The 273,734-nt window shown below is 39.4% G+C and overlaps 3 protein-coding genes across 3 annotated transcripts; 2 read left to right on the forward strand and 1 right to left on the reverse strand.

Moving 5' to 3' along the window:
- Positions 1 to 5,821: 5,821 nt before the first annotated feature.
- Positions 5,822 to 20,779, reverse strand: C19H3orf85 (chromosome 19 C3orf85 homolog). Its single transcript, XM_070242843.1, has 4 exons — positions 19,345 to 20,779; positions 19,193 to 19,245; positions 7,637 to 7,770; positions 5,822 to 6,229 (listed from the first exon to the last, which is right to left on the reverse strand). The coding sequence occupies exons 2-4, from the start codon at positions 19,239 to 19,241 to the stop codon at positions 6,140 to 6,142; spliced, it is 273 nt and encodes a 90-aa protein (XP_070098944.1). The 5' UTR covers positions 19,242 to 19,245; positions 19,345 to 20,779; the 3' UTR covers positions 5,822 to 6,139.
- A 17,924-nt stretch (positions 20,780 to 38,703) lies between these two features.
- Positions 38,704 to 206,749, forward strand: MORC1 (MORC family CW-type zinc finger 1). Its single transcript, XM_023623810.2, has 27 exons — positions 38,704 to 38,842; positions 42,038 to 42,091; positions 45,639 to 45,673; positions 51,762 to 51,830; positions 54,909 to 54,999; positions 55,656 to 55,764; positions 67,386 to 67,545; positions 69,296 to 69,401; positions 90,787 to 90,912; positions 100,846 to 100,925; positions 101,608 to 101,681; positions 103,852 to 103,922; positions 106,099 to 106,242; positions 108,491 to 108,645; positions 126,335 to 126,463; positions 129,410 to 129,515; positions 134,359 to 134,497; positions 162,952 to 163,017; positions 164,111 to 164,356; positions 169,143 to 169,247; positions 181,087 to 181,156; positions 183,251 to 183,317; positions 186,464 to 186,604; positions 193,735 to 193,822; positions 195,407 to 195,460; positions 202,768 to 202,962; positions 205,910 to 206,749. The coding sequence occupies exons 1-27, from the start codon at positions 38,778 to 38,780 to the stop codon at positions 206,045 to 206,047; spliced, it is 2,883 nt and encodes a 960-aa protein (XP_023479578.1). The 5' UTR covers positions 38,704 to 38,777; the 3' UTR covers positions 206,048 to 206,749.
- A 3,448-nt stretch (positions 206,750 to 210,197) lies between these two features.
- GUCA1C (guanylate cyclase activator 1C) lies at positions 210,198 to 239,224 on the forward strand. The gene is made up of 4 exons (XM_001501669.3): positions 210,198 to 210,450; positions 227,206 to 227,355; positions 231,794 to 231,881; positions 238,960 to 239,224. Exons 1-4 carry the CDS (start codon positions 210,247 to 210,249, stop codon positions 239,142 to 239,144), a joined length of 627 nt encoding a protein of 208 aa, XP_001501719.2. The 5' UTR covers positions 210,198 to 210,246; the 3' UTR covers positions 239,145 to 239,224.
- Positions 239,225 to 273,734: the final 34,510 nt, after the last annotated feature.

Raw genomic sequence — 273,734 nt, forward strand, 5'->3', positions numbered from 1 at the left:
AAGATAGTAGCCCTCGTGTGTTTATAAGACGAAGAATTCTTCTAGCACCCAAATCTATTTCTGAAATCAAAGTGGAGATATGTGTGTTCTATTACTGCAGGCAGGTATTTGTAAAGGGCCTTTTATGAGCCAGATGCTCCTCTCCTGCAAACCTCACTCCACTCCATTCCACAGATAGGAAACTCAGACCCAGCGGGGCCAAGGGACATGCTCAAGGGACAATGCTAGCCAGTGGACTATGACCCCAGGCCTCCGAGGCTACACTTAAAGACCAGGCAACAGCGCTCCCTTCCCCCAAGGAAGGGGCAGAACCAGGAACTAACCATTAAGCCACTCAGGGAAAATGCTGGCGAGTCTATGTATGGTATTTAAAAGTATTTAAACTTTATACTACAAGTCAAGTTATTTTTTTCCTTTCTATAGTTACTGCCTGGATTCAAGATCATCAAAGAACTCCTTTTAATATATACTTTTGATGGAACAGAAGGAGGTAGGTCTAGGAAGGCCTACCTTCCCTGAAATTGTCCGTTAAAAAATAATTAGCTAGTTTTCTAACATCATGATCAGAAGGAGAAAATGCAGCTGCTTTTGTCACCCTGATGGATAGAATAAAATATTTTGAATTTAGATAAATTATTTCCTTTTTACGTTTGAACTGCCTTCCAATACAGTTCCAATTTGTGATGCAATCTCCACACAATTATTTTTTTGTCTTTAATTTGAAGGAGTCTGGCAATACCTCTTCTCAGATGGGTAGTTTGTTTATTTAACCAGTCAATGTTAAATTACTTTCAATACAATTCATTCATGCTGTCACTGTCATTGAAGATAATGTGAGAGATACATATTCTCTGCCTGGTTCAGTTGCATTAGATGTTTTAGATCAATCTGGGGAAAATAAATGGAATAAGTAAAATCAACACATGAAAATAAATACCCTCATTTTTAATTTGTTCTATATGTACAATATTTCCACCTGTTAGTTATTCTATTTAAACTTTAATAACTTGGCACAGGTGGATGGATGTCTTTTGAGATTGGGTCTGCTGTGCGGATGAAAATAAAGACCACAAATGAAAAAACACTATCAAGTTCTTATTCAATTCTCTTATTGATTCATTGGACAGCATGTGGATAAATTATATCACATCTTATTTGTTTGCTCTGCCACTGATATAAGAAGTTGTCTTAGTCTCTTTGGGCTGTTACAACAGAACATCGTAGATTGGGTGGCTTATAAGCAACAGAAATTTATTTCTTATAGTTCTAGAGGCTGGGAAGTCCAAAAGCAAGATGCTAATAGAGTTGGTGTCCGGTGAGGGCCCACTTCCTGGTTCGTAGATGGTCATCTTCTCGCTACGTTGTCCCATGGCTGAAGGGGCGAGGGAGCCCTCTGGAGTCTTTTTTATAAGGGCACTAATCCCCTTCATGAGGGCTCCACTCTCATAACCTAAGCACCTCCAAATACCATTACATTGGAGATTAGCTTACAAAAAAAGGATTTGGGGGGAACACAGACATTCAGTCTACAGCAAAGGGTAAGAGGAAAATCTTGTGAATACTGCTTACCTCCCTGACAGGCACCCTCCTCAACGGTACCCAAATATTCATCAAATTCTTGCTGCAAAGCCGGCACTGTCCTGGGGATTGTTGGAGTTCCATATACAAATCTCATGTAAATCTGACTTTAAAAAGTTTTTATTATAATAGTGTAAACATATACTATAATAATAATAGTGTAAATATATACTATAAATATAAAATATGCTATAGCAGAAAAGCTGTAATTATAGTGATAGCATAAATTACTCAAATACGTGCTTTGAAACCTAAATCTAAAGCCACCTTGTGAAGCCCTCCCTGACTCCCCCAGGGTGAGTAAGTTGTCTAGTTGCTGTGCACTCGTGATTTGTAATTTAAATCTCTGTAGTTCACCTATATAAATACAGTGGATGCTTCTCTCTTTTACTGAATTTAAAGCCCTGTGGAGAAGGGATTGTGTCTTGGTCCTCTTGCACCCACACCTTGCCTATGCCAGAGAAAGCTGGCAGCAGTGTTTTTTGAATAAGCCAATACATGAATCAATAAATGATGCAAGATGGCAAGAACATTTGAGGGAAGTAGATGAAATAACGAGAAAGGGGCCAGATCATGGGGAGCTTTGAGTTCTGGACGACAGAACTCTGGAGCTACCTTGTGATAAAGTGAAAAGAGCATGGACTTTCATGTGATCTTAGGCAAGCCAATAATAATAGTTGACTTTTCCTGAGTGTTTCATCACATGAAAGGCCCTGTTCTAAGGGCTTTATGTGTGTCATTTTATGTCTTCATCCCATTAAGGAGGTCCAATTATCCCCATGTTACAGAAGAGGAAACTGAAGCACACAGACGTAAGTGACTTTCACAAGACTTCACAGCTAGCAAATGTGAAGCCAGGATTTAAGTCAAGACATTCTAACTGCTATTTTTGAACTACCTGTAGTTACCTGTATCTAGGTAATCTATCTAAGCCTTAATTTTTATCTTTAAAATGGGATCAGTAGAACCTGTCTTATCAGAATGTTATGATAATTCCATAAGATAAAGTATATAAACTGTCTCGAGATTTATATACTTTCTTATTTTATGTTTATATTTATGCATTTACTATTATTACATTTATATATTATTATACATTTACTATAGTCCACAGAAAAGTCTGTCTCAATAAATGTTATTTCCTCCTCTCTTCATCAGTCAAAAGTTTAAAAAAAACCATGCTTTTGAGCAGGATATATAACAAGATTAGAACAGTGCTTCTCGTTAATCTCATCAAAGAAGAACTTAGAATTGCTTCCTTGGGTCGTCCCCTGGGAAATCATGAGAATCAGCATTAGAGGAATTCTAGAGGGTAGGGTTTCCAAGAGACCATAAAAAGGGTCAGCCTGATGTTTGGCATATTTGTTGACTGGTTCTATGAAAAACTCAGAAAAACTTAACAGAATACTGCTTATGTAATAAGAGTGAGGCTGGTGAGCCTCAGATTTGCACCGAAGTTTTAGGTGAGTCTGAATTTAGTGGGAATATCATTACCAATCACTTCCACTTAGATTGTGGGCCTATTTACTCAATCAGACAAAGAGGGCAAATCAATATGGTTCCCTCTAGATCTTAGAATGGAGACTTTCTACTTCTGCAGAATTCACGGTCACCACAGTATTTGTATTGTTAAGCCTGCGGTAGAACATTCGGACACCCCAGTCACAGAGGTCATGCAGAGTCTTGGGAAGTAAGTGAGGAAAAGGGCAGTCTCTGATCCTCTCCGTTTTTCCTAATATTGTCCATATTGCTGGAGTTCATTCAGGGTTCTTAAAAGTGTTGAATGGGTCTTCAAACAGGCAGATGTTTACATAGGATTTATATACCAGATAAAGACTTAAAGCAAATTGGAGGACATTCCCTCGCCCAAAAAAAAAAAAAAATCACTTACGTCAACTCACATGCCATTTGAAAATAATCAGTTAATTTGAGTCAGTCAGATAATTGGTACCTCAATATAATAAATTTCTTTAAACATGAAATTCAGAATTGTCCTGGTTTAAGCTAATTTGATATGTAGGCGCTAAATATACAGTATCTGGGTTTTCTTAAATCCTAACTAAACAGCTGAATACTCACCACTTCCGGCTCACCTACCTGGAAGTCGACCACTGGATTTCTAGAGAAATTATTTTATGGAAACCTCAGTTGTTTTTGTTTTGTTTGTTTTCCAATATCATACAAATTTCTAATAACGTCTCAGGAAATTATTTCTGGATAAGAAACCTGCTTTCCATGCTTGTTTGATCAGATAGCAATCTAATTGCACAACTGCTGCTTAGTGTTACCCAAATCAAAATCAACTTGCAACTCATTTACAGTTTCACATTATTAGTGGCCCACAATCCACCAAACTTCTTCCTTGTATTATGCTAAACAAAGCGAAGGAATTAAAGTCCTTTTCTTTTTCTCCACCATACTTTGCTCCAGTCGCAGCTGTGTGAGTGTGTGCATGAGTGTGTGTATGTGTGAGTGTGTGTAGACAATATAAATAACTTAAAATAGCTTGTAATGGTTAATTTTATGTGTCAGCTTGGCTGGCCCACTGTGCCTGCCTAGATATGTGGTCAAACATTATTCTGGATGTTTTCATGCGGGTGTTTTTGGATGAGATTAACATCTAAATTGGTGGGCTTTGAGTAAAGCAGATTGCCCCCCATAATGTGGACGGGCCTCATCCAACCAGTTGAAGGCCTGAATAGAACAAAAGACTGACCTCCCTCAAGCAAGAGGGAATTCAGCCAGCAGAAGGCCTTAGGACTCAAACTACAGGATGGGCTCTTCCCTGGATTTCTAGCCCAATGGCCTTCAGACTTGAACTGCAACATCAGTTTTTTCCTGGGGCTTTAGCCTGCTGGCCTTTGGACTGAACTGCAATATTGGTTCTTCTCTGGCCTCCAGCCTGCTGGCCTACCCTGCAGTTTGGGATTTGTCAGCCTCCATAATCACATGAATCAATTCCTTAAAATAAATCTCTTTCTATATACATACACACACACACATCCTATTGATTCTGATTCTCTGGAGAACACTGATCAATACACAGACGTTCTTCAATTTTTTATTAAACAATCAAAGTGTGGAACTCTGTAGTAGCAAAATGTATATTATTGTTGAAACTCTGAAAATGTGTTTATGTACAATTTCAAATTTATTTCTTAGTGCAAACCCAAATGATTTATTTTCTTTTTTTTGTCCATTCAGTTGTGTTTTGATTTAAAAATCTGTTTATGTTTATTGGAAATCAATGACAGTTAACATAATAAATTATGCATTAGCCTCAAATTTTTTGCTGAAAGTACTTCTAAGGGGTGGGATGGGAAATGGGGAGTACTGGCAGCTGCCAGTGTCCTCTTGGAGAAGAAAGTGCTGGGCCAGAGGTTTTACAGTGTAGCTTCTTGATGTCTGATTTTTCTGAAATACCTGTTGCTGAAGAAGTGCTTAAGATTGTTTTAAGACAACATAAGATCAGCTATGGTCTTGGGGGGGATGCTACTATTTACTAAAGGAAACCCCCCAGAGAACAATTGACCTGGGTATATAGAGAGAAATAGACTTTCGAAGACAAAAATTACACTTATCTATGACTTTGGAGGACAGTCTTGGTGATTGGTTATATCACCTCCTCAGTACTTCTCAAACTAGGGTACTGAAGTGGTATTCCATGGATATATGGAAAACTGTAGGATAAATGGAGTCCACTTTTCTTTAGAGTCAATTTTTCAGTTTCATTGGAAAAGATTAATAAATATACCTGACCAGTAAGTTAAAAGTGTTCTTTCTTTCTTTTTTTTTTTTTAAACTGCAGAAAGTTTATTAGGGGTTACTAGGGGTTGGGGTATAGAGGAGTGCAGAGTGACCGATAACGGGTGTGAGATTTCTTTAAAGCTGTTATTTCATACTGAAACAAACATCAATATGTTATGGACCAGAATGAAAAATTTGCGCAAATTTTACAAAACTTCTCAGAAAGTTTGAACTTAGAGATAAATGGCTTCCAGTGGCTTCTGAGTCACCTCTATTCCTCAATATGAGTTAAGATATTCTCTCTGCTGCCTTCATCAGTACCCTTTGATATCAGCACCATTTGAAAATTTTCAAAAGCATGGTCTTAGAATAGACTGGCTTTAGAAAGTGACAAGTGTTGAAGAAAAGAGGAGAGAAACAGCTTCACTGGAGAGATCCTCTTCCTCGAATTAAAAAGTGAACAAATTTTCTCAAAGAAGAGACAATAGAAAGCAAGAGCTATTAACAGAGTTTTAATGACACTGCTTTTTTGTTTTTGACTTCCTGTTCCCATCAAAGCCCCATTTTGGTAAATGCTCTTACTGCGGTCTTTATTTTAGTTCTCATTTTAAGAGCTACCGTTTATTAAGAACTTCTAATTCCTGGACTTTACATGGATATTCATATTTGCTCCTCTCAAGAGCTCTGAGAGAGATATAATAAATAATCTAGTAAATGGTATGGTTTGCCCGAGGTCTCCAAAACCCACGGTTTTGGTACACTGCCATGCTGAGTCCCACGATTTTGGTTTCCTGGTTTAACCAGCAAAGCACATTTACTGGGCAGTGGATGTGTCAAAGGTGAAGGTATTCACATTCAGATAATACTGTGCAGTTGTTTTCAGAGCTGTCCACGTCTCCCGAGCCTGCAACAAAAGGAAACTCAAGTCACGGTCTCTGGATATGTACAATACGTGTGACATCAGTTATGCTGACGATCATACAGATATTCCTAAAAGACTGAGAGAAATACAATGGAAGGATAATACCAATAAGTTTTGTTTTTCACACTTTTAGTGATCTATTTACTTCCATGCTCAAATGTTTTGCAGTGTTTGTGGGGCCACAGTATGAACCAATGTGGTGGCATCTTGTTACATCCCAGTATCTGTCAGTTGATCCCAGTACTGGTCCACAATTGCAGGCAAGACTGCACTTGAAAATTTCAATATTGCATAAAGAAGACACAGTCTACCAGTGTCTGTATTATTTAATTTGCCAAATAAACAATTGTCTTGTTTTAGTACCTCTAAATGGTGCCTGTTAGAGAAAAACAGGCATAAAACTGGATGCATTATTCAAACTGGTAGTTTTCATTAGCAAACGCTAGGCAGAAATAAGCCGGTCCTGGCAGACCAGTTAAAATTCAGCCATGTGGAGTAAGGACAGGCCCTAGAAAAACAAGGACATTCAAATTTTTTATGATTTATATAACTCTTGAGCCTGGTGATAGTGAGAGCCTGATACATGTGGAAAGAAAGAACAAACAACTGAAGGAATTAATTAATTTGTTTTACATCTCTGCTTTCTAAATTGCTAAACTGTAAGAGGGAAATCATGAATAATTGAAATCCTCAGATAATTCAGCAATTTCATTTGGCCGGGAGTTTCAATGTCTTCTTCTATCAAAAGAGTAAACATGGAATAAAACTGGCTAATACGAGTTTCTTCTTTATTCTTCTTGGAGCGAGACTATGAATGAATAGGAAAATGTGGAAAAGGTGAGCAAACTAGGGGACAACATTAAAGCCTCGGATAACTCTCGCAGAGGGAAATGAGCTGCTGAACAACAGAGAAGGAACTAAAATGTGACTGCCATCCATCCATCCACCTACCCAAACATGTAATAAGTTATTGAGACTTGACACCACAACAGTCATTTTGCTAGGTCCTGAGGATAATGACTTTGACAGGTAAGATGTGCACTTTGTCTAGATAGGGAGATTGGGTGCACAAAACAGATCATTTCAGTGTGACATCTCGTGAGCTACTCACGTGTGAACAGCATGCAAAGGAGCAAGAAGAAAGGAGGACAAATGCCTCCCAGGAAAGAAAGGAAAGGCTTCAGAAAGGAGGAGAGATTGAATCTTAGTCCTGAAGGAGGAGGTGGAGTTTACTGAACCAAAGCCACTTTATGAAGAAGAAAGGGCAGGTATAGCTCAGGACAGCTAGAGAGGAAAAATCAGCTAGGCTGGTGGTGTGTTAATGCCAGCAGATGAGATGTTATTTAAAAAGGTAGATGGTGAAGGGCCATTTGTTTTTAATGCAAATACCTGATCAACCAGTGAGTTTCCCCATGTATTCGGATTGTGATCTGGGTCCCAGTAATCCTGCAAATATATGTGCCTCTTGAGACGTAGGAACTGGTTCGCTGGGTCCTCCAACAAAAATGGCGCTCCCAATGCTCCTGTAATTCAGAGTTCAAGAGCACAGCATCTTTTAGGGCAATACTTTACATCTCAACGTTTCCTCTTAAAGAGACCAAGCTGTGGTCTTTGGGAGGATGGGAGCCTGAAAAGGAAACCCTGGAAGAGCTATGCCCTGAGGGAGATGGCTTCTCCTCAGACCTTTGCCGCCATTGTACTGTCACCTTACATGACTTACATTTGTACAGCACAAAAGCCAGTGCTGTGTGGTGGATGGAGATTTTCAGAGATGCACATGCATGGGAGCCCACAGACCTGGATTCAAACTCCAGCTCTATCACTTTTTTGAGCAAGTTGTCTAATTTCTCTGAGCTCTAGTTTTCTCGTATGTGAAGAAGTATAATAACAACAAAATAACAAAGGATTACTGTAAGAATTGGATAAATTAATGGCTATAAACCACTTGGCTCAAACCAGGCCGTCAACAATCTTACTCTTGCTTTCCTAGTCTTCCAAAATAGACCATAGCTTTCAGTCTGAAGTAGACAGCTCTCCAAACTGGCACTTTGGTTAAAATTGCTAGCATTGATAGATGAACCATTAAGTTGAACAGGCTTGCACTTTCTTTCTCCTTCCCACTCCAGGATTAAAAAAATATGTATATATCATTTTTAAAATCCAGACTTTTGGAGCTGGCCCCGTGGCCACATGGTTAAGTTCTCAGGCTCCGCTTCAGAGGCCCAGGATTTCGCCAGTTTGGATCCTGGGCGCGGATATGGCACTGCTCATCAAGCTATGCTGAGGTGGCGTCCCACATGCCACAACTAGAAGGACTCACAACTAAAAATATACAACTATGTACCAGGGGGCTTTGGGAGAAAAAGGAAAAATAAAATCTTTAAAATCCAGACTTTTTTAGGATCTTGAAATTTTAACAGTTTATATTATATTTTCATTCCTAAATAAAACACAATCATGGCATCAATATAAAGAAAGAACACACTCCTGACCTATTTGTAGTGACAATACGATCTGTTCATTGCTTGTGATAAAGTAGCATTTATTACAAAATCCTAAGTAACCTTATGTTACGCATACTACAGTTTCATCATTAACAGGCCTCTATTGACCAACACTCTGCATGGACCAGGGGTACAGTGAGCTATCCTCTGTAAGGAGGAGGATGAAAGGTCCAAGATACAAAACAACACAAGGCAATGTAGGATTTGATTGTGCTAAGGGAATGTAGGAGAAGGTGTTATTGTTAAGCACTGGGGCACTGCGATGCAAGCAGACATTTTTGTGGTCAAAGAATTTACTTAGCCTAGTCCTTGTTGAAAAGCTTAAATTTAGCAGGATGGGAGACGGAACAACACTTTTAATTTTAAGCTGGAGGAATGATGTGTGCAAAAGTGTAGCACTGGGAACCTACGAGACCAGTGTCTGAAAACAATGGTTAGAGGGGTCTGGATAAGAGTTTTATTTATAAGCAGTAATAATAATGCTAGTTAACATTTATTGAGCATTGTGCTAAATACTTTAACTGAATTACCTTATTTAATACTCACAGCAAATCTCAGAGGTAGCAATATTAATCATTTCATTTTGCAGACAAGGAAAATGAGCCACAGAAAAGTTAAATACTATGTTCAAGGCCTCACAGCTATTGGGAGGGAGGATGTGGAGCTCTCCCTTCAGAGTGGCTGCTCTATATCGTGACTAAGAGGCAGAAATGCTTGGGGTGAGATAACAGTAAGAACGCTAACAGAACTCCTCCACTTGTAGAAAAAAGGAAGCTGAGTTTCGTACACATTCCCTACGATCTCATGTTTTTCCAAGCATGGCCTTGGATCCTAAGCAGGGTTCTAGTTGTTAGCTCTATTATTTCTAGTTTAATTTGTCAACCCAGTGAGCTCTAGTTCTAAACAGGCACCTGCTGAAAATGACAGCCTCTCTTGACACTACACACCAGTCAGGCTGCCTCTGGGTGCAAAACACTGTACTACTAATGGAGGTTTGAAAATGGCTCAGATGTAGTCCCCATTTATACAAAGTTAGCATTTGTATTTATTCAATGATTTAAAAATAATAGACAAAAGTCAACTTCAGAAAATACTAGTAAGAGATGCCAGAAGTAATACTGACCTGCTGCTAGATAATCTAATTCAATATAATCAATCCAGCACGTTTGTGGAAGCCATCCTCTAAGATGGTCCCCAAAGATCGCTGCCTTCTGATACTCATATCGTGTGGTCCCCTCCTTCACTTAGTAGGGCTGATCTGTGTAACCACAGGACACTGCGGGAATGACAGTGTGTGATTTCTGTGGACATAAAAGACATTACAGCTTCTGCTTTGCCCCTCTCCTGGATCACTCACTCTAAGGGAAGTCAGCTGCCATGTTGTGAGGACGCTCCAGAGGCCTTGAGGGAGAGGCTCACATATCGAGGGACTGAAGCCTCCTCCCAACAGCCACATAAATGAGCGACTTGGGAACCTGGTGTTTTCACTCCAGTCAAGCCTTCAGATGACCACAGCTCCACTAACATCTTTACTGCAACCTCATGAGAGATCTCGACTCAGAATCACCAAGCTAAGCCACTCCTAAATTCCTGATCTTCAGAAATTGTGAAATAATAAATGTTTATTGTTTTAAATGGCTAAGGTTTGGGGAAATTAGTTATACCATAGTAGATAACTAATACAATGCATTATAAGCAACTACTAAGGTCAAGTAGTTGAAACTAGGAAGACAAGTGGGGACATTAGGGCACCAAATCTGAGAAGGAACTCACTCTCAGGGTTATGCAAATTTTGTGCCACGAGACCTCCACTTGCCTCACCTTAGATCCTCCTCTAATAATCACGATTGCATGGAAAGACAAACAAAAAAAACCCTTCCCACTCAGGAACTCACATTATCTTCAGAGTTCATTAATAATTATAAGACATTTTGTAACTAGACCATGTGATGGGGGAGTGATTAATTCTGATAATTTCACAGAGAAATTGGTTTTGTGTTGAGCTTCAAAAGACGTGTAAGCTTTCCACAGCCAGCAGGAAAGGAGTAGAAGCAAAGAGCACGGATTCCAGGCTGAAGGAGCCTGGAGAGTCAAGGAACAGAGGAGAAAGGAAGCCTGAGGTTCAGCGACCCTTGCTTGGCCGATGTGACTGCAAGGCAGCGCTGTGGGGTGGATGTGGTGAGGCACAATGCTGGAAAGAGGAGCTGGAGCTTGGTTCTCAAGGATTATTACTGTCATACCAAGGAGTTTGGACTTCATTCTTTAAATAATTAATTATCATTTCTGAACAAGAAAATGATACAGTCAGATTTGCTTCAAAGATTTTTGTTTTATTGTGATAAAATATACATGACATAAAACTTACCATTTTAACCATTTTTAAGTGTACAATTCAGTGGCATCAAGGACATTCACAGTGCTGAGCAACCATCACTACTATCTCCAGAACTTTTTCATCATCCCCAATAGAAATCCTGTACCCTTTAAACAATAATTCCCATTTCCCTCTCCCCGAGCTCCTAGGAACCACCATTTACTTTCTATGAATTTGCTTATTTTAGGTACCTCATATAAGAGAAACCATGCAATATTTATCCTTTCATATGTGACATTTCACTTAGTATAATGCCTTCAAGGTTTATCCATATTGTAGTATATGTTAGCATTTCATTCTGTTTTAAGGCTGAATAGTATTTTGTGTGTATATGTCAACATTTTCTTTATCCGTTCACAGATTTACTTTTGAAAACTCCTTTGTCAGTAGTGTGGAGGACAGATGGTATGAGGGAGAGAGCAGAGTGAGAGACACGAGGTCGGAGGCTCTTTGAACAGCCCAAATGAGAGATTGGTAGGGCCTGAATCAGAGTAAGTGACAGTGGCAATGGGAAGACAGGGTTGGTTTGGAGAGAGAGGGAACTGGCCTTCATTGGGCTGACTCGTGTGGACTGACCAGCAGTAAAGTTTTGGTTTGGGGTGAGATGTGTTAATAGGTGACTTTTCAGACTTCTCTTCATTCTTTTTGAGGAAAAGGTGTTTAGTTACAGTGTTGCATGTTTAATGTATACTCATTCTATTAAAAGAAAAAAGTGTTTTTCAAAAAAAAGGGAGTGGCTAGGCAAAGTAGATTCAATACAATATCTAAAAATATTTCTAAATGAATTATGCTTAGAATATAACTTCCAGCTAGATAAAGAAAGAACAGTAACTGCTTAAGATAGTGTTCCTTCGAATCATCCAAAAGTAGAACCGATATTCTGCACCATAATTATCTGGGTGCATTGTACAATCACTAAGAAAAAAATGCTATTACATAAATCTTGGCAGAGAAGCATGCTTTAAAATACAAGCCATAACTATTTAAGCTCTAATAATTCTTCCGTAAATCTTCTCTTTACTCACAGAAAATGTCTCAGTGATGCTGGCTCCTTCCCCCGCCCCCCAGAACAAAGCGCCTACCTCAGCATTATGCACCCAACAGGCATTCAATAAATAGTAATTGATGGTGATAATAACATCACCCATGAGAGAGACAGAGAAAGCAGTATTTATTGTCCTACTTTACAAATGAGAAAATTGACACACGGAGATGAAATGACTCACTCAAGTTCACATAGTAAGTCAGTGGCGGGGCTGGAAATAAAATGCAAACACCATAGAAGGGCACGCTATTATCCTCTCTGCTTGAGAGACTTCTCCTCCCTTTTTCATTTTGCCTGATCAACCTTGAAAGTTAGTGAGAGCAAGGTCAGAGTTCTGTGTTTGTAAGCCTATATAATACCGCTGGAGTCTGAAAACTGAAACTGAACCCTGAGTTTCATTACTTGGTTGGTTTTTCAATGTTTTTTTTTTTTTAATGTAGGCAATATCAGACAGGTTAATGCCTTATTTAAACTTTATAATCATAAGCTATAAGAAATATCCCTCTCTTTCTTTCCAACTCCCTACACAACCTTCTTCCTTTCATCCCATATCATAGTTAGTTTTTTGTTCTTGTTGTCTCTTTTTGGTGAGGAAGATTGGCCCTGAGCTAACACCTGTTGCCAATCTTCCTCTTTTTGCTTGAGGAAGAGTGGCCCTGAGCTAACATCTGTGCCAATCCTCCTCTATTTTGTGTGTGGGATGCTACCATAGCATGGCTTCATGAGTGGTGTGTAGATCTATGCCCAGGATCCAAACCTGTGAACCCCAGGCCACCGAAGAAGAGCACACGAACTTAACCACTATGCCACCAGGTCAACCTCTCATAGTCAGTTTTAATAGGACCTGTGAAGCTTAGTTCTACATCTAAAAGTTTCTCAAATATCCTCTGCAGAAAATTTTGTACAGTAGAAACAAAGCAGACATGGCCGAGTATGAAGATATTCAAGATCACACTCTCCCCATCCAAATCAAGAAGGATCAGAGGTCTGGAGTCTTAACCTGGCCCTGTCAGTGACTGGTTAGGTCACCAAGCCACTTTTTATTCTTGCACTTTTATTTTCTGCTCTGTAAAATGAGGCTGGATCATATGATCTCTAAGATCTCTTCCAGCTCTATTTTTAACTGGAATGTATTCATAACAAATAGGTCATTAACTGAAAATTACTTTCTCTGGGTGGTATTATGTCATCGGAAGCATATAGAATATGCTAAGTGGGCACAACTCCTACTGCCTTCAAGAACCTTGCATGCCAAGAAATTCAGCACTGAGACAGGCAGAAATAAGTGAAAAAGAAGTCAAAATAAACATAGCCAATAATTAAAGCAAACGAAACAAATGTGTTCACATGATGCACAAAGAGATGAGTGTCCATCACGGGCTGATGAGCATATGGGAGTAGCGGAAGTTGTATAATTAGAGGCAGAAAGACTCCCCATACTGCCATCACTCAGGGAAGGCTGAAAAAGAGTCTTTAAATTTGATGGTGGAGAAATGACTGAATAGTCTGTATACTATGCACACGACCACAGAAATGTTACTTATGGTAGGAACCTCTACGCTAAAAAGATGAGAAAGTCTAATGAGAAACTTAAGGAACAGAATGAAAGGGCAGGTCTGATGGCAAATTCCATGCAGAGGCAACTCGTTTAGGGTAGTCCCAGGCCTAGGAAGGGGCAGTGCCTCATTTCACTGGTAAATCCAAGAGGCATAACTTGGCATGTCCAGATGGCTCTTCCTTCTTCATCTAGAGAGTGATCTGCCCTCAGAGGGCACCCTTTCTGTTCTGGTTCTGCAAACTGCAATTGGATACGAAATTTGCCAAATTCTAGGGTCCAGTCCTCAGGCCCTTCATGTCCTCATACTATGCTACATCTTCCGAGTGAGTCTTTCTCAGCAATCAAAGAAATGGCCTTCCATAATCATCTTTGGTTTATTTCTCAGCTTGATCAAAACCAGGATAAATAAGGGGGTGCTATTTGTCAGAAGGTGGCTCAGAGAACCCTTTAGATCTGTTGTCTCAGAGCCTCACTAAGAAACAGGAAAAAAAAAAAAAGAGTACAGACCAGGGCACTCCAATCAGCAGGATCTTGTCATCCTTGGGCAGCCACAGCTGTGAACTTCTTGCTGGTGTAATCGTCAACGTCTATGAAATAAACGTGGTGGGATTCAAGGGGGGGGCAGAAGATGCGAAAGGTCTGGCAGATCACAGGACAGGCCCCTAACTAGCTATTTCCCTCAGGGCTAGGTGATACTAATATTTACAGTATTACCAAATGTCTGGAACTGCAGATGGAGAATAAGCACTACAGTCCCGCCCCAAGTTCAACAGTACTTAGGTATGGGATACGGGAAGTGAAGCACTTAGCGCTCAGTATAAGCAAGGAAAGAACAACCTATATTATCCACTAATTTTATTGGACTGAGTTTCAGTTCCTGCACCTAAAATGTTTATGTCTTAAAAAAATAAAGATGAATTAAGTGCCCAGGGAATTATGCATGGACATAAATTAAGTACTAAAATAAAGTATAAATGGCCACTAGGAATTAAGTTCAAAACAGGGTCAGAAGAAAAGGATATGCAGATGCCTCAGCAATATGGTAAAATTTTCAAAGATCTCTCTAAACGTAGGAGAAGTTTTATAATTTTGTGAGAGATTAAAATACTTTTAGACTTGAATATTTTATTCCCTGTGTTAGGTATGGAATTTTTTACAAATAATGAAATACTTTTTTTTTTTTCCTTCTTGCTCTAAATTGTGATTACTGACCCAAAAGTTTATGGTGGAAGATAGAAGAGTTCTATTTAGTACAGAGGATTTTCCCACTTTGCTGTAATTCAGATAAAAATTAGTGAGAGAGAGAATGAAAGAGAAGAAGTTCGAGTTGTGAGAGAAAAAAATGTGAAGAAAAAAGAAGGGAGAAGGAGAAGAGAGAAATCAAGAAATCAAAGGAAGGAGAGACTAAAGAAAGGCGGTTACAAAAGACAAAAGGTGAAAAGTCATGGCAAAAAGGAACAGGGCAAAGAAGGAAGTAAGAAGATGGTAAGAGGGTCGTGGAAGTGAACAGGGAGGAATGAAAGGGGCTGACCCGCGGACGAACTCTCAAATCCCCGGCATCGTACTAAACTGTCTGTTAATAAAATGCTTTCGTCACTGAACTTTTAACTCGGGAACTTCGGCTTTATTGACGTTACAACTGCTGACGTGTTGAGTACTTTGAAAAGTAAACAGAAACTGGTATCACTTGAGTTCAACTTCCATCTGTCATAGCGTGCTCTCAACACACGTACGCCGACATCCACGCTCACACACATGGCCGCGGAATTCCCTGGGATGTGTTTTTGGAGCTGGCAGATCTTTTATCAGTTTTTAATCTTGTGGACAGAGAAATTCATAGCTCACGAAAGGCAGCATTTTATTTGTTTCAAGAGTGACCCCTTCTGGGTCACTGCGTATCTGTGTTGATGAATTCTCAACTCGAGTGCCATGACAAATGATGCCAATTGGATAGGAAAAGAGCAAGTTTTTCTACAACATCCAGCGTTCTCAATGAATCTAGTCATGGGTAATCACATTTTTTCTCCAAACAAGTCATTTCCAAGTTTATTCTCACTACCCACTTTCTTGAGAGCAATCAATCTTAAGCCAAAGTGAGCAGGGAAAATTAAGAACAAAATCTTATGAAATAAGCTAAAACTATATCTGGTAATACAGACTCCCTAAGGAACTGGAGGGCTGCAGGGATGACTGAGAAGGGCCATTCCTTCTATGGCAGAAAAGAAATGGGAGGGACGGGAGTTGTGACAGGGTCGTCGGGAAGAAGATGTGAGTTTAAAAGCTCTTGTCAAAAAAACAAACCAAAACAACAACAAAAAACTTTTAGAGAAATTGGCCTTGGTTAGTAACCATGGAGTGAAAAGCAAGAGCTGGAACTATGCTATAGAAACAGGCCACAGGCAGTCTGTTTTTCTCCCTGTCTAAAACTGGAAGACGTACCTGCACTTAGAGGGAGATCTCATCAATTCAACCCCCAAATTGTTTCAAATATGGGTCAACTCTAAGTTTGGTTTACTTAGTGAAACACTTTCCAAATATGTATATTTTCCATATTTCCTCTTTATGTGAAATGGGACTGCTTGATGTTAGTAAGTGCCTTAGTGAGAGGGAACGTGGAGTTTCAGACTTCTCTTTACCCTCAGTGCAACCGGAAACTGTCCTTGGTTATGTCCTGGTTTGGCTCTATTTCTTCTAAAGTCACCCCTTTCCCTAAGTCCTGATCTATTCTTGTGGAACCAGTGGCAATAATACTGGCTCTATTGCATTTTCAGGAGGAGCTCTTGCTGCCTGCTCTGCTGCCTATCCCATATCTGCATATCCCTTATCTGCATATCCCATATCCACATATCCCTTATCTGCATATCCCATATCCACATATCCCTTATCCACATACCCCATATCTGCATATCCCTTATCTGCATATCCCATATCCACATATCCCTTATCCGAATATCCCATATCCGCATATCCCTTATCCACATATCCCATATCTGCATATCCCTTATCTCCATATCCCTTATCTGCATATCCCTTATCTCCATATCCCTTATCTGCATATCCCTTATCTGCATATCCCATATCCGCATATCGCTTATCCACATATCCCTTATCCGCATATCCCATATCCACATATCCCTTATCTGCATATCCCATATTCACATATCCCATATCCACATATCCCTTATCCACATATCCCATATCTAACACTGCAGTGCCAGAGGGGACAGTTTGTGTAGAAAAAAGAAGAGCTTTGTTCTCAGAAGCCCTGGATGTAGAATTTGGATACAAATCCAGCATCCATCATTGATTAACTGCATGGCTTGGCCATTTAATTTCTCTAAGCCTCAGTTTCCTATTAGTAAAATAGGAATCACAACACCTATTTTCAGTGATTATGAGGGTTGAACTAATGTAACATGGAAAGCTTTCGATGCATAATGAAGATATCATAGTAGTGCTAATATTTGCTGTTTTATTAGAGGAGAAGGCAATTCTTGGCCTAAATACTACAGAGAGGGTTGTTTTGTTTTTTAATCAAATCATGACACTCGGACTTCTAATTCTCCAACCAAGGAATCAGCTTTAATGTGTATAAGTTACTATTTTGGGAAAAATCAATAAAATAATTTGGGGACTGTGCTCATAAATTTAATTACTTGAGTAAGGTTCTTCATCATTTTTGGCTTCAGCATTCCCATTAGGAAAACAGATAATGAGATCTTTTCCCTACTTACTTCAAATTAAGTTCTAGGCAAAAGTAATTTGTTAGACAACTAATCGGTAAGAGAGAAAACCTTTTTTTAATAAGAAAACCAAACTTTTTAAAGTGTTTTTTTCTTAGGATAAGCAGAAGGGCTCCAGTGCAGATGAACAGCCTACATTCTTCAATGAAAAGGGCTGGGGAGAAGCAAAAAATGTTGATTCAAACTATTATTTTCTACGCTAGAGCTATATGATTCAGAAAATGTCAGTTAAACGAGTTATTAATGTAACGAATGAATCTGTTTCTAAAGACCTCAGTATCCTCAAGCTGCAGGCAGTTAAGGCTTCTGTCCTGAGATCCGAAGGGCTAACCGAGCAGGGTCAACGTTCCTCTGTCCTTCGCTTCTCGTCCTCAACTTGTTATTTCATGACCTTCAACTGCACAGTTTTATTTATTTATTTTTAAAGTGAAGTCAATCAAACCAGTTGCCTCTATAGGTAGACATATTTGCTGGAGTTAAAGTTAATTCCGACTTGTTTCTTTAAGAAAGTCTACAAAAGTCATTTTGCAGAACCATTTTCCTTTTGCCAGATATTTTTGACCCTGCGGTGTTCTCAGGTGAATGTGGATGAGCCACAACACCTTCAGCCTTTCAGTGACCCACCATCACCCATTCCAAAGTCAACGGCATGGATCAGCCAAGGCAGAGCGTTATGCTGATGGAGCACTGCCAGTCCATGACTTCAGTTTACAGCATGCTTCTCAGATGCACACTTAAACTGAGTGAGCCTCACTTTGTTCCTCTGGAGATGTGGGCTGTAACTGGGTATAACTGTATATGCCTTGGTGATAATTGCTCAGTAATTACTGGCTGAAATTTTCTAAATCCTTTATTTAAAAAGCTCCTAAATGCAAAGTGCAATATAGATGATTAAAACTCTTTATTAAAATTATTAATATGCTTAGAAATAAAAAGCTAATTATATACACACATACCTAGATTTATATTCTCTAGATAGGTATACACCTACATCTATTTATTTGTCGCTGTGTGTGTGTGTGTGTGTGTGTACCTCAAACAAAATATGTAACTTTTTTACATGGGTCTCAAGCTTTCATAAAAGTAGGAATTTATTCTGAGTTAAGCATCTTCATCAGAAGTATTTATAAATTGTAGAGACTTAACTGCGAAAATAATTTATACCTTCGTAAGTATTTTCAGTTAGGGTTACGAGAAAAACAAATGATCCCGCAGTTCAATTCAGATATAAGCCTCTGAGCTACTGGGTCAATTTGGCAGCAAATCATCTGGCCTGAGTGTCTTCCTTGATATGTCTTGAAAACACTACTTCTCCGAGCCACAGCTTACCCTGAAGGTTAATGAATTCACACTCTCAAAGTATCCTGGGGGTCTCCACATAATGATACATGTAAGTATTGCAGTTTCTAAATGGCATTTACAATTTTCCTTTGTTGAAGGACACTAGAACACTTCTTCAGAAGTAGCAGTTAAATAGATTTCTTAGCAACAGCAACATGTTAATACGTTAATACATAATCAGGAATAATATGATCACATACGCAATTAACACTAACATGTTCAAAACCACAGCGTAACACAATAGTTTCATTTCCCCAGTGCTTTAGAATTGGTGTATGGATAAAACACTTTTGTTCATATCTTTAAAAAGTCAAAAGGGGTTATCTGTCAACCTGATAGCTATAAAAGACGTGATAAATAAAAAAGAAATAGGTTCTTACCTATGAGCAATGTTGAACACAGGGCCACTTGAAGCGTTTTATAGTCCATGATTCTGTTTTGGAAAGAAAAGATTTATTAATTTTAATTTAACCAAGCAAAGCTTTAGGGCTTATGGGGTACTTTCCAGGAATATGAAGCATTTACAGCATACCTGGGAGCCCTGCGAGCTGAGACAAGTCAGAGAGAGGCCTTTGCTTGAGATGGCTTTTTTATATAACTCCTGCCTTTTTGCCCTTTGGACTTTTTCGACTGACTTTTTACAGGCGGTTCTTATATGGGTCACGTATTTATTTACTAATTTTATCATCCACACGCTAATGCAATGTAAAAACAAAACCAAGGTGGAAAAATTGGATTACTCATATGTTGCTAGTGGGAGTATAAAATGGTACAGTCACTTTGGAAAACAGTTAGGCAGTTTTTTATAAATCTGAGCATGCAATTACTGCACAACCCAGCAATTGCACTACTGAGCATTTATCTCAGAGAAATGAAAACTTATGTTCATATGAAAACCTGTATAAGAATGTTCATAGCAGCTTTATTAGTAACAGGTAAAACCAGGAAACCACCCAGACATCCTTCAAAGGCTGACTGTTAAACAAATTGAGATAGACCTATACCATGGATTAATACTCAGCAATAATAATATAATAAAAATTGTTGATAGACCCAACAACTCAGATGAATCTCAAGGGAATTATGATGAGTGAAAAAAAAACAGTCCCAAGTGGTTACTACCGGTATGATTCCACTTATATAACCTTCTTGAAATGACAAAATTAGAGACATGAAAAACAGATTAGTAGTTGCTAAGGATTAGGGATGGAGGAGGGAGGTGGATGTGGTTATAAAAGGGCTAATACAAGGGACTCTTGTGGTGATGGAACTGTTTTGTGTCTTGACTGTGGTGGTGGATATGTGAATACAAACATGTGATAAAATTGCATAGAACTAAACACATCTCCTACACAGACACACACACACACACACACACACGCACGCACGCAAGTAAAACTGGGGACGTCTGAGTAGGACCAGTCAATTACATCAATGTCAATATCTTGACAAGGTTGATGTCAAGATGGTGGCATAGGCGGACTCTGAACTCAACTCCTTCCACATTCACAACCAAGTTACAACTATTCTTGGAGCAATTACCACTGGGAGAGAACCGAAAACTGGATACAAAGAACCCCCACAACAAGGGACAGTCCTGGCTGAGGTGGAAGATGAAGAAATTCCCTTCTGGAGAGAAAAAAGACACCTTTGCAAGCCACAGAGTTTCATGGCTGGCCAGGAGCAATCTAAGGTACACAGACTTCCCTGGAGGAACGGAGGACAGAGTCGGGGAGCATTACCGCTATCAGTATCCTTCAGACTCAGTACAACTGAGATGAGTGTCATAATATTGGGCTGTGCTGACTGTTAACTACAACAGGGAATACCCTCAGAAAAACTATCGGGCAGGAGTGGAAAAAAGCCAGCTCTTAAACGGCCCACACACAAATTCACCCACTTCACAAAGCAACATAAAATCACCAGAAAAAAAAGGTGCACAGTCCTTTGGTGAAAAGAGACTCACCTGATAGGCTCTGGGTGCATCTCAGTGAGAGGTGAGACCTCTCTAGGGACTGAGACTTTGGCAGCAGCTGTTATTGTGACCTAGTACAGGCAAGCTGACACAGACACTGGCAGATGCCATTGGAGTTCATCCCCTGGCCTGTTAGCCCAGGGTCTTCCCCGCCCACTAGAGCATGGATTTAATCCAGGTCAGCCAGGCCAGGCAGCATCCCCTTGGGACTGGCCCTACCCAACAGTATGCTCTCGGGCAACTTGTCAGCCTGCATAGACTGAGTGCCTGGATCCTCTGCAGGCAGGCAAGTGGGTCCACCTCTGTGGGATAGGGTGTACATGAGGGGTGAGTGAAGTGTGTAGGGCATTGGTGGAGTGTGTGGGAACTGGGTCCACTCCAGGGAGTTTGGACGTGTGCGCAAGACAACACTGTGTTGACAATAATGGGTGTGGACCTGTGGGCTGTGGGGCTTACCAGTGGCAAAAGACCTGTGATTCTCAAACAGCTACATAGAGGATCAGCCCCACTTTCCAAAGCCTGAAACAATTGGGTACTCCCATGCTTGGGGCCAACCCCACTCAGCTGCAATCCTGAGAGAGCTGACAATAGCTGTGCAGGCCAGAGGCCTACAGCAATTGTGAGCCCCTGAGCCTAGCAACCAGCCATGCTGGGGACATATTCACTGAACAGAAAAACTGTAAGAGGAATGTGCTATTAGACCTTACAGCCAACTGTGCTGGGGCTCCCCAAACCCAATAAAGTGACTGAAGTTTCCATAGCAGCCACAGGTAGCGGCAGCTAAGCATTCCAACCAGCTGGTCAGTGAGACAGCTAGACTCCCTGGGTACCTGCAGCAAGAGCAACCCTACCACAACAGAAGGACACACATAGCCCACACAGGGGTCACTCCTAGAACATTTGAAACTGGTGACAAGAGGGAAGCACACTGCTGGACCTCAAAAGGCATCTCTTCTCCAAGATCAGGAGACAGAACTGACCCAACTAATACATAGACATAAGCACAGAGATAGAGGCAAAATGAGGAGGCAAAGAATATGTTCCAAACAAGGGAACAGGACAAAACCCCAGAAAAAGAACTAAGTGAAAAAAACATAAACAATCTACCTGACAAAGAGCTCAAACAAAAAGTCATGAGGATGCTCACTGACTGTGGGAGAAGAATGGATGAACTCACTGGGAACATCAACAAAGAATTGGAAAATATAAAAAAGAACCAATCAGAAATGAAGAATACAATAGTGGAAAGGAAAAATTCACTAGAGGGACTCAGTAGCAGAGTAGATGATACAGAAGAATGGATCAACAAGCTGGATGAAAGACTAGAGGAAATCACCCAAGGTGAACAGATAAAAGAAAAAAGAATTAAAAAGAATGAGAGTAGTCTACAGGAATTCTGGGTCAACATCAAGCACACTAACATTCATATTATAGGTGTCCCAGAAGAAGAGAGGGACAAAGGGGCAGAGCATCTATTTGAAGAAATGATAGCTAAAAACTTTCCTAACCTAAGGAAGAAAACAGACATCTAAGTATAGGAAGTACAGAAAGCACCAAACAAAATAAACCCAAAGAGGCCCACACCAAGACACAATATAACTAAAATGTCAAGAACTAAAGACGAAGAGAGAATCCTAAAAGCTGCAAGAGAAAAGCAACAAGTAACATACAAAGGAAACCCCATAAAGCTATCAGCTGACTTCTCAGCAGAAACCTTACAGGCTAGAAGGAAGTGGCATGATAAATTTAAAGTGCTGAAAGGAAAAACTTACAGCAAGGAATACTCTACCCAGCAAATGGGCAGAGGATATGAACAGACATTTTTGCAAGGAAGATATACAGATGGCCAACAGACACATGAAAAGATGCTCAACGTCACTAATCATTAGGGAAATGCAAATCAAAACTACAATGAGATATCACCTTATACCAGTCAGAATGGCTATAGTTACCAAGACAAAAAGCAACAAATGTTGGAGAGGTTGTGGAGAAAAGGGAAGGCTCATACACTGCTGGAGGGAAGGCAGACTGGTGCAGCCACTATGGAAAACAGTGTGGAGATTCCTCATAAAACTAAAAATAGAACTACCATACGACCCAGCTATTCTACTACTGGCTATCTACCCAAACAACTTGAAATAAACAATCTAAAGTCGCATGTGTACCCCTATATTCACTGCAGCACTATTCACAATAGCCAAGACATGGAAACAATCCAAGTGCCCATTGATCAATGATTGGATAAAGGAGATGTTGTGTATATATGCAATGGAATACTATTCAGCCATAAAAAAGACAAAATCATCCCATTTGCAACAGCATGGATGGACCTGGAAGGTATTATGCTAAACGAAATAAGCCAGACTGAGAAAGACAAACACCATATGATTTCACTCATATGTGGAATATAAACAAACACATGGACAAAGAAAATAGTTTAGTGGTTACCAGGGGAAGGCGGTGGGGGGTGGGCACAGGGGGTAAAAGGGAGCACTTACGTGGTGACAGACAAGAAACAATGTAAACTGAAATTTCACAATGTTGTAAACTACTATGAATCTCAATTTCAAAAAAAGACATCAGTGTATAAAAAGGCAAAAAAAAAAAAAAAGAATGGAAGGAGAGATAAAGAATTTCCATGACAAGCAAAAACTAAAGGAGTTTATCTCCAAGAAACCCGCCTTACAAGATATGCTAAAGGGATTTACTTAAGTGGCAAAGAGAAGACCACAAATAGGAACAAGAAAATTATCAAAAAGAGGCAATAAAATCACTGGTAAAAGCAAAAATATAATAAAGGTAACAGATCAACCACCTATGAAGATAATGTGAAGGTCAAAAGACTAAAGTACTAAAATTACCTATTTCAATGATAAGAGGGTAATGGATACACACACACAAAATAAGAGGTTAGATATGATATCAAAAACATAAAATGTGGGAAGAGTAGAGCTTTTAGAAAGAGATCAGACTAAAGAGACCATGAACTCAATATAGATTGCTATATATGTAGATTATTATATATGAACCTCTTGGTAATCACAAACCAGAAATCTATAATAAGTACACAAATAATTAAGAGAAAGGAACCCAAATATAATACTAAAGAAACTCATCAAACCACAAGGGAAGAGAGCAAGAGAAGAAGAAAGGAATAGAGCAGAACTACAAAAACACCCAGAAAAAAAGTAACAAAATAGCAATAAGTACATATTTATCAATAGCTACTTTAAATGTCAATGGACTAAATGCTTCAATCAAAAGGCATGGGGTGGTTGATTGGAGAAAAAAACAAGACCTATCTATATGCTGCATACAAGAGACACACTTCGGACCTAAAGACGCTCACAAAGTGAAAGTGAAGGGATGGAAAAAGATACTCTACGCAAATTGCAATGAAAAGAAAGCTGGGGTAGTCATACTTATATCAGACAAAATAGACTTTAAAACAAAAACGGTAACAAGAGACAAAGAAGGGCACTACATAATGATAAAGGGAACAATCCAACAAGAGGATATAACATTTGTAAATATCTGTGCACCTAACATAGGAGCATCTAAATATATAAAGCAATTATTATATGGTAAAGTTGCAGGATACAAAATCAACATACAAAAATCAGTTGCATTTCTATACACTAAAAATGAAGTAGCAGAAAGAGAAATTAAGAATACAATCCGATTTACAATTGCAACAAAAAGAATAAAATACCTAAGAATAAACTTAACGAAAGAGGAGAAATATCTGTACACTGAAAACTATAAAACATTGTTGAAAGAAATTGAAGAAGACACAAAGAAATGGAAAGATATTCCATGCTCTTGGATTGGAAGAATTAACATAGTTAAAATGTCCATACTTCTAAACAATCTACAGATTCAATGCAAGCCGTATCAAAGTTCCAAGAACATTTTTCAGAGAAATAGAACAAAGAATCCTTAAACTTACGTGGAACAACAAAAGACCCTGAATAGCCAAAGGAATCCTGAGAGAAAAGAACAAACCTGGAGACATCATACTCCCTGATTTCAAAATATGCTACAAATTACAGTAACCAAAACGGCATGGTACTGGCACGAAAACAGACATGCAGATCAATGGAACAGAATCGAGAGTCCAGAAATAAACCCACACTTCTGTGGACAGCTAATTTTTGACAAGGGAGCCAAGAACATACAACGGAGCAAAGAAAGTCTCTTCCGCAAATGAAATATATAATGATGTACATCTGAAAAAAAATTTAAAAATATCTTGGTTGCGCTATTGCACTATACTATAGTTTTACAAGATGTCACCACTGGGGGAAACTGGGTGAAGGGCACATGGGATCTCTCTGTATTATTTCTTACAAGTGCATGTGATTTTACATATCTCAAAATAAAAAGTTTAACGGGGCCGGCCTAGTGGCATAGTGGTTAAGTTCTCTGCTTTGATGGCCTAAGGTTCACTGGCCAGGATCCCAGGTGAGGACCTACACACCACTTACCAAGCCACACTGTGGCAGGCGTCCCATACATAAAGTAGAGGAAGATGGGCATATATGTCAGCTCAGGGCCAATCTTCTTCAGCAAAACGAGGAGGATCGGTGGCAGATGTTAGCTCAGGGTTAATCTTCCTCAAAAAAAAAAAAAAAACCAAATAAATAAAATAAATAAAAAGTTTAATGAAAAACAAAGGAATGTTAAACTGAATTGTAAAATTTGATTGTTTTTAACAAAAGTACATAATGAATAAAACCAGGACACTTTTCATTTGGATTTTTCAAACAATTACCCTTTTCAGTGTCATGAATAAGCGTTAAATGAAAAATTCATCATCATACAGTTTATTGTCAATGGCAAACTATGCATCTCTTGGCCAGCCTCATCAAGATGTTGCAGTCTGTAACAAGTAGGTATAGGGACATAAAAGTGTTGGAAGACAACTTTCTTGTTGTCTATCTTTGAATCGTAGAGGGTGTCTGGAAACCTGGATCTACCTAGCTGGGAGTTCTGCCTCCCATTACCCATGGAAGGCTTGGGAAGACAGATGTCTGGAAATAAGCAAGGCACAATCTCGGCAGCCTATCCCATGTGTCCATCTCTAAGAGATTTTCTTGGTGCAAGTCATTGCCACGTTTCCGTAAGTCTCCCTTGTTTTTAACTTGGCACAGAAGGATAAATATGCAGTTGTGTGACAGACTAGAAGAATCTCAAGACAATCAAAGGAAAATACATTTTGGTTACTTGAAGTTCACAGAACCAAAGGAGAAATTCGTCTTCCTCTCTTCTCTTTCCTCCATCATTTTTTAACTTTTGGACTTAAAATGAGGCTTGTCTGAGGGGCGGGGGAGCGGGAGAGCAGGATTGCATCCTCTCTCTTTTGCTTTGCTTCTCTCACAAAATGGGTCATTTGTCAGTTATTTTCGATGGGATGTATAATGCAAATGTAAAATAATAATAGTTCTGTGAATTTTATATATACTGTCTCATTTAATCCTCATGTCAATTCAATGGCAAAGGTATTTTTATTTTACAGATGAGTATACTTAGGTTCAGAGAGGTTTCATAATGTGTCCAAGGAGCGTACAGATATTACAGGGTGAAGCTTTGCAGCAGAAGTAGAGCGGCTGCTTTTGCTTCGAGGCACAAGCCAGCGATATGGAACACATTAGGTGAATGTGACCCCAACTTGGCCCAGAGGTAAATGCAGGCTGGGCAACTCAGTTTCACAGAGGAGGTATGAGTAAAATATGGGAACTTTCACGGGCCAGAAAATGTTGTCCTTCCCAGTGAATGAAGCCTTCTCTGATCCCCCAAATCAAATTGGGCTGTTCCTTCTTACATCTGCCCACCTTTAGTACGTAGGCCATATCTCCCTGTATTATGATTACGTATGTACATTGTGATGTTCCTGAGTAGATTACAAGCTCCCTAAAGACTGGTACTGCACCTTACTCTTTTTTGTATGCCTTCAGTGCCCAGTACAGTGCCTATCACATAATAGCCTCATATAATAGCCCTCAATAAACATGACTGAACTTAATGGAATAGACCGATTCAAATTAAATTGAACTGCATTAAATTGAGTCAGTATTTTCCTGTGCTGGTCTATCTGTATGCAGCCTTATCCTACTGACTGAAAAAAAACCAAGTATAATGTAGTAATTTTGTGTTTATGTTGAGGTTTGGGTTTTAAATAATGCTCCCCAGAGCTTGTCTCTTCTTATGATTTATAGAAGAAAAAAGTTGGATGCATGAAAATTGGCAATCTTAATTATAAAGATATATGCTCTTTGAAATGAAATTGGAATATCTGTCTTTGAAAAATAGAAAGATCAAGTGGCATGAATTAATGAAGCTCATCAATGGAGGCTGTTTACAACTTTGATGCTGTGTACTTAGAAATTATTACTTTAATATGATACGAGAGACCTTGGTAAGCTCCCATGGTTTCTTCCATATCAATGAAATATGTTAGAAGAAAAATGTGTAAATCAGGTCTAATTTTACAAAAAAAAACTTTTTTAAGAAGAAAAAAGAAAAGAAAGAAAACTTACCAAGGAGCAAGCTGAACTTAGTTTCTGCTCTAGTCATGTCACCAATGCAATCAGACCCAATAAATGCAAAACATTGGAGAAAGCAATGCTCATTTATAAAATTCTGGTAAGAAGTGATGGAGGGTAAGGTGCACCCTGGCGTGATTCCATTACATGATTGACATCAATAAAAGGTAGAGAGTCAGGCAACGTGTTGGAGGAGGAGAAGATACCAACCCTTATAAACATTGTCCTGAATTTTCAACAGCATTCAATCTATCGAAAATAAGCTGGTGGTAGTACTTATTTTTGTGAAGTTATTTCATATTCTCAAAAAGATGCTATGTGATATAAAATGTTACCATAGCACCTGGTAAAGGAGTCAATTTTAAGCTGATATGACTGTAGATGGATTTGTTATACTTTACATCCTAAGACAGAATACAATGTGCCATTATGGTCAGGTCAAACCTCTTAGGGATGCTGTTTCTCTCCTAGGACTGAGGGACCATCTCATTCCATCCCCAGTTATTGGCTTACGTTTAGACAGAGAATGACACAGCAAGAACATCTCAAGAATGAATAAGAGTTTCTGTAAAGTCTTGTGCTACAGGAAGAAAGTAGCTCTTTAGTGAGCACCGGATGTCAGAATCAGACTCGGTATAATGCAGAAACTACTTTTGAATTACTAAGTAGAATATTGTTTTGCCTTGGAAGCTGGGGCTTTCTTTTTATTTTTCCTCAATTTGTGAATAAAATGAAGCCTTGCTGAGGACAAAAAGGAGGTATAGTCTCCTTTTAACCTTCCCGTCCACTGAAGTACACTGTACTCCCTCTTACCATCATGACTATTGAGCCTTCAATACTGCTGTCACTAGGACACGGGGACCTACACCCACCATATATTAAGAGTAGGAGATTGATTCATTTGGAGAATTTAGCTAAAATATTGGAGAGATGTGTTCTGCTTTTGTATTCATTTTTAGAGTGACTGCTGTGGATTTAAAAGCTTGCTATTGCCTGAGATACCTTAGGCTTAATGAGGTTTGGAAATGTAGCTTAAGGACTAGCATAATAGACTTCTTTTTTACTAGATGTAGGTAGCTCAGGGTCTTTCAAAGATTGAACTGATCCTTCCTAGTTTGGAGAGGAGGGGGGCTCCCTGTTATATGGGGGCTCATTGTCCTCTTGAGATCTGGGCCACCCTACTGTCCAGGATTTCCTTCTTTCCCACTTATTTGTTAATTTGTACATCTACTACACAGCGGTGAAAAAGACAGACAGTAGGAACATTTACAGACTTATCCCTCAGTTATTATTCATTCATTCAACAACTGTTTACTGGGCACTTCTTATATTCTATGCACTTTCAGAACCCATCTATTTTGAACACATTTGATACACATTGTTCCAGTACTAGAGTTACAAAGATATAGCAAACATTGTTTCTTGTGTGAGAGAAGATAATTTCAGGGAAAGTTTCCCAGCCAGGCGAGCTGAAGTTTTCATGAGGACAAATTCAGTTGGGGGAGGAAGAAAATTCCAGGAAAAGAAAGAGCATAGGTATAGATCAAGGGGCTTGAACAGACACGGTACACTAGTCAGCCACCGTTTGAGGCAATCACAGTCACATTTGTGATGACTGTTCTAGCTTACTTTAAAAATTCTCTACATAATTGATGTTCAATAATTTCAGTGATTTCTATTGGTTGTCACTATAAACAAATTGGAGTAATTTAAAGATGTGGCATTAATACAAATGTATACAGTCTAGCAGTTTAAGTAAAAATGCCAATCTGTTTTATGATATGGTGTTGGAATCACACAACTTCTTGATTAAGCTTTGAGCTAATGCATGCCAAGGCATTTTCCTCATTATACACTGAATAATTGATAGTTGACAATATGTGACACTTATTGGGCATCAGCAATGTGCCAGCTTATTTACAGAGCACAGAACTATCAAGGGACCCTGCCCAATTGGCTCACTATCACAACACAGTCTGTCATTTGCTAAATCTTCCTTGCTTCACTAAACTAAAAACAAAGAAAACATTTCTGGAGATTCACTGCAGAAGTGAATGGGGCCAGATTTTCTCCACAGGTAGCTCTGTGGGCATTAGCATTAGTTCCATAGGGAAGCAATTTTCTCCCGGGGTTCTGGTAATCTCAGAAGATAAACTTGACAATCTAGTATAGATTTGAAGTAAAGCCTGACCTATCATTTTATGATGCTTTTTTCCTGCTGCAACCTGTAATTGAGCCCTCAACCAGTGTGACTTTCTCAGGATAAAAATGTAAGTATTTGTGTTTCAGTCTAGTGCATACGAAAACAACAGCTGGATTCTCCAGGGAAAAGCTTAGCCTTAAAGGATTTAAAGTATTGCTTGAAATTCCTTGTTCCTTGAGGAAAAGATGGGAGAGTGAAGATACAGGAGAAGGTTATGGAGGAAAGCATATGAAAATGAAAAGCCGTGGGTGGGTAGGGGAATTTGGGAGGGTAAACAGAGAATTCTGAGTGCTGAGTTGGAAGAGGTAAGTGGTGAAAAAGTTAGAACATACAGATAACACAGTGTCTGGATAAGAGTGGCAGAAATTGCTTTCCAGTGATTTGTTGTTGGATGGCTGTGTTAGTTTGCTAGAGTTGCCATAACAAATATCACAGACTGTGTGGTGTAAACAATAGAAATTTATTTCTCACTGTTCTGGAGGCTGAAATCCAAGATTGAAGTGTCAACAGATTTGGTTTCCTCTAAGACTTCTCTTTTTGGCTCTTTTTTGGCCAACCTCTCGCTGCCTCTTCACATGGTTGTCCCTCTGTGCACACTTGCTTCCCTGGTGTCTCTGTATGTTCTAAGCTCCTCTTCTTATAATGACACCAATCAGATTGGATTAGAGCCCACCCCAACAACCTCATTTTAACTTAATCACTTCTCTAAAGGCCTTATCTCCAAATACAGTCACATTCAGAGACACTGGGGGTTAGGGAAACAGCATGTGAACTTTGAGGGGACACAGTTCGGTCCATAACAAGTAGCAAAGAGAAAGCCCTTCAACTGTGGGTAATTTTGCTTCTCCCAACTCTCCTTTCTCCATGAAGAATAAGAGTGTATGGTTGACGGGGAATAGGAAAGGGAGGAAGAGCCCCGTGAGGATCTGTCAGCTGATGATGCTTTTCCTCGGTGAGATTGCTCTTCTCTCTCGGATAGAAGAGAGGTTTGAGAAAGACAAGAAGCACTCTCCCGCAGTCCTCCCACTGCATCTCCCCTCACTCAGTTTCCATCCTAGGAATTCAAAAATCGTTAAGTGATGTGTATTTCTTGGTCAACATCAGGCTAATGTAACATTTTAGTTCCCTTTCCCACTGAGGCTGACAAACCTGTTGGTGGGTTCATTTCTTTTCCATGGAAGGAAGATGGATCAGGGCAGGTGCAAAGGGGCAAGAGCGAGTTAGGGGACTTGGCCTGAGACCTTCTATACTACGGCAGCATTGGTTTCATTTTCAGGAGGCTGTTCAGATAGAATTCACAAATTTCTCATGTGCCCTAAAACCAGATTACTTGGTTTATCCCTGGTTATATAATAGGCATTAAATGCATTATTATAGTTCTTTTTCTTTATTATCCATTGTAATATATTTCTGAAGCAAACCTGAGAATATTATCCTTTGGAACTAGAAAATCAAATTTAGTACATGTTTCAAGGCTCTTGAAACTGGGATTATGCCCATATGGAGGGTTCCTATGAGAAATAGAGATTCAACTTTTGATGGAGATATAATGGTTATAGAATCTCAGCCTATTTCAAAACTCTAGTCCCCTTTATGTCAGTGAGAAGCCATGTTCTCCACTGTCACCATCACACTTTCTGCTCAGGATTAATAATCCTTTGGTTACTTTAGATGAGAATTATGATGCTATAAAAAAGAGAACTTTAGACGGGGACAAGAACGGAAGGGTAGTCCTGAAAAGGAGGAGGAGGAAAAGGAAGAGACTATAAACCCAGAAAAAAATAGCATTAGGAATCAGTCTAAGATAATTAAACAAAGACACTTCATATTCTGATTGAGATATAGGTACAAAGACCAGACCATGACAAAGACTGGGGGTACATCTGTGTCTAGGGCAAAGTGAAAGACAGACAAGGGGGTAGGTACATGACCAACTGTATACTATTCAATCGTGCACCTAGCTGTCTTGAAGAAAGTTTTAAACCTCTAAGTTATAAAATAATGAGAGGCAAAATTGAATAAATCCAGCCAAGTCTAATGAGGCTAGTCCCTTGAACTCCTTGGGGGGAAATCCTGCCAGTGGAAAGTTGATAACAATAATTAGTCACCACCACTAGTGTTTATGGGGATTTTTATCTGTAGGAGTTAGATACAAGAGACAAGGAAATGTCACTTTTGGAATCGTGATATCAGCTCCAAATATCACTCTTCGTTGGTGAGAGGCTACCTAGTGATGGAAGTCCCTTAAATGATGGAGTGATTAGTTTCGGCAGGAAGTAATATTCTGAATAGAGACAACAACTGAACTTCCCAATTAGGTGGGTAATGATCAGGGGGCAGAGAGCACTTTTTCTAGAAATGGGGAGGGACAGCTGGGAGAATGAAAGAGAAAGAGATAGCCCGCAAAGAAAAAGGGACTGAGAGAAGCGTATTACAGAGACTGATGCAGAGTCAGGAAGCTTCTGTGGAAAGGCTTCGGGCCCTAAACAAATATCTCACTCCTTATCCCCAACCTCCCTGTGTCACCCCCAAACTGAGTGATTTGGGGTGAAAAGAGGGGGAATTTGTAAACCTGATAGATGCTGTGGACTTTCAATCCCCATATGCACACTTCACATCAAAACCTGTTGGCGTTCTTTGTTGATAAGATGTTTTCCAGCAGCATTATATGTTATCAGTAAGCAGATCCAGGAAGATGCTCTATCATTAACTCACCACTTGGATAAGATCTAGGAGCAAGTCCCTACTTCTGGACAGGGCTCCAGTCTCCATCCAAGGTGGGTATAGCCAACAAACACCTCTGAGTCAAAAACCAAGGTAGCATCAGTGTTTCAACTTGGAACCTCGAAACTCGCTACATCTACATTCAGCCCACATTCAGTAATTCTCCTCCACCACACTGTATTACTTCTCCCAGTGGTATCCGTGAAAGGAAAGCTTTTGTGCCCTACTGGAGAAATTTCAGGCTGCAAATAAAAAGATGGTGGCTTGTTGGGCTGATAATAGAGGATCTCTGACACTACCTCACAGGCTCATTTCTTCTACATGTTGGATTTTTTCCACTCCTTTATTGTCATGTTATATTTATGGTGGAACAAAGATCATCCAAATTTAACAATAAAACAAATAAAACCAAAAACTATTCTACAACTGTTATGCAGCTTTGCTTGTAGACAAAAAGCTGTGCTTGCTCTAAATTTTTCATTACAACATTCTCTGAGCTTACCTTAAATAACAGAAGTGTGGCAATTTGATGTGGGAGGAATGCGATAATAGTCAAAAAAATATCAGATAGTCAACAAATTTTGCATTAGAAACAGAAGTTTAGTTGAGAGTCTTAAAATATGCCAGGCATTTTCTGGATGTTGTTGTGCTATGAGGGGAAGAGAACACAATTATGGGCAAGAAAGTTCCCCAGACTGAAAATTATCCAGTGGAGAGCTACAGAATAATTTGTTTCATTTCAAAGGTCTGCAGTTTGAGTTAGATATGAAATTTTAAGAGGTGGTTCTTTTTGCCACAGCAGGAAAAATGTGCATACCTCTCTCTTTGAATTACCGTGATTCATTTCATGTCCGTAAGTGCTGTGCAAAGGTCAGGGTACAAGTTTTCCTTACATGTGTGAGGTTTTTCTCACCTTTGAACTTTTAAAGAGACTTTTATTACAGAGTGCCCCAAATATCGATGTGTCTTGTTTCATCACTTTGCATTCTAATAATGCACTAAATCTGGCAATTTGCAATGGTTTTTAAAAAGGGTTTTATTGAAAGAAGATGGAACAAGTTTGAGAGGGACTTGGCCACATTATTTTCCCTTCATTTTCTACAGACACATCCCAGGAAATACAATTATAGAAAATGCTGTCTTGTCTTTTCAGGTCAAGGCTAGTGTATAATTCCTGGCAACCTACTGAGTTGACATATAGCCTCAATTCATAAATTGGACATTAGTATCTAAATGCAAGTTCTGTACAGAAAATTTTCTTTATAGATTCTTTTTTGGTCAATCTTGACAAATACTGCCTTAAATCCACAAAATTTACATTTCCCCATCTGCTCTCCTGTGTGTGTCTCTTTCTTTCCTGGTAACTTTAACCAGCTTCTCCCATTCCTAGGAGCTTCTCCACCTCTTATTTCAGTGGCACAGAGGCTCAATAGCTTCACTAATATTTTCCATAACACAAAATGCTGTTTTATTGAAAAATGACAGCTTGTTGTTAGTTAACTCCATTGAAGACAGGAAAACCATATATTTATTTAAAGTGCATTGACAGTTCTCTACTTGGATATGCTGTTTAATGCTAAACCTTCACATGACAATAAACTTGTTCTCTTCTACCCTTCAAACTGGTGATTTTTTTGTGGCCTGCCCCATACCGTCTCCCCAGGACTTCAAGCATAAAAGCATGGGACGACTTTTGCCTCATCTTTCTTGTTTGCTTCCCTCAGTCCCTTGAAGAACTAAGGTAAGCCACCCAAGCTTGTATTTCCCCACTACATTTGCTATTATCTGTTGATCCCACTGAGAAATGCCAACTCCCAGGTTTTCCTAATGAAGACCTTTCGTATCCATCTCTTCCTCTCCATCGGCACCACTCAAGGCCTCTTCTCTGTTATCTCCTCTTCACTTTATTGCACGTCTTCTAGAGGTGACCTTTCCAGCTAAGTAAGCTATCAGGGAATCCAGTTCATCTTTTCCCCTTAACATCAAGATTCTCCCCAGCTCAAGAGTCTATTCCTGACTTTCTATTGCAACAGTCTTCTCTCTGGCCTTCCTGTTTCTAGTCTTGAACTCCTCCAGTCCAGTATTCACAGGCATCCAGAGTGATCCTTACGAAGCATAAACTCATTCATGGCTCTCCACTGCTCAAGGCTTGACTCTGGTTTCCACTTTCCTGCTGGATACATTCCAAATTCTTCAGCACAGCATTCAGGGCCCACAGTAATCTGGCTCCCACTTCCTTTCCAGTCCTCTCTAAACTTGTGTCCTCTTCTTTCCTGCCCCACTTTGCACCCCACACTCCAGACATAATGAGCTACTTGCTGAATATCCATGCATTCACTTTTCGTTTTTCCAACTGAGGACTCTGCCTAGAATGACAATCCCAGTTCTGTTCACCTAGCAAACGTAAGCTCATCTTTCAAGGCACTGTCCAAGTGTCATCATTCCTTGAAATCTTTTCTAATCCACCTCCCTCCTTGGAGTCTGGGCTCCTCTCAGAGGACCTGTAACACCTTAATGAACTAATTGGTGCCTTAAAAGTCCATCAACGTGATAGAAACTGTACATCGCCTCCTTTCTTCTCCACGTACTTTCTCTCCAATCTCTCCAGTTGGAGAGGTTGGAAAATATACTTAGACACTTTAGCAGCCAAGGCTATGGATGTGAAAAAATTATGTTTTGTTTTACTGCTACCATGCAGGACATGGGACGTGAGTGTGTAGAGGCAATGGCCAGCCTCAGCATTCCCAGATGTGGAAACCGTCCTCATGGCTAGCTGGAGGCAGTTGAAGCAGTGGCATCAGCCAACTGCCACCCTCTGTTCTGCAGCTTCATGGTGTGAGGTTGAATTTAATTGATGGTCCCCTGGTTTTGGCCCTTTTATCCCTTCTAAGGGTTCTGTAAATATCCATTTCCCTGCAACATATGCCTTTGTGTCAACATACCTGGAATGGTTTCTCTTTCCTACATTGAAACTTGATAGAGTCTGCCTCTATTAAATTGTAACACTTTGGAGACAGAAACAAGCTATTCTCATTTTTGTATTTCTGGAACCTACCATAGATCTGGCTTTCACCAAATAAACGACTGCTTCACTTTATGAACCAATAATGGCTTCAAATTACGTGTCACACTAAACATAAACTTCACCCTGACACACCAACTCCTCTCTAACACTCTCCTTCCTTATCTAGACAACTTTGTCTCTTCCTGCGCCTCAGTCTAGTGATTCCAGTTATTATATTCTGTACACATACCCTTCTGTACACATGCCCTTTCCTCTATCTCTTTGTTCCGATGGCTATTCTTGTCTGCAGTATCTTTTTTCCTCTCAACACACATTTGCCACATCTGGCAAGAAAAGACTTATAAATCATAGTCCAAAATAACTAATCTTTGGCTGATGCCCAATGATGGAAAGAAAGGTATGCTTCTGATGCTTTCGGTAATTATGCTTTGTCTCTCTCTATTGGTTAGAAATTGGCTACAAGTAAAAGAAAATCTAATTATAATTACTTTAATAAAGATTAATTTTAAGTTTTGTTTCATAACAAAAAATCTGGAGATGAGTGACTGCTGGCTTTGGTTTAGTAATTCAAGAATGTTTGGGACAGCTTCATGCTATTCTCTTGACCTTCCCCTCATGGATGCAAAATCCAGATATTGTGCATGTATTCAAGGTGGAGACAAGAAAGAGAAAGATAGAGCTGGCCCTGCCTGGGTCTCTTATCAGGAGAGCAAAGCCTTCCTAGAAACTACTCAGCACACTTCTGCTTCTATCATTTAGGAGGACTGAGTCAGATGGCCACTCCTTGTTACAAGGAAGACTAGGAAAGCAAGTTTTCAGCTTTGAGAGTAAAAAGAAGAAAGCTGGGACAATGGCTAGTGGGGTAGCCAACTCAAAGGGACTACCACATTTTCTAACTAATTTAATACCATAACTATGCTTTGGGCAAGCGCTAGGCCTCATATTTTCCACAGTCTCCAGAGGAGCTTACCACAGTGCTGTGTATCTGGAATATAAAGACTTCCAGTTACATGGATAACTGGCAACTGATGTAATGAAAACCCCACCATTGTCTAACATGGAGTAGTCTGGAAGTGACGAAAACACACTAACCTGGTTCAGTCTTGCACAAAAGCAAGAAAATGAACAAGGGTGTGAGTTGATCTCAGAGATATTTCACCATTATCAAATAAGGGTCACTGGCCTCTTTCAACATTATCACCTTAGTAGCATTTGCTTTCTGTGTTTATTATAATATGCCAGTGTCACTTCTTAATTATAGTTCTTAGGAAACGGTATACTATTGTGAATGGTTGGTCAGTATAAGCACCCATGTCTTATGTTTATAAACTTTTTCTTAAGTTTAAACACACTTGTGAAGAGAAATGACATGCTGGTTCATACAAAGTTATTTAAATGAAAGCGGGAGAATGTAGTTTGAAAGATGTGAGCCGTCGTTTGTGACCAGGACATGAGCGTGGCAAGGCTGAAATGTTTAGTTAGGAAGAACTCAAGTCTCTTGTCCCAGATTGACTCTCCTTAAAATCAGGATCAACCATAAGATGAGCAGATGGTGTTCTCATTTAAAATTTCCCCTTCCTGCTATTTCCCCAGTATTTTTATCATGAAATAATGTTAAAATGAATTTTAAGGCAGGGTTGGGGGAGGTGGCTAAAACAAAGAAGCCCAAAAGTATACCATGAAGAGGAACAAGATTTGCCTTTACAATGGGAAGGTGGCTAAGCAGAGCTGAAATGGGGAAGGGGAAAAGGGTTTTGGTGGACTGTGTGCAGTAACTCTTAGGCCCCTTTTTTAGCACCATCTAACACATCCCCCTGTGTGTCTGTCATGTAGGTCAACTAGTATTATCTCATGCTTTGGAACTGGCTCCTTACTGTTGGAAAGCCCTGCTCAGATTATTAGAAGGGATCCTTCTGTGATAATCACACCTTTCCCTCTGGTAGAAATTAGATATTATAGCCTTTACTAATTACAGGCTAGTGGCTCCGGTGCCCTCCCAATAGTAACTTGCTTGGAGATAGCAGCTGGAAATTGGGGTAGTAAAGCAAATCCAGAAGAGGCTTATCAAGCCTTTCTTGGCCATAAAATGGAAATAAAATATCATATTCGTGAAGTTCTATGGAAGGAAAAATTGGAAAGATAGCGTAAATTGCTTACTAAAGAGAATTTTGCCATCAAAACACCATCACATCAGCCTCTGTGAAAGCAAAAATGCAATCAGGAAAATTACTTGAAATGTTTATGTTTACTTCTGGTTTTCAAATTAAAGTAGAACAGCATGTTCCTCTGGGTTGTCATTCAAATTCTCTCTTCCTCTCCTGATTCCTATAAATATAGTAGCTGATAAACTCCTTTCTTTAGAAGTAGAAAGACCATCCCAAAATTGACAATTTTCTTTTCTTTTTTGAGAGCCTCATCACTTATATGACACCTGGAAATCACAAACATATCTAGTTCAAGTTCTTGATTCAAGAGACGCTCATTTCTGATTTTAAAACTAACATGTAAAATCTCTGCTGAGAACTATTGGACTGCCTTAGTTTGCAAGTCATGCAGCCCTAGATTGTATGAGTTTGGACACTTCTTAGAGGTCAACTAGGTCACGAACCAAGTTCTCATCCCAGCCAAGACCTTTCCATACGGCATCCTCAACAAATCTTGTTTCAGCTTGGGTTTTGATGACTCGGTACTCAGTGCTTTGAGAGTAAGACCATTTGGACAGCTGGCGTACACAGTCCCTCCTTACATTTATCCCCACTCCTGCCCCTCTTCCACTTGCTTAGTTCTGTCCTTTGGAACAATACACAATGCCTTTCCTTGAGCCGGGCCAGCACATCAAATAGTCGAATGTCAGCTGACAGGGGGAAAAGGCTCTCAGGAACACAAGCCTCCCCATTACAGCAAAGTCCAAATTCTGTTCTCATTGCCTTTAGTTCTTCCTTCCTTTCTCTGTCTGGCTGATCTCTTATCTCCTTTCTTTCCTTCAACTGGAGAAAACATGATCAACCCAAGACACAGAGGATGGTAGGTGCTGGGGTTAGAACACCAAGCAGCTTAACCTCTGTCACTGTGTAACAAAAGGCACAAGTAAAGGGAGCTAGCCATTTTCTTTCCCTATATTCCAGACGTGGAGACTCAGATTGTCTACATTCTTTACGTGTGGGTGTAATAATTTCCGATCAAATTCTAACTTCAGCCTTGGGCTCCATTTCCCAGCTGGGAACTAATAGGAACAGCAGTCTAGGAAGGTTACATGAATCTTAACTCGGGGGGAGGAGGCTAGCTCAGAGGCCTCATTCTCAAAGGCTGGAAACAAGACCTGCAACGCCCCAATCTTGCCAGACACCCTGGCTCACAGCACAGGGTGAGCTTGGCGCTCCGGCCACCAGGGGGAGCTCGTGTTGGCCCAGCCCGGCGTGGGCGTGGGCCTGGGCGTGGGCGGCCGGGGCGGAGGGTTCTCGTCTCTTCGGCCGCGCGGGTCGCGTGCGAGGACATGAGCGACAAGTATGCTGGTCTGCCGCGGGCCCGCCTGCATCGGGATTTCATCCACGCCAACTCGTGAGTGTCCGGCAGAGCCAGAACGGGGGAGGGTCTCCACGTGGTGGAGAAGAGTTGGTCCATCTCCTAGGCAAATACCCAGTTTCAAAACAAAGGAACTTGGTATCGTTGATTTATGGAAATATTATTTGTGTTTATTTAAAGTTGTTTATGCTTTTTAAAAAAAAAAAATGGAAAAGTGATAAAGATACATATATGCTGGGCCAGCCTAACTCCTTCTGGTGTTCTTCAGTTCACACCAAGTGGTAGGAAGGCCCCACATTTAACGTTTAACAAAACTATTTAATTGTGGTCAGCAGAACCCTAATTCTACCAGCCTCGCCCATCTCTAGTGATTTCTCTGCCCAAAACACTGACATTTTAAAGATTAAAGTTCCCCTCCAGAGAATAATTTGTATTTATTGATTCCAGCCTCTGTGGCCTCCTAGTCTTTCCAAAAATGTAACCTATCTCAGGATAGAATTCTCACATTTTAGTTATTCAGGGCACTCTTGCTTCTTTGTCAGGCCCAGATGCCTCTTGGCTGCTCATTAGGTGTTATTTCAAATACTAAGGTTGCAGAGGCGGGTGACACAGGTTTTCTGTTCCATCTGTCGTTTCCAACACAGCAAAGCATGGTGGCGGGTGGCGGGTGATTCACAGTGGTATGTCGGGAATCTTTTAGTAATTTGGACTTGCTGAAAGTCCTAGTTGACCTAAGGGTTGCACCAGATTTGAAACCACAGAAATGAAAGTGTAAAGAAAGCCAGGGAAAGGCCAGCCTTCCTGTGTGGGACAAACTGTAATTTTTACAGAAAGCAGAGTAAAACAGGCAATATTCAGTAGCCATTTAGTTTTTCTCTCTCTATCATGAATGATTGATTTCAAGCTGGAAAGGATGGGACAGATGGTTAAAAGTTAACTGAGGTGGAAGACAAATGAAGAAATAGCAATTTTCAGTGAGTTTAAGAAAAATTATAAGCCAAGTGCTGGAAGGGCTGTGAATTTTATCTCAGGAGGCTTCCTCAGCCTCGGTTTTTTATAGTTTCTGCAACTATTGCTCCCCAGCTTCTTCCTCCCGGAAACCACCTCGTGGTCCCCCCTGCTCACACCCCGTTATCAGTTGGTGGTCTGGTAACTTAGCAACAAAAGTGGCAAAAACGTGAACAAAACAAAATCAGATACAGATTGGCATCTTCTCAGCAGCCCTAGGTAGGTTTTTGTTTGAGACTTCCCTCAGCAAAAACAGGAGTGATCTTTAATTTCCCCCTTGCTTCACCCCCACATCCGGTCCATCCAGTCTTCTTCTTGCTGTCTCTAACTGTGTCTCAGATTCATCCATTTCTCTCCATCTCCACTGCCACGGACTGTAGTCCAAACCGCTGCCATCTGCCTTCTGGAATTCTCCACACGCCCTCTAAACTGGGTTCTCTGCTTCCTGTTCTTGCTCCCCTATGTCCATTTTCCTGAAAGCTGCCACAGTGAGCTTTTAAAACAGTAAACCAAATATGTCCCTCTTCCTGAAACACAACAGTGGTTTCCAGTTGCGCGTAGACCAACCAAGTATGAGCTCCTAACCTTGGAGTTGGAGCCCTGCGGGACCCGGCCATCCCTGCATCCCAACCTGATGTCCCCGTTTGGCCATGGCCAGGACAGCCTGGCCTCCTTGACTGTTTCCTGCTTCAGGGTCTCTGCACCTCCTGCTCTTGCTGGAGAGTTTTCATGCTGGCTCTGCAAGGGGCTGAGTTCTCCTCGTCCTGCAGAGCTCGGTTTAAACGTCTTGCACGAGGAGAAGCCCTCCCTGACCTCCAGGCCGCTCCTCACCAGTGCCTCTTCCCCATCACCCGTCCTCATTGCAGCTAATCCCAACCTGTCATTTCCTCTTTTTTTGGTTTACTTGTGCATTTTCTGCATTCCCCACTGCCTTGAGCCCCAAGAGGGTAAAGACCATGTCTGTCCACATTGGCACATGACAGGCAGTCAGTAAAAATGAAACAGTACAGAAACGTATATGGCCTTTTTTTTTTTTTGTCAGAATGATTGCAGTTGCTTTCCTGAAGGATTGTTTATATACTGAATTTCTGTGCATTGAATCACGTGTTTTAAATTCACTATAAAGGCCCGTGGTTTAAAGTGCTAATTTTGTAAAGCATGTCACCTACACTTCTCTTTTGCCCTATTTTAGATTTTTATACACCAGCTTTCTTTGCGGGAAGGGACTTTTTCTGTAACAATAGTATTTAATAGATTTTTGTAAGTGACAAACTTGCAACCTGACTCGCATCAAGATACCCCACATCAGCATGTGTTTAAAGTTAGAAATTCCCAAAATAATGGATATACGTATGTACATTTTAAAATTTTAAATTTTAAGCTTACATACTGTCCTGTGGCCTGAGGTGTCTGGAGTCTCTGAGATACCACAGGTGATCTTTCCTCTTGTACGAACGAGCGGATGTTTTTTGATAAATGGGTCTCTCTTGCTTCTGCTACTTGGTTCCTAAATATAAAAAGACAATTGCATGCTGCATCTGCCCTTAATGCTGTGATAAAGTTGCTGCTTGCAATATCCGCATCGGGAAATGAAAAGCAAGCGTGGGACCCCGCAGGCAGCCTGCTTTCACCCACAGATGAACGCATGAATAGTGATGGCTTCTGATGTGATCTGTTACCTGGAACCTGGCACTAGGGGGTACAGGAGAGAGTGACCTCAGGTATTCCATGAGGTTATCTGTGAGGTGAAAGGATCCACAGAAAAGCAAGATTAGTGGGGCAAACAGGGGTCCCCTGCTCTCCTGGGCCTGCAGACGGCACCTGATGGCCTTTTAGTGGGCCAGGATTTTGATCAATATTTTTCAGAAATAATTTGACCTTAAATAATGCAATTTTAGTGAAAAATTCTCTGAAAAAAGTTGAGTGAATGCTTATAAAGCAATTTTAAACCATCAAAATATGCTCTGACTACAGTAAGGTCGCTCAAGTGTTTATTTTATTAGGAGTGGACAGGATATTTTGGCAATTGTGTTCTAGCCCTGGCTTTCTAAAGGAGCACATCTACGTCAGAATCTTGACTGTGCCAAGAAAGTTGTTTCTAGAATAATTCTTCATTGATTATCTGTCTAGATCTGGAGAACATTTGTCTGCAAGCTTTTTGAACCTTTTATGCTGAGTGCAGAATTGATTTAGCTTTTGGTTTTCCCTCGATTTCTTCATTAGCACCACTCACAGCTTCCTTTTCGGAGCTCTGGCTGAACTGCTAGACAACGCAAGGTAAGGCTCGTCTGGGGACGGTTATTGTGGGCACTTCATGGCGTAAATCAAGTCTGGTTATATTTAAAGATGAAAAGATAATGTCATTTTTTCCCACCTGGAATGTTTTGTGAGTTGATTTCCTATAAAATCAAGATACAATCGGAAAAAGAACAGGTGAGAGGAGGAATTCTTCATCTTTATTGAGTTTGTATTTATGATCAAACTTGAAGTGCAGGTAAACTGGATGTCAGTTTTTGTGTTAATAACCATGTAATAACAGTTATTCATTGGAATGTTTTTTGAGTTATATATCAATGTATACTGTGTCTTGAGAATTTAGATTTGGGTTTGGGTGTTTCTTGAAGTCTGCGTTGAAGCCAACTGCATAGGTAGGGAGAATATAGCTAACTGTTGTTGATTTCTTACTACGTTATCAGACCCTGTTCAAAGCACTTTATATACGGGTATTAACTCGTTCATCTTGACGACAACACTTTGAGGTGGGAATTATGATCCCTTTTCTATAAATGTGGAAACTGATGCCCCGAGAGGTGAGATGACTTATTCAAGGTCTTACACTTAATATTTGGCAGAGCTAGAATGCAAATTCGGGCTGTCTGGCTACAGAACTCCCCATGCCATTTTACTGTCTCTGACAGTTACTGACTTTTAAGGGACCTCTTTAACAATCTAAGGCCCACTCAATAGTATGTTTGTGGCGGCTTGCGAGGGAGTCAGTTTTTCAGCTAACTGAATATGGCATTTGATTTGTTTTACATTTATCTTTCTCTATAACAGAAGAGTTTACTGACCTTTCAAAGTCTACCCACGAAGTAGTAAGTGCTTGCTAGATTCAGGATCTCAGCAGCGAGACCTAAATGCCCTGCCACTGATTGATGACTGTATTTCAGCGTTTCTCATTTTCCCCCATTTTTGGCCAGCACTAAGTAAAAAGTCACTAGCTCCTCCTTACATGAAACTCTCTCTCTCTAGAACTAATGGAATCATAGTTATCACAGAAAAGGAGGGAAGAGGAGACAAAGAATAAAGTTGGTTGGTCAGGAGAGCCGTGAATAGAATTTAGAAGGACCTAACAGGGATGGGGCCGTGACACGTGGATGTCCGCGGTTAGTCTCTCTACAGGAGGTCAAGGTTGCCGCTGTTGGCTTCTGCTCAGAGCTCTGAAGCAGGGCTCCTCCTGTATCCATCAGTCCTTCCTCCTACTGAATGTCCATTCTCAGCAACTTGACATCTGGAACTCTGTGAGAACACGTTTGTTTATTTTGCCAATGTCTTTTCTCCTCTGAAGTTACTTCACTCATTCATACAGCCAAGGAGGGCAGGTAAAGTCAGAATGTAAAAGAAATAGAATGATGGAAACAGTTCATGTAGTGGAGGCTGATCGGGTGATTGGCAAAGGTTGACTTCAGAAGTGAGACAAATATGATCAGGAAAGCAATTCTTAAGGGCCGCCTTTGTGACCTGGCAGCCCCCTGACCAAGTCCAGCCTGTCTCATTTTGCTTGGATCACGTTGAAAGTTTGCACAGTGTTTATAAAGAAAAGGAAGAAAAGAAGGAATTGCTTGTAAGGTTTATGAAACAGGAGGTGCCACATAAAAATCTGAATCTGTTGCTTTCTTTTTTAAAGATTAGAAGTAGCAAGCTCAAGGCCACATTCCTCCGTGGGATCAGATGTGTAGCAAGTGTTCTCTGGGACTAGCCTGTGCCTTCAGCTTTGCCGTTCTCAGTGTCCCCTTGGCCAGCCCAAGCTCCTCAATTCTGTGTTCAGTGGACACTTGAGTTTGCCACTGCTGCTTAGATGTAGTATCTGGCATCAAATAAAGCTGTTTAACAGACTTAGGATGCTGAGTTGGTCTCATGAAGCAGGTCTTCATAAAGTCCTTGCGTTGTTCTAAGAAGTTACTGTATATCGTATTCAAGATTTTGATGATTTCCTATAGTTGTCAAAATGAGAACTAGAAGATATTACAAGAATGTTGTAAAGAAAGGGGGAAACAATGTTACAGTATAGGAGGGGATGGTTGGGGGCCTCTTCCTAATGCAACAGCTATTCAGAGAGAAACTACCTGGGCCAAAGTACAAAACTTCTTCTGAAATGTCTTAATTACGCTGTAAAAGTGAGTGATTGTTCTGTGCCTTATCACGTGGAAATTTCTATATGAAGAAACCGTTTCTTTGAAAACTTCCATTTCAGTACAGTGACCTTTTTTGAGCACCTATTATGTATATAATTCTTTATCTAATATATATTTAATTGTATAATGGAGATGATATCTACATGTCATGCGATTGTTGTAAGGATTAGAAGAGAAGGTTCAAAAATGCCTCATTCAATGCTTACTTGACACACAGAAAATGCTCGAGACGTGGCAGTGGTAACTCCAGAATTTCTGCAGAAGAGGAGCTTAGAAGTGGCAATTGACTAGAGGAAGGAGCTAAGGGACTAAATTTGAAACTGGGCTTGTAGGACAAGTACAGTGTACCTACTCAGATTGTTTGGGGTGGTTTTGGGTTGAGACTGGTGGAAGTTTTGGGAGAGACCCCGATTTCTCCATCAGAATCCCACGGGTTGTTTTTATTATTCTGAGCTTCCTTTTAGACTCTTGCCCTCAACAAACCCTCTTCCACATCAGCTAAGACTTCATTCCTCATTGTCTTCCTCCTTTCCCTCACACCCCTGATATTGAAACCAGGATCTTCTGGCTCTTTCACCCTTCCTTTTTAAATTTTTACTTTAAAAATAATTTTTAAAAATATACAAATAGTATCTGTGAGTTGTAGACAACTGAGAAAAGAAGAAAAAAGGAAAAGTAACCAGTGATCTCATCACATAGAGTGGGGGTCAGCCACGTCTCTGTAAAAGACCAGGTAGTAAATATTTTCATATTTGCGAGCCACGTGTTCTCTGTTGAAACTACTCAACTCTGCCATTGATGTGTGAAGGCAGCCATAGACAATATGTAAATGAATGGGCATGATCGTCTTCCAATAAAACTTTATTTATAAAAACAGTTGGTGGGCCAGATTTGACCCATGGGCCTTAGTTTGCCAACCTAGAGAAAACCACTGTTAACGTTTCGATTTTCTTTACTTACAGATATGCACATGTATACCATATGTGTTCTTAAAAATGTGATCATGCAGCACATATTACTTAGTTATTTGCTTGTTCTTTTCATCTTTTTTTAAACTAAAATATATCATGAAAATCTTTCTATAACCTCTGGATTATTCTCCAACCAATTTTTTTTTTAATATTCATATCCATTTTGTTGTGCTTTTTGTGTAACTACCTTTAAATTCCATTTCTCCTTTTAAATTTCTAAGTTTCAGGCTTTGTAACATTCTCAAGTTACGAGTGATCATAGGCTTATGTATAAATGCAGAGTGAAACATTTTAGTAATTGTTTTTGAAGCAATTTAAATGGATTTCTCTATTGTTTGCTGTCTGACAGTAGGTTATACCTCATAAGCAATTCAGATGAATGTAATTTTTTAAAGCATAATTTAATATTGAAACGATGATGTTTTTATATTTTTCCAGAGATGCGGGGGCTGCAAGACTTGATGTGTTTTCAGGTGAGCAGATTTGCTTTCTTCTTTTTTTTTCTTCTAATGGAGAAGCCTGTAGTTATTTTGCTTTTATTTTATTTCATGAAATCAAACCACATTCTATGGATTTTTAATGTAACCTAAGTGCTTTGTGAGTACAGTGACCCAGCGGGGAGCCAGTTTGAGAAAAGTACACTCCGAGAGTGACATTGTTCCCTTGTTAGGGGACCCATTTACAAAATTAGACCTTCCAGGGTTTTGTGAAAGCATCGAACTGATTTGGAGCAGTTGGTCTACCACGAGAAAACCATATTCTTTTAAAAAAGCATATTAACTTATGGGTATTTATAATTAAGTATATGTCATTCCCAACTTACCACAGTTTTAAAATGTGTAAGTGAACGTACAGGATGAATGTTTGAGGGCTATAAAAGTGAAACCAAATATGTTTTCTTCATTGACTTCATTTTTAGTCACCAAGTATTTATTGCATTTATTAGTTCATTTCATTAGAATATGATGCAAATGAAGTTAGGCTCTGGGATCCAGTCCTATAGTTAACACTACCTAGGGAAACTCTTACAGTGTTAAAATTGACCCCCAACCCCGATTCTGTCAGCTGTCCTGTAAATATTGGCGGTTGGTTACTGGCGAGAGGATATGGTCCTGATGTAAATCCATATCTGTATTTAAGAAGAAATTCACTTCAATTCAATTTTCTAAGTGCTGAATATCCTTGCTAGGTGGTGCTCCTGGTTCCTGAGGGAGAGAGACATGGACATCTTGAGATATCTAAGGAAACATAGTAAATGATACACTTCTTCCCTTTCTACTCTCCCGTTTCTGAAGAGTTTGAGACGTAAAACAAGAGAGTCTTTAGTACTGATCATTGCTAGTTTGGAGAATGGAGCTCAGGGAGAGAGTGTCGGGCACTTGCCCACCTGTGGAGGTAGGCTTCCCCTCCAAACTGGGCTGCCCTGGGCCAAGGGAGGAACTCACGCTCTCTGCAGGCAGCTTGCTCCCAAGAAGGCACGGGAGAGATCTGAACTGAGCAGTCCAGTTTATTCTTCCCCAAATCACCAGTCAGATGGGTGAGCTCCCTGCAGCAGGAAAAAGTGAGTCAGGGGTCAGAGAAAGGCCTCTTTATTGATGCTAACTGAGCTCCATTCCACATGGAAGGAAACACTGGGAGTGGAGAAAAAGTGGTCTCCTTACGTATCCAGTTCTACAGGGTAAAGTAGAATAAGTCTCTTGGCTGGGAGAGATTCAAAGTATGGAGGAAACATAGAAAATGCCTCCCTCATATTAAAGAGCTAGGGCGTGAAATATGGGTGTGATTTCGTCGAGTAGTATAGGAAGAAAAACTATGAGAAAAAGAATGGTGGAGTGGTTCTGAGAGTCATTCATGAGTGTCTGTTATGGATGAGCAGAGCAATTATTCTAGGTGCTAGAGAGAAAGCATTGAGCAAAATTCAGACCAATTATGTTTGACTGAGTCTGTGCTCTCCTAGAACACGCATTCTAACGGGGAGAGATAGACAAGAAAGAAATGAACAAATAAGTAATATACCAGAAATGATAAGTGCTAAAAGGGAAAGAAAATTAAGTGAGATAAGAGAACAAAGTGATAGGAAGAAAGTACTATTTTTCATGGGTGATCAGGGAGTTTCTCTGTGTAGGCAGTATACTAGCAAAGACCTACCTGAGTGATGCCAGAGAGCCAGCTGCGTAGATAGATAGAGAAAAACCCCTTCAGGGAACAATGACGACACGGCTGACTAGAGCTAAGTGTTAGAGCCAAGTGGAAGAGCACCTTCAATACCCCACTGAGGTTCTTTCTGCAGACAGAGGACCATTGAAGACTTTTGAGCCATGTCTCCTGGAAAATTATAAATATTCCCTTTTCAATTTTAAAGAAAGATACTGTAGCAATAGCATACAGGATGGTCTGTAGATGGTCTGTAGAAGTGTGAAAGAAGGAATAGCAGGGAAGTGGGCCTGTGGAAATGACTTAAGCAGGAGTTCATGAGAATTTGAACTGGGGCAGTGGTCCTAGAAATGGAGAAGGCAGAAAAGATTTAAGCTGCCTTTCATTCAGAGCATATTATTGATGAAGAGTTGAAGGATTGAGAAGAATTATCTGGAATCATAAAGTACAACAAATGTAATCAGAATTTACATGTTATATTCTTTTGGATTTGTGGCCGGACACCAGCATGGCATGACAGTATTCGTTTCATTCCACTGTCTCTAGCACTTGGCATTGTGACAAAAAACAAAAAGGAATCTTGGCAATTTGAGTTGAAAGTGGCACTTTAGGTTATATGTGTTTTGTGAAAAACTGAACTTAACGGTTTTTGGTTTTAAATTATTTATTTATCTTATAATTTTTTTTTTATTGCAGCAAACCCACAGTATGGCTATCAACCTAGCAAATTGATTTTTCTTAAAAAAATAAATAAACTAGGGCCAGGGCATATGCTCCAATAGATAGAATTGTATGGGAATGCATAATTAATCTAAGCATTAGGCTAGTTTTCAGATTATTTACTAAGGCCCCTGAATTACTTTCTAATCTTAAGCTTTCTTCAAGTAACTTGAGGGCTATAAAATTCAGACTGAGTATTTTAACCATGGATGTTTCATATGTTTGTGTGTATTAGTTCTAGTAAACATAGGCATGCATTGACTACATTGTTTTGGTGCTCACCAATGGCAGGTACTGGACTAGGTGCTGGGTCCACACACTGCTTGCTTTCAGGGAATCAGCATCCTTGTGTAGGGGTCTGTGGAAAATAAGGTGTGTATCTACACTTTTATGGATAGAGGGCCCAGAGCTTCTATCATGTCTCTGAGGAAATGTGTTCCCAAAAGTGTAAGAGCCACTAGTCTGAATACATGAACAGGTATTTGAATATACTATGAAAGGTAGGAAACACACATTGCAAAGAAGACATTCATTATGGGCACCTGATGAGGTGGAAGGATTAGGGAGGCTTTCTAGAAGAAATCTTATATGAACGAAAGATCTAAAGGGAAAATAGGCCTTAGCCTGGTGAGTCAAGGATGGGAAGAGTGAAGGGGCAGTATGTGCAGTGGCTGGAATCTGGAGAGAATGTAGAACACTGATGGAGTTGCAAAGACGTTTGAGATGTTCAAGATTAGTTCAAGGGGAGTATGGGAGGGGGAGGGCGTGACAAGAGATGAGCCTTGAGAGTGTATTAATCAGAGTTCTTCAGAGAAACAGAACCAGTAGGAGGAGAGAGATAGGATCTCTCTCTCTCTCAATCTATATATCTATCTATATTTATATATAGTATATCTATGTCTATATATAGAGAAATATATATTGAGAGAGAAATATATAGAGAGAGAGAGAGAGAGAGAAAGAGGGAGGGAGAGGGAAAGAGAGATTGATTTTAAGGAATTGCCGTCACATGATTATAGGGGCTGGCAAGTCTGAAATCTGTAGGGTAGCTGGCAGGTTGGAAATCTGGGTAAGAGTTGATGTTGCAGTCTTGAGTTCTAAATCTTTAGGGCAGACCAGCAGCCTGGAAACTCAAGCAGGGTTTCCGTGTTGCAGTTTTAGGCAGAAAATTACTTGTTTTTTGGGAAACCTCAGTCTTTGCCTTTAAGGCTTTCAACTGATTGGATGAGGCCCACCCACATTATGGAGGTTATCTGCTTCACTTAAAATCAACTGATTGCAAATATTAATTACATCCACAAACACGATCATAGGAACATCTAGACTAGTGTTTGACCAAACAACTGGGCACTATATACTACCCACGTTGACACACGAAATTAACCATCACAGAGTAGAAGAGATAGGTCATGAAAGGCAAGCAATTTGTTGACTGGCTTGGGTTTCATCCTGTGGGGAGTGGGAAGCTTTGCAAGGGTTATTAGCAGGAGAGTAGTGAAATGCCCAACTGGTTGCAGACAGTCTGCACTCTCTGATTTTAGTGGGAGCAAGGACTTAGGGAGCTGTTGCTGTAATCCAGAAGAGAGATGATAGTTTCCTGAACGAAGGCAGTGTCATAGGATGGAGAAAGTGTCAAATTTGAAAGACATTAAGGAGGTGGAATGGACTGTCTGTCTATGGGGTGAGGAGATGGGGAACTTGATCTGGGCTTTTCACTTGGGCAGCTGAAGCCTAATGGTAGAGTGATGCCATTTGTTGAACAGGAAATGCCAGAAGGAGGAGTAAGTCCGGTGAGGGAGAAGGTGTTGTGGTTTGTTTGCGAAATGCATACTTAACAGATACTAGAAATCTATCTGAAATCCATAGTTTTAAGGAATTGACCTAAACAAGGCCGGTCTTCAGGGTGGGTGGTAGGGGAATATTAAATTTTGAGGCTCTGGTGGTCTGTAATCCTTCACTGAGATTTATAGAAAAAAGTAAGCAGTGTATGTCTCTTGGGAATTTTGAGTCTTTCCCACCTATTCGCTGAAGAAAAGCCCTTCTTTCTGCAAGCTCCTTACATGAGAACTATATACCGCGAGCTGTAAAATCAACTGCTGCAGCTATGCAGCTGCCTGAGGGGCGGAGCAGGTGGTTTCCAATCTTGATAAACATTAAGATAAGTGGGAGGAGCTTTTATTCCTGAACCCCATCCAAGATCAGTTAATTCAGAATAGCTCCTGAAGATTCAATCGTGCAGCCAAGGTTGAGAACGTTGTGCAAAGAAGTCACCAAGAGTTGAATTCCCCTTGTTGAATAGTAGAGCAGTGTCAGCCTCAGTCAGAGGGAGTGCTGAACAGAGCAAATGCCTAAAGGTGGAGGAATATTCTGACACACAAGTTGAGGAGACCAGAGGACCATGTAGAGAGAAGAACTGGGAAAGTGAGATGGTGTATGCAGATATAAATCCAGAGGGTTTATAGACAGGAAGTGAATTAGGGAGAGGAGGGGGTTTATAGACAGGAAGTGAATTAGGGAGAGGAGGGACATTAGAAGTGGGCAGATGGCCAAAAAATTGTGAACCCAGAAGACTTGGATATGCTTTTTAGATATTTATTTATAGGTTATCTAGAACATTATTTACAATTTTTAAAATGTGGATTAGAGGTGTCCATTGAACCCAGAGTTGACTTAATAAATTGCTAGAAATGAATCTGTAGGAACGGAATTAGCAAATCAGTGGTTGCCTGAGGATGCGGTGGGAGTGATGGAGCATGGAAAGAAGGGACTACGAAGGGACATGAGGAGACATCTCGGGTGATGGCTTTGTTCACTGCCTTGATTATGGTGATGGTTGCACAGGTATTTACAAATGTCAAAATCGAACAAATTGTACACTTTAAACATGCAGGGTTTTTCTTTTGATATGTAAGCTTTCTCAATAAAGCTATTACCAAAAAAAAAAAAGAGAGGAAGAGAGAGAGAGAGAGATGAGCTAGAACTCATATACCCAAATGTTGAAATTCCTTTCAGAGCTAGATTACAAACTGTGCATTAAAATTAGGCTCATTAGTTTTCGTTACACCTTTAAATTTTTTTTAACAAGAGATTATATTATGTAACTTAATGATCTCTCTTAATCATCAAAATTGATTCCAAATAACTTAGCCATTTTCAAAAATCAAATGCACTTTCAAGAGGCAAATATTTGCTGCCGCTAAGAAGCACACACACACGGCTCTTATGGGAATTAACTGCTTACAAGAGAGCCTGATGAATTTCATCAGCATGGCCTGGATGGACTCTGGAATTAGTGCTTTGGTGGAAGGATATAAAGGTTGATCAGTTTGATAGAGGGGTTGTGGGGTCCGATCACCATCCACCTTCATTCCCTCCCCCTGGGAGAAAATGCCTGAAATTTAAAGGACCAGTCAGATTCCAGAACAGGGTATGTCATACTGTATACATAATTTATTAATGTGCAGATGTTTTATGTTAATTTAAAGCCTTTTGGTTGCATGATGACTTTCTCCCTGCAGTTTCTTGTGAAACTATGGCCAAGACGCCTTTCTGAGCTCCATCATTGTGCCATAACTCTGTCACTCAGTGGCTGCATTTGAGGAGGACGAATAATTATGTGAGCAGCATGACTCTCTGACAAACAAATTAAGCCCAATGTGTATTAGTAATAACTGCTTTCTCTTACAGTGGATAATGAAAACCTGCAGGGTGGGTTCATGTTGTGCTTCCTGGATGATGGATGTGGTATGAGTCCGGGTAAGTTAATTATCTAGGTACCTAACTGGCTGTTAGAGGAAACACTCTGAAAACCCATAAAATAAATAAAAATAAATTGAGCTATCTATGCAAAAACAGGTATGGGGCTGTTAGGGAAATAAACCCCACGCTTCACACATTGTTGAACTTTTGAGATTTAAATATTCCCGTTGACAGAGTAAATTCATTGTATTCATGTAAACCAAGACAAAAAGTGAGTGTAAATAAATATTGCTGAAAGAATGAAAGGCAGAAGGTACCAATTCCTTGTAAGAGAAAGCATCTGGGAACAAGGGAAACAAACAGTCACTGGATGGACTCAGATAATTTTCAGCCCTCCCTTCTGGTACTGCTTGCAGGAGCCCTGAAGCAGTTTCCTCTGCCCTTAGGCTATTTGTAATTTTCTGCTTAACCTTGAGGTAGAGGTCACCTCTCTTTGCTTTTAGCGGTTTGTGTTTTTTCTCTGCGTGTTCAAAGGTTTAATTGCTTCAGTTGAACGTTCCCATTGTCTCCAACACATTGCATGGCTTATCTTTGTATCATCAAGGCTGGCAAAAAGGCAGCACATAATAGGTGCACAAAACCTCTTTGCTGTGGAGTTGAAATGTTATTCTCTCTGATAAGGGCTTTGAGTTATTTAGGATAGCTTATCTCTGAATTCTTATAATGCTTGTCTGTGTCCCACAAGCCAAGGGTTGTGACCACTAGGTTTAAAAAATGGTGAGGGAGTTCAAGTCATATGGAACTGTTCTGGTCATTTCTACACCAGAGGGAAGAGAGTCTCGCTGGTACTGATTGAAGCTAAGAATACAAAGTCAAGCAATTACCTTCTTCTGAGTCTCTGAAGTTCCCCCGTGGTCTGAAGGGTCAAAGAACTTACCAGCAAGTGTAGAAAATGGACACATATCTTACTCAGTTCTTGTTCTGCCTTTGTTTGGATCATTTTGATTTTTCCACGTCATTTTGATTAAAAAGTATTGTTGGTTCCTTAGTGCTTAACTAAAGAAGAGGAAGACTAGAGTTTGTGAGAAAACCACGCTGAAAAAGGTTTCATTTTTTACTTCTAGGCTGAATGTTAAGTTCATTTTCTTGAATTTTAAAAATAAATACCAGAATATGTGATATATTCAAGGCACTTCTTTAGAAAAAGAAGCAACTTCTTTTAAGTGGGTCCAGAAACAAAATGATCAAAACACAGACAAATGACAAATATTTAGATCTTCAGAAGGAACTCACGCTTCAACTGACATATAGAGTAGTATTTTTAAAAAGCCCACTAGTGTTGAGAGTGCAAGTCTTTATTGATATTGATTGGAAATTAAGTAATAAATTAGAAGGAAGAATTTGTCCGCCAACTGAAAATAGAATTTATCTGTTGTCCAAACTGAGCTAGATGAATCTTGACACATGGAAGGTGACTACAGAAATTTCCAAACTCTTTTCACCTCCAGTCTTATCCCATTACAGTCCATTCCCCATACAGAAATCCTGAGTGGATTTTTTTCCTTTAATATAAATCAAATAGCATTCTCCTGCTTAAAACTCTTAGCAGTTTTCCATTACTTTAGAATAAAATTCATACCCCCAGTAATGTTTCCAATTTCTTCAATTATTGGACCTCTGTCCACCCCTGACCTTTTCTCCTTCTGCTCACTTCCTTGCTCCTAGCGCTCCAGCCACAACTGCTGGCCCCTCCTAGTTTGAATCTCATCTCAGGTGTCACCTTCTGAAAGAGGCCTTCCCTGATCATTCTGTGTGCAGGCCACACTCCTGTTAATTCTCTATCACGTTACCCTGGTTTTGTTTCTTTCACTTAACACTCTCAGAAATGATCTTGTTTGTCTACTTCTTTCAGTCTGTTTCTCCTACCATGACATCAAGTTGTTGAGGGCAGGGGTCATGTCTGTCCTATTCAGTGTTGTGTCCCTGTACCCAGAACTCTGGCCACCATAGGTGGGAGTCTGTGTGGTTTGTGATGAAAACCATGGGATTTGGTCTTTGATAATTCTAGGTTGTAATCCTGGTGGTAGCTTTTATCAGCTGTGTGACATTGGGCAGGTTACCTAAACTCTTTAAACTTAAATTTCCTCATCTGTAAGATGTGGATCATAATAATATCTTCCTTTGTAGGTTTGTTCTAAATATTTAATAGACAGTGTATGTAAAATATATAATATAGTACCTAGCACATACTAAACAGTCCATAAATGGTAACTAATGTTGTCATTATGGATACCCTCACCTAATACTCAAACCCTTGTAAGAACATGTGATAGAACGTCCAGTTAGCTTCTGACATGAACAGTGTCTGGTAGCGTTTACACACCCCATACCAGGTGCCACTGAATGGCAGGCCCGCAGAGTGACACAGCGTACTCTGGACAATCCTAGACCATGAATTCAGGTAGGCCAATTGGGAGACCTATTTCTATCTTTTCCTGTTTCCCTGGGAGCATTCCTGTTTCTGGCGGTATGTATTTTCTGAAGTGCTGAGGAGTCTTTTCTAGAATTCCAGAATGCCCTGGAGAGATCAGGAGAATAACGCTGAAAGTCTGAAACAAGTAGCCCTTCCTTCCCCAGGTTGTATCAAGCCAGAAGCCGTTCTTGTCTTCTCAGTCTCACATGGGGCTGGATAAGGGCCAAAACATGGAAAATTACTAGTAGTACAAATATGTATATATTTAACACTAATTTATTAGCATTTATCAAGTGCCATGTGTCATGTTCAGGGTTTCATAAATGCATCATCTCATTTCATTTATTTCATTTATCTTCATCAACAACTCTGTGATGTAAGTATCAGTTGTTCCTTTTAGAGACAAGGAAATTAAGACTCAGTTTTAAACTCTTGTTTACCCAAAGTCACATGGCTTGGTCTGTCTGACCTTCAGTATAAGGCCATTAAGATCCTGGTCAGAGGTTATGCAGCCTGACAAGAATCCTTGTTGCTGAGCTGACCCAAGAGGTATGGATTTGTCTTAATGTCTTCAGACATTGCGACGTCCTGACAGCTGGACCACTGGCCACAGTCCATGACTCGTAATTTCTAACCAGTTTAAACATCTCTGTCAATTACAGAGGAAGCTTCAAATATTATTTACTTTGGAACATCCAAGAAACTGTTATCGACCTTGAAATTCATTGGGCAGTATGGCAATGGTCTTAAAAGGTGAGAAATCTTTTTTCCATGAAGGCATATATTATCGCTGTTGGAAACAATATTTAGTTAAAGGCAATCTTATACCAAATGATTCAAGTTTGTAAAACTTAAAAAAGAATATAAACTTGAGAGTGCCACCTTGTTTTGGAATCTCCATACCCATAACTGACTTGGATCTTTACAATCTTTTTAAATTTAATTCTCAAATAGATCATAGAGACTCCACTTTCGGGATTGCTGTGCTTACGAGCTTCATCGCATGTCTGTGTTCTATTGTTTCTCAAAGCATCTTTGAGCGTAGGTGTTACATGTGTCCACAGCTTATTTTATTAGTGTGCCTCGCTGAAAGACAGGACTCAAGACTGCCTTCACCTGTGTGGCAACTGCCAGGGGCAGATGATTGTTCTTCCTTGAGCCCCAGACAGCACCTTATCTCCAGTAGTCATGTCTCAGGCAAGAGTAGGGGGCTGGATTAGTTCAAATCCATCTGCTCTACTTTGAGGGAAAAAATTAATACTTGTACCTTTTTGGTGACAGGTCAGCAAAGCAGTGGAGTTGTTTCTATGAAAAGAGCAACCCATTGCCGGACACAGTATCTTGCCCTCCTGTTCCTTCTTTTCTAGTATTTGAGATGTAAACTGTCGTGTCCTTGGTTTTTAATGCAGTGGATCCATGAGGATTGGAAAAGACTTTATTCTTTTTACAAAGAAGGAAGAAACGATGACCTGCGTGTTTTTTTCTCAGACATTCTGTGAAAGAGAAGGTCTGAGTGAGGTAAGAGTTGAGATTTTCCTTTGGTTTCCATGGTAATGGTGCTGTTTTCATTTACTGTCTCAGGAGGTAAAGTCTATAATGGGTCCTTTCTGATTCTGATTTAGAAATTTAGGAATATGTTTGGGAAATGGAGAGAGGCTGGCTGGATATTCTGGGGTCATCGGAGGCCTGTTCTGTTGACTCTTTCTTGAGTGGGTTTTTAACTCCTGGGCAGTTTTCAGAACTTTATTTTTGTTATCCATGTTCCCAAATCTCCCAGATAAAGAAGCTCCCTTTGGTTCAAGAAGCTTTTTGGAAGAAGCTTGGAGATCATTTCCACCATTTGTACCATAAATGGATTACCATTTTATTTTATTTATTTTTTACTTTATTGGGGTCATAAAGATTTATAGCATGTAATTTCAGGTGTACATTATTATTTATCAGTTTCTGTATAGACTGCATTGTGCTCACCACTAATAGTCTAATTTTTATCTGTCACCATACATATGTGCCCCTTTACGCATTTCTCCCACCTCCTCCTACCCCCTTGACCTGTGGTAACCACTGATCTGTTCTCCTTATCCATGTGTTTATCTTCCACATGTGAGTAAAGTCATGTGGTGTTTGTCTTGCTTTGTCTGTCTTATTTCGCTTAACATAATACTCTCAAGGTCCATCCATTTTGTTACAAATGGGATGATTTTGTCTTTTTTATGACTGAGTAGTATTCCATTGTATACATGTACCACATCTTCTTTATCTGTTAATCTGTAGAAGGGCACTTGGGTTGCTTCCACATCTTGTCTATTGTGAATAATGCTGCAGTCAACATATGGGTGCATAAATATCTTTGAATTGTTGATTTCATGTTCTTTGGATAAACACCCAGTAGTGGGATAGCTGGGTCATATAGTATCTCTATTTTTAATTTTTTGAGAAATCTCCATACTGTTTTCCATAGTGGCTGCACTAGTTTGCGTTCCCACTAGCAGTGTATGAGGGATCCCTTTTCTCCACATCCTCTCCAACATTTGTTATTTTTTTCTCTCTTTTTTTTTGGGGGGGGGGGAGATGAGCCCTGAGCTAACATCTGCTGCCAGTTCTCCTCTTTTTGCTGAGGAAGACTGGCCCTGAGCTAACATCCATGCACATCTTCCTCCGCTTTATGTGTGGGATGCCTCCAACAGCATGGCTTGCCAAGTGGTGCCATGTCTGCACCCAGGATCCAAACTGGCAAACCCTGGGCTGCTGAAGCAGAACATGCAAACTTAACTGCTGTGCCTCGGGGCTGGCCCCCAACAATTGTTATTTTTTGTCTTGCTAATTACAGCCATTCTGACAGGTGTAAGGTGATATCTCATTGTAGTTTTAATGTGCATTTCCCTAATAATTAGTGATGTTGAACATCTTTTCATGTGCCTGTTGGCCATCTATGTGTCGTCTTTGGAAAAATGTCTGTTCATATTCTCTGCCCATTTTTTGATTGGATTGTTTGTTGTTTTGTTGTTGAGTTGTGTGAGTTCTTTATATATTCTGAAAATTAACCCCTTGTTGGATATATGCTTTGCAAATATTTTCTCCCCCATTTGGTGGGTTGTCTTTTCATTTTTTTTCTTTTTTTTTTTTTTTTAATTAATGTTATGATAGATTACAACCTTGTGAGATTTCAGTTGTACATTTTTGTTAGTCATGTTGTGGGTACACCACTTCCCCCTCTGTGCCCTCCCCCCACCCCCCCTTTTCCCTGGTAACCACCGATCAGATCTCCTTATCAATATACTAATTTCCACTTATGAGTGGAGTCATATAGAGTTCGTCTTTCTCTGACTGGCTTATTTCGCTTAACATAATACCCTCGAGGTCCATCCATGTTGTTGTGAATGGGCCAATTTTGTCTTTTTTTATGGCTGAGTAGTATTCCATTGTGTATATATACCACATCTTCTTTATCCAATCATCAGTTTCTGGGCATGTAGGCTGGTTCCACGTCTTGGCTATTGTAAATAATGCTGCAATGAACATAGGGGTGCAACGGACTCTTGAGATTTCTGATATCAGGTTCTTAGGATAGATACCCAGTAATGGGATGGCTGGGTCATAGGGTATTTCTATTTTTAACTTTTTGAGAAGTCTCCATACTGTTTTCCATAGTGGCTGTACCAGTTTGCATTCCCACCAACAGTGTATGAGGGTTCCTTTTTCTCCACAACCTCTCCAACATTTGTCACTCTTGGTTTTGGATGTTTTTGCCAATCTAACGGGTGTAAGGTGATATCTTAGTGTAGTTTTGATTTGCATTTCCCTGATGATTAGCGATGATGAGCATCTTTTCATGTGTCTGTTGGCCATATTCATATCTTCTTTTGAGAAATGTCTGTTCATGTCCTCTGCCCATTTTTTGATCGGGTTGTTTGTTTTTTTGTTGTTAAGCAGTGTGAGTTCTTTGTATATTATGGAGATTAACCCTTTGTCGGATAAGTGGCTTGTAAATATTTTTTCCCAATTAGTGAGCTGTTTTTTTGTTTCAATCCTGTTTTCCCTTGCCTTGAAGAAGCTCTTTAGTCTGATGAAGTCCCATTTGTTTGTTCTTTCTATTGTTTCCCTCAACTGAGGAGTTACAGTGTCCGAAAAGATTCTTTTGAAACTGATGTCAAAGAGTGTACTGCCTATATTTTCTTCCAAAGGACTTATTGTCTCAGGCCTAATCTTTAGGTCTTTGATCCATTTTGAGTTTATTTTGGTGTGTGGTGAAAAAGACTGGTCAATTTTCAATCTTTTGCATGTGGCTGTCCAGATTTCCCAGCACCATTTGTTGAAGAGACTTTCTTTTCTCCATTGTAGGCCCTCTGCTCCTTTATCGAAGATTAGCTGTCCATAGATGTGTGGTTTTATCTCTGGGCTTTCAATTCTGTTCCATTGATCTGTGGACCTGTTTTTGTACCAGTACCATGCTGTTTTGATCACTGTAGCTTTGTAGTATGTTTTGAAATCGGGGATTGTGATTCCGCCGGCTTTGTTTTTCTTGCTCAGGATTGCTTTAGCAATTCGCGGTCTTTTGTTGCCCCATATGAATTTTAGGATTGTTTGTTCAATTTCTGTGAAGAATGTTCTTGGGATTCTGATTGGGATAGCATGTTTTTTCATTTTGTACCTGGTTTCCTTTGCCTCTCAGTGGCTTTTTAGTCTGATGTAGTCCCATTTGTTTATTTTTTCTTTTGTTTCCCTTGCCTGAGTAGATATGATATTTGGAAAGATGCTGCTAAGACAGCTGTCAAGAGTGTACTGCCTATATTTTCTTCTAGGAGTTTTATGGTTTCAGATTTTACATTTGAGTTTTTAACCCATTTTGAGTTCAGTTGTGTATGGTGTAAGATAATGGTCTACTTTCATTCTTTTGCACATGGCTGTGCAGTTTTCCCAACACCGTTTATTGAAGAGACTTTCCTTTCTCCATTGTATCTTCTTGGCTCCTTTGTCGAAGATTAGCTGTCCATAGAATGTGCTTTTATTTCTGGGCTCTCAATTTTGTTCCATTGATCTGTGTGTCTGTTTTTCATGCCCGTACCATGCTGTTTTGATCACTGTAGTTTTGTAGTATATTTTGAAGTTAGGGATTGTGATGCTTCCAGCTTTGTTCTTTTTTCTCAGATTTGCTTTGGCTTTTTTGGGCCATTTGTTGTTCTATATAAATTTTAGGATTCTTTGTTCCATTTCCATGAAGAACGTCATTGGGATTCTGATTGGGATTACACTGAATCTGTAGATTGCTTTGGGCAGTATGGCCGTTTTAACTATGCTTATTCTTCCGACCCATGAACATGGTATCTTTCCAAGTCGTAATGTCTTCTTTGATTTCTTTCAACAATGTCTTACAGTTTTCAGTGTATAGGTCTTTCACCTCCTTGGTTAAGTTTATTCCTAGATGTTTTATTCTTTTTGTTGTGATTGTAAATGCAATTGTATTCTTGAACTCTCTTTCTGCTAGTTCATTACTAGTGTATAGAAATGCAACTGATTTTTGGAAGTTAATTTTGTGCCCTGCAACTTTGCTGTAGTTGATTATTTCTAATAGTTTTCCAGTAGATTATTTCAAGTTTTCTATATATAGAATCATGTCTTCCATAAACAGCAAGAGTGTCACTTCTTCCTTTCCAATTTGCATACCTTTTATTTCTTTTTCTTGCCTAGTTGCTCTGGCCAAAACCTCCAGTACTATGTTGAATAGGAGTGGCAAGAGTGGGCACCCTTATCTTGTTCCTGTTCTCAGAGGGTTGTTCACCATTCAGTATGATATTGGCTGTGGATTTGTCATATGTTTTATTTTGAAGTACTTTCCTTTATTATGTTGAGGTACTTTCCTTCTCTACCTATTTTATTAAGAGTTTTTTTTTATCATAAATGGATGTTGGATCTTGTCAAATGCTGTCTGTCTATTGAGATGATCATGTGATTTTTATTCCTTATTTTGTTAATGTAGTGTATCACATCGATTGATTTGCAGATATTGAGCCATCCCTGTGTCCCTGGTACAAATCCCACTTGATCATGGTGTATGATCCTTTTAATGTATTGCTGTGTTCGGTTTGCCAATATTTTGTTGAGGATTTTTGCACCTATGTTCATCAGCAATATTGGCCTGTAATTTTCCTTCTTTGTGTTGTCCTTGTCTGGTTTGGGGATCAGGGTAGTGTTGGCCTCATAGAATGAGTTAGGAAGCATCACATAATCTTCATTTTTTTGGAATAGTTTGAGGAGGATAGGTATTAAATCTTATTTGAATGTTTTGTGGAATTCTCCAGAGAAGCCACCTGGTCCTGGACTTTTGTTTTTTGGGGGGTTTTTGATTACTGTTTGAATCTCTTAACTTGTGCTTGGTCTATTCAGATTCTCTATTTTTTTCTTGATTTCAATTTTGGGTGGTTGTGTGAATCGAGGAATTTATCCATTTCTTCTCGGTTATCCAATTTGTTGGCATATAGTTTTTCATAGTATTCTCTTGTAATCCTTTATATTTCTGTGGTATTTGTTGTAATTTCTCCCCTTTCATTTTTTATTTTATTTATTTGAGCCTTCTCTTTTTCTTAGTGAGTCTAAGTAAGGGTTTGTCAATTCTGTTTATCTTCTCAAAAAACCAGTTCTTAGTTTCATTGATCCTTTCTGTTATTTTTAAGTCTCTATTTCATTTATTTCTGCTCTAATTTTTATTATTTCCCTCTTTCTGCTGACTCTGGCCTTCTTTTGTTCCACTTTTTCTAGTTCTGTTAGGTATAGTTTAGATTACTTATTTGAGATTTTTCATGTTTGTTGAGGTGGGCCTATATTGCTATAAATTTCCCTCTCAGTACTGCTTTTGCTGCATCCCATAAGAGTTGTTTATGTTGTGTTTGCATTTCATTTTTCTGCAGGTATTTTTGATTTCTTCATTGATCCAATGGTTGTTCAGAAGCATGTTGTTTAGTCTCTACATATTTGTGACTTTCCCAGCTTTTTTCTTGTAGTTAATTTCTAGTTTCATATCATTGTGGTTGGAAGAGATGCTTGATATGATTTCACTCTTCTTACATTTATTGAGGCTTGCCTTGTTTTCTAGCATATGTTCTGTCTTTGAGAATGTTCCATGTGTGCTTGAGAAGAATGTGTATTCTGCTCTTTTTGGGTGGACTGTTCTATATATGTCCATCTGGTATAGTGTTTCATTTCATCCACTATTTCCTTGTTGACTTTCTGCTTGGATGATCTATCCCTTGATGTAAGTGGGGTGTTGAGGTCCCTTACTATTATTGTGTTGCTGTCAATTTCTCCCTTTAGCTCTGTTAATAGTTGCTTTATATCCTTTGGTACTCCTGTGTTAAGTGCATATATATTCATAAGCATTATGTCCTCTTGGTGGAGTGTCCCTTTTATCATTATATATTGCCCCTCTTTGTCTCTCATCATCTTTTTTATCTTGAAGTCTGTTTTGTCTGATATAAGTAAGGCAACAGTTGCTTTCTTTTGCTTGCCATTTGCTTGGAATGTCATCTTCCATCTCTTCACTCTGAGGCTGTGTTTGTCTTTAGAGCTGAGATGTGTTTCCTGGAGGGAGCTTATTGTTGGGTCTTGTTTTTTAATCTGTCCAGGCACTCTGTGTCTTTTGATTGGAGAATTCTATCCTTTTATATTTAGAGTGATTATTGATATATGAGGGCTTCATACTGCCATTTTATCTCTTGTTATCCAGTTGTTGTGTATTTCCCTTGTATTTCTGACTGCCATTTCAGTTTGTTGATTTTCTATGATGGTTTTCTCAATTTTTTCTTTATTTATGATTTGTGGCTCTACTCTGATTTTTTGGTTAATGGTTACAATGAAGTTTGTATAAAAGGTCTCACAGATGAGATAGTCCATTTTCTGATAGCCTCTTATCTCCATTAGCCTAAGCAGGTTCCATCCCTTTCCTCTTCTTGTGAGTTATTGTTGTCACAAATTATTCTTTTTTTCTGTTGTGAGTTTGTGACTAAATTGAAGTGTCTGTAGTTATTTTTGATGCTTTCCTTCCCTTTTTCTTTTAGTCAGGATGTCTATTACCATCCTCTGCTCTACCAGCTGAGCTATCAAAGGGACAGACCCCTCTATGTTTTGTTGTAATTACTTGTTCACTAACCCATTCTGATATAGAGCTGCAGTTTTCTGATTCTATCTGTTTGTTTTTCTCCTTGCTCAAGGTTTTGTAAACCTTTGCTTTTTCATTTCAGATGGGAAGGCTCCTTTCAATGTTTCTTGTAAGGCAGGCCTAGGGGCAGTTACGTCCTCAGCTTTTGTTTATCCTGGAAAGCTTTTATTTCTCCATCGTATCTGAAGGATACTTTTGCTGGATAGCATATTCTTGGCTGAAAGTTTTTGTCTTTCAGTATTTTGAACATATCATTCCATTCTCTCCCAGCCTCTAAGGTTTCTACTGAGGAATCTGTTGAAAGCCTGATAGGGTTTCCTTTGTAGGTTATTTTCTTCTGTCTTGCGGCCCTTAATATTTTTTCTTTGTCATTGACTTTTGCCAGGTTTTCTATTATATGCCTTGGAGAAGGTCTTTTTGCATTGATGTATTTAGGAGTTCTATTGGCTTCATGTACTTGTAAATCTAGTTTCTTACCCCGATTTGGGAAGTCCTCAGGTATTATGTCTTTGAACAAGCTCTCTGCTCCTCTCTGCCTGTCTTCTCCCTCTGGAATACCTGTAATCCTTATGTTGTGTTTCTTAATGGAGTCAGATATTTCTTGAAGAATTTCTTCATTTTTTAAAGATCTTAGTTCTCTCTTCTCCTTCACCTGAAGTATTTCTAGATTTTTATCTTCTGGTCACTTATTCTCTCCTCCATAAGGTCAGCTCTGTTTCTTATGATTTTCAGATTATTTTTTCACTCATTAATTGTGTTCTTCATATCCAGAATTTCTGTATAGTTTTTTTTAAGGGCTTCAGTCTCTTTGGTGAGTATTCCTTCTGCTCATTAATTTTATTCCTGAGCTCATTAAACTGTCTTTCTGAGTTTTCTTGTAACTCATTGACTCTCTTTATAACTATTTTGAATTCTCTGTCATTTAGGTTGTAAATTTCTGTGACTTCAGGATTGTCATTTTCTTTCTGCTCTGGAGTGTTACTGTAGTTCTTCATGGTGTTTGGTGAATTGATCCTTTGCTGGCACACTTGTGGTAGTATCAGGTTGCAGATTCCACCTGCCACTGCTGAGGTGGGAGGCAGGAGCTGTGTTCTCTGGTCCCACTCCTTTGCTGGAAGTTGTGCTGGTAGGACTGCTCTACCTTTGTGTGGCCTGGCCACAGTTGCTTGGTGGCATGCAGTTGCATGATGGGTCGTGCACACATGTGCAGGTGGGGCCTTTGTGCTCCACTGGCCGGTCACTCTCATGCAGGTGAGACTGCTGCTCTTGGCAGGGTACCAACTGAGCTGCTGCACTAGGCAGGAGGGGAGGGGCACTTTTTTTCACACATAGGCCGACTCTGCACTTGTGGGCAGCTTGGCTGAGCTGCTGCGTTTGGTGGGCGAGGCTCCCTCACTGGGGGTGATCTGCCACCACTCCGTGGGGAGCATTTCCACCAGCGGGGCTGCTGAGGCATGGTGGGCAGTCCTGCGGGCCAGGCCACCACTCCGAAAGCATTCGTTTGCAGGCCGGGCTGCCCCTACCTTCTCTTATAGTCGCACTGGCTGTCTGTGAGGACCCGAGACCTGGATTGCCGTCACCAGGGAGGAGGAGGGCTGCACTCACCCAGTTCCACTGCTTCCCAGGGATTCAGTCCAGCCACCTTCAGGTGTATGACTGTATGGATCTCTCAGGCATCCTATTGTGCTATGAAGGGAATCCTGTGTTGGTTAATGAATCTCTGTCTAGTTGTAACTTAGAGGAGAGAAACAAAGGGAACAACTCACTCTGCCATGATGCTAATGTCACTCTGGATTATCATTTTAAAAATAAATAGAATATTGTATTCAAAGACTTGGGACACAAAATATAAAGAAATTGTAGGTGAAATAGACTTAAACTTAAAACTATAACTCTAGTGACTATAATTCCAATTCATTTGATGACCCAAAACATTTTATTAATTTGCAGTATCTAAGTTATAGTATTATGAACATCGGTTATAATTCAATACAGCAATTACAGATGAGGAACTGCTCTCTGCCTGGCGTGGACAGACCCTGTGGAAGGCAGAAAACACGGAGAAGACCATCTGACCATCAAACTGTTTTCAGCCTTGTCACAAAATAAGACAGACGTATATGAATTGGATAAATAACAAAATGAAGTTGTTTAAAAAGAGTGCTGTTCAATGGCTATGTGTTCCTGCTCTTATAAATTGTCAAGAGCAATGATGTGGATGGAGAGATTAGAGAGCCTTAAGTGGTCAATGAGGGTTTTATGGAGAGAGTACAACTTGCAGCTGGAAAGGTTGGTATGTGGAGAGCAGTGGCATGCAGCGAGTCTCCAACCTGGAGATGAGTGTGGGGTTTGGAGGGACAGTGTGGAGATGTGAGACTGTCCACCAGGAGCTCAGCAATCCCATTGCCAGCAGTGGAGTGGGCCTGGATAACAGAAACAATTTATAGGCAACAGGGACTAGCTGAGTGGGATTCTGACATGAGGAAAAGTGATGCTTTAAGTATTTATGTTGCACTTTATGTATGTAAAGGGCATGGGTAATTGGGCTAAAGCTGAGGTTATAGTTTTCTTAAAATGGGCCATTTCCTATTTTCTTCTTATAACTAAAAGTGGCAACCCTTGCCCCTTTCCACTTCCACAGAGATAATCTCTTTCAACAATATTAGCTTATTTTCTTGATGTTTTCCTGATATCACTATGGGGTGCTATATTGTTGCTTCTTGATTTGATTTGGGCATTATCTATTAACCTCCCACTGTGAAAGAGGAGGATTCATCTATTTTTTTCTCTGCTCCTATCATACATACACACCCTTCTAATTCTCTACCCTCAACATAGCTTGATTGTAATTTTGGTTATGCCAATATTTAGTATTTGCATTATAAGACTGTATAAACATTATTCACAATAATGCCATGTCATAAACTATGATTTTTTCCTTTTCCTGCACAGCTGTTTATTTTCCCTGGAATTAATAATCATCTGCTTAGTGTTCTATTTACTTATCACTGTCACTGAGTATTTGCTTGGTCTTCTATGTCTTTGTCATTATGTTATTCCCAGTCTCAAACTGCTCTCTTATCATTTCCGCCTTCCTGAAGAATTCTGCTCCAGAGTCTTCTCATGTGCTGCAGCTCACCCTCCTGCTTTTCACGGGTGGCGTTCAGCTGCCATCTGGGATCTGCCCCTGCCATGATCCTGGCGAATCTCTTCACTTCTCTTCTGTGTCAAATCTCAGATCCTAAATCTCGTATATTCCTTTGTAGCTTGCTCCTTCTTCTTGGTGTTACATAATCTCCAGTAGCTTTCTTAGCAAAGTTGCGTAAGAGGTAAAATATTTTGAAATCTCACATGAATGAAGATCTTTTTAGCTTGCTCACACACTTAACGATAGTTTGGCTTGGTGTTATTTCTTGTTTGGAATTCATCTTCCTTCAGAATTTTGAAGGCATTGCTCCGTTATCTTCTAATGTCTGGTATTACTGAGAAGTCCAAACCCATTTTAATTCCTGAACCTTGTATGTGACCCATTCTTTTACTTTTCCCCCTCTTTTTGAAAATCAGTAGAATCTCCTTTGTCCCCAGTGTTCTGATTTCAATGTTTTGCCTTTGAATGGGTCTGTTTACATCCATTGTGCTGGGCTCTTGTTGGATGTTTTCAGTCTGGAAACTCATGTCCTTCAATTCTGGAATATTTTCCTGTAACATTTGATGGTTTTCTTCCATCCGTATTCTTTGTTCTTCTTTTGCAACTCCTTTCTTAGCTCTTGGACTTCTGGAATTCTTTCTTTGATATTCCTATCTTTTCTCTCCTATTTTCTGACCTTCGTATTTCTGTTTTGTTTTCTGGGTGATTTTCTAACATTTAGCTTCCACCTCTTTTATAGAGACTTTATTTTTACTAATCATATTCTTAATTTCCAACAAGTCTTTTTTGTTCTCTTTTTTTCATGGATGCCATATTTCCTCTTACAACTCTGAAGATATTAACAGTGATTGATTTTTCCCCCCTCAAATTTTCATCTTCCTCTTATGGTTTTTGTTTCCAGTGAGTTGCTGTGTTTATGCCTGTTTATCTGGTCTCTACTATCACATTAGATGCTTTTCTTAGATGGCAATTGATCCTAAATAATTTAAACATTAGTCCAATAAAATGGTGATTGAAAGCCCTGAGAGAGTGGGTGGAGCTTAGCAGCTGTGAGTGTTACCAATAATGAGGTCTAGCTGGGCTGTTTTACTGCCAAGCCCTCAACGTAATTCTCTTTATGTCTTTCCTTCTGGGCTGGTCAGATTTCTCAGGCTTCTGCCTGCAGGCCTAGCTGCCAGCTTTCTGGGAGCCAAATGGAGAAGAGATCTGGGTTCTCAGCCTCCACTGTGCCTACTTTCACTTAATCCCTCTCATCTCAGTAAGATCCCCCGACAACTGTGCCTGTCCTCTAACCCAGAAATACTTTATTCCACTCTTTCCGGAGAATAAGCTTCCGGTCCCTGTGGAGGTGGGGGAGGAGCTATTGCCAGATGGAGATCTAGATGCTACCTCTAGCTCTCTTCTTCCTTTTACCCCACTTCCAGAATTAATTCATGCCATCAATTTACGAACCTTCTAGGGGATTCTGAATTGTAGATCAGGCTGGTTCTTCTCTTGTCTGGTTTGGGCTTTGGATTGGTTTTCATAGATCAGCTGTCATCTACTTTTCAACTTCTAAAATGCTGATACTGTGTTTCCTCTGCGTTCTACCCATATTTCAATAGGGAGCTGAGATAGGGTCCATCTGTCCCCACAATCCACAGTGGAGCATTTTGGAATAAAAGTCTGAGGGTATGTATTTGTTATGTGTCTCTTCCTTATAAAACCAGAATACAGGGGGAAATAAACTTTTGACTTTGTATTATATAGTTTGGCTGGATGAAGAATGGACTGAATTAGGGTCAGACAAAAGGTTGATTTGTGTATTTCATAGTAGAATGATGTGTGTTTTTTTTATAGGTTGTGGTTCCAATACCTTCATGGTTAACAAGAACCAGAGAATCTGTCACAGATGATCCTCAAAAATTCTCAACAGAATTGTCTATAATTTATAAGTACTCCCCGTTTAAAACTGAAGCTGAATTGATGAAGCAGTTTGATGTGATCTATGGGAAATGTGGTAAGATCATCAAAACTCAGAAATTTTGATGAAAGTATTCGTTTGCCATGTCTCATGAAAAACACTATAAATATGTTTTCATATTTTTTCTATTTATAATGTCATGTGGAATCTCACATGGAGTAGTTGTTCATTTTATCCATTTAAGTCTTGTCTTAAGAGAATCCAAACATGAATGACTCTTAAGTCCCTGACACTGGGAGAAAGGTTTGTACTTGCATGAGCTTGGTGAAATTGGATGAGAGAGGATGGTACAGGCTGTGACCACAGGGCCTCCATGCTCCCTGCATCAGAGAGCAAAGTTTGGAGGTGCTTATCGCAGCCTCTCAGATGAGATGATCCCAGATTTCTAAGAGAGTTAACAACTTATAAAGTAAGGAATCCAGGCTTCTGGGCCAGTCTTTCTCTAGACTTCCACCACTTTTCATATCTAAAAGCAAAAACAACCCTACTCTGGAGAACGCCATGTGCATTTTGCTTTTTGCAACTCCTTAATTTATATAATGTTTATAGTGAAATTCTTCAAATTTTCTTCTCTAACCTGTGGCATTTTGTTTAAAGTGGTGTTTTACATCATCCTTTTCCCTTTCTCATAGTGGAAAAGTAGTGACAAATAAATATTCATTTTATTAACATATACATGATATACTTTAAGGACAGTTAATGTAATCTCTTAGTTGACTTCTAGTTGTGAAATATTTGTATAAATACTAATGAAGGGTGTGCTATTTCCTGCATACTCCTCTAAATGCTTCATAAAAATTAACTCACTTACTCCTCAAGACAATGCTTTGTTTTATAAAAGTATCTCATGAAGTCCATTGTACAGATTAGAAAAAGTAGGTTCAGAGAGGTTAGGAGATGTATCTGAGGTCATTGCACTAGTAAATGGTTGATCCTGGATTTAGACACAGGCATTTAGGCTCCCAGGCCAATTCTTAGCTACTGTGCTCTTCTTCCTGTGTTTAAGTTCTGCCAAAAAAAAGTGTAATTGATTGTTTTTTCATTTCTCTGATGGTCCTGTTTGTCTTCATATCACGATAAACTTTGTAAAGAATCTGGACTTGTTTGTTCACTGTGCTGTAGAGCAAGGGTCAGCAAATGATGGCCCACAGGTCAAATCCAGCCCCACACCTGTTTTTGTAAATAAAGTTTTATTGGAATACAGCCACTCTCATTCATTGATGTATTCTCTATGGCAGCTGTCCTGCTACAACGGTAGAGTTGAGTTGTGAGTAGTTGCGGCAGAGACCATATGGCCTGCAAAACCTCAAATATTTATTACCTTACCCTGTACAGAAGAAGTTTGCCAACAACTGTTATAGGGTCTAAAAGCAATCTTTCATATTTGTACAAATTTTTAAAACTCCTCTTTGTTCTTATGTGCATTGATTTCGGTTCCCCCAGTGAGAGCTTTACCTATAATACAAATTTGGCTCAGGCACCTAACAATTTTCATTATGCAAATTATGAAAAGGGTGCCAAAATTTAAGAATCCACATTGAAAGACTTATAGTGAATTAAGTAATAATAAGCAGCACCATACTGTAGAAACTCAACACTCTTTGGCAGAGAGTAGAATTTTTTGTAAAACGTATGTCTTGGAACTTATCCAAGTATATTATTTACTGAAGTACAAAAGGAAGTTTGGTCCACAGCAGGCTTAATTCCACAGATGAGATAATAGCACCATGACTAATATCTAGTGTAGTTAAAATACTGACAAGTCGAACGTCTATTTTTCTACTAGGTACTTTGCTGGTTATTTATAACTTGAAGCTTCTGCTTAGTGGAGAGCCAGAGTTGGATGTTAAAACTGACAAGGAAGATATCCTGATAGCTGGAGCTCTTGAGGAGTGAGTAACGTGTGTGTTCGACACAACATCTCTCAACAATGGCAGTGAGCTGGAGTTAGGAACCCTGCATCCTGCTTCCAGGTCTGAGGCCACTGGGCCTTAGCACTAGGACAATTCATTGTACCCCAGTTACAGATGAAGTAAGTTAGGCTGGGCCACTTATTCCTGAACCTGTGAGCCTCTGAGTGACCTAGGCAGCTTCTTAGGAAGCGTAGGATCGTTTCATGTCAGACCTAGTATTTTTCATATGTTCTCCAGGTGATTCAGAGGGACCAGCATGTTTGGGGGCCACTGGACTTTGAGATCTCTATGATTCTCTAATTCCAAAACTCCTGTGTTATGAACCTGACAACTGAAAAAAAAAGGGCCAGAGTTCATTATTCATTACAGAGCATTAAAAATAGACATCAGTATGGTATGAAGCAAAAAGGAATATGAACAAATAATAATTCAGAATGGCACCGTGAACTGCGTATTTGCAGTATATAAATAAATAAACACATTCATTTTTCTTGGCTATTAGGGATCCATAGGACAAGAATGAGAAAGCACTGAGGGGCCTGGGAGAAATAATGAAATAGTGAATGAATCTAGTTTTCTGTAAAATAACTTTGTATTTAAAATTTATTCGCTTGAGCCTGCAGTTTCTTAGTGTCAGAACCCCAGAGCTAGAAGGGATTTTTTAAAGGAATTTAACCCCATATGATTCATGTTATGTACCAGTATTGTCCAATAGAAATATAAGGAGAGCCACAAATATGAACCACCTATGTGATCTTAAATTTTCTAGTAGCCACATTGAGAAAAGTATGGGAAAAAAAACAGGTGAAATTAATTTTAATAATATTATTATTTAGTCTGGAATATATAAAATATTCTAATTTCAATTTTAATACAAGAAATATTAATGAGATATTTTACATTCTTTTATTCCTACTAAGTCTTTGAAATCCAGTGTGTGTTTTACACATATGGCACATATCAATTTGAACTATTGCACAGTAGCCGCATGTGGCCAGTAGCTACCATGTTGGACAGTGCAGTTTTAGACCAAGATATTAAGACCCAAGGCCACATACCAACTTAACAGAGAACTCCTTTTTTTTTGCCTTTGAGATGAAATTTAGAAAGTCCCTTCCACAGTTAGAAAATTTAATGTTTGATAACACACTTTTAGATGATCTTTTCTACTTTCTTCTGATTTATATTTTTTCTCATTTCATTCCAACATGGGGAATTTTTAATTTACACAGAAATGGAATTTGTTTTCTTTTTGGAAAAAAAAATCTAGCATAATTACTATTGTGCAAATTCTGGGAAGCCTTTTGCCAACATGAATGTACCAGTACCAGAAAGGAGGCGCAGAGTTGTTCCTGGCACCTCCATTACTATCTCCCGCTGGCCCTGCCCTTTTGCTTAACAGCTGGTTCCAAAGCCAATATCTCATGCTATTTAAAAGCTTTGAGTACAGATTTTCAAACAGTTATCTGTTGGAGTGGCTTGGCATTTCAGTGCTAGCATCAGGAAACAATACATTATTAGAGGAATAATTTGACAGCTGATTCTTTGGGAAAAAGTTCTCACTGTTTCCAGATTGTTTCATGAAGCCAGAAGCTTCTTAAGCCATTTAGGCAGTTAATTACAAAATAAAGAAAATGGATCAGACCAAAGATGTGTACAATTCCCCTTTGGAACATTGACTACATTGGATTTTTTGGTTTGATTTTTCAGCAAAATTTTTCATAGTTTAATCGCAAGAAAAGTCTTTTAAATACAGGGATGGGATTTTATGAAGGATTATTGTGAAGAGGAGACATAATCTCTGTACCAAGGATGCTACATGTTTCATGACATCTGATATGAGTACCATGGTGGTACCAAGAAGGGGCAGCAGTACCACCTCCTGGGGGGTAGTAATGCCACTTTAGTTTTCTCCTCTAAAAAGTCAGTGGGTTCTGACGTTAACACCCCATTCCTCTTCACTAAAGGACTGGAAAAGCATTAACTCTTGGGGCTAAAAGAATACTCCTCGTCCAACATGGATCTTTTTCTGATACCTCTTCCATTTATGACTTCTGACATTTGAAATTCTAATCAAGTAAAGTTTACATAATCTTGATTTCAAGAACAAGTAGTTTGTAACATAAATCCTTTACCGTTTCTTTTCCTTGTGGTTACTTTTTGCCCTTAAAGCCACTGGGTTTGGTTCTACATCTGCCCCCAACAAGTTTCAAACCTTGAAACTATGTAATTTTCACCTTTGGTCTTAGATGTTGTAGTCCTGCTGGTTCTGAAAATAATTTAATTTTCTACATAGAAATAGGAAAATTAAAGCTTTCAGTCTTTTATTTGGCCTTAGAGAAGGAGTTTTCTGGTATTATTTATTTTCTTCCAATGTTGTTTTTCATAAAATCAAAAGTGAAACAATATTTTTAAAAATTTTTAAGAAAAGAATTTACGTATCATAATTGATTATTAATTTTTATTATTCCATCCTTGTGTTTCTTAAGTGCAATTTCTCATTTTTCATTTATGATTTGCTCCTAAACTTTATCCAAGTTACTATATAGACTTGATAAGTCTCATTTCATAACGATTTCTTAATAAGTGGTTTTATAATAGTCCATTGAATTGATTCATCATAATTTACATAACTATTCTTGTATTTTTGGCTACTAGCATTAGTCCCAATGTTTCATATTATTTATGAATAATGTTGAAATAAACATATTCATGCAGATGGATTGTTTTATTATTTTGAATTATTTTCTTAAGACAGATTCCCAGGAAAGGAACTACTGAGTCAGAGTCTGAACTTTCATATGGTTCTTGTGACTATTTGGTCTCAGTTTTAAACTTGGCAACCAAAACCCTTTATCATTCTGCTTTGGGCAGAGGCTCTAACAGTAGTGATCAGACCATTGGCAGGGCCTTGTTTCAGGATGACAATAACGTCATGAACATTTCATTAGGAGTGATGTTCAAGCACACAGGCGGTGATGGCATGTGCTTTGGCAACGTCATTCTAAAGACAACCTGTTTTCACTTATATTTTTAAAAATCATGTAGATAGATAACAGTCATCTCAGAAGTTCGGAGTGCAGATGAGGCAGAAGTTTGCATTTAACGTGTGCTGTGTTAAATTGGGGTTGGAGTCTGTGAATGTGGCATGTGGAGAGTGCCAGGGACTCATGCATAGGTCCCAGGGGAGTGTGCAGAAAGTGAGTTGTATCTGCAGTGCAGGGGGAGAATCATGGTGAATTATCTGTTGTGTTAAAGTTAGGCAAATTTCCCTGAAAGGGAAGACGATGACATGAAAAATAACTTTGTAAGAAATCAAAGGAAAATCAAGATTTTGGAACAAAGATGGAGGAGAAAGGGCTGAGAATGCTGAATATCAAAGAAAATAAAAATGAACCAATGACAGAAAACATGATGTTTCTTCAAGGCCGGCGTAGACAATGTCTGTTTAGTAATTTATGTTGTGGTCATTTTTCAAACTCTAGACCAAGTCCTGCATCTCAAACCTTTTATAGTTTTTGTCCCCGCCAAGTTGTATTTTTTTCCTCTGAAATAGTCCATTTCTGCCAAACAAAATCTTTAGTTAATTGGTTTTCTCCTTCCCTCTGGTGGCTGTTAGTAACCTTCAATCACAGTTATACAGATGATTAAAATTGAGAGTCGTTTTTCAAAGGTCCCATATTGATTGAGTGTGGTAGGACTGAGCAAATGGAAGATGGTAGGCTGATGGAGGCTTTTAAAGTGAGTCAGTGCCCATCTTTACCCCATACGTGGTTAGTATAAATTGACATCTGCAAAATCTGTGGGGTTGTAATTCTACACCGGCATTCCTTACTCAGAGAGTTTGCGTAGATACCAGGTTTGGAATTACAATTCCGTAACTCAGATGTTTTAAATTTCATTCATAGGACATAGACTTCTTTATGTGGATACTAGTATGGAATTATAATTTCATAATTTAGATTTTGAAATTTCATATAAAATATGTCACTGACTCCAGGATCCAAGTGTTAGTTTTCTTTGTTCTCTCCTATACCTCACTCTTCCTTACTGTTTACCTGGTGGCCCAGGACTAGTTCCAGCACCATTAATCTTTGGGGTAGAGGCTGGGGTGGGTGTGAAGGGAAGGACTTCAAGGAGGACACAAATACTAATTCATTTAAAACTATTCAAACCTGCGTAAATACATAAATCAACATGGTAGTGCTTCCTTATTTTTTACCCCAGTGCCCTCAATCTCTCTTCTCCTACTGTAGAAGTTATTCTGCAACTTGAGTTTTCTCAATGCCCCCATTCTCACCAAGATTTGATATAATCAATATTTTAAAATTTTGCCAGGTTGATTAAATATTTTTATGCACTTTGTTTTCCTCCTGATTATTGACAGCACTGAGTATATTTTCGTGTTTTTTTGACACTTACTTTGCTTTCATAATTTTCTTGTGTCTTTTGCTTGTATTTGTATATTTCCATTATGTAGTTTTTCTTATTGATTTTTAGGAACTTTTTATTTAGTCTAGCTGTTATTACCTTGGATATTACATGCGAGGAAAGTATTTTCTCCAATCTGACACTTGACCTTTTTATTAACTAAATTTTTTTGAGATAATTGTAGACTCATGTGGGGTTACAAGAAATAACACAGAGTGAGCCCTTGTACCTTTTACCTGGCTTCCCCATTGGTGGCATTTTATAAAACTGTAGTACAATATCACAAATGGGATATTGACATTGATACAATGCACCAAGTTTGATGCAAATCCACCAGCGCATCAGTACAAGGATCCTTCCTCTTGCCTTTTATAACCACACGCACATCCTTTCCTCTCTCCCCACTTGACTTTTAAAATTGTTAACACTGTCCTTTGTGTTACAGAAAGTTTTGATTTTGGGGGGGTCACATCTGTCAATATTTTCCTTTATGTACTTCTTACTTTTGCATTGGTAAACTCAGATAGGCCTTTCTTAAATATATTTTCTTGTCATTCCTTTTAATATTCGTAGTCTATTTCTGTGAGCCTTTTAATCTGTCTGGAATTTGTTTTTGAAAATGGTGTGAAGTGTGTGCGTGGGGGGACAGATTAATATTTTCCTAATGGATGTAGTGTTTTTTAAATTGTTCAACATTTTCTACTTATTTGAAATGCATCCTAATATAAGTTAAATTCCCATCATATGTGAGTCTGTTTCTTGATGACCTATTCATTTTCATACCTTTTTTTCTATTCTTTCCCCATTAGAACTTTTTAATGGCTATAGCCTTCATAATGTGTTTTGATATTTGGTAGGACAAGAACTCCTTAAATATTCTTTTAAAAATATTATTGGTTATTCTTGCAGATGTTCTTTTCTATATGAATTTTTAAATCAACTTTTCAAGTTTTGTTATAAAAGATGCTCCTGCGATTTTGATTGGCAGTCAGTTGAATTTATAGATTAATTGGGGGAGAACTGACATTTATGTTTTGGTGGTTTTTTTCTTTTTATTGAGGTCATAATTGTTTATAACATTGTATAATTTCAGGTGTACATTATTATATATCAGTGTCTGTATAGACTGCATTGTGCTCACCACCAGTAGTCTAATTTTTATCCATCACCATATATATATGCCCCTTTACCCCTTCTGCTCACCCCCGAAATCCCTTCCCTTCTGGAAACCACTAATCTGTTCTCTTTGTCCATGTGTTTGTTTACCTTCCACATGTGAGTGAAATCATGTGGTGTTTGTCTTTCTCTGTCTGGCTTATCTCGCTTAACATAATAACTTCTAGGTCCATCCATATTGTTGTGAATGGGACTATCTTGTGTTTTTTATGGCTGAGTAGTATTCCATTGTTTATATATGCCACATCATCTTTATCCATTCATCAGTTGATGGGCACTTGGATTGCTTCCACATGTTGGCTGTTGTGAATAATGCTGCCATGAATATAGGGGTGCATAAATCTCTTTAAATTGTTGATTTCAAGTTCTTTGGATAAATACTCAATAGTGGGATAGCTGGGTTGTATGGTATTTCTACTTTTAATTTTTTGAGAAATCTCCATACTGTTTCCCATAGTGGCTGCATTAGTTTACATTCCCACCAGCAGTGTATGAGGATTCCCTTTGCTGCACATCGTCTCCAACATTTGTAATTTTTTGTCTTGCTAATTACAGCCATTCTGACAGGTGTAAGGTGATATCTCATTGTAGTTTTGATTTGCATTTCCCTAATAATTAGTGATATTGAACATCTTTTCATATGCCTCTTGGCTTTCTCTTTATTTTCTTTGGAGAAATGTCTGTTGATATCTTCTGCTCAATTTTTAATCAGGTTGCCTGTTTTTTTGTTGTTGAGTTCTATTAGTTCTTCATATATTCTGGAGATTAACCCCTTGCAGACATAATATGTGGTTTGCAAACATTTTCTCCCACTTGGTGGATTGTCTTTTCATTTTGTTCCTGGTTTCCTTTGCCTTTCAGAAACCCTTTAGTCTGATAGAGTCCCATTTGTTATTTTTTTTTTTATTTTGTTTCCCTCGCTGGAATAGACACTGCATTCGAAAAGATGCTGCTAACACTGATGTCAAAGAGTATACTGCCTATATTTTCTTCTAGAAGTTTTGTGGTTGCAGGTCTTACATTCAAGTCTTTAACCCATTTTGAGTTCATTTTTGTGTACGGTGTAAGGTAATGGTCTACTTTCATTCTTTTGTATATGGCTGTCCATTTTTCCCCAACACCATTTATTGAAGAGACTTTTCTTTCTCCATTGTATGTTCAGAGACTTTCCTTTCTCCATTGTATGTTCTTGGCTCCTTTGTTGAAGGATAGCTGTCTGTAGGTGTGTGGTTTTGTTTCTGCACTCTTGATTCTGTTCCATTGATCTGCATGTCTGTTTTGTGCCACTACCATGCTGTTTTGGTTACTATAGCTTTGTAGTATGTTTTGAAGTCAGATATTGTGATGCCTCCAGCTTTGTTCTTTTTTCTCAGGATTGCCTTTACTATTCAGGGTTTTTGTTGTTGCCTATAAATTTTAGGATTCTTTGTTCTATTTCCGTGAAGAATGTCACTGGGGTTCTGATTGGAATTGCATTGAATCTGTAGATTGCTTTAGGTAATGTGGACATTTTAACTGTTTATTCTTCCAACCCATGTGCATGGAATATCTTTCCATTTCTTTATGTCATCTTTGATTTCTTTCAGTAATGTCTTGTAGTTTTCATTGTATGGGTCTTTCACCTCCTTGGTTAAATTTGTTCCCAGCTATTTTGTTCTTTTTCTTGGGATTGTAAATGGGATTGTATTCTTGAGCTTTCTTTCTGCTAGTTCGTTATTAGAGTGTAGAAGTGCAACTGATTTTTGGAAGTTGATTTTGTACTTGCAACTTTGCTGTAGTTGTTGATTATTTCTAATAGTTTTCCGATGTATTCTTTAGGGTTTTCTGTATATAGAATCATGTCATCTGCAAATAAAAAGAGTTTCACTTCTCTTCTAATTTTCATAGCTTTTAATTCTTTTTCTTCCCTAATTGCTCTGGCCAAAACCTCTAGTACTATGCTGAGTAAGAGTGGTGAGAGTGGGCTCCCTTGTATTGTTCCTGTTCCCAGGGGAATGGCTTTCAGTTTTTCACCATTGAGTTGATTTTGGCTGTGGGTTTGTCACATATGGCCTGTATTATGTTGAGGTCCTTTGCTTCTGTAATCATTTTATTGAGAGTTTTTTTTTTTTATCATAAATGGATGTTGCATCTTGTCAGATGCTTTCTCTGCATCTGTTGAGATGATCATGCGATTTTTATTCCTCATTTTGTTAATGTGATGTCTCACATTAATTGATTTGCAGATGTTGAACCATCCCTGCATCCCTGGTATAAATCCCACTTGATCATGGTGCATGATCCTTTTAATGTATTGCTGTATTTGTTTGCCAGTATTTTGTTGAGGACTTTTGCGTCAGTGTTCGGCAGCAATGTTGGCCTGTAGTTTTCCTTCTTTGTGTTGTCCTTGTCTGGTTTTGCTATCAGGGTAATGTTGGCCTCATAGAATGAGTTAGGAAGCATTCCATCTTCTTCAGTATTTGAAATAGTTTATAAGGATAGGTATTAAATCTTCTTTGAATGTTTGGTAGAATTCTCCAGAGGAGCCAGCTGATCCTGGACTTTTGTCTTTTGGGAGGTTTTAATTACTGTTTCAATCTCTTTACTTTTGATTGGTCTATTTGGAGTCTCTATTTCTTCTGGCTTCAGTTTTGGGTGGTTGTATGAGATTAAGAATTATCCATTTTTTCTAGGTTATCCAGTTTGTTGGTATATAGTTTTTCATAGTATTCTCTTATAATGCTTTGTATTTCTCTGGTATACATTGCTATTTCTCCTCTTTCATTTCTAATTTTATTTATTTGAACATTCTCTCTTTTTTTCTTAGTGAGTCTGGTTAAGGGTTCGTCATTTTTATCTTCTCAAAGAACCAGCTCTTAGTTTCATTGATCCCTTCTACTGTTTTTTTGTTGTTGTTGTTGGTTCTATTTCATTTATTTCTGCTCTAATTTTTATTATTTCCTTCCTTCTGCTGAATTTGGCTTTGTTTGTTCTCCTTTTTCTAGTTCTGTCAATTATAGTTTAAGATTACTTATTTGAGATTTTTCTTGTTTGTTGAGGTGGGCCTAAATTGCTATTAATTTCCCTCTTAGAACTACTTTTTCTGCATCCCTTAAGAGTTGGTATGGTGTATTTTGATTTTCATTTTTATCCAGGTATTTTTTGATTTCTCCTTTGATTTCCTCCTTGGTCCAGTGGTTTTTCAATAGAATGTTGTTTAGTCTCCACATATTTCTGACTCTCCCAGCTTTTTTCTTGTAGTTGATTTCTGGTTTCATAGCATTAAGGTCACAAAAGATGCTTGATATGATGTCAGTCTTCTTAAATTTATTGAGGCCTTGTTTCCCAACATATGATCTACTTTTGAGAATGTTCCATGTGCACTTGAGAAGAAGGTGTATTCTGCCATTTTTGGATGGAATGTTCTATATATATCTATTAAGTCCACCTTGTCTAGTTTTTCATTTAATTCCATTATTACATTGTTGACTTTCTTTCTTGATGATCTATCCATTGATGTAAGTGGGGTGTTGAGGTCCCTACTATTATTGTGTTGCTGTTAATCTCTCCTTTTAGATCTGTTAATGTTGCTTTATGTAGTTTGGTGCTCCTGTGTTAGGTGAACATATCTTGATAAGTGTTAGATCTTCTTGGTGGAATGGCCCCTTTATCATTATATACTGCCCCTCTTTGTCTCTCCTTGTCTTTTTTATCTTGAAGTCTGCTTTGATATAAGTATGGCAACACATACTTTCTTTTGTTTGCCATTTGCTTGGAGTATCATCTTCCATCTCTCACTCTGAGCCTGTGTTTGTCTTCAGAGCTGTGATGTGTTCCCTGGAGGCAGCATATTGTTGGGTACTGTTTTTAATCTGCCAAACCACTGTGTGTCTTTTGATTAGAGAATCATTCCAGTTACATTTAGGGTGATTATTGATATGTGAGGGCTTAATACTGCCATTTTATCTCTTGTTTTCTGGTTGTTCTGTATTTCCCTTGTTTCTCTTCCTATGTGTTTCTGACTTCCATTTCACTTTGTTGATTTTCTATGATGGTTGTCTCTTTATTTATCATTTGTGTCTCTGTTCTGATTTTTTGTTTAGTGATTACCATGAGGTTTGTATAAAAGATCTCATAGATGAGATATTCAATTTTCTGATAACCTCTTATCTCCATTAGCCTAATCAGCTTCCCTCTCTTTCCTCTTCCCTTTCTAAGTTATCATTGTCACAAATTATTACATTTGGTGTTGTGAGTTTGTGATTAAAATAAAGTATTTATAGTTATTTTTCATGCTTTCCTTCCTTTTATCTTTAATGTTACAATTAAGTGTTTGTTAACCTGTTCTGATAGAGAGCTGCAATTTTCTGATTTTGTCTATTTATATCCTTGCTCAAGGCTTTGTAAATATTTTCCTTTTAGTTTCAGATATGAGGGCATTCTTAATCATCTTTTGTACAAGGGGTCTTGTGGCAATGAACTCCCACAGCTTTTGTTTACTAGGAAAGTTTTTACTTCTCCATCATATCAGAAGGATAGTTTCACTGGATAGAGTGTTCTTGGCTGAAACTTTTCTTTCAGAATTTTGAATATACCATTCCACTCTCTCCTGGCCTGTAAGGTTTCTACTGAGAAGTCCACTGAAAGCCCGATATGAATTCCTTTGTAGATTATTCTCTTCTGCCTTGCTATCCTTAATATTTTTGCTTTGTTGTTGACTTTTGCCTGTTTTACTAATATATGCCTTGGAGAGGTCTTTTTGCTTTGATGTAATCAAGAGTTCTGTTAGCTTTATGTACTTGTAATTCCAGTTTATTCCCCAGGTTTGGGAAGTTCTTAGCTATTATTTCTTTGAATAAGCTCTCTGCTCCTTTCTCCCTCTGGAATATCTATAGTCCTTATGCTGCATTGCCTAATTGAGCTGGATATTTCTTGGAGAGTTTCTTCATTTTTTTTGGTCTTAGTTCTCTCTTCTCCTCCACCTGAAGGTTGTCCATATTTTTGTTCTCTATATTGCTAATTCTGTCCTCCTTAATGTCAGCTCTGTTTTTTAAGGATTCTACATTGCTTTTTATCTCATTCATTGTGTTTTTCATATCCAGTGTTTCTGGTTTTTTTTTTTAGAGTTTCAGTCTTCTTTGTGAAGAACTCCTTATGCTCATTAATTTTATTCCTGAGTTCATTGAATTGTCTTTCTGAGTTTTCTTGTAATTCATTGAGTTTCTTTATAACTATTTTGAATTCTTTGTCATTTAAATCGTAAATTTCTGTGTCTTCAGGATTGGTTTTGTCTTGTCATTTTTCTTCTGGTCTGCAGCGTTAGTATATTTCTTCATGGTGTTTGATGAAGTAGAGTTTTGCCTGCGTGTAGTGGTGGTGTGGTCGCAGATTCCACCTGTCACCACTGAGGGAGGCAGAAGATGTCTTTTCTGAACCTGCTGCATCTGCTGGAACTTGTGCCCATTTGCTGGAGGTTGTGCCGGTAGAGCTCATCTACGTTTGCTGGCTGCCACTGCTTGGCAGGTCCCTCATGCAGGCCCAGGTGCTCTGGTGCAGGTCTGCTGCTATGACCGACTAGCTGAGCTGGTGTGCCACTTGGGGGAGTGGAGGGGTGCTTTCTTGTGTGCATGCACCTGCTCTGCACTCTCTGGTAGCCCATGTGGGCTGCTGGTCTTGGTGGGCGCACCCACACAGTGGCCTAGCTGCTCCAGTGTGGAGCATTCGTGTGGGCAGGGGTATAGCTCTGAAAGTGAAAGCATTCCTGCAGAGGCCTGCCTACTCCTCTGTCTCCTCCCAGGGTCATGTGCTGGCTGCTGCATGAGGTCCCATTCTGCAGATTGCTGCTGCTGGTGAGGAGAAGGAGATCTTCTTACCTCCTTCCACTACTTTCTGAGGAGCCAGCACCCCCACCTTCAGATATCTGGCTGCATGGGTCTCTCAGACATCCTGTTGTGTCGTGTGGGTGTCCTCTGTTGTCTAGTGAATGTCCTTTTGGTCATATCTTAGTGAGGAGAAGCTACAGGAATAGCTCATTCTGCCATGATGCTGATGTCACTGTTTGGATTCTTATTCCCATCTTCTTTTACATAGTTGAGTGGAGTTTTGCAATATCATAGTATATCATATTAAGTAAGAACAAGGCTTTGGTAGTTAGACTGTCTGAGTTCAATTTATAGTTCCACAAGATGTCTTATTATGAGGAAGTTAGTTAACCTCACAGAGCCTTGATTTAGTCATCTGAAAATAGTAATAATAATAATAGTAGTATATCACAGAGTCATTGTGAAGATTGTGATCTATGATGTGAAAAGTGCTTAGAATACTACCTGCCACATAGTTTGTATGCAATAATTGTTAGCTGTTACTATTTCTTCATATAGGTCTTATACATTTCTTGTTAGGTTTATTCATAGGTGTTTTATGACTCTTCTTGGCATTCAAATGAGATTATTTTCTCCATTGCTGTTTATAATTATTTTTTCATTAGTATACAGATAGGAAAGCCATTGGCTTTTCCTGTTAATTTTATATCTCACCATTTACTGAATACTTCTGACAGTTTTCAGTTAGATTTTCTATATAGTTTTTACTTGCAGTTAGTGATGGTTTTGTGTCTTCATTTCTATTACTCATACTTTTTATTTCTAATTTCTTGTTTTAACTAGTTAAATAGAAGTGATAATAATAGCATACATTTTTGTTTTGTTTTTGTCTTAATGGAATTCTTTTATGTTTGACCATTAGGTGTAGTATTTGCCCTAGTTATTATTTCTTTTAATCAATTCCTTTTGTTAAACTGAGGAAGTCATTTTATTTCTAGTTTACTGAGTGCCTTTTATTTATTTTTCACATCAGGAAATTGGTGTTAAATTTTAGTGAATGCTTTTTGACATTTGTTGAGGTGATTTAGTTTTGTTTTTCTCCTTTACTCTATTAAAATAGTGTATGATTATAATAGTTTATTGTGTTGAACCATCCTTGTATTTCTCAAATAACTCCAAGTAATTCATGATGTATTATTCCTTGTGTTAATTTTGCTAGTATTTTATTTAATATTTTTCACCTTTGTGTTTACACATGAGACTGGCTATATTTAGCTTTTATTATCCTTGCCTTTTTTAGTATTGGTATGTAGATTATGGTAGAATGAGTTAGGAAGTTTTCACCTCTTTTTTTTTTTTATTTGAAAGAGTTTATAGAAAATGAGTCTTTTTTTTGCCTAAAGCTTTGGTAGAACTTCCCTGAAAAATCTGTGGTCTTATTACTTCCTTTCCACTTTCATTACTTTTTATTTGTGCTGTAACTATTAATCTGTTTAGATTTTTTAATTCTTGGGCAAAATTTGTCATTTATAAATTTATAATTTATAATTATACAAACATTCATTTTATTTAGATTTGCGAATTTGTTGCTATAGAGTTTTACATAAAATATTCTTATAAAATTCCTATTTTCCTCCAGTTGTATAGTTGTGTCCATTTTTGATTGTTTTACCATGTGTTTATGCTGTCTCTTCTTTTCTCGGCCAAAGAAGTTTGATTGTTACAACTGTCTTTAAAAATAAAACAATTTTGGATTCTTTTTATTAAGTCCACTGGGTTTGTATTAATTATATATTCTTTTATTTTCTTACTTCTAACTTCTTTTGATTTGTTTTATTTCACTTTTTCTACTTCTTTGAGGTATATATTTTATTTTACTTTGTCTCATTTTCTAATCTAAACTATTGAGGCTCTTATTTACCCCCTGCATTATGGTTATATTCTACAGGTTTCAAAATGTAGAATTATCATTGTTGTTTATTTATAAATAGTTTATAAATTCCATTTTTATTTCCTCTTTAGCTCAAGAATTAATTTTAAAAAGTATTTTAAAAATCTACAAGTACATAGGTTTTTTTGGGGGGGAGGTGTCAAATATCCTTTTATTATTATTCTAATTTTATTTTATAGTGATCAGAGAATGTAGCTTTTATTATATCTTCTCTTTGAAATCTGTTGAGCTTTTCTTGTGGTCTAATCTTTTAAACATTGCAAAAAATGTGAATCTCTGATAAGGACAAATTCTATTACATCAAGCTTTTAAGTTATTCAAATATTCCATATCTTTTTTCACCCTTGATCCCTCAATTTCTGAGAGCAGTATGTTAGAATCTCTTACACTGCCTGTGGATATGTCCATGTTTCTACTAGTTTTTCTTTCTTTTTTTTTTTTTGAGGAAGATTAGCCCTGAGCTAACTACTGCCAATCCTCCTCTTTTTGCTGAGGAAGACTGGCCCTGAGCTAACATCTGTGCCCATCTTCCTCTACGTTATATGTGGGACACCTACCACAGCATGGCATGCCAAGCGGTGCCATGTCCGCACCCAGGATCCAAACTGGCAAACCCCGGGCTGCCGAGAAGTGGAATGTATGAACTTAACCACTGCGCCACCAGGCCGGCCCCCTCTACTAGTCTTTGCTGTATATGTTTCTGAGTTGTTAGACTTCTGGCACATGTATCATTTTGTTTAAGTGAACCTTTTGTTAATGTAAAATATCCTTCTATGTTCCAGTTAGTCCTTTCCAATAACTTTCTTTCTTTCTTTCTTTTTTGGTGAGGAAGATTGGTCCTGAGCCAACATCTGTGCCAGTTTTCCTCCACTTTGTATGTAGGACACTGCCACAGCATTGCTTGATGAGCAGTGTGTAGGTCTGCACCCGGGATCTGAACCCATGAACCCTGGGCTGCCGAAGCAGAGTGCATGAACTTTACCACCATGCCACCCAGCCAGCCCCAACTTTGTTTCTATTTTTGTCTAACATTAACCTATATTTTCTTTCTTTTAGTTAACTTTTTTTACTATATATTTTGCCACTGCTTTATTTTCAACAGTTCTGTTTTGGTTTTGGTTTGCCTCATAAATGACGTGTAAGTAGATTTTTGACTCAAAGTGCTTTTATCTTTTAATAGGAAATTTATCTGGTTCATATTATTATGACATCTACTGTGGTTGGACTTACTCTTCCTTCTTATTTTATGTTTTATATTTACTTTGCTTCTTTGGTTATTTGCTTGCACTTATTTGGTTTTTGTTTTATTTTGTTCTGCTTTATTTTTCCTTTCTCCCCATTTGTGAGATTGTTTCAGTTGTGATTGTTTTTTCCAAGGAGGAAGGTTCATTATTTTTATTCCAATAGTTGAAAATTGTTTCACTTTATTCTTTCAGTGGATTACCTTTACATTTTAAATAAACATATCTAAACTTATAGCTTTCTTGTCAAAGTGTAGACTTAATTAGCATGTATATCATGCCACAAATAAGTCAGGGCCTTAGTATGCTTTTATTTCTCTTCCTTACCAGTTCCACTTTTTTTTGATTATTTTATCTAGTATTTTTTTACAAATTTTTACAATATTTTATCATACCCTGCATAAATAATTATTTAGACTAAGTTGTAAGAGTTATTATTTTCTTTGCTTACCACTCTATTTTCCATCCCATATCTTCTTCATTTATTTTTTAGTTCATTTGCTGGACTATATTCCCTAATAATTATTTCACAGTCAGTTGGAGGTAAACTTTCGGAAGCTTTGTATCCTTAAAAGTGTCTTTATTTTTCTCTTCCACCTCAGTATTTGTTTACATGGATAAGGAAATATTGGTTTGAAAATGACTTCCCTGAGAACTTATTGCTCATTTGACTTCTTGAATCCATGTTTTTAATGAGAAGTCTGATGCAGATATGATTATTGAATTTTTGTAAATTACTCACCTTTTCCATTGGATAGCTTTGGATTTTTTTTAATGTTTATTAATTCCCACCACATGTCTATTTGTGGGTCTCGTCTTTTTGTAATTCTTCACACTCAGCAATTGGAGGAGTCTTCCAACTTAGTTGTTCATATTGGCTCTGCCTTCAAATAGATTCAGACCCACCACCTATCATCTCCTCTACTGCTATGATCCTGGTCCAAGCCACCACTGTGTCTCACCGGGGTTACTGCAGAGGTCTTCTTACTGGTCCCTGATCTCCTTGCTTCCACCCTTGTCCCTCTAAAAACTGTTCCACTCCTGGCCCAGAGCAGTAGCAGCCAGAGCAGTATTTTAAAAACTGTCCATACAAAATTCTCCAGTGACTTCTCATTTCACTTGGAGAAAAAGCCAGAGTCTTTATAATACTCTGTGGCATCCTGCATTATATAATCGCCTATTGTCTCTCTGACCTCCTTTCCCCTTTTCTCATTCCTCTCTAGGCACACAGACCTCCCTACTCTTCTTCCTGGGGTTTCAGCAGGAGACTGAGATGTGTTCTTAGTCTACCAACCTGATTCTATTGTATCTATGCCTTTGATTTTTTAAAAAATATTCCTTTACATAATGGCATGGTCTGTCAGCAGAGACTTTCAGGTTAATTGAATGGCTTGGGGCCATTTGCACTCTAATGCCATATAATTTATTCTGTGTATAGTGAAGGTACATACAGAACTAGGAAACGTGGACACCAGATCCTTGAATCCAGTTCTGTGGGTTAAGTTGAAGGAATCAGAACCTCAGGCTTATAGGCAGGTGGGGTGTGTGGAGGCTGGGGCTGCCTGAGTCCATCTTCTAACACTCACCACTCCAAGTCCCATTGCAGCACTGGGCTTCAAACCAATGGACCTTGGAGGCAGGGTGGCACATTATAAAAAGAGTGGACTTTGTAGTTTCTTAGAGCTGGTCTCAAGTCCTTGTTCTTCCACTGAGTATCTGTCTGACTGTAGATAGATTCCTTTTACATTCACTCATTCAGTGGATAGTTATTAAGTCTCAGGCCCTGTTGTGAGAGCTGGGATATATCAGGGAAGAAAACAGACAAGTACCTCTGCTCTCAAGCAGCTTGAATTGTCGGGAGAGCTTTCATTCTAGTAATAAGTTATTCAGAGTCTTTGAACTTCAGTATTCTCATCTGTAAAGTGAGGCTATGATATCGTCTACTTGCTATGAATGCTGTGGAGACAGAATAGTCGCAGTACCTGACACCTAAAGTTCTCAGTGCGTTTCAGCTCCCTCCATTCTACTTTTCCCTACAACACTTTCTAGCATTTACTATAATGCTCTGGAAATGAACTCAGTGTCTGGTACATAGCAAGCAAAACATGAATTGTATTCAAGTAAACTGAATTAAATGCCAATGTCTAGGGAATTTTCTAGGGATGTTGCAAAAAGTTTCATCGGAAGGTGCTGGCACTCTCAGTGGTGGGTTCTTCCGTCCTCCACCCCTGAAGATCATCAGGGGTCTTTATTAGGGTAAGACAGGGAGTTGTAGGAAATTTTGTGAAGTGCTTCTTTTAGCTTTGAAATCTCTTTTGAGTTCCAAACTGTGAAGGCTTGATCATTCCTATAGCGTTTTTCCTCATTCACTTTTTGAAGGTCAGGACCATGTGACCATGTCACCTGGTCTGTTATGTGTGTGAGTTCCTTGTGTCCATGTTGCTTTTAGTGACTTATTATCTTCTGAATGTTAGAAATATTTTACATGTTGAACTTTATGAGAAAATGGAAGAAAGCACAACCTCTAGTAAAAAACCATGTCATGGAATTGGCTGTCATCAAAGGGGCCTGGCACGCCCCTGTGATCCATCATGCCTCAGGATCTCAGGCAGCTAGAGGAACCCATCCACAAAACAAGCTCTGAGAGCTATGATATAATACAGAGTAATGGAGTTGAAATTTTGTGCTAAGTAATGTTTTGAAATTGGATGCCACATTGCCAGTGTGTTTCTAAATTGACAGTCATTGGGCAGCATTCCATAATGTCTCTAGTTTATGTCTTAACTGAGCTGGCTGGGAACACATCAAAATTTACAGCTTCAAATTGTTATCATGTGCTGCTCACCATGCCGTGGTTTTGACAGAAGCACTTTCATTGCTTTGCGTAGCTTATAACTTTCTTTTAAATTACCTCTTTGAGTTGACATTTCTCTTAGGTATAATCTACCCAAGATTAAATTTGGTTAGACCCTTCACAGTTCATAATTTAAACTAGTTAAAAATTTTTATGCACTTCTTTATATTCAAGGTAATATAGGCCTTATTAATTTCAACTTCAAGAAATCTTCCAAGAGTTTGTAGGGACTTTAGCAATAAATTTAGAAAGTAATTTTGGTTATAATATACAGTATTTTCTGTATGGCCCTTCTGAGATATTCCAAAAGGGGTCTAGCGTAGTCTAGGGCCTAGAGAGTAGAGTCATTTTCCCCACCACGGACTTTCTAAGGGTAGCTCAGTGGTTGGGCTGGGTGGGAGTCTGTCGTCTGTGTCCCCGGTGGGGATAAATGTAGAGGATGTCCTAGGTCCAAGCACGTGTGAGAGATTGTTCTCCTCTCGTTCAGGCAGCCTGCCTTGCGTACCACCCTGGCCGCTAGGTCTACCAGGCAGTGGTTCTCCAAACTGGCAGAATTAAAGGAATCACCTGGGTAGCCTTAAAAAGTTTGCATTTTCAGACTCCAGCCACAGGGAATCTGAACTGGTAGATAAAGGAGCTGTGACACTGGCCATGAGACCCCTCTCTCTGGTCCCTTTCCTATCCTTAACACAGTTTGGTGACCGCAACACGCCACTCCACCTGTGGTTGGCCGCATATGGAGCAACGCTTAAAACAGCAGCAGAGCAACGTGGATAGACTGAGAGAAGAAAGAGGCCACAGCCACAGCTGGTCGTGGCATTAGAGACTTTTTGTGAATACCCATTGCTGAGCAGAGGACAAACAAATGGACTACTACATCTCTTCCTATTATATTCCACAGCCTATCAAACCAGTTTCTGCCTTAAAATACTCTCTTCTTTCCTTGTGTCTGTCATGTGACTCTGTATGTGTCTGGGATGCGTGTGTGTGTGTTGGAGGGTTTGCTCTCTCTTCCTTTCTTTAGTTTAATATAGTCGGTTAAATAGAAAGTGAGAAAGAGAGATATAGACCCTTCTGGCAAAGTTTAAGACAAAAGAAAGATGTTTAGGAACAAACAAGAGAAGAACACCTCTTGAAAAAGATACGTGAAGCAGTTCCTGATGGATGGAGAGTAGCAGTATTTTTTTCTTAGATCTTTTGAAGATACTCTGATTACTTATACATTTGCATTTCAGTTTCCCAAGTGAATGCCTTTATTTATAAAGACTGGTAGCATCATCATTGAAGATTAACAATCATTAAAAAGTCTGTCTTATATAGGGAACCCCCTGTTGTTCATTCTAAATTAGGCCAAGGAAGTCCTGAGTAATTATCATTTATTTAACAAATATTTATTGATGAGGATGCTAGCCTCATGGAGTATACAGCATGATGGGGATAGCAGATAAATAAGCAAGCAGTGTCACCGGTACGTGGCAACTGCTGCGACGGGAAGACACAGAAGGAGGAGTGGAACACAGAGGAGAGTGATTCACCCAATCCTGGGGAAGTGAGGGAAGGCTTCAAGGGGAGGTAAGATCTCAAGTTGCTCCCTGAGGGGTCAGGAGGAGCTAACTGAAAATGGCCAAGGAATTGAATGTGCCAAGGCATGCGGAGAAGAAAGCATGACCCCATATCTGGAGAACTGAGAGTGGCTAGCTGAAGCTGGCTAGACTGAAGCTGGGAAAAGACAAGGCTGGAGAGTTAAGTGGGGGCCAGGTCATGAAGGACCTTCTGCGTCATGTAAGGAAGTTCAAAAGTTACATTGGGTGGCCCATTTTATATGTAGATTTTTATATTTAGCCGCCTTTATTTTCTTCCTATGACAGACATCACAATAGCATAAGAGGTATTACCATGCTTTTTGTCATAAATAGGAACTTTTAAAAGGGGCATGTGTGTAGAAAAGGGTTAACATAGAAGGCTTCCGCCCACAGAAAGTCTTACTTGCAAGGTTGGTCCTTGGCTGGCTTCTGAAACCTTGGTGGGTAAACAGTTCCCTACACTGACTTAAAACTTTCCATGACAAATAAGGGTGGGTCGCTATGTCTACACTATGCAAGCAATATGGTTTATGCTGAAAACCTACTTTCTTTCTGGGACTCTGGAATTTTGATACATGCCAGGCAGGGCATGTGTGACCAGCCCCCGGTAAAAACCTTCGGTGCTGAGTCTCTAGTGGGCTTCCTTGGGCAGAAACATCACACACGTTACTGCATTTTGATAGCTGGAGGAGGAGTGTGCCTCTGTGTGACCCTTCATGAGAGGAAGAGAACATGAGAAAGCTGCACATGGATCCCTCTAGACCCCATGTAACTTTTCCCCTTATGAACCACTGTATATCCTTACTACATCGCTGTGATAAATCTTAGCCTTAAGTGCAATTTTATTCTAAGTCCCATGACCTTCCAGAAAGTCTCCTAACACAGAGGTCTTGAGGATCCCCAGCACACATGCTATGACTATTTACCTATAATATTTATTGAATGAGTAAAAAAAAATGAGCTATCAAAAGGTAGCTGTGTTAGTCTCCTTATTTTGTATTTGTATAATATATATTTTTTAACCAAACTTGTCTAACCCAATTTGATCTCTCGTCATATTTCTCAAATTCTTAAACTTGGCCCTGAATTTCTTTTGACTTTTACCTTCAAATGACAGAGCTGTGTTAGCTTTGAGGAGAGTCAAAAGAAAGAGCTACTCGCTATAAGGGCAATTTTAAATCAGGAGATCCAGAAAGGATTTGAATAATGGCAAAAGTCATTGGACTGTTTATAGTATCCCAAGGTGACTTTTTCTTCTTTTAAAGGTGAGAACTTCCCTGACTGTGCAGCCTCTGGTTTTACTAACAGTCAACCACCTTAGTGTAGCGCCACACCCTAATGCAGACAGCGTCTCTTGTCACACTGAAAATGCGTTAGTATTTATAGAATAATAGCCATGGACTAGATACTTTCACATAATTTGTATTGGGAAGTTCTACTCAAGGCTTACTTTAAAAGCATTTCTTTTAAAAAAGTGAAAAGAAATCCCTGAGCTTTTAATGAGCTTCAGATCCTGCCAGAAAGGAACTTATAACCAACCAGGAAATCCTTGGATTTCTTGTGGGCTTCATCTTCATTTTTGTCAATTCCTTGGCGTTCTGTCTTTCTCAGGAGTAACCGGCAATGGTGTCACCCCATTGAGCAGTCCCCCTTAGACAAGCTCCGTATTTCCGTTCCATCCTCTTTGTCTCCCTCTGGGCTGAGGTAGGGTTGTAAAAATGCTGGGCTCACTGCTCTCTGCTTTCTGGATGACCTTACAGCCCTTCGTAGTAGCCTTTTCTGGGACCCTGTAGATAAAGAGCACTACTTCTTATGCATGGCTGGTGCACTTACAGAGTGAAGTTTTATGTTTCTTGTTCATAATTTTCAAAGCAAATGAAACATTTTTATTGTATTTCTCTGTTTACAATAACTTTATGGAAATGTTTTTTATCCACATGGGCCTAGATTGTTTTTGTTATGTTTGAGCCAGGGAATGATTTTGTTTATTTGACTGGATTTTGTCCTTTTGGGCCAACAGCTTTAATGGAAGGTATATTTTCTGTTGCCGATGCAAGTCTACTCAAAATTGGTTAGTTGCCAACCAAAATTCAGTTCTAATCAAAGTGTGAGTTATTCATGTGGGCCCTTGTATTTAAAGGTCTGCTCAGTAAAGTATTGTGAGTGTTGCAAGATTCGCTGGTGTTTGTTGTGTCATTAGGTTTAGAAGAAAAGTTCCTGAAGCTGCTAGTAGTAACCATCATAAGCGCGTAGTCTAATTTTTTCTTCTCAAAGACATTTCATTGTTGCATCTTTTTCAGTGTGGCCTTTGCTGTTTTCTTTTCTAGTTTTCCGGAGAGATGGTCATTCAGAGCCTACACATCTGTTCTGTATTTTGACCCTCGGATGAGAATATTCATTCAGGCCCAAAGAGTTAAAACAAAACACCTATGTTATTCCCTCTACAGACCCAGGTAACTCACCTTCCTTCAATTCTCTTCATAGAGTTTTTATTTATAAAATCCGTATGCTCCTCCCCGCCCCCAGTTGTCAAAGTGATTTGATAGTAAGTGATTTGGTAGTAAGATTTTTACAATTTGATGGTAAGATTTTTACAATTTGATAGTAAGATTTTTACAATTGTAAATACAATTCAAACTGCATTCTGGAAGGTTTGCAAAAGAGTAATCATGTGAAACAAATATTTGCCCATAGTAGCTACACTGCAGTGAATTCTCTAAGTTAGATGACCGCCCAGAGCAGGAATTTGTTTTTTACTTCAGTGACTCTTAGGCGCTTTGGTTGTGATAGATTCCGTTTAAAAATCACAGTTCACTTATATTTTCTGTTTGCACAATACATTTGAACTGTTAAATCATATGCATATGTGTGTATGTATATTTTATAGAATGAACATATTTATAAATATACATCTGGCTCATTTATTTATACTTTAGCATAAACTTTTTTTAAGCTGACATTTGCATATTATAAACCTTACTTTGCCCAACTATGCATGCAAACAGAACTGTCGTTTTTTTTGGTGTGTGGTTTCTGGGTGGTCATGCATTTATTCACGAACATTTATCAAAATCCTTTAGTCTGAGATTGTGCTAGGTACAAAGCATAAAAAAGATAAGATTAGTTCTAGTTCTGAGGAGCTTCCTATCTACTGGGAGAAACATTTAATGCTCGTCCAGGCTATGTACAGTCATGCACCACTTAGTGACAGGGGTACATTCTGAGACGTGAGTCGGTAGGCAATTTCATCATTGTACGAACATCATAGAGTCATAGAGCACTTACACAAACCTAGATGGTATAGCCTACTACACACCTAGGCTACAGGGTACTAATCTTATGGGACCACCATTGTATATGCATCCTGTCATCGACCAAAACATCATTATAGAGCACATGACTGTAAATGCCTTTTTATATGCATTATTTTGTTTGATTTTTATAATGACCCTGTGGGTTGTATTTTATTATCACCATTTTAGAGATAAGGAAATGTCACAACTGGAGAAGAGCTCCATTCTCCTGGCTCCAAATTCTTTACCAATTCAAATTCCATGCTCCCTTCCCTATACCACACTAACTCTTTATAATAGGCCTACATTTGTTATGTTATCTTATTTTCATGAAAAAGTAGTTGCTGTCCTGGGGACTTGCAATCACTTATATCGATATTAATATTAAAAATAGATCTCTGAATTGTATGCCCACACTAACACCAATGGGGTCCTCAAAAGCTATACTTTTGATTTCTGATTACACTGAAGATTCTATTTTGAAAAATGAAGTATACCAAGCCTGAGACTTACTCTATAAATCTGTCCGTTCATTCCCTAATTCATATCAAAGTGCTGCTTCCTTTTCATCAGTCTCATTCTCCTGGGAAGTACCAAGGGTTTCCTGGACCAATCAATAAGGCTGATCTTTTCAAATTAAATTATTCTTCTCTTAATTAGTTCGGGTAAAAAATGATTTAAGCCAATGAAAAATGTGGATATGTCTATTTTCTTAGGGAATTATAGTAAATTGAGTTTCATCTACCTAAATTACTTATGTCAAGTGATGACTGTTTCCCATTCTAGCATATTTTTTATTCCCCTTTCAAAGTGATATTCTTAGATATATGTTACCAGAAAGTAGATATAATGTAAATATTTATTTTGTTCCTTGAAAGGTATTAAGGAGGCTTGAACTTTTGCCAAGTTTTATGTGGCATTCCCATAAACTGTTAACTCTGATATTTGGTATCTACAGTATGAACTCTGATATTTGGTATCTATAGTATGAACTCTGATATTTGGTATGGACAGATTTAATCTTTCATGGCTTTATCCCTTAGACTTACCTCTCTCCCCATTGGCCAGAGTTACTTGCATATAATTTCTCTCACAAGTTCTCTGGTGGCAAAAGTTTTGTGTAAGAACTGTGTGGAGTTCCCTCCATGTTATCTAACCTCTAGTAGGATTCCCCTTACTTTATTTCTTTCCTGAAAGGCACTATAGCTCTAATGGCTGTATCAGAACAAATTAAGAGCTGGGAATGACCCTATTTGACCAAAGTAGAGGTGTTTAAAAGGTATTAAAAGTGATTAAATACTCCATCCACTTGGCCACGCAGGTTCCAATAAACTTCTAGAAATGAACCAGTAAGTATTATTTATGAGAATATATGACTGTACTTCATGGTCAGTTATTTTTCTGTATTTTCGTATCAAACAAGAAAAAGAAGACTGGATTTTAACTGTTTGAGTGGACTTACAGCTCCCTTAGCTACTTTACGCCAATGTCTCTAACAAGTTCAGAAGAGGACTGGAGGAGAACTTGGGTGTCATAGCATTGGTTTCCTTTCTTGATCATATTCTGTTCACTTTTTTTATGAGTAACCTGGATAAAAAACAAGCATGTTTGAATTCCTAGTTGACTATGGGTTAGGAGGAATATCTTCTATCAAGCGTAACAGAAACAGGATGTGAAAGAGTTGAAGTCCAAAAGATAAACGTAACATAGATAATGTAAAGACTTGTATTTAAATTTATAAAATCTATTGTGTTAGTATAGACTGGGCAGACTTACATAAAACAGCATAGATGTTTTAATTGACTACAAGCTTAGTATAAGCAGATAGTGTGACAGGATTGCTCAAAATGTTTATGCAACTTAGTACGCAGAACAAGATGGTGATAGTAACAATACACCATGTCCTACATACACCATGTCTGGAGGGCAGTGTTCAGGTGGGGATGCTTTAGGAGAAAGACGGATTTGCTAGCTTACAGGAAAGTAACTGTCTGTTGGAGGTATTGATGGAATTGAGCATTATTCCATGGAGGAGAGAAGACTTAGGGCCTGAGTGAAAATGTAAAAGACTGTCATATGATAGTTGGAATGCCAGAGGGCAGAACTTGGATGGCTGGATAGAGGTAGAAGACAGAGCTAGCTCAGCATGAGAGTGTTAGGCTGTTTTGGCAGGGCAGAGACACACAGGTAGCCATTTTTCCATTGGTGTTTAGTATAAGTGTATTCAGAGAAGTCAAGCAGCAGGACATTGCACAGCCCCCTACTGTCATCTTTGACTCAGTGTTTCCATGACTGGGATATTCTAGAGAATGGAAACAAACAGCCCAGTTTGTTCCATGGGATACACCTGGGCTCTACTGAGCTTTCCTTGCTGGGTGTACTTCGTACTTGCTCCTCGAAGAGTGGGTTTTCCACCACCAAATTCAGAGCTTCCTTACTGGACATAGTTTGAGGACAACACATATCAGGGGTGTTTGATCACTCACATAGCTTCCTTTGGTTGCATGGCGGTCTCTGGTCCAGTCAGCAGGTTTAATGTCCAGAATAGTAAATCCAGTGTGTCCAGCACAGCAAATTTAGGTTCTCCAGACACACATGGTACAAGGTATAGAAACCCAGAGAGGGCCATGAGTGTGGATGAGATTAATGAAGTTCACGCTCTTCAGCAGTGGAAAGCTCTCCCATCAAAGATGAGGAAAGTTTTGTCCCTGGAAGAATCTGGATTGTAGAAGAAGTTATTACTCTGGGAAGAATTTCAGCTGGGTGATTTCTAAGATCCCTTTCAATTTAAAGATTTTGTAAGTCTATAATTCTTGGGATCTTAAATATTGTTTACCTATATAAAATAGGCAAGTTAATATATAGCTATATTACTTGGTTGTAGGCAACAGACATTACTGATTTTCTTTAGCTTTGAATTCTTTAGCTTTAGTAGAGAATACCTCTCAGATTTATACAGGCATTAAATCTCTGCACATTAGGACTAAAGAAGGACATAAAATGGCCAAGTCTGAAAGCTCTTTAAGGGAGACAGAGCCAATGTGTCTGTCTGAAGATCTCCAGTCTTCATTAACACTGCTTTACCGTTAACCCATAACACTGACAGGAGCCCAAGTGACGTGGAATTGGAGTCAGCCTGCTTTCATAGGAACAGCATGATCCTTTGTCAGTTATTCAGGGTGCTAAGTTATGGTCTGCTGTTGAATACTCTGCAGCACTAAGCTCCTGAGGCAGTCTTTTCACTTTTTAGGAATGTTCCCCACCCCGTCACATCTCACCCACCTGGACAGACTAATAATGTTTTAAAAGCATCTCTTGGGGCTGGCTCCACGGCCGAGTGGTTAAGTTCGCACGCTCTGCTGCGGCGGCCCAGGGTTCAGATCCAGGGCGCGGACATGGCACTGCTCATCAGGCCACGTTGAGGAAGTGTCCCACATCCCACAACTAGAAGGACCTGCAACTAAGATATACAACTATGTTGGGGGAGGTTTGGGAAGATAAAACAGAAAAAAAAAAAGAAGATTGGCAACAGTTGTTAGCTCAGGTGCCAATCTTTAAAAAAAAAAACAAAAGCATCTCTTGTGCAAACTGTGCATCTTATGTATCCTTTCACAAGTTTGGATGATCTTAAATTATTTAATCCTTCAATATAGGAAAGTAGTTGAAAGCAAAATTTGGATCAGCCAAACTGGCTCTGAGTTTTGATTTTGTCGTTTACTAGCTGTGGACCTACCACAAAGCCTGACTCCTCCACTGTGCACTGCGAATGCCTCTGCACCTTAGAGTTGTTGTGGGGATTAAAATAAAAATGTTTTATTTTAAATATAAAAATGCTCAGCACAGTTCCCAACACGTTTGTGAACAAACAGTAGTTGTCGTTATACAAATGAATAATAAGCAACAGGTAGAATGACCACCCTGTGTGAGGCAATCTTGTAGGCATTCAGGAGTCAGTGCAAGCAATGAGAAAAAATTCCTGCCCTATGGAGCTTGCATTCTAGCTGGGAGAAAGAAAATTAGTAAATAAATAAATAAATAAAAATAATGGTTAAATCTAAGTACTATGAAGAGAAACAAACTAGGGCAAGAAATAGAGATTTATGGGGAGATTGGCTGACTATTAGATAGGAAACCAAGGAACAAAGTTAGTTTTAAATGAATAACTTGAGCAGAGAGCTGAATAAACTGAGTGAGTGAATGTGTCGTCTATCCCTGCGTAACAGATCACCCCCAAATTTAGTGGCCTAATAAAGTAACCATTTATTATCCCTCAGTTTCTGTGGATCAGTAGTTTGCGAGTGGCTCTGTAGGGTGGTTTGTTTTGGGATTTCTCGTGAAGTCGCTGTGAGGTTTTGGCTGGGGCTGCTGATGGCTTGATGGGAGCTAGAGGACATGCCTCCAAGGTGGCTGATCCTCATGGCTGACAGGTCGGTTCTTCGTTACAAGGGCCACTGTACAGGGCTACCTGAGTATTTTCATGGCACAGGGACTGGCTTCTCCCAAAGTTTGCAATTCAAGAGAACAAAGTAGAAACTGCAATCCTTTAGGACCTAGCCTCAAAAGTCACATACCACCACTTCTGGATTCGTTTGGTCACACAGGCCAGCCTGGATTCAGTGTAGGAGGGCAGTACACAAAGGCATGAATATCAGGAGGCAGGAACCATTAGAGGACATCCTGGAGGGTGGGTCCCACAGTGAGTCACGCAAGAATTTTGTGGGCAGATGTTTCCAGGAAGAGAAGATCAGGTACAGGCAGGGGGAAAGGCTAGTATAGCTGAGCACAGTGCCTGGGAAGAGGTGAGAGAGGTAGGCGCAGATCCTATAGGGCCTTGAGCAGCCTGGCAAGAAGTGCTTGTATTGAGAATGTAAAGACTTTTGAGAGGAGTGGCATTACTTGATTTATGTTTTTAAACGATGACTTTGGCTGCTGAGTGGAGAGTTGATTTTATGGGGGAAAGAGGGAGGAAGGGAGATTAGGGAGGATACCATTACTGTGTTCTGGGTGAGAAGTTTTAGTGGCTGGAGCTGGGGTGGGAGTGGTGGAAGAAATGAGAAGTGTTCAGATTACAGATGGATTGTAAAGAGAGAGCCAACAAGACTTGCTGATGCATTGGATGTGAGGTGGAGAGAAAATTGGGAGCCATGAATGCCTTTTGAGTTTTCTCCCTGAGCAAAAACTTGGGAATGATAGGAGAGGTCCAGATGTGGGGGTTAGGAGTAACGGTGAAGGAGTTCTCTCCGCTCGTGCTCGACCTACCAAGTTTGAGAGTCCATTTGACGTCCAGGTCTAGCTGTCAACATTATACTAGCCAGAAAATTCTTGATCGTGCCTCATTACGTGTTTTGATGAATAATTAAAGACTTTAACTATGTTCAGTATGACTAAGCCAGGTAAACTCTCGTAATTAAAAAAAAAAATGGCTATGATTGTGAATACTACAATGTAGTTTTGATCCATAACCATGGGCTAGTTTTTTCTGTGTAAATAAAAATTCAGTTCCATAGTTTTATTTACTTGTAGTCTGCTTTTTCAATTTAAAATATTGTATTTTATGTAAGCCAAAATATTTTAGACAAATTTTCTAAGTGTAGATATTAAATGCTAATAAAAATTTAAATTTTTGCACGTGGTTCTGATCAAAATACTCACTTGAAATGCTGCATTGTGCTATACTCTCCACTTCTGCAACATAAAACCTTAAAAATTACTCAATATTTTCTCATATTTTTATTTCTCTTGAGAGGGAGGAGTTCTAGTTTGCTCCTAAAGTAGTAAAATTAATAAAAATTCAAACAATACAGAGTTAGATATTGAAAAAAATCAAATAACTAAAAGCCCCCTTTACCACTTGTCATTCCCTCTGTGCTCTCGCAATCCGTAATCTCCCCAAAGGAGAACCTCCACTAGAAGTTTAATAAATGCCCTTCCAGATTGTCTTCTGCACATTGAGACGCACGCACACGTGCACACACACACACACACACACACAGTTCGTTTTTAAAACATAAAATTGTGTACAGCTTGCTCTTTTCACTTACAGATTATCTCTTGGAGGTCTTTGTCTGTCGTTGTTAAATCTATTGTATAATACTCTGGCTTATTTACCTATTTCTTTGTTAATGTATATTTAGAATTTTGGGGGTTATTGTTACAATGCTAAACTTGATATGCTTGGGCGTCATTGGACATATGTATATTTATTCTCTTATGCAATTATTTCTGTAGAACAGATTATAGAAGTAAATTTCTGGGTTAAAAGATAAGTACAGTATTAATTTTGATGGATGTTTGTTAATTTACCCTCCAAGAAGTAGACACCACTTTATTTGTACGTTGACAGTGTGTAAGCCTGGGCCTTTGTCTTGTTCCAAATCCACACTTGTTATTAATGGTATTTTCTTATTTCATTTTTGCCATTCTAAGGAGCAAACTGGTATATTGTTTCAGTTCTCATTTCTCTCAATACTTTTCATTGACTTTATGTGTTTTAAGCTCTTTTAGAAAGCAAATATTCAATAAGTTGTTTTATGTAGAAAGTGGACAGAAGCAAAATATTTGAGTACAATTTCACTGATGGAAAAGAGTAGGAGGTAGAAGATAAACTATGTGGGGAAGAGTGGAGGCCTAACATGTGGCAGGTGAGGCGGAGTTTACAGAGAAGGCAGAAACAGTGTGGAGGTCGAGGCTGCAGCACAGGATTTGGGCAGAGGTAAGGGAAATGCAAAGTGTGGGAGATGAGTTTGGAAAAAATTTTAACCGCTGAGGAACTGGAGGCCCAGTCCTCGAGGGGACGCTGTTCCCTTGCCCTCAGCTGCAAGGACTGAGGAATAGACAGCGCTGGATGAATTCTCTTCCTTGTCCTCCAGTGGCTGCATTACTCTGGCTCTTAAAGATATTTTTACCTTCGAGAGTCCACTAATAGGAAAAGATAGCTGTGTCAGGCTGGGAGAGGCTCCCGGTTATGGATGGAGATTTGACTGAAAATTCTTTCCTTTGTGAGAAGGGGCACCTTCATTACACTGGATTTGTAAAGGTACATATGTTTCTTAGTTAGCTTTCTTTAATCGTGAGCAATTGTAAAATTTAAATTGTCACCTGGTAGGCAGATCATCTGGGACCAGGTTATCTCAATGACACAAACTATGGAGAGAGCACATTTTTTTGGTCTTTGTTGTCTCAAATTAAGCACTAATGCAAAGCTGACACCTCTTGTGCCCTTTACTTTCTATAGCTGTGAACACATAGGCTGTAAAAATGCTCGGATAGTTTAACTCTTACCCTCTTTGAAGGGTTACCTCATTGTTCCAACAGTTTCTCCTTGATTTCATTTGGATTTTTTAAAAAATATGTTTAACATATCTAATGTGTTTAAGATATCTAATTTGTTGTTATTATTAGATAATAACACATATCGAGTACTTACTGTGAACCAGCATTATTCTATGTTCTTTAGCTCTATTGACACCTTTAATGCTCCTAACAGCCCTATGAGATACATGCCATTGTTATCATCCCCATTTACACATAAGGAAATGGAATCGCAGAAAATGAAGTAACTTTCCCAGTCCTCTTCTTCTAGTAAGGGGAAAACCAAGGCCTTTGATCCCGGCAGATGGACTCCAGGCAGACCGACTTAACACTTAATCATGAAGGTGTTCTGTCTAGTCTATCTGTATTGCCTCTGTTGAGATAATGGAAGAGAGTCTTAAACAAACTATGAACAGCCTCCAGCTAACAAACAGTTAAATTACATACGACCTGTTTGTATAGTGAAGAATTTGCATGCCTGCTCATATTGCTTAAAAGTCAGAACATATAAAGGCAATTCTAGATCATGCTGTCATTCAAAAGCCATAGCGAGTAGCACAGAATCCAGTGGTCAGCAAACCTTTTCTGTAAAGGGCCTAATAGTAAATATCTGGGCACATCCAGTCTCTTTCACATATTCTTAGTTTTCCTTTATTATTATTATTTTAATGTATAATCTTATATTTACTATTTGTGTTATTATTATTATTATTATTACTATCTTTTAGAAATGAAAAACCAAAAACAAGCCGCTGGCCCAGTTTGGCCCGTGGGATCCTTGGCGTAGACTCCGTGGGGCATGTAGATTTAGACTCTCCCCTCTACCTGAGCAAATGCCGCTTTTTGAGTCTTAAGGCATTTTGGCTTCAGGAGATGTTCTACAGGTCTCCACCTACCTCTCACTGAAAATTCGATGCCTTCCCAAACATTGAGGATATCAGAGGCGGTGAGCTCCTGAGTCTATGGGTGTATGAGGCAAACGCTGTAGAATGAGGTGTCTGGAGCTTTGAGCATTTTCAAACGAAATAATGTTCTCGAATTTTTCTCTCCATGATGATTTAAACCAACAAGTAAAATCCTGGGTTCCAGGAGTCCTCTCTAACAGATACACACTGTTTCAGCTGCATTTAGAGAACTTCTGTTCTACAGAGCTTTTCTCATCCATATTTTGCTTTATAAACTTTGAAATTTACTGAGTTACACACACACACATATATCTTTTTTCTATTTCCTTGATTATTCTAGAGCGTCTTTGCTCTCACTAAAACAGAGGACCTTGAAAACAGGCTTCTTCATCAGTAAAGTAGAAAATGTGCTTTGGGAGTTTAAAATGCTGTGTTAACGTGTAGTTTCTGAGCGTTTCAGTGAGGGATAATTGGGGACTGGAAGAAGCGGTTTATCTGTTGTCAGTGATGATCTGGGTGAGAGGGCTGTGTGTATTAACCAGAAACTTTGGTAATGGAGCAGTTGCATAGAAAATTTTCTTTTTCAGAAATTAGCTATTTTATATGTGTAAGTGAACATTTGTGTGGGCAGAGATTTTCTTCTCTCTCTCCTGAAGTTTCCTGACAAAAGCAAAATTGCTAAGTATTAAAAGGCAAGGAATTTCTTCTTAGGTGTAAAGTTTGCTGATTTACCAGGTGGATACAACTTACTTGATGAATCTTTCTTAATAATTACATGTCTCTGGAGTATATAGTCTTTCTAAAGAATATTCTCATATTATGTACTTTAAAATGGTAATCTGACTTGATTATGTTCTTTTATTTCTTTTCTTCCCAGAAAGTATCTGTATGTCACATCTTCTTTCAAAGGAGTATTTAAAAATGAAGTTAAAAAGGCAGAAGAAGCAGTAAAGATTGGTGTGTAATGACCTGTGGCCTACATCGTTATTGTTCATTCATTCAGTAGACATTAATTAAGCACTTGTTCTGAGATATACACTGCTCTAGGCGTTGTAGGAATGACCACAATTAATCAAATGCAATTCCTGCCTCTAAGGAATTTCACAACACATATTTTCCATCTCTGGTTTTGTTTAATTAAGGTGTTATTTATTATTATAAGTATGACCCAAGTTCCAAGTACACACTTGGAATTAGATTGATATATATTAGAAACTCTGGTTGTCATGATGCCGTTAGATCACTTTAGAGACTAGCATGGCATTCACTTTAAGAAGGAATGTTCTCCATGTTCACTCCTCCCACAGCAGGAACAAAGCCGTCCTTTCCCAGTGATTCAGGAGTGAGGAGTAGCTCTACATCCATAGTTCATGGATTCTAGAGAGTTTTCAGTCAGCCGAACATTCCATTATGACTTGTGAACTTGTCTGTGTATATTTATAAGTTGCCATGCCTAAGAGGAAGCCCAGTGTGGCTACACAGACTTGGAATGCAAGAACTTTGGAAGAAATATAGCATTTTCTGAGAGTATTGTCTGTAAGCCGTTCTCACTGGTCCTGGCTGTAGAGATATAGAATGCTCTCTTAAAATTGCTTGAAAGAATCTCACTGTGTTATAATTATCTTGCTCCTGCTTCTAGCTGAGCTCATACTGAAAGAAGCACAAATTGAAGCAAAGCAGCCTGACAGAACAACTTTGTCTTCTCCTGCCAAGGTATGGCGCACAGAGTAGTCTTCTTAAATGGTAAACAGTGTCATTTCCTCTCCCCTGTACACAGTTGTCTCATATCATTTACTTCCTAAACTTTTAGACACAGACAAGCTCAGAAGATTAAGTTGATTTTGGCACAGGTAAACACAATAGATGAGTGCAGAGGAAGGAGAAGGAAATTCAGCAAGTAGGGGAAGGCTGAGGCGGAGAGCAGAGATGAATAGAACGTGGAGTGAATTTGGAACAGTGGGGAAGAGCGTCACAACTCATTTCTTTAAAACGGAAAGAAAAATAATATGAGAAAAGGAGGAAATAATGAAAATCTAGCAGGAAAAACTAGCCCATCAAGTCTCCTTGAAAATATCCTTTCAAATGATAGCTCCCCATGGACTCAAATAAATGGGGAGAGCAAGGAGAAGACTAATAAGCAATCCTTCTTTCTAGTGCTAAGAATTATGTACTATAATTATGAATATTAATAACAATGCTTCCAGCTTACAAAGCTCTTTTTTTATGAGTTGCTCCACACAGTTCGTAAACATTCTCTGTAATCCTTGCAGTATGCCCATGAGTAAGATAGGTTATAAAGAACTATTATTATTAATTATAATGCATGGCAACCATGGGAAAAAAATGTTGCTGTGGGACATGTATGGTAAGTTTGCTAACTTTTACCACAAGTATGGTACAAAGCTTTCTTCCACAGTGAATCGTTAAGCAACACGTTTATTTGTTTGCATACAAAGGGATAAGTAAGTATATGGAGAAATAAATGCTTCACTTCACTTTTCCTGTATCCTCTTCTACAGACTCAGTAAATGAATCTTTTTGGTGATTAGCCCTTAAACTTTCGAGGACCAGGGCCATGTCTGATAAAGAGCTCTCATATCTGACGTCATGAATAGGGGATGAAATCCAAGAGTAGTGCGTGGTAATGTCCCAAAGCTATCTCTAGCTTTCCCCAAAGTCTCTTACTTTTCTCTTTCTGCTTATTTTTTAAGTTAAATGTAGACCTATCTTATGTTATCGATTTTTAAAGAAAAGTTTAAGCTTTTTAAATTTTGCCTCTAAGAAATCAACTTCCTTGGTTTTCTGTATTTGATAGGAAGAGAAGCAGACTCTTTCTAATGGGTCAGGACCTTGCTTTCTTCTTTCTTTGGCCAGTTTTACCTCTCTCCGCCTCTTTGCTCTGTGCTCTGAGCACCTTGACAAGGAGGGCGGGGAAGTCTTTGACTGGCGTGCTTTGTTGCTCTGATGCACACTGGTTTCTTTAACTCAGAGAAAAGAGCAAAGCAGAATGACCTCAGCTTTTGACCTCTTAAATTCCTCTAGGCAATCGAGTGGTTGAATGTGAAGTGAAATACTTACCAACCATTTACCATTTTCTTTTACTTTAAAATCAGTGAAAATAATGTTTAGTCCCAGTGGTATACCCATCAAATGAGATGCCCAGCCTTCACATCAGGTGGATGGAGCACATTAAAAGTCTCTTCTTATTTGTGAAATAATAATAATGCATTATTATTTTTCTGCCTGGTTAGAGGGAATATACTACAGATAGAATAGTGAATGAGTACATCAAATTGAAAAAGATAAGGAAGACAGGTGGGCAGTGGCATTGAGGCCCTCTGAAAGGGAGAAAGCCTAGGGACAAGATATCTATAAAGGGAAAGTTTGGGGAGTATTAGTTAGGAGTATCTGGAACTTGATATAAACAAGACATTTTTTTTTAGCTACTGACAAAATTTTTTAATTACAGATTTTTTTCCTGAAAGAAGTCTTAGTGATTGATCACATGATTCAGCATTTTCTGTTGTCACAGACAAAAGCCAGCATCTAGGTACACTGAACGACTTTCCCAAACTTTCACATAGTTTGTGCGAAAGCTATCGTGACGTTACAGGGAGCAGTGGCTCCTTCTCTAAAAGGCAGAGGACGTTGGAATATGTGCAAAAACAGAACCAGGGGCTGGGATTTGATTTGTCTGCTTAGCTACTGGAACTTAATCGTTTATCAGGTATTGATTGAGTATCTATCTGGTGGAATTGCCTCAGGCAATGTGAACCCTCACTGCTACCCTTGTGAAACATTTGGACAATGGATGATAAATACCAGCTCAGCTTTTGTTAATTTAACGGCATTATGTTCTCTCCTATCAAATGTACTTCTCCAGGGAACAGATGTGTTACAGAAAGCTTTGGAAGATGTAGAGGCAAAGCATAAGGTTCTTAAAGAGAAACAGAGGTAAGATTTTCTGTGTGCCAGAATGCTCTGCACTATGTTAAACAAGTTTTGATTTCTGAGTAGGCAGATTTGGTGGTTATTGTGACAGTTTCTCTTTCTCAGCCTGTGACATCTTATGATATTAAGCATAATATGGTCAAAATCCCCCAATGGACATAATCAATGTAAAGTATTTATAGATATATATTTGCATGTACACATACGTTCAACTAATGTTAAAACTTCTGAACACAGAGTAACAAATTACTTCAGTGTCTGATTGGATGAAGAAGTGAACTGCCCAGGGATTCAGCTGACAATTTCACTTTCCTTGTTTCCTTTGCCATTTAAACTCTGGAGTGTTGGTCCCAGTTTCTTCCCTCTTCTAGTACTGCTTAAAATTTGAGATAGAAAATGTTTCAAGTAAATGTATCAATTATACATGGTTAGAATAAAAATAGCAAGCCTATATTGCAAAACCGTTATTTACGTTTGTCAGGGTAACTTGCTCTACAGCTCAGATGTTAAACAAGTTAAACTGAAAATAACTGCTGTTGTCCAAGTGAGGTCAGACTTTGAGAACTGTGACAACTTTGAGAAACAAGTTTCCTGGGAAGTATTACTAGTCTTCAGCGTTATTTTTTGTGAACCATGAAGTGCTATATAACCATAACTTTCCTCAAAACTTAAATTTGAAATGTTAATTATTCACTTATAAAAATGTTAAGTAAATGTCATAGAAATCTTCACTGAAAAGCAAAGGCTTCTTCAGAAAGAAAAAGCTGGTAGTCACAATGATATGCATGAAAGGTGACCAACCTGTATGTTATTAATAATAATACCAGTTGGTGTGAACTTGTTTTTCTAGCAAAATGCTTTTTTTTTTTTTTTTTTTTTTGTAATCTGAAGACAGTCAGTATGCCACTTAATATCGCAGGGTGATTATGTTGTATCCTGTTAACACCTTCTTTTGGAGTCCCTTTAATAGTCAGTCTTCTTTTTTGTTGGAAAGTGGGGATCTAATTATTGAGTAGATGTTTTTAATGTTTGATTCATATATATTTAACCCTACATGTACATTCGTTTAAAAATATGTATTAACCAACGTCAATACCTTCCTTAGAAAGTCTGATGTACTCTGTGTATCCCATCCACGTTGGAGGACTGAGAGAACTTTCTCATTGTCCTTTAATGATGGGTATATTTAATCAGTGCAGTAAGAACATTATGTCAGTTGTAATAGCACATGGTCATGAATTTGAAAAGAGAAAGCTGTTTCTGTGGAATGGGGGAACTACAAGATGGTGGAGTGGAAGAATTACGTTTGATACCATTCTTGGTTGGGAAATGAAAATAGCATTTGCTAAGCACCTAATCTGGTCCCAGTTTACATTTAACATTATCTCTGTTAGTCCTCATAGCATCCCAAGTGGCTAGGGGGGTATAATTCCAGATGAGAGAGAAAGTTGAATTGACTCATCCATAGTCACATGGTTATTTCAAAGATGGGCTCATAGTTGAAGCCAGGTCCATCTTTCTGGTTCTTACATCCAGGTGCTTTTCATAGCTCCAAGCAGCCTCCTGTTACTGTGTTTTTTTCTGTCATATTCTGCTATTTTTACACATAAAACATAGTGTAATAGCACAGAGTCAGAAAAACAGGAGCTCGTTATCTGTTTTCCTTGTAAACTTGCTGTATTGACTTTGATTTATGTATGATTTTGGAAAAAGAGAGCTAAAAGGGAAAAAGGGAGCTAAAGAATATTTTTTGGTACATTCTGATCTATGTAAGACATTAGGAGGCTTGAGAACATGCTGAAAGATAGAAATCACATCCAGTGTCAGAAATACCTAAATTTTAAAATAGTCAAATCATCATTTTTCAAAAACCCTGCAGTATACATATTGGACCAGTTAACATTTTGTAACTCTTTTGGTCTTTTCTAGTTCTTTTACACTTGTTTTATATCAAGCAATGCTTGTATTTGACTGGTAGAGTTATTGGCCATTGGGTTCATGCAAAAATACTTTGCTATATGGAAATACTAGACGTACCCACTAGGTTTTGCAAAATACCTGGATATTTTATGTATAGTTCTTTTGATGTTTACCTTCTGAGTTTAACTATTATCAGTTTGTAAACTGTATATTTTTATTTCATAAAAACTTTCTTTAACTTTTCTAAATATAATGCTAGAGAATTAAAAAAAGCGAGGACACTCTCCCTGTTCTTTGGAGTGAACATAGAAAACCGAAGCCAAGCTGGGGTTTTCATCTACAGTAATAACCGCCTGATCAAAATGCATGAGAAAGTGGGCCCACAGCTGAAACTGAAGTCCTTGTAAGTATGCTCCTGTTTTCAGAGGCACAGGCAGGACGCAGGGGTCGCAGTAAGATTCTGTCTCTGGAGCTCGATGAGTGATTAATCCTGATGGAAGCAGGTGTCATATCCTCCGTTCACCCTTCCCATCAATGTGCAGGCGTTCATCTGCCTAATTGATCATATCGGTGGAGCTGCATGCCTGTGCTAAGGAAAAGGCACACTTCGGGAAATTTGCTCAATGCATTTCCTGAGCAACTTGATGTTTCACCATTCTTTGTGCCATCTGCTTGGGTTGTTTTTATATTTTACCAATTTAAAAATAATACAAGCATAATAAAGAAATTTTAGAAAAGAAAAATCTGTAGTCTTGTCAAGCAACCCTGTTAACATTTTGTGCAGCCCCTGCACGTGTGAGTTCTTGCCAGTTACCTGCGTAAGTGTCTGTTATTAACACTCTCCAGCCTATTTGGATTCCAGACTAGTACATTCTGGTGCTTTCGCAATGGTCTGAAACTCCACAAGCTGCCTTCATGAATTGTGTTGAGTCCTGATGAGAGACCCCAGAAAAGCAGAGTCGGAAGGGATAACCATGCCCAGTAGGGTGGTTCAGGGGAACGTTGTTCATCTTGCTTCCTCACTCCCAAGGAATTAGCAATTCATTCGCTTGTTCCTTCAAGAAGCACTTACGTTGCAGTATCGTGCACCGGGCACTGTGCTAAGCTCTGCAGACAAGATAGTGAAGACCTACTGCCCTTTGCTGAGGAATGTGTAGTCCAGTCAAAGGGACGAGTATATAAATACACATACTTTATAATGTGTGGAAACAGCAAAAATGATCTTTTAAACATAAATCAGTTTACTCTCTTCCTTAAAACCCCAGTGCATGTAGAATAGCACCTGATCCCTGGTTACCATGGTCTTCCAGTGATCTGGCCTCTGCCAGGCTCTGTGAGTGCCCAGCCTATACCCACCCTCGCACTGGGTTCCCCTCACTACAGCGGGCTTCCTGTTTCTGCCTCAGGGTCTGGGCACTTGCCATTCCCTCTGCCTTGAAGCTTCTGTCCTCAGATCTTCTTACTGCTGGTCCAGCATGTCACTCAGGCACCAGTACTAAAGTCCCCTCCACAGGAAGGTCTTCCTGGACTAATTAAAATTAGCCCCTGCCATCACCCCCCTCTACTTTAGCTCTTTACATATTATAGCACCTGCTTCATTTTCCTCATACCACTTATCACCAGCTGAAATGATCTTGTTACGCTTAATGCCTGTCACCCTTCAATAGAAGAGGAACCTCATAAACAAGGACCTTGTCTTTCCTGTTCATTACTGTATTCCTAGTTCTTGGAATAGGGCCAGATCCTGAGCATGAAGGAATGAATGAATGAATATACATTAGAGGCAAGCATCATGCACAAAAAGAGCATTTAGGAGGGGCAGTAAACCAAACTGGGGGAAGTTAAGTCAGGCTTCCTGGAAGAAATGATGTCCAAACTTAGACTTACCGAATGAATGGTGAGGGGAGGGCAGGGTAAAAGGGGAAAGTGGCGAGAAACATGAGGGGCAGCAGCTCCACCCTGGGAAGGCTTGATTCGTGTGCCATGCTGGGGGCAGTGGGGAGCATCGGAAGAGCTAGACTCCAGATGCTCTTTCCTGTTTCCAGAAACAGGGCGTGTCACTAAGCAGAATGTCCCAGTTACATACGTCATGAGCTGCTAAAAATGTGAAAAGAAAATCGAGTTTATCCATCAGGCTAACAGGCAGATAATCAAGATTATCCCACTTTCTGGGATAGTCCATCCCTTACGTTCCCTTAGTAGAAGTCACTGAGCACCCCGTGGACCTCTGCAACGAGGAGGAGAGATCCAACCAGAGAGGTGAGATGAGGACGAAGAAAGGGACTCTCTGGCCAGTATCCAGAGGAACATGTCAGTTTATTGCAGCAAGGCGCCGTTGGTGATGTTTAAGGCTAAAAGGCCTTCTCTTCCCACCCAGCCTGACTCCCCGTGTATAAGTTTGGAAAAGGAGTCAAATTAATTCAGTAGTGATGTATTAAGAGATTTTGTATTATGGGACCAAATGCACCTGGGATTACCATAGATTTATGTAACAGAACAATTAAAAGTTAACTTGTTAACGTTTACACCGTCCAGCCCAAGTGAATGAATTTATTTTTTTAAAAATTGATTTCAGAAGATCAGGGTATATTTGCTTTTTCTTTTTTCTTAGCTAAATTTCACAAAATTTATGTGTGTATTTATACCCCCAGACTTGGTGCAGGTGTGGTTGGAATTGTTAATATACCCTTGGAAATCATGGAACCATCTCATAATAAGCAGGAATTTCTCAACGTCCTGGAGTATAATCATCTGCTAAAAGTCATGGGACAGTACTTGGTCCAGTACTGTAAGGACACTGGGATCAGTGAGTATTCAATAGTCATAGTAAGAGATACTTAACGGGGGATCAATTTGTGTGATTTGCTGGAATGATTGCATTGATTCAGGTAACCAGTAACCCAGAGCCCTTAAACAGCTCCTGCGTTAAGAAAGAAAGGAAAATGAGAAGGGGGCCAGTCACAGAATCTTTCCCAGAATAGTATGTGAAAAATAAAGCAGCAGATTACAAATTGCAAGGGGAGGGCAATCAGAGAGCACCATGAAGCGGCAGCTGATCCTGGAAGAAGGAGGCAGAAGTTTGCTTGAAATAAGCCAGGAAACCTCCAAGGACACTCGAAGATGCTACTGTGTGGAAGCGCATAGTCCCCCCTAGACCTGAGTAGCTCCCACGGCATTGTTATATCATGCCGTAGAATAATCATTGTTGATGTGTAAACCTTGTTTTGTATATTTAACAAGTCTTGAATATGTTAGTTCCAGAAATATTTTGATTGAAAATAACTGAAAATAATATGTTTGGAAACTTAAAGAGATAAACTTAGGTTATCTGTAAAATTTTACTTATTCAGATTACCTTACTCTCCAGAGATCCCTGAATGATGAGGTGTTATGCTGTGCATTCATTACCTAGACTTCCTTTGACTTAAGCAGGCGTAGGCCCTCATTTATGGAAGGAAATAGGCTGCTGTGTGTTTGTTCAATGATTTGCATGAAGTATGTATAATTCTTGCATATCAAAAATTATGTCTCTACCCTTGAGACAACTTAAAATCTTATTATTGCTCCACTTGAAGTTATAATTTTAGAATATTTTCTTTTATTTTGTATCTACTCTGCTCGGTCCTAAAATTGTCTCCTACCAGTCAAAGTGGAAAGAGTACAGAGACTCAGGAAAAACAAAAATAAAAGTGGGAATGAAGTGAGGGCACAGATTTCCCACCAAAGCTGGATTTTCAGGTCGTGGTCTAAAACCTACTCAGAGGGTGGTCTGTGGACCAGCAGCATCAGCACCACCTGAGAGCTTGTTAGAAATGCACAGGCCTCATTTAATACTGGATTAAAATCTGCACGTCAGCAAGATCTCCAGGTGATGTGTGTGCATGTTAAAGTTTGAGAAGTACCACTCTGAAGAGTGTATCCTTGTAATTTTTGCTTAGCATACACATAGTTTTTTCATGCATATTTTTTTCTCAGAGACATGTTTGAAGGTATCTTAAACATAGGAATGACTACATTGTTTGGCAGGGTTTGCCTGAAGGTGTAGAAACGTAAGAATACACAGAGTGAGAGAGAAATCAACATCTACTCCCTGGTCTTTAAACGTTAGCATGACATGGTACAAAAGGAAAACGTTCAGCATGTGAAAGTTGCGTAACTTCCCCCATTCTCCTCAGATTTTCTCTGAAATCTCTACTTTGTGTTGTTCATCTTTAGAATAAGTGCTTAAGTCCTCAGAAAGAGGCATTGGATTTACAGGTGTTAGGAATTATCTCATCCAGCCCACACTTACTCAGGAGAATCATACTCAGTCCAGTTTGTGGGGGGAGCTCTCCTGCCCCTTTGCCTGGCGTGTGGGTGCCCTTCCCACCATTGTACTTTCAACTCCAGGGTGTCACCTGCCAGCCTTCCCCCCATCTATGTAACTCCCTGTCTTATCTACCTAATTTTTTCAAAACTTTCTCAATGGATGTAATAAAATTCCAAACAAATAAGTTATATTTGTATTTTAATTATTACTGGTTAATAACATATTGTTTTCCTAATTCCATAATTGTCTATGAATTGATTTAGGGCTAGAAGATACTCTCACAAGGGGTGTTCCTCTAGAAGGAAGGCAGAGAGTGAAGGAAGGAGAGTGAGCATGTGTATTGCTTCACACATCTCACAACTTCATCCCCAAGACTTCATTATCGAACTGAATCAGGTGATCGAGGTCAGAATTGGGAGTCTCAGGAACTGTGCTGAGGAGATTGACTGGCAAGGTCTTTGCTTCTTCACTTGCACAGGAATAACCAAAGTTATGTAACGCTTGGCTAATACTCTGAAAGCCAGTATCACGGGGCACACAAATTTTAATGAAAAGTACTTGGGCAGATATTTTTGCCTTATAAATAAAAGATGCAATCTTTGTATTTGCTGTAAATCTGATCTGCTTCTATGGAAAATTGGGCCCTTATAAAAAATGAATCAGCAGAAAGGGAAATGGAGAGATAATGACTTTGTGTCATTTGTCAAATCTGCATTTACTTTTGGCACAGTTGGTGCTAAGAATCTCAGAAACATTTTTCTTGTCTCTGAGTCTGACCTCACCTCACTGTCTGCTACTGTGTTTTCTGAAGCTTTGTGCATCCTTACAGTAAAGCGGAAATATTAATCGTCAGCTTTTTGGAGTAGGGCGAGAAGGAGAAGGGAAAGAGAGAGAGAAACATCAACTGAGATTTGGGTTTGAACAGAAGTGATGATTGTAGAAATTTATTACTAAACTTCCAGAATGGATCAGAATATGGCTGGTGTGCTGAAACGAAATCTATAATGTAATGAGCATAACCTTTCCCAGCAGAACTCAAATCACAGAGCCTCAGGCTAGCAAGGGTGCTGAAAATAATTTAATCCAGTCACCCCTCTGGTGCTTTAATCCCCTCTACCGCATCCACCCCCGCCCCAGGCAAGTGGACTGCCATGTTAACCCCAAGTGAGGGCCTCCCAGGGAGGAAAAATTGCTACTTCTTGAGGCAGCCTGTGAATCTCTGTACAACTCTATTAGAAAATATATTTTCATATTAATCAAATCTATTTCTCACATGTTCTTTCACTCATTCACCTGTGCTAGGCAGGCAGTGTTTTAGGACTAACAAATCAGATGTGATCCATCCTCTGTGGGAATTTACAGTCTAGCAGGGCTAACAAGTTTAACAATTAGAAGTAGGATTGGTGCCCAACGGAGAAGAATGAGGCTGCAGCAGCCAGTGATCAGGAGCTCAGAGTCTGGCTGCCGGAGACACGGCCTCTCTGAAGAAGTGATATTTCCTGAAGGATGAGGAGGTGTTAGCCAGGCCAGTGTAATGCTTCCCCCTTGGGCTATGAAGGATTGGCCTAAGGCCTTTCCAAATGACAGCCCTGCTGATATTTGAAGACACGCTTTCTCTCTCCCTCCAGTCTCATTTTTCCCTAACATCCAAGTTCTTTTGCGCTTCTTCATTTGACATGTCATTAAATATATTCACCATTTTAACCTTATACTGTATAAAGTGTATCACCTAGAAACAAAAATGCCAGATCAAACTCAAATAGCCTTGAATCAAATGAGATAATCATCTCTTTAAGTTATTATAATTCTGAGACAGCCTAATATATTGACTCTCAGTAAGCACATGATTGACCCTCAGGGTTTTTATTATCAATTAAAATTCTTAACAAAATTTTTAATCTGTATTCTTATTAAGGCTTACCTCTCATATTTTTCCAGTAAATGTTTTTGGACCCTAGTATAGAATCATACTTACATTCCTATTAAATTTTATCACCTTATTAGGCCCATTCTTTCAGGTCGTCAGAACCTTTTGGGGAACCTAATGCTGACTTCCAATTAATGCACTGTTGTTCCAGAGATGTTATGTTTGGCCAATATTTTCTCTAAGATTTTGTGTAAATCCTGTTGACCAGGCCAGGGAAATCAAGCACATGGCCCTCCACTGATGACCTCCAGTGAGGTAGGTCGACACTGGGTGAGGACAGTTAATCACAAATCTTCCTAATTACGCCATCACTTAACTCCTGTCTACTTCTCAGTTTGTATATAATTTTGAAAGTGAGGGATAATATTTGTTAGATTAGTAATTCCTTTAAAAATATAGACAGTGCTTTATGTCTTAGGCAGCTTGGGCTGCTGTCACAAAATACCATGAACTTGGCAGTTTGTGAACGACGTAAATGTATTTCTTACAGTTCTGGAGGCTGGAAGTCCAAGGTTAGGGTGCCAGTATGGTCCGGTTCTGGTGAGCCCCCTCTTCTGGTTTGCAGACCTACAGATGGTGACATCCTCTTGTTTCTTCATATGGTGTGAAGAGAGTGAGCTAGCTCTCTGTCTCTTCTTACCAGGGTACTAATCCCATTCATGAGGGCTCCACTTTCATGGCCTAATTACCTCCCGAAGGCACCACCTCCTAACAACATCACACCGGGAATTAGGTTTCAACATAAGAATTTGGGGGGGGACACAGATGTTCAGTTCATAACACTCTAGTAGCTGGATATAGCTAGCTGCTCACAACAAAATACTGTTTTCCTTTTGATGCACTTTAGTGTCTAAGATCTCAGGAAGGCACTACAAGAAAAATTAAATACTCCATTTCTCTTAGGGATGCACACTGAGTGAGGAGGCCTATGTAAATATTAAAAGGTAAGACTCTGAGACAAGTTTATATGAAGATGTAGGCCAAGAAGCAATTCATGTCTTTTTTTATTTAGTTTTTGACGTTACGGATTTTATGTATTTTATTTTGAAAATATTGTATTTTCAACATTATATCTCATGTTTTATTTTTAAATTTTTTATTATGGTGTTATGGGCTAAATTATATCTCCCCAGAAGTCATGTGTTCTAGTCCTAACCCCCAGGACCTCAGAATGTGATGGTATTTGGAGACAGGACCTTTAAAGAATTGAGGCCATTAGGGTGAGCTTAATCCAGTCTTACTCATGTGCTTATAAGATGAAATTTGGGCACACAAAGAGACACCAGGGGTGGGTGTGCACAGAGAAAAGAACATGTGAGGACACGGCAAGAAGGTGACCATCTGCAAGGCAAGGAGAGAGGCCTCACAAGAAACCGAACCTGCCAACACCTTGATCTTGGACTTCCAGACTTCCAGACTTCAGAACCGTGAGAAAATACATATCTGTCATTTAAGCCCCTCAGAGTGTGGTATTTTGTTATGCAGCCCTGGCAAACATATATAGATGGGAAATTGTAAATCAGGCACAATTAAAGAGAACATTGTAATGAAACCTATGAAGCCATCACCCAACCTCAACAATTATCAAGTCCTGGACAGACTGGTTTCATTTATACTCCTGCCTACTCCCCCGCAACTGCATTATGAAGGAAAGTCCAGACACCATATAATTATATTCATACATGTTTTAGCATGTATTTCTAAGAGAAAGAACTCTGTTTAAAAACATGATCACAGTACAAATAACACACCAAAGATAATCAATACTTCTTTAATACCATAAAAGATCTAGTCTATTGTTTAAATTTCTGATTATTTCCGTCTCACAGTATAACCCTAGCCCCTCCCCCCATCTGCATATTTCTCTTTTTCCTTGCAGTTTATTTGTACGAAAAACTGGGTCGCTTGCCTTGTAGTTTTCACACAATCTAAATTTTGCTCACTGCGGTACTGGGTGTAGTTTAACAGCTTCTTCCATTCTGTTAGTTTTTCTGTACAGTATTGGAATCTAGCAGTTTGACCGATTTCAGATATGGTTTTTTTCGTCAGGATGCTTCACAGGTGGTGGTGTGTTCTTCCATCAGGAGGCATAGACTATTCTATCGTCTCTCTTCTAATGATATTAACAGTTAATGGTCAATGCTGAGATCCCTTAGGAGTTCCAAAATCTTATACTCTAATTCTCTTATATTTTCATCATTTATCAGCTCTAATACTTCTATAAGGAAAAACTTCGTTTCGTCTCCCATTTGTTTCCCCATGGTGGTTGGTAATTTTACTGTTTGTGTGAAGCAGGAGTAGAACTCTGTACTGCTTAGCAAATTGCACTGGATAAAAACTTGATGTGAGAAGAACTAGAGATAAAATTAAAACATTAAAAACTGGTATAGACATTTTGCCTAACTGATTTATATGGCATAAATCAGTACTCTGTTTGAAATTGTTACTTCGTGCCAGCTCCCACCAAATAGCGGGATGGCTCAGGAGTTCCTTGGATTAACTTCTCTTTTTCAAAAATAATCACATACTTAGATTTTATCCATTTATACTGCTTTCACCTGATAATTGAAATTATCACCAGTGACGGCACTTACGCTTCCTTTCCTTTTCTGCCTGTACTTGTATTATATTCATGATAATGACATTTTTTTACATCTACAGTGAAGTTTCTTGCTAAAATGTCTCAGAGGATCTCACCTACCTTGCAGATAAAATACTCAGAAGCCTAGCACCCTTCTTTTGTCTGGGATTAAATATACTTTGATTCTTACAGTTTCAGTTTTCCCTGCCTGACCCAGAAGCAAGACCTCAAAGCACTCTTCGTTTTTACTCTGCTTATGTGTCCCTTAGTAAGAAGAGTAAGTTGTATTCAATGACTCTGAATTTAAAATGATGCAATCAAAATTAAACATAAGTTGTATTCACAAAAAAAAAAAATTAGAATCTTTAGACTTTTGAGAACATGGAGTCGGTCAGTGGGCTTGTGTATGTCCGAGTCAAGTAAGGAGCGTCCTGGTAGAAAGGTAAGCTGTGCTAACCCAGGGACTGAGAAGACTGAGACGGCTGAGTGGGCTGTTGCCCATGATCATACAGAACTCTTTATGAAAATGCTGCAGCTTGGATTATTATGTTTAATTTTGATTTCCACATTTTAGAGAGAATTGGAAAAACTGGTGTATACCAAAGAATAGCAATGACAACGACTAAATGAAAACATATTGTAAAAAAGAGAAAAAAGCTATCTCTTCCTGGGGAAAGGACCAGAAGAAGAGTAAAAGTTATTTCTTCCCGAGGAAATAACCAGAGGAGCCCTAACATTCCTTGGTTTTGTTTTTGAAGGTTTCTCATCGTGAGGTCTCCGACCCTTCTCCTTCTAGTCTCTGGTGCAAGGAATGACATGGTACGAGCTGGGAGCCTGGAAGCCCAGGGGAACATCGGAGTATGGCTAGGTGTCCTTGAATTCATGTCTACCAATAATGGTCCAAAATGGCATTATGCCTCATGCGTACATATGCTACAGCATTTCAAATATGTATAGATGTAGTTTTGGGCAGTAAAATGTAAAATCACACAAATGCGTCATTAAATTCATAGTTTATTTTTTTGGTCGTCATGTATTTTCTCAGGTTCAAAGGTGGTGGTTCTGAAATTTTTTTTTCAGCTTAAGGAAGCTCTCTTGGGAAACTACTGATATAGAATGAGAGAAAATCATGCTCCATTGGCAGGTGAGGTAATGAAGTTGACCTTTAGGGCGAGTTGGACCAAATCTGCAGATTCCCAGAGTTTGGTCTGGAGCCTACTATGCTCACGCTAGAGTTGAGAAGTGAAGACATTCTGACTGCAGCGCCACCTACTTCTGCCATTGACTGTACCCATAATGTGAGACTGGTCCATCCCCACTCTGCCACACCCAGGAGCCAAGAAGAATGGGGCTGCAAGCACCTCCACTGAAGACATCTTACCTTGCTTTCCTTCAATTCAGATAGAGCCCTTTGGGAAGTGATTATATAGGACCTCGCTTATCTCACATGCACTACAGACTCTAAGTCATCATGGCGGCTCTTCCTAAGTGGCGATTGGCCTCATGGTCCTTCTCAAGAGCACACAGGAATCACTACCAACTGATTTGAGTCGGCATGTCACTTGAAACCAGTTTACTGTCCCTAATGCAGAGATTCCATCAGTAATGTAGATGGTAAATGATCGCACCATGGATCAGCTTAGGAAGGAGTGGCCTGATGTCTGGCTTAGCTAAGAACGAGAGGGGTGGTGACAAACGGCAACATTCAACAGAGGAGGCGGCGTGATTTACAGCCCCCGAGAATGGATATGTAATTTCTATCTCAGGAGATCTTTAAAAATAGAATATAATCATCTACGTAGGCACAGAACTACTTGAAGGCAGGGGCCTGATTTAAATACCTTCTCCGTCTTAGTATTTTCCTGGTGCTTTGATTTCATAAACTGTTTTAGACTTCCTTATTGTAATTGAAACCTTCAGTTTGGTATTTTATTACTGAATTTTATTACTTCTCCCTTGGCTAATTGATTCCCTGGATGTCCTTGTACCTTCTATAAACAGATATGAAAAGGACATCTGGGAGGGTGTTACTTTGCTCCTATTTTTAAGAGGCAAAATCTAACCATTTGAACTGTTCTTTTAGTTACTGATTTTGGGCAATTTTTAGTAAGTTATACAGTAGTTACCATTGTTTTATCTTAGTTTTTAAGAGGCTCCTGAAAAATTAATCAGATTAATTTAAACATTAAGAATCTTCTGAATAAAGTACTCCATACGTAGCTGGCAGTAAATTACATTTTCACAGTTTTACTCAGATACTTGTTCTAGAAATTAGGACTTTAATTCTCTGCATTAATCGCTGATTTTTCTGCTAATTTAACAGACTTGCTGATTATTCAAACAAAAGTCTCAAGATATGTATTCCTTTATAGTTTTGAATATTACCTGTTTGCTTGCAGCCATTTCCTACTTACAAAAGTACACTGAATTTTTAAAGCAGAGTACATTGAGAATGTTAATAATTTTGGAATTAATAAATTTTGCATTATCTACATAGCTTTCTTCATAGGTGAGTGGAAATATTTAAGATGTAAAAAATCAAGTACTTTTTCATGTTTTGAAATTTCACTTCTTTGCTCTTAATTGACTTCTGGATGAAAGGGCAATTTAAAAACCTTCATTAAGACACATTAACAACAGCATCAGTTATTAAAACCATATGTTAAAAATATCCATAATTATATACCACTCCATAGTGATGGCCAACCTAATATAATGAATTATTATTATTATTGATTTTACTATTTCTTGCCAGACTAGGATAGATAAGAATCTTTTCAGCTTTATTGGGGTGTGGTTGACAAAAATATGTATACATACTTAAAGTATATAACATGATTTGATATATATACACATCGTGAAATATTTACCACAATTAGTTAATTAGCATATCAATCACCTCACCTAGTTACCTTTTCACTTGTGTGTGGGTGAGAATGCTTAAGATTTGCTTTCTTAGCAACTTTCAAGTATACAATAAAGTATTCTTAACTATAGTCACCATGCTGTACGTTAGATCTTCAGAACTTAAGCACCTTATAAATGAGACTTTGCACCCTTTTACCAACTTCTCCCCATTTCCCTTCCCTCAGCCACTGACAACCACCATTCAGTTTCTGTTTCTATGAGTTAAACATTATTTTTTTTTTTTAGATTTCACCATGTAGATGTGATATCATACACTATTTGTCTTTGGCTTATTTCACTTAGCATAACTATGGCTGAAAAAAATACATATATCACATTTTCTTTATCCATTCAGCTACAACAGACGCCTAGGTTGTTTCCATATCTTGGCTATTGTAAATAATGCTGCAATGAACATGGGAGTGTAGCTATCTCTTTAAGATACTGATTTCCTTTTCTTCAGATATGTACCGAGAAGTAGGATCTCTGGATCGTATAGTAGTTCTATTTTTAATTTTTTGAGGAACCTCCTTACTGTTTTCCGTAATGGTTGTGCCAGTTTACCTTCCCGCCAGCAGTGCACAAGGGTTCCCTTTTCTCCACATCCTAACGCTCATCTCTTCTCTTTTTGATAATAGCCAGCCTAACAAGCGTGAGGTGATATCTCATTGTGATTTTGACTTGCATTTCCTTGATAATTAGTGATGTTTAGCACCTTTTCATGTACCTGTTGGCCATTTATATGCCTTTTTTTGGAAAATTGTTTATTCAGATCCTTTGCCCATTTTTTAATCAGAGTATTTTGGTTTTTTGCTATTGAATTGTATGAGTTCCTTGTATATTTTAGATATTAACCCTTTATCACCCCTTATCAGATATATGGTTTGCAAATATTTTCTCCCATTCTGTATGTTCCCTTTTCATTTTGTTGATGGTTTCCTTTGCTGTGCAGACGCTTTTCAGTTTGATTTGGTTCCACTTGGTTCTTTTTCTTCGTCCTTTTTTCTTTTTTGCTTTTGTTGTTATATCCAAAAAATCGTTTCCCAGACCAATGTCAGGAAACTTTTTCCCTGTTTTTTTCTAGGAGTTTTATGGTTTCAGGTCCTACATTTAAGCCTTTATGCATTTCAAGTTGATTTTTATGAGTGGTGTAAGATAGGGTCCAGTTTCCTTCTTCTGCATGTGGATATTCAAATTTCCCAGCACCATTTATTGCAGAGACCATCCTTTCCCCCATGTGTGTTCTTAGTGCTCTTGTTCGAGATTAGTTGGCCATATATGTGTGAGTTTATTTCTGAGATTTCTATTCTGTTCCATTTGTCTGTGTGTCTGTTTTTATGCCAGTGCTATACTGTTTATTTTTTTTGGTGAGGAAGATTCACACTGAACTAATATCCATTGCCAATCTTCCTCTTTTTGCTTGAGGAAGAATGTCACTGAGCTAACATCTGTCAGTCTTCCTCTATTTTGTATGTAGGACACTGCCACAGCATGGCTTGCTGAGCAGTGTGTAGGACTGCGTCTGGGATCTGAACATGTGGAACCCCAGGCCTCCGAAGCAAAGCACATGAACTTAACCACTATGCCACCCAGTCAGCCGCTATACTGTTTTGATTACTGTAGCTTTGTAATATACTTTGAAATCAGGAAGTGTGATGCCTCTAGCTTTGTTACTCTTTCTCAAGATTGCTTTAGCTATTCAGGGTCTTTTGTGGTTCCATATGAATTTTGGGATTGTTTTTTATACTTCTGTGAAAAATGTCATATGAATTTTTCCTAATTTTCGTAGGAATTGCATTGACTCTGTAGATTGGTTTGAGTGGTATGGACATTTAAAAAATAGTAATTTTTATAATCCAAGAACGCAGAGTATCTTTCCATTTATTTGTGTCATCTTCAGTTTCTTTCATCAGCGTCTTGCAGTTTTCAGTGTATAGATCTTTCACCTCCTTGGTTAAATTTAGTCCTAAGTATTTTATTGTTTTTGATGCCATTGTGAATAATATTGCTTTCTTAATTTTTCTTTCAGATAGGTTGTAGTTAGTGTACAGAAATGCAACAGATTGTTGTATGTTGATTTTGCATCCTGCAACTTTACTGAATTTGTTGATTAGTTCTAACAGTTTTTTGGTGGAGTCTTTATGTTTACCATATATAAAATATCATGTCATCTGAAAGCAGAGAAAATTTTACTCCTTCCTTGCTGATTTGGATGGCCTTTATTTCTTTTCCATACCTAATTGCTCTGGCTAGGACTTCTAATGGTATGCTGAATAGAAGTGGCAAGAGTGGACATCCTTGTCTTGTTCCTGATCTCGAAGAAAAGCTTTTAACTTTTCACCATTGAGTGTGATGTTAGCTGTGAGCTTATCATATATGGCCTTTATTATGTTGGGGTACCTTCCTTCTATACGTAATTTGTTGAGAGTTTTATCATGAAAGGTTGTTGAATTTTATCAAATGCTCTTTCTGCATCTATTGAGATGATCATATGATTTTTATCCTTCATTCCACTAATGTGTTGTATCACATTTGTTGATTTGTATGTGTCGAACCATGCTTCCATCCAGGGATAAATCCCACTGATCATAGTATATCATCTTTTTATTATGCTGTTAATTTGGTCTGCTTCTATTTTGTTGAGGCTTTTTGCATGTATGTTCATCAGTGATATTAGTCTGTACTTTTCCTTTCTTGTAGTGTCCTTATCTGGTTTTGGAATCAGGGTAATGCTGGCCTTGTAAAATGAGTTTGGAAGTATGCCCTCCTCTCAAGTTTTTTGGAAGAGTTTGAGAAAGATAGACATTAATTCTTCCTTAAATGTTTGATAGAATTCACCAGTGAAGTGTCTGGTCCTGGGCTTTTATTTGTTGGGAGACTTTTGATTACTGATTCAATCTCCTTACTAGTTATAGTTTTTTCAGATTTTCTATTCATAAGTCAGTCTTGGAAGTTTGTGTGTTTCTAGGAATTTACCCATTTCCTCTAGGTTATACAATTTGTTAGCATATAATTGTTCCTAGTAGTCTCGTATGATCCTTTGTATTTCTGCAGTGTCAGTTGTGATGTCTCCTTTCGTTTCTGATTTTATTTTTTTGAATCTTCACTATTTCTTTCTTAGTCTGGTTAAGAATTTGTCAATCTTGTTTATCTTCTCAAAAAGCAGCTCTTAGTTTCATTAACCTCTTCTATTGTTTTTCTATTCTATGTTTCATTTGTTTCTGCTCTGAACTTTGCTATTTCATTCCTTCTGCTAACTTTGGGTTTAGTTTATTCTTCTTTTTCTAGTTTCTTGAGGTGTAAAAAGTAGGTTGTTTATTTGAGATCTTTCTTGTTTCTTTTCGTTCGTCGTCTTCTTTTTTTTTTTTTTTTTTGATGAGGAAGATTGGCCCTGAGCTAACATCTGTTGCCAGTCTTCCTCTATTTTATATGTGGGATGCCACCGCAGCATGACTTGATGAGTGCTGTGTAGGTCTGCACCTGGGATCTGAACCTGTGAGCCCCAGGCTGCCGAAGTGGAGTGTGCAAACTTCACTACGCCGCTGGGCTGGCCCCAAGATCTTTCTTGTTTCTTAATGTAATTGTTTATCACTGTGAACTTTGCTCTTAGAACTACTTTTGTTGCATCCGGTAGGTTTTGGGTGCTGTGTTTCCATTTTCATTTATCTTAATGTATTTTTAAATTTCCCTTTTGATTTCTTCTTTGACCCGTCGGTTGTTCAGAAGCGTGTTGTTTACTTTCCATGTATTTGTGAATTTCCATCTTTTCTCCTGTTACTAATTTTTAATTTTATACCATTATGGTTAGAAAAGATACTTGATATGGTTTCAGTCTTTGTAAATTTGTTAAGGCTTGTTTTGTCACCTAACGTATGATCTGTCCTGGAGAATGCTTCCTGTGCATTTGAGAAGAGTGTATATTCTGCTGCTGGTGGATGAAATATTGAGTGAATGTCTTTCAGGTCCATTTGATCTAAAGTATGGCAAGTCCATTATTTCCTTATGATTTTCTCTCTGGATGATCTATTCATTATTGAAAGTGGAGTAATGAAGTCCCCTACTATCATTGCATTACTGGCTATTTCTGCCTTGAGATCTGTTAATATTTGCTTAATGTATTTTGCTAAAATGTTATTTTATTTTATTTTTTTTCTTTTTCTCCCCAAATCCCCTTAGTACATAGTTGCATAGTTTAGTTGTGGGTCCTTCTAGTTGTGGCATGTGGGATGCCACCTCAGCAAGGCCTGATGAGCTGTGCCATGTCCATGCCCAGGATCCAAACTGTCGAAACCCTGGGCTGCCGAAGCAGAACGCATGCACTTCACCACTCGGCCACAGGGCCAGCCTCTAAAATGTTATTTTAGATAAAAATATTAAATATATTTATCTGATGTTAGGTATATATATATATATATTTATAATTGTTATATCTTCCTGATGAATTGACACCTTTATCATTATATAATGACCTTCTTTGTCTCTTGTTACGTTTTTGACTTCAGTGTATTTTGTCTAAGTATAGCTACTCCTGCTCTCTTTTGGTTTCCATTTGCATGGAAATTCTTTTTCTCTCCCTTCACTTTTGAACTTATGTGTGTCCGTAAAACTGGAGTGAGTCCCTTGTAGGCAGCATATAGTTAGTCTTATGTTTTATTCATTCAGCTACTTTGTCCTTTTTATTTTATTATTTTTGGTGAGGAAGATTCACCCTGAGCTGATATACATTGTCAATCTTCCTCTTTTTTTTTGTTGCTTGAAGATTAGCCCTGAGCTAACATCTGTGCCAGTCTTCCTCCACTTTGTATGTGGGATGCCACCACGGCATGGTTGATGAGCGGAGAAGGTCAGCCCCCAGGATCCAAACCCGTGAACCCGGGCCGCTGAAGCAGAGTACACAGAACTTTAACCACTCGGCCACAGGGCTGGCCTCACTCTGTCTTTTGATTGGAGAACTTAGTCCATTTACATTTAAAGTAATTATTGATAGACAAGGACTTATTGCCATCCTGTTAATTGTTTTCTGGCTGCTTTGCAGTTCCTTTGTTTCTTTCTTCCTCTCTTGCTGTCTTTCTTTGTGATACGATGATTTTCCATGGTGATGTGCTTTGAATCCTCTCTATTTATCTTTTGTGTATCTCCTGTAGGTTTTTGCTTTGTGGTTACCATGAGGCTTACATAATACGCCTTCCGGTTATTACAGTTTATTTTAAGCTTATAACAACTTCAGTTGCATACAAAAACTCTACCTTTTTACTCCCTCCGCCCACACACATCTTATGTATTTATTTAACAATTTATGTGTTTTTGTATTGTATATTCATCAAGAAATTATTGTAGCTATAGTTCTGCTCACTACTTTTGCCTTCTAATGTTTATACTAGGGTTGAGTGATCTGTATGCCACCATTACAGTGTTCGAGTATTCTGAATTTGACTATATACTTACCTGTACTAGTGAGTGTTATATTTTCATATTTTTAAGTTATTCATTAGTGTCCTTTCATTTCAACTTGAAGAGCTCCCTTTAGTATTTCTTGTAAGGCAGATCTAATGGTAGTAAACTCCCTCAGTGTGTGTTTGTTTGGGAAATTCTTTATCCTTCATTCCTGAGGGACAGCTTGGCAGGTTTTTTTTTCTTTCAGCACTTTGATTATATCTTCCTACAGTCTCCTGTCTTGCAAGGTTTCTGCTGAAAAATTCATGGACAGACTTATGGGGGTTCCCTTTATGCTAGGAATTTTTTTGTAGGGTTGCTGTATCAATCTCTACAGACTGAGTAACATATAAGCGAAAATAGAAACTGACATGATATGTTTCCTCGCAATGCCATCCCTCTGGCCAACTTACTTATCCAGTTGCTGAAGCATCTACCTAGTCTTCAGGATCCACTCCGTGGAAATTTGTTTTAATAACACATTCAAGTTGTGTACGTTGGAGTAGCTTTTCTCTGAAGAAAAAATGGTGAAATTCTGTTGGCAGTTAGGAAAGGCATTTCTGACCACCTGAATAAAAAACTCTGGTTGTTTTCTTTATCCTGCTATCTGCCTTGAATAGTATAATATCTTGTATCAGTCCTGGTCATTAGATGTTTTGGCTACTGAGTGTTCTCACTTCTGCCTTCGATAGCCAGTAATTCTTTAGTAGTATTTAGTCCTGTAAGTAAACATTAAGCTCTGTGTGTCAGCTATTGAAAACGAGATCCTAAGCGTAGCCACTATCTTCAAGGATTTCACTATCCAAGGGGAAAAATAGGCATAAAGTGAACTAAAGAGTAATATGTAGGTGTTACAAGAGTGGCGTAACCACACAGCAGGTATCACCCTGCCCTCGAGGGGTGTGTGCTTATGTTTCTAATATCCTATTAGTTTTACCACTCTTAAAATGTTTGTGTTGGGGTTCATGGTTGATATCCGTTTTATAAATTAGCTGTGTTGTGTTAACTGTGTTTACTTAATGTTTTCAGGGAGAGACATTATTTCACTTTCATTTTATCCCAAACAACACATTAACGAGGTATTTTATCAAGAGTAGCACAGTATCTTTTGAGGGCTTGCTCGGTACAAGATGCTGAGCTGTGTGTTGCGGGCCTACAGGGTCATAAAGCACAGCTCCTTCTTTGAAAAGGTACAGTCTTCTCAAGGAAGTAACATTTAGAGGACAAGTACGATACAGTTACAACTTAAATTTCTGCAGGACGCTATGGTGTTTAATATGCCTTCACGTTTATTCTTTATGATAACCCGCTAAGGCAGGTTACTGTAAACATTTGCTTTATGGATAAGAAAAGTTAGTGGCTTCCCACAATTACACAACTGGTGTGGCACAGACAGACCTCAAAGCCACCCAACTTTAACCTACAGCACCTCCTGCCTTGACATTGTAAGAACTGAGTAGTTCATTTGGAAATCAGAGAACAAGCCCTCACAAGCCCCGTCCAGACACCAAAGAGGATATCAGGATCTGGTGTGCCGCGAAGAAGTGGGCTGCGCTGGGCCAAGACCAGATGCTGAGAAAGGGCAAAAGACTGAACGTCTGAGTTGAGAAAAGCCCAAGAAACAGAATCCAAAGGGAAATTTGAGGGGAGAGCTGTTAGGGATTTTGTGAGGAGACCCGGGAGTTTGTGAGGGCAGCTTTCAGCCCACCCGGGGGCGAAGCCCCATTTGAAGGCCGAGTCCCTCCCCTGTGGTCTTCAAGGCACCCAGCGTTCTGACCCAAAGCTTTAACAGGAGGAGGAAGGTGGGAGGATATTTACTTGTATTTCACGTGGATTACAGTCATACGTGGATGTAGGCCCGGCTGTATTTCATATGTTTTATTTCTGAGATTTATATTTTAGAACCTCACTTCTTGAACTTTATACGTTGATGAAATGTTCTATATCTGCTACATTTCCACATGCGGCTAGTGGTTACCCCCTTGGACAGAATGGTAAACATAGATTGTTTTTTAAAAAAAAATATTTTTTTTTAAAGATTTTTTTATTTTTATTTTTTTCCTTTTTCTCCCCAAAGCCCCCCAGTACGTAGTTGTACATTCTTCGTTATGGGTCCTTTTAGTTGTGGCATGTGGGATGCTGCCTCAGCGTGGTTTGATGAGCAGTGCCATGTCCGCGCCCAGGATTCGAACCAACGAAACACTGGGCCGCCTGCAGCGGAGCACGCGAACTTAACCACTCGGCCACGGGGCCAGCCCCTAAAAAAATATTTTTAATGTAATGCATGCACATGTAAAAAATATTCAAGTAAAAAATGAAAAGTGAAAGTGTCTTCTCCTGCCTTCCTCTCAGCCTCGCTCCCTTTCTCCAGTGGCATCCACTATTAAAACTTTCTTTGGTATCCTTTTGGGAAAGAAGTGTGTACATCAAAATTTCATATGTATATGCTTTTTATAAGTTACAAAAATTGCTTGTGCTAGTTATGCTGTTTTACATCTTTTTGTTGTTAGAACTCTATCTTGGATGTCTTGATGCAACAATACATTTAGCTCTAACTCCCTGTTTTAAAGGATGTCTAGTGTTCCCTTGTTTGGAAATGGAATTTATCAATTCCCTATTCTAAACTTTTAAGTTGTTTCTATTTTTTTTTTTTTTTTTTTTTTGCTATTCAAACAGTGCTGTGAGATATCTAGCCATTGTTTTGTATGTTTGCAGGGAAGATTCCTAGCATTTCAATTTGCTGGATTAAAGGATAGGAACACAGCCTCCTCAAGAGGACTCCTTAATGGTCCTCCATGACAAGGGGTGTTTCTAAGCAAGGAGGGAGCAGAGAATCTGATGTGAGGGTAGGACAGAAACAATAAAGACTGGAACTAAAGGGAACCAGAGACGAAATAAAGGTGAAGAAACGCTGGCTGTGAGACAAGATGATAAATATTTGTATCAGTAGTCCTAAAGGTGGCCTTTAAGTTTAATCAGTACTGTCCTTCCTAGGAGTATTTAAGAAAAAATTTTAAATGTCAGTGTATTTTATCATAATGATAAAAGTATGTATATATTTTTATAACTGCTGTTGTGTTTAGTTTTATTATAAAGATATTGCATATTTATTATATGTAGTTTAGAAAATGCAAGAAAGTATAAAGCAGAAAAATTTCACCCATACTCAGAGAAACCAATATGAATATTTTAATCTATTTCTGTATATGCATTAGTTTTTGCATAGTTGAGATCATAGTGTATATACATGAGTTTATATCCAGACTTTCCTTTGCTTACCGTCTTGATCTCAGTGATTTTATTCACTTTCGTTATTCTTTGCCTGCTTTCTTTTACAGGTAATAGAAATCTAACATTGTTTTGGAATGAATTTGGATGCCAGAATAACAAGGACATGGAGAAATCTTTGGATTCTATTCAGTGTCAAAGAAGGCAAGCCATGGCCATCCCATTCATCATTCAGTGTGGTGAGTGTCGAATTGCATTCTAAGCAGCAAACATTTAATGAGTTCCTAACATGCATGTCATTGTTTTAAAAAATGGGGCAGGAGGGAGACAAAGCTGGGTAAGACAGAGTTCTTGCTTTCAAAGAGGTTAGAGTCTAGGAGAGATGGTGAGATAAGTTTGTAAATAATTGTAATAGAGATGAACATAAATTAAATGATGTAGAGGCCGGCCCGGTGGTGCAGCGGCTAAGTTCACATGCACTGCTTCAGTGGCCCAGGGTTCGCTGGTTTGGATCCCGGGTGCAGACCTAGCACTGCTTATCAAGCCGTGCTGAGGCGGCATCCCACATATAAAGTAGAGGAAGATGGGCACAGATGTTGGCTCAGGGCCACTCTTCCTCAGCAAAAAGAGGAGGATTGGCGGCAGATGTTAACTCAGGGCTAATCTTCCTCAAAAAAAAATAAAAAAGATGTAACACAGGCATAAAGTTCTTTGAGGATTAGCAAAGAAAGGGAGGAGGAGGAAGTTGAGGCAAGGCTTCATGACAGAGGTGGCCTTCGTCATGGTCTTTAAAATAGGATTTTGATAGGCAGAGATGTAGTGGGAGATGTGTGTTAATATCAAGTGTACACTTCAGCTAAAATTTTTGTTGTAGAATAATAGAAACTGTCATCTTTCTATTTTAATACCTTGCACTGTGTTCAATATGTAGGTAGATACTTAGTAATTGACTATTAAATGAATGATGAATAAATAATAAAAGACAGAAATATTATGTTGAGTAAACATGTTAAAGGGCCTTGAAAGCCAGGATAAGGAGTTTTTGTTGTGATAAGCAATGGAGAGGCAGTGGGAGTTTTCCAGTAGGAGAATGACTTCTTTGAAGCATTGAGCACTTACTGTGTGCCTCTGTTACGTCTTCTGCCCACTCTGCCAAGGGTTAGAGAATTGCAGACACTCTGCTCTCTGCAAGGAATCTGCCGTCCAGCGATGAAGGCAGACAAGCAAGCACATGGTGGTATGTGAAATGCTGGAGTTATTCATACAGTGCTGGGGACACCTCCCCAAGCTTGGGCCCAGGCTGGTCAAAGAGGTCCTGACCAGTTGGGTGTAGCTTGTAGTAAGGTGCCTTGGTAGCTCAGGGAAGGCTGGTTTGGAGGAGGGCTAGAGCCGAGGTTGGGGCCAGACCTCTGAGGAGAGTACTGGCGTATTCCAGGATCAGATGAGAAAATGTAAATGTCTGAGTAAAGGCGTGGCAGTGGGATTTAAGAGGAGTGTCCATGACAGATATTTAGAAGATAAAGTTGAGGAAATCAATGACTGTATGCCCCAACTTATTGGGTGAAAGTAGTAATGGCTAAAAATTACTGTGTGTTTTTGATGTGTGCAAGGTACTGCCAGAATCCAATCTCCAGTACCTGAGAGCAGGATGAAATCGGGCAAATTCCTTGGTTTCTCGAAGCCTCAGTGTCCTTATTTATAAAATGAGGTTAGCATTTGTAGCTCCTTCATCCAGTTTTGTGAAAATAAAATGAATTAACATATGTAAAGTTTACTGAGTGCTTAGGATAGTGTATTACAGTTCTCCAGAGAAACAGAACCTGTGGGATAGATAGATAGATGTTTATTTATTTTTTTATAAGAAATTGGCTCACATGATTGTGGAGACTGACAAGTCCCAAGATCTCAGTCAGCAAGCTGGGGACCAGGAGAGCCAGTGGTCAATTCCACTTTGAGTCTGAAGGCCTGAGAACCAGAAGACCCATGGTACAGTTTCAGTCTGAATGTTGGCAGGCTCCACATGCAGGAAGACCTGATGTTTTAGTTTGAGTCTGAAGGCAGGGAAATACTGATGTTCCAGCTCAAGGCAGTCAGGAAGGAGAAGGTCCTTTTTACGTGCAAAAGGATCAGCCTTTTTGTTCTATTCAGGCCTTCAACTGATGGGATAAGGCCCACCCACACTGGGGAGGGCAGTCTGCTTCACTAAGTCCGCTGATTCAAATGTTAATCTCATCCAGAACACCTTCACAGACACACTCTGAGTACTGTTTCACCAAATATCTGGGCACCCCATGGCCCAGTCAAATTGATGCATAAAATTACCATCACAGATAATGTCTAGTGATGTTGGCATTTATCATGATTATTATGTCATTTAATCCTCAGTAACTCTTTTAGGTAAGTACTAATCTTAATCTCTTTCTGAAGATGATGATACTGAAACATAGAGAAGTAATTTGTCCAAGATCATAGAGACAGTAAGTGGTGGAGCTATTGAGGTTCTTGACCACTGTGCAAACTCTCTCTGTCTTAGATGAACAGAGAGAAGTGTTTACCTAGGAGCCATTAGCATTGTGTCTGGAGGGAATCCAGAATTAAAGTTAAGAACAGCCTGGAGAGAGTAGAGTGCCTCGGTCCTAAAGGCAAGGAGGGACTGAAAGGGAGAAATGGGCAAAGAAGTCAGAAACTGTAGGCTGGAGAGTGGAGTAAGAGCAGGGAAAAAGTGCAGAACGAGGAACTGTGTTCAGAGCTTGATCTTCCTTGTTATGTTAGTCATGTGGTTGGAGACGGAAAGCGATATTGTCAGCGGATAGATAATAGGTCAGAGGAAATGGGAAACAAGTCACTGGAAGTCTTCCTGTGGTTTAAGAAGAGGTGCAGAGGGACCTATTACTTAAGATTCTTTTGACTGAAAGTAACAGAAACCAACTGGAAAGAACTTAAGCAGTAATAATAATGATAACAACAATAACAAAAATACTAATAATCTATTGGTGGTGTCCTGGGAAGCTCATAGAATTCTCGACTGTTTGTGCTATCAAATATAATGTTATATGATCAAGAATTCGCTTGTCTCTGGATCAAAAGCTACCTCCTACTTTTGGAATATGCAACCTGACTTCTTACTGTGATAGATTCACTTCTGATTGTGGCCTCTCTTGTGTGTGATTTTGTTTTGATTTCAGATCTTTGCCTTAAATGGAGAATCTTGCCTCCCACTACTAATTATCAGGAAAAAGAATTTTTTGATATCTGGATTTGTGCAAACAATCCTAACCTCTTGGAAAACAGGTAGTTTTTGATAGTTTTCTAAAATTCTTTATCCATTTTTAATTCCTAAAATAAGAAATTGGAAAATGTCAGCTATAGATAAATTTTAGCTTAGTAGCTGTCATCTCTTTGAAATTTTTCTAGCCCCTTGCCACCTGTAGAAAGATTATTTTGTTAGTGTGCTTTTCCATCAAATAAAAGAGACCTGGATGTAACTGTTTGTAAACATTGGGGTGTGTAGAAGACCACGACACAGTGTTTAAGAGTTCTGACTTCCAGTTCATTTTCACACAATATGTGACCTTATCATACAGGAGTCTTATCCACAGGGTCCTCAGGGACACTCAACTGTTAGATCATGTGCCTTTTCTATTTAAGTCATATATTTATTTCATTGCTTTGTACTCTTGGAGGAAGAAGTTTAGACTAAAACAGAAAAAAACTGATTAAATATTGATGAATGTCAATGTTATTACAAGCCCTTTTAGACTTACATTCTTTTCCTTGGCGGGGAAGAGAGTTCGTACTCCCCTCTAGCAAAGGCACCCCTAAGTCAAGCATTGCTTTTCCATGGAGTCTGGTCTAAGTCCTTTGGCCTGGATAAGTGGATCAATATTGTTAATACAGACATTAGGGTAATAACTCCTGTTTGATTATTTTTATCCAGCCCTGAAAAAAGAAAAGAGCAAATAAAAACAATTAAAAAGGAGAAAACATTCAGAAACTGCTGCTAAAACCCTTTCCACCTAGAGTCCCCAGGTTAATCCTATTTGGAGACTCAGGAAGCATGTCAGAAGTGACAAGCGCTCTTAGATTTCACATGGCCCACTGGTTTTTGGTCTCCCTTTCTAGGTTTGCTGCAGAACCTGTTTGGTTTCTTTTTCCAAATAAAATTTGTCTCAGACCCCAAAGATATAAGATAGATAAATACAGAATTGTCCTGATTGAATTGGAGGCTGGGAATCTCGGGGCCAAAGGTCTGTACTTCTCATTTCTGTTCCCGACTCTGCAGAAAACCTGCAGCTCCAAGGAGCATGATTATAAAACATGAATCTAGTCTCACTTCTTCATTTTAGAGAAGTGAAAACTGAAGCCTAAATGGGGCTGAGAAATCTGTTCACTGGCCAGGGTCGTCTGACGCCTAACCTGGTTCCAGCCCGAACTTGCAACTTGGGTCTCTCTCAAATGGGAACAAAATGTTGGCTCAGTTTCAATATGAAGAATAGTCTGATGTGTAATGTTGTCATTCTCATTGTCATTATCATTATTTTCACCTAAGTGCTATTTAATAGAAACTTGTTGTTGTTTTCTTAATTTCTATGTGGAAATGTAAATAAAATTGGTCCAAGTCCCCATCCCTCAAAAAAAACCAGTTAATAATATTGATCACTTACTATGAACTAAGAACTTTTCATACAGCATAGGTAGTGTTTAGAGTTCAGATTCTGGACCCAGACCGCCTGGGTTTGACTCCTGCCTTCATTAGCCGTGAAACTGTGGACAAATAATATAACCTCCCTTTACTCGGCTTTTCATCACCTAGAATGAGGTGAATAATAGGACTTTTATCATCTTTTCTGGGTCCAGCTGAGCCCCTTTTAAGGACAATCAGCTATGTCCCTGGTCTCTGGGGCCCCTTGATAACACGCCACAAGAATTTAGGCCCCTCCCCACAGATTCAACCGTATGCCTGTGACTTCTTAGACTAGTCTTAGGCATCATTGACCCACAGAACTGGGAATCTGTCCTCTACAGCTTCCCTTTTCTCTAACTCACCACTGTCCTTGAACTGGCATTGCAAAGTTAGTTTCAAAGCTGCGTTAATTCTGTCTCTTTTACACATCAAAACAGTGCCACTTGTGACGTTAGACAAGATAAATTTAGCCATGTTGACAGAAAACTGATGGACCTTAAAAGCCTAAAATGCAGAAAGTCTTCTTATATTTATAATTTCTTAAGTCCTTGATTCTTTAAATATACTGAAATCATTCTGGCCATCTGTATTTCATTTCCACTAAAAAGATTAGAACAAAAAATATGCTTAAAGTGACAGCAGAAATTTAGGGGAGATGTAAAGAAAAACTCCTGATTACCAGGGCAGTTACTTAAGAGTTGACACTTCCTTTGTGGGAGATCATGAACAGTGATGGAGATTTGAAGAGTCCCAGGGGCAGAGAAATTAAAATGATGACCTTGCTCCGTCCTCTGATTCAATGTGGGAGGATGGGCTGTGCATACTTTGAGAATGTGCCATGAAATCTCCAAACCCTGTTATAGATGTGCCATTGGATTTGGAAGAATCACTTAAAATAAGTGCATTCAGGTGGTGAGAAGTGAAGTATAGTTCTTTATTAGGCAACGTTTGAAGAATGGAAGAACAGAGTAATGGAGTCAAAAGTGGCATTGTCTGTATTTACAGAAAATATAGTTTATCGTCAGCGTTAATTGCCAGTCGTCTTCAGGGTTAATGCCAATGAACAGCGTTTGAATGAACGTTGTCCACATGACCAGAACTTGGGCAGGAAACTAGTAATAGCTTTCTCCTACATAGCAACTGCATAGGTTATCTCAGTTCATCTTTACAATAGCCATATAAACTTTCTCCATTTCTCAGAGGAGAAAACAATGAAGCTAAGAGAGTTCCCACGACTTGTCCAGAATTCCTCCCAGAGCTGAAACTTGAAGCCAAGCATTTTGATGCAAAACCTATACTCTTTTTGCCTTACCACACCCGCTCTCTGAAGGCATCCTTCTATGTTTCAGGAAGCCTAATTCCAGTTAAATACTTTATGGTGACAAAATACACCATTTTACAATTGGTAGTATTCAGAGTTGACGACCCAGGCAGGGTAAAATGGAGCCATTCTTTTCCGGACCACTGAAGCTTCTTTTTGTTTTCCACTTTAAGCACCGAGGGAGGCTAGACATTTTTGTCACGGTACCCAAGACATAGATAGAGGAACCCTTCCATTACATTCATGCTATGCATTTATCTGCATTGAAAATAGGGACCAACAGCAGGGTAGAAATGATGCCTATCATTTGAACCAAAAAGTCTGAATTTTGAAAAGGATGTTAAAAAATATCTATGGGCTGTATTGCATGTTAAAATTTAATTTGTTTCCTGAAACCTTTGGAGACAATTGAATGGATTGCATTTTAGTAAACTACTTCAGCTTTCTCTCTTCTGAATAAAAAATACTGCCACAAGGTTCTTTCCTCACATGAAATAGAAACCTGTATGAGTACCGCCCCACAGAGGTCTTCAAATGAACGCTGCAGGTGGCTCTATATCTAGTAGGTGGCCCCTGATTTATCTGCCACCTTTCTTTGAAAATAACAGTAACAACAAATACCATATGTGGGTGGAATTAAGTGGTTTTTTTCACAGTAGTACTTGAATTTGATGGCACTTCCTCACTCTTCTCTGTCGGTAGAGGCAGGAAAAATATATGCTGCAGCACTGAAAAACAGAGACCTCGTGGGTTTGATCGGCTTCGCTTTTCCTGCACTGTTTCAGTTGGGAGAAGCCTTCTCTCTATTCTTGGCCTCTTCCTCCCTCTCCTAGTCTAACACACATTTGTTTTATACAGACTTTGTCCCTTCCCCTTCTTTTTGCTACCTATCAATTATAGGAAAACCCTGTGTAAAGCAGACTCTAAGAACTGACCTTAACGTTTTGCCCCACTCCTGCACATCCCCAGCTGTGCTTCAAAGCTGTGCCCAGTGGCGGTTAACTTCGTATGCATCCCCAGGTGAACAGTGTAATATCTCACTTTTTCAACAGTTTGGTTAATTCAGCTCCCCTTGGCACAGCCACAAATCCAAGTCAGGAAAACAAAAAAAAAAGGCCTCAAACATTCCAAACCATATGTCTCAAAAGTCATTAAGGAGGCTGGCCCAGTGGTGCAGTGGATCCCAGGTGTGGACCTACGCACCACTTGTCAAGCCATGCTGTGGCTGGTGTCCCACATATAAAGTAGAGGAAGATGGGCACAGATGTTAGCTCAGGGCCAGTCTTCCTCAGCAAAAAGAGGAGGATTGGCAGCAGATGTTAGCTCAGGGCTTATCTTCCTCAAAAAAAAAGTCATTAAGTATTTTTTGTAACCGTAATGAGGGAAGCCCTCATCCACAGTCTATTGTCATTCATGCCCCATTCTACTTGAATATAAAATACGTGTATTAACCCACTAGTGATTAGAAACAGCGCATCACTAGGGTGGGTCAGCAGAGTACCACCAGAAGCAGATACTCTGAGAGCATCAGGGAGGGAAGCTTGTTGCAGGGGGCTCGTGGGGCTGTTTGATGAATGGCTCCGCTGCTGGACTCAGTAACCCCGGAGGCTTCCAATGAGAACATCACATCACAGTAATCGCCAATCTTCACAGTGATCCTAAGTCATCAAATAAAGGATCCCCATGTTTCAGAAGCAGAATTATGTGGTGTACTTTAGAAAGACATATGGATTTCTATCCCAAATTTTTTGAGAAAAAAATGTTTGGCAGTAATGAGATAAGTTTCAATGATCTAAAAAACATTTATGCAAAAGGCATCATTTTATGATAATGCAGGATAAATGCAACCTTAGTAAATAATGAATATTCTCCCATTCTCGTAAGTATATACTACCCTCCACATTTTCCATTAAGCTCTTCTCCTTCCCATTAAGCTCTTTTCCATGCAAATTGGAGATTTCAGGTCATGTATTACCTAAAGTCATCAATGTAGTGCTCTTCCTTTGGATTTAAATTTTCAATACAACATGTAAAGAGTAACTCCTTATAGAAGTAAGTCATCTTTTATAGACAGTAAATAGTTTTCTTTTTTCTCCTCTTGTTACCTCTTGTACTTGCTGATTGTGAAGTTGTCATCAGACAGAACATCTGCCTTCCATCCCCCTGGGCACCATGAGCACAGTATCACCATCAAAAACAGAGAAAGAGAAGCGACTTCGAGAGTCAATCCAAAGGTATCAGAATCAGCTAGCAAAACAGCAGCCACGGGTGAGCTGTTACTAATTCTTTCCAAATCTCCACAGACTCTGGAGGTGTTGGTTTCATGTGTGCAAATGGACTAATGTATTTACCCAAGTACAATGTGTAGCCTCTTTTCTCCATCCTTTTTGTCACCTCCTTTTAATTTTGGATCCAAGGATTGATCTAGAGGTGAACACAAGTACTTCAGGGCTCCAGAGAAGGGAGGAGAGATGTTCAAGAAATAGTAGACGTGTGATATCTAAGTCCCTCCACGTAACAGTGCAGGTGAGGAAGGGGGAGCTCATTTCCGCTCTACTGACGCTCACAGAGCCTCGGAGAGGTCGGCCAGAATGGACCGTCATGTGGTTCTGTATGACCCCAAAGGTTAGGCCTTTTTTATTTCATTAGGCTTCTTCGTTGAGGGTGGATTTTTGAGATAAAGAGTTCTTTTAAAACATATTAGCTTTTTTTTTCTTAAAAGAAATATATGTGTGTTAGAAATAGTCTTTCCATCTTGATTATGGTGATAGTTACATAAATCTGTTTGTCAAAAATCATTGAACTGTATACTTAAAAAATGGATTTTATAATGTATTTATATTTGACCTCAATAAACATGACTTTTTTTGGTAAGGTTGGCATCTGAGCTAACAACTGTTGCCAATCTTCTTTTTTTATTTTCTTTTTCTTTCTGCTGTTTCTCCCCAAATCCGCCCCCACTACATAGTTGTATATTTCAGTTGTGGGTTCTTCTAGTTGTGGCATGTGGGACACCACCTCAGCATGGCTTGACAAGTGGTGCCATGCCCATGCCCAGGATCTGAACTAGCGAAACCCTGGGCAGCTGCAGTGGAGCGCACAAACTTAACCACTCAGCCATGGGGCTGGCCCCAACATGACTTTTTTTAAAAATGCCAAAAAGATTAGCCTATTAATACAGAAACTCTAAGTCATATTTAATTGTTAAGAAAATTCAATAAATAAAACATTACTGTCTGTAAATGTAGGTAACCATGACAATTTCAAGTGAAAGAAAAAATGGCATGCAGAAATATTGTTTTACTCTCTTAACTAATAAAGTAATTAGATCTCCGTTTATAGATTTAGCACCCAAATTCAGAATTTTTTAATTGTATAGCCTGTCAGCTTCCTCAAATAGAACGCAAGGAGGTCAGCAGCATATGTCCAAATGTGTTGACTTTTCTGTAGATGTCTGGAAATAAAATGCTCATTCGAATAGAAAATTCTCTTATGGAGCGGGAGTTAAGACATCCAGGCATAACACCTTATTATGCATATATTCCTGGGTTCTTAGAAGGTAAACTTTCTCTTCTACCCCAGCTTCACCTTCCTTCCTCTCCTGCTTTGCTGGGGATCTGCCGTGCAAGTCAGCCACCACCTGGGATCACAGCCAGAGACACCTGCCCCTCCTCTGTTAGCCTGGAGTCTCAGGGTTTCTCTGGGAAGGTTCTGAGAGTCACTTTGGGAACACATTCTCCTCAGCATTCCCCGTCCCCTAAAAAGCGGCTCAACTTCTTACAAGTCTTAGAGCCCCTGGGTGTGGGTTTGATAGCAGGTCGGAAGTAAAGGTATTGCCGGCTATGGCTATTTTAATAAACAATTAGGTTAAGTCAGATATTTCCAATGTGGAATATTTTAATTTGTTTTGTTTCCTCTTTTGTTTACCACTCCTTGTAGCTTTGTGAGGACATTCAGCACATCCTGAATTGATTTTGTCTTTATGGCAATCTCTGGATTTTTTTTTTCCTACAAAGGTCAGAGCTGACCCTTGGCTAGTGGTAGTGCCAATGACAAAGTCTTCATTACCTTTGTGTTTGCTCAGGATTGGATGTTTTATTCATCACTGAGGTAGAGACTTCGATGGCAGCTGATGGAGTAACAGATTCAGGCCATCGTTCTGTGTATTCTTTCTTTCTTGGTAGTTGATTTTTTTTTCATAAAAATTTGGGCCAGATTTATAGATCATCTGTCTTCTTCAAGCAAAGAAGTTTAGTGGTACTTAAATAGAAATTTGTTGGCAGCGGTCCCAAGGACATAAGACTCCTCACCATCCTCCCCTGCCCCCTTTTGTGAAAATAATCCCAGAATCTTTAACACACTTCTGGCACTCATTGCCCTTAACTGACCCTCTTTTTGTGGTAGTTGAGGAAGAGTTTGGTCAGAGTTCACCCAACCCTGGGCAACCAGTTAATCTTGAGGTGGTCACTGAGCGCAGACTTGCCCTTGTGTCTGTCCCATGCTAGGGATTGTGGGGAATACACGGTAAGTCTAATACCAGAATGTAAGCTCCACGAGTGCAGGATAGTCTTGCCTCTGTTACTGTGAGTCTGTGTAACCTGAGACTGTGCCTGCCGTGTAGCAGGTACTCAATAGGTGGTTGTGGAATCAATCAATAAAACATGCCCTCAGATGATACAGTCCCTTTGTGGACCAAGTCTAACAGCTATTTAAAAATTAGCAACCACTATAAAGTAATAGAAGTTTATTACCAGGAGTTAATGAAGGCAACTTCAGTCAAAAAATGTTTCGTAGAGGAAGTGGCTCTTGTATCGTGAAGTCTATTTAGGGTAAATAAAGGGAAAAAACAGAGCATTCCAGGTGAGAAGCACGTTGTAAATGAAGACATGGGGATGCGCACAGGCTTGTTCCTTCATAGAACCTATCTTTTATATTACATGTTAAACTTATGTATTTTTAAAAATAAACTCAGCATTTGTATGACATATCTGTCTTTTCAAAACTGAGTAACTCAATGTGTGATATGGTAATTAATGAATAGAAACCTCTGAAGGGTGATCTCAACTCCCCTTTCACAAAAATAATCCGTGAAAGTATTCAAAAACTGTTTTGGTGATGGCTGCCTGATGCCAGAAACAAGACTCAAAACCACCTGATGTTCCGTGTGAATTTACTCTCTTCCTGACTGCCTTTTAGAAGAAGTGCTGTTAGAATATGACACAGGCCAGGGTGGGAAAGCCAGGAAAACAGAGCATTGGTGCCATTCAGGTTCACTGCAGACATGGTTCAAGTGTAGAGTAGACACCACGGGAAAAGCAAGAACTGACTTGCGTGTCGCTATGATTCTCCATGTCTATTGGTGGTGCCCATTCTCTCAACATCAGGAAATAATAAAGGGCATGCCAAGTCATTGTGGTTTGTCCACCTCCTGTTCTCTCTTCCTGCCTCCCAGTACCAGTGCCCACTCACCCATTGACCAGACCAAGGGAGCAGACATAACAGTGACCTAAATCTGCACACCCCATTTCTTACTCTCTTGCATTTCAACTTTAATGGAAGAAGCCATTCTGATCTAGAAAATGAAGAGTTGACTAAATAAAGTCCTTTCTGGATCTTTGATCCTGTGGTTCTGGGTTTTGTGTCACTGATAACCAGGAGGGATAGAATAATGGTAGGAAAGTAGTATCACGATACTAGTATCAGAAATAAGCAGCTACAGCCTCTTCTCCATCCCTCATACACCTTACAGATATGTAGAGTGACAAAGTCTAACTTCTGGGAGCACCGCCCACAGGTTGCCCTCGTCAGAGAATACTCAGGTTGAGTCAGAAAACTGTTCTGGTAAAAGAGGCGTTGCAATGCGTAGATTTTGTCCTCTAGGAGAAAGTGAAGTAGCTAGGTCCAAGCTGGCATTTCCACAGATGGTGTCTTCTTTAATCCCTCAACATTCCAGCAGTTCTATCAATTATAACAACAGAGGGAAGTGAAGTTCAATGACCTTAAATAACTTGAATCGAGTCACACATCTTTAAATGATGACGTTGGAATTTGTTTCCTTTTTGCCTAATTCCAGCACCCATCCGCTCATAGTCTCATCAGATAAATACAGACAAAAAGGATGTAAGAACATTTACAAAGGCACAAACCGATATATTACAGATCCTATTTGTTAAGGGAAATGCATAAGTTCAGTAAACCTAATAGGAGAGCTCAAATTCGACATGAAACTGATAAGCTGTGGCAGCAAGCCAAGACCGTCTTTATAAATTGTGCTTCCGAAACGGCGCATTCCCCTCTTTCGCCTTTCTGAATAGATGAATGAGTAATCTGTTCCTAACTCCGTGGTTCCAGCTCATTCCTCATTACTTGCTGTTTTCTATTCCGAGTGACAAGTGCCACCTGCTGGCCACACGATGAAGCACTGTCATTTTCATTGTGTCCCGTGATTGCTCAGCTTCTAATTCTATGTCATCTGGATAATTGTTATTCTTTTTTTCCAGTAAACCTAGACAATAGTTTCAAAACCATAAAGTAGAGTTACAAAATCAATTCCTCTGCATCTGAGAACTTTCCAGTCCTCAATTTTGCCCGTTCTCGTTTTAACTCACATCTTAGATTCTCTTTTTCCTTCTATTGTATGATGAGCATGATGGTGTCATCATCGTGTACATGGAATATAGCTTTACGTGTGTTTCATTCAGGGCTTTTTGGTACCACTTTAAGTCCACTTGATGCCATCAGTCATTATAAGGTAGATGATCACTTGATTCCCTGAATGAAGCCTGCTCTAAGTGCTTACCCATTTACACATAAGTAATGTTAATGGGTAGTACATTTATGTAATCAATATGTTTGTCCACATGTCCTGTATTGCTTATGTGTTCTCTAGGTCTTTCTGAGTTAATCTTTTCGGGTTAATATTAATTTCGTATCCTGCCATCCGGGCTCTCTCTAATCTGACACTAGTTCCTTTTGTGCATTAGTTTCTTCTTTTCTGCAGATTCTCGCACTGAGCTGCCCCACGTTCCTTGTGCGTCTCATCACCTCGCGCTGCTCTGTGTGTCCTCGTTCCTGCCATTTCTCTGAAGTGGCCTCTGTCCCTTCCCTAGTCCTTCGAGATCCAACACCAATGTCATCCCTGTATGAAGTCTTCTCTCATTTCCCCAGCTGTAAAAATATCTCCTTCCTTCCGGTTCCGGCTGACCTGCGTGCCTGTCTTTCTTAGGGCGAGTTTCACTTTCTACCTGGTATTACAGTTACTTGTGTATCTCATCTGTCTCCTGTATCAGACTGTAAGCTTTTTGAAAGAAGGGACCGTTTTTATTCAGTGTTGCATTCCCACCAACACCTAAGCCTGGACCTTTCACATAATGATTTCCCAAACAATGGGTGAAGGATTGAAGGAGTAATTTGATTTATGCAGAATTCTTCACAAAAAGATACAAAAATGAATATTTTTCATCTGATTGGATTGATTGACTCTACACAGGTTAGAGTTAGAATCTTGTATGTATATTGGTGGAGACCAAAATGTTTTCATACTTGGTCAAAATGAAGTGTTGCATTTGAATGGGAGTACAGAGACTGTGCTTGGATTTCATTTGTCATGTTCATAGTCTCTGCATCAAATAAACAGCCTTTGTAAAATTCCCTGCCCTGTTGAAAAGGAACTCCAGCAGTAGCATTCTATTCTTTTGCAGTGCTCATGTGGACACAAAAACATGAAATAGTTTAATCTGACAATTCCCACACTGGTTGTTTTAGCAGTAAATGTAGAGCCAAGAAGGCTTGCTGAACTTTTAGCTGTGGTTTTCAAATTGAAATGGCATATCTGAGTACAACTTTGTAATGAAGAATATGAACACACTTTCCCATTTAGAATTTAATCTTTTTAATGTGTCATTATTGTGAAGGATGCTGAGATTTCAAATCTGTGTAACTACAGAGACAGATGCCTTAGAAAATATATTTATTCATCAGGAGTGCTTTTCAGCCTCCTTACATAAACCGCCATGATCTAAAATTTATGATACCTAAAGACCCTTGTCTAATAAGAGGCTATTATACTCACTGTAGTTGAAGTATTTTACTTTATTACTCTTGCTACAAAGATCTCATTTCTCTGTAGTGATTCACTGCTTTTCCAAAAGGGATAATGTGTAATATCTTCACACTTGTGGGCCCTGAGTTCACAGCACAGCAAATGAGACGTTGAAAGAAGTGTTTATGACGAACTACTTTAGAAGTTCTTGAGGGCAGGTATCACGTGTTCTTTTGCTTGTGTCCCTCTCACCACCACACCTGGCTCAGTGTTGGGCACAGTAGTTCTAACAGAAGCTGTTCAACTTCTCAACTTGATTACTTGTCCAGATTATTTTCTTACTCTTGCTTTCTTGAGGAGCTGATGTCACACTGCATGACAGAGCAGCGTTGTAGTTTACTAAACAAACAGGGACCTCACCAGCAGTTAGAGGGACATGAGAACAGCCTGGCTTCAGGGCACAGTGTGGTCTGGGGAGACCAGGATTGTCCCTGCTCCTGGCTTCATAAGTCACCCTATTCTGCTCTGCAGGTTGGCACTGAGGAACACCATCCATTGTTGTCTGTTCCTGGGTTTCAAAGAAGTGACCAAACGCTGCTCTTGAGGGCCGATAGGAATGCAAGTCCAGAGGGAACTCATCCTTCCCCGAGAAGGACAGAATATCTGTGACAGTGGCAGGCAGTCTTGCCACATCCCATCCCTCTCTTTGCATGTCCATCAGTCATTCCTATTCACATCTGCAGAGAGGGAGAGAGGGAGAGAAATAGAAGTTCAGGTATGTTGCCTGGAATTATTTTCACTGGAGGGAATACTAATTTGGGTTTCAATGCAAATATACCTGTTGATCTCTGCCCTACAAAAATTTCTTAAGCACCTGAACTGTATGTACAGCTGGTTCTCAGTGTGCATGCTAATCAGGGACTGTTAGAAGCTGTCTGGTGTCCTGGGTGCATCTCAGGGCTGCTCCCTGACTCTGCTCCGGGGAAGGTCCAGCTCTTTGGCTCCTTCCAAAGCAGACTGCTCACTAGGCCCCTCTAAAGAAGCCTGTGCCTCTGAGCCTGTATCCCTGAGTGCCAGCACTCCTGAGTCCTCCCCTCTAAGCTTGAATTCTGTTTCTCAGCTTGGTAGACCCGATCTCCCCTCTTACTCAGGATCCAACTTCACGTTTTGAATTCAGTTTGAAGAACTGTACTTCATGATCGTTCTTTTTTTGTTTTGTTTTTGAGAAAGATTAGCCCTGAGCTAATCTGCTATCAATCCTCCTCTTTTACCTGAGGAAGACTGACCCTGAGCTAACATCCATGCCTATCTTCCTCTACTTTATATGTGGAATGCCTGCCACAACATGGCTTGCCAAACGGTGCCATGTCCCCACCCGGGATCCAAATGGGCGAACCCCGGGCCGCCGAAGCGGAACGTGCGAATTTAACCCTGCGCCACCAGGCCGGCCCCCATGATTGTTCTGATTATGAACTCAAACCCCATTTCTCGTGCCTCTTGATTTGACCTTGTTAAACCTTTGCTTTCTGATCATATTCTTGGTCTGAGTCTGGTTCCTTCCTGTCTCCTAACAACTGCAGGCACCAGTACATTTAGACATAATCTCACGTGAGTTCTGTTGTCTACCTTGTCTGTACCAACAAGAGCTTTACCATCCTCTTCCTTCAGTCAGTCTTGCCTGACCAGGCCTAGCCTTCTAACGGAGGGTGGAGGTCTCTTGACACCCCTGGGGATTCTGATCCAGTCCCGGAGAACTACCTGATGTTTGTCCATCACCTTTGCATCACAATGATCTAGAATCATCCTTCCTCTATTCAGACAATCCTCAAAAAGGTCTGCTAGCCAAGACCACTCATAACAGTTCCTGGCCTTTAAAAATACGTAATATTTAAAATACTTCTGAACGAGGGCAGATTTAGCTTTTTGGAGCCTGAGGTTTATATGATTTTTGGGACCCCCTTCAAAAAAGAAAATGCATAATTTATAAATCTGAAGTTAGGGACAGGGCTCTGAAAGGAGCCTGTGTAAGGGAGGGGTCCTGAAGCCAATCCTCATTTGCTTCACGGTGCATCCGCCACTTGCTTCTGCATGTACTGTGCCATTTGGTCACCACAGGGTTTTTTGTAGTAGAAGATAATTGGATATTTTTCATATTTCCAATTCCCTTCTCCTCTCCAATGTCTTCCCCAAGATTTCCGTAATTACTATATTTGCTGAATTCTAATACTACCCTGAATGATTGCCCTAACTGTACATATTACATAGCTGAGGAAACTTACATGAGAAGGACGAACGGAAGGATTAAATGGTAATAGCACTTAGAATGTGCCACCATTGGAGGTGCTTTATTTTTTTTTATTTTTTACTTTTTATTGTGATAACATTGGTTTATAACATTATATAAATTTCAGGTGTACATCATTATATTTAGATTTCTGTATAGATTACATCATGTTCACCACCCAGAGACTAATTACAATCCATCACCACACACAGGTGCCTAATCACCCCTTTCGCCCTCCTCCCTCCCGCCTTCCCCTCTGGTGACCGCTAATCTAATCTCTGTCTCTGTATGATTGTTTGTTGTTGTTTTTATCTCCTACTTATAAGTGAGATCATGTGGTATTTGACTTTCTCCCTCTGAGTTATTTTGCTTAGCATAATACCCTCAAGTTCCATCCATGTTGTCACAAATGGCTGGATTTTATCGCTGCTTCTAGCTGAGTAGTAGTTTATTGTGTATAAATACCACATCTTTATCCATTTGTCCCTTGATGGGCACCTAGGTTGCTTCCAGGTCTTGGCTATTGTGAATAATGCTGCAGTGAATATAGGGGTGCATGTATGCTTATGCATTCGTGTTTTCATGTTCTTTGGATAAGTACCCAGCAGTGGAATAGCTGGATCGTATGGTAGTTCTATTCTTAGTTTTTTGAGGAATCTCCATACTGTGTTCCATAGTGGCTGCACCAGTTCCCACTCCCACCAGCAGGGTACAAGGGTTCCCTTCTTTCCACATCCTCTCCAACACTTGTTTCCAGTCTTGTTAATTATAGCCATTCTGACCGGAGTGAGGTGATATCTCATTGTAGTTTTGATTTGTATTTTCCTGATAGTTAATGATGTAGAACATCTTTTCGTGTGCCTGTTGGCCATCCGTATATCTTCTTTGGAGAAATGTCTGTTCAGATCTTTTGCCCATTTTTTAATTGGGTTGTTAATTTTTTGTTGTTGTGATATATAAGTTCTTTATATATTTTGGCTCTTAACCCCTTATCAGATATATGGTTTGCAAATATCTTCTCCCAAATGTTAGATTGTCTTCATTTTGTTGATGGTTTCCTTTGCCGTGCATAGGCTTTTTAGTTTGATGTAGTCCCATTTATTTTTTCTATTGTTTCCCTTGACCAGTCAGACACAGTACTTGAAAATGTGCTGCTAAAACCAATGTCGAAGAGTGTACTGCGTATGTTTTCTTCTAGAAGTTTCATGGTTTCAGGTCTTACATTCAAGTCTTTAATCCATTTTGAGTTAATTTTCATGTATGATGTAAGATAATGGTCTACTTTCGTTCTTTTGCTTGTGGCTGTCTGGTTTTCCCAACACCACTTATTGAAGAGACTTTCCTTTCTCCCTTGTATGTTCTTGGCTCTGTTGTCGAAAATTAACTGTCCATAGAAATGTGCGTTTATTTCTGGCCTCTCGATTCTGTTCCATTGATCTGTGTGTCTGTTTTTGTGCCAGTACCATGCTGTTTTGATTACTATAGCTTTGTAGTATAGTTTGAAATCAGGGAGTGTGATATGTCCAGCTTTGTTCTTTTTTCTTGGGGTTCCTTTAGCTATTCAGGGTCTTTTGTTGTTCCATATAAATTTTAAGATTCTTTGTTCTATTTCTGTGAAAAATGTTGTTGGAACTTTGATAGGGGTTGCATTGGATCTGTGGTTTGCTTTAGGAAGTATGAACATTTTAACTATAAATATTCCAATCCAAGAGCATGGAATATCTTTCCGTTTCTTTGTGTCTTCTTCAATTTCTTTCAACAATGTTTTATAGATTTCGGTGTACAGATCTTTCACCTCTTTGGTTAAGTTTATTCCTGGGTATTTTATTCTTTTTCTTGCAATTGTAAATGAGACTGCGTTCTTAGTTTCTCTTTCTGTTACCTTGTTATTAGTGTATAGGAACGCAACTGATTTTTGTATGTTGATTTCATATCCTGCAACTTTACCATATTCATTTATTATTTCTGAAAGTTTTTTGGTGGATTCTTTAGGGTTTTCTATATATAAAATCATGTCATCTGCAAATAGTGACAGTTTCACTTCTTCCTTTCCAATTTGGATCCCTTTTGTTTCTTTTCCTTGTTGGATTTCTCTGGCTAGGACTTCCAATACTATGTTAAATAAGAAGGGTGAAAGTGGGGTTCCTGTTCTTAGAGGGATCTCTTTCAGTTTATCTCCACTGAGAATGATCTTAGCTCTGGGTTTGTCATATGTGGCCTTTATTAGGTTGAGGTTCTTTCCTTCTTAGCAGTTTATTCAGAGTTTTTATCATAAATGGATGCTGGATCTTGTCAAATTCTTTCTCTGCATCTATTGAGTTGATCTTGTGATTTTTATTCTTCATTTTGTTAATGTGATGTGTCGCGTTCATAGATTAGCGGATGTTGAACCATCCCTGCATCCCTGGAATAAATCCCACTTGGTCATGGTGTATGAACTTTTTAATGTACTGTCATATTTGATTTGCTAGTATTTTGTTCAGGATTTTTGCATCAATGTTCATCAGTGATATAGGCCTGTAATTTTCTTTTTTTGTGTTGTCTTTGTGTGGTTTTGGTGTCAGGGTAATATTGGCTTCATAGAATCAGTTAGGAAGCTTCCCCTCCTCTTCAATTTTTTGGAAGAGTTTGAGAAGGATGGGTATTAAGTTTTCTTTGAATGTTTGGTAGAATTCACCAGGGAAGTTGTCTGGTCCTACACCTTTATTTGTTAGGAGGTTTTTGATTACTGTTGCAATTTCCTTACTGGTGATTGTTCTATTAAATTCTCTATTTCTTCTTGATTCAGTTTTGGAAGGTGGTATGATTCTAAGAATTTATCCATTTCTTCTAGATTATCCAGTTTGTTGGAGTATAGCTTTTCATAGTATTCTCTTATAATCTGTTGTATTTCTGAGGTGTCCATTGTAATTTCTCCTCTTTCATTTCTGCTTTCATTTATTTGAGCCTTCTTTCTTTTTTTCTTGGTGAATCTAGTTCAAGATTTGTCAATTTTGTTTATCTTTTCCAAGAATCAGCTCTTGGTTTCATTGATTTTTTCTATTGTTTTTAATTTTTTCTGTTGTTTTTCCTTCTTCTCCCCAAAGTCTCCCAGCACATAGTTCTATGTTTTAGCTGTGGGTCCTTCTAGTTGTGGCATGTGGGACGCTACCTCAGCATGGCGTGATGAGTGGTGCTAGGTCTGTGCCCAACGTCTGGACTGGCACAACCCTGAGCCACCGAAGCAGAGTGCATGAACTTAACCACTCGGCCACGGGGCCGGCCCCTCTATTGTTTTTTTAGTCTCTATTTCATTTATTTCTGCTCTGGGCTTTATTATTTCCTTCCTTCTACTGATTTTGGGCTTTGTGTTCTTCTTTTTCCGGTTCCTTTAGGTGCACTGTTAGATTGTTTATTTGAGGTTTTTCTTGTTTGTTGAGGTAGGCTCGTATTACTGTAAACTTCCCCCTTAGAACTGCTTCTGCTGTATCCCATAAATTTGGCATGCCATATTTTCATTTTCATTTGTCTCCATGTATTTTCTTATTTCTCCTTTGATTTCTTCGTTGACTCAATTGTTGTTCAGTAGCATTTTGTTTAATCTCCACAAATTTGTGCCTTTTCTGATTTTCTTCTTGTAATTGATTTCTGGTTTCATACCTTTGTGCTCAGAAAAGATGCTTGATATTATTTCAGTCTACCTAAATTTATTGAGACTTTTTTGTGGCCTAATACGTGATCAATCCTGGAAAATGTTGTATGTGCATTTGAAAAGAATGTCTATTCTGTGGCTTTTGGATGGAATGTTCTGTATATTATCTACTAAGTCCATCTGGTCTACTGTGTCATTTAATGCTAATGTTTCCTTACTGATCTTCTGTTTGGATGATCTATTCATTGATTTAAGTGGAGTGTTAAAGTCCCCTACTATTATTTTGTTACTATTTCTCCTTTTATGTCTGTTAATAATTGCTTTATATATTTAGGTGCTCCTATGTTGGGTGCATAGATATTTACAAGTGGTATATCCTCTTGTTGGATTGCTGCCTTTATCATTATATAGTGACCTTCTTTGTCTCTTGTTAGAGTTTTTGTTTTAAAATCTACTTTGTCTAAGTGTTGCTAATCCAGCTTTCTTTTCTTTACTATTTGCATGGAGTATCTTTCCATCCCTTCACCTTCAGTTTGAGTGTCTTCAGGCCTGAAGTGTCTCTTGTATGCAGCATATATATAGGTCTTATTTTTTAATCCAATTGGCCACCCTGTGCCTTTTGATTGCAGTATTTAGTCTATTGATTTTTAAAGTAGCTATTGATAAGTATGTACTTACTGCCATTTTGTTACTTTTTTTCTGGGTGTTTTAGTAGTTTTTCTTTGTGCCTTTCTTCTTCTCTTGCTCTCTTCCCTTGTGGTTTGATGGCTTTCTTTAGTATTAAGTTTGGGTTCCTTTTTCTTAATTTTTCATATATTTATTATAGGTTTCTGGTTTGTGATTAACATGAGGTTCATATATAATAACCTACATTTAAAGCAATCTATATTAAGTTGATGGTCTCTCAGTTTGACCTCTTTCCAAAAGCCCTACTCTTTTACTCCCCTCCTCCCACATTTTATGTTTTTGATATCATATCTAGCCTCTTTTGTGTGTGTGTGTATCTGTTACCTTTTTTTCATTGAAATAGATAGTTTTAATGGAGGTTGACCTGCTACCTTTACTGTATTTTTGCCTTTACCAGTGATTTTATTGCCTTTTTTGTTTTTTTAATAATTTCCTTATTCCTATTTGTGGTCTTCTCTTTCCCACTTATTTAGCATTTCTTGTAAAACTGGTTTCCTGGTGATAACTCCTTTAGTTTTTGCTTGTCTGGGAAACTTTCTCTCTCCTTCCATTCTGAGTGATAACCTTGCTGGGTAGAGTATTCTTGGCTGTAGGTTTTTTTTCCTTTCAGCACTTTAAATATATCATGCTACTCCCTTCTAGCCTGAAAGGTTTCTGCTGGGAAGTCAGCTGATAGCCTTATGGGATTTCCTTTGTATGTAACTTGTTGCCTTTCTCTTGCAGCTTTTAGGATTCTCTCTTTATGTTTAATTCTTGACATTTTAATTATATTGTGTCTTGGTATGGGCGTCTTTAGGTTTATATTGTTTGGTACATTCTCTTTTTTTTTTACCTGGATGTCTGTTTCCTTACTTATGTTAGGAAAATTTTCAGCTATTATTTCTTCAAGTAGATTCTCTGCCCCTTTCTCTCTCTCTTCTCATTCTGGGACACCTATAATACAAATATGTTAGTGTTCTTGATATTGTCCCAGAGATCCCTTAGACTGTTCTTTTTCTTTTTAATTCTTTTTGTTTTTCATCTGTTCAGCTTAGGTGAATTCTTCTTGTTTTTCATCCGGCTCACTGATCCATTCTTCTGTGTCGTCTGCTCTGCTATTGAGTCCCTCTAGTGAATTCTTCATTTCCACTATTGTATTCTTCATTTCTGATTGGCTCTTTTTTCGATTTTCCAGTTCTTGGTTGATGTTCTCACTGAGTTTATCCATTCTTCTCACAAGATCAGTGAGCATCCTTATGACTTTTTGTTTGAATTCTTTGTCAAATAAATTGTTTATTTCTGTTTAATTTAGCCCTTTTCCTGGGGATTTTGTCCTCTTCCTTTGCTTGGAACATATTTCTTTGCCTCCTCAATTTGCTTCTTTCTCTGTGCTTATATTAATGTATTAGGTGGGTCAGCTATGTCTTCTGATCTTGGAGACATGGCCTTATGTAAGACATGCCTTATGAGACCCAACAGTGTGCTTCCCTCTTGTCACCCGTTCCAAATGTTCCAGGAGTGACCCCTGTATGGGCTAAGTGTGTCCTTCTGTTGTGGCAGGGTTGCTCTTGTGCAGGTTCCCAGGGAGGCTAGACTATCGCCCTGCCCTGCTGGTTGTAATGCTCAGCTTGTGTGGCTGCTATGGACCTGTCAGTCACTTTATCAGGCATGGGGAGTCCCAACACAGTTAGCTGCAAAGTCTGATAGCACATTCCTGTTTCAGTTTTTCTATTAAGTGAGTAGGACTCCATCGTGGCTGGTCACTAGGGTCAGGGGCTTACAATTGCTGTAGGCCTCCAGTCTGCAAGGCTATTGTCAGCTCTCAGGATTGCAGCTGAGTGGGGCTGGCCCCAGGCAGGGGAGCACCCAGTTGTTTCAGGCTTTGGAAGTGGAGCTGATCCCGAATGTGGCTGTTTGAGAAACACTAGTCTTCTGCAGCTGACAAGTCCCACTGCCCACAGGGCCACACACACCATCAACACAGTCCTGCCCCATGTACATGGCCCAACCCCTGAAGTGGACCCAGTCACTCCACTGAAGAGGCCCCACACTCTTCACCAACACCTCACACACTCCATCTGTTCCTTGTGCTTGCCATGACCTGCAGAGGCAGACCCACTCACCTAGCTGCAGAGGATCCAGGCACCCAGCCTATTCAGGCCCACAGATTGCCCAAGGGCTTGCTGTTGGGTGAGGCCAGTCCCTAGGGTAGGCTACCTGCCCTGGCTGAGTTGGATTAAATTGGTGCTCTAGTGGGTGGGGCGTATGCTGGGCTAACAGGCCAAGAGCAGAACTCCAATGGCGTCTGCCATCTTATGTGCTAGCACGCCTGTACTAGGTCACAATAATGGCTGCCACCAATGTCTCAGTCCCTGAAGAGGTCTCATCTCTCACCAACATGCACCCAGAGCCTACCTGGTGAGTCTCTTTTCACAAAAGGACTGTGTACCTTTCTTTCTGATGATTTTAGGTTGCTTTCCGAAATGGGTAAATTTGTGTGGGGGCCCTTTAAAAGCTGACTTTTTTCCCCTTATATCTGATAGCTTTTCTGAGGATATTCCCTCAGAATGTTAGTGGCCAAAAGCCAGATATTATGAGACTCATCTTGGTTGTGCTGAGTCCAAAGGATGCTTATAGTGATAATGCTCCCCTGCTCACATCCCCTACTCCTCCAGGGAAGGCTGTGTACCTTAGCATTGCTCCCAGCTGACCATGAAGCGCCGCTGCTTGTGAGGGTGGCTTTTTTTGTCTCCAGAAAGGAATTTATGCCTCTTCCACCTCTGTCAGGACTGTCCCTTGTTGTGGGGGTTCTTTTTATCCAGTTTTCAGTTCTCTCTCAGAGGTGATTCTTCTAAAAGTAGTTGTAAATTTGTTGTGTCCATGGGAGGAGGTGAGTTGAGAGTCCACCTACACCGCCATCTTGACACCTCTCCCTGGAGGTGCTTTAAATGTAGTGACTCATCTAATCCTTAGGACAATCCTATGATTGCTATGATTCCCAGTTTATAGATCAGGAAACTGAGGCACAGAGAAGTCGCTTGCCAAGGGTGGAGTTAGGAAGCCACAGGATTGTGATTTCAACTGACACACGCAGGCTCCAGACCCCTTGCTCTGTTACTGAACATATTGCCTGTCCAGCTAAGGTCACGGAAGGAAGGCAGGAATGGAGCTGCATCTAAAATATGGGATTGATTCTCAGTTTGAAGCTGTCTGAACTCTCTGCTCTCCTGCTTTCAGGTTGATTGATAACTCTTCATTTTGGGAGAAATAGAGAAATTAAGGGCTGAAAACTAATGGTAATCAGAGTTTTTCCTTTTGAGGAGCTCTATCTACATTAGGCAGGTTTGGAGGGCAGTGGTCATTTTGGAAAGCTATGCAGAAGGAGGGATGCTCAGGGGCTCTTTAAAGAAGGAGGCGGAGGCAGCGGGATGTGTTGAACAGCCCTGCCTGGTGTCAGGATCCCTGACTCAGGTCCCCACTCTCTTGTTTTATAAGCAGCAGACCTGTCTGCTGTCACTTGGCCTTAATCCTAGTACCCCGCCCTAGCCCAGTAGAAACAAGGGGATTAAACTAGATGTTTGCAAAGACCCACAAAATTTTAGAGCCTATGAGTATTAGTTGCTCATCGTCATTTATAAGCTGTTAAGCTTTAAATGTCTATATTTATTAATTTTATTCTGAATGCAAACTGAGTTCTCTGGAGCAGACCAGATTATTATTTCATTATAGCAAATAATCATGCCTATTCCCTTTTGTCCCACATTGTACCTCTGGGCAACAGATGAGATTAGTCAGATCAGATATTATCCTACATATACCAGAGTTTGTACTACCAGCAAGGAACGCTGAGAAAAATGAATCTGGATGTTTATATGGGAGAGGGACAGCCACTTCCCTACGCTCCTCCTTACGCACACTTCTTGGATCTTTGGGAAGAATCCTGGGTTCTTGTTCTTACCCTTTGAAATATAAATAAATCTCTTAGGAGCTGATAAGACTAGCTTCTCCAGCTTTACAACCCAAGCAATGTATCCCTGGTCCCAGATCTCATTCCTCTCTTAAAATGTAAACACGTACCTCTACAGAAGTAAATCTCTTCAATGCTCTTTCACTAATAATTAGTCATAAATTAAATTTCAAGATTTATTCTTCTAGTCCAGGTCTCAAGTTTTAGTAAAATTTGATCAGAAAGCCCTAGTGGTACAGAAACATAAAAATATTTTCTCTACAGTCCCATAAAGCACTGATGCAGAATTAGAAGGGAGAATCCTCTGCTTTCCAGGGCTGTGAGTCTATAATGATTGGACCATCTGTATGAGAACATCACAAGTTTATAGACATGCAGATTCCTGGGATCTACAGCAGCCTGACTGAACAAGAATCTCTGGGGCTGGAGCCTCGGAGAAGGCATTTCTGCCCAGCTCCCTAGGTGGTTCTTAAGTATCACAAACATTCTTTCCTTTATTTCTGAGTTAATGATCCCTCAGAATTTTCTGCTGCCAGAAATACTTCATCTCATGCAGCTCTTGCCAATTCAGTGTGCAATTTTCAGGATTTTCCAAACATGTAAAGAAATGTAACAGTCTTGCTGAGAGAGTTTATCAGTGTCATATAAAAATAAATACTGATATTAGCAAGCTTTCTGGGGTGATGATGATTCTTTGAAATCTGAAAATATGATGCTGGTGATAAAAAAAGATGCTATTGTTAGTAAACAACTGTTCATTAAATAACTGAGACAGAATTTGAAGCAGATTGACCGTGTTATATACATTTCTGTTTTACAGAAAGTGCAAAGATGTAAACATGTTTCCTCAAATAAAAAAGCATATAAATGGTTTTTTTAAATATATTTTAAAAATTGCAGGCCAACTCCATAACCAATGCAGAAAATTTCCATCTATCTATTAGTAGAAATGTATCTATTGGTAGAAATATCTAATTAATTTAAGAGGGGAAACTTTGGAGGAACTAGTAGCATTTTTCACTAAGGGCAACTTCATTTAGTACACCTAACATGTACCAGTTCATTTTAGCTCACTAATTATGTGTGTATCTCTGTTTCTGCAGATGTTTCAACAGATAAAACTGAAATATCCTGATTTTTGTCTTAATGCTTTAGAAAAACTCTCTTCTAATCTTATATTTTAGTGTTTTGCTTTGGTCTTTTCCCTTCAATTCTGATGGATTATTAAGTATGCCAGTATTACCTCTGCATTTATTATGATCTGGACATTGCACTAAGTCTATGGTTTTTTGTTGTTTTTTTAAAGACTTTTTTTTTTTTCAAGTAGTTTTAAGTTTACAACAATGAGAAGAAGATGCAGAGATTTCTCATATACCCCCCACCCCCACACATGCATATCTTTCCCCATTGTCAACATCCCCGGTTAGAGTAGCAACAACTGATGAACCAATATTGACACATTGTAATCATCCAAAGTCCATGATTGACCTTAAGGTTCACTCTTGGTGGTGTACCTTCTATGGATTTGGACAAATGTTTAATGACATATATCCATCATTATGGTATCATACAGAGTATTTTCACTGCCCTGAAAAGCCTTCCTGTGTGTGCTATCTCTTCACACCTCCCCTCTCAACCTCTGGCCACCAGTGCTCTTTTCACTGTTTCCATAGTTTCACCTTTTCCAGAAAGTCACATAGCTGCAGTCATACAGTATATAGACTTTTAGATTAGCTTCTTTCACTTAGTAGTATGCATTTAAGGTTCTCCCATGCCTTTTCATAGCTTGATAGCTCATTTATTTCTATTGCTGAATAATATTCCATTGTCTGGATGTACCACAGTTTATCCATTCACCTACTAAAGGATGTTTTGGTTACTTTCAAGTCCAGGCAATTATGAATAAAGCTGCTGTAAGCATTCATGTGCAGGTTTTTGTGTGGACATACATTTTCAACTCTTTTGAGTAAATACCAAGGAATGGTATTGCTGGATCATATAATGAGAGTATGTTTAGCTTCGGAAGAAACTACCAAACTGTCTTCCAAAATGGCTGTACCATTTTGCATTCCCACCAGCAATGAATGAGAGTGCCTGTTGCTCCATATCCTTGCTGGCATTCGGTGTTGTCAGTGTCCTGGATTTTGGCCATTCTAGTAGAAGTGTAGTGGTATCTTATTTTTGTTTCATGTACATTTCCCTAATGACATATGATGTGGAGCATATTTTAATATGCTTATTTGCCATCTGTATATCTTCTTTGGTGAGGTTTCTGTTAAGGTCTTTGGCCTATTTTTTAATCAGATTGTTTGTTTTCTTATTGTTGAGTTTTCAGAGTTCTTTGTATGTTTTGGATAACAGGCCTTTATCTGATGTTTCTTTTGCAAATATTTTTCCCTCTCTGTGGCTTGTCTTTTGATTGTCTTGATCCATTGGTTTTTATAACTTAAGGCCATTGCTCACATCAGCAAGATAAGTTTCAGAGAGGAAGCCAGGTGGGTTGAGGAGTCAATGAAAAGTAAAGAAGTGAGAACCATGAGTAATAAGCTACTTTAGGAAATATTGTTCTAAAGGGGCAGAGAAAGATAGGGTTGTAGGTAGAGAGTTAGGTAAAGTTGAGGTAAATTTGTGGTTGAGAGAGACTTGACAACATTTCTGGACTAAGAGAAAGGAGCCAGTGAACTTGAAGAAACTTCACAGTAGAGGTGAGGCCTAATTGATGTAGAAAGATTCTGGCAAAGACAAGAAGGAAGGATTACTAAGACCCAGGTAGAGAGTTTAAGTTAGGGTAAGAGGAGGGACGTTTTTTCCTCTGAGGTTTTGGCAGAGAAGTTCAGGGTGTTCACACACACCTAATAACCTAATTTTGTTTTCTCTAAAGAATAGTCAAGGACGTCCGCTGACAGTGACTAGGGGTATGATAAATTGAGAGGAAAGAGAGGAACTGAGGGAATAAAAGTTTCAGTGGCTATGTAGAGCATTGATAACAATCCTGTGAGAATTAGAAGAACTGTAAATCATAAGGAAGTAAAAGGGTTTCAGAGCTGGATAATTTTTAAGAGATGGAAAGACCGGCGTAAATTGACTTAACGTGAGCAAACCCTGGAGTTACAAGATGAAGGAAAGTATGTGATGAAATTAAGGAAAAAGATGAACAGGACTCAGATGGGTAGGAGAATGGGACCCAGTATTCTTAAGGATTTGGTGTACCTTTATGTAAATATAGTGAAACTATTCACTGACTGTAGGAAAACTTCCTGGTTGTAGAATTAAGGGCGACAAGTGTTCATGCAGCTGTCTTCGAATGCTTCTATCCCATTCACTGCTGCGTGCTGACTGGATGAGTGAATTTTGCCTTCATGTGGAGGCCTTATTACTGGAGGTCATTTCAGCGTCTGGTATTGGCTTCTGTTTTATTTGACCATCATTATTGATGTTTTTCTATTTAAAATGTAGTGTAGACATTTTGCTGTGTTTTTCTATGATGCCCGAAGTTCTTTTGTAGAAACCCAACTCTGGGATTAATCAAAGAGGAACGTATATAGAATTTATGAAAATTTTTATTTACTCCCACAGCTCTAGTGATGTGGTTAGTAGTTCAGTTCGAAACTCATTACAATAAAACTATATAGCAAAAATTAATTATCTTTAGCACCAAAAATGATGCAAACCCAAATGATTTAACTATATCATATATCGTTACTAGGCTAGGCTCAATCCATTTATGTCAGGGACAAGACTCATCCCAGAGTGATGCAGTCACTGGAAGAGAGTATACCCGGGCATTTTATATAAAGCGTCTCAAGATGTGATAATATCTGAAGGTAGTGGAGAAGTAGTCACGTTATGGATGCAGAATAGACCCATGGAATTGTTTCAACTGTGGAGGAGATGAGCAGTAGGCTCTGGGAGCATCTTTTCTCCTGTCAATCATCGACAGTTTATTGAGTACCCATAAAGTACTAAACATTGTGCTAGGTACTACAGATGAAAAATGAGCTTGTAAGTTCACAATCTATTGAGATAGACGCATATGTTAACACTTCATAGTGATAACTAAGACAGTGTGATACATGCCATGATGAAGGTAGGTGAAAGTGTTGTAGGAGACTTCTGGTGTAAATATGGCTATGTAGACTTAGCGTCTTCCCATTCTGTTTCTGGAAGCCGTCTAAGATCAATAAGAAAAAGAGAAAACAAAAATGTAAACTCAAATTTCAGTCACGCTAGGAGACATATGCCAAAATATCGCTCAGGGCTGCTCAGACCTGTCAAGATAGTGCGGGAACTCCACAGGAGGAAGAGAAAGGAACTGGAAGAAGGAGCAATAGCACATCTAAAGAATTAATACGAGTACGCTTACTGAAGAAGGGTACATCTGGAGATGGAGAGACTGAGCCATTGTCTGCAGTAGCCAGGAGGCAACAGGAACCATACTGGACCTGCCTGGGTTCACAGAAGTAGAAGATGTGGAATGCACATGAAAGTACCCAAAAAAGCTGTCTTTGCAGAAGCAGTGTTTTTTGTAAAGATGAGAAGAAAAGAGGTTTTGCTTGTAGAAAAAAAGAAAAACCTGCCTGGAATCTTATCCTCCATCTACCCTTCCTCTGGCAAAGAGCTAGGCCTGGAAAGCCTAACTCTCAAAATGAGATGTTTAAGAAGTGAGCTAGTGTAGCAGCTAGATAAGATATCATGCAAAAAAAAGGAAAAACATTGTAGTAAAATATGAATAAGACACGGTATAAGTAAGACACTATAAGAAAAAGGGGAAAAAATCTGGTTAAAAAAAGAAGCAACTGCATCAATTTCTGATAAAAACTGTCAGCAACTGAGGAACAGATGGGAACTCCCTCAGTGTGATAAAGGGCATCTACAAAAAACTTACTGCTAAAATTGTACTTATTAGTGAAAGACTTCCCCTAAGATTAGGAATTAGACAAGGAGATTTGCTCTCACCACTCCAATTCAGCATTTTACGGGAGGTTCTAGACACTGCCAGAGAGAGATATGAATAAAAGGCATTCAGATTGCAAAGGAAGAGGTAAAATTTTTCTTTTCAGATGTGATGGTCTATGTAGAAAATCTGATGGAATCTATATAGACGTTACTAAAACTAGCGAAATGAGTTTATAGCAACGTTGCAGGATATAAATTAAGTATATAAAAAAAAACTGTTTCTACATACTATCAGCAAACAATTGGAAGTTGAAATTAAAAAACAATACCATTTGCAATAGCGTTAAAATATATGAAATACTTAGGGATAAATTTGACAAAAGGTTTGCAAGACCTGTACTGAAAACTACAGAACACTGCTAAAAAAATTAAATAAAAGAAATAAATCGAGAGATAACTTACGTTCATGAGTTTGAATACTCAACATTGTTAAGATGTCAGTTCTCTCCAATACGTCTATAGATTTAACCCAACCTCGGTCAAAATTCAAGCAAGCTTTTTTGCTATAAATTTAAAAACTTATTCTAAAATTCATATGGAATACAAAGGATTTAGAACACTCGAAATAAATTAGAAAAAGAGCAGTTGTAGGACTGACACTACCTAATTTCAATACTTATTATAAACCTACAATAATCAAGATGGTGTGGTATTGGTGTAAAAAGAGACAAATAGAGCAATGGAACAGAATAGAGTCCAGAAATAGACCACACATATATGGTCAGTTGTTTTTCAACAAAGGGATCAACGTATTTCAATGGGAGAAAGAATAGTCTTTTCAACAAACGATACCAAAACACTTGGATACCCTTATTCCCTTCTTAAACCTTGACTCTTACCACAAACCATATGCAAAAATTATCTTGAAATGGATCATAGGCCTAATAGTAACAGCTAAAACTATAAGTCTTCTAGAAGAAAATATAAGAAGAAATTTCGGTGACCACCTAGGGTTCGGCAAAGATTTCTTAAATATGATACAAAAAGCATGAACTATAAAACAAAATTTAGCAAATTGGACTTCATCAAAATTTAAAAAACTTTTGCTCTTCAAAGGACACAATTAAGAAATTGAAAAGTCAAGCCACAGACTGTGAGAAAATATTGCAAAGCAATATCTGACATTAGACTTGTATCTAAAATATATAAAGAACTTTAAAAACTCAATAATAAGAAGACAAACAACACAATATAAAAATAAGCAAAATATTTGAACAGATACTTCACTAAAAGAGATAGACAGATAGCAAATAAACACGATTGTAAGCATATGTCTACATGAAAACTTGTATGCTCTTAGTAGTTTTATTTGTAATAGCCAAAAACTGGAAGCTACCCAGATGACCATCAATGGGTGAAAGGACAAATTCTGGTATGTCCATTTCAGTGGAATACTACTTAGCAATAAAAAGAAGTGAACTATTGATCCACATAGCAACAGGGATTAATCTCAAAATTCTTTCTACTGAAAGAAAGTAGACAAAAAAGTTGTATACTGTATGATTCTACTTAATATAAAATTCTAGAAAATGCAAAAAAGTGAGAGAAAGCAGATCAGTGGTTTCTCAGGGGTGGAGTGGGGTTCGGAAGGGTTAGGGAGGAATTGCAAAGGAGCATGAGGAAACTTTTGAAGATGATCAGTGTGTTCATTATCTTGATTATTATGATAGATTCATGGGTTTTACATATGCCAGATTTTATCAAATTGTACACATGAATTATGTACAGTGAATTGTATGTCACTTATATCTCAATAAAGCTTTAAATTTTAAAAAAGAAAAAGAAAAACGTCACATCAGAAGGAAATTATACATACACATTTACACAGAAATTTTTTAAAACAGTGAAAAAAAGTAATTTTTATGAAGAAACGTCTCAAAAAAGAAATACAAAGAATTCAGGAAGAGATGTTGAAACAGCAGGAAATGATGAAAATGAAACATTATTTGGTAGAACTCAAGAACGAAATAGAATAAATAAATGAAATTGTACAATTGGAAAGAGCACAAGGGCAGATTATCACTCTGGTAAACATAGTGGGGATATAGAGCAGGGGTCAGCAAGCTATTACCGATGAGCCAAATTCAGCCCACCACCTATTCATGTATGGCCCCTGAGCTAAAAGTGATGTTTACTTTTTTGGATGGTCGACAAAAAACCACATGCAACAGCAACTGTATGTCAGCTGCAAAGTCTAAAATATTTACTATCTAACCCTTTCCAGAAAAAGTTTGCTCTCCCCTGCTATAGAGGATAAAAGTGGAAAAGCAATTAAAACAAATAGAATTAGGAAGGAATTGCTTATAATTACGAAGAAAATGATAGTAGAAGTAGAAAAAGGAGATTCAATATTTGCATTATTGGAATACCCAAAGAAAAACTAAGGATAAGTAAAAACACATTTTTTTTTAAAGATTTTATTTTTCCCTTTTTCTCCCCAAAGGCCCCCGGTACATAGTTGTATATTCTTCGTTTTGGGTCCTTCTCGTTGTGGCATGTGGGATGCTGCCTCAGCGTGGTTTGATGAGCAGTGCCATGTCCGTGCCCAGGATTCGAACCAACAAAACACTGGGCCGCCTGCAGCGGAGCGCACGAACTTAACCACTTGGCCACGGGACCAGCCCCCCAAAAAACACATTTTTAAAGATATAAATCAGGAAAACTTTTCACAAAAAAATAGAACTTGAAGCTACGTATTTGAAACAGTATGCAGCATGGAAGGGAAAACTGTCCCAGAATAGTCAGCAGTAAGACATATCCCAGTAAAATTATTCAACTGTAGAGAAAAAGAATAGGCATAAAGATCAAATCATTTATAGGGACAAAAAAATTCAGATTGGCTTCAAATTCTCTACAAAAACTCAGCTCCAGGGAATAATGAAGTAAGAACATGAGATCCTCAAGGAAAGAATATGTAAACCAAGAATTTTACATTCACCATACCATTCTTCAAATGTAAAACTTAAAGAGTTTTGAAAATAGCAAAAAACTCAGGAAATATTGTTCTCATGATCCTTTTTTGAAGAAACAACTGGAGATCAAACTTCAACCGGCAAGGGATATCTGAAAATTCTACAGCAAAGAACTGGAAATAAGCATTGGCTGTATTTAACTATAGAACTAAGACTAAAATGTATGTGACATTAGGTACCAAACTGAATATAAATGCTCTGGAAATGTAGAAATAATTCAACTAACAAAAAAAAAGAGGTCAAGAATGAAAGAAGGTGAAAGGTAATTTGCTTGCCTCATTTGTAGTAGGAGATCAAGAAGTATCGTTTAAGCAATTTAAACATGCTTTTTGGTACTAGTGTAAACACTGAGAAAGAGAATATCGATAAATATCAGGCAGTGAAAGAAAAGAGGGAAGAGAAAATAAATTTTGTCACCATTCAGCGTAGGAAACTTATAGATATTGTCTGAGGATAGAAAGAACTAAGAATAAGAGTATTATATAAAGTTATCATTATAATAGTAATCACTAGGAAAAAAATACGTAATAGGTGGTATAGTGGTTAAGTTCACGTGCTCTGCTTCAGTGGCCTGGGGTTCGCAGGTTCGAATTCCGGGCATGGACTTACACACCACTTCTCAAGCCATGCTGTGGTGACATCCCACATACAAAATAGAGGAAGATTGGCACAGATGTCAGCTCAGAGCCAGTCTTTCTCACCAAAAACAAAACAAAACAAAACAGTATCAGAAGTAGTACGCACATAAAACAAAGAGAAGAAAATTGACTGTATCATTAAAAACTGAAGAGAAATTATAAAAACAAAATGTCAACTAATACCAAACACGTACATGGTATCAATAAACATAAATGGCCCAACTTAAATGCCTTAATAACGGATAAGGAACTTCAGGCTGTATCACAAAGCAAAGTCAAGCCTGTGCTCTACACAAGACACATCTAAAATGTTAATTCAGAAAGATTGAAAATGTTATTTCAAACAAATATACAAAAGTAAAATAGGTGTCCCGCCTAATATCAGCCAAATTGGAATTCAAGGGAAAAAACATTAAACACTGCAAGGAAAGGCATTGAATTAGGCTAAAGTCTTCAGTTCACAATGAAGGTGTATCAATTACAAATCTGTCACATCAGCTAATGTAGTGTTGAGTTCCATAAAGCAAAACCTAAAAATGATACATGGGAAAAGAGACAATCACTCAAGTAATAGAAAACTTTAATTTGCTCTCGGCCTACAAATTCCTAAACAATCAATAATCAATAATAATAATAATTTATATATAATTGATACAAATCAAACTCGGTACTCTCAAAATAGAGAATATATTTCTTATCAAGTGCTTTTGGCATATTCATGAGAATGACTATATGCTGGCCCACCACAAAGCCTGGTGGAGATAGTTTAACAGCGTTTATCAAAATTACAAATGTGTTATACATTTTGACCCAGAAATTTCACTTTTAGAAATTGATTATATAGATGTACTCACACAAATATGAAATTACGTATTTACAAAATTACCTATTTTACAAGTCATCACAAAATATTTTGCATAGTGAAATATTGAGACCTAGATGTCTATCAACAAGTCTGGTTAAATAAATTTTTGTACAATAAATTACATACAATGCAGCTGTAAAAGGGAATGAAGAAGCTTTTTAAGTGCTAATAGAGAAGGATCTCTAGGATATATCCTTAAGTGAAAAAGCAAGATGCAGACTGTATGTATAATATACTACCATTTTCCCTATCTCAAAAAAAGTGGGGAAAATGTTTTTATATATGCTTGTATACTATGTATAAACAAATCTCTGGGAAGATAAACAAAAAGTAACATCAGAGGTTACTTGTTTGTGGAGTATAAGCTGGACAAATGGAGAATGGAGTAGTAAGGACACTTCTTAAAAATATACTTTCTAAGATGCATGTTGTTCCATGTGAATATATTACCTATATAGCATCTAAAGAGAAATAATGCCGTGAGGCCATAGAAGATAAAGCAATCAATTCTCCCTTGAGGAATTGGGAGAGGCACTCAGAGTGGATCATATTTGAACCGAGACTTGAAGGATGAGTCAAATTTGACAAATGGAGAAGTTGGAAAGACCATTGCAGGCAAAGAAAATGGGTTCTACAAAGGCATGGGGACACGAAAGTGAACCTGGGGATTAGCAAATGTGGTTGGACATGGGGTCTGTGAGGGCAGCAGGGGCTGTGAGAGGGATGGAAAGTGGCCCAGAAGAGGAATTTAGCAAGTTTAGGTCCAAGGATGTGCAGGCTGCTTGTATGTCATGCTAGGTGCTGTTTGGTTCCATTTGATAAATGAATTGAATGTCTGCGATGTGCCAGTCCCTGGGCTGGGTGGTGCAGAAATGAGACTCTATCTTCTAGGCTAGTGGTTCTCAATCCTGACTGCACGTTAGAATCTCTTGGAGAGCTTTAAAAAATACTGATGCCAAGCTCCACCCCACGCAGTTACATTGGAATTTTAGGGTGTAAGGACATCAGTGGTCTTTTTAAAGGCTTAGCAGTTGATTCTAACATATATCCAATTTTGAGAATGCCTCCCCCGCCCTTTCCTTCTCCTTATTTTATTTTATTATTTTAAAAATTATTTTATTGAGGTCATGTTGGCTTATAATATTGTGTCATTTCAGGTGTACGTTATTATTTATCAGTTTCTGTATAGACTGCATCGTGTTCACCACCAATAGTCTAGTTTTCATCCGTCACTGTACATATGTGCCCTTTTACCCCTGTTGCCCTCCCCCGACCCCTTCCCCTCTGGTAACCACGAATTTATTCTCCTTATCCGTGTGTTTATCTTCGACATATGAGTGAAATCATAGGTATTTATCTTTCTCTTCCTTATTGTAATGAAGGGAATAATACTGTGTAGAATGTGGTTGTGACATAGGTGGAGAGAAGTCTCTGAACTAGAAGCAGGAAAATGAGATTATAGAAAACAATTCAGTCAAGAAATGATAGCGACCTTTAAAAAGTGTGGTGACTTGAGGCTAAAGCAGAGTTCTGAATTTAAAAGAAATCTAAGTGGAAGAGCCCACGAAGTTGATTAGGGATCAGGTGGAGGGGACTGAGAGTGATGATGAGCCAGAGAGAACCTTGCTCGGCGATGTCACTGGTCAAAAGAGGGAAGGCGCTAGGAAGTACTGGTAGGGGGTGGGTGCAGGTACACAGGCGAAATAGTGAATTCAATTTTGGAAGGGTTGCCTGGAAGGTACCTGCAGTTTATAAGATGCACTGGAGGCATTTGGATCTCAGGACAGAGGAAAAGACACCATTTCAAAATCTATGCAGGCCACCCACACCGGAAATTTTTTCAGCGGAGTGCAGATCCAACCCTCAGTCAGAGTGAGGATTCCAGTTTGGAGGGTAGAGCACTTACAAGCCCAGGGTGAATTTTCTGTCCTAGAGAATCTGGACACAGATGGACACCATGATGATGTCGTGGTGGCACAGCCAAAGATAACGGGTGCACCAAAAAGGAGGGGCAAGCAGACCCCTAACCAGGGTCTCATCCATGGGGGAGTGAATCTGGGCCCAGGCTGCAGGGCCTGCATTACTCTTTATCTTCTCTCCGTGTATTTCATTAGCATCTCCTCATTTTAGTGTAATAGTTATCACATCAAAATATTAGCTTAAAAGCTGATGCTTTTTCAGGGAGAAGAGATGCTCCCTCTCTCTCTAGCTATGCCTCTGAGTGCAAGACAGCAGCTAGATGATGGGGATAAAGCAGCATCCAGTTATTAGGGACACGGTTAAGGCCAGTCTTCCCTCAAAAGTCCCTTGAGGCTCAGGCCCAGGGCTCTGAACTAGGCAGAGCTGTTGATGAGGGTCAGGATTCATTCCAGATGCTGGGACCTGCAAGTGAGAACAGAGGTCTCCAGAGATGGGGGACAAGGGCTGTGGGGACATCACTTGACACAGTGGCACCCTGTAATTACTCATAGGACAGTCGATCTGTAATCCTTCAACAAACAGTTAGATTCTCTTATACTGTCCAGTCCCCGCTAATCAGAGCATTGTTGCAGTGTATCTAAACCGAAATTCCTTAAATAATTATCAGTGAGGGTGTGCAATCTTGAAACTTCTTTTAGAAAGGAAGAATATTGAAATATTGTAATATGTCAGTTGGAAGTTATTTTTACTTACATTTGTCTAATGATTTTTTTCCATGAAAGCTTCAGTTTATGCCGACAAGTAGGATCACTGAGTTCACTACCACCTGCCAAACTTCGGCATCTATGGTGAGTAGTTGAAGTGGGATTGAACCATTCGGGTCATGCTTTCCATATGAAGGATAAGACCCAGCAAGGGCCCAATGTCGCCATGCTTTATGAGGTTCAGGAAGTGAAGCACTAATAAATTTTTTTTAACTGCCATCATTTTTTTTCTTATTAAAGTGATACATGTTTTTTAGGGAAAACCCAGAAAATAAAATACAAATAAGAAAATTTAAATCACTCATTGTCTTAACTGCCTAAAGATGATGGTCATTTTAAATATTTTAATGTATTTCTTTCCAATATTTTCTGTGTGTGTATATATGTATGTGTGTATATATATATGTGTATATATGTATGTGTGTATATATATATGTGTATATATGTATGTGTATATATATATGTGTGTGTATATATATGTGTATATATGTATGTGTATGTATTTAATCCTATATACATCCGTGTGTGTGTGTGTGTGTGTGTGTGTGTGTGTGGAGAGAGAGAGAGAAAGGGAGAGAGAGAGAAAAAGTTGATTCAGTCTGTGGATATATATTTGCCTGGAAATACGTTGTATCTGTAATTCCTACATTGTTTCTTGTTCATAAAATGTCATTACATTATATTCCTCAAATATCTGTTAATATCTGAAATTTAAAGTTTTCAGGGAAATTTTTGAATGTGTAGAGCTTTTCAGTTATACCAATATGGAAAACTCTACAGTTTTAGTTATTCACATTTCTTAACAGGCAGATGATGGGATTGGTAAACCACAGTTAACCTTTAGGTAAATAGGTTACTGATATCTATACACCAGAGAGCCAAAGGCAAGTAAGTCTCTCTTCGGAGGAAGTCAGGAAGCACACTGTGTTCTCAATTTGGGGTCTTCTGCATCTTCAAAACAAGATTTCTTGACTGAACCCGGCTATGCCGAATCAAATTGTAAACGAGCCTTTATAGTGGTATGCATTTGCTAACATCTGTTTTCTAAGCTTCTGCTTTTTAAAGTTCTCATTAGTAATAAATATCACCTAATGTCATAAGGTTTTCAGGGGAATGGTAGTTAATTATAAATAAAACTGGCTACCAAAAAATAAAAACATGTTCTTTCTTGTTTAAGGAAAATACGAAAACTCAGAAAATCAGGCCTTCGAGTGATAACTTGAAGCATGAGTCTCTTACATCCTTGGAGCTTTCGGTGAGCCGTGGAGGCTGGAAAAGAAGCGCAGAAGGGACGGCCTCTGATATAGAGTACATCTCAGAGACTAGAAGGCTGAAGAAGTCCACACAGAAGAAGGCAAACCCTCAACAGCAGAGATGTCCAACAGCCCTGCCGGAAAGTGTCAAACTAGCTGACAGATCCCAGGTGTTTTTTTTTTTCTTTTCTTATTCACAAAATGTATAGTAACTCCCTTATTTGAGACATAGCATTTGGTAAATGTTTGGCTTCATTTTCACATTTTTCAAGTACTCTAATTATAGCCTACACATTGTCATCTGAGTTTCCTGGACAAGGTCCCAGTTTCTATTTTTTCTTCTCTATTCTCTCTTTTGGAGGAAAAGTCAGACTGCTAATATCAGCACGTCACAGTGTGTGGGAAGCTCAGCCAACTGAAGGGCCCCCAAAGACTGCCCGGGTGGGAAAAGGATTTTAAATCTGTGTTTAAGAGAGCAATATTCATGTAGGATAAACCTGTAATCTTGAGCATTTTGCATTCAATACTTTAGAAAAATGCTTAGCCAAATTCTACAGTAGTCAAGGTTCTGGAAAAATAGGATATAATGTCGATAATAAAACTAGGTATTGAGACAGATTTTAACAAATGTACCACCCCAGAATTTCCGCATATCCTAACGTTTGTTTCTTTAGAAGACTCAGTACACTTTCATTCTGACAATGCTACGCTTATTTAATTCCTTTTGAAAATTTGCCCTCAGATTTAGTTTAATTATTGTTATTAAATAACAATACCTAAAATTGAGTGGGCATTTACCCTGTGCCAGATTCAGTGCTAAATGATTGTGGATATTATCTCACTACCATTTTAAATCTTTTATAAGTCAAAATATATTGCCTAGTTTATCTGCCTTGTTCATCAAATTTGACTTCAACTGCCTTCTTACTGTTTCTAAAAATTAAACTCACCCTTAAAATTGAATGTGGGCCACCGTAGAATATTCAAATGAATTGCCATTGGCTCTGTAAGCAATAAACTAATTTGATCAGCAAATATCTCCTGAACTTTTGCCCTGTGTGAGATACTGTGTTAAGCATTGTGGGAGACAAGATATTTTAGGCATGGTTCCTTCAAAAAGAATTATTCTGAACAATAGTTATATTACAGAAATGTTTCCCACATTACTTGTAATATCTTTGGCAAATGGTGTATACACTCTTCTTGAAAATCTTGAGTAACTGAGACTCGTTACCTCCTAAGGCAGCCTTTTCTCGTTCCATTTTGGGTAGCTCACTCTCTTAAAATATTTGAAGTCTGGGGCCAGCCCACTGGCCAAGTGGTTAAAGTTCCATGTGGTACGCTTCAGCGGCCCTGGGTTTGTGGGTTCAGATCCTGGATGCAGACCTGCTCCACTCATCAGCCAAGCTGTGGTGGCATCCCACATACAAAGTAGAGGGAGATTGGCACAGATGTTAGCTCAGGGCGAACCTTCCTCAAGCAAAAAGAGAGGAGGATTGGCAGCAGATGTTATCTTCAGGATGAATCTTCCTCACACACACACTCAAAAATATATATATTTGAAGTCCAATTCCCTATCATTCTGCAGTTTTGGCCCTAAATCTTTCTTTGAGACTATAGAAGCCAAGCTGAGTCTGTCTGCAATTGTCAGAATTTTACTTTTAATTTTGTATCACAAACATACAAGTTCATATATTCAGCAGATATTTATTCAACCCTTGCTATGTCCAAAATACAGCATGTTTGCAATATAGGAAGTAGTTTTATTACTTTATGGTCATATCTCCCTTAACCCTGATTTCCATTCATTAACTGTGCAATCTCAAGATTTGGGATTCTTGATGTATTTTATGAGTAGGTTGCATGCTCTGGAAACATACCAGTGATTGAGAAGTTGAAGTGTGTCCAGGTGTTAGAATAAGATGTTTTAGACTTTATATAGAGAGATTCACTTAGTGCAGCCTATATCCATATATATATATATATATACACACACATATACATATACATAGATACATGTATACATATACATATATACATATACATATGTATATATACATATATACATGTAAATTTTATATATATATATAGTCTATTATGTGCCATTTAGTATGCCAGGCAGCTACAAGGGATTCAGCCGTGAGCAGAACCACATACAGTCCCTGTGCCCATTGAACTTCCATGGAGACAGACAATCCAATAATTATACAGACAGTGGGAACTGCTGCTGCGGCAGTTTTTGTGACTTAGTAGCATGAGTACTTATAATAGGGGATTTGACTGTCTGAGAGGACAGGGAAGCCTTCTCTGAAAAAGTGATAGCTGAACTTTTAGGACTGAATTCCAATTAAATTGTTAAAAGGTAAGAAAGAGCATTTCCAAGCAATGTGAACAGCATTTCCTAAAGATGGAGCATAGTGAATACAAAGTACCTTAAGAAGCAAGCTATGATGGGCAGAGAGATGGAAAGGGGCTGTGATGTGAGATGAGTAGGAAGTGACCAGAACCGTGCCGGTTCTATAGGCTTTGAAAGGGTTTTTGCATTTGTCCTAAAAACAATAGGAATCCATTAAAGGATTTCAAACAGGGAAGTGATGTGATCGGATTTTCCTTTAGGAAGATTACTTTGGCTGAGTGTGAAAGGAAGGTTAGTAGAAAGCAGGGTAAAAGTGGGCAGAGCAGTTAGGTGGCTATTGCAATGGTCTCCTGGAGAAACAGCAGTCGTGTGGGCTAGGGGGATGATGGGGCAGTGGACAGAAGGAAAATACGTTTATTCCTGTGCATTTGTCTTGAGGAGGGAACGTCGAGCTGTTTTGGTGATATATTGGATATGGAAGGTGAAGCAGAGGGAAATGGCAAGAATGGCTACAGAATTTCTGGCTCTTACACCTGGTTGGATGGTGATTCCATTCATTGAAATAGGGAATCCTAGAAGTTGGCTGGGCTTATGAGCAGGAACATGAGTTCAGCTTATATAGTTGGAGACTTCCAAGAGGACATCCAAGTAAAAAGGAAGGGTAAGAAGAAAAGAAGGACTAGAGAGAAACTTAAGGGATTTTAGCATCTATGGCTATCTGTCGGAGGATAACTGTGCACAGTGATTGTGAAGGAATGGCCAGAGCAGTAAGAGGAAAATCCAGGAATTTGTTTTATCATTCAAAGCCAAGAGAGAAAAAAGGCAATTCAAGGAGAGCTGGTCATAGAGGCTAAATTCTGTTGAGAGGCCAAAGGCCTAAAATAGTGCGTTGACCTAATGATTTTAAAGGTAATAGAGATGAGCTCAGGAAGAATTTTCTGGTTTTTGTTGGAGTGAAGAAGGTAGAAACCAGATTACAGTGGATTGATTAGCAAGCGGAAGGTGAAGAAATGGAGAGAGGTTGTATGTCAACTCTTGGAAAAGTAAGATAATTTTATTTCCGAAGGTATTCTATAGTTAATGAAAATCTAGAAGTGAGGTGGAGAGACCAGGAAACTGTGAAATTCTTTATAAGCTTTTGAAAAGGAATTTAATCAGGTTTTAAATTGCAATGAAACAACTTTCAATTACTTAAGGATTATTTGCAGTAAATTTCTAATCTCCTGGCCAATAAACACAACAACACTTGGCATTACCACTGTCAGAGGAGGTGCAGGAAGTGTAATTAATTTTAATATTAGTCTAAGTAGATGGAATTAGGAAGGCAAATGTGCTCCAAGTAAATCTTATCATATGCTCCAAAAGCTTGATAAAAATGGTTCTGGGGGCTGGCTCGGTAGTGTAGCAGTTAAGTTCCTGTGCTCCGCTTTGGCAGCCCAGGGTTCACAGGTTGGAATCCCAGGTGTGGACGTACGCCCCAATCATCAGGCCCTGCTGTGGCAGGCATCCCACATGTGGAGTAGGGGAAGATGGGCGCGGATGTTAGCTCAGGGCCAATCTTTCTCAGCAGCAAGAGGAGGATTGGCAGTGGATGTTAGCTCAGGACTAATCTCCCTCAAAAACAAAGGCTGTGGAATTAGCTAATGTTTTAGCTTATATGTATCACAGTTCAGCTCTATTAATGCAGGTGATTAATTAACTAACTTCTCTTCCTAGAGAATTTGTTTACCACACCCTTGTGTCTCTCAGGAGATTCTACTTTCTTCATCCTAAACAACTTTTCCCCCCATTTCCTGAAAACAAGGTTTCCAATAAAAATAATAGACTTATTGTTTCCTGTATCTGCAACTTTTAATTCCGTTGAATTTTCCCTTAATGACATTTGTTAGTTAATTTCACTTGAGAAACATATATTAAGCGTTTACTCTGGGCCAAGTGCTGAGGATTCGGAGATTGACACAGTTCCTGCCCTCCAGAAGCTAAGAATTTACTTCTAGCAATTCCACTCAAAGGAGACCTTTCACTGCCCCATAAATTTTCCATTGCAGTTTCCCACCTTTTCAAGTATGAGGAAGTCTTTTCAATATCAAAAAAATGACTGCAGACATCTCACATGATACTAGGCATGTCTAGTATCCATTGATTAAGAACTACGTAATAAGAGAAAGCCATCATAGATGTCTTGAAATGAATGTGTATCTTGTCCCCTTCGGTGACATCTACATAAATTTTAACACCAATATGTGTATCCACATGAGACTTTATTTATTCAGTATATGGACAGTAATTCATACAGTCCTTTGCAAAATACTCTAAGCCCTTTTATTCGCTATTGGGCACCACAGTCTACACCACTCATTTCATACTTAATTTGCCTTATAGTATCCTTTTTTTATTTTGTGTATTGTTATTTAACTTTACAAGTGCTTATCGCAGTCATATACTCCTTGAAGGTGAAGATCAGAAATTGAATGACCTCTGTTTACCCTACAGAAGTCTGCTTCTGTACAGAAGTTAATAGAGGCTGACTGAAGGTGGTTTAAGGTGTACCATTGATTGCTACTAATCTTTGTATATTTTTTGTTAATACCTTACTATAGGCCTCTTCTTGGGAGGGAAAAAGGAAGCAGAGTCAAAACCTCGTGCAAGAGTGTGAGGCTTTGATTGAAGCTGAAACCAGCAACAGCGATCCAGATATAATCCTGGTGAGAGAAACTTTGCCAACTAAATGACACCTTGAGATTTATTCACATTCACAGAGATTAGAGGAATGCGAGAAGCGTTGCACATTAGTGCCTCAAAGCAGCTGAAACATTTAGTTGAATAACTTAGTGAAGAAACAAGACTCAGAACTGCCCAAGGCTACGCAACCTAGTAAAAATACAACTGGGTCTTACACCTCCTGACTGTTAGTCCATGATGCTTTTCGTTTTAGTTATCAGAGTGAGAAAGCTTTAATATTATGTAAATAGATACAAAATAAATATATAACTTGAAGGTCATCCTGAAACCTACATGCCCAAATCCAAAGGATATGAACTTCCCTGTAATTTGTAATATGGATTCTCACCAGAAAGTGTAATTCTAAATTGATTTCAATTAGGTCACTGCCAGAAGCCCTACTGAGAGAAGTCTATTCAAGAAATATGGACACACTTTCCATTTCATCCTCTAGGTTATGTATCCCTGATTCTAACTTGGTAGTCAGTATCAAAGACCTCCATATCTGGGCTCCTCTACCATAAACCCCAGCAGAGTTTCTTTCCCTCATTGAACCAAGTGGAAAAGCTCTTGGTGTTTAGGAAGAAATGACTCAAGGACTGGCTGTATGAGGAGCACTTCATCTGCGAAGCCATATTAAGAACATTGTTCATTATGAAGTGCAGTGTTTTTTGTATTGTGATGGAAAAGTTTGTTTAGACATTAGAATTTAATGTCAGGAAAAAAATCTATTTGCTATTTTCTTTCCTCAGAAAATGAGCTTTATTACTCAGCATAGTTCTCTTTCTACCTTGATTACCAAGAAGCTGATAACTAAACTTCAACCTAAATAAGAATAACTATAGTTGCCTAGATGGGTGGTATTTTTTGACATAATAATATAAGTGAGAATATTTAGAAAAGGGTCTGACCTGATGGTACCTGTCTTTAGGTACGCTACCTCAAAATGCAATTTGGAATTGTGGATTAGTTTTCAATTACAGATGAGCCAATAAGGAACATATAATGTCTTCTGACTTTAGCCTAATTTTTGTCATGTAGCCATTGCCTTGTCACCTCTCTAAGCTTTGCACACAGCTTTTAGCAAGTGCTTTTTCATAAATCAGATATGACATTTATATTCAAATTCTTGCTGTCTTTTTATGTAATATTTCTCAAGTTCTCACGTTCCTTGTGTGTATGTGTGTGGTATGATTTATTTGTGTCCTTGTGATCCTAGCAGAAAGTCTGTTTTCAAACTGATGGTGTCTGGTTAATTTGGATAAATATGCATTATCTAGCGATGCACATTAATTTCTCTGTTTGGCTGTAGTTGCAGTAATTCCAATAGGAAATAATTACTTCTAAATGCTTGTCTGTCTGTATTTTCTTATTCTCAGAAATTAAACAATGATTCCGCTTAACCCCTGGGCTGCTTCCCGGTAGTCTTTGAACTATAGTGTGTGTGTGTGTGTGTGTGTGTGTGTGTGTGTGTGTGTGTGTACATGCTTGTGCTTTAATTCTGACCCTATACCTGCCAAATGTAAGAAGGAAGGCACTCAGGGCTACCAGTGCTGCAAGAGGCTACCACTTAAGGAAGAACAGTTAGCCACCATGCAGGACACCCTCCTGTCTCCCCCCAAACAGATGGTTTTGTTATTTTGGTGAAGATACTGGGGCCCAGGGCCTTATTTCAGGTGTAATAGGCCCAGACCTATATGTTCAGCACACCAAAGAAAGTCCATCTCACGGGGATGATTTCACATTATCCAAACCCATGAGACTGTTGTGTAATATCATAATGGCAGTTGAATCATTTAAAAGATAATGCAGCCTCTGTCCGGTTGAAAGACACACGCTGACTTAGGCTGTGCCTTCTCTCCCTTTATGCCGGTCTCCATGGACTGGCCCATTGCAATCTGACAGTTGCTGGTGAGCTCTGTGCCTGGATATTTAAAAGGCTTCCAGCTGAGACAGCCTGCTGTGTCCTCCTCCCCACAAGGGATGATGTTACCGATGCGGTTGTAACACCAAAAGGGCCGGGCCTGGTGCCCTTGCCGTGTGCCTACCTGTGCTCTGGTGAGTGTGGTTGTTTCTTGTTGCAGGGACGATGACTCCTTTCTGATCAGCACCTTCTTTGTTTGCTGTGTGGATAATGTCTGTCAGTCTGCCTTTTTTCTTAGTAGGGCACTTCATTTCCCTCTCCCCCAGGTTTCAGGTACATCTCCCTCTGGCTTTCGTACTGACTGTTGTGCAATTTCAAGTGAAGTGATGAGTATTAATTACTTTTCAGATTTGTGTTGAATCTGACCATTGCTGATTATTTCAGCGTTATTATCATTTATTCTCCTAAATGGCCTCCTCTGCCGCCCCCCAGTGTTACAACAGTTAGATCTGTTTTCCTGACTTCTTCCTCCTCCCCCTACCCCTATTCCTCTTTTCTCCAAGGCCTTCGGTCTACTGAAGATATTTTTTAAAAAAACACATTGTTTTGTTTTTTCCCTTTCCCAGTGGGATCATCCTTATTTTCTAGTCATTTTTAGTGTTTGTCTCTTTGTTCTACACTGTGTATCACATTTAACATGCTCCCAAATCATTCATGTGGCGTTGGCCTTCATTTGCCTTATCTTAGGTTGCTTCTGATCGTATACTTTGTTGCTGCCACTTCCGTGGCATTTTTTCCTTTTTGATATTAATTTATGCTTGGCCTTTTAGCCAGTGCAGGCCATTCATTTCAAAGTCCATGCAATGAGAGTGTTCTTGGCAAGACCTTGTGTTTCGTTTGGAGCTGTGGAAGTCTCCAACTGAGATTCCGTTAAAGCTCCAGGCATTTTTTAGCGATTAAAAAACTCATGAAAATAATGAGGAGATTTTTTTAAGGACATCTTAATCTCTTCAGAACACCCCAGATCGCCTCCCAGTTGGACCTTTGGAGACGTTGTGCATGGGGCTATCAGTCTGCACTGCAGCAGACGTCTTTCATTATTTTTCACAATCTTGTTAACACAGCTCCAGTTCCCTCCACCGTTTCAGGGTAACTGGTGTGATCCAGATTTATTATCTCTGACCCTGTAAAATGGTATTTTTCTGAAATTCTACGGTGTGTGCACACACGTGTGTTTTCGTGGAGTTAGCCTTTCCTCTTTCTGGGCGGCCGTGATGGAATTCAGCTACTCTACTTCACAAGTGTCATCTAATCCTTTTAATAACCTGAGGGGTAAGTGCTCTTCTCATCCCCATTTTACAGATGAGGAAAGTAAACTTGCTCACAGTCACACTGCCAGGATGTGGTCACCTTGAACCCTAGCTGTTCAACTTCAGCTCCCACTTTCTTAATCACTCCTCATTACGACTTCTCTCTTTATCGTAGGTCTCCATATCCCAGTGCCCCCATCAGATGAACCAGCCCATTCCACACAGGTTGGTTGTAGACACAAATACACTTTACTCAGGGGTGAGGATTTCAAGATACAAATAAGTACTGTATGGATTAATACTCAGCATTTTGGCTTAGACAGGTTTCGAAAGTTCTATAGATGAGCATTCTCCAGCCAAGAGTCTTGAAGACATTTAAAAAAATCAATCTATCACCCACTCCTGGCCCAGATTAAGCTAACTTCCCTTTAGCCCATTTCTCCCCTTAGCCACCCTAAATCTGACCTATCCAATCAAGTTGTTTTCTGCTTAAGACCCAGGGCTCGTCTCCTTCCAGTCACCTAGAGTCACCATAGTCATCAGGATCATCATCTCAGGGTCTCCACTAATTCCTAGGAAAGCAGGTCTTCTCCTTACCCAAGATTATCACTCTAGTAATGGGGTTGTGGTCATAACCTTACCACCAACTCCTCCCAGGAGCTGGTGTTGCCTGGCCTTTGGCCTCCAGAAAACCCCATTGTTTCACATCTTATGTGCTTAAAACACATGCCCTGCCCTGTCTTTTAATGAGTACTGGATATTCTGAACTGTTTCTGTCTCAAGCATTTCCAAATCCATTTGTAAAGTTCAAATTTGTCCCAGTTAACTCTAGATGGAAGGAAGTAGAAATTCTTTTGTAGCACCTCTTATAGATGTACCTGTCAGAGGAATCGATGTCTGAGTAAAGGTTCTACAGTTCTGCTTTACTGGAGCGGTGCTGTGGTCCTGTTGTACTTAAGGGTTTATCTAAGTTCAGTTAAAAGCTCCAGTGCACTGCTATGTGATAAATTGGCAGTTCAGCTTTACTCCAGGCAAAAATTTGGCGTATGAGCCCTGTACCACCCCATTGCCCCTCAAAGTGAGGCATTCTGATCAGCTGTCACTATACTATGCTTAGTAGAAGCAATAGACTAATTAAAAATAAAGCAATGGGACTAGATTAGCATGCAACCCAACAAAGAGGTATCCGATGTGATAAAAGAAGCGACTATACAGACTAGATGTCCTAAAGGATCTGTTCCAAAAGTGACTGGGAAAATTGTGTTGCCAGACCGTAACAAATGGTTAGGAAAACAAATGTTCAATTTGAGGAAAGCTTCAAAATTGAGGAACACCAGAGGAGTAAAATTAGCAATGCCAACAAGTTAGAGAAGTTGGATGGGCGTAATGTGTTGAGACTCAGGTCAGAGTGATAAAAGTACTAAGTTTTTATTACACATGTTCATGCTTTCCTTCATCTTGGTGGAGCACGTACTCCAAGTTGACATTTGCAAAATTTCTGATTCTAATATGAAGCAACATTTACCTTTTCTTAAAGGAGAAGAGCCACGTATTTGTTGTTTTTCCATATCTTATAATAATCTTCCTTCAGTTACTGCTCTGAATATCACTGGCAAACCCAGATTGCTTATGCAGTGAAAGAACATCTGTGGTGTGGTTACTTTAAGATTATATTAGACCTACCTTTTTAATAACCAGGAACCCTACTACCTTCTGGTTAGACTGACTATAGCCCTTTAACCTCTGTGGTCATGCAGGTCTTTTTTGGCTTTCACTGGTCCTCAAGAATGGGCTGGCTGAGGGATTCATTCATTTTCCCAATCTGCCAAGGCTTTTAAAAACTAGATGGTCAGTTCACCACTGACAGATGTATTTTAAGAGTTTGGCAATGGAACCTCAAATATTTACTATGAAAGATGTTAACCTCCAGTGTCTAGCCCAGAGGGTGGCACTTTTGGGGGCTTAAGAAAGATATAGGGATAAAGGAATGAGTAGATAGAACCACCTCCTTGTCTTGGTACTGAGTTAAGTCCTTTACCAATTATACCTGGTTAGCTCTTTGGGGTGTCTTTCAAAAGAGGCTGATTCCAGCCCAGAAAGGTATCAGCCCATTCTGAATCCCTAGGGTCATTGACAGGACCTCCATGGTTTATTATAAAAGCTGAGGAATGTCGGGAACAGCTGATGAGTTTCCAGCATCTAGGTTTATGCTCTACAGTGGCCGAAAGAAAAAAAAAGAAAAAGAAAAACGCAAAACCAACAACTACCAGTGCTTTGCTTTGACATCAGTACTGTAATGAAATGAAAGTGAAACAAAGGCTCAGTAACCCAAAAGTAGATAAAAAAGAAGGAAAGCAAACTGCATAGCCAGTCCCTAAACCAGCTACATTCACCCTAAATACACAGAATTTTTCTGACTCTTTACAGAAGTTTTTTTTATGGGGAACTGCATTGGTATTGCAATGATATGATTTCAGTTGCCTTAATTTCAAAAGCAAGCCATTCCTTAGTCAGATTTGCTGGTTGATGATGTTACCATTGCCTCCATAGGAACCTGTATAATGCTGTGATTGTTGCTAACAGCATCTGAAATTCCACAGACAGAGCCAGCCCCTTTCTGAGATGCAAACCAGAGCTGCCCCAGGGGCTTTGGAGGGAAAATTGTCTCTACTCACCCTCCACAGCATCATTCATCAACTCACCAACCGACTTACAGACAGGCACACAAACAATATGCGATGTAGTCTCTAGCCTAAAGGAAATCTTGTGGGCAACTTATAATGAATCTAAATATTCAAGTGTCAGCATGCGAACTGACAGCAGCCATGCACCAAGACAAGACATTTATTGAACAATACTGCAGTAGAGATTTTGAGGAACACCAAAAAAATAAAATATATCATCCTTGCCCTCAAGGAGAGGAAAATTGGAAGACAATCTTACAAAACCGTGAGTTAGCGTTATTTTCTGGAAAGCACACAGGCTCTGCACTCTGGCAGACCGACCCAGGTTCCGATTCAGACCTCCAAGCTGCTTGTCAGTTGTATCACCTTATGGTCTTCTGTTTTCTTGTCTGTAAAATGGGAATAATAATATCTATTCTCAAGATCGTTATGAGGATTAATGGGATGATTTGTGACGGAATGAACGTAATTCTTTGTGTTATGAAAAACGTTTTTTAAAACCACCTTCTGTAATTCTCAAGAGGGCAAATTCAGCCTTTATTGGTTGGGCCTAGAGATGGGAGTAAAGAATGAAAATGGAGAGTATGAAATTATTTCGTGGAAGAAAATGGAGAGCTGAAGGGTGACCCTGTGTGTGTGGGGAGGGGGCGGGAGGAGGATCCCAGGAGCAGAAAATCCTAGTGCTGCAGAAGTGGAGAGGCTGGAGGGGAGAGTGTGGAGAGAGAGATGAGGCAGCTATAGTGGAAGACGCGGAAATTGAGGTGTTCAATGGTGATTCTAAATAGATTTTTCCCTTATGCACCATTTCCTCCATTTCTCAACGGTCTTCAGTAAAATCTGTATATTGATTGATGCTTTGTAGAGTTGAATTTGTTTTTGGATATGAACCCAAGTTTTAAATTCTGCTTTGAAGCATCATGACAAGAATGAAGGATCCTAGCCTTATCTAGTCACATAGAGAAGATGCTTGGCTATTAATAATAATAAAAACTGTTTGTAATTTACTATTAATGGTTTTTCACAGGAAGGAAGAAATCAGTATGTGCTGGAGTAGATAAAAAAGACATTTGGAAAGAGTAGGACTTATAGTTGTCTTAAAAAGTGGGAAAGACTTAGAGGGAAGGAGAGAAGGCATTTTGGGTGCAGAGAATTGCAGGGGCAAAGGTGTGGAGACAGAAGTGTACGTAGTGCTTCTAGGGAATTCTGAAGAGAACCTTTTCATTATAACAGGGAACCTTTTCTTAAGAAATACTGAAATTGTGTCCAGATAACTTAGAATCACATGGAGAAGAGCCTTGAAAGCCAGATAGAGCTAGTAAGTAGTCAGGATCTGTGGGAAGGTTTTAAAACGAAACATTTAATCCTAGAGATTTTGTTTGAAAAAATTAATTGGGTTGTGATAATGGCATTGTGGTAATGTAGAATGCTGCTCCCTGAAGACTGTAGTATAAGGCCAGGAAAATTGGAAGATTTTGAAGGAAAAATTGCACAATTTTGTATGGAAGACTAAACAATGAGAGCAGTTTTGTGTTGGCAGTCTGGAACAAAAATGTTATTATAAATAAAACGACTCCTAGTCAGTGGGATCTGACTAGGTTGGCAAACATGAGACTGAGGATTTGAAGTTTCAGCAAAATATTCAAGTCTAGGTGTCCTGAAGTCAGTTGAGAATAACTTGAGCAAAGATGAAAGGTTAGAGTTGGTGATGCTGATGGAGCTGTTTACTGCATAAAGGTGATAGTTTAACCACCTGAGATTTTAATAGGTTCATTGAGGAATTGAGTGTAGACAGAAAAATATCAACTACCCAGGGAGATTTGGGACACAGAAGGTTCTAGAAATCAGGGGAAAAAGGAATTCTTCATGCTTCCTCCTTTCAGATGCTGCCACCATCCACAATTACTCAGGCCAAACCCTGGGAGTCGCCCTGAATTTCTCTCCTCCTTTCACACCCTGCACTCAACCCATCAGCCAGTCTTGCTGAGTCAACCTTTGAAGGTATATCCTATTCTACCGCCTCCACAGCTGCCACCCTGGCTAATTTAGCAACATCTCTCACCAGAGCTACAACAATAGCCCTATAAATGATTCCACTCCTTCTCTTGGCGGCCTCAGTCTTAAAATCTGAATATTCCATGTAAAATAGAAGTCAGGTTATGCTATTCTCCTACTCAGAACCCTCCTAAGGCTTCTGCTCACACTTAGAACAAAAGTCAGTGTCCTTACTGTGCCTCCAACGCCCTAGGTGACCAGAAGCAACCTCCTCTGAGTCTTACCCCCACCGCTCATCCCTTCTCTCATTCCACTGTTGCCACCTTGACATTCTGTGGCCTCCAACACTGTGAGCTTGTTTTTCTTCATAGCCTTTTCCTTTGCTGTATGTAATGCCTGAACTCCATGCACCCTCCCCCGCCCCGCCCCCAGCCACACACGTGTATTTTCATGACTTTCTTTTATCCTGTGAGTGTACTGAGTGTCAGTTACTGTCCCAGACATTAGGGATGCAGCAGGAAAAAAACAGATGACCCTCCTTGTCCTCATGGCGCTTCCATTCTAGTGGTGAGACCAGACAATAGACAGGACAGATAAGTAAAATACGTTGTGTGGTGGATAATGGTAAGTGCTAAGGAGAAGAGTCAAGCAGAGGAAGGGGACAGGAGGTGCCAGTGTTGGGTGTGGTGAGGGTAAGATGTGATTTTAAGTAGAGTGGGCAAGGAAGCCCCAGTCAAGGGGATGTTTGAGGAAAGACTAGAAAGAAGTTGGGGGAACAAACGAATCAACAGCAAGCAAGTGAAAGACTCTGAGAGAGGAGAGTGCCTGGCGTGTTTGTGGAAAAGCGTCTAGAGAGGGGACATGGAGGCTGTGGAAGGAGAACAGTGAGGCCTAGAGAGGCACCTGGGCTCAGTTGTGCAAGAGCTTATGACATTCTCTTCCTTCTATCTCAGTTATTTTTCTTCACAGAGCTTACATTCCTTGATAGTATATTACATATCTTTTTATTTATTTAATATTTTTTCTCCCTCACTAGAAAATAAACTCCACAAAAGCAGGACTTCATATTCTTCACCATAACAGTGTCTGATCCATACTGGGAACTCAGTTTTATTGAATAAATTAATGAACATAAGGGAGGAGCCTAGAACATAACATTCACTGTGGAAGAATGAGAACAGGAAGGGCCTTTGAACTTGGCAGGAAGGCATTGACTGGTCTTGTGGCCTTTCTGGGTCCTTGATAATAATAAATACTTAGGGTGGAGGTGGAGGGGCAAAATAGAAGGAGAGAGAGCAGATAAAGTGACGTCAACCCGTTCTTAGGCTTCCTTAATAGCAATTGAATTAGACAAGTGTTAAACAACTGACTGAGGTGTATTCTTTTTCTTCTCTCTAAATTATTTATGATTTATTTATCCTCTTAAATAGATAGTTCACAAAATTGAGCACGGTATTATGCTGATCCATTGCATCCCTGGGAGAACTGACAAATCCCACTCTGCTCATTGTTAACATAATTTTAATTAAGGTATCTAAAACCTCATGTTAAGACTTAGCTATAATCTCATTTACTGTGTGGGAGGTGTTATCTGTTTCATGACCGAGGTAAAATCTTAGGAAAGAGAGCTCCCCAAACCACAGAGTATGAAGCACAGTTAAGCGTAAGTGACTGGAGAACATTTCTGTAATGAAGTGCTGGATGGGAAGGAGCTTTGTAAGTAGTATCAAAATATACAAATAGTGTCATTGAAAAGACAGCTGCGTGTCTTCTTATCTCTGCTTGAAAAAATTCAGACCTTCAAAGCTACAAGTACATTAAATAGACGGGAGCATCCTGTGACTCAGGTATTTACACAATGTTATTTAAAAGGAAATACTGTAGGCTGTGAAATCTTTATCCAAAATCTTTTAAACGTTTCTATGCCAAAGAATAAAGAAAATCCGGGAAAGAAAAAGAAAAGAAGGAAATCTCTCCTGCAAGAGAGATGGCAAAGCTTTGTATAAATAACATTGTTGGTTTGAGGGGACATATCTGATCCTGGTGGAAACAGTCCCAAGGCAGAGCTCGAAGCAGGGGACTAAACAGTACAATGCAAAAGTAATTAATTGCATGAGGTTCATTAGCATCACCAACAAAAGTTCCCTGCTGGGAGTGCTGTCATTTTTGTTAATCTTGGATACTTCTATCTTGTCTGATTTTCATCATAAGGAGGAGTTACCAAAGAAAATGCACACATCCTGAGAAGGATCATGATGGATTATAACAAAGTGGTTGTAATTAAAGGCAATACATAAATTGTCTCGTAAGCCTATCTTGAGGTTGCTGATAACTGTTATAGGGAAATAGTCTATGCTGCTTATAAATTGGTCAAAAAGATATTTAGCCCAAAGTTAGAGACACTTAATAATAAAATATGTAGATTTTCCTTATGTATCAGTACATCAGAAGAAAACTTTAAATTTTATGTTACATCAGAAATAAATAAGACATACATTTTAAGGTCATTTTGCAAAATGAACTTTTAAAAAATATGTGCATTTTATTTACTTTCTGGAACACGAATTGATTTACAGTATAAGTATAAAAATATTTTGAAATGGACCAAAGTAGCTTAGACTCAGTTTTCTTTCTTTCCCGCTCCCTACAAGGCTTTCTTTCTCGTGATTTGGGTAAAACAGCAAACGGCAAATGAGGGACAGCCTCACAGCTCTTTCGTTGCTAGGCTACATGTGTGCGGTTTAACCTGCATCCTGCCAGCACCGTTTCCAGAATACCCTGTAAAATATACACCTGTGTTTCCTGGAGAGGAGAAAAGGGGGATTGGCCACGTCTCCCTCCCACGTTTGTTTAGCCGTTAGAGGGGGCATGAGAGGCAAGGATACATACACACTGGGTAAGCCCAAAAGACTGACAGCCCCACACCTTCCACCAGGTAATGGAAGTGGGGAACATGGTTGTGTCCAAGCTTGTGTTCAGGGGTCTTCAGATCAAGGGGCATACAGGGGCTTTGACTTAGCCCCGCCTCTCTGTTTTCTTCTTTTACTGTACATTCCCCAACCTACTCACAGATTTACTAAATCCATACAGAGAGCATTCAGGGTCTGTTTTCCTGAAGGACATAAACTAACTAACTCTCTCCCTCACACCCTCCTCTGATCTGAAGAAGTGCATTCCCAAAATGTAAGTTTGTCCTGTGTGAGCCTTGATTTTACAAGGATCTTCCAGGATTCCGACAGTGATGGTAGACCTGGCTTGTGAATAGCACACTTCTCCCCACAACTCCCCCATCCTCTCTTGCCCCCGACATCTGACATCACACACACGCATCCCCTCACTCTCAGGTGCCACCAACCCTCCTGGCTCCTACGTTCAACACATTAAGGCTCTGCAACACCTTTTAGGCAGATTTCCTAGGATTCTGTCCAAAGACAAGGTGTCCCATCCCCCAACATTTTAGGCACACTCCTGTCCTCATCCCATATTCTTTCCCATGATGCTTTGAGGCCCCAGGCCCCAACCTCTCCAGAGTTTTCATTGCACTGATGTGGGGCTCATTCTCTGTGTCTGCTCTGTGGCAACCAGGGCTGTGATGAGCCTCCTCAGAACAGTGAGGCTCCATGGTTGTTCCTGGTGAATGGAATTCTTGGCTCATTTGTTGGAGTCATTGTTACATCCTTGTAAGATATGGATTCTTAAACATATCTGTCCAAATATTGGTGGAAATGTAAAAATCCCTTTAAAGAAATGATAGAAGTAAATAGGACAATAATGCAATCATCCTTGAGATGCATGCCAATATAATTTTCTACAGCACCTGTGATTGTCTCTCTCATAATGTCCATAAACTGTACTCCTGGCAATGTTACGTGCTCTCTCCCCTTATACAGGCACTGATGTTCAAGGTCATTTTTGTATCCTATAATATGTCCTTTGTTTTTGTACAGCTTTAAATAAAGAGCTTGTTTTTCAGGTTTTAGATAAAAGTGATACTGATGTTTCATTGAAACAAGAAAAAAAGGAAGTTTCTCTTGTGAAAAAAGGTAAAAAAAAAATGTATTCAGTTTACACATATTAGCTGTCGTGTTTGGGTTGTTGTCAGTATGGCTTATGTGACAGATATATGTGGGGTATAGATCAGAAGTTTGGCAGCAGTTTGGATTTTAAAAAATTAAATTTGTTGTTCCAGAAGTGGGAGGAAGCGTGGGTAGAGAGTGAGCTGCCGCCCTCAGGAGTTTTGAAGGGGCAGGCAGCCACCTCCTGCCTAAGAATAGTGCCCCCAACACTGCCACACAGCCTGAAGCTCCCAACAGCAGACTGATGTCACCCTCTGCATTCAATTCTACTTTGAAATCTGCCGAGAATTGATATCAGGCCTATGCTTTTCAGAATCTATTTTGAAAGTTATAATGACATTCCCCTATTTTCAATCACTTAGTCCTTTTCCTCCTTTTCGTAATTCCCCTGAGATCACTAAGAATAGTTCAACAAACACATTTATTCCTTTTTGTTCATGGGATGTAATTTGTCTCAGGTGAGACTCTAGAACTTTTTTTAGACATAAAGTTGTCATCTTATAATATGCAATCCAAAGACTATTTCCCTGGATAGAGAAGCTGGAAACAAACTGGATTCAGAAAATTTTATTTTCTTAGTGTCCATTCATTATTATTACTATAATTCTTTTATACCGTACTATGTATACCTTTCTCTCTTTTAATATTATACCATTGGCCCTAATCAACAAGTCCATTATTTTCATTGTCATCTTCTTATTCTGAAATAAATTTTAAAACCTTTCTTAGCCTGCTTAGCAAGTCTCAGCTCATTTTGGCTTCATCATTCCCAGTCCTTTTTGTATTGATCCGTGCCATTATTTTGTGTCCACTTCGGTTGTCAGCTCTCCTTTCCTTTATACTTTGTTGCTCAGGTAACTTAATCAGCCATTCATTCACATCTTTATATTTGAACCCATTAATGAGGCCTCCTAAGAAATCATACATTTTCTTTTTTATCTTAATTAGGATAATTTGCAATTCCACAATCAGGATTTCTTTTGTAAGGGTCTCAATTTTAAAGCCAATCTTTTAGAGAAATTTCAAACTATTAACATGCCTTTTAGTAAGTGCCTGTTGGATTTCCAAATTGTAATGGAAAAATTGTTAATACAATTTTGATCCTAAAGTTAATATTTAATTTCAAATACTCATCCTGGGTTTGGAAGGAACAAATTGTGAAATATTTTCAAATGACTGTAATTATGGATTAGTTGGCTGTTGGGTTAAAAAAATTTCACTTTGTATGCAAGTCAGTGAATAAAACCATGGGTACCTGCAGTGTACTTCTGTTTTCTTTTATATTTCCTTAAAGGAGTCGGGCAGATCCTCAGAGATTTGTCCGCCACCTAAAACTTTCCTTGTTGCTGTTCTGTTCCAGTTGACCCTTAATGACCCTAAACTTGTTGGCAAAGGTTTACTTGGTGGAACAAAATATTTGGACACATCACAAGAATTCTAGAGATAAGTGGAAGAAGGACGCATTGGTTTATTGCTTATACTGTCCCCAAGACAATCTTAAAACCAATCCAAGGGAATCAAAGCATTTCCGCTTCTCTCTAGTCTGTAAACAAATCACTAACCTCTCTGGACTTCCAATTCTGAGGTTCTCTGAGTGAGAAAATCAACTAGATGAGTCTAGATTTCTTCCTCCTTTAAAGGTTAACTCTGTTGGACAGACGTTTCTGATTGGGATCTGTCAGGATGTCTTTGAACCTACACCCAAATTGCAATAGAGTGGGATGCTAGTGGGGAGACAGGTGGCTGTCTGGGCAGAGGATGGTGATAGAAGGGAATCTGAACAGTTCCAGTCGGTCACCCACGCACACCAATAGCAGATAACAAGCATCATAAAAGAGAAATTGCAAAAAAAAGTGACAGAGGCTCTTGAATTATTATATACACTATATACACTTTATTAAAATGGTATTATAAGAACATATGGTGCAGTTTTACAAAAGGATGTTTGAATACCAAGTCAACTATATACAAGTAGTTAATGAGCTAACACTTCTTTCAGTTCTCTTTATTGTGTGATCATCAAAATGTCATTGTCTTCATTTTCTCTGTGTTCTTTTGAAGAAAAAGAGGATCTGTGCAGTGATACCCCAGAAAGAAAGAGGAACTCTTCACCACCTCACTGGGAAAGGTGCGTGCGCTGCAATTGTATGAATTCCAGTGAGTTCACTTACACTGTCGGAAAGTAATTATTAATATTTAAATACAAGAAGAAAGAAAATAATAGCAATAAGCAAAGGCAATTAAGAACCGAACCAAATTTTACCAAGGAGACAGGAAAGAATAGAATACATTAGATTTCTTACCCTTTTCCCAAACCTTTTCATTTTCTTTTGTGAGAATTCTGGAATAATGAAATGAAACAGACTTAGCTTCCTACTCACAGCAGGCAACTAATTCAAATGACTGCGACGTAGTCAAAGAACTGAGAATGTCACGTCTTTATAAGGCATGACTATGAACCGATTTTTTGTGTGGCTCATTATCTTATTGTCATATATGTATGTATAATGCTTGCATACTAGAATTTTCTTGACATGAGACTTTTGTCACTTGTAGAATAAAATCAGCTGAATATTTTGGATACCCAATAGAAGAAAAGAATATTTTCAAAGAAGCAGACTCTTGCCCTCACTCTACAACAAACCCGTCTGAGCTGCTTTCCAGGCCTTCAGCCCCAGCATCTCTGAATCCAGCGCCTGTGCCCTTTTCACACAGGAGCACGTGGAATTAAGTGCAAGAAAAGGCAGAGAGGAGCTTTTATTTTACGGCCCTTGCTGTAACACTCAAATCCCATCACTTCACTCTGCTACTCAAAGCCTTTCATAGCCCCGTCACTTTTAAGATAAGTCAAAAGTCTTTAGGATGGCCCAAGTCTCCTTCATTCCTGCCTCTTCTGTAGCCCCCACTTTGCTTCCCAGAGTTTCTAAATTACTTATAGTTCTGTTTCATCCCATACTTCCAGCGCTTGTGCCATGCTTCTTCCTTTCTTTGAATGTCCTCTGCAACTTGTACACCAGTCTCTTACCCTTTCATTCAAGGCTCAGATCAACTGTTCTTTCCTTCAGTCCCCCCGCACTCCCAGGCAAACTCCGTACTCACAGAGCCACTATTGCAGTGGAGCAGATTGCATCATAGTCGTTCAGGTTCAGTAATTACTTGTTAAATGCCAACTATGTTCTGACACACAATGGTGAGCGGTGCTTCACGGTCAAGTGGAATTGTCTGTCTGAATATCTGTCTTCCCACTGCATATAAGCTTCATTAAGGACAGGAGCCGGAGCTTTTCTTCTTCATAACGCTAAGCCTCTGAGAGGTCTTCCCTGACCGTTCCATCTAAAATAGCCCACCTCACTTCTGGCAAGGGACCCTATCAAATCATGTCATCTCATTTTATTTTTTTCACAGCACTTATTAGTACTTTAAAGTATTTTATTCAGTCATCTATTTCTTTTCATGTTTTACATTCTAGCTTGCCTATTTTCTGTATTGTCCACTAGAACGTAACTGCTCTGTGATAGCTGGGACTGTCTTGCTCACCACTGTGTCCCTAGTGTCCAGAATAGCACCTGACTCAAAGTTGGCACTCTATGATATTTGTTAATTGAATAAATGATGTGGGCTTTTTTCCAGTTCTGTTGCTAGGCCAGTTTATAGACAATGCTTTTACCTAGAGTTATTTATTAAAATTTGAGTTAACATTTAAGATCCATTCAAAAACTGAAACATGTTTTTGTGTGTGTATGTATATTTGTGTTGGTGTATTATTTCATATATTCCAGGTCTTTCTGAGGTTGTGTTTTTTTTATTGTCTTTAAATGGCAACTACAACGTGAATGGTAGAACTACAATCCAATTTAAAGAATCTTAATAAGAATCTTGGCAAATGCATTGCCGGTGGTAGTGATGATAAAGATGATAATAATAATTAGGTACTATTTACTGAGTGCTTACTAGTAGTAGGCATTGAGCTAAATTCTTTGTATATCTTGTTTAATCCTCAGCACAGATCTATGAGGTAGACATTATTATTGTTTTGCAAAAGAAGAAACAGGTTCAGAGAGGAATGCTCTGTGCTCTAGTGTAGTGAATTTTACTTTCCCCCCTACCACCAGCATGAATTTCCAGCATCCCTAAAATGGTGGAAAAAAAAATGAATAAAACTTCAGCATAAAGCAGGTTATGATTAATGGGCGTTCAGACATTGTGCAAGTATTCTTTAACAGACAATTAAGCATTAGTTATAATGTTCTTAATCTTAAGTAAAATATCAGCTGAAGTTAGACAGTATAATTAATGGCAAGGAACTGTTGACAGTAGAGGCACATGCCCTTTGATATCAACTCTTATCCGATTTTAAAAGGCCTGTACAATATAAACCTATAAAACTCTCTGGAGTCGTGGTCTTAATTTATGGACATTAGCGTGAAAGAATTACAAAAGTCTCCTAATTACTTGACAAACAAACCCTTTGCGTGATCGGACCCCTGCCTGCCGACCCAGCTTCATCTCCCGTATTGCACATCCCCAAGCCCTCTTGTGCTTTTTTGTCCCTATAACACTGAAAGCTTTGGGTCTCATTAACATGCTACACTATTTTGTGAATCCTTACTGCAAGTTGTTTCCTATGCTTAGCCAGTTATCGTTTTAAAATATGTATCAGATCACCTCGCTCCCATGCAAGAAACTCTCCAGTGATGGTGCCTACTCTGCTTAGAATGAACCCCACTTCCCGCCCCATGACCTCATCTCTCTCCCTCTTCTTGCTGTGCACTCCACTCCAACAGCTCTGACCTGCTCACTCTTCTTTGAACAGCCTTACCTCATTTCTATTCCAGAATCATTATACTTCGCCCAGAACATTCTTATTCCCCCAGATCGTGACTAAATCTCTCTCTCAACTGACTTTGTCCCTTTTTGTCTTATTTCTGTACATTCCTTCCCCTAGGGTAAAACCTTAGTTTAAAAACTTCTGTCAGCAAATGAGAGATAAATGGTATATGCCGACTATTGTTAGGAATAAATTATCACCAATTTTATTTAATTGTGGCTACCCAAAAACCTTGAAATAAGATTTGTCAGGAATAGGCATTCTTCTAATTGAGAATTGATTTTATATGACTACATAAATGACCATTTTCAGCACTGCATTTATGTCCTTGCTTTCATTTATTGTGTATTAACATTTCATCTGTTGTATCAGAACATTTCTGAGTTTGTTAGTGTCTAATGTGATTCCTACTTTGAAACTATAAACCTCTGCCTGTTTTTGCCCAGTGTGCTGATGGAAGATTTAAATGCAAGTTCTGGACACAGAGTTTCTGTGAGTGGTGGTGGTAAAGTTGCTTCTTCGCTGACAGTATCTTCTCAGAGCACATCTGTCAAGGAAACAGCAAGAAAACTGATATCTAAATTAAGGTAAACATATTTACTATCGTTTCTTCACGTGCTTTGTTGAACTTTCCAACCAGTGGCAACTGCTGATTTTTTCCCCTATTAAGTGGTAACATTATTGAGAAAATTCAGTAGAATGACTTTATGACTTGTCTCCTAACTACACTGATTTAGAATATACCATGGGTTAAATGTCCCTTGGAATAGACCTACAAATGTTACATGGTCCAGCAATATGGTGGATGTTAGTCCTCTTTCGAATGCAATGAAGAATTCTTACTGAATTTGCCATGCTTGCTTTTCTCTTTCTTCCATTCCTTCCTTCTTTCTCTCCTTCTTTCCTTCCTTCTTTCTCTCTTTCTCTTCTTCTCCTTCTCCTTGCCTCACAAAGACCCTCCTGACATTTGAATCGCCTTCTAAAAAGTCTCTTTTTATAGCTTTAGATAATGAACTTATTAAGGGAAACTTAATTTCACTCTCATGTTCAGTGTAGAAGGTAAAGATTTGTGGGCACAATTATTTGAGGAATTTAGATGTCTGGATCTCAGTTCTCAAAGGATAAAGACAGAGAGGAGGCAAAGTCCAGGATTCAGAGTTTTTCCAAATAGGGACCGATGATAGGAAGGGCTTTGTGGTCAAGTCAGAGAAGCTGGTATACAAAAGAGTGCCCTAAAATAGGTGTCAAATGGGCGGGTCAGGACAGGAGCAGTAACACTGCTAAACCCGTGCAGCCAGTTGGTTTGGTTGAGGGTCACAGACGATGGAGGGGCCTGTGTGAGGTAAGAGCTCTCGGGGAAAGAGAATGCACACATACCCTAGCTGAAGAAGTGTTTTCACTTAGGAAAGTAGCTTTGACTTTCTGATCAGTGACTGACAAAATATTCCTGAAGAAGAGAATTGGCCAAGAGTAGAAGCAAGTGGGAAGAAAGAGAAAGGTAGAGATGAGGCATATATATACACATACATATATAGGAGCTACAGCCTCTACTCAGGCCCCAGGCTGAGGTTCTGTGTGTGAAAGGAGGCTGCTGGCCACTGTAAGACATAAACTCATGTCTGCAGCTGCCCTGGACGTTGTGAAAGTTTCTGTGGCAGCATCCAGGGCTGTGGGGCTGTGCTTACATGGGCATGAAGGCCCCACCTGCTGTCCTTTTGGAACACACTCCTAACAGCAGTCCTGACCCAGGAGAAAGGAGGACATAGTCTGGGTTATGTGCAGGGGGATCTGCCTGGGACTTTGCATCAGGACACATTTTCACTAAGGATACTAGGGATCCAGAGACAATCTGTTGACCAAGAAATGAAGCCAGAGCACTACATTCCTGAACACTAAGTTCCATCCACCAAATCTGCCCTAGGGCCTGGGTCGACAAGCTTACAACTAGCCTGGGACTGGGACAGAGCAGGCGAGCCCTCAGTGTTGTACAGATATTATGAGGTTGAAAAAGGTCACTTGTCCAATGATCTGGATGGATGTCTGTTTCATACTGCCATGGTCTATCATCTAGTCCCTAAAGAATGGGATTCTCCAACCACTTTCTTACCGTCCGTCAGTTGTCTGTCCAGAAGTAATGTGTAAGAGCCTCAGCTTCGAAGGTGGGTAGCCATAAATTTTCATGCTGCCTTGTTACTTACTAGTTCTAAGATTCAGGCATATCAGTTGGTCACTAGGACATGTTAGTATGCAATAAATTATATAAATGTATATGTGCCTGTGTATATCTGAATAATTGTGCACATATGGATGCATGGATATGACCACATGTCCAATGATTGGGACATTGCTTCAAGTGAATCAGGCATTCTTGATGGTAATAGCTGTCATTTTTGAGCCATTATTCTTTTTTTTTTTTAATATTTTATTTTTCCTTTTTCTCCCCAAACTCCCCTGTACAGAGTTGTGTATTTTTAGTTGTGGGTCCTTCTAGTTGTGGCACGCGGGACGCCACCCCAGCATGGCCCAATGAGCAGCGCCATGTCTGCGCCCAGAACCTGAACCAGCAAAACCCCGCGCCATCGAAGCAGAGCGCGCAAACCCAACCACTCAGCCATGGGGCCAGCCCCTTGAGCCATTATTCTATTTCAGGCATTCACCCAAGTGCTGTGTATACATTAGCTCCTTACTCACACAAACTTAGGCACTAGGTATTAGTTTTAACTTTTTGTTTTTATGGATGAAGAAATTGAAGCTTAGAGAAACTAACACACTTAAAGTTCCAAAAACAATTACACAGCTACGGAGGACAAGGCTGGATTTAAGCCTAGGCTCCCTGATTTGGAATCTCACGCTCTTAACCACTCATATATATATATATATATATGTATGTGTGTATGTATATATGGAAGTAAACACACACACACGTGCACACACACACACACACACTCACTGTGCTACTCTCCACACTGTGAGGCCTGCAGAGACCTATCTGGTTGCGTGGCAGCAGACTTTGGATGCACCACTTCGTACCATCATTTTTCTTATTTTTTACTTGGCTCATTTTTGTTTTGCATCTAAGTGTATCATTACCATAAATTTTGATGAGTTTCATGTGATCAGGAAGGAGATAATCTGATTGAGCATACTAAGAGTTTGAAGTCCATCCACTTCTATGATTAGGCCTCAGTAGAAAATTGAAATTTCCCAGAAACCATCTCCCTACTGAACATGTAGACTCTTGAGCACTTGAAATCATCATACTATTATCAACTAACCACTCTGAAAGCCAAATGTATTAGTAAATCAGCTCTTTCCTGTACCAGCTTGAATTTTTTATGGTGATTGTTTAAAGATATTCAATGGAAAAAGACTTGTGCAGAACACAAGGCTGTAACTAGAGCAGAACGAGCTCCTCATTTACCAATTTTCTCTTTTGCCTTTAGCAGCACGTAGTATGTTTTCTCACATTTCACCCGTGAGAACAGATTTCTCGTCATCTTTTATGGCTTTTTCCCTGTACTGCACTATTCTGTGTCTGGTCCTCATGTTATTCCCTGTGTTAACTAGACTTTAAATTCCTCCAGGTGTGGAGATTGTGGCTGGCTGTGTGCAACGTGGAGGGCACCGAGTTCTTTCCACTCACCCTTGTTCACCAGATTACTTGCTTGTTACATGATAAAGAGAGTAGTTAGAGCCCTTTGAAGTGTGTGGAATGTCCCTACACTGGGTTCACTTTGGACATGACATCAGCCTCATCCGTTCCTACACCACCAAAGTAGGCCACCTCTGTTTAGTTCATGTTAATGGAATAAATTAATAAAAAATAGTAGTTTTCATTTTCCATTTTCATCACTTAACTATGCTCAATTTATCATTTTCCTTTCTTATTTTTTGTCTTATGTATATTAATTTATTTAATCCCAAAATATAGTAACTTCTTAGAGAACAGGTTGGGTTATCCATACCATGTCTAACATATATTAGTAGACATTCAAAGAATACTTTTAAATTGAAAGGGATAAAAAGCAGTGAATAGTATTGCTGGGTGTTAAAATATTTTCAAATAATGGGGTGTGACTGAGTTGTTTAAGTTAGAGATAAACTAAACTGGGATCTCAACTATTAAATTTTATCAGATGGCCCTAAATATTGGAGTAGTATCAAATTTCAAATCACTTCCAATAATAATAATAAATATTTATTATACACTTACTGTATGCCAGGCGCTGTCCTAAGGGCTTTGCATATGTTAAGTCACTTAAACCTTACAACAGCCCTATTAATAGATACTTTTATTATCCCCATTTTACAGATGAGAACATCAAGTCCGTAGAGGTTAGGAAATTTGCCCAGCTTTACATAACTCTTAAGTAGCACAAGTGGGATTGAATCCTGCCGGTCTGGCCTCATAGTCCTGCTCTTAACTGCTAGCCTGTAATACCTTGTTTCAGTTTATTGTTGTATACGTAAACTTGATAAGAAGACAGACTTCGTTTATTTCAGCTCTACAAAAGTGCAAACATACTTTGTGTTATCTTGGACTTTGAAAATACCAAAAATAAGTTTTAAGAAGAAAATCACGTTTTGCGTATGTGCATGTGAAGAAGACTGGCCCTGAGCTAATATCTGTTGCCTGCTTTCCTCTTTTTGCTTGAGAAAGATTGTCCCTGAACTAACATCTGTGCCAATCTTTCTCTGTTTTATGTGGGGTGCCACCACAGCGTGGCTTCACGAGTGGTGCTTGATCCACACCCGCTGCGAACCCTGGACCGCTGAAGTGGAGCATGCAAACTTAACCACTATGCCTCTGCACTGGCCCTAAGAAAGTCACTTTTTACAGGTTGCTGCCAGTGACTGAAGCAAAAGAAAAGGCCACAAAAATAAATACACTAGCAATTGAAGAACTTTTCAAATCTTGGCTGTCATGTATGGAAACAATGCTGATTCAGTGTTGTAGCTCACCTGGTTGAGCTCTATAGAAACTTCCAATTCAGACTTGCAGATGTGGATATCGTTTCTGTAGGAATTTGGCTGAGATGGACATCACAGCCAAGCACCTGCTATGGTCCTGGAGGCAAGTAATAGCTCTGGAAGATCTGTAGGGTATTTATTCCCTGATTTCTCGAGAAGAGAGACAATGCTAAACAAAGACATGTGCCTGATATTGTTATCAAGTCTGGGGATAGAATTGGGAGTAGATGTTCCAAGGGAAGAAGGGTTCCTGGTGGAACAAGATTCCCATTGAAATGGCAGCGCTTGGTTCATGACTCCCCCAAATGCACAGTGTCCAGTTGATTCAGTGCACACTGGTGAACGGACACCAGATTATTCCTCCAGCTTCACACTGGGCACCTTCTTGCTCACGTCTGTGGACTAGATGATTGCCATGTCTGTCCTAAAGGAAACCTGAAATCTAAGAGTGGAGAGAATTTGATAAGATAAACCTTCAGGAACCAAAAATGGTACCATTGAAGAATATCATCGAAGACAGGCACTCAAGACCATAAGTGAAGCAATTTTTTTAAGAGTCCGTAAACATCTGCATTCAGACTCAACATTTGTGATTTTGGGTATCTTATAGTTTTGTTTCTTTTTTTGTTTGTCTTTTTGAGGAAGATTAGCCCTGAGCTAACATCTGCTGCCAATCCTCCTCTTTTTGCTGAGGAGGATTGGCCCTGAGCTAACATCCATGCCCACCTTCCTCTATTTATATGTGGGAGGCCTCCCACAGCATGGCTTGACAAGCAGTGCATAGGTCCGCACCTGGGATCCAAACCAGCGAACCCCAGGCCGCCAAAGCAGAATGTGTGAACTTAACCGCTGCGCCACTGGGCTGGCCTCGATATCTTACACTTTTTTAGCACTATCTCACTTTCCCTGAATTAATTTTTAAGGAAAAGGAAAAAAATCTGTGTGTTTGTACTTTGGAGACTGCAGGAGCTAGGTAATTTGTCTTCCTCTCTAGTCCATTTTGTGGACAGAATCCCCAAGGGAAAGTGACTTAGCAGCAGCTCTATGGAGGAGAGAGTTAAAAGGCTGAATACCTGGGATCCTGGACGGAGAGAGACAAAGAAGGGCCGGAACAGGGAACCTGCTTGGGGCTGACAGTGGGGGTGGGGGTCCTTCATAATGAGCAGTACAAATGTGTGAGACATTATTCAGACTATAGGTGATGTTTGGTGTAAGTTTGGATGTAGAGATTTCACAGATTGAGGATAATCCAAGGCTAATCCAGAATCTCTCCTCTCCCCAGCCTGCCGCTTCACCCCCTCCCGCTCCCCACAAATGCCAGCACCTACTATTTGTCTTTCTAGAAGTACCTCCTTAGAAGATTGCTGATTTGCTGTAAATCCAAACCCAAAAGAGTTTCTACCCACCATGAAAAGGACCAGTGCTCAGAAGAGGTTTCAACCCTGTGTTGGAGGAAGGGAGGCTGGATTCAGGGAGAGAGAGGGGTGGTTTGTATAAAAGACCTCTTCCCTCTTCAGCCCCACCGAACCAGCTGGAAGTGGACCACAGGCCTCTTTCCCAGGGGCTCCAGTTGCAGCTGCAATCAGCTCTGCCATCTGATTTCTGCTCATCTCAAGTACCTGGAAGCCCCTTTTCCCTCTGCCCCACCCGACTCATCTTCTTACTAACCAGGCACATCATTCTGAGGAGTGTGTGTGCGTGTGTGTGTGATGTTTGATGTTGTGCAGCTTTTCAAATTGAATCTCCTTAAAACTGTGAATGAATATTAGCACAAATAATATACTTAAACTGCTAGGAATACAAGAAACAGCTATTTTATCTTTTGTGTACATGTTATTTTACAATTGAAAAGTTTTGGAAATCCCTTGGATAATATTCGTGAGGTTCTTGGAGCATTCAACATAAAAACACTCTATACATTTTTAAGATGTGGTAGCCGTGAATTTCTAGATTTCATCTTCTCCCAGGAATGAACTATGCGTCATCTAGGTGATCAATCCTAGAAAAGCCATCACAGTGGAAGGGTGAGATGCTGCTGTCTTTTGGCAAAAGGAAGTGTCTGTCAGAACAGTGGCCATAACTGCTGGGAAAGAGCCTGGCCCATGTATGGTTTCTAAGCGTAGTCTCGGAAGCCCTGACGAAAGGAATAGCTCTGGAGAGTTGAGTTCTTTGGTTTTCTTACGGAAAAAATGAGTAAGCCCATAGTCAGCCCTTTTTCCTCTAGGAATTTTGCAGTGCTGAGTTCTCTGCCAAGGAGAAGACTCAGTAGGCGCAAGGCTCTCCTGGACTGCTTGGTTGTGGATGGGCATCGTGAGCCCATGCTTGCTTGCTTTTTTTAAATAAACTTTTTTATTTTAAGATAAGTGTCGATTCACATCCAGTTGTAGGAAATAGTATAGAGAGATTCCCTGTACCTTTTATCTAGTTTCTCCCAATGGTAACATCTCGCAAAACTATGAACAGTATCACAATTAAGATATCGGCATTGATGCGGTCAAGACACAGCACAGTTCCGTCACCGCGAGGATGCCTCCTGTTGCCCTTTATACCATGACCCCTCCCTCTCCCCAACCTATGCTTTTTGAAGAACACTTTGATGCCAATGGTAAAAACAAACTATTTGACAGGCATGAATGTTCATCTTTGTCAAGATGATTGAGACCCAGGAGACGGAGCCAGTCTGAGAGGTGAGTGCTGAGTCTCTTTTCCTGGTATATTCCCATCTCTGCTGTGCTTATTTTCCTAGGGAGATTCTTCTATATTTTCTTCCTGAGTGTCAGCTGCCATCAGATTTCGGCTACACACCTGTGGAGGAACTTCTAGCAAGTTCTGAGGTAAGCTGGCTTTTTTGAACTCTGAGGGAGTGACAGAATAGCCTGAATTTAATCTTCAGTGAAGAAAAACGTAAAGTGTTACCAGTAAGAGGACATAGAATGGCTTAAGTGAATGAAGATGGGGATCTTTATACCAGTGGATGGCTCAGAATTAAAGCTGCATTTAAAACCAGCGTGGCCGAGGGTTAAAGCAGGTTTGGGAAGAGCTTACACCCGAGAACGGTTGGTTGCAAGCATCAAAAGAAACAGGCCATAGTCCCTGACTTCCCTCCCCCTCGCCAAAAGTAGGGTTTCCACCTCTTGGATACACTTCCTCAGCCACCTTTTATGAGGACCTGAGGTGAAGACTGGATGGGTCAACCGTTTTAGGTGCCCAGTGCGCTGGTCGTCTTAGAATCTCTGAAACTTCACTGGGAAAGAGGAAGAAAATTGTGTTTACCAAATCTCCTCTCAGGAAAGCCCCATATATGATTGGAAGGAAAACTTTGATCAGCTACCTGGGGCACACAGGGTGAGCCTCACGCTGGCTCACAATGGGCAGTGCCCAAGCTGCTAAGTCACCACAGGCTGTGGTCAAGCTGAGAGAGGTGTCCAAGCCTGAGGCCACCAGAGCTGCTCACAGGAGTGGAGGAGAAGAGGGCACAGGGCAGGAGGGAAGGGGAGCCCCTTCTCCACCCTCGTGCTCAGTGTGGCTGTGGAAAGCGAGGATACACATGGAAAGGCTACCAGCGAAAAGAGCACCAGATGATTAATTTCGCAAAGTGCCGGGTGCCCAATCTGATCCTAGGTGAAATCCTTAGTTTTCTAATCTACAGTCATTGTTTCTGCTTCTTCACCTTCTGTTCTCACCTCATCCCCTCCCATTGGGCTTCTGACTCCACTCCTTCACTGGGACTGCCTTGTCAGGCAGTGACCGCCATGCTGACAGATGCAGTGGTCACATAAAAGCCTAACCTCTCAGAGGCCTTCAACTGAGTCGAGCACTTGCTCCTTTTTGCAGCACTTTCTCTGGGTAGCTTCCATGACAACACACTTCTCATTTTCTTGTTTGCCTCCTTCTCATCTTCTCTGCTGGCAGCTCCTTCTCTGTTTGGTATCTAAATGTTGGCATGTCTGAGGAGTCGCTCCTGGACCACTTTCTCTGCCTATTAAACACTGTTTCCAAGTGACCTCAACTTATCTCTGACTTAAATACTGTTGCACATGACACTGACTCCCCAGTCTATTTCTCTGGCATTCCCACCCAAGAAACCAGACTCCAGCTACCTTCTTGACATCTTTTTCAATATTTATTATTTATCATTTACTTTTCCTTCACCTTGATTATTTTCATCCGCGAATATTTTTAACCATGTTGTATTAGTTATGTAAGCTGCCTTGATCTTCTTTTGGAATGCGTTGAGGTGTACTTAAGTTAATTAATTTAATTAGACCCAGGCTTACAAGACCCACAGTACCAATGTTGGCCAGTTCTTGGCCTTGATGGGTTTTTTTAATACTAGATACCTGCGTGTTATAACTCTGTTGTAGACTGCTCATTCTCTAACAGTTAATATCCTGTTCTATTATCATTTGCGAAAACAGCTGGAGCAATGCCCAGAGGAGACAAACAAAAAGCTGAAAATATGTATCAACCAGGTAAGCTTCCTTTCAACATAGTCATTTATATTCTAAATGACCCTGTATTCCAAAGGAGAAATAATATACATTTCCAAATGCTAGGTTTGGAAGGAAATCAAATTTGCATTCACTTATCAAGACTTAGATTAATGTGTAGCATATCAGATGTCACAAAGCAACATCTTTTTGAATTTTAAAATATGTTTCCACAGCATAAAGCTTATGAAACACTTGGAATAGGACTGCATTTTGAACAGGAGACATGACATACTGACTCTTTAAGAAATAGATTCACAAGGGGGCTGGCCCAGTAGTGTAGTGGTTAAGTTCACGCACTCCACTTCAGTGGCCAGGGTTCATTGGTTCAGATCCCAGGTGTGGACCTGTACACTGCTCATCAAGCCACACTGTGGTGGCATCCCACATACAAAATGAATGAAGATTGGCACAGATGTTGGCTCAGTGACAATCTTCCTCTAGCAAAAAGAGGAAGGTTGGCAATGGATGTTAGCTCAGGGCTAATCTTCCTCACCAAAAAAAAAAAAAAGAAAGAAAGAAAGAAATAGATTTACTGAATCCTTGAGACACTGGACTAAACCAGAAATCATTTGTAGATTAACGTTTTTAATTATTTTAGACAATTTGATATCTCTCAGGGGGGGTTTTGTACTCTATCAACAGTGTAAGTTTATGATATTTCCTTTACAAAAGTAGTTATAAATTAATTAATGCTAATGAGAGAAAATAAAAGGAATTTTAAGAAATTCATCCATAGTTCCAAACTATTCCAAGATCACTATTTGGTGTATTTCATTGCAACCTTTCTCTCTCCCTGGGTAGATTTCTTTTTGTTTTTTTACAATCTTCAAATAACACAGTGTATCTAGTTCTTAAAGATTTCTTGGGCGGGGGGGGGGCGGTGGTGAGGGGGCAGAGTCCACAGAGTCTTTCAGTTCTACTTGAGAAGTATCTCAAAAATTCATATGCCCTTAACTCCCTTAATTCACACTCAAGGGAACTGAGACTCTCAGATGTGAATTTGGCCACACTGACCTAGGGATTAGTGTTGGAGCCGGGACAGCCGCTGAGGCCACAGACCCATGATAGAAGCCACAGCAGTCTAAAACTTCTCATGGCACTGGGGTCGATATCGAGATGTCAGCTCTTCACTGACACTCTCCCTGTGTTTGCTCAGACAGGTGCACAGCTCCATCAACAGCATGTAGACTAGCATCTTCTTTCATGTGCTTATACTTACAGCCATATTTTGGAAAACTGTCATAACAACATGCAAATCTATAAAGACCAGCAGGTGAATGGTACCCCCTGGAGGTGTGCAAAGCACAACTGTAGGCAGAGGCACTGCCTCATCTCTTTTGTAGCGAATGTAGGGAATATTTGCATCTTCTTGTTTTATAAATGAAATAGAATTGTGAAGTAAGTTCCCGAAGACATATAACTAGGCAAACTTGAAATCATAATTAGAACCTAAACCAGATTTCTTCTTAGAAAGGCAAATCACAAAGTATTTGAATTTTCGGATGTGCCTCAATTTACCACCCCTGTTGATAGATGTGCCTCTGATGTTTCTACGCTGCCTGCTGGACTGTGATAAGCAACTGGAAAGGAAGGAATATTGTAGTTCTTAGTTTCCTGTCATTATTCAACTGCAAAGTGAGTTTATTGTCTGAATAATATTTTGTTGAAAAATGAGTAATTCAACGTTTTCAAGTTGAAGGCTGACTTGTCGACATTTCCTAACTAGAATAAAAGGCAAAGTTTTCTTTCAATATGTTTTTGACGCTATTCTATTACTAATATAATTTTCATCAATGAATGTAAAACTGATTGCCCAGAAGCCACTGGAGCCGGGTACGGAGCTAGGCCTTTGATTTACGTTACCTCATTTAACTCTCACAACAGCTGTGGGAGGCAGGTGTCACCATCTCCACATTAGTAATGAGGAAATAAATGGACAGTCAGAAAGATAATATTCCATGTCATGATGCAAGTGAGCAGATTCAGGATGGCAATCCAGGTTTGTCCTACTCCAAGGCTCATTTCTCTGCACCACTTTCTTCCATCCGATTCTTATCCAGACTGTCATACTTCATCCTTCTGATGGAGTTTGCACCTGTTACTTGCAATAGTGTCCTACAGCTTCCCAGTCTGTTGGTATTAAAGAGTTACTGTTTACTTACTAGAGACCTTGACATTACATGGTGAGGTGTATATGGAGAGACGCTGACAGTGAAATGCTGGCGGGGAGGGGCGTGTGGTAGGCAGGTTGTTTAGTGTCCCACCAGGACTTGTCCCGACTGTAAGTGTGTGGCAGCCAGCTTGAGGAAGTACCAGTAAGGCTCCCGGATCTTCCTGCAGATGTTCACCTGCTGGTTAGGGATCCCTGATTTAAATACTTACGCTGTAAAACTTAGAAACTTGCTAAGAACTAGATTGTCATACATCTGTTTATTCAGGCTTCTATATGTCCTTCATGTCTGTTTCTAAATGGTATTTTTTCGGTGTCTACACTATCAGTAATGGAGCCGGGTAGTTAGGTCTTCGAGGCCAGACTGAATAAGGTAAGTGTTTATTCAAGGTGAACAGTGTTAGCATCGATGATGAGTAGCATCCTCCTAAGGTTCAGGGCATGTGGAATTCAAAGAATCAAAGCAAGCGGAACAGTCAGGAGACCATGAGTTCCTCTTGAAACTGAGATGTTGCAAGCGAAATACCGAACAGTTGGATTCTCGACTCCCTCTCACATGTAACTGCTCGTCTTGAGGACTTTATTAATGACGCTAGCTACTAACTATTAAAATCACTCCTTGAAATCCATGTAGAGGACAAATCTATGCAAGTTGCTTTAAGGTGTATACTTTTAATAACGGGAGCCACATCAAAGCACAGAAGGACCCTTGATAAGTCACAGACTTCTTTGGTCACCTTACCCTGACCACACCACTAATTTTCATAACTGCTATCAGAGTAGTAGATGGCTCATGACAGTATTGGTGGTCCTGTACAACCTGACCCAAATGACCAACTTTTATTCTTTCCTCTCACAAGCCATCTGCTCCATCCAAAATGGAATTGCTCCAGCCTACTAGACTGGCCTGCCTCTTAGTCTTTCCCCTGCTGGCCCCCAGAGTACTCCTGTCCACTCTCCCAGCCCACAGTTGGCCTCTTGAAATCCTGCTCACCCTGTGGAGAGCCTAGTCAGTGATACCTTCTACGTCAAGCCTTCCTCAGTCTCTCCTTGTGAAATTAATCTTGACTTTCTGTGTTCTGAGAGAGACTTCAAACTCTATTTTAGCGTTAATTAAATTTTCTGTCTTATACTGTAGTAGTTTCTTGTACTTTATTTTCTCCCCAACTAGATGACAGAATCCTTGAAGTTAGCAATCCTCTCTTATCAAACTCTGTATCCTGGCGGCATTCAATGAGTACCTTTGAATGCATGTGGGCCACACTGTTTGTGTGTTGAATCACAGCTCATTGTTTCTGCCGTAGCATCTGCCGCATAAACACTCACGTGTGTATCCCCATCGGCGGGGAACAAAATCGATAGATGCTGTAGGCCTACCTTACTTTATGCGAACTTGTTGGGATTCTGGAGCTCCAGAACTGCTAGAGCTCTGGCTTTTTAAATTCAAGGCAGAAAATTAAAATCTTAGTTGAATATCCTTCTTTTCAAATCTTAATTCCATTCTGAATTAATGGAGTTTGTGATTTTTTTCCATTTTTGATCCACCACAAATACCTCTACAAGAGTAGGTTTAACGCCAGAACTAAGCCTCTCCTCTGGTTACAATTCTCTACTCACCTGAATTAAAATGTTAATGCAACCAGAGGCCCTTTTACCTTAAGGTTAAGAAGTTGTCAGAATTCTGCCTTTTACAGAAACTTCCTGGAGATGTTAGCCTGAGAAAGGCAGAAGAATAAATCGGGAAACTGGCTGGTAGTGTTTGAAGGAAATATAATTTGCTGTTACAAAATTTTTACAGTGAACTTTGAGAGACTGGATGTGGCTTTGAATGTAATGTGCTATATAAACATTTTAATGTCATACTGTATTAACAGTGTTGTCTTCTGAACTTTTTATTTTGAAATAGTTATAGATAGCCAGGAAATTACAAGATAGTGGAGAGATCCCATGTACCCTACACCCAATTTTTTCCCCAGTGCTTACTTTTTACATAATTATATCATTATAGTACATATCAAAACCAGGAAATTGAAATTGCTGAAGTGTGTGTCTCATTTTAACATATGTGTAGATTTGTGTAAGCCCCGCCAAAATCTGGGTACAGAGCTCCCATTATGACAGAGATCTCCCCGTGCTATCCCCTCATGTTCACAACCCCGTGTGCACCACCCCTGACCCAGGGCAACCACTCATCTCATCTCTATCTCTATAATTTTCTCATTTCAGGAATGTTATGGAATTGGGCTCATTCAGTGTGTGTCACTTCATGATTGGCTTTATTCACTCGGCATAGTGCCCTTCAGATCCATTCAAGTGTAGAAATACAGTCATGCGTCGCTTAACGACGGTGATTTGTTCTGAGAAATGCATCATTAGGAGATTTCATTGTTGTGTGAATATCATAGATGTCCTTACAAACCTAGATGGTATAGCCCACTACACACCTAGGCCATATGGAACTGATCTTATGGGACCCCCATCATATATGCGGTCTGTTGTTAACTGATACGTCGTCATGCAGCACGTGACTGTAGTATGTTCCTTTCTATTGCTGATGAGCAATACTGTTGTTTTTCTAAATAATGTTGTTTTTAGTAGTTTATATATCTTTTTAATTTTATTTGTTTTGTTTTTTGTTGTATATTTTATAAAAAACTGTTTCTTGGCTATTGTTTAGAATGGCAAAAGCTATAAAATTCTAGAGGTCTGAAAATTAAGACCTCTAAGTGGCTGGTGACATCTGAACTCTCTGTGACCCTGTCCTCCTTATTCCAGCTGAGCTGACTTTATTTCCCTTACTCCACCTTCAGGCCGTGGGAGATGTTGCTCCCTGGGTTTGACTGAGGCCTCCATAGGAAGCATCCAGGAAAGCTTCTTGGAGGAGGTGGTTGTTGCCTTAGTTGTAAGTCATTGACTTCTTGTAGGTTGAATGGAGGATGTTCGAAAGTAGATTTCCCTCCAGTATCTCAGAAAGTAGCCTGGATTTGAAGGCCGGATTGGCCCATGTCTCTGAAATCCCCTTGCTGTGGATGCTGTACACGTGCTCTCCTAATTCCCTCCTGTTTAGTGCTGGCTGTGTGGCAGGCATTGGAAATATAGAGGTGAACAAAACTATTTTTTTTTTTTTACATTGAGGATACATTCCAGAGGGAAAGACAGATAACAAACACTTAAATAAAACATAATGTAGTGTCATATAGTGATTGATACTAGCCACATAAGTAAATAAATATAGGCTAACATATGTAATGTACCGTAAAATAATTGTGCAGGGCTGACGGGTAGAGAGTGAAGTGTGTTGGGGAAGGGAAGGCTATTTCAGATCCAGTGAGCAAGGGCTATCTGAGCCGTGTTTCCCCACAGACCTGAGGCAAAGAGTGAGGCCTGCTGTAGATCTGGGGTCAAACTTAGCAAACAGAGAAAGCAGCCAGGGCGATGGGCCTGAGGCAGGAACGAGCTTGGTGTCTTCCTGGAAGAAGGAGGCCAAGAACTCAGGAAACAAGGTAGGAATAGGCAGAGACAGGTCAAGACTTCAGAGTCTAATTTCTGGTGCCCTCACACGAGCTTCCAGGCAGTTTAAGACTCTAAAAACCTAAGATATCTTCACATGGCAATCTGCAAACCTCACAATTACATCTCAGCTTTAATAAAATACATTATATATGTGTGTGAGTATGTATGTGTGTGTGACACACAAATATAGGACCAACGTTTGCCACCGTGAAGTGTATTGGGGGTCCCTGCTCCCAAACACTCCCCTCAATTAATAGCACATGGAAACATAAATAATTGGAGGGTAAGTTGCTGATGTATATCTAAGTCAAGTCCTTCAAGTCAGGACTTCAATTCTCTTTAATTTAATGGAGACTCCGCACCTCTCAACTCTAACAATATCTGTGCCTTACTTGGAGCACAACACACTTTCCCCCCTAAGGTATGCTGTTTGCATACTTGTATTAGCTCATTCTGTAGACTAGAAGCTTCTTGAGGGCAAAGACTGAACCTTATATATCTTGGTATCACTATAATAAAATTCAGTGCTTTGAATTTAGGAAGTAGTTAGTGAATGTCTATTAAACAGAATCAATATATTGTGGGATTTTTTTTTCTGTTTAAAGGATTTTATAGAAAGAGGAGAAATTCATGAGGTCATTGAGTGCTTCAAGGGGATGATATGGACAATGTCTGGGAAGAGCCTGCGTGTATTAGTGAGTGTGGTGGAGGAAGGGGAAGCAGGGAAGGGTAGACCCTGAAGACCAATGAGGCTGCCTTACAGTTTTCCTGGCAACCCAGTCATATTAGAGCACAGAAATCTCCTTATTACACAAGCATTCAAAGGTTTGTCAAAACACGATTTGCCCTGCATGTCTTTTCTCGGAATATCCCCTGGCCCCTGAAATGTTGATACAAGCAATTAATGTCATTTTGAAATTGAAGCTTTTGGCCTCTCCATTCCCTCTTTTTACTCTGTGAGTACCTCAGGGACAAGATGAGCACTTGGGAAACAACCGAGACTCTTGAATGAGCAAAGGTCATGTGCATAAGTATGTGACCATACCCTTTACATCAAGATAAGCAACCTGAAGAGAGTGACAGAATAGGAATTTCTCTTCCTGTAGCTTCTGTGTTGTTCAGATGCTACAGACTTGAATTATAAATAACACAACACCATCTGCCAAGAAAGCCCCGAGTGGCGGGCCATTCTGTCATTGCCCATGAGCTACTAGTGCTGTGGAGAGAGTCACAAGCACCTGCCCCCTTTGGGTCTTGAATAATCGGGTATCATTGCTGAGAGAACAAATTCAGCCATTACTGGGTTGAACCTTCTTCCTTCCAAAGCAAGGGTCTCCGAGCCCCCCTTGGTGTCCCTTTCTTGTTCTTATGTTAGAGTTACTGGACTGTTGATCATTTTTCTTCCTCTCTCTTCCCTTTCATCAGATTTTAAGTTCCTTAAAGGTATCAACATGTCTTAAGTTTAGATCTCCCATAGTGCCTGCATACAGAGTTGACTCTTGGTACATATCTGCTGAGTTGGAGTATGGAATTGCTTTCTGATAGTAGAGAGAAAAGTAATGTTTTAAAAATATACTGAAACTGTTTTTTAAAACATTCCCAGATCCAGAATGTTTACATGGTCCAATATGAAAAAAAACTAAAGAGAAAAATGCACTCTATTATCCATGATGCAAATAGAAGAGGAGTAGTTAATGAAATATCTCTGGGACAATGTGAAAGAAAAAGAAAAATTGCTGAAGATAAACTGAATAATCTTCGTGTGAAACTGGCGGTGTTGTTGCAGAAACTTCAGCTGGTAAGTAACGAAGTTGTGCTGGAGTGGTAGGAACATACTTTGGAAAGAGTAGTTGGCTAGTATCTTCTCCTAACATAGTCATCCACTTACTGACTTTTGACAAATTACTTAACCTGGCCCTTACTCTCCCTGTAAGGATGTTGAAATCATAAATAAACAAACTTTGAAAGTATATCTTAGAACACTTTTTAAAAGTCTTTTATTTTTTGTCTTAAAAATATCAGTCTTTGCCTGTGCTGTTGGTTTAGTTTGATCAACTGTCACCTCAAGAGCATATTTCCAGTAGGAAATTTTTTCTAGTTTTTTCACACAACAAAATATTTTAATTTTTATCCTAAAACATAAATAAAGATTGACTTTTCTAGGGCCAGCCCCAGTGGCCTAGTGGTTGAGTTCGCTGTGCTCTGCCTCGGTGGCCTGGGTTTAGTTCCCAGACACGGACCTACCACTCGTTGGTGGCCATGCTATGGCGACAGCTCACATACAAAGTACAGGAAGATTGGCCACAGATGTTAGCTCAGGGAAAACCTTCCTTGGCAAAAAAATAGACTTCTAATCTCAGAGGAGAGGTCAGGAAACATCATGTAAGTATGAATTCCTGTCTGTCTTGTTTGTTTGTGTATTTGAGTGCCTAAGGAATTGGCCTTCTATGATAGATTGAGCTAATGAGGAAAGGTCCATCTCCTACCATAGCACATAGAAATGGTGGATAAAATTCATCAACAATTAAAATGTATATAGCCAAAGTTGAAGTCTTTCTGTAGATGCTAGAAATAAACTGAGAAATCAACAGTGAGGCTAGGAAGCACGTGGCATTTTGTACCCAGACAGAGCCCTGAGTCTGGGAGAGGACACAGGGCCTTCCTGGGCCATGCAGGGGGAGAGGGCAGGAGCTGAGTCCCCTACAGAGAGCCCTGACTGGAGGAATGGAGGACTGCATTGCCCATGAAGGGGGTGGAGGAAAGACAAGGAAACTCGCTGAATGTCAGTATAGTACATGATGAGCGTGGACTTTAAAGGTATCTGCTGGGGTTTCAGTCCTGGCTTTGAACATTTCAAGGTAAGAGTCCATTCCTCCTCCAAAAAATATACATCTTTTGGTTTCTCTGGGATGTCTCTTGTATTAAATACAAAATAAAAAACACAAAAAATATTTTTGCCCCATTTAAGTCTGTAGCCAAAAGAGAAGATCCCTCCCTTGGGTGGGATTGCCTTGGGCGGTCTAGGCAACAGTTAAAGTGTTTCATTCTTAAAATGAAAAAGGACAATTAATTCTGTTTTAACGTAATGATAATTATATTTGTGCTTCTATCAACAATACTACTTAAACCAATTATTCGAGTTTAGTTATTGCAGTAAGAGTGGGATTTGAGTGTTCCTTTTGGTTCTTGTGGCTGTAAAGGGTGGCAGATGATTTCGTGTGTCAAAGGTCTGGTAGAGTCTGGTACACGTAGAGTTTCAGTGATGGTTGTTGTTTCACCAGCGGGAAAAACTAAAGAGACCAAATAAATTCTAGATCATAGAATTGCATACCACTCTCCGTCTAAAAAGTTCATAAAAATTATTGGTTCTCATAATAGCAAATCTATGTTTGGCTAGGAGAAAAAATGAAAGAATAGTAATTTACTCCTCCTTCTATGTCAAACCCCTGGGTTCCCTTGCAGTAGCCAGAGTAATTATCCTAATTTAATTTGCTTTATTCACAGAGTTTGTTAAGGAGGTGAAGGGCTTTAGCCAGCAGAGTATGAAAGGTTTTATCTAGTATCATTGGAGAGGCACTCAAAGGGCTCCTGCTCAGATATATTTACTCTCATCCTCCACTTGAAGTTTCCATTTTCACCCTACTGATAGCCAGAGCAACTGTGGTGGACTGGAGCAGAGATGTGAGATGAGTTGGCCTGAAGCATATGGATGGGGCAGGCACATGAAGAAGCTGGGGCCCAGCCCACCTGACATCCGAGGAGGAAGGCTAGTCCACCGGGCAGAGAGCAGCAGCCAAAGGATTAGACGAGACCAAACAGACCAAGAGAGTCAGTGTCACGATGGGTCCCACAGGGCATTCATTCCTCAGGGTCACTGAATGTTCAGAAATCTAAGTGATTATCAATATCGTGGAAACCTGTGTGCAGGAACAGGGCCCTAATCATGAAGTTGGGACTCAGTGTGGTTCAGCCATTTTGGAGGACTGAGCAAATCTAGGGCAGAGGGGGCAAAGCAGAAGCACATTTAATGGAACCAGGCAAGGGAGGGAGAAACTAGGATGGTGGTTCCAGACTCTTACTGGGAACAATAATAAAGTTAGGATTATTTCAGAAAGGTCCTTCCTAAAAATTCTTTTATCCATCAGCTCACTTGGAGAGTGAGTTGATCCTGAGGAAGTAAGATTTAGGTCAGTAAAGAGGAGCATTTGCCCAGCTGTTCATGGACCAAGGAGCCCAGGGAAGGACAGCATGAAGTTACCCCAACAGAGAACTGGGGGAAACAGAGCGAAGGAGGCAGATCAGAACAGCAATCCAAGGGCTGTGGGGAAGATGCTGCTGAGGATAGAGGAGAAACGGAGAAGCCAAAATTCACCTGCTCATCAGCTTTGCTTGTAAGGCCAAAGAGTCAAGAATTTTTAGAATGGGAGATGAGAGCCTGTAACAGAGAAGCGGGGCCAAGAGATGGGGGGAGGCTTAGGATTATGACAGGTAATTCAATAGAAGGAAAAATACCGGTTGAACTCACTTCCACTAAAGAAGAAAAAAATGATCCAAGTTCCTAATCACTTGTAAGCATAAAAGGAGATGAAATGTGAAAATGTTTTGAAAGGTTAAAAGCATTATTCCAATGCAAAGTGGGTTTTGTTGCTACACGAATCACAGGCAAGACAGTTCGGGCCGCCCACATTACCGGAAGAAACCCCGCAGCTTCTCCTCCTGCTCTGATTATCCCTTCTCTTTTCCAGGGTGGTCCAGCAGGAGACCTGGAGCAGATTGACAGTTATTTAGAAGCTTTGCTTAAAGAAGATAATCTCCTTTTCCAGAACACTTTAAATCAAGTGACTATAGATCCGGGACGTAGTCTCCCTTTAGAGAAAAAATGAAAGCACTTCTCACAATTAAGAGTCAGAAGCGATATTCCCTTTTAAAAAATGCTAATAAGAAAAAGGAAGATTCTTTTCAAAAAGATATTTCCCTTTGTACTAAGTTATTGTAAAGTTCATCCTGCTTAACACTAAGAAAATTGTACACTTTAGAAATGGTGGCTGGTTTACAATTTACATATTTCCCAGTCCTCTGCTCTAACTCTTTCTGTTCTTTCAGAAACTATTTCTAGAGTTCTTGATTTCCAAGGTGAGCTATTAAGAAAGATGGAAGTGTCATTTAGCCTTAAATTTTATTTTCACTTAGAAGACTGTAAAAACTGGAAAACAGTGGTTTTCAAAATCCAAACACAAAGGACGACAGAATCGCCTCCTTTTGAAATTTGTGTTGAAAAGGAAAGACGGACCTTCTGCTCTTTCCCTAGTACAGCCAATAGTCAGTACAGCAGGAAAAAAAGTCCTCAAAAAACTTTGTGATATAGTTTATGTGATAATTTTATTATTGAGTTATAGTAAAAGAACAAATCTTCTAACTATAATGTGAACTCACATTACAGATATGTAAGAACGGTGTTTTTACATTTACATATATATAAGGAATTGCGTTTTTACATTTTCCTTGATAACTGATTGTTTTGTTTGTTTAGAAATGTCTGCAACTTTGGAAAAAAACAATAAAGCATTTAATATTTGTTTGTGGAATTGCATAATTTTAATTTTGTGTACAGACACATAGTACAAAGTTCAGAACATGTGAAATGGAATGTGGTGAAGAGTCTTCCCTCATGCGTGTCTTTGGCCACCTCATTACTCTTCTCAAGGGGACGCTTTTACCTGTGACTTGTGACCCATCCAGAAACAGTCCATGTATATAAACCTTACAAATCCTTATATAGATATAAATATGGATGTTATAGCATCCAAAAGACGCTGTTACTCTTTCCACTTATACCTTCCAGATCACTCCATATCAGGATCAGAACATAGACATCTCTCTCGTTATCTTTAACTGCTCCTCATTGTTCCATTCTGTGGACATACCAAGATTTACTTATTCTCTTTTCAGTGGACTTTTAAGTTTTTTTCCCATCCTTTTGTATTTACGTGCACATAACAGTGAATATCATTGTCAATATATTCATTTCACACATGTGCAATTATATCTGTTAAACAAATCCCAGAAGATGAATTGCTGGGTCAAAGGGCGTGTACATTTTACTGTTAATGGATATTGCTTAGTAGCACTCCATAAAAATGTTGTTAATATGCACTCTGTTTATTTACACTTTCGCCTCCCCAGTGAAGTATCAAACTTTCTTATCGTGCTGATCAAATAGGTGAAAAGTGGTAGATCCTTGTAGTTTTAACATTTCTTGTATTTCTTGTATTATGAGTACGGTTGAGCATCTTTTTGTGTTTAAAATTCATTTGAATTTTTAAATTAGGCCTTTGCTCATTTTTCTATTTGGTGATAAGTATTTTCTTACTGATTTATAGGAACTATTTTCATATTGGGGAAATTATCTTTTTTATATTGTGTGTATTACAAATATTTTCTCATAATCTTTCATTTTTAGATTTTTTATGATATTTTGAGGCTTATGGGATTTAAAAAGTTTTGGTTGAATCTGCGGCTTCTGGGTTTTGTAGCGGTACTTAAGGAGGGCTTTCTGATGCTAAAAGTATAAGGAAATTTTACCTTGTTTTCTTACAATGATTTTAATAATTATATTGTTAAATCTTTGATTCACGTAGAATTTATTTTGGTGTAAGGAGTAAGTTAAAAATCCAACATTGTGTGTGTCTTTCCAGATAGCCACAATATTGTCCCCAAATAATTGAGTAATTAATCTTTTCCCCACTGATCTGCAGTGCCACCCTTATTGCATGTTAAATTCCTATTTGTATTTGTGCGAAGTTCTTCAAAAAGCTCCATTATTTCTCATTGATTGTCCCATCTTTTCTTACGTTGGACCCATGTTGTTTTGGTAGGGCTAGTGCAAAATTTTATATTTCAGAATTTGCCTGTATCCTTTAGTGTTTAATTCTCGTTCAAACTTAGAATTATCCCTTACCCCTCACATTTTATTTGTATTTTGTTGGGTTTGTGGTGATATTATAGATTAAGATAGAATTATCTTTTTTTTATATCAAGTCTTTCTACCCAGGACTGAAATATGACTTTCTGTATGTTCAAGTCTTCACTGGTGCCCTATATTAGCATTTAAAATTTTTCTTCAAATACATCTGGTATATTCCAGTCATATTTATTGTAATTGGATTTATTCTTTGACCTATTATAAATGAAGTCTTTCTCCTATTATCTTCTAACTGATTAATGTTTTATATAGCAAGACTCCTGACTTTTGGATATCAATATTGTATACAATATAAGAATTCTCATACTATTTGTAATAGTTTTAAACTTTTTTGTGTATCAGCAAGTAATCAGTATGCAGATCTTTTTTAAAGCATAGTTTATATGAAGAAACACAGTTTCTGGATCTCAGGTTCTTGTATTCTTGATATATCCAAAGTTTTCCTTCCACAAGAGATTTTCTTGGCCCCTTGAAAACTTTCATTACCTTCCTCTGCCATCATCAGTATCCATTCTTCCTTTAATCTAAAAATTGGTGATTAATAAATATCAATGGTGACAAGAAGTCAACACCTCTGAGCATCCGTCTGGCAGACATTTAGAAAGAGTCTGAAGTTCAACTTCCCAAGAGAATGGTTTTTGGAGATTCTAACAGGATATTCCTCATATTTCCTAACTGAATAATCCCCTGGCCGGAGTCCTCATTATCTCATCGTCTTTCTTTTTACTCTGCATAAGAAATCTCACCTAATCTAATGGTTTCAAGTCATACTTCCAAATGAATGAGTTCCAAATTTCTATGGCCTCATTGAACACCTATTATTTAACTTTAATTATGAAATAGAAATTTTCTGTTGAAGGTCTACATTGGTATGTTTGAAACAAAATTAATCATATTCACCCTAACCACGCCTACTTTCTGTCAAGGCAGTTCATTGAGGCCCCAGTGGCTTCAGTTTTGGGGGAACCTGGGGTTTTAAACAGATAATCGGGTACGACTAAGGAATAGGAGCTAAGACAGAGACCAGACTTATGAACTGAGAAAATATAGGTATTGGGGAAAAAAGATTAGGAGGGGGGAACCGTAGTTGGGACCAGATGACCCTAAGTGAGATCATGTGTTTCTGCTACTCCTATGTGTGGTTCCCCATCTCTTACTCACAAGATGACTTGTGGACCACGTGGGGCAATTCATTTCCAGCCCTGGACCACAGACACAGTTCTTAGGCCCATTGAGTCAGTTCTCAAGTCCACTGCAATTGGAGCTTGGCTTGGACAAAATTGACTTGGGAACTAGAGTGGGATAAAACTAGCAGGCAGACGGCATGGGTAGCTGTAGACTTGAGAGAGAAAGGACAAGAAGAGTGAAAAAAGAAAAAAAAGGCAAGAACAATGCCTGAAGACACAGCCCAGTATGTTCCTTTCTCTGCAGACCACACTTTTCTGCCCACTACATCTGCAGAGTTTTTTACTACTACTAATATGGATATCTCTACCTATTTCCCTCTCCTATAAATAGACTTCCTTTTAATTCAACAATACTCAGAATGTATCATTTTTCCATGGTTTTAAAAAAATGTTCTTCGTCTAGTTTATCTTCACAATATTCAAGTGTGGAAAGGCAAATACTCCTGCTCCTGTTTTACAGGTGGGGAAACTGAGACTGGAGAGCCTAAGTAATGTTTTAATGTAGTTAATAAGTGGTAAACAAAACCTAGAACCCAGGCTTCCTGATTGCAACTCAAAGTTCCTTCCATTAGACCCCACTGGATCACTCCATAACGTAGGCACAATTTATGGCTAACAACATGGCAAGGATTACCCTTTCTAAAATATTGCCTCTGCCCTTCACAGAAGACTATCTCTGAGTGGCAGTAAGCGCAAGTCCATTGGTTAGCTATAAATGACCTAGTCTTAAAACTGTACAGATGAGTTAATCTCACTGGCTTTCTATTCTTATTTAGCCTATAGCTGTAAGAGGTTTAGAGTAGCTTTCTAAGGACATGTGTTAGCCTCAAGTTCTAGCGAAGAGTGTGGGACTAAATCCGGAGAGACACTACATGAAAACAGCCTGAGAAAAAGCCGTCGACCGTGAGTCACGATGGGGAATAGTGAATCTATCACTGGTGGGCAGACAGCAGTTCTTGCTAAAGACACCTATATGTGGTACAGAAAATTTATGATGGAATATCCATCCGGTCTGCAAACACTGCATGAATTTAAGGCACTCTTGGGTCTGCAAGGTCTGGATCAGAAGGCCAATCAACATATTGATCAAGTCTATAATACCTTTGACATGAACAAGGTAAGACTTTGTACTTTTCATTTAACTGATTCTGAATTTTCCTCTTTTTTAAAATAAAAAATAGGCAAAATGTGTGCATCCCACTGAATGGGGAGGTCTTCAGAGGACCCACAGCTTGTAGGGAAGGGAGTCATTAAACACATTTAGCACTGACGGCATGAAAATAATTGGGAACTAGCCTCTCTGCCCTTGGAAATGTTCTGCATGTAGGGAGTTACTTTAAAATCAAATTAAATCTCGGCATGGAATTCTAATGCTATCGTTTAAACAAATCTAATAAGTGCAGATTGATTTACAAAGACTGTTTTCAAAGTATTTAATGCATTGGTGACATTTCATAGAAAAGCAAATTACAGGAATCTACTTTTAAAAGTGCTATTGCATCTAGATTGGCAGATAAAATCAATACAAATTAGCCAACATGTTGTTCGTACTCAAATAAAAAGTTGGAATGCTTCATAATGCTTTTTATCCCCCATATCTGACCAATTAAGGTGGGGGAAAAACAAAACAATTTATGGTTTGAAATTCAGATAAATTTTAGTTTCTAAAGATTGTTACTAAACTGTTGTCTTGAATTTACTCATTCCTGAGAAGCTGCAGTACATTTAATTTCATGTCTTGAAAAAATATAAAGATGAGAAAAGAAAATACAGAATAGAAAAAATATGACAAAAAAGTAACAATCTGAGGGGCCGGCCCCGTGGCGTAGTGGTTAAGTTCACGCGCACTCTGCTTTGGCGGCCCAGGGTTTGCAGGTTAGGATCCCAGGCGTGGAGTTATGCACTGCTTATCATGCCATGCTGTGGTGGCATCCCATATGCAAAGTGCAGGAAGATTGGCACAAATGTTAGTTCAGGGCCAATCTTCCTCATCAAAAAAAAGCAACAATCTAAAATACCAGGCTCAAGTTCTTCCTGCCTGCTTCTCCTTGTGCATTTCAGTTGTTTTACCGGTAGAGCTATATGTTTCAAAATGTACTGATTCCATTTAGAATAAAAGGGAAGGGGAAAATAGTACTCATAGGAAAATAGTTGACTTTAGAAGGCTGTGTGTGATCATAGAAGAGAAAGAGGGGATCATTAATTCAATAAAGTTAAAACCACTGGCTGTCCATTAGGCTGTCCGTTATGGAATCGAGGGCAGCCCTTTGAGGTTTCTCCAAAGCCAAAAAACCAGATGACTTAAAAGGAGGTGACAGCCAGGTACTGGGGAAAATTAAACCTGTGGAGAATTAACAGCTGTTTTAATCCTTCTGGCAACATGGGGAAGAGATTTCTTTTAGAACATTATTGTCTTTTGTCCTTTGCTATCAAATGTGAATTAAGCACTGCCTGCTTAGCATGACGGTGTTCCCTCCTCATAAATTTTACTAAGTGTAGATGCAAGGAAGCAGAGCTCTGCCCCCAAAGAGCTTAAAATCAGTGGGAAAATGAGGCAGATTCTGCTTTTGTTCTTAACTCTGAAATATCCCGGATATGCTATAGACTGTGTCTGCCCCAAATTCACGTGTTGAAATGTAAGCCCTAATGAGATGGCATTAAGAGGTGGGGTCTTTGGGAGGTGATTAGGTCATGAGGGCAGAGCCTTCGTGAATGGGATTAGTGCCCATATAAAGAGACCCCAGAGAGCTTACTCTCTCCTCCCTCCATGTGAGGACACAGTGAGAAGATGGTTGTCTGTGAACCAGGAAGTGAGTCCCCAACAGACACAGAAGGTGCCTGTGCCTTGATCTTGGACTTCCCAGGCTAAAGAACTATGAGAAATTAATTTCTGTTGTTTAAACCACCCAGTCTATGTGGTGTTTGTTATGACAGCCTGAACTGACTAAGACAGGATACTATGTGCATGTCGTCATGTTGTCTCTCTTTGTCTCTGCCTGTGACGTCTCTCTCAGTTTTCTCTCTTTCTCTCTCTCTCTCTCATCATTCTCTCTGTTTCACTCTTTGTGAGGCTGCTGCTGTCTCGTGCCTTCTGTAAGCAGCCCACTTTCACAGTGGAAGTGCGTTGCTCTGCAGGGCAGCTTCTTCAGCTCTGACAGTACTCCTGAGAGCTTAGCAGATACGCTATCATCAAGTTCTTTAGTTATTCTCGAAAGACGTTGATGTGTGACCCCTTGCCAGTGATTTTGCTGTTAGCCCAATGTTTGTGAAAGCACTGGGTATGTCAGTGGTTCATCAGCAAGAACAGGAACATGTGAAAAAGAGTGCTGGTTGGAACAAGGAAGTGCTGTCAAAATGAAGCCCACCTTGGAGGAAGCAAGGGCAGAGAATGTCCAAACGGGAAGCCTGGGCACGTGTGCCACTGAGGGGGAATCTTCTGAGTGATAGTCATGGGATGGCCAAGCGCTTCTCAGGAGCTTAATTCAAATGACTTGGAAGTTCTGCTGGTAGTCGTGATTTGTCATAGAGATTTATGTTTGTTCAGGAAGCAGTGAACCTAGGCAGTGAGGACTAGTGCCACAAGAGGTGTGGGGATCTCAGCATAAGAGCAGGTCGTAAAATGAGAAGAGTTAAGGATTGTTCATTATCAAGTGATAGATAGAGCTGATATGCAATTAAGCACAGGAAAACAAAAAAGCCATATATTTAATTAGATCCATAAAACTATCAGCTGTCCAGAATCCCAGAGGATTTACTCTTTGTGTGGAGCTCCTCTGCAGTTTTAACTATTTTGGATGGAAATCCTGAAATGCATTTCATACTTTCCTGCCTCCTCGAAGTGTCGGTGACACGTTGTCTTGATATCAGAGTCATTATTGGGAACAGCAGTTGTCACATTTATGAAATACCATGAAGTGTCCATTCCTATTGAAGTTGCTGGTGCTGAGTTTCCTAATGTTGAAAATATGTGCCTCTGTCATCTGTGCTTTTTATTGTTTTTCTGTCTCTTTCCCTGGTGTCAAAAGCACATTTCTCAGCTTTCTGATTGTTATAATGCTAATAAAGCTTCCCATCTCTTTTTACTTCGCCATTTCTAACCTGGTTTGGCTTCTACTACAGCTAACCGAGCCTGTTAGAATAGTGCTTAAAGTAAAAGTGAATAGATCCCGAAGTTTAGAGCATAAAGTTTTTCACAATTCCTTTGGCTAATCACACACCCTTGCAGGCTTCTCCTTGGCACTCAGTAACAATAGTCAGCACTTTCTGTGGGCTTATGATGTGCCTGACACTGTTCTAGGCACAGTACATAGACGGACGCATTCAATAACACAATGATAATAGTAGCGGCCGTGATGCTGGCCCCTCAGACCTGCGGGAAAGGTAGTTGACAGCAGATGCAGCGCTTTGAAATCCATCACTGCGCTTGCTCCGAGTCCGCGCCTGCGCTTAGATGCGCACCAATGATGGAGTGCAGCAAAAATAAGAAGGTCAACCCATTCCTTAGAGACAAGGGGACTACTTTGTCAGGCGGCTCTGGCTCAAGGATTCTCTTACGGTTTTGCGGCGCGAAACTGCAGATTTCAGCAGGGCTAGAACGCTCCCGCCCAACCTCTCCCTCTCTTCTTCACCTGGGTGAGGTTAGTATCGTGGTCTGACAGCTCATCAGCCTTTCCTGCCTGCCTTCGTATTTCCTCTACACAGCAGTTCTCCAAATAAAATCCTTAAATTGGGATTAACAGGTCTAATATCCTATGAATAAGAGTCTGAAAAATAAGCCCAGAGAAAATGTAAGATTATAGCAAAACAAGCCAGAAAACTTTTCCAGGCTGTCAGACCTGCATTTCACAAAGCCCCAGCACCATAAATGGAAAGAGATCAACCCACAGCATATGTGAGAAATTTTGTAACAACAGGGATAAAGAGAAGATCCTAAAATCTTTGAAAAAGGAAAAATAAAAAGGAAATCCAAATAGTATCGGGCTTCTTACCACCTACACCAAAGGCTAGAAGTAAATGCAGAAATGCCTCCAAAATTCTGAGGGGAGAGTAGCAAGCCAGATCCAATGTGAGGAGAGAGTGAAGAGATTCAAGGACTAAAACATTTACTTCACATTTACTTCTTCTTAGGAAGCTGCTGGAGCACCTGCTCCAGTTGATATATTTTGGAGGCAATATATCAACAAAGAGGGAGAGAGTGAATCCAACATAGAAAAACAGATATGGGCAGTCCAGGGTCCTGGAAAAGGGAAGTCCAGATCAACAGCGAGGCAGAGAGCTCAATGTGCTGCAAAGGAAGAAGAGGGACTCAGAGAAAGACTTGACAAAATGGCATTGATGGATTATCTACTGTGCTTGAAGGTTTCCAAAGCAATACCAAAGTTTTAATTATTTAGCTAATCTGATGATGCATTTTGAAAAAAATTCACAAGGCTAAGTGCAAGGAAAGCTTGAAATTTAAAATAAAGCAACATTAAAAATTTTTATTATGAAAATTTTACATATGTATGAAAGTAGAGAGGATAATCTAATGAACTCTCATAAAACAATCACCTATTGTCAACAAGTATCAAAATGTTGACACTCTTATTTCATCTGTCCTTCCTGCATTTTTCTCTGGGTTTTTTAAAAGAAAAAAATAAACATATGATTTCTCCTGTAAATACTTCACTATTCATCTTTGACCATTAAGGATACTTTTTAAACATAAATACTATACTATTATCATACATAACAAAAGTAACAATAATTCCTAATGTCATCTAGCACTCAACCTATGGGCAAATTTTCCTGATTGTCTCAAGCATACATTTTCGTTGTTCCTTGATTTGAGTTTGGATCCACACAAGGTCCACACGTGGAAACTGGTGGTTATGACTCTTCAGTCTGTTTTTTTCTGCAATAGTTCCCTAACCACCTCCTCACCCCAGCTCTCGTTAATACCACTGATTTGCTGGAGAAAGTGAGTCATTGGTTCTGGAGAATATCCTGCATTCTGGATTTAGTTGATTGCTTTCTTGTTGTGTCACTGAACTTGCTTTCTGTTCTTAATCATATTTCCTGTAAACTGGTATTTAGCTCTAGAAGCTTACATAGATTCATATTCATTTGTTTGGCAAGAATACTTCACAAGCATGTGATTATTGGTTGTCTCACTTTTAGTGGGTTGTCCATTAGGTTCAGGAGGTGTCAGCCTGATAAGGACGAGGAAATTATTAACTCCGTGTTAAATAAGGAAGTCGATAATTAGGGTATGCCAATTGGCCATGCAGAGAACAAAATTTATCATAGTCATTAAAATGAAACTCTGACTCAGATTAACATACAGTTGTTATTACTCCCACCATGGCCAATTTCAAGCTACCAACCATTTTATACTTGGCTTGCAAAGTTCCTGAAGATTTAACAGTCGGCTCCCACCAGCAGGTGGAACAGGCTCCAGCACACCACTGGGATGTGTATGGGGGCCACTGAACTAAACACACCTGTTTGCTCTAACGGGAAGTAAATAGATAATGTCTAAAATTGATTAATCAAGACATAAACAGAATCAACATCTCAATTACAAATGTGTAAAGGCTAGAAAAAATAACCAGAAAGTTCACAGTTTTTAATTATAAGCCTTTCCATTTAATTTTAACTATGTACATGTACCATGTACATGATAAAAAGTTAAAACTCATTAAAGAATTTTTTTAAAGATGATAACACGAAAGATGTTAGCAAATCTTTGTAGGTGAGGTCAGTGGTGGAAACTGCTCTCCTCAAAATTAAGTGCTGTCTCTACACAAGAAACAACATAGATTCCTTAGTTTCTACAGCTAGGAATTGTCCGTTTCATTATGGAAATCCCTCTGACTTGGAAGCTGAGGGTCTATCCTGGCCCAGACTTGGAATCTCATCAAAACATGAAGTCTCCATTAAAAAGGACAAGATGAAAGTGCGTGGCTCTTGTGGTCAGTATTAAACCAGCACAGGGTGAAAGAGTGGGACTTGAAGTTAGGTGGGGTCCAAGTTCCCCCACCACTGTAATAGTTCCCTACGCCCCCACCCCCCATTTATGCCGCTGATTTGCTTGGGAGCGTGAGTCATTGCCAATGACCACTGCCAAAGCAGAAGCTGGTGAAAGCTGGTGAGCATTAGAGCTGGGTCTAGGCCAGCACAGATATTCCAAAAACAAGAAACGCTGTGAAAACGCAGATGTTACTGCTGGCTATTGGTTCCTAAAAGGCAGTGCAAGTGAAAGGGGCTGCACTGTTCTTACCTAAGCATCCACAGGCTTCCCCCGGAGATTGATGCAAAACGCCCAGTTCCCTGGATGGAATCTCCCTCCTGTTCTGGGCGTGAACCTGCACTCTGGGCTCTGTGCATGCAGAGGGCACGAAGTTGAACTCACTTCTGCTCACTCAAGTCCAGGCAGAGCCGGGCGATGAAGGAGCACCGGGCACTGCTATTCATCCCATGCTCTCTGCACTCAGCCATATTGCTTTCTTCACCCTAGATCCTCAATTTGCTTGTCTTCATGTCTCCTTTCTCTTTTTAAGTGCGAGTGGTGCATGAATTCATCCTCATGAAATAATAGTGCAGAAAGAGGAAGAATAAGAATGAGGAACTAATCATCTCCTTCAAATCCCGCATGCTTCCCCAGACCAGGCACCCAGCACAGTGGTATACGGTAGATGCTGAGCAAATCTTTACTGAGTGATTGGATCAAATAATAGGGAAGTGACCACTTCAGTACCCTCATTTTTATATATGCGCTTCTTTCCATTCCTCTTTCTATCTCTCCCTCCCTCCCCTTTCCCCCCATATTTATACCAAGGAGGGCCACTGTGTCTTCCAAATTCTAACTTAGTGCCAAATTGGAGTAATTATCTCAAAAGAAATTGTAAAATTTATGTCCTTACCTGTGTAGCTGGTAAGAATTTTAGCTCACATAGTAGTTTTCCATAATGAAGTTAACTTATATTTTGGGTCCCCATTTTACCAAGGAGAGTTCTCCCTCCGCTTTCCAGGATTGCGTGCAAATCCCCAGGGTGCCTCTAAACCTCATCTCCTACTTCAGCTCAGAAAGCTGCTGTCTCTGCACAGATAGGCCTCCTGGGTCAGAATCTCTCTCAGCTACTTTATACTCCCAGGCCTGGAAGCATCTCAGGCTGGCTCAGGACTGTCTGATCAGATGCTGCTTACAGCCTTTCCTCCCAAGCTATGTTAGGTTCAGGGGAAGTTGGTGAGGTTCTGCCCAGTCCATGAGTCACGGGTGGTTCATTGCCAACCCTACCTGCAGTTTCTCTCACCAACGCTCCAACCATTCCTGGCCCTCACAGGGCCGTGCCCTCCCCCTCCACCCTCCCCCAGCATCTTACATCTCTCTCTTCCCTCCCTATCCCACACCTCCCCAGCTTATGGAATCTTTTTCCAGTTTGGAAGTAGCTACAAGAAACAACAGAAACTGGCTCTAATTATATATTCTTCCAAATGTTTTGTTTATGGTATAAATTTTATGCTCTAAATCCTAAATGGCTTAAAACTATTGCAACTCAAGAGCTAAGAATGAACTCTTGATTTCTACTTTTCTGCTACAATGACTGTCTCTCAGGCAGCGAATGTCTTTACTGGATGTAGGAGGGCTGGATGATAGAAGCGTTTACCAGGAGCAAAGTCACATCCTGACATGCTGTGTTATCATCCCACTGCATTTGCAAAGGTTTGCTGAGCACCTGGAGGCATGGCGGAAGGAAGGTCTCAGCAAAGGTGAATAGGAATTGGTCCCTGGCCTCAAAATAGTTAACAATCTAGTGGGATGACAAATGCATCCTCAAAAAATGAAAGGAAGTAAAGAATCAAAGATTGAAAGAGGGTAAAGCGTGTACTAGCTCTCTAGTTTCAAGCTTCCAGATGGGTCACTGGTGTTATAGGGCTGCTTTTAAACCCTGCCCAGCAATGGGACTGATGGTCCAGCCTCTTCCTAGACAAGAAGGCTGGATGGAAGGGCCGGGAGGGCTCTTCACCTCCATCCCAGGAAGGCAGTAGTGGTAGAAAAATCACACTCAGATTTTGCAGGGAGCAGGGTGAGGGTGAGAAGGTAGGTAGAAATCATGGTTTTCTGTGCCCCCAAAGAGTTTACAATCTAGTTGAGAATGAAAGTGATGTCAAGATTAAATGCTCAAAGAATCAAATAAGGCAGTATAAAATGACAGACTATAGCAGGACTGTGCTGTGTGAGGTACATTTACTGGGATCAGAAGATGCAATGAAAACCAAGTTGTGGAGTTAGGAAATGCTTTCTGGAGAAGTTGAAATATTTTGGGATCTTGAAAGAAGTGAAGAACTGTATTATTACTAATAAAAGGTAACACTTGCTGAACACTTCTGTACCAGTCACTGTTTTAGGAACTTCATTATCTCATAGAATTCTCACAAAAATAATATGAGTAGGTGCTATTTTCATCATTCCCATTTTACAGATGAGGAAACTGAAGGGACAGAGAGGTTAAGTAACTTGCCTAAAACGACACAGCAGAATGCTGCAGTCTGATGCCAAGGTCTGCACCCTAAACTGCAATGGTCCTCCGCCTTTGACAAAGGGGTTGAGACTTTCAACGAGGAGAACAGCTCAAATTAACATATGAGGCAGGAGAGGGAAGGGTTTGTGGAGACCTACCTAAGGCAGAGGGTTACTCCAAGGGCCTGACTGGGGACCACGCACACTAGGTGCATCCCCTGGATCTTTGCTCCAGACAGATCCTCAGCCTGTTGTTGGGACTACATTTATTCTCACACCATAGCTGGGAGTTGAGGTGCTCGGAGCACCGAGATCCCAGAAGGGACCACCGGCCTGGAGAATCTCAGAGCAGAAGGCCCTCAGTCCCTCCAGTTCCTGGTCCCCATTCTCCCCGCTGTGATAGTGGGAAGGTACATGCACGGCCCTCAGGGCCACACCTGGGAGCTGATTTTCTCCAGATTGCCATTGTCAGCTCTGACACTGGATGGAAAGGGCTTCAGAATCATCATTTGTCAGCTATGTCCCTGCGTGAGGGAGGGGTGAGGCCACTTCCAAGTGGCAGAAATGGGGTCATAAAAGTCTGATTACTGGCATGGGAGGAACAGAGGGGAAAAAATGGACCAAAAAGACTTGTCAGAAGATTTGCCTCTTCCTGAGGTCTTCCAAGGAAGGTAAAATGGTTTCTCTGAAGTTGTGGGTTTGTAATTCAAACAGTAAGTGGAGTGATGGCTTACGCCAGAAAAACAGTTGTCAGCTCTAGGACACATTTAAACACTAGGATGAAACGAACAGCCCAAACAAGTTCTCAGGCTGTTTAAATCAGCCTCAGAGGAGCCCTGGGAATCAGGGGTGCGAGTGTGCTGAGGGAAGTCTTGGAGACCCAGGCGATTGCCTGTGACAAACAGAGGAGCGAGGACGAGCGGCGAGCCGTGGGGTTTAATCGATGATTGCTCCGCTTTAGATGGTAGTTGACCTATAAATATGTCACAAATCAAATCTGAGCTTTAACGTAGCAGAAGTCCTTGCCATGTCCAAATGAGCCCTTCGGTGAATCTTGTTAGGATGTGAATCCCAGGCCACCGCGGGGACAGTGGAGGCAGCCCCTCGGGGAGAGTGGGATTGCTGGGCTCCTGTCCCAACTCTCACCCTATTGCTGTGTAATCTTGCACAAGCCTCTTCAGTTCTAAAACTGAGACAAGACCTGTCCTGCCTACATTACTACTGAGCTCATGTGAAATAATGCAAGAGAAGACTTTGAAAAAATATGCAATACAGCCCACAAAGGGATAGTATGCTTATCTGTAAAATGCAGATAACTCTGAAGGCAGCCTCCACAGGTTGGATAACGATGAAAATTAACTCCACTTTTTGTCAAGCTCAAATTATATTTCCAAATGAAAGGGTGTGCCTCCAGGTGCGGGGGTAGCTTTCTCGCCGTTTCTCATTTTTAATTGATCCAAGTATTTTAGACACTCCTTTGTGCTGTTTGGGGCAACACTGGCCCCTTTCAGTGGTGTCAGTCACAGAATGAAATTAATCAAATGGGAATCATCTTAGAGTTTCGAATGTCTTCTTAATCTAACCCAGGACACCTGCATGGGAGCCCCAGCTCTACTTGAAATTCAGAAGTGACCTTTGGTTATCTGCTTCCTTAGCTTCTCTTTGTTTGAGAGCCTTAAAACTGGGAGCAGGCAACTGGGTTTTTAACTTGGGTCATAATTGCTGCTCTTCATTAAGCCCCTGGCTGCCCTGCGGCCTATAACACTGAATCGGGCTGTCTGGCCTGCAAAGTGACCGCAATTACTGCCGCTGTTCATAAGACAAGTTTACTAGAAACAAATGACCATCTCTCAGATAGTAAACCATTAGGTTGCAGTCTTTAAGGGTGAAGATCGAGCATCCTCGCTCCAGAACCAGCCGCACAGAAGCTCTCAGGAAGCATCGGTTGTATTTCTTTAGCACTTTATGAGTTACAAAGCATTTTCATGTATACCATCAATTATCCACCTTTTGGCTGAGCCTCTCACAGAATTTCACCAGTTAAAGGCATCAACTGTACCTGGTGACAGACATTTAAATTTAAGCTGTTGGAACTCACGTATGTTAACAAAATCTGTTGGAATTGTGGTTCTCAATTCTGACTACATATTAGAAGCACCTTGGGGTGTTATTAAAAATACCGGTGACTGGGTCTCCGCCTCAGTCCAAATGAACCAAAACAATGTTTTGTTTTGTTTGTTTTAAGCTGTGAGGTGGTTCGAATGTGCAGCCAGATGTGGAGCATGGCTGCTGTATCAGAACGAGCACAGGCAAAGCGGCAGAAAACTGGATTCCAGGCCCATGTCTGCCACCAAAGAGCTGTGTACCATGGACACATATAAAATATATATATACATAGAAAAAGGGAATTCTGAGCACGAAATTATTAATCAGAAGCAGTTCCTCTAACTGGACCTTAAGTTATAGTAAAAAAAACACAGCCTTGAGCAAGTAATACAGGGATATCCATTCCACTGTCTTCTACATCCTTAATTCACCCCTTCTATTCATTAAATGAGGATCCAGCTTCTGCCGTGGGAAATAAGACACTCTTAGGAGACAAGCTGACTGAATTAGAGTGAGGCTGGATTTTATTTTATCTCTTGAAATATTGGTTAAGGGAGACAGGTACTCATAAGAGGAAACCCGCATTGGCCACCTGAGGAAATTCCACGCAAAAGGCCGCCATTGCGAGAGTCCCGGGTGGCCTTCGGTAGCTGGTTCATTCAGAAGTGAGCAAACTGGGACAACTGTCTTGTCTTCCCAAAACATCCGTGAGAGTGGCTTCTAACTCACAGCAGGCCAGACCCCTGCTGAGCTGGCTGCATTCTGGGCGCAAATGGTCAGGAATGTTTGACATCCAGGAAGCCTATTGAGAATCAGGAGCTTGTTTGGCAAATATTATGAAAAGCCTTTCGTCTCAGAACCCTCAAATTTTGTACCGTCATGGTCAAGTCAAGAACAACCGTGTCTGATCTGCATAAAGATCACATTATGGAACCAATTTACCAAACCAGCAGTATATTTCTCATCTTAGAACAGAGGTGAATCTCTCCTCAGGTTGCTCCAGCAATTCCATGGCTAATAGAGACAGTGTTTGCTGTTAATATAAATGTCTGCAGGTGAAAATGGGCTAGGTCATAAATCCTGAACGTAATGCTTCCCTTTAAAATTCACAAAAGTATTTTAAAGGTCTTCACCTTTATTTAACATGGTAGAGGAGGACCTTATATTACCTACTTTCTTTGCAGTTTCTAAATGCAAGTAAATACCACTAACAATTGTTGACCAATCAGAGGATGTCCTTATACCAGCTCTGGGTTTCCTTCCTTCTGACCATCTGAGGAGCCATTTTCAGGCAGACATTTCAATTCGATTAGTAATTTGGTAGCTACTGACCCTCCACAGCTGGTAAAATGTCATTGAAAAGTGTTGCATGTAAAAGAATGAAAACCTCAAAATGTCTTCAGGTTAGGGGCTGGGACAATTCATGAATTTTTCACAGAAAGTGACGCTGTGAATTCAGTGAAACAGAATTCAGTTGTAAAGAGTTTTGAGGGCAATATTGAGTGGGATGAAGAACAAAGCTCTTAGAGCAAGGCTGACTGGGTCTAAGTCCTGGGTTCACCCGCATCCTAGTTTTGTTACTCTAACCAGTTTATTTAACCTCTTGAAAATCCCTTTTTCCTCCATAAAATAGGAAGAGTACGGCTACCTGCAAAGCTGATGTTGGAATTATAGATGATGCATGGGAAAGCACAAGGACGGGGTTTAAGACATAAGCTCCTTGTTTTTTTTTAAATTAACAGTAGCTCTTATACTCAGTAATAAATAATAAAATAATTATTTTCATATGAATATAAGCTTTATAGCTTAACTTTCTCCCTGCATTGCAAATTGATCATATTCTGAAAACAACTGTGACTTATGGCAGATCATGGACATTGTCTGGAGACCAGATATTCCACCTAAGGATTTTCTCTTGGACAGAAGCACTAAGGGATCTTATTTTCCTTATTTTTTATTATATTGGACTTCTAAAGTTTCATCTCTTTAGTGTTATAAAGGGGAAAAATGATACTTTAAAAATCTTTTTATATTTTCTTTATGGATGTGTTAAATATGCCCTATAGTTTCCATACGTTTTACAGACCATGAGAAAGCTTCAATTTGAAGTCTCCATATATTTTTCTCTCTCTATCTCTTTTTTACTCCCTCTACAAAATGACTTATATTAATGGAGCCAAACCCCCTCAGGAGCCTGAGAAACTGTCATAATTCCATATCTTGACCCCCGTTTAACTCTTCCCTGTAATCCACTGCATTTTAAGAACATGATGTGTAAATCTAGAAACATGTTGGGATTAAACTTATGTTTGTATATGTGTTCCCAAACCCTCCTTTCCTGAGACTCACTAGAATGGCTTTGCGTGCACCCAATTTCCTCCCCTCCCTCAACCTCAAAGGAGGATCCTACCATTGCCAAAGCATTTGAATTTTGTGGTGCAGAATTATGAGAAAGATTGGCGGGGTAAAAAGATGAAAAGTTCTTGTGCTGGGGCTAGCAGTGAAGCAGCTGGGCCATGGGGATTGCTGAAGACCAGGCAGCGAGGTGGATGTGGAGGAGCAGACGGGAGAGGCAGGGGGTGTTGTGAAGAAGTCCATAAATTTCTTGCAACTCATGTTTGTTCCAGAAATGCAAGTACAGACCTTCTGTTATTTTGGAATTAAGTTTTGATTGCTGGGCAGTATTCATATGACTATGTCATTATTCCGAGACTGAACCACGTGTGTCATAATTTTTCTAATTAGTCTTAATAAAATTACATAAATTCAAGTGAGAATAAGGCACAATTACAATGGCCACTTGGAAAGGTGCCTAGATGCTAACATTGCCTACACAGAAAGACATGGAAAACTAAAAGAGCTTAGGACCATGGTTCCCAAATGTTAGGACACGTCAAACTCACCTGGGGAGCATTTTAAAATGCAGCCTCGTGGACCCCATCCTCAGTAGTTTTGATGCTGTTTTTGGAGACGGGGTCTAGGAATCTGCATTCTGTATTTCATTGTGATGCTGATTCTGACTTCCCACGTGATTCTGACACGGGGAGTTGATGAACCCCACTCCACCTTAAGGTGAATAGGTGTCAGACATCTCCAGACAGTTCTGTGTCCACTGGGGCTCCTGTAGCTGCACTCCAGAAATAAAGACTTCACAGTGTTCCCTTCAGACATTCACTGTTGTACTGTCTCTAGTCACATTTGCAAGGGCGTTTCCTCACCTTCTCTGTGACTCTTATCACCTCTACTGTCCTTAAAATCTATAGATTAACTGAAGACAATAATTGTTCTATCTTCTGATTTACAGAATAAGCATTTGTCTAGAACCCTCTCCCACACTAACACATGCTCTTCACATTCACTGGTGTTGTCTCACCCAAGCAAATTTCTGCAAAATCTCAGCAGAAAGATAGTAGGAAAGAAGAGCTGGCTGTGGAATGGGAGTGTTTGTTTGCCTGCCTGCATACAGAAGGCTGCAATGGAGACAGGAAATGTCCACTTGCAGCAGCTTTTCAAAGAGGCTGCACTTGTCCAAGTAGGTCAGTTTCCTCACCCATAATCCACTTTGGCTGTAGATTAACCAGGTTGTCCATTTTAAAACCATACGATGAGAATATTTATGCTCATCTCCTGGTAGGGTTTGCCCAGAGCATTCAGAGCATAGCTTGGAAGGCGTTAGGGCCATCCACCCACTGTGCCCCATCATAACATACCAAGTGCTCTAAAGGCAGCGTTGCTCGGTCTAGCCTGTTGCCATTCATCATGCAGGTGACACTGAAAACTGTGATCACTGAAGCGGGACTTGTAAAGTGAAACAAACTGTCAAGAAATGTCAGGTTTTTATGGAAACGCTGGAGGATGAGCTTTATATCAAGCCAGCTCGGTCTGCGCAGGGAGGCTGCCTCTGTGACCTGCTGGTGTACAAGCACAGTAACTACCCAGGAACAGCTGTATTGATTGGCCAGCCCTAGAGACACAGGGGGAAGACCTGGGAGCAGACGTACCCCCGGTTGGATATTGTCCTCTCAGCTTATATCCTCCACACCTGCCATTCCTGTTTCTGAAAAATAATGGTTGTGTTCCACCCAATCTGGAGATACATATCTTGTTTTTTCTTTCTTCACGTTTATTATTTTTTTAAAATTTATTTTATTGAGGTCACACTGGCTTATAACATTATATAAATATCAGGTGTACATCATTATATTTTGACTTCTGTATAGACTGCATCATGTTCACACCACAAATCTAGTTGCCATCCATCACCGTACACATGTGCCCCTTTACCCCTTTCTCCCTCCCTTCTCTGGTGACCACTGATCTGTTCTCCAGATCCACATGTTTGTTTGTTTATCTTCCACATATGAGTGAAACCATACAGTAATTGTCTTTCTCCGCCTGACTTATTTTGCTTAGCTTAATACTTTAAAGATCCATTCATGTTGTCGAAAACGGTGCAATTTTGTCTTTTTTTGTGGCTGTATTGTAGTATTCCATTATGTATATATATATATATATATATGTCACATCTTCTTTATCCATTCATCCATTGGTGGGCACTTAGGTTGCTTCAAAATCTTGGCTATTGTGAATAATGCTGCAATGAATATCGGGGTGCTTGCATCTTTCTGAGTTAGTATTTTCATCTTCTTTGGATAAATACTCAGAAGTAGAATAGCTGGATCATATGGTATTTTTACTTTTAATTTGTTGAGAAATGGAGATATATATCTTGATGTCATCTTAAATAAATTTCAGCTCCATAATAAGATTTTCCCCTTGTCTCAGCCATAGTTCTGCTAGGGATTAATAAGGTAAAGTGGCAGCTAGCAATAGGAAAGGCAGATGGAGAAAAGGTAAGATCACTTGTGTTTTGTATACTTAAGCAAACTTCCTCTAAGAGACCCATTCGACCCGACTCCATCTGTTAGCAGAAGTCTTATCTCTTAGAAGAAGTATTAAAGTTATTGATGGGATAAAGATGCCTGAGTTGTAAAATGTAAAAATTGAATACCCAAATGTAGTGAAATGATTTTTAAATATTTTCTTCATTTTTTTTCTGACTATAAAGGTAAAACATCCACAATGTAGAAAATTAAAAAGAGTAATTCATTTTAAAGACAATGCTATAGTGATTAGCACATTGGCTTCCAATAACTGAGATGTTGTGGTTGTCTTTAAAAAAAAAAAAAAAGCCATTAACCAGCCAAATAGGCATTGCTTCAGATCCAGAACTGCTGGTGATTTCTCATAGCCCTCTCTCACAGACAGTCTCATAGACTGGTGATTTTCTTATAGACCTGGTGGAACTAGACACAAAAGCTTGAGACTCGCAAACACATATCACTTTACAGATGAATAAGTCTAAAGCCCTTTATTTCCAAGGGAAAGGGGTACTTTATGTCACATTCTGCTTTGTAAATAGAACTTGACATCCCAAATGTTCCAAGGAGAATGCAGCTGACAGCATGTTTTCTTGGGCTGGATATACCATTGGCATCTGAACTCCTACAGGAAAATAGCAGAGAGCAAGTCACATGCTCCCTAGAGTCGACCACCTTTTTTAAGGTAGTTGAGCGTTTGGCTGAGCCAGGCTTGAAGTGTATGGTTCTTAAGAATGACACAGACTGTTTCTATTTCAGCTGAGAACCTTTCACCAATGTAAAACAGGATGAGAGGAAATACCTAAGCTTGTAACCCTTAAACAATCTTTCCTAAGATTGACTAATATGGCAAAATTTTTATAAAAAAAGAGACTGATAAATTTTGATTCATACTGAAAATGATGCACTTGAAAGGAATCTTGGAGTTCAGTGGTCCAAAAAGATCAACCACATTCTCTAAAAAGGAGTACAGAATTTAGCTACTTGATATGTTTCCCTTCTATTAAAAACTGGCACCTGCTTCTTCCTGAGTTGAGGACAAAACTTGAAGATATTCAGGAAAAGATAACCACTATAGGGTGCTCAGTGTTGAGGACTCAGCCTTCCATCGTGTCATCATGTCATTTCCAAACTTTTTTTCTTTTGGCATAAGAAGTAGATATTTTCTCTAAAAAGACACTTACTTATATATTTAAAGTTACTCATTTCTCTACATGTCACCCATGTATTTTTTTAATGAAGCACCAGGAAAAATTTCTGTGCTGAAATCTTGTGGGTTGCATTAAATTTTCCTTAAGGTCCTGCTCATGAATGATGACTTCTGAAATATAAAACAATTGTTCGTCTTAAATATTTATTTCCCTTTCCACATTCCTTTCCATAGGATGGATTTATTGACTTTTTAGAGTTTATTGCTGCTATAAATCTAGTTGTACGAGGAAAAGTGGAGCAAAAATTAAAATGGTATTTTAAGCTGTATGATGCTGATGGAAATGGTTCTATTGACAGAAAGGAACTACTGAACATCTTCATGGTAAGTGAAGTAGTGAAGTATCCTTTGCAGGACATGATGTAGTTAATTCAATTTTCCTCCCCATGGGGTTGGTCACAGTTCTCTATGTGGTTGGCTATTCTTGGGTTCACACTTGGAATTGCTGAAGAGTGTAAGTTACACAGTCCTATTGGTCACTGAGGCTGCAACTGCAAAGCCGCATTTTCTTCTCAGTGCAGTCCACTCTGAAACTCACAAATTTAGCAGAGTATTGAGATGAAAAATGAAATAAACATGATGTTCCAAAATAACTTATCTTTTTCTCTGCCTTGGTGCAGAAAGTCTTGCAGGAACAGCTAAAATACAAGATGGTTTATATAGCAAGAGATATGGACTAACAATGAAGGTACTGAAGACTACCCTTTCCAGGAGCTGAACTAAAGTGGTTCTAATAGATGGCTCAGGGATCTTAGATCCTGTCTATCTCTAAAGTTCAATAAGTGCCTTTATAAATCTCCTCCCACTCTCTGCCAATGGAGTGGGATAGGTATTATCATAGAATGCGATAAAAAGGATCCCAGAGTAAAAGCATGATTAAGTGAGAGGCTGGCCTGGTGACCTAGTGGTTAAGTTCTCCTGCTCCACTTCAGCAGCCCAGAGTTTGTGGGGTCAGGTCCCGGGCATAGACCTACACACCACTCATCAAACCATGCTGTGGGAGTGTCCCACATATAAAGTAGAGGAAGATTGGCACGGATGTTAGCTCAGGGACAATCTTCCTCACTAAAAAGAAAAAGAAAAAGGTTAAGTGGGACACTGCACCTAAATGAAGATATGTAGTAAAATAAGCATTATAAATACAATGCACTGAATTTGTAACAGAATCAAAGAGAGTTAGAATCAGTCACTTAGAAATGGTCTGGTCCAAATTCTTTCTTTTATAGGCGAAGGAACTGAGTTACAAACATAATACTTAGTAGAAATGTTAGCAAAAATGCAAGAAAAAAATAAATAGGTGGAGCTACAATTATAATTAATAATCTTAATAAACGGATGAAGCTGTTAAAATTCAAAGCTGTTTAGCAAATGTGGAGTTACCCACATATGGAAAGGATTCAGGGGTATGATGACATTCATGTTGCTACCACTTAATATCACAAAGACCATTCACAAAACCAAGTACTAGGATGAACTTTACAATTGAACTTTGTAAGCATTAAAGTTCAGAAATTCTGTATACATTTTATGTGTTGCAACACAAAATTAGGAATCTAAAATATTCTATAGAGAGTGCCCAACCCCATGTAAATTTTAAAATATTCTCTTAAATAAATATACTCAAGCTTGTTTTAAAAATATTTAATATGTGACACAGCACAAATATTAGGGGGGCCTCCAAAGCAGAATTCAGAGCAGGGGTTCTTATCTTGAGATTTATGGTTCTATCACCTTCAGGAACCCTTGAAGACCTTGAGACTGAGGACAAAATTTTGCCTATATGTTATCCATTTTGGGGAGCGAAAAGATTCACCAGCATGTCAAAAGGCTCAGCAAGAACAAAAGGATAAGAGTGATTTTGTCTAAACCTTACAGGACTGTTTACATAGATTTTCATTAGGTAAAATATACAGCTGAAGTTAGTGAGTCAAGGAGAGAAAATTAGCAAGGAGCTTATTGAGTTTTTCCTTAAAGTGTTTAGAAAGAGAACAAAAAGAAAGAAGGGAAACTGAAATAATAAAAGCACAGAGCAGAAATTCATTTAATAATTGGATACTATTTGTCTCTAGTTAAATTAATAAAGATTAAAAGCAATAAGACATAATTCTGGCCAGGGCACCATTTCTCACCGAGGAGTGGGTGTCAGCAGGTATTACATTCCTGAAAATTTGGTGATCTGCAGTGGTAAATGTTTATTTTCAGTTGAGAGTCAACAGTACTTTTGCTTAGAAAAAGCAATCATTAATGTCAAAGATAAAAGTTTTACAATTTACATCACAGAATCGCTTAAGATAGTAAAAACAAAAAACAACTGTAAAAAGGGAAATGTTTAAGTAAGTGAATGCCATGGAATATGTACTTATTAAACTATAAGTGCTCTATGAACATGTCTATATAATGGCAAGTCAAAAAACAGCAGGGTAAAGGATAATACATACTGTAAAATATAAGTTCTCTCAACACATGATAAGAGGAAGTTCTAGTGGAATTCAGCCCAGGTGTCGAGAGATATGAAGGAAGCACTAGAATGAAGATAGGCAGAATTTACAAAGGAAGTAGTTACATTTTAATCTCACTTCAAGGGTATAAATGGTCAAGAGGAGGGTTTTTGAGAAGCATTATTGGAGAGGATTTCATAGGTAAGAACCCTTGAGTCAATAGCGTGGGGATTTGAGGAGACCACTGAGCTGTGAAGGCATCCTGCAGTTTAGGAAACCCACGTTCCAGTGTTCGAGTCACACCTGAGAAACTGGAAGAAGCAGACAATGGCAGCAGAGTAGGGAGATGAAGCTTAGGAAGTCTGCATTCCTAGAATTTCCTGGAGCAAAGGATGTGAGGGTGTTTTCCATGGATCAGACACAGACCACTGTGAGAAGAAGCTGGCAGAGTTATCTTGGATCTTGTCCAGCTGAGCCACCTGGAAAGGTGAGGGAATCTCAGAAGAAGAAAACTGGAGGTTGGTAGAACTGGAAATGGTTCTCAACCAGTAGTGATATGCACTCCTCCTGCCCCAGGGGACATTCTGGTTGTCCCCTGGGGAGTTAGGGAGAGTGTGGTGTTACTGCTCTCCATTGTTTAGATACCAGGGATGCTGCTAAACATTCTACAGTGCACAAGACAAACCTGGACAAGAAAGAACTGTCTAGTCCAAAATGTCAATTGTGCAAATATTGAGAAACCCAGACCTGGAGCCTGTAAAAGGATCCTCAAGGGATCAGCTGGAATCAAAATACGTGATTCCTGCCTGGGGAATAGCAGGAGAGAGTCTCAGTAATGAAGTGGGGGTGGGGCGCCTCAGAGGAAGCGTGGACTTCACCCATCTGCCATCCAGAGAGCCCTGAAACCAGATAACCCAGGCCTGCCTAGTGCGAGCTCTCCAGCTCCCCTTTCTCTCCCTTCTCCCCCTGTTGCTTCTCACAGAAAGCGCAGAGAAGGGCTTAGCGAAATGTGGGAAGAAAGAGCAGATATGCTAATGAGGAAGGAAAAAAGGAAACAGAACACGCCTCCTTGCCCACCTCTCACCATGCTTCTCCTGTAGTAAGAGGGAAAATACAGACACTCTGAGGACTCCCTCCAAAAATGTTATCCCTCAGGCCTCCATCAGTCCTTCATGCTCACTTACATTCCCAGGAGATGGGTGATGGACAAATCCGAGAAATTTTCATGATCTTTTATTACGACTTATACACGTGGTCTAGTATCACTGCAAGATGTGGAAATACCGGATGCTTTGCCAAACTTTCTAGGCTTTGGGGGCCTCTGCCAAAACACTGAGAAACCCTAAAAACCTTCATGGAATAGGATACTACATGTATGTAACCATTACTCTCAGTATTACCCTATATTAACTGTGAGATCTCGGCTTGCTGAGGCCAAGAGTGGTGCTTTATGACTGTTTGTTATGAATAATCCTGGATTCAGGATTAGCAACGCTTGAGAAGCCACTAAAGGGTCAGATTTAAGACCGTGCCCCCTGATTGAAGTACGTTGCCAGCAGGTTTTCTGAAGTCCCTTCATGTTCAATCGAGATAGTTATGTTCCAAACCCCAGATGACTCGTTCCCCCCTCTCTCTCTCTTTCTCTGTTTCATTTTATTATGAATTTCTATGTCAAATATGGGTCATTAAATTTAATCACCTGGTGGGGGGAAGGGAGAGAGTTGTTAAATCTTCCCTCTAGGAAAACTGGAAATATCATTTCCCTTGGGTCCGCTGAGAGCTTTTATGATGAAAATGTGCTGGCAGGATGTGAGAGAAATACAGGATTCTTCCAAGGCGTGCATAGCTGGCTTCCCAGTCGATCATTCTACAAAAAGGCATGAAGGACCAGGGCCTCCAGTGGCAGAAGCAGAAGGAAACTTAGATGCTCACAGAGCATTCTTTCATGTTCAACCGCAAGACGGAAGGTAATCGGTCCGAAACTGAGAACATTGTCTATTTTCTGAATCCAGAATTCTTATGACAGTGACTACCACAATTTCTCTGCCATGAGCTTTTTGCATCTTTTGTGACTTAATATGTTGAATGGATCTCTCCGTGCTGCATAAAATAAAACTTCAGACTGTATTTGGTTAATTTAATTTCCAAATCTCATTACCCAAACTGACATACAATCGTCTAATTTATTTTTAATAACTAAAACAGATTGGATAGTAAAACTGACATGAACATGTCCCAAAACTCTGTCACATTGGGGTAGAAATGTCACAAACTGTACTTGCTTCCAGCAAAGTTGAACTCTCTGATTTGCTTTCTCTCTGCAGGCTGTCCAAGCCCTCAACGGCCAGCAAACTCTGAGTCCTGAAGAATTCACCAACTTGGTGTTTCACAAGATCGATGTGAACAATGATGGTGAGGCAGCTGCTCTCCTCTGCCTCATTTTTCTCACAAAGTAGGAGATGGAGGTTGGCGGGGATGGAGGGCCATTTAGACAAAACCATGAACCTTTCAAGAGAACCCGAGCTGTGACATGATTTGGGCTTCATAATTTGACTGGTCCAATGTTCCCCATTCAGTAAAACTCTATTGAGTAAATATTTATTGACCGTATTTATATTCAACACATGGCGCTTGACACTTTGGGATCTATGAAGAAGATTGAAGGGAGATAAAAGAAAACTGGGAGAATATGAGATGAAGGCCATCCTGCTGTCTGTGGGATATGTTCTAGTAATTAATTCCTTTGCACTGGAAATTTCTCATCAATTTAGGAATAAACTTAAGTTTTCCCCACTGTAGAAGTCATTCCTTCAGTTACACTATCTTCTACTCTCAGATTTTTTTCCTTCCCTTTGCCTATACATTTCTGGAAAGAGTTGTCCATACTTCCCTCTATTTCTGCTCTTTCTACCTTTACTACATTTGTACTCTTTCTGCTCATTTCTCCATCTGCTCTTTCTACCCTAAAATCTGAGTTCCTCTTTAGCTCAGAGAAGGTGCACTTCTTCAGAGGCAGGAGTAAAAAGCAGAGTAACAGACATTCCAAGAGAAGGGACAAGTGCTTACACCAAATGGCTTTGATGTCAGTAAACTGGTAGGTGAACATATTGACTTGAGACTGAAGCAGCATATCCAGGAATGGTCCTTGAAAAACGGAAAGCTTGGCATTGTGGAAAATAAGATGTTAGTAAGAAATATTTTAAAAGAAAAAAAAAAAAAGACCGATACTAGGTATTGGGATTCCAGCATGGTTGTAATTAATCCAAAGTAACTTCCTCCAGTCAACCTGCCCACCTTGGGTCACTTCTTCTAGTGGACACTAGAGGGCAGTAGAGCCACATGTTGAGTGTGGCAATTTGCGCCAGTCAAACGTGGCTGCTTAGACAGCAGGATGTCATGGTGAGGAGGCTGGGAGGGAGTTCAAATGAAATCACCATTATGAACAAGCCAAACAACTGGACAAGAGTATAATTCTCAGAAAAGAAATTTGGAAAATATACCAATAGCATAAATCTTCCTCTTAAGGACCCCGTCCTGGATCTGCTTCATCTCAATCTCAAGTCAGTATGCTCACTTACTAGTTTACTGAGACGAAAGTCGTGTAATCATTCATATTTGGGTCCATATGGATTGAGAATAAAATAAATCAGTTCATGTGAAAGCTTGCAAGGAACAGATTCAGACTAGCCAGAGTTGATATAGAAGCTAAGTGAAGCTAGAAGAGGACCAGAGAAATGGATAGTGGCAGATCTTGTGAGGCCAATTATTTGGAACAAGCAACCAAAAATGGTGATCCTCAAATAGGAGAAATGCTGTAGGTTTTGTTCTGTTTTGTTTTAATTTTTAATCTTAAATGTGCTGCAGGATGACAAGGATTGGAGTAGAGAGGATAAACCCTTTCAGCCTGGGCTGAAATCATTGATCAAAGGAGGAATGTTCTGGAAGTAGATGAGACGTCACGAATGTTTAAGACTTAGTATATACAGTGATTTGCAAAAGGGCAGGTCAAGAATGTTTGAAAATGTCTATGGATCCTGCTTTTAGTGCTGGGAGTGGGGGGATAGAAAAAATGACCCGCTTGGAGAGGTCTGAGGATCTTGGCATCCTTAAGAAGAGGCTCGGTTTCCATTAGTTTGATGGAATGGATAATGTGTTCCAGAAAACAAGGTAATGATGCAGGGCTCTTTGTTTACTATCTAAGCAGGTTCCTCAAGAAGAAAGTATAAGTAACCAATGAAATGGAGAATGTGGTTGGAAGGGGCCTAGAAATAGAAAGAGCTGGGACGAAAAAGGATGTGATTCTGGAAGAGTGCAGGTGTCCTCAGGCAGTCCTGAGGTTGCCTACGGTTAGGGAAAGGGGCTCTTTGACCTGGAAGAATACATCAGAAGAGATGGACGCCTTACGGTTTCTAGCATAGCTTAGAGAACCAACTACACAATTCATTTCCTCTGATACAAAAACTTGTATTTCAAGAAAAAAATACATCTTTGGCTTTTACCAAATGAAGATATCAAATAAGATAGTTGCACTTTAGAACAGCAATGACCCACTGTTTCTTCGCAAATGCATACAGAGAGGTAAAACTGATAGGATTTGCTTTTATGTGGAAATTATTGGAGGCTATTATATTGTCGCATCAAGAGACAGCTGAGTCATTCCATGTATCAAGAAAAAGATGCTAAAATGATACCGTTAGACAGAGACAGCCCAGTGCACCAGAGGACAAGGAAGAAACGGAAATGAAGACGTAGAAGGTTGATATTTGCAGAAGTGTAAAAGGATCTTGCCAATATTTGACAGAGGAGAATAAAGTGCTTCACTCACGTAAAGGGGAAGTTAGCTCCAAAGGGGAGGATGTCTATTCACATTTGTACAAACCTAAGTATATATACCTCAAATTTGATTTTTAAATTGCTTATTATCATTGTTATCAAAACATCAGTGTTGGTAGAATAGAGATGTTCCATTAAGTATACCAGAATAATGTTGGCTATGTGCCAACATATACTGCTTTTGATTTCTCAAAATAAAAGCAAGCACACCCTAGGTACCTGATGATCCAATGAATATTGAAACCAAAGGTAAAGAAGATCACAGCACAAGATGCAACCAAAAAAACTTCAGGAATATACATGAAAATCCCATTTGACTGCAAATTATTTGCAAAAGAATGACTAACTTCAAATCTGTTGGGACAGAAAAATATACAACAGCTATGAAGTACTTAGCCAATCAAAGTTAGATTAACCAAAAGAGACGTATGAGATTAATGCTGGGAAAATAAAAAGATGCAGAGCTATAAGCTCCACGAGGGCAAGAACTATTTCTGTTTATGTCCTTTGGTATTTCCAGTGCTCCCACACTTCCTGGCACATGCTCTATAAATAGTTGTAAAATGACGAGAAAATTGATAAGAGGATGTCATATGAAAAGCAACGGAAGAAATGAAGACACAAGCAAAATACACAATGCTATCTGTAGGAAGAAAGGCATCTGGAAGACTATTTTGGAAATGAACATATATATGCATAAGCATTGCAAACTTCATAAACTAGAAATACAGATTGATTAGCAAGAGTTCATTACCAATGGAAAGCGGAACTGGGGAGCCAGAGAGAGGTTAAAGGGGGTTCTTTTTTTTCATTACCCCTTTCTCTACTGTTCGAATTTTTACCATGAGCATGTAATATTGTTATATACAAGTTAGTTTTATTTTTATATTATGAACAAAAGCATCCAGGAAGGAGAGCTTGAAGAGAATCACAAAGACAGAAAATTGAAGCTAAACATTCATTATTATTGAAGAACGCAAACAGAGAGGACAGCCAGACCAGTCAGGATAAACGACTAAGCATGTAAGCCTGCAGCCGCTACTAGGGGAAGCATAGCAATCCACGTTCCAGCGTGCGTCGCTAAGGAGTCATTCCCAATTTGATTTAGGAAGATTTATAGTGCTGTTCACAGCCTCGAGTGCAGAAAGTATCCAGGCGAGTTTGACATAACGCCGAATAGCGCGGAGACAGGGAGCACTAAGTGGCTCATAATAATAACCCATGAAAGTGAAAAGAGACAGAAGGAGGCCAAAGAGGAAATGAAAGAGACTGAGTAAAAGAAAACAGCGACAGAACATAAAGGAAGACGTTTTATTGAGTGACTAACCAGAAAGACCAGTGCTTTAAACTGGAACGTTGCGGGAAGCCACGAGGGTCACAGTGAATCAAACTGGGAAAACTGGGACCCATCAGGAGATCGGAGGGAATGGAGTTTCCTCGGATAAGAGAAGAAACTGCTGCGCTTAAGCTCTGCTATAAAATGCTGCGAAATGCCTCTGCTGCCACCTTGCTAACGAGCACAGAACTGGTGTCGTGAACACCGTCACTAGCATCCGCCTGTGAAAACGTGTTGATTCTTGTCTCCTGAGTCTGCCCCTTCCCATCTCTGGTAATTTCTCAGCCCCAGCACAATTCTTCACAAAGTCCTAATTAAGAATAATTTTTTAAAAAGTTCTTTACACAGTTTTACTTCTTTTAAAGCCAGGCTGACTTCTTTAGAGCAAAAATGCTAACGTGGGTATACACGGTAAAAGTTGGCCTTTTTGGGGGGGACGGGGTTGGGGAGTGACTTTTTGTTTTATTATAAAAGCTATGTAAAACGTTAATGGGAAGAAATACATGATCCAGGAATAGCAACAAGATAACCAGATTGCAAAAAGAGGACTAAAGAAAGTATTCATGGGTAGCTGCCTGTCACCAACGAAACTGCTGAAATTGGTAATGAGATGGAAGAGCACCCGAACACTGAGCTTCAGGGTCCCCAGGAGCAGAGAATGTGTCCCCCAGCACAGCAAACAGCCCTAAATGACGTAGATATAAGTTATATGCGTATGTATATTTCAACATACGAACATAAAATTGTGCAATTCCTGAATTACAGGCTACAAAAACTGAAGTGTGTCTTTAAATATAAAACAAAATAATAAGAACTCAAAAGTCTCTTTAGGTCCTTCTGAGTCTCGTGATCTCCAGCTCAATCGTCTCTTACCGACTTTATCTTTTTGCTGGTAGATTTTTTTCTTTTTTGAGGAAGATTAACCCTGAGCTAACATCCACCGACAATCCTCCTTTTTGCTGAGGGAGATTGGCCCCCAGCTAACATCTTCCTCTATTTTATATGTGGGATGTCTGCCACAGCGTGGCTTGATGAGCGGTGCGTAGGTTCAAGCCGGAGATCCCAGCTGAGCATCCAGGGCAGCCGAAGTGGAGCGTGCGAACTTAACCGCTGCACTACAGGGCAGGCTCCTAGATATTTTTGTGGGAATCTCCTGGACGGGCATAGGCAACCAGTCTAGGGAGACCCAGAAAACATCCTTTTAATTTGGGGGTACATAAATCCACAGGCAAATTAAAGAGGACTAGGAAGCAATGTTTAACAACAGCAGATAAAGGAAAGCAATTCGTCAGCATCGGTTTTCTGAGCCCTGCCCACATCATGACACTGGAGTGGGCTGTGCCAGTGGTAGCCTGCAGTAAAGGAAACAATTGTAGTTAGGGCTCGATAAATGTTTGATGAATAAACGGATGAATGCCAAGTGCTAGAGGGAAAAGAGGAAAGAAAATTTAAAAGTAAGAACTTCAGATAGAAATAGTAAATGTTATAAGTTGCTGTAGGTAGAAATTGGCTGAATTTGAAAAAGAGAATTTTTTTATGACAAGCGGTTAGGTAACATGAAAAAAATGACACGCAGAGTTCACAGGTGTTTTAAAGAAAGTGAAAAAACACCAGTGAAGAATTCCATCTTTTAAAAAGTTGCTAAGAGAGTGATCTTAAAAATTCTTATCACAAGAAAAAAATTGTAACTATGTGAGATGTTGGATGTTGACTGAACTTAATGTGGTGATCATTTCACCGTATATACACGTATCAGATCACTACATTGCACACCTTAAACTAATACAGTGTTATATGTCAATTATATCTCAAGAAAAAAATTTCCGAAAAAAAAGGAATTCCATCTTTTCTCTCATTTCCACATCAGTAACCTGCCTTGCTTTTCCAGCACCACGGAGACTTTCCCCCAGCGCCTTGAGAAACAGCTCCTTTCACTGTCAGCAGTGACAACAAGGTGTTGTAACTGAGCAGTCAAAACAGACTTCAGTTTCCCACCTCCCCTCCCCCGACTCCCCTCGCTCCTCTCAGCTTGGGTCATGCTGAGCCCCTAGAAATCTGAAAGGGCTTTTGGGCCGGGGATTTAGCAGCTGTGGTTCCTTTTCGCAAAGGATGGTTATTCTTTTGTTATTTACAGTACCCCCCACCCTCCCACACGCTTACCACTCCTTTTTATTTTCCGTTTTCTCTACTTCGCTTCGGTTCATTCCAGGTTGCTCTCTCCCTAGGATACACAGGGGACTCTATTCCTACTCGCTGTTAGTTGGAGTTTTCCACAGGCTTCTTCGGCATAAAGAAAACAGGAACGAAGATTAGATTTCCCTCTAAAAAACGTATTTTACTGTTTTGCCATTGAAACTAAAAGGACGATATCTTGTGAAAATGTGATTTGGGCTTATTTATATTTGAATCACTTTTGTAGTGTTTTAGGGATTTGTCTTTATCCACTAAAAAGTACAAGTACAGTACAACACGTGATTTCCATTCCTGCTGACTTTCTGCCTCAGGTGCACATTCTCTAGCTACCGAATGTGCTTGATTTGTGTTTGGCTAAACCCTACTGGGTACAATCTCTTTGAAATCAGGAACTGCATCTGTACTCCTCAACTCGAATACACCCATAATCACAATCCAAATGATTTAAATCAACAGAGAATTCCACCCCATCCCTCCCACCCAAAAAAGTTGAAATTGTCTTGTGGGATGAAGGTAGTAAAAAACATGGCAGCCAGTACGCATGGGTATGAGGTGATAGTTTTATAGCTCCGGACTGGTCATCGGAGGCCTCAGGCTTAAGTCAAGGTGATAAAATTAGGAATCAAAAATCAGAAAAGGAAAGGAGAACTAAGACCAATAACCATATGTGGAATGAATAAATGTTTCCCCTTCCTCACAGCTTTGGACAGTCCATAGAATTATTTCCTCAGAGAGAAGAGTATTGAAAACAGTCTTGCAAACAGACATTTCCTCCTGATCTTAGAAATCTGCAATCTTCGTGCTCTTATGACTTGGTCATATCTTCAAGATTAAAAGGTCAAGTAATCAATACTGTGTCGAGATATAAATGTATGTGTGAACACGGGGGCATTACCTGAAGTTCTCAACTCAAAATAAAAATAAATTGTACTCATCATCTTTATTTTCACTGGCCATCCTGCCATTGCATGCTTTCCTAAACAAGGATAGTCAAAGAATTGAGAGTCTGGTTGAAGTGAAAGAATATCAAAAGAAGATTATCAATAAAAATACCAGTGAATATATTGTATAAGCCAGCGAGTGGTATGGACTAAGCTTCTTGTTAATTGGTCATTTATTATTTTCTAGGAGAATTGTCTTTAAAAGAATTTATCAGTGGCACAGAGAATGATCAGGACCTTCTGGAGATTGTTTCCAAGAGCTTCGACTTTTCCAGTGTCCTGAAAGTCATCTGTAACGGGAAGCAGCCAGACACAGGGGAGAGGCTTCCTTCAAAGTGTCGGAGACGGCGGGTCCAGGGAAGGCGAACATGAGGTGGCTGTGAGAACGCCCTTCCCAGCTTTTGGTGGATGCAAAACTTTCAGCTGAGAAGAAATAAAATGTTCCCCATGTACATGCTATTGATTTCAGAGTTTTATTGTAATTGGTATTACTTTATGAATATATCACTTATGTTCCACAGATCCCTCCATAAAGATCGCAGAGGGAAGCATCGTTGCCCTTCTGTTTATGCATTAGTACTCTTTCTACAGATTAGAACATAATGATTAAACTGAAGGATTGTCTATCAGTTCAAAATAGGGCTCACATGTATGTTTCCTTGCACACCTAAATTAACCTGCATCCTGAAATAGACCTGGATTATCTGGGCGGTGTCTGCTCAGGTTAACATTCTTCTTAGATTAAACGTGTATTCTGCAAATGTGTTTGCTGCCTCTGGGCTCTTGTTGAAACTGTATATGATCAATGACTGAGTTCTGTTCTGCTGAGAAACTTTTTTTCTGCCCTCCTGTCTCATTCCTTCCTCTGAATGCTGTCTCAAATTAGTAATAATGTTCTGTTCCAAAGGAACAGTCTTAAGCTATGTAGTAAAAAGAGAAACTTTCAGGCTGGGCAAGGAGAATGTTTCCATCTGATTTGTTATAAATCTGGGTCCAGTTGTGCATGAAAATGCGACGCATCATGTGTAATTATTATGCCAGTTGGAGGTTTGATCAAAACAGCAGACAGCCAGGCTATGCAACAACAAGCACTTGACATTTTAAACGGTCCTGACATTATAGCTCTGACATTTCATTTTTTATATCCTTTCCAAAAAATGAAATGATGAATGGGATTTCTTGATGGGTTAGAACTTTTTAAGTTTGGGGTTCTGTATTACAGGCCCATTAGTACATCTGTCAATGCAGGGCTTTCTCATGGGAACACAGTGGAGGTTGAAGAACAGATGTGAGCTGTCTTTGTGTTAAAAGCTTCCTAATAATGCTTTCATATGCAAATTTGGGTTAAAAACACAAATGAAAATTACAGAGTTGGGTTTACCTGTCTCCCTCATAGTTACAGCTGTGCATAAAGGTACAGAGAGAGGTATAGATGGGGCATAAGTAGCAATAGAAATAGGGTATAAATGGAAGTAGAGAAGTTAGAGATGAATGCAGAGATGAAGATGTAAGGTGGAAATATTCTGGGATTTTCCAAAACATTTTGAGGAGATTCACAAAGAAGTATATAATATAAGATAAAATATGTTGAAACAAAATTATCACAGATAAAGTAAGATGAGAAAAATCATTGCAGCTCTAATGTCACAAAGTCATTTGTCAAAGGTGGGCTACCCACTGGACTCTGAGCTTCCTAGCAGTAGAAGAGAAAAGGAAAATATCCTCACAGACTTGCCTCAGCAACAGCCCCATCCTGGCAGTGGCAATTGCTTTCATTTTTTTCCCCACATTCCTCTGAGATACCCAGTGTCCTTTCCACAGAAAATGGGGTCCCAGTGCCCCCTTCCAAGCTTTATGTTCTAATCATCCTCACCTCTTCCCTTTCTTCCCCCAGCCTAGGATGGTAGCTGCTCCCTGCCATTTCCATGTACTTCAGTGTCCTCTCTTTCTTTTTCAGTCCTCCAAGGTCTTTTTAATTAATTCCCTGTATTAAATTCCCTCTGTTAAAACACCTAGTGTGGTTTCTGTTTCCCTGACTGATACTGGGCCTTGACTCACTGAAGGGAGAATCCTCTTTAGGGTGGGGGACTAACCTCCTCCTTTCCCTACATGCACTAAGTATTTACTCTAGAATTGTGCTGAGTGGCTTGTTTAACCCTAATAGCCCAGCGATGCAGCTGTCATCTCCACTCTGTGTCTGGTAGCTGAGACTCAAAGAAGTGTTATCATTTCCCCCGAGTTACTGGGAGGCAGTTTCCTTCCAGCATCTCCAATGGGCTGAGCCTAACAGGGAAACAGCTGGCAAAGAAGCCATGTAGTCAGTAAGACCCCAGCCCAGCATCGCAGAGCAGAATACAGAAGGAAGAGTTGGGAGCTGAGAGTTTATAGCTTAATTACCAGCACAGATGGGGAAAGTGTGGTGAAACAAGCAGATGCCTTAAGAACACCGCACCACTCCTAAGTCCCATAGTAAGAGCATCCAAGTGCTGCTTTATCCCAGCCCTTACCTCCCACTTTATGCTTTGAACCCTGTAGTTCTCATGTGGCTTCCCCGGGCTTCAGTCCCCCTATTGTCTCTCACCTGGATCTTCCTCCAGCCATCACCCCCTTTGCAATCATGACTGGTTTGTGTAGTTCACCCAGATTTGGTTTTAGTTTTCACCCAGATGCTGCCTCTTAGATTTCTAAGCTCTATTTCATTCACTGTACCCAACACTCACTCCAGATCTACCACTTCCCAAGTTGACTCCAGGGCTCATGGGTGAGAAGTGAAAGTGGTACTCCCTTCCCTTTGCAAAGAATAGCTTGTTCTTTTCTGTAAGAAGGTCAGGCACCCCACATAGCATACCCTTGTCAGCTTCCTAGAAAACGAGTTGGTGGGTATGGAGAATGTGAAGATGCTAGTTGTTTGTTGTAAGAAAACAACTTATAATACCTACTTCATAGTTTTGCTGAGGGCGGTCCTAAGAAGGAGATGGAATTCAGGTAGAAAAGAGTTTAGGTTAGTTCATGGCCAAGTAAGATAGAGAAAAAAGAGGCTGAAAAAAGAGAACCATAGTCTGTTCCTCAGGTCTCCATCTCTTAGGGTCATATCTCCCCAAAGTCATGTTCTTCTCCATGCTTTCCTCTGCTACTTAGCGTCATGATGCTGGGTCCAAGGAAATAGTCCTAATCCCAATAGTCCTCAGAGTCCTGTTAAGCCATGTCACTTTAACGAGCTAGATATTTTAAAGTAAATTTCTTCCCCCTTTAGATGATAAGCTTTAGGCAGAACCTACTGCCCAGTGATGTCTTTTGGTTTTGCAGGTTTATTGTATTTAATCAGAATTCCATGTTTTTCAGTAAAATTTTAAGTAAGCGATTTCATGACAAGTAGGGCCTGGTGTCTGAACAAGCTGAACAACCTTAATGAATGTCTCAGACTGTCACTCCCATTTACCAAACAGCAGGAGCCCAACCAGAATCATGGCCGTTTGACGAGACCGGGATCTTCCAACGTAGCTTCCTCTTTTTTCCTACAATTCCTTGGTGCTTTGAAGGAAAGACACTCTTTTAAAAAGAGGGAAAGACAAAAGGGAAGATATGAAAGTATGTAATATTTGTTACTTTATAAAAATGACCCCCTCCCTAAAAAAGAAGACTAAAATCACATTCCTCACATCTCTCTCTATAGCTGTAGATGCACCAGGAGGAAGATGGCCTGATTCTTTTGCCCAAAATATCAAGAAAGAAAGGAATTAAAAAGGGAAAACAGATGAGTGGCAGCTGCTCCAGGATGAGAACAAACTCTAATGTGATTTCTCTTCGTCCTGCTCAAGTCAGTGCTGTTGACCAGCTGCTCCTTCAATTAGGCCTCGCTCGGTTCCTTCTCGCACAGACAGAGAATATTCCAGCTAGAGACCTGTCTACAGATGTGGAACTGCTGTTTAAAGCAGAAGAGGAGGCCGTGGGGCAGGAGAATGGTTCAGGGGGGCAAACATTTCCTTCATTTTTCTTTCCAAAATATGTTGGCACAAATGTAATGGAGAAATCCATGAGAAAATACGGTTTGTTTAAAATTAAATGTATGGCTGAGAGGCGGATGAAGAGACCTAAAGGAACCAAAGAAACTACGTGAGTGTCGGAAAGAGCCCCCTGCTCACCTCCCTCCCCGCATTTATATTAAAATAAGCTTTAAAATGAAAATGAAATACAGAAAAGTCCTGACATTTAAAACCAACCTCGTGTCTTATGCTTGCTGAGGAAATCTAAATCATTAAAACGGTGTGGACAGGAAGTAGCTTTCTCAATACTCAGAGTTTCTTCCTGGGGACAGCTGTAGGCAGGCAAGATCGCACAATCAAATCAAACCCAGGGAATATCCACTGAGTTTTATCAGTAGGATGACTGATAGCATTGAAAAAAAAAACACTGAGAAAAGCAGATTTGCTTGGTGGAAAGAGCAGTGGACCACCACCCGATCTGGCTTCTCGTGACCTTCAGCGAGCCGCTTACCCCTCTGAGGCTTGCTCCCCTCAGCTTTCAAGGGTGGGGACTGATTTCTGAGGTGCCTTCCATCTCTAGTTTTCTGTGATTCCGTGAGAACTTCAAAAGGCAGGGAATGATGTCTTAGCACCTCAAAAACATTTGCTGCTTAGAAACGGAACTTAAGAAAAATTGTTGGCATTTGACACAAATTGCATGAAGCCCAGATTTTTTAGACTCTTGTGCCAGTGAGTTTCAGGTTGCTTCCTATGGGCTCCATCTCTCTGCTTGTCACTTTTTGTCCTTACCCCTCATTCTGAGTTTCTCTCCATCCCAGATGGAATAGTGGGCCAGTGACAGGCTGCCTACTTAGAAGTCATCTGAAAGCCTTTTTCAAATAAAAGTTTTTACATCCCTGATACCCCTGGTGATTCTAATGCATGGCCAGGTGTGGAAACCCTAACTGCTCACATCTCCTCTATGGGAGACCCATCCCTACAGTCATCCTGGAAAAGACTGGAGTCCATCCATGCTCTCTCCCTAGCATCGACCCTTTAAGCACCTTGGAGCCATGGAGTCCTGCATAGTTCAATTGTAAGATAGAGCAAAAGGTCACAGACTTACACGCATGCAGACTGATTTAAATCCTGCCTCTGTCACTCACTAACTGTAGATCCTGGATAAATCATTTTACCTCGGTAAGTCTAGTTTCCACACCCGTGAAATGTGATTAAAAATACTTTATGTTGTTGTTATGAAGATGACATGAGATAACATATCTAAGCACCTAGCATGGAGCCTGACATATTACACGCTTATTCCTCTAACTTTTAGAATTTTTTTTTTGAAAAAGATTAGCCCTGAGCTAACATCTGCTGCCAATCCTCCTCTTTTTGCTGAGGAAGATTGGCCCTGAGCTAACATCCGTGCCCATCTTCCTCTATTTTATATGTGGGATGCCTGCCACAGCATGGCCTGATAAGCGGTGCCAGGTCCACACCTGGGATCCGAACCAGCAAACCCCACGCTACTGAAGTGGAACTTAACCGCTGCACCACCGGGCCGGCCCCTCACTTTTAGAATTTTTAAGGCCTTAGATACATGTAGCTAAGTGTACTTCTTTGGAATAGTTCCCATTCTGGCCTAGAGGAAGATTATATACTCTCCCCAGACATGTTAATCTCTTGGTTCTCAAACCACGTTTAATTGGCCCTTCTAATGAGGTCTGAGAATACAATCGATAAACTATCATGTCTGGATGGGCAAAACCTTTAAAATGCCAACAGGGAATGGGCCCTCAAACTGTCAGTTATACAGACCTTTAAGATTTTTCTCATACTCTTAAAACGAGAAAGAGCCCTCATCCATTCTCAGGCAAAATCTTATAATTAGACTGCACATTTGGTCTCCACTCCAGCACATATGTTCGTTCCTTCTGATCACAAAATCCACATTTCTGTAACATTTTACAATTTTTTTCTTTCTCTTTATGTATTTTTTTTTTTTGAGGAAGATTAGCCCTGAGCTAATATCTGCTGCCAATCCTCTTTTTTTTTTTTTTTTTGCTTGGTCCTGAGCTAACATCTGTTCCCATCTTCCTCTACTTTATATGTGGGATGTCTGCCACAGCATGGCTTGACAAGCAGTGCATAGATCCACACCTGGGATCCAAACCAGCAAACCCAGGGCTGCCAAAGCAGAACGTGGGAACTTAACCACTGTGCCACTGGGTCAGCTCCACATTGCACACTTTTAGTCAGCTTTTTAAGAAATATTAAAACTAATAGCCATTCACTAAGATAATTTAGATATCATAATCACCATTTAATATAAATTATTTAGATCAATATATATGAGAATATTAAGTAAAAATATTTCCAGAACTTGACCCCTTTCTCTACAAAGTTACCACCTCCCGCCCTCCTATCTGCTCCGGGCTGCAATCATCTCTCATTTGGATTATCACAGCAGCTTTCCACTAGTCTCCTACTTCCACCCTAGTCCCTCCGCAGTCTGTTCTTAGCACAGAGTAGCCAGAGTGAGCCAACTAAAGCATAAGGCAGATCATGGCATTCTAAACTCTCCTGCAGCTTCTATGCTCACTCAAGAGAAAAGCCAGTGTGGTGAACGGCCTTCAGACTTTTCCAGATCTGCCCCTTTCCTCTCCCTTCTCTCTCTCTCCTCATCAGCTGCTGCCTTCCCTCATTCCCTCCACTTCACCCACAGTAGCCTCTTGTCTCTTTCTCCACCAGGCACCAGCCCTCCACAGGGGCTTCCTGCTCTTCTCTTTGCCTGGGATTTTCTCTCACCTCCTTCAAGCTTTTGCTAAATTGTCACCTTCTCAGTGAAGTCATCCCTGGCTACCTATTTAAAACAGCATATGTCATTTCCCTTCACACCTAAACTCCCTGTGCCCTTTCTCTGTGTAAATTTATTCCATAGAACTAGTTATCTTCTAACCTACTAGGTCATTGCTTATGTTGTTTATTCTTTGCCTTTCCCCATTAGAACACAAATTCCACAAGGCAAAGATCTTTGGTTTTGGTTTCTGAACATATCTCCAGTACTTAAGATGGAGCCTGGCACACAGCAAGCACCCAACAAATATTTGTTGAATGAATAGAGGAATTACAAAACTTGCTCATGCTTCTACATCTTAATAGGGATGGAGCTGACAGCTCTGCTTGGTCCCTCTAGTCTTCCTTCCACTCCACGTGTTTCTTCACCATGTCATAAGAGTCATAATGCGGAAATAATTTTCTCTATTATCCTTCAGATTAGTTTCCATGGGAGTGCATATAATCCAACTGATGCTGCCATTTTAAAAATTCTTTTGAAATTGGCTTTTAAGCAGTTTTTTGATCACACAAGAAAATCATAATGTTAACATTATATTATCATCACAGTTGGCAGATAGCTTTGTTTTTTGGTTTGTCCATTTTCTTACCAAAATGATATTTGTTTATCTGTACTCTGGTTGCCAAATTTGACTTTGAATGGTTTCCAGCTCTTTTCAGAATTCAAAATATATTCTCAAAGAATAGGATAATGTGCCACCTTGAGAGCAAAATGGGTCTCAAAATACAAATAGATTTTTAAATACTTAAAAACCTAATAATTAAGGTTTAAAAAGCTAACTATGTATCAAAAATTAAATTATCTCTAAAAAGCTAAAAACTATTGTATCAAAAATTAAAAGAAAAATAATAAGTTGAACTTATTTGTACAATTGTGACAAAGGACGAACACATTTGAAATATGAAAGTTCAGCAACTTTACAAGAAAAACACAAAGACTCCAAAGATTGGGAGTTTATCAGAGTAGAAAATTTGCAAAGGAGCAAACACAACTAATGACTCATTAACAAACATGAGGAAAAGTTTTCAAGGTCATAGGTAATAGGAAAGAAACCCACCACAAATTAAACAAAACTTCACACGTCAAATTTAAAGTTTCTTTTAAAAATCCATTACAAGATGGTAACATTAGGGGAAATGGGGTAACAGATATAAGGGAATTCTTTGTACTATTTTTGTAATTTTTCTCTCAGTCTAAAATTAGTTCAAAAAGTGAAAAAAAGAAAAAGAATGGATGTTCTGTTCTGTTTCATTGCTCTATTTGTCTTTCCCAGAATCGATTGCACACTCTCTTAATTACTATCACGTTATAAGAAGTCTTGATATCTGGTATCTGTTTTCTTCTTTTTTGCAATTGTCTCAGCTTTTTTTGATCCTTGGCATTTCCATATACAATATAAAATCAGCTTGTCAATTTCCGCAAACTCACCGCTGGGATTTTCCATTAGAATTACATTGAATTTATAGGTCAGATTGGAGAGAATTAACAGTGAAAGGTACGGGCTGTAACAACAACTGTGTGCATCTTCCTCTGTTACTGCTCCCTGAGCTCCTTCCCCAGGTCCTGTATATCAGGCAAAGCTGGAAACTCCACTTCCATGTCTTGGCCAGCACTGTGTCACCCCAAGCTACAAGGGAGCCTAAAGAATGGAACATTCATCTGGGTACATTGTCACCCCTAAATAAAATCAAGAGGAAGGAGAAAGGATGGAATAGATACGTATATTTTCCCCTTGGTTAAAAAAATGTGGTTGATGAAGAAGGCTACCCTTTCTTTTTAATTTTGACGAGGCTGGCCTCTCCTGGAAGCAAGTGCCCTCAGGGAGGCACATTCTGATGGAGGAAGCATGAGCCAGGGTTTAAGGCTGTCGGGATCCACTGACTGTGGTTGGAGAGTTAACTGGTTAGCATTTTTATTACAATTGTTATTGGTTTTGTTGGTGCTGTACTTATTCAGTTGCATTGGTTTTGAATAGTTTCCCTCTAACCTTATTTTTTTCCAAAAGCCTGGTTATTTTTCATGAACAATTTTGCAGAATATGTGGCTTTCAGGAATATACATATCACTTTATAACAGAAAGACCACTGTTGCAGGTGGGGTTCTCTGGAAAGCTGAGTCTGAGAAAGAGACTTAGTGTGTAGAATGTTTATTATGGCTGACTTTTGAACAACACCTGTGGAAGAGACGAGACCAGAAGGAAGCTGGGCTGAGAGAGAAGTCAGCTGTGATGCAGGCTGAACAGCCTTAGCTGATGCCACTGGGAAGCCCTGGAGCTAAAATGATCATCAGTGTGCTCATTATTGATCTGAAATGGCTTGGGCTTTATACCCCACCCCTGATCAGTTACTGAATGTGGACCATCCACTCCTGTCGCCATGGGTGTGACCTTGAATGAGGCAGCGCTCTGTAGCTGAAGCAATTCCAGAAAGCTCTGACAGCTGGGGGCAAATATATCCTTCACAGCTTCTTTATCTGCACTCACAGCTTCACCAGATAGCTCAAAGGTGTGGAAATAGAGGCAGGTCAGCCACCACTTGGACTAAAGGAAGGCACCCCTGCAAGATTTTCCATTTTTCTTTTTTCCATTAAGGTCTTCATATGTTGCTAAGGTTTTCTCTTGAACTGAGAGAAAGCTTGCCCTGCTCACTTCAAAATCCTAATAAAATGGAAAATTTCATGTAGGAACCAATGCAGCTTCTGTGTCACCCTGACGTCAATCTCTGATTCTCATTACAAATACAAGATTTGAAAGAGAGAAGATTGTGGCAGATTTTGAAAAAGGAGACTCTATTTACACATTATCTCTATTAAAATTTCCAAAACGCGTCTATATGAAGGAGGAACACTGGTGAAAAGGAAACTAAGTATAAGAATGGCATTTTGGTACAAACTTGGAATAACAGACTTACAACATGATTTTTTCTGGTTCCTGTGCCTCTTTGGACGCTAATCTCTGTAATTAGAATTTTTCTTTCTATTTACCGTTATTTGTAGGTTTACTGATCGGCTACCAACTGAATCGATCTTACCCACTGTTCTTGTATTCTCAGTTCATTGGTAAAGAACTCGCGTACCAGGCAGAGTTAGGCTTCCATTCTCTTGGGCTTCCCAAAATCGCTCTAGCCTCCCACATTGCAGAATATGATTAAAGACAGTTTGGTGCAGTAGAAATAACCTTGATGCGAAGTCAAAAGACTTGGATTCTATTCCTACCTCAGTCACCTACAATGTGGCCTCAAGCACCAAGTAACTAACAAATATGAAATTAGCAAGATTGATGAATGCAACTTTCTGTGATCCCCTGATCACCCATCAGCCTGTTTTCCTGAAATGCTAACCTCACCAGTTATCTTCCTATTTTAACTTCTACAGCTTGTTCCCACAATTCTTTCCCTAGTACTTAACTGTAAGATGATAAATATTAAAAACAGCAGAAGCAGACATCAGGGACCAACCAGATGTAGACAAAGAGATGTGGGTACCTGTTTTGGTGATGTGTTTTAGTTCAAATGGTTCTGACAGCCAGGCTCAAAGGCAGGGGATTGCGTGCCAGTATTCTCTGACTTAAAGTGACTATAGTCTCTTTACAGTCAGTTTTGAAAAGGATCGCATTTAGGCTGCTATACTCTACTGAGCAGTTCATTAGGCTTGAGATGCCTGTGAGAATGGGACCATGACTTTGGTGGAAACTTTGCATAAAACAACATCCTTGCTGAGTCTTGATGCCTAGATGATATTTACCAGGAGAATTCTTAAGTTTATTTGGCTCAGTGTTTTTGTTGTCATTTACTTCTATATATTTATGTTTGAATTTATTTTGCTCTCAGATAAGTAATTTTTCCTCTCTTTAAGGGGAAGAGATTTTTGTTTTAGATGATAAACAAAGTTCTGATTTAGCACTACCTGTCTCATATTGATGGGGATCACGAAAGAGAATCCACATGAAAAGCCACTATTTCATGTTGCTACAAACTCTGGGGAGTGTGTGTGTGTGTGTGTGTGTGTGTGCATCTCTATATGTGTATGTATGTATGACTCAGTTCATATAGTCAGGGGTGTAGGGAATGTAACATCATTTTTCTATAACTGAATTTAAATTCTATTCTGAGATTATCATTCTTCTGGATAATGGAAATATACTCTCAATTTAGGAACCCTCTTCTGTTCTCTCTTTTGCCTGTCTAAGGGAACTTATTGAGTACCAGCATATGGGAGGATGGGATCTGGTGTGTTACCAGATATCCTGTTGACTTTTGTAGTGATGAGGGGTAATCATCAAAATATATTAAAAATATCTAAAAATCAAAATGCAAAGACACAGACGATCAAAATGGATGTCTGTAGTAACTAACTAGTACAAGTGAATAGCACATACTGATGACCTTGCACTCCTGGCCTTCAACTGTTGGTTTACCCCCAAAGCCATAGCTACATCTTTTTGTTCACATAGAAAATCCTTTTCAAGTTTCTGTGCCCTATCCCAGTGCTTCCTAGGAGCGCTAAATACGTTATACTTCTCTTGTCTTGCTTTTGGCAGTGGAAACTGTCTTCTCTACTGTACTGCTCCCTAGGACATGGGGACAATGATGGGCCTTGCATCTCCCTGATTCTACTGAAGAATTAGGGGAGGGGAGCTAGTGTCAGGGGGCTACCCTGCTTTTGATTTCCCCTTCCTTATCAAGGTTTAAGTTGGGTTTGGACCAGGTTAGAGGTAGGGATCAGGTACCTGACATGGTTACAGCACAGATAATTTTCAGAAACTTCAGCTTCTAACTTCATTATTTTATATTAAAATCTCTCCTCCTAAAGGATCTTTATTTTAGGGGGCACTGTAGCCTGGCTCTTCATATATTTTGTTTAGGACAAAACTTTTATGATTTGAGTTCTTCAAGTCTTTTTGGCTGGCTTTTGATGATCAAGGGTCATTTTTCTACTCTTTTGTTGTTTTATACCCACTGAGGCAACAAATGTTGCCCATTAAACAGGAGAATGTTCACAGCATAATAAAGAATGTCAAGAAGGGCAAACTTTCTGGCTACTGTATATTTAAGTATCATCGCTCCATATCTGCTTCAGGCATCTGACACATCTGTCAAGTCTGTACACAAACATCTCAAGCATGAGAACTGTCTTTCCCCTTGAAAGCCTGCTCAGTCTTTGGGTCACTCTATTAGGAAGCTATTTGTTATCATGGTTTGAAATCTTTCTCTTTATAACTTCCCTAAGAATATTAAAATAAAGAGAAAAAAAAACAACCAGTCACTCCTGCATTATTACTTATCTCCAGACCTCCCTTCAGAGATCCTGTTCTGTTCCCCACTTTATTATTATTATTATTATTTTTGGTGAAGAAGATTGGCCCTGAGTTAACATCTGTTGCCAATATTCCTCTCTTTGCTTGAGGAAGATTGTCTTTAGGCTAACATCTGTGCCCATCTTCCTCTGTTTAATATGTGGGACGCTGCCACAGCATGGCTTGATGAACAGTGTATAAGTTAGTGCCTGGGATCCAAACCAGTGAATGCCAGGCTGCTGAAGCAGAGCGTGAGAACTTAACCACAATGCCACTGGGCCAGGCCCTGTTTACCACTTTAATAACCCAAAAGCAGGACCCCACACTTATATGTAGAAAGGAAAGTTGACTTTTTGGAACCACATTGTTTTGTATAGCTCTTCTGACATCCAAATTCCCACCCAAGATTCCCAATTAGCAGTCTGGGCAGCCAGCTCTTGGTCTGTATGCTTTATCTTCCAGTGAGAGGATTTTAAGCCCAGGGGCACAGGTTTAGGGAGGTAATGCACTGGTCACTGGAATTTAAAACCTTCCACAGGTCACTCATATGAGGCTCTATAAGGCTCTACACTGTCCGGCTCTGTTTGCAGCTCCAGTCTCAGCTCATACAGCATTTCCTCTGTGCTTTCTCCACCCTGGACGCTGTCTTTCTCTCAGTTTCTCTTCTCCATGCTTCCTCTAGACACAGGGACTTTGCTGTGCTGCAACCACTCTCACGAAAGATTTTTCTTCTCCTGCGTACCCAGGACTCCCCTCCTCCAGATTTTAGCTCAAATTCTATGTCTCCTGGGAGCTTCCCCCAATTCCCTGAAAAGATCCTTCGTTTCTCTTTTTCAGGGTCACTGATTGATGCTTCTTGGTGTGATTATTTATTTCCCCCATTCTGTCCTATGGTCTATCATCCAGCTGGCAAATGGTAGGCCCTGCACAAATAGTTCTTGAATGAATGAATGAATGAATGAATGAAAAATCCTACCTATATGTAAAACTAGACCCGAGTCCAACCTAGCATGTCTTTCTCCACTCTCTCCTACCTTTTTAGTAAAATCTCTCCATGTTTCCTTTTCCTCTTTTATTGCAGTGCCTGCTTCCAGCAAGCGCTAGAATCAAATAGATGGATGAATGAGTGTAGTTCTTTTTTTTTCCCTGAAGGCCAATTACAGGCTGTGGTAATGATGGTCCTGCGAGTCACTCAGAGCCTGTGTAACGAGCGACGTGAATCTGCCGGCAGATGCTGCTTCCCAGGGTTTGAGACGAAGGTGGCAAAGGGCTTGCAAACAAAAAAAGAAAGAAACTTGGTGGCAATTTTTTTTGCAAATGTCATTTATACTGCTTTGTAATATTTACAGTGTATCTTGTCATTGATTCCCATTAATAGGGAAAATGGCAGGATGTTCTCAAAAAGTTTATAATGATAAACTCGGCTCTTATTCCTATCTTCTATCTGAAATGCATATCTTCAGATTAGATGCCATTAAAAATCCTTTGATGTGCAACTTCCTTTCAGATGTAGCGCACTAGACCACAGAAAACACTATTGAAACATATCTTCATTTTTCATGGAAATCAGGTATGTTAGTTTGAGCATCTAAGGCAGGCTTAAACAAATTCTTGATTAAATTTTTATAACTGGTGATGTTTTCTCAGTATAATTTCTTTTTCAACAACACATTTAGAAACCCTACCAAGAGCTAATAATGAGGGAACATTTATTCTGACTAGTTGCCTCTTTAGAAAGGTTTTGTTAGACATTCTGTTTGCACAGTTTCAATGATAATCTTGTTATATTGGTCACAAAAAAGAAATAAAACAAAACAAAAACTTTAAGCCTGAAAAATGATGGCAATTTGAACATGAACAATTTACTATCTAGCCAATCCAAACTTCATTTCCCGCAGCTAAAATAAAGCTGGTAAAGCTGAGGAGCCAGGCATGGCATTTACAGTAAGGTGACTGAAAGTAAGTTTAAGAAGTCATTTATTTGAAACTGAAAAAAAAAGTAAATGAGACAGATATTTTGTTTATGATGCAGACATTGTGTTTATGATAACATAATCTGTATTACCAGGAATCCTCATGCAAGTATGGATGTGGAAAACTGTCTGCAAATAATTCAATTACACGAAAACGAATTGAAAGGTATAAAATCACCATCTGAAGAGTGGGTCCCCTTAATCTTTTTCCAACACTGTTTGTTTGGAGGAAAGGCTTTGGTGGTTTATGTTTTTGTTAAATAAAAATATATGAAATATTATATGTACAAAGAAGACATGGCAATTTGTTCAGTGATAATTTGAAGAGGATACTATTGGAAGCAAAACAGTTGACTTCAAAATGTTATTTCTGTCACTTGGATTTTTCTGGAAGCAATCTGTAAAGGTAGTTTGTGATCTAACCATGAATTTCGAGGGCATAAATGTATTGCATCCATTTTTTGTCTATCTTCCAATTTATTGTGAGGTGGGTTAGGACAGGCGGTCAAGGTTAAGATCAGAAAGAGTAGAGTGGATTTGGGGGGGGATGGTGGGAAGGTTAGAAGGAATGCTGATCGTCAAGGTGGCCACGTAAGAAATGCAGTTCCTACACAAAAACACTAAATTGCTGTTGTTGTTCCCAGATTCTCAGTTTTGAAAAACATCTGAAATTTATGCATTAGCAGTGAATGCCCAACATAATTAACATATTACAGAGAGTTCGATGACCTCTCCGTGTAAAATAATTGGTGTCTATACAAATGAAAATAAGTCACTCTCTACAATGCCCTCTGTTCTGATTAAAGTTAGAAAATGTATTATTTTTCCCATACAGGGCAAGATTGCCCATTAACACACACAATCTCTGCTTGTTTTCAATTTTGAAAATTATTAAGTATTTTCAACTACGTTCTTTTAGGAAGAAATACATTTCAACAAAGCTAGTGTGATCACAGCTAGAATAGCTTGTATACTCACTGGATGGCAATTTAAAGTGCTAAGGTCAGAACAAGTGAGAAAAATAGAATGTGGGACTTGTTTTAGATCATGAAACATTAAAATGCAGGTACTATAGTAGAAGATCAATTATTTTCTCTGTGATTTGTTAGGCTGAGCTTTTGACTGAAAAAGTCATAAGGAAAACCAGATTAATGGTTTCATAGGTCAAAGAAAAGCAAGTCCCTAACCAAATCTAAATCGCACGAACTAGCGTACAAAGTTATTTTGCATAATTGCGTTATTTTCAACTGAGTGGATACCAAGGTTTTTTCCTTTGTTTCATTTTTTTCTTTCTTTTTTTTTTTTTTGAGGAAGAGTAACCCTGAACTAACATCTGCTGCCAATCTTCCTCTTTTTGCTGAGGAAGATTGGTCCTGAGCTAACATCCATGCCCATCTTCCTCTACTTTCTATATGTGGGATGCCTGCCACAGCATGGCTTGATAAGTGGTGCATAGGTCCTCATCCGGGATCCGGGCCAGTGAACCCCAGGCCAGCAAAGCAGAGCATGAGAACTTAACCACTATGCCGCCGGGCAGGCTCCTCTTTGTTTCATTTGTTAACCACTCCTAACAGGAATAGGAGGCAATAGCAGCAGCCACCACCCCAGGTGGAATCGGGGACCCCTTAAACTTAACTAAAATGAAGTGAGAAAGATGCATTCACATCTCTCTAACCATAGTCCCTACTGAGCCTGCTGTCTGGTCAATTCCCCAGGCAAAAAGATAAGTTCACGAGGCTCAGTGCTGCTAGGGGAGTGGAACTGATGAAGTAAGCAGAGACAGAGTCATTCACTAATTTATTCTTTAATTTATAAAATATTGATTGTAGACCTATTATCTGCCAGACTCCGAGATAGACACCAAGGGGACAAAGTTAATAAAACCAGACATGAACCATGCCCTCTCAAAGTTTATAGACCAGTGAGAGTTATTAACAAAATAAATTACATTTTGAGTATAAAATTGCAACTCTTGACAGGTGCTATGAAAGAGAGGAAGACCGGTTCGCCTTGGGTTTTGCAAACAATGGTAATTCAACTACTAGTTCAGTGGATGTGAAGGACACTGGCCACTTTCAGAATACAGTCTGAGATCTTGGAAAGGGCATAGGTCGTTGCCTTTCCTTCTCTCTGTGAAGGCTGTGTGGTCAAACTGGTGCAAAAGCACGAGGTGGAATTAGATAGATTTGCTATTATCTGGAAGAAAATAAAATTTTTTGGAAAGAAAAAATATTTCAATTTCATTTTTAATTAATACAATTACTTACTAGTGTTGGGCACAGCACAACCTCTCAAATCTTGAAATAGGCTTGGATACCATCACTTCGTTTCTTTTTCCATATTGATTGTCACATGGTACTCACTTTTTGTTAATTAGACTTTTTTATTTTTAGGCAATTGTAGATTCATATGCAGCTGTCAGGAAAATACGGACAGATCCTCTGCAGTCTTTACCCAGTTTCCCCAGTGGTAACATCTTGCAAAACTACAGTACAATACCATAACCAGGACACTGACATTGACACCTTCAAGTTACAGAATATTTGCACCACCACAGGCTCTCTCATCCTGTCCTTTTAGAGCCTCGCCCACTTCACACCTGCCCCACCTCCTCTTAACCCTTGGCAACCACTAACATGTTCTCCATTTTTACAGTTTTGCCATTACAAGAATATTACATAAATGGAATCATACAATATGCAACCTTTTGGAACAGGCTTTTTAAACTCAGCATGGTTCTTTGGAGATATATCCAGGTTGTTGCAGGTATCAATAGTTGATTCCTTTTTGTTGCAGAGTGATATTCCATAGTATGAATGCACCGTAGTTTGCTTGCCCATTTATTCACTGAAGGACATTCAGGTTGTTCCCACTTTTGGGTGATTGTGAATAAAGCTGCTAGCTATAAACGTTCACGTACAGATCTGGGATAAATGCCTGGGAGCAATGGCTGGGTTTTATGGTAATTGCATGTTTAATTTTTAAAGAAATTGCTACACTGTTTTCCAGAGTAGTTGTTCCACTTTACCTTCCCACCAGCAATGTGTGAGTGATCGAGTTTGCCCACATCCTCACCAGCATTTGGCGGTGTCACTATTTTTTACTTTAGCCATTCTGATAGTTATATAGTGATATCCCATTAAAGTTTTAATTTGCATTTCCCTAAAGGCTAATGATTGAACATCTTTTCACGTGCTTATTTGCCATCTGTATATCCTGTTTAGTGAAATGTCTTTAGCCCGTTCCCTAATTGGTTTTTTTAACAGTTGAATTTTGAGAGCTCTTTATATATTCTAGATACCAGTCTTTTCTCAGATATGCATTTTGCAAATACTTTCTCCCTGTCTGTAGCTTATCTTTTCATTCTCTCAACAGAGTCTTTCACAGACCAAAGTTTCTAATTTCATGAAATCTAATTTATCAATTTTTTTTTATAGATAATGCTTTTGGCATCATCTAAGAACTCTTTGACTAATCCTAGATCCCAAAGATTTTCTCCTATGTTTTTTCCTAAATGTTTTATAGTTTTATATTTTACATTTAAGTCTGTGATCTATTTTGAGTTAATTTTTATAGAAGATATGAGACTTAAGTCAAGATTCAATCTTTTGCCTGCAGATATCCAATTGCCCCAGCACCTTTAGTTGAAAAGGCTGTCTCCTTTATTGAATTATTTTTGCAAGTTTGTCAAAAATCAGTTAGGCATATATGTGTGAATCTGTTTCTGGGTTCCCTATTCTGTTCCATTGATATATGTCCATCCTTCTGCCAAAACCACACAACCTTGATTACTTTAACTGTATAATGTAATATAATATGACATAATTTGGTATAATATAATACAATGCAATAGTAGGGACTTGAAATTGGGTAGACTATTTACACTAACTTTATTCATCTTTTTCAAAATTGCTTTAGCTATATCTAGTTACTTTGCCTTTCCATATAAAATTTAGAATAAACTTGTCTATATCTAAAGAAAACGTTGTAGGGATCTTGATTTCCCTCATGAATATACACGCAAAAACCTCAGTAAAATATTAGCAAATAGAATTCAGCAACATATTAAAAGACTCATAAGCCATGACCAAGTGTTGTTTATTACAGGGATGCAGGGCGAGTCCAAGATTCAAATAAATCAATCAATGTAATCCACTATATTAACAGACCAAAGAAGAAAAATCACATGGTCATATCAATCAATTCCGAGAAGACATTTGACAAAATTTGACACCCATTCATGGCTTGAATGTCTTTGGGTTTATCCTGTTTGAGGGTCAGTAAGGTTTTCGAATGTATAAATTTATGTCTTTTGCCAAATTTGGGAAGTTTTTAGCCATTATTTATTCGAGCACTTTTTGAGCCCCTGCCTTTTCCTCCTCTCTTTTGGAAATACCAATGACATTAATGTTAGATCTTGACTTATAACCCTACAGATGCCTGAGACTCTGTTCTCCTTTTTTTTAGCCTATTTTCTCTGTTTTGTTCAAAAATTACTACATAATTTTTATTGTTCAATCTTCCGGTTCACTGATTCTTTCTCGTGTCCTCTCCATTCTGCTGTTGAGCCCGTCCACTGAGGTTTCATTTTGAGGTATTTTTCAGCCAGAAAATTTCTCTTTGGTTCTTCTTTATATCTTCTGTTTCTTTGCTGAGGATTTCTGATTTTTCATTCATTTCAAGCATGTTGATAATTGCTCATTGAAGCTTGTTTTAATCATGGCTGCTTTAAAATCCTTTTTAGATCACTATAACATCTTTTTCATTTTAATGTTAATATCTATTGAGTGTCTTATTTCTTTCAGTTGATATCCTCTTGGCTCTTGGTGTGATGGTGACTTTTTACTGAAACCTAGACCTTTTTATATTATGTTACAAGACTCTGGATCTTATTTCAACTTTCTCTTTTAACTGGTTTTCTCTCTCAGTGCTCTGGTAAGACTGGGGCAAGGAGGCACTGCCTGATTTCCACTAGGTGGAAGTAAGTCTGGGTTCTCCACTCAGCCTCCGTGGACCCCTGAGGGTGAATGGGGAATCCTTGTTACTGCTGGGTTCGTGAGAGTTTGGTTTCCCAAGGGGTCACCACTGGCACTAGGGTGAATGCGGTATCATTACCGCTTGGTGATGCTGAGTGTCCTGACTCTCTGCTAGGCGTCCTCTTACACCCTCCCTCCCCCTGGCCAAATGGTAAGGGGAAAGGATGCCTCATTATGGCCGGGTGAGAGGTGAAGCTCCAGCTTCCCCATGCAATCTCCACTGAGACCATGGGAAGGAGAGGAGGACCTCCTTACCAGTGGTGTGGTAGGGGAACAAAAATCCTGGCTCCCTACTGGCCTTCTTTGATGCCACTCTTGTGGGGGTTTTGCGATCCCTCGTACAGCCTCATGAGTATGGAAGTCTACACTTTTCACTCAGCCTTTGCTTGCAAGAGTGGAGGTGGAGCTATAGTTTTCTCTATGATATTTGACTGGAGTTGAAGAATTGTTAGCTAAAAGTTCTGTCTTGCTAGGCTGCCCCTTTCCTGATCCTTTGCCTAGAGAGAGCAGGCTTTTTTGTCTGTGATTGTTGGTGTTTTCAGGTTGCTGGCTTCTTCAGTTCCAAGTCTGGGATATTTGAGGTAAAAAGAACACCTAGGGACTCACTACTTTGTCATTTCTTGAGACTGTAAGTTCCTAGCTGGCCTGTTTCTTCTCTCCCCCTTTCAAATCTTCTTGTATTTGTCTTATATACAATGCCCAGGGGTTTTAGTTGTACTTAGTGGAAGAATAGGGAAAAGTATGTCCACTCTATCTTCCTGGAAGCTGAAGTCAGTCAATAAATTTTTTTTGATTAACGTATTTTTTTCAGCAAATGATCTCTTCTTGAGTTTAGTAAATAAAAGAGTCTGAATAACTCAGAAAGGAACATGGATACACTCAAAATATATACTCAGAATCCCAACACTTCTTAGCTTCATCACTGCTACCACTGTGGTTCAACCACCATCATCTCCCACCTGAGTTATTGCAACGATCTCATGATTGTTTCCCCTTTGGCCCCTGCTAGCTATATTCACTGCAGCAGCCAGAAAGATTCTGTGAAAACATTAGTCTGATCAATGTGCTCAAAATCTTTCAAACGCTCCCCATCACCAAAGCCGAAATCCATACAATGGCCTAAAGGCCCTACACATTCTGCCCCACCTTACCTCTTTGACCTCATTTCCTCCTCTTCCCCCCTCACTCACTCTGATGCAGCCAAGGTGACCTCCACGCTGGTCTTCTCACATGTTGGGCACAGTCCCACTTCAGGACCATTGCAGTTGCTGTTTTCTTCCTCTGGAGCATTCCTGCCCCCGATATCCTCATGGATAGCTCTTTCACCTCCTGCAGATCTTTGTTCAAATGTTACCTTCTCAGGCCTTCCCTGACTACAACTGCAACTAACCATCACTCCCTCTACCTACCATGTCCCCCTTCCTACTTTATTTTCTCCATAGCAATTTCCCTTCTAATATATCATACAATTTACTAATTTATTTTTATTTTCTGCCTTTCTCCATTAAAATATAAGCCCCCTGAAGGATGTGGTGTCTTGTCCACTATTTCACCTCTGTGTTGTCCACATCAAGAACAGCACCTGGCATATACAAAGTGCTCAATAAATATCTGTTGAATGAATAAATGTCCTACATATCCAGGTTTTACTGAGACAGAAATATCTTCATGAAACAGCTGCAGCTCTAGTGGTCTGATTGGCAGCAGCTTTCACGACACGAGGTGAATCCTAGTAGACATTCCATTAGATGCATTTATACATGGACCTCTGTTCTAGGATTACTCTACTGCATTCTTAGATATTCCTTCTCCCTCTGCTTGTTTCTATATTTCTCATTCTAGATTCCTTGCCGATTATACGGTTTTCTCAATAATGTACAGCTTTAAAAAAAACAAGATTGAATCCAACTGGTCCATGAATTGTCATCATGCTTTGGATTGGCAAAATCCTTCTAACAGATCGCATTATAAGCCAGCAGCCATGGAGTATCTTGGATCAGCCATTGGTCAAGTGATACAGCGTATGACTACCTCTGCCGGACAAATTGCCTAGGGCAATTCTCTCCAAAGCAGCAAGCCTCTGAGTTCAGAGGCCCAGGGAGAATATATTCTTCTCTAATAAGCTAGGCAACTGTGTAGACTTGCAAAAGTTTTTATAGATTTGAAAATAAAATTCTCAAATCCTTATTTGACTATTACATCTGTATACAAGCTACTCAGCCCACACCTTAGAAAAATGAAAACAAAATCATGACTCGGCATTCACCAAAGGGATCCCTGACCTATTTGACATTCTGTGCAGTAGCGGACTTAGCTACTTGAAGAACTTAAGAATCTATGCCATAAATACAGCAAGTAGTTTGATTTAAGTCAACTTTTATTTTTCAAACGAAATTGAATTTCAATACAGAACAAAACAGAACAGACTTTCCTCTTGGGTTTCTACATTATAAGAAAAGTGACAAAGCCCTTTGTTTTGCAGCATATCCTGGAGGAAGGGGCCCCGCAAAACCCTTGAGAGGTCTTGGGGGTGGCGGAGTGCTGAGTCTCAGATCTTCTGGCTCCACGACAGTGCTTTTGTGAGCTTTCTTGGAAGTGTGGCAAAACAAAGGGGACATGTCAGAATCAACTGCTGCCAGCGTGACAGGTGAAGGACAGCAGTTTAGAATCGATGTGGATTTTGGATTTTTGGTGGGAGTCTTCTCAGGCCCTACCCAAGGAAAAAATGCTTTCAACACACAGTGCATAATTTGGCTCATTGTGTAATCTCTCACTTTTTATATAATATGATAAACACATTATAAACAAACTGTTCCGTGACAAGCAACTTTCAAAACACAACAAAAAGATGAGGGAAATAATATTTAGCGTATTTTCTTCCCTAGGAAATTTCTATCACATCCCACAGCTGTTTGTTACTATGTGGTTTGGCGCGCTTTTTTCCTCCATATCTAGAGATAAAAGGAAAAAGCTATTATGAATAAACCATGATAAAATTTTTAAAGCCCAAAGAACAGGTGAGATGATTTAATATGAGTATATTTAGTTTTGGAGAAAGGGGGTCAATTTCAAATTTCAGCAGAGTCTTTCTTTTCCCTTCTCTTCAGAATCACTTCCTTTTCCTTATTGAACACAAGGTATGGATTCTTAAGCAAATATTTATTTACTTTGATTGAACACCTCCAAAGGAAGTGCCAGAGAGTGCCTTTTGTGGGTGACACACGAGCAGATGCTTTTAGGCAAAATGCACATACAGATAGCTCAGCTTTTCCTGTTCTCCTACCTTACAGAACATTCCTTTATAATTGAGTAAGCTGTTAATTCCCCTGATTAGAGCGTGGCATTACCCAAATTGAAAGGAGGGAGATTAAATAGAAGCGTGTTTGAGCTGGATGAATTATCGGCTGATGAGAATAGAATGACAAGCGTTTACCGTGCTTTTTTCATCTTGTTTGCCCAATTATCTTTGCTTGTTTAATTATTCCTGACAGAAAATGAGGCCAATAAAAATTTCAAGACAGAAATTTCTATCATTTTGTACAGCTTATATTGATAAACAGCAGCCAAACAAAATAATCAGGAGGCAACAATGTCAGCATTTAAAAAGTCAGTTTTGTTATATTGCTTTGCTAATATTTAGTGCATTTACTCTCAGAGCCATCTGAAGCATGGCGAATCTGGGACAATCACTAAACAAAAGCCTTGAAAGAGGTTGTGCTCTCTATTTTGGCCTGTCCCTCTTCTTCCCTCCGGCTCTAATAGCACCTCGAGGCTAAAAACTCTTGAGAAATGAAACAGCAAGTTGCCCAGAAGCCAGAATGAGAGACGAATGCAACTCCGCCAACTTCTGCTAATGAAGGACCTGACTCTTAGACGTCATTCAGTGATGCAGACTAGATGGTACTGGAATGAAGCACCAGAGCTTCTGGAGGGCAGAGAATGTGTGATCCATTCCCCTTTATGACCTCAGTGCCTACAACCGTACCTGCCACATTGTAGGCAAGCAATTAAATTTTGACAAAAGCAAATACATGTATGAATGAATTCTATTTCTCGTTTCACATTATAATACTCAGTCTTCTCTTCTGACATCTTTCCTCGATCAAGAAAGGCTTACTTAATATCAATTCTCTAGTATAAAATTGGAAGGCTGGAAAGCAGGGCAGTGATAAGAAAGTCCCTGGTGTGATTTATTTCTGCAAGAGGAATCCTGTCTGTCTGGCTTGGTGTTTCTGAGTAGAGCGGAGAGTCTTAAATACGAGTCTTTGCAGGCAATAACAGGTGACAACTACATGATCCTGCAGAAAATACTAACCTCTCCCACTCTTCAGTTTATTCTTTGTCTACTCCAAAGGAGTGCTGCTCTTCAAATAAGACAATGTAAAATCAATCGCCTTTTGAAAACATTAGTGCACCATTGTAGTATAGACGGTCTAAATAGTAAATACAAATATGCGTATATTCTCCCTCCTTCACCCCCGACTTTCTTACACAAAGGGCAGCGTACATTATACCCGTTATACACTGTGCTTTTTCAAGTTTTTCAGCATATATCCTGGAGACATTTCCACATCAATGTATACAGCATGTCCTCATTCTTCTTTATGGCCTCATAATAGTCCATTTAGTGGCTGTACCAGAGTTCGTTTAACAAGATTCCCATTGTTTTCAGACTTCTCCTATTGCAAATAATGCTGCAATACATGCCACGTAGAAATATCTTTTCATATATGACAAATAAAAATGGCAGGCAATAGAATATATCGGAGAATATGAGGAAGCCATTTGGTATAAACCTAATTCGGCCTGACCTAGTCTTTCCAAAAGGGCCTGACCGTGGCTGTTGAGCATGCATTGTATGTCTGCTTTAGATTTTCCCTATGGCAAGAGCAAAAGGCCCTTGAGATAAAGGTGCAACTTCCCTCCCACTCCCAATGTTGGCGTCTCCTTAAGGATTAAGTATCTTTCCTTAGGCTAGAAACTGATTGCTGCGCTCACCTGTGACCGCCCAGCTCGAGACAATAGACTTGCCTCCTGCTATGCCCACCAAGATAGCAGACCCAAAACCTGCTGTGTCCATCAAGCACTGTGCAGACAGGGCAATCTTGTGACTATTGTGGGAGGGACATTTCAATCCTATGTAAAGCACCCTCTTTGGGGGTATATAACCACTCTGTACACCTCATTTCTTTGGTGCCCTTTCTTCCTTTGGGAAGAAAGGCCCTGGGCCATGGTCCTCAGATTTCAGCTCAGAATAAACTCACCCAAATTTTCATTTACAGATTGGTTATGGATTATTCTCGTCGACATATATATATCAATGTATCTATAGAATGAATTCTTGAAAATGAGAGTGCTGTGTCAAAGAGCAAATGAATTTGTGATTTTTATAAATACTCCCAAATCACCCTCTATTGTGTGCTGTGTTGCTCCCTTTACCAGCAGTGTAGGAGAGGACCTGTTCTCAGTAGGAAGATTGTAAACTATTGAATGAATTTCTTTAACTGTTATAGATCCTTTTAGTTTTTCTGTTTTTTTCTTGAGTAACTTCCGATAATTTTTATTTTTCTAGGAATTTATGCTTTTTATCTAAATGTCTACCCACTTTTGCATATATTTGTTAATAATATTCTTATCTTTCTTAATCTCTTTCTGCATTTGTGGGTATGACCCCTTTTTCATTCCTAATATTGTTTACTAATGGCTTCCCTCTGTTCTTAATTCATCTGTCTAGACAGGCTTTCTCAACCTTGACATTTTGGGTCAGAAAATTCTTTGTTACGGGGGAGGTGTCCTGTAGGCATTGTAGGATGCTTAGCAGCATCCCTGGCCTCCACCGGCCAGTAGCACCCCTCATCCCAGGCTGCATCTCCAATCGCAATATGTCTCCAGACAAATGTGCCCCGGGAAAGGCCGGGGGAGGAGGCAAGCAAAATCGCTGTCAGTTGTGGACCACTGAGCTAGAAGTTTGACAGTACTATGCCTTTCAAAGAATCAACTTTGGCTTTGTTAATTGTATTTTTTTTCTTTTTCTACTTAAATAATTGCCACTCTTACCTCTATTTGTTTTCTCTCCCTGTTTAGACTTATTGATGTTTACTTTCCAACTTTTTACAATTGATATTTAACACTTCAGTTTTCACTCTACTTTTTTCTAACATAAGCAAAGAAGATTATACGTTCTTATACATATCACTTAACTGTAATCCACAAATAGGTGGAATTACAGTTGAGTTTTAACTTTAATTATTATTTCTTTTATCCATGGGTTATTTAAAAATATGTTTTAACAATTTCCAAATTTATGGAATTTTTACTTACTTTTAAAAAATTAATTTCCAACAATTTATTTGTGAAGGACTATGTGTTATTCTGATTCTTTGACATATGTTGAGCTTAGTGTAGGGCTTAGAATGTGGTCAATAATTTTCATAAATCTTCCATGAGTTCTTGAAAATAATGCCCAGGTACGGAATATGTTCTCCTATGCAAGTCCTTTCCCTTGGTTCTTCCCCAAAATTTTTACATCACATCTTGCTGGGGTAAATGAATGAAGTTACTTGAGGTCAGATGAGACCGATCTATGAGGCTCAAAATACCTCACCGCTGTCAGTGCTCCTGAGGACAGAGGGAATGAAGATCTGGGCGACTTCTGACCCCTTCACAGTTGGCCAGAGTGCAGCAGCTTATAAGATTTACATTGGGTCAATGTTAACTGTGTTTTCTAAATTTTCCAAATCCTTATTAATTTCTTTGCATGTTAATCTATTAATTACAGAGAAAGCTGCATTTGTCTCTTAATTTTATATTTTCTCTTTGTATTTCTGTAACTTTTGCCTTTATATATGGTATTGAGTACATACAAATGACAATTGTTAAATGCTCCTAGTAAATATTAAGTTTAGTAAGTTCAGTAATGCTCTTTATTTCTAGTGTTGTTTTCTGTTTTCATGTCAATTTTACCTAACATTCATATAGCTATGTCAGCTTTCTCCTATGTTATTTGCCATTATATTTCTTCATCTTTTCATTTTCAACTTTCATATCTTTATGTTTTGGATATATTACTTTTAGGAAGCATGTAAGTGGATTATTCTTACATTTTCACAATATTTGTGAATATTTTTCCTGATAAGTTAGTAGACTCAACCTCCTTGTTAAAACAAGAAAGCTTGCAGTCATAGGCTTTAAATTTTTCTGTGTGCCTGTCAGGGAATTAGAAAATGCCAGGGATTCTTTTCTGATAGGACCTACTAATATTACAGGTATTTACAGCATATTGTTTAAAAACACTAGGATGTCACAGTAATATTACCATGTTAAGCAAGGTAATCATAATTGCAAGTTTCTTTCAGTTATTGTTACAGGACATGGCAACGATCTCTAAAGTCTTCAAAGTCTTACAAGAGTCTTGTCTTCAAATGATACTTCCAAGGACAAATTTATATTAATAGAACAGTACAAGTTGGTAACAGTTATGAATATTCACACAAGTCTCCTTATTGCATTGGAAACAAGATTCATATTCTTGTGAATGTTGTCAATTTAATACCTTATCAAATTAGACTGTTCGAGTGTGTTTTATGATGCAGAAAGCTCTCTCTAGCTCTGTAGCTTCAGGAGAGAGGGGATATCTCTTCATTTCTTTTAGATTCCTATTGTTAGTTGTGAAGACTTCTACTTTTTAAGGGTGAGTCTCTGTTAACTTCATTACTTAGCATAAAAAGTGAAAAGCAGGCGGGAGATCTCATTTTTATTTGCAGAAGTGGAATAGAGGATGAATGAGATTTTACTTACTAACAATGAAAGAAGATGCAGATGGCATTAATCTTCCACATTCTGATTTTGCAAATGAGGAATGTGCAATTGTCACAGAGTGGTGACAAAAAGATGTCAACAGACACAGGCACAGTATTCTTTTCTTAAGGTAATCAAAGCTTTAAAAACTTACAGAACAGGGACAGGCAGCACTCCTGGCCAGAGAAGCACGTTTCCTTGCTCTCTTGAGTCCCCCTGTAATGCAACGAGGCTGCAGACCTGCCCCCTGGTTAGAATCCCACCGCCCCACTCCTCCGTTCTTTTCCTCTAACCTGTCTCCGAGTTGAACTCTGCAGACCACTTGATTTACATCTTTGCTGGAGGACCTGTTTGGTTGAGTGAACTATATCAGACTGATATCAACCTGGCAAGCAAAAATACTGCAAGTGATATTTTCCTAACAATTTGATAGTAAGACTTAGAGAGTGGATGAAGTGTAAATAACCGAGGGACTAATTGCTAGTCTTTCAAAAAACAGATTGTTTAAGACGATTTAAAATATCTGTAAATTTCTTGCTAAGTACTTTCTTTTCAGTGATCTCCTTAAAGCACACTTTTATTCTTTTGATGGTATTTCCTCCGAACTTGCAAACATAATGACTGATAACTGTAGGTAAATGTAGTTTTCATAGTCATACATAAAATATTCTAAATTTTAATGGAGAAGAAACAAGTTTATACATTTGTAAGAAATTTCAATATTCATATTCCTGAAAATTGGTTTTTTAAAAAATCTCTAAGAATATTCTGAGTGGTATGGAGCAGATTCAGTACGTGAAAAAAACACCAATGGATCTCACTCTGCCAGCCCCACCTCACCCCAAATGACACTGTTTTAGCACTACTTATTACCTCTTGGAGAAAAGTTAACTGAAAAATCAAACAAAGATACTTGTGGATGTATTAGTTCCATTAGGCCCACACACAAGTAGCAGAAAACTCAGATAACAAGGGCTTAAATGAAAAAGAAATTTCTCTCTCAAGTTAAAGAAGCTGGAGAGAGCTGGTCCAAGGTTGGAGTGACTGTCCATGTGGAGGGACTTAGGCTCTTCTTATCTTGTTTCTTTGCCATCCTCAGCCCATGGCTTCCATCCTGTGATCTAATATGGCTGCTCAAATTCAGTCATCATGTCTTTATTCCGGCTAGAGGGAACGAGGGCCAAAGAAGGCCACACCATGCTTCAAGGGGAACATTGTTCCAGCAGCTGTGCATCTGGTGTCAATTGTACTGGACAAAGTTAAACAGGCAAAGAAGACTTTACTCAAGGCTATTGCAATAGAGGAGAGAGACTTAACTCCACCAGAACAAAGGACTGGAGAGCTTTAAGGGCTGTGGTGGAGGTAAGCTTGGGCCGCCTGTGTTTGAAAATTGACCTTACCCAAGGAAAAGTCAAGTTTCTCCTATCTCCTTGACAAGAGGCACTTTTACTACTTGGAGCTAGGTACCCACTGAAATGAGGCTTCTACCCTCCTAAGAAGACTGGGAAATAGTGGCCCTATCTCCCTTTGATGCTTACATTTCAAAGAGGTGGTTCCCAAGTCCTTGAGAAAGACATTCCCTAGGTCATCAAACTGGCAAGAGTCTTTTAAGGAAATTTATATACATTTTAACGGGGGCAGAGAAATATTTTACAAATATTTTAAAGTAAATACTCTAGGAAAAGGGAGGTCAGGGGCCTGCAGTCAGGAACAAATCTGTCTAAAGTTTGTCAAGCTGAGGGGAACGTTAAGGCCACCTTGGTCCCCAGTTAAAAATCAAGACTTTGTACTGGGGAAGAATGGGAGAATTGAAATTGGAGACAACTGGCAATGCGCCCCAGTTGGCTTAATAGTTTTCTCTCTCTCAGTTCTTGGAAGAAAGACTACAAAAATGCAGTAGTGTCTAACTCAAAGCTTAATCTTTCTATCGGTAGAATTTCGGGTACTACTATTGCTCGCAAGGGAAAGATTTTGTGGGTGTGGGAGACCCTTCCAGTGTTCTCAAAATTCATCCTGGAATGTTGACTTGGATTTGTGAAGTAGATTTAACTGACCTCCTCATACGTGAGCCACTCTCCTTTCCTTCTGCAAACATACTGCCGCCTGACCACAGTATGAAAAACAATCAGGCCAGTAGACTACCTTCCTATAACCTGAATTTCATCCACCACCAGCGCTGTATACTTCTCAAGCGTCAGTGGAGTTCACCTCTAAACTCAATTATAATAGCTATACTTGTTATTGTAGTTTCGTAAGATAACTGTTATATGTCCTAATGAAGTATGATGTGGATAGAGCTTTTTCTATGATAATTAAGTTCAGTGCTCTGCCAAGAATCAACAAACATAACTTGCTTAAAAATTGCTGCCAATTATAGACATCAATTTAAATACCTATAAAAGTCTTGGAAGAATACCCAAAAATCTAGAAAGATTCTGCATTAGACTTCATCACAAATCTTTTGAAGTCTTTTAGTTAAAGAAACTAAAACCGAGGCTATAAGCAGCGTTTTATGGGAAGTGAGATTTATATAAGAAAGATGGCGTGGAACTCCCATCCCAAACCTACTCAAGAAAAGGCCCACACAAGAGGATAGTGAACAAACGTTTAGGCTAAAAAGTTTATGGTGCTTTTAAAATTAGGCCCCACTTGGATCAATTTTTTTTTTTTCTTTTTGAGGAAGATTAGCCCTGAGCTAACACCCGCTGCCAATCCTCCTCTTTTTGCTGAGGAAGACTGGCCCTGAACTAACATCCATGCTCAACTTCCTCCACTTTATATGTGGGACACCTGCCACATATAAAGTGCCCAGCAGTGAGGAGATCCGCACCCGGGGATCTGAACCGGTGAACCCTGGCCCACCAAAGCGGAACGTGTGCACTTAATTGATGTGCCACTGGGCCAGCCCCTTGGATCAATTTTTAAAAGTAATCTGCCAACTATTGTCAATCAACTTAGATGAAAACAGAACAAAACCAAACCTCTACTAACTCTCAAGTTTTATGATGGATACTGACATGTTAAGAGGGCTGTCATTGCATCAGAGGTGGCCAAGGACACTCCTGATTAAGGCTCTTATTCCATTCTCTTTCCATTTTGGTTTAAATAACAAATGTTTCTCTAATTCTAAATAAGACAACTTTCAGCCCCCACAGACAAAATTGGGCACAAAATTAGGTTTTAGCTTTAACATTGGAATTATTTTTGTCAGTTAGTTTGGAGTTTTTTATGGAGAGTGAACATGACTTTGGTATCTGAAGTCACTGGAGTGATGACCTCTACAATTGGGATGGAAGACTGATAAAGTGAAGCTAAGGCATTTTAAATAAAGTGGCATTATTAAATACTCACCTGCAAAAACACTTTTATATAAAGATTTTCTGATAGATGGCTTAGTGTTTATTGAAAGCAACGGACTGTCATTTAAGTGGATTTATATTTGGTTTTGTCCTAAACTAGAGAAGCTCTTAGTATTTTAGGCATTTGTAAGAAATACTTTTTTCAATTTGTTTTAGTTAGCCTCTTTTGATTTTAAGTAATAGAAACCCAGTTGCAGTCTTTTGATTTTAAATAACAGAAACCCAGTCTATTTAAAGCAGAGAGAGATTATTATGATTAAAGAGGTAGGGTGTAAGGACAATCCAAAAACTGGGACCCAAGGTGCTTGGAACCAACTGAAGGGACCAGCTACTCTATAGAGCCAGCTCTGGACTTAGGGTGCCTGTTCACATCCTGAGTCTGTGATTTATTAGTGCAATATTGGGCAAGTTAATCTCCAGCAGCTTTGGTTTTTCTCATCTGTAAGATTGGGATTATAGTAACATCCATCTTTTAGGGTTTTATGTGATTAAACTAGGCATACAGATAAGCACTTAGCCCAGTGTCTTGCACTTAGCAAGTTCTTAATAAATATTGTTATCACTATGATGGTTATCTGATTAGTCTGATTAGTTATGAAGTCTTGAACTCCATTTTCTACCAACTATTTCCTTGTGCTTACTCTTAGTTTCTGCCCCTTGTAATTGCACCTTACTCCCCAAGGCCCCAAATTCTATTTTATGGCATCCTTTTGGCTCTGTCCCCACTGATCACTGTCCAATCTCCTGTATATAGATTGGTCCAGGAGATGAATGGACTGTCTTGACTCAGATACCCTTTTCTGATCCAGTCAGCCATGACGTCTTAGGTGATGGGAGCTGTGAGCAAGTAGGGCAGTTTCCTTCAGAAGGGGTTGAAGGAAGGGCAGGCAGCATTAGGAGTGCACCTCTGTTGAATTTGTCTTCTTTCTTTCTAAATTTTGAGGTTTCCTGTTTTTAGTGTCTTAATATAAATTGTGTGTTGTGTTGAGCAAGTGAAGGCAAAGTCTTAGAGAGAGATTTAACATGTTCCAAAGCAAATAACCCTCCTCTCTGCCAGAAATAAGCCCTTTAATACTAAAGAAAAATGAATTAGTGCTACTATTCTTGAGATTTGAGTTAAACTTTTTGGAACCTTAAGACATTCTCAGTGAAAACCTGAAGGCTTTGGAATTCATCTGTTTTCTAGTCAAAAATTTTCTCATTATTTCCCTCTGTACATTTTTTCCAGTTGATATGTGAAACTTTATAATGATATTACTTCTGGGACATAAGCTTTGAGAACTGCCACAGGTGATGTATAAATATTCCCTTAGTACTTGCATAATTGTCAGTAATTCATAGCTTATTAATTAACATTTGAGGGGGAGTCCTGGTTAGGTTACAGAATTACACTGAATTACACTAAAAACATATTGTAAAGTTACACTAAAGTGGTACGAGGGGCTTGGACTTGTGCTTCTGGCCAAGAAGGAGTAACATCTTGGATTTACACCCTCACTTGGATATATTCCTTCCCACCTTCAACAACTAAAGCCCAGGAAAATACATGAGACAATGGCATTCAAGGCATTGAACATCAGGCAATGAAGGACAGTGATCCCTGAAAGCTGGGAAATGAATGAGGTGAACCCTACTCTTGCCCTAGCTTTGCCTGGAGGATGTTTTCAGGCCTTAGATCAGGTTGAAGGAATGTAGGTACTGTCCACTGATCTCCTGAACTGAGGAGGTGAAGCTCCAGGTCAAGAGAGCCAAGAAGGTAGAGTACCAGAGAGGAGAGAGCAGCGTAGAGAGGGAACTCTGGAGAGGTGTGACGCGTCCCCCGAGAATTCAGCTGATGACTGACCAGTGCACACGTGAGAAAACTGATAAAGACATTAGAACATTGTTCTAACTCTGTTCAATATGTTCAAGAAATTAGAGGAAAGATTAAACATGCTTGATAGAGACATGAAAGATGAAAAAAAAAAAAACAGTACTCATGCTGAATATACAGAGATTAAAAACTAAATTGTCTGAAATTAAAAATACCTGTGTGGAATTACTGGCAGATAAACATTTTTGAAGGAAAGATTAGTGACGTTGAAGACATAATAAGAGAAACTATCCAAATGAAACACAGAAAAAAAGACTAAAATAAACAGATCAGTGAAATGTGAGCTAACTTGCAAGTAATTGAAGAACTTGAAAATGGAGGGATACAGAGAAAATATTTAAAGAAATATTGGTCATTTTTTCCCAAAATTTGATGAAAACTATAAACACAGATTCAAGTTCAACAATCTCTAAACAAAAGACATATTAAAACAAACAAACAAACCTATGCTAAGGCCCATTGTTTAAAACCAGTGATAAAGAAAATCTTAATGCAATCAGAGAAAAATAAGAAACAGCACACAGAGGGACAAAGACAAGTACGACACCAAATTTTTCTTCAGAAACAATGCAACTGAGAAGACAGTGAAGAAGTATCTTCAAATCACTGAAAGAAACACAGTCAACTCAATCTTGAAATGTTTTACTCAGTGAAAATATCTTTCAAAAATGAAGGCAAATAAAGACTTTTTCAGATGCATAAAAGCTGAGGAAGTTCATCACTAGCAGACTTGAGCTAAAATAAACGTTAAAGGAAGTCCTTTAAACTGAAGAATAATGGTACTAGATGGAAGCCTGGATCTACACAAAGAATTGGAGAGTTTGGAAATGTTAACTATGGGGATAAACATGAGACATTTTTTATTGTTATTTAAATCTTTTAAAAGATCATTGGCCTTTTAAAGACACAAAGACAATAGAAACAATAACAACATATAAAATAAATAAAAGCCAGAGCACAAAGGCCAGGAGGGGAGAAATAGAAGTACACTGTTTTAAGGTTCTTAGACTATACCAAAGCAGCATAGTATATTCTACCATTTGAATGCAGACTATGCTCAGCTAAAGATGTTTATTGTAAACCCTAAGCAATCACTAAAATAACACAGCATAGACATAACTAACAATCCAAGAGTGAAGATAAATAGAATCATAAACAAATAGTTATGTAATCTAGAAGAAGTCATAAAAAGAGGAAAAAATGAATGAAGAACAGATGGGACAAATAGAAAAGAGAAGTCAAGAGTCTTGCTTTGAATCCAAAAATGTCAATCATTGCATTAAATGAAAATGATCTAGGGGGCTGGCCCTGTGGCCAAATGGTTAAGTTCGCGCACTCTACTTCAGTGGCCCAGGGTTTCTCCAGTTTGGATCCTGGGCATGGACGTGACGCCGCTCATCAGGTCATGCTGAGGCGGTGTCCCACATAACACAACCAGAAGGACCTGCAACTAGAATATACAACTATGTACTGGGAGGCTTTGGGGAGAAGAAGAAGAAGAAAAGAAGATCAGCAACAGATGTTAGCTCAGAAGCCAATCTTCAAAAAATAAAATAAAATGATCTAAACACCCTAATTAAATGGCAGGGATTTTCAGATTGGATGAAAAAAAGCAAAACAAACTATATGCTGCCTACAAATAATGCGTTTTACACAAAGGCATAAAGATACTTGCACCCCTACGTTCATTGCGGCATTATACACAATAGCCAAGACTTGGAAGCAACCTAGGTGCCCATCAAGGGACGAATGGATAAAGAAGATGTGGTATTTATATATGATGGACTACTACTCAGCCATAGGAAATGATGAAATCCAGCCATTTGTGACAACATGGATGGACCTTGAGGGTATTATGCTGAGTGAAATAAGTCAGAGGGAGAAAGTCAAATACCATATGATCTCACTCATAAGTAGAAGATAAAAACGACAAAAAAAAAAAAACACATAGCATTGGAGATTGGACTGGTGGTTACCATTGGGGAAGGGGGGAGGGGGGCAGGCAAAAGGGGTGGTTAGGGTCACATGTGAGGGGATGCACTATAATTAGTGTTCGGGTGGTGAACATGATGTAATGTATACAGAATTTGAAATATGATGTACATCCAAAAAAACAAAAATTTTAAAAATTTTTTTAAAAAATGTGTTTTAAATATAAAGATGTAAATAAGTTTAAAAAGGATATAAAAAGATATAAATAAGTTTAATAAGGATATAAAAAGATATGCTAACATTAATCAAAAGACAACTGGAGTGACAATATTAATATTAGACAAAGTACATTTCAGAGAAAATAATACTACCAAAGATAAAAAGGGGTATTTCATAATGATAAAGTGATCGGTTCATCAAGAAAACAACATTTCTAAACGTTCATGCACCTAATAATAGAACTTCAAAATATATGAAGCAAAAACTGATGGAATTTCACAAAAAAATAGACAAATGTACCATTCCTCTCTCAATAATTGATAGAACAAAGAGGCAAAACCAGTGAGGATATAGACTTGAAGAGCTCTATCAACCAAATTGACCTACTTCCCATTCATAGAACAATCTACTCAACAACAATAGAGTGCGCATTCTTTTCCAGTACACACCATCATTCACCAAGATAGACTATTCTGGGCAGTAAAGGAAGGCTCAATAAATTTAAAAGGATTCAAGTCGTATGTTCTCTGACCACAATGGAATTAAACTAGAAATCAATAACAGAAAGAGATCTGGAAAACCCGCCAACATTTGGAAACCAAATGACAATTTCTAAATAACCCATGGGTCAAAGGGAAATTGGAAATATTTGAAATGA

The sequence above is a fragment of the Equus caballus genome, chromosome 19 (assembly GCF_041296265.1).
Source record: "Equus caballus isolate H_3958 breed thoroughbred chromosome 19, TB-T2T, whole genome shotgun sequence".
Lineage (NCBI taxonomy): Eukaryota > Metazoa > Chordata > Mammalia > Perissodactyla > Equidae > Equus > Equus caballus.

Excerpts from the sequence above, each read along its gene's own strand:
- MORC1 (XM_023623810.2), top strand. The coding sequence starts at position 38,778 with ATGAGCGACAAGTATGCTGGTCTGCCGCGGGCCCGCCTGCATCGGGAT. Across the intron at positions 90,913-100,845 it reads TATTCCCTCTACAGACCCAG|AAAGTATCTGTATGTCACAT; the intron begins GTAACTCACCTT and ends TTTTCTTCCCAG. Across the intron at positions 101,682-103,851 it reads CTTTGTCTTCTCCTGCCAAG|GGAACAGATGTGTTACAGAA; the intron begins GTATGGCGCACA and ends GTACTTCTCCAG.
- C19H3orf85 (XM_070242843.1), bottom strand. The coding sequence starts at position 19,241 with ATGGACTATAAAACGCTTCAAGTGGCCCTGTGTTCAACATTGCTCATA. Across the intron at positions 7,771-19,192 it reads GTGTTCAACATTGCTCATAG|GAGCATTGGGAGCGCCATTT; the intron begins GTAAGAACCTAT and ends TCTGAATTACAG. Across the intron at positions 6,230-7,636 it reads GAAACTCACTGGTTGATCAG|GCTCGGGAGACGTGGACAGC; the intron begins GTATTTGCATTA and ends CTTTTGTTGCAG.
- GUCA1C (XM_001501669.3), top strand. The coding sequence starts at position 210,247 with ATGGGGAATAGTGAATCTATCACTGGTGGGCAGACAGCAGTTCTTGCT. Across the intron at positions 210,451-227,205 it reads ATACCTTTGACATGAACAAG|GATGGATTTATTGACTTTTT; the intron begins GTAAGACTTTGT and ends TCCTTTCCATAG. Across the intron at positions 231,882-238,959 it reads GATCGATGTGAACAATGATG|GAGAATTGTCTTTAAAAGAA; the intron begins GTGAGGCAGCTG and ends ATTATTTTCTAG.